The following is a 279,799-nucleotide window of genomic DNA, read 5'->3' on the forward strand; positions in this document are numbered from 1 at the left end:
GAACATAGCTAAGAAGTAGGATCCTAAAGCTTGTACGCAAGGTTTTTGTCCTCAAGTTACAACAATACTTTTAGATTACAGCATTGAAAAGTCCCAGATTAGGAATACAAGAAGATGATATTTCTTCTGACGCTGGAATCCAGATGCCTATAGAGTTAAGGAAGCTCCTGGGAAAAGTTATGATCACTTGATGATCAATTGGAGCCAATGAGTCCAAATCTGCAATAGCTTTACTGCTATGGGCTTCCAGTATTCAGAAAAAATCATGACAAGTTGACCTTAAGGGCGTAGCATTACGCAAATATTACAGACTACAAAATTCGACAGCATCCTCAGATCTATTTACAGGTTTTTCCTTGAATAGGAAAGAATCCGAAAAAAAAAAATCCAACATTGAGATAACTGGCAAGTAATTGTTCTTTTGTTTTATTGAGAAGGAAGTTTTAAAATAGAGAGAGCTAGTCATTTACTCCACGATATCAAGTAACCAAAGAAAGCAGTACATTTTCTGTTCAATATAAAGTACAAGCCATAAACTACAGATTCCATGAATCCTCCTCTGCTTAAGTTGATGCAGAAGTCAATAGAAGAGTTGAAATAACATTATGTCACAAAGAATGCCATCTAATCGTGCCTCATCTGCTAAACAATTTATTATGACTCGCATTATAAAGTTTTCTAGTAAACCTCAACATGCCATTGCTTGTTCTTCCTGAGCTGTGAGAGCTTCTCCTCCCAGCTCTCCCCTCGCTGCTCTGCGACTCTCTTCAGCGTATTCTGGATCCCAGGCATCATACCCTTTAAACCGCAGAAGTATATATGAGCACCCTCATCCAGAAGCTTGAAGATTTCATCACTGTACTCCTCGATCTTGTCCTGAACATACATCTTCCCACCACTCTTGTTCCTCTGCTCCCTGCTAAGGGCTCTGTCATACCTGAACATTTCCATTCATGAAGGACCAGTAAACATTGATATACAAGTATACAGTTCAAGAACACAAAAAGGAGGGTCATAGTACCTGAAATTGCCTGGGAAATCCTGAAGGTAACTGGTAAACTCGTCATCATAGAGAAGGCTATCAGTATTAGCAACCCCGAGGAAGAGCCAAGCTAGGCCACCAAATTTGTATTTGGGAACAGATTCCATGAACATGCGGCGAAGGTAGCCACGGAAAGGAGCTATACCAGTTCCAGTGGCTATCATGATATGAGTAGCATTTGGATCATCCTCAGGTAAAAGCATAATCTTGCCAGAGGGACCTGCAATATACATGCAGAATCATGAAGAAAAGAATATGGAAGTCCACAAGGAGGAGAACAAGAAATATGAGATGAAGACAAAGTCATTTTATGTTAGAACTTAGAAGGATTACCTTGTTATATGGAAACATATAAAACCCAAAAGATTAGAAATAAAATGATAGCCAGAATATGGCATGAAGAGAGGCAACATGTTCTTTACAGCATATCAGAAAAGACGAAAGATCGCAGAGGAAGCAAATTAGGCATGATAAATAAGGAACTTGAAAGTTGAAACTACTAACTATCTTGGTCACAGTTCCTCTTAAGCTATAATTTAAATTGAAAATCAGGTAAATTCTGTCTTGATTCTTAAAGAGAGAAAATTGTTAGACAAACTTGGTCACGTTTCCTGTACAAAATACTTATTAAAATTACAAACCATAAGAACATCCATGACAGGAAATTATTCTTTATACTGTCATCAGAGTCAGAAGTAGGATCAACTGATTAGTGACTATATGTACATGTTGAAATGTTGAGAGCAGAATATTACAGCACAATTTCAGAAACAATCTTTATGTCCAAGTATGCAATAATATGTAGCAACACAATAAATTTTCATTCCTTTACACATCGTGATAGTAGACACATGTCTTGCTTGTTACAGATGCCCTTGCTTTTAACATTTAAGTTTACAGTGCTTAAATATTAACTAGCTAAGCACACAAGGAACAGCCAACATTATCATTTCGTAAACCCAGAACTATAGGCAATTATTTAAGTTGTTTTTCTTGAAGATGTGCCATACCTGTGAGCTTAACCTTGTCGCCTGGTTTTGAATCACAGAGAAAGTTACTGCAGATACCGTTTTTCGAAGAATCCTCTTTACCAGTCTCTGGATCATAATAGACAGCACGACGAACACATAAACTGGCAGTCTTGCCATCAAATGAATCTCCATACCTAGTTGATGCAATTGAGTAAAGCCGAACATTGTGAGGAGCCCCAGGTTTCTTTGGGTTCTCACCCTGAAGGAAGTGTATAGACGGTGTGTAAGTACAAAACTGTATGAAATCAAGAAAACATCCAGAAACACCAGCTCAAAAAGGTAAATACAGAGCTGTTAGTGTCCATATTAACTGTCACTACTTTGATACTTTCTATTGTACTTTAATTTTGTATTTTCCCATCCATGGGAAGCTGTTCTACTTACTTTACCCGTTCTTTTCCCATTTTGTTACCGATAACCCAATTGAATCCATTTCCTGCAGCAGGCTCTATGATGTCTTGTGTAAAGTTCTAGGATTTCGGTGGGTGAAATAAATCAGAGAAGACAGTGTTCAATTCCATAATCCATGAAATCAGTATGCATCTCAGCTTGCGAAGGTTTAGCCTTTGCTTATTTCAACTAGAAAATACTAAAGTGCAGTAGATGCATCTAATTAATCAACTTATTTATACTGACACACCTTTGTATGTAAACCCTAAGGTGTGAGGCAATATATAACAATGGCACAGTTGCAATCTAACTACTATGGGCTGACGGAGTGCATTTTGGGAGTACACCACCTTACACTAAGTCGATGACCACATTCAAAAGGGATAGCATGAATAGTGACACCCAATAGTTAAATATCTTGAAGTGTGTGTGGTGGTCCATTTAGCAATGCCTCCCTTTCATTCTTGTGTTTCCAGTATAACATTGGCATATTATGTGAGAGGTGAGTTGGACAACAAAGTTAACTTGATTGCATAGGGAATGAGAAAGAACATTATAATCAACAGTATTAGAGAATTGGCAAGCTGAAAATTAAGAGAAATAAGAATACACAACTAAACTAATATTATAAATGAGAACGGACAAACTAAAAGGGCAACAGAAAAAAGTGGTTTGGTTTGAAGTTGCACCCAAGATGGAATAATAATGGCTGAAAGACCTGAACCTTAATGAAAATTAAAGCTAATAATCATTAGTTAAGGCCAGAACCATCAAGATTCCTAGTTTTGATCTTTACTTTAACCCACAGTAGGCCAAAACCATTTTATTTCGGCTTTTTTTTTTCTTTTTGAGTTCAAAACCCAAACCAATCAAAACTAAAATAAACCGAAACTGAAACTTCGAATCAAAAGAAAACAGTTTCCCTCAATTAAAATTTGAAACAGTCTTATCGTAGTGAAAATAATGAAGTTCCCATTTTAAGTTTCTAGAAATGAAGCAGATCTCCACAAAACTGAAAATAGAGTACTTACAGGAGGAATGATGCCATAACTTTGCCCTTCCCAATAAGGAACATTGCCTCCATGATCAATTACAATGTGGCATGTCTCACCAGGAGCTTTGGGGCCGACAAGTCTCTCGACTGAAACAATTGTGGCAGTATATGGTTCCTTGGGCTTGTACAGGTTGAGGGGTGGTTCTTTGGCATCCTCTAGTTCTATCGGATTAACTGCTACCTTACTTTTGCGTGCTTCTTGTACAGACATGCACAGCACCTTGTACTGATATTTTGACCGTATGGTCCTGCCTTTCAATTCTAAGGATGTAGAAACCCATGATGTATGGTGGAAGCTGAGGTTATTGTGACCCTGGAACCACAACAACAAAACGAGCATTGTAGTCAGGATGACCACCTTGATGAACGCTCCAACGCATTAAATTCAAATTCAAGTATTTCTGGAGCAGTTTCAAGAACCCATTATTGATGGGTAAAAAGAAAGTAAACTACAGACACATCAACATGCTGAAATGAGTTTCTTTTGACAGAATAAACACAGTGCTCTGCCAAATCTTGCCTTTTATCTTAAACAGATATCCTTGTGTTAGAAAAGTAAAAACTTGTTCACTCCCTCCTTACATGAACAAGGAAAAAAAAGGATACTAAAGAGAATGAAAAGAAAGCACAATGAAAAATAGAATAAAAAATTGTATTTTTCCTCAAGCTACTACGGTGATTTCCTCGTATCAAAGCCCTGTCAGAACTCAAAACCCCTACTAGCTAAAATCCGTGGAGATCATATAATGAACTTCTCAAAGTAGAAAAGATCCGGATGCATCAATCAAGAAAAAAAAAGGATGAAGAGCAACAAAAAAAAAAGTAAGACAGTAACAGTAAAGAAATCCAGAAAAACCTAAAGTTGACACATTTATCCCCAAGCTACCTAATCTAATCCAAATCTTAAAGAGAACACCATCAGATTAAAAAGAAGAGATTTTGTAATAAATCAAAGAAAGCTTACCTTGGACGCCGGCGTCCTAATACATGAATCGGATCCAACTGGCACAGAAAGGGAAATCTGCATGCAATTCGAAACAAATCGATGACGAAAAATGCAACAGCAAACTGCCCCACCCCCCAAAAAAAAATCATCCACTTACCTGAGCTCCCAATGCTCGCGCCATTATCGATCAAGCTCCCCAATGTTCTCTCCTCCCTCCTCGATCAACAATCTAGGGTTTGTTATATAGAGGATTCGAACAGTGCGCCAAGGGTGAAAGAAGCAGAAGTAAAGCCCTTGGGGTGACGGAAGAGACGAGTAGGAGTAGCCCTTTGGTTACTGCTTAGTGCTTAGCCTAACTAACCTAATTTAAATAAGTTAGATGGGTCGTCGGACTCGTCATTTTCCTAAAACACCCTCCTGCAACAATAAAATTACCAAAATGTGCACCAATCGAGAAACCTCCCGAAGGCAAAATCGTAAATTGGAAAGATTCGGGAATTATTTATGATTAATACCTCACCCTTTATGGAGATAGGATAATAATGACCTTGTCGTTCCACCAAAGGCCATTTTTTCCGACTCAGACTGCGCCAATTTTTTTTTTCTTTTAATTTATTAAATAGATGAGATGAGAAGAGAAAGAGAATGTCTTGTGCATAGTTAGCACGCATGATCTATCACTGGACTACGAGCGTGTCATTAAATTTTTATTTTTCTCAACAAAAAATTAAGTTAGTATCTAAGCCATTTGATTGTTTTGAGTTTATGAATAACTCCTAAACTTATTCAATAACCAAATATTTTTTATACTTTTTATATTTAATTAAATTTATTTTCTAAAGAATTAAAACTGACTAATCAAATTTAAGACTTAGTCTCAAACTGAACAAAACTTAGAGCACTTGATCACAAATAATTTAGATTGAAATTTTGTGCATATTAATCATACGTATCTAATGACTTTAGCTATATTCACTTAAAACTATACAACTATATATATATATATATATAATCAATGCATTGGCATGAATCTAATCCGAGTGAGGTCTAATCGGAGGAGGTGTTCCACTCATCCTCTTTCCCAGCTCGGTCATCTTTAGCTAACAAGACGGCTGTGTACTCTCTATGGTTACTGCATGCCATCAATAATGATGTCATTGGAGTATATATAGATTGACGAAGAAATATATTGATGAATGAAAGTGAGAAAACTAGTTAATTTAGCAATGAACTTAAAGCTATTTTTTGATGGCATGAAATTATGCGTCACACTAATTTTGAAATTAACAGCAAAGTATAAAAACTTTTCCCATTGCTGTAATGTGATGCCCCTGCTAAATCTCCTGCTATATCAACAGCTTTGAAGGTCTAATAATGATGTCATTGGAGTACAAAATTTGTTTCCAGGTATCTTAAAATCCCTCTTATCTAATAAGTGAAAAGTTTGCTCCCCTGTAGCTTGTGATAGTTTCTCCTCTATCCACACTCACGTAGTACTTAGCTGCGGAATCCTGTTACAAATCTTTTGATACCTGCAAAGTCTAATACTATCGTTATATTATGGAAGAAATTTCCCCACTTTGTGCTCATAAAACGTGCGAGGAACTCGGATTGTTCATCACCATTTGTCTGCAAAAAAAGCAAAAATGTTTGAGAAAGTCGCACAAATATTTAGGAGAGCATTGAACAATACTACAATAACGTTTACAGTTTGCGCTCACTTTCACAAATCGACTATGTTAGAATAGAGCACGTTTAAACTTTAAGCGTGTGTAAGAAAATAAATACAGGCAGGAACTGTCCAAGCAGGTGGGTGAATACTTTCCAGATGCCAATTTGGTCCTAATAAGCACAAAAATGCGAGAGCTGCATCTAATAGTTAGATGCACTCATGACCACCCAACTAATGTTCTGCACAGCAAAGAGTAATAATTGATGTTCTAAATCTTGAAAACTAATGCAGCAGTCAATGTCAATGATTTTTTTCCCAAACAGGATTGTCAATTCAGCAGAGTAAGAAATATCCAAGAAAATTAATAGCAATTCAGTAGTCTAATACTGGTGGACAGCTTGTATCAAATGAAATGTTTAAGATACTGGAAAGGAGATTAGTATTATTCGATGACACATCCGCACATATTAAACGAGAAAGAAAAATAAATGACAATCAAGGGAATGACAGGTATAACGTACATAAAAAAAAATGTGGCCAATTATACGGCACTATTCTCTTGTAAGATCTCCAAATTCCAAGGTTTTCAGCAAAAGCAAATTCTAGGCAAGCTGCGCTGCTCTTGAAAGTTTTATTTCTTTGCATGAGATCTATTAAGATTGACGACACTTGCCAGGTGGAAAAATAACATCTGAAGCAACATTACCTCAAAAGCAAAGAAACCACCAGATTTTAGTGCTGATGCTGCTCCCTCACAAAGATGAATAAGATGATTCATGCCATCGTTGCCTCCATCTAATGCAAGCCTCGGTTCGTGCCAACCAACTTCAGGTTGCAAGCCAGGTAGATTACCAGTTGGTATATATGGAGGATTACTGACCACCCCTGAAAGCTTTCCTTTGGCATCTTCCAGAGGTTCGAACCAAGAACCTTGCCTTATTTCAACTGTATCCTAAATTCAAAGTAGTAAAAGTGAACACAAAAGACAGCCTTAATATGATTGAAACAAACACTAAAGAGTATAAAAAGTTGTCTATAACTGCCATTCCCCTTTTATTTAATCCCAGTGAGAGCTTTCTATAGCAGCTACATTAGTCTATCAGGACAATATCCAATTGCATACCGAGTTGCATAGTCCATTCGCAGCATGTAGCTTTCAAATTTCTGAATGAGGAGGAACTCCACCAGTTAAAGTGAATGAGCACTTTTCTACTAAAATAGTTAACCTATCTATCAGGTAGCATGTATGACCAAGATTTTGTGGTTTTGATGACAATGGTTCGTCTGGACCTGTTATTTCTCAAATCCTTTTACAAACATATTTTGGCAGCAAATGTGCTGTCACAAAACTAGAGGATCTATTAGAGAGCACGAAAAATCTCTTACAAGTTATGTGATCTAATAGATTAAGGTTATTGGGGGGAACCAACAAAATTTAAATGTTACAAGATCTAAGGAAACAAGACAAAGTACCACACTTGACAAAATAAGTCTCTAAGATCATTTACAAGATACTATCTCCTGAACCATCTACTTAATCTTATATCAGTGGTCGACATCTTACCACAGTCCACATGAATGCACACAATGTTTATAGGAGATATTTATATAAGTCGAAACAAAACATACATAAAGCCTAACTTTCCGCTCATAGCTAGAAATTTAGTTAAATGAATTACACTTGAAAACTAAGATTTGCATCAGTGGACATTAGCAAGAACGACTAAAAGATCTGTTTTTAGTGACGAGAAACAAATTTACACTATAATGCGGACAATATGTTGAATACTAATTGATACCAGCAAACTACAGAAAGATTATATTTTTCTTATGGTATGATCAAAGCAAATAAATTATTAGGTCTAATTATAAATTCAATGGTATGAAATAAATTATACAGTAAGATTGCCTAAATTTCTCAACCGGTCTTGTAATTTAATTTCCATTTAAGCCTATAAGAAGATATTTCCTCTAAATACTCTAACATATGGAGACGCATTCTTCCCCCTAAAATTACACACAAAAAAGAAGAGAAGAATACTGACCTTTAGCCCATATCTCTCCACATTAAACGTAGCAATCTCCACTGCATCTCCACTCACATCCGTCGCCAAAACCCTCCCTCCCTTCCCCAACATCCTCGCAATCCCAATCGCAATTGCGCCACTCCCAGTCCCCAAATCCGCCCACAGCCCCTCTTCAAATCCCTCCACTCCCCCAACCAAATCCACCACCACCTCCGTCTCCGGCCTCGGAATCAGAACCCCCTCTCTCACCACCAACACCAAATCCCTCCAATGCTCGCATCCGACCAAGTACTGGAACGGCCTCCTCTCCTGCACCCTTTCCTTCCAAAGACAGTAGAGATCACCCAATTCCGCTCTTAGGAGCACCAAGTCGCCGACTTTACCAGATCCCAAGTGGGTATTCGGGGAGGAGGCATCCTGGATGAGCCAGGAGAGCTCGCGGAGTAGGTGCCCGGAGTCAGGTCCGCCGGAGGAGAGGGAGAGGGACTTGGCCCAGTGGCGGAAGGCGTTGAGGTCGGAGAGGGGAGTGGGGTAGGATAAGGGGCGGAGGAAGAGAGGTGCTTGGTGACGGTGGTCCTGATGATGGCTGGGGTTTGGAGGAGAGAGAGAGGAGAAGGTTTTGGAGAGGAGGGAGGTGGAGCGGAGGGTGGTGGTGGAGACTCGTGAGAGCATATCTCCTCCAGTCGTCCTCAAGCACACGAAATAAGATTTTTAACTTTTAAAATAGGGTTAAATATATATATTTATATATATTTTACCACAATTACTTACCCCAAAATTATTTTACTCATTTGTATTTAAAAAAAATTAAAAAAATATCTATATACTAAAGTGCAACAGCTTATTTTTCTGTTAAATTTAGCTGAATGTCTATGATTATTTTAATTATTTAATGATATTATATCAAAAAACTCACATATTTTATTTAACAAATATAAAATTAAAGTATTTTGGTCAGTTTAAGGTTGACTTGATTAAGATTTTTTGAAATATAAAGATAAATACTTCTGAGGAAGGTGCAGTGAGGCGACGGTGGCGATAGCCAAATTGGGCAAAGAAAAGGGGGAGAGTCCCCCAAACTATGAAACGAGGAGGAAAGAGAGGTTCCTGAGGAAGAAGACAAGCAGAGAGGTGGTGATCGAGGAGAGAAGCCTGTAGGGAGGAAGGGAGAGAAGCAAAGATCTCTTCCATTCCCCAGCCACTATGCTAGGTGAGAAGCCTGCGGTTAGAGGAGAGAAGACACTGAAAAATAAATGCATTTAAGCTTAGAAACGCATCTATGTGAAAAAGAGTTGAAAAAGAGTATACTATACTCGTGGAGGATGACGACTCTCTTTCTCCCTTTTTCTTTACTATTAAACTGGTAAATATTGCTTAAGAAAAATAATTTTGTACCAACCAATCAAAAAATTCTATAAATGCAATTAGAAACGCATGCATTGACAAAAGAGGCGGGGATGGTCAGACTGAAAGCAATAATAATAACAAAATACACAATTGTTATCAACTAGAAGACATTTCAATTTTCAAATGGCAATCCCAGAAATGCTAGATGTCAACCTCACAGGCATTGAGATATTAAGGCCCAAAGCTGCCAGTTGAAAGGAAGCATGAAAAGGAATAGGTAGACAAATTAAAGAACACCAAAACGATATTAAGAAACGTTGGTTTAGCATGATGCATGCATGTCTACCAACCATACAACATAGTTTAGAAGTCCCACAGGAAGTTTCTTAAGTCATCACGAAGTAAAATGGGGCACCTCATAGTTCTTGAAGGTGGAAACAACAGAGAACCTAAACAAAGGACCAGTTCACAAACATGAAAGCCAGACAATGGGGTGAATCCTCTTCATTCAGTACTTTCCACGCCACAGCCTGTTCGTAAGACACCGACCTGCCCATGCTTGACATGCAGATGCCGGCAGGGAGATAAGCAAAACCCTACAAGGAGACAACGAACAATTAGATCACATTCAATTAAGGGAATCAAGACAAGGCTAGTCTCTTTAGTTACCTGTTGCATAATCTTAGGGAATTCAGAGCACAACACCTTTCGACCAGCATCATCAAGAATTTTCTCAAGAGTAATATCTTGGAGTGCTATAAGAGTGGTTTCCAGCATGTCAAGACCAGCTTGGTTCGTAAAGGTGAAAACAGGAGAAGCCTGCACAGAGAAGTACTTTTGATGAGCAAGCAGTAGAAGGATTATCTTCGAAATTGAAGTACACTAGCACAAAGAAACTAAAGTTATCAAGAAACATTAGACGTTATGAAACACTGGCCTTTAAAGAACAGCACATGATTGCATCAGAATGGTGCCACAGGAATTTCAGCAGAGAATCGCCAGTTTGAGAGTCTGCTTGAAGAAGCTCTACACCAGTATGAAGCCTGAGTTTCGTGGAAGATGGGTCAGATTTTGGACAAAAGGATAACAATCTTCCAATTAACAGTAACAAGCAGAATCATGTACCAATGTACCATATATACGCATCATAGGAGAGAAGACAGTCATGCATTTTACAATAGAAGGAAGAAATGGTTTTTATTAACTAAAAGGCTGTAGTTGATTAAATGAAAGATTATCAATAATGACAGCAAGCAGACTTCAACCAAACAATACTGAAAATATCGAGCATGCTTGATATTCATGATGAAGTCTTAATCAAACATACAGAGGAAAAAACTTATCTTACTTACAAAACATGTATATTACCAACAAAAAATTACCTGTAGCTCCTAGAAATCCATCTTGCCAAAATATGTGCCTCAGGGGAACCTGGTGGGTTTTTCATCCCTATCTGCGGAGAAAGACGTGACGGTGCTATTGCCATAGCAACCCTCTGGACAGAGGCAACCACACTTCGAACATAGTGCCTGGCCATAGCAGCAACACTTTCTTGAAGGTGATTCTCATATGTGAATTGGAAAGCTATGGTCAGGACAGATCTTAAGCTGTAAGCATTTGATGTTTCATTAGCAGAGCGCACAGCACCTCCAGAACCAACCTCAAGGGCAGATGCCAGGTCTAGGGTTCGATTAGCAGTGGGTGTGTCCTACAATTTAGATACAGCAGTGTTATAAAAAAATAAACAAAAAATGAGAATGAGAAAGATCTATCCGTCAAAAAAAATCAAAGACAATGATAATTGTGATAAGAATAAGAAAAATACAAAAAATTGCAACAAGAATGACAGTAAATTTATCTACTGTCAAAAGAAATTAGAAGAACACAGAAAAACTACAATACTGATTATTTTGCAGGCCATATGTTAGATCACTTAGATCCGAGAAATAAAACCCAATTAGCATGAACCATCGGGTATAACCCAAAACTCAGCCAAATATATGAATATACAAACTGGTTCAAGACAAATATATTCTTAAAAGGATATAACAGAAGCATAGATATTTAACTGTTTTAGGGTCCAGTGGTATCACTCGGAAACCAGAGGGCAGCAAAGGGGCGTCATCAGCAAAAGACTCATCTATTGGTGCAAAGACAAGCTGTGCACATTCACCTGCTGCATTCTCATCAACCCCACTACAAAGCTGTCATAGAACAAATAATTAGAAGTAGAAAAAGTGGAGCTTGCTTTGCATGGAGTCATAAGCTCAACAAGTGAAAACCTGCAATAAGTACATATCCCTTGATAGAACTTCATCTTGATTTAAGCCATGACCTTCAAGCCTAATCACTTCCAAGAACTTTGAGGCAAGACAAAAGGAGTTATTTTCCCACAAAATAATGCAAGTACTATGAAAAAAAAAGTTTACGAGAAACAAATACCTCATCACGTTCCACAGTATGAGCAAGGGGTAAGATAATCTGATTGGCCAGAAACCCACCGTTAGTCCGCAAACCAGGAACTGCATATGGGCTAGCTCTAAGAGAAGCAGCAGAATAAGCATCAACACCGGAATCAGCCCACTCAGTACGATGCTCCCTTAGAAAGCGGACAAGTAAAGCAGGTGGAACATTCTACATTACCCAAATAAATGTATTAGATCAAGCTATAATAAGAGCACCAAATCTAACAACTTGTTAACACTTAATACAGAGACCAATATCAAATGAGTATGAATTCTCCAAAGTTTAAATCCCTGAGAAGGACTGGAGGTATATTAATTGATTGGTTTGGCCATGCATACACCATTCTGGCCATGCTAGTTTATGTATGAGAGTAAATTAGAAAATAAGATTTGGTAGTTAAACCTGCAACAACATTGATGCTTTAGCACATAAAATGCCGCCTCCAAAACTAGAAAACAGTGCTAGTGAGTTAGGATGAGATCCCAGAAGTTTGTTTGGTGATGAGTTGATAGCAATTGTAACATCCTCAACACCATCACTACTCATCAACGACCAGCAATCATCTGTGAATCCGTTCACTGCATCATTGAAACCTCTGCAATTCACAAAGAAGAAAAGGAACATTTAGTAGGTAGTAAGAAATTTCATATAACAGATATATAGTAACCCACCTGCTCAATCTCTGGCTGAATGCTCTTAGAACTGCAGGTTGGCGACCCCCACCATATGGGGTATCACTGCTTGATTCCTGAGCTATTTGTCTAATGTGCCGCAATGCCTGGAGAACATGAACATTTGAGGGTTCATGAAGTAAATATCCACTCATCAAGGGATGATTAACTATAAAATCAAGAAAAGAGCAGTGACTTACAGTTACAGTCATTTTTTGTGCAAGAATCTTTGGCGACTCGTACAAAGGTCTGAGAACCTCAGGCACACTCCAAGCCTGTAAAGTAAAAAATACAACAATTTCAAATATAACATAAATGAAGCTCAAACGAGCTATGGACTGAAGCTGGTCACACTCACATCCAAATCAACATGATCCACAATGTGAATCATTGAGCCACCTCCCTCACATGGTCGAATAAGATAGCCACTAGGAAGCATCTCAGCTCTAACAAAATTTGGTGCAGGAGGGCCAGGTGGCCCACCAGTCGAAGGAGTCAATGATCTCTCACAAATCTACAGATGAAATTAGCATTAATTTATGTTATTCCTGGTTAAAATGAAAGCAAATCACATGCTACAAATGACAGCACAAGAAAAAGAAAATGACAATTGAAGAGAACCCATAGCTCCTAGATACAATTAGAACCTATTAACCGGCAATGCTTGGTACAATGAACAGATACATAGCAGAAAAATTACCACAAGACTGCCATCTTCAAGACCAGTAGTGTATCTAATGGTCCAAAAATCACGTGCTGCTGCCAATGTAGTGGGTGCGTAAGTCTGCAAAGTGAAGGTGTTTAAAAAAAACAAATTGGAAAGAACTCTAATAAAATGTTTAGGAGGTATTCCTTGCAAGAATAAGTGCACACCTGCATGTATATAAGCTCAATGCTTCCACCATTTCCAGTAGGAATTACAGTCAACACATCAAGACAACGGCAGTCGCGATACCAAGATGGACGATCTTTGACAATCTCTGCGACCTAATGAAAACTCCACAATCTGTTAGCTATTCAATGAAAAGATTTCAGAATCCTTGTTTGCAATGGCTCACCTTTGTGGGCTCTAGACTCACAAGACCACAAGCTCGTGCTGCTACCCCACTTCGGGAAACAGCAATGATTCCAATAGAATCCGGACCAGGCTAACACAAGCACCAAGATGTTGTAAACTAAAGTTAGGATTCATGTACGAAAAAGGAAGGCAAAACAATAGGAGATAACAGAGTGCATCCACAATCCATTACCTTCATCCCAACCATCGGAACCCACTCAACAGCAGTTCCAGTTGCTTTTGACAGAAACTCTGCCAAGGTCTCCTCAGCTATTGCGAGTAGACTATTAGGAAGAAGATGTAAACAGAGTCAAATCCTAAGCAAAGTCCAAATGACATTTGAATTCTAGCTTTAAAATGAGACAATAGAAGGAAACATTACCCAGCTGGGTTATTGGCATCCCGTTGAGGATGCGGAGCAGTTGGGTTTTGTTGGTGGTGGTGCTGACTACTTGTCACCACGGACTCACAGCTTGTGTCCGTAGTTGTCACAGGGGCGTGCTGCATTGCAAAGAACAATTAGAATATCTTTAAAAGCAACTAAAAAGTGACATAAGATACTTCCCAATTCTACACCTTATTCATTTTATAGAGCATTGAATAATTGTTGATTTTTAGTTGATAAAAGGGTTCAGAAAATTGAGGCAGTGAATCATTCTAACAGAATAAAATATTTGACATGATTAAGTCGTGTGAAGCTGAAGCCACACAAGTATAGCTCGTCACATTTTAGTTCATTCACTTAATACCCACGTGAAACTTTACATTCATAAAATGTAATTAGCTACTTGCACAAAGGAAACTGGCAAAACCAGATATTCTGGATGTTGTATTATAGGTAAACCTACTCAAGACCATTTCATCGTATAGGTGGATGCTTCGGATTTATCAAGAGACTACACAACTTTATCAAAGGAACAATAATATTGTAACTCACAGTGTGAAGTTGCTGGCGCATGCAGCCATTATCATAAACAAGTTGAGAGACCTGCTTCTGCAGCCGATCGTTTTCCTCCATCAATAGCTTGTTCATTGCAGTCAGCTTTCTATTAACAGTTTGGAGACGAGAGGCTTCCTTTCTTTGCTTCTCACGGCATCTGCAGAACATGACCAAAGGTAATGCTAATAGTAGAAGACAGTATAAAGAGATTGTTTTTGAAGTATTTTCTTGAAATAACAAAACCTTTTTGTGTTGTCAATAAAAAAACAAAAATAAAAAATAGATGAATTAGACATCCAACGGCGTACATGGATATATCCCACGAGGAGAGAACGAATAATGACATAAAAAATCTAATAGAAATAGCAATACCCCATTTGGCAAATGGAGCTCAAAGATCCTTGCTTTCCTACTTACCATGTGAGAAAAAAAACACAATCAAAAGAAAGGAAAACGTAAATCATTCAAAATCATTAAACATCTGCAACATTTATTTCCCAACCCCTGATCAGCACCTTTAAACGAAACCCAGGTAACAAAAAAAAACGTTTTTTTTTTCAAGAGACAACCATCAAAAAAATCCATTATTCTCCTAACAAAACCCATCTTTCACCTTGGTACAATCCAGATTCCTCACCTGCGGTTCTGGAACCAGACCTTAATCTGCTTAGGCTCAATGTTGGCAAGTAGAGGAAACTCCCTGATAAGCTGCTGCCGTCTCATTGAGCTCGGCTTAGGGCACTCACTATACACTCTCTCAAGCGCCTCCACTTGCTCGGGCGTATACCTCACGTACTTCCCCGCATCCATCTGCTGCTGCTGCGCCTTCTCCTTCGCCGAAACAACCATCGCCATCTCCGCAAACCCTCGAAAGATCTCAATCAAAAATACGCTAGAAACCTCCCCTCCCTCTTCTTCCGAACCTTCGGTAGTGGTAGGAGCCTAGAACCGCCTCCCTCCCGCATCACCGAGCTCAGAATCCGATCGCCTCCTCCTCCGACGAGGCAAGCCCCAACCCTATCTTCGCCTTCACATCTCCCATGGTGCTCCTCTTCTTTTCTCTTCTCTTCTCTTCTCTTCTCTCGAACTTAGAAGAGAGAAATAAGAGAGAGGAAAAGGGAGCAAGAAAAGAAGAAGGGGGGGCAGGGTATATTTTAATAGAGAAGGCCACTTTCTGGGGAAAATTACAGTGAAGGGCTTTATCTTTTGTTTGATTCTTTTTATTGTTTTGTTTAAAGGGGGGTTCTATTCTTTTGAAGGAAATGTGGGGGGTTTTGTGTAAAATATAGGATGTGGAGGGGAGTTGTTTTGGGTTTTGGTGCAGGCAGGCTGTGCAGCTGTCGTGCTGCTGCTAATAGTGCTGTGCTGTGCAGCCTGCTGCAGTTGTCTCAGAGGAAAAAGGTATTCTCTCTCTCTCTCTCTCTCTCTCTCTCTCTCTCTCTCTCTCTCTCTCTCCCTCCCCCTTCTTCAAAATTTTCAAATTTAAATATTTCAAATGCCATTTTAAAATCAACTGCTAAATCTTAATTAAGACAAAAAATAATCATGTTTACAGGAATACTATTGTGATCCAATTAAGCCCATGTATTTGATGCTCTTATAGCTGATGAGATTTAGAGGAATAACTAAATACAAGAATAGCTGTAAGTGTCTGATGCAATCCCATTCCATCTAATCCAGTGTGATATCAGCCTTAAGAAAACATTAAAGTATACCTGGGTAACATTACTATTATCACTACCGAAGAAGATAAATTCACATATAACTACGTCTGTACGATTCTTCTCGTCGTTTTATTGCAAGACCCGAAACAAAATCTCTGGTCTCAGATACGTGCAGTACTCCTCATAGCTACTTAGACCTATAACTCTATATACACACAAATATATAGCCATACACACCCATTCCCTAATCTCTCTCATCCGTCCAATAAAAGGTGGCCCCGTAATCCGACGGCCATTATGAGAACAAAATCGTAATCTTCTTCTTAATTAAGAACAGGAATCTTTGCATCAAATGCTCTGAGATCTCTTGTCCCTTGTGCTCCTCCCTATAAAACGGTTTATTATATGTATATATATAAGGAGGTGTTTGAGTACGTATATATATATAGAGAGAGAGAGAGAGAGTTGCAATCTCTTTTTGATGGCTTGGTAGGCGTTGTGTGTGATGGGTGCACTGTTCTGCGTCCACTGGCCGCCGCTGGATCTGGGAGTGTGAGATATTGGAGTTTTTGATCAAACTATATTTAGTTTATATTTTTTTATTAAAATAGATTTTCGCTTATGTTTATTATTAACTATGATCTAATTTAATGCAGTCCTAACAATAATGCCAAACTGTGTTACTGTTATACATTTTTTTGTCTTAATTACTGAAATACTAGGTTAAATATATTTATATACATAAAATGCTGAACTTACCTAGAAAAAAAAATATTAATTAATTCTGCGTTTTTATTATGGCTACAGTATATTATAATTCTATTTGGTAATAAATTTGATGAGTAATTTATTTTCATACAAAAAAAAATTAAACGGTGCAAGCTTGATCAAAAACTCAGAGATATTATCTTAATTTAATGCTTCCAGTAGTATGTCATTATTATAGCTCAGTAGTAGTTGAGTCCTACTGATTTACCTTGTGAATGAGAATTGATATTTAGTGCATTTTTTGTTGGAGTATTATATGCATTTGATTTGAATTTGTTGTGACTCAGCTCTTGTGAGGATTAGCACAGTTAATTAATCTAAGAATAACTAGTTCTTTTGAGTAGCTTATGAATAGTCTATGGTAAATAATAATAATAATAATGGTTTCAACTAACAGGGCAAAAGATCTAGAGAAGAATTCTCTCATAAGCACATTGATTTGACTTATACTATGTAGTTAGAATTCAATTCTGATAGTAACTATAAATATAATAAATTGCCAATACATCCAAATTACTCTCTTCATTAATCAGCTTGTCTAATATATATATCTAACAAAGTTATTTTGATAATTTGGGTCATTCTCTTAATTGGGATCAAAATTACAAAATTATCCACGTAATATGTAAAAAAAAAGTTATACTGGGAGGTAAATAGATGCACGAATCTCGAAGCTAGCCATATGTGATATGACCACCATCTTTAGAGAGTCCCGCATTGCTGCACGAATCTTGAAACAGGACCGGCAGGTGATCCCCTACAAACTCGTTGCAGGAATTCGCTACATCACAATATTCGACAACCGGTCACTTTTTTATTTTTCAAAATAAAAAAATAAAAAAGAAATAAATAGTACAAATCCCATCTTTGCTTCGGATTAACCAACGGTATGCATTGCGTCAGGCTTCTGTCTCGCGCTACAGTCAAGTGCGTCAGAGAATTTCACGCCGATCCTCCTCAAATTACCAACTTGCCCTCGTATTTTTTTCTTTTTTTCCGAATTTTCCACCAACCAAAATTAGTTAAGGGGTAATTATACCTAAACCACTGATTATTTTTTTCCTTCTACATTGCTTAGTCTAGGGTTTTTTTTTGTTGTTGATGATTTTGCTATTTTTTCCATGCATTTTGTGCTTGATATAATGTGTATTATATGTTTAAAATGAATAAGATTAAGCATACATAATTTTCTTTTAAAAAAATTATAAATAGGACGCATTAACTCTCTTATATATCCTCCTCTTAAAAAATTTATTAAAAATATTTTACGCGATCAATTCTAGAATATACAACACATAAACTGTTTATTTTATATTTTTTTTTCATTAACACTAAGAGAGTCTACGACAAAAATGCGCTTAGGGGGTCTAATTGTAGTTAAGTAGCACTTTAGTTAATATAAAAGGCGAAAGAAACTTTAATCAATTCCTCCAAAATGGAGCTTTATCAACTTTCATAAGCGAGTAATTTATCCCAGGATTACAAATCCTATGCCTTACTTTGAATACATAAAGTTGCATTAAAAGATGTTATCTAAATAGCTAGTTAATAGGCCGACATGCTCCACATTCCAAATAGATTAAAGTAGTCACCCACTTGTCATTAAAGCTAATCAAGTGGGTCCTTTGGATATGTTAGTTTTAGGGGCACCATGGATTAGTGGAGTCTTGGACTTGGGGTTAGGAGCACCTCATGATAAAACTTCTTTTTGTTAATTTTTCTAGATAGGCTCTACTATAGATTTTGAATCAAAAGAAAAGATACCCCACTACTTGTTATTCTATTAAAATTCATTTCAAATTAGTGGATTTTAGTTTCGATGGTATTTAATATTAATTCACTGACTATTCTAAAACACTTAAGTTGTTAAGTGGGCAGAAATTATTCTATTCCACTTAGCTTAAGTAATTTTGACTTTAACAACGCGCCTGAATTAAGTCGTATGGATTAGTTTACATTGGAAATTATGCTATTAATTGACAAGATAAACTCTGATGTTATGATAACTTTACTGGTTACCTACAAGCTTATTAGATAAACCTCATAAAACCTTATATATATTTAGACTCTAAGTAAAAGAAGGAAAAAAAATGAAAGATGATTGAAAAGATCATATAACATGGTGATCACAATTCACCTAGTGGAGTACCATCACAACCTTAAAAATCTAAACCATGGAAGACCATAAAGCCACTTTTATGGCCTGATGCAGGCCAACACCAACCATCACTTTCCAATACACATTCCTCTTTCTTCTCTCCCTTTTTTTTTTTTTTTTCTTCTCTTCCTTCCTCTCCTTGGGTGACAGTAGAGAGTGTTGGCCAACCCAATCCCTTCACTTCCAAGCTTGTCATTAGCTTTATACATCCATTCAAAAAAAGAAGAAGAATGTGGAGAAAGCCTGTTTGGGTGAGCAAAAGCACTATAAAAAGCTTTGACATCCACACACACAAAAAAAAAAGCCCAACCCCAAGCCTTCTCTTTTAAGTCTAAGAACTACAAGTATTAACCAACTATTACTATTACTACAAAGAAGAAGAAGAAGAAGAAAGAAGAAAAAAGAAGACCAACAAGAACAATTAATAGGTCATGATGGGTTCATAAGAGAGTCAATGGCCACAGAGGACTCTCACAGTGTGTCTTCCTGTCCCCTTCTTGATGGCAAGATAAGGGGGCCTCATGTCATGTCACATTTGCCATGCCTTCTTTTCCCCCCATGAGGCCATGACCCATCTCTATCTCCTTCCACAGAACCAAAAGGAAATTAAGATAAAAGAGGAGGGGGGAAGTGCAAATATTTCTCTCTAGAGACTAGAGTTAAAGTTTGAGAGAGAGAGGGGAGAGGTGTGTTTCTGGACCCACCGCCTGGTGGATGTTAGGGTCCACGTGGCCGCCGCGAGCGGCGCGCGCATGTACCTCGATATTCGTGCGCCCTCCGCAGTCCCACATCTCGAAGTAATTAGTGTATATAATTCGATTGCCAGTATGGCGGACTACATGCATTGGCCTGTTTTAGTACGTGGGAAGGGGGGTTTGTTTATTATTGTAGGACTGTAGTAGTACTTTCTTGAAGGGTTCGTTGATATATTACTAATGGTGATAAGTGGATTAATCTACTATGATTAAGGTGGTTTGAGACAGTATAATTGCATGCATGGATCCATGATCAGGATGTTTGTTCTACTAGATTGTTATTTATCTGCATGCTAGCTTCACTAATAATACATACACTATCATTAAGCAGTGGATCTGTTGTTAGACACAGTGATAATTACATCCAGATCTCTTGAACTATTATTTATTTTTAAATCCATAGCACATAAAATCTCCAAAATAATTTTTCTTTCTGTTAAAAATGTCACCTAATTTATTTTAGACGCTTTATGTTATTATTCTTATTTTACAAAAAAAAGAAATAGAGAATAATTAAAGATAATCATCTGATATGTTTCTTTTGAACACATTTAAGTAAGGTAAGAGTGACACAAAAGATAAATAAAAAATAATTACATGAAATAAGCAATAGAGGAGTCTAGGTGTAAATGTAATAAAGCCATATATTATCACTTTGATGTTTGGTAAAGTGATGGGTTGTGGTTAGTTAATGGGACAAAGGATTGCTTTCCTAATACCTTTGGGTAAGAAGAGAAAGGAATCCATTGGAATGGGTGAATTGGATCAAGAGGCCCATGCATGTCCTACCATTAATTAAGGGTTCCTGTATTAAATTTATGAAGTGGTTCATTATCTTTGTACTCGTTCGTTTCTCTTTTAATTTATGTACTCAGGAATCAATACTATGCATCTGCCACAATTACTACCCACCACCAGTTCATTAAATTCTCTTCCCCCAAAAGTGAAGAGGTTGTTTTAAGGACTGCAGGGCAATAGGTATATAGCAATTTGCTTAACAACTACAAGGGAAAGGGGATTTCTCCTAGATTCGTTACATGAGTGTGCAGTTATGTATGATCAAACACGGAAAACGATATGTCACACTCTTTGCTAGGCATCATGATTTGGTGCAACATTGGTGAAATAAGATGCAGCTTTAACTCGCTTTTCTGATGTGGAACAGGGGCTATTTCTAGAAAAATTTCTGGAGGAGATCTTAATGCGAATTTAATCTGCTTTTTACTGCAGTTGCCCTGAACTGTCTAAAAGTTATCACTGTTCAATTTTGACTGAGGTACTACAGCAAATGGAGAAGTTGATATCTCTATTAGGGGTTAATAAAACCCCAAGGAGCTGATAAGATTTTTTTTTTTTTTTTTTGACTGTCAAAGAGCTGTTTCCAGCTATATATTAATTTACTGCCGACCGTAAGCCATGTCGATAGCAATAAGATTACAAAACTCTGGGAAGGTGTGGCTTAACCGGTCGTAATAGCTAGAATCGGAAGCCACACTAGCCTTAGCCGCTGCCCAGTCAGCTACACTATTAACTTTTCTCCCAACGTGAGCAAACCTAACTTCCAAACATTCCTTCGCGAGGTTGAGGCACTCCTGCACCAGGTTCCTAATACACCAAGGACTGTCAAAGAGCTGATAAGAAAGTAAGGCAAGTTTGTAAAACCCCAAAGAGAAGTTACTATCTCTGTTAGGGGTTTATAAAACCCTAAGAAGCTGATAAGAAATTAAGAAAAGTACATCCGCAAACTTATAGAAATGGCGAAAAAGTATATATGGCCTAAGAGGCTGAAGACAGCCTGAGGAATTTGATAAGTATGAAGATTGGCTATGATCTACTGAAAGACTCAAGAACATGCTTTCCTTTTTTGTTTCTTGTAATTGAAAATCAAACGTCAAACGTTGCTCTCAAAATAAATAAACAAGTTATTGAACCAAATAATTTCTTAAACACTCACAAAATTATCGAGGAAAAACTGGTGAATGATTATGCAAAGAATATCAGATCAAATGCTGTCGCATTGCAATAAAAGGCTAATACAAAAATAGCAAAGGTATTGCCAATCTAAAACGAGAAAATTTCTGTAATCTAACATGCTACTTCTGGTTATTCTGCAAAGAACCTAAGAACATCAAAAGCAACGGAATTACATCTATTTTTACAAGTATGGATCTTTTCTCGACTGTACTTCCCGTAACATTTTCTCAAGGAAGAACATGCTTACCAATGAATCCTCTACTTACAAATTTTAGAACTATAGGATAGTCAATCTCCCACCAATATACTATGCAAAGCAAGCAATACACTATGTAAAGCAAGCTATTTCTATTCCTAGAATCCAGTCCTGCAAGTTGGTCCTAAGAATGTGCGTCTTCATGGACTAGACATTTAAGAGGCTCAGCTCTCTCACCAGATACTTCAATGTTCTTCTGATTCCCCGGACATGCATTCCCAGAAGTTGGGTGGGTGGACAGTTGGGCGTTGTCATCTGAGGCAGGCCCATGTGGTTCATCTCCTTCAGACTTGGAGTCGAGATCCTTCTTATCTTCCTCAGATTTAGAATTAAGAAATCTACCTCCGCAACCCCTTGCTCTTTTCAAGGCATGCAGGTGGCGGGACTCATGTAGATAAGGCTGCACGTCATAACAATATTTCATCAGGAGATATACTAATAAATAAGAAGGATGAATCTGATACTCTCAGCTGAAGTTGTTTGCTTCAACATTAGCACCATCTCAAGCCTCAAGCTATAAGCATCCAAGTAACAGCACTCATGTCGTAACTAATTAGACTGCCAGCGTTGTAGCTATAAATCATCAATAAATCTACAGAGAGTGAAGAAAGTTGAAGAGGACTTCAAGGTGACATATTTTCAACTTCCAATGATTTGTATTACCTTAAGCATATAGTAAGTCCTGCGTGCAAGAACTTTTACAGAAATTTGCAAAAGTGATTCTCATGAGAAAGATGTGAAACTTGCAACAGTAAAATCATATGTACATGAGAAAGACGTGATGAGGTGATTCTCATTTCCTAATTACACAACCAAGACAGCCAGAAAGCAGAGTGTCGGAAGCATTCCATAAATTCTCTTTTCTTCTAAATTTCAGCAACAGTTGACTCATCGTCTTGTTGCATGCACTTAAAAGGTGCATCATTGATAAGGAATATTCACCAACCAGCAAATCCTCCATTAAGTCACCAAAAGTATATGCTCTGAAAGAGTTTGCAAGAACAACTGCACCTACATGCCTTCGCCCATTTCCATTAGGCACCAACTACATGGCTAAATTAGGAGGATATAAAACTAAAAATTCTAATGCTAAATTGGAAACTCCAAAATAACCCAGCTATGCTCGATTCCTTTAATTTCAACTCCCCTACTTCATCATCACCTATCAAGAGGCATATAATCCAAATTTCCTTTTGCTGACAAGTAGTCCACAAATACATATATCCCAACTTCTCTTACTCTCTCAAATCATCTTTTCACTAAGGATTTCAGATCTTAATGTCTATGTAAACAGTTGACATACAATAAATAAGACAAGCCCACTAAAAACCTACACACGAGCAAATTGGCCCTCGAATACAAAGAGAACTAGGTCATCATGGCACTAAAGTCCAAATATATATATACCTTACGGCTTTTGATCAATTTTTTTTCGGTTTCAGCTTTTGCTCGAGATTGACGACGCCTTAAAATACCATGATATTGCTTTGCGTTCACATAAACAGGCTCTTCAACTGCATCAGTAGGCAATGGCAATCCAGCATTCTGCATTCCCATCAACTGTGGATGGATCTGAAACAGTTATGGTCAATCAAAACCACAATCAAACAAGACCAAAAAAAGAAGTTATAACAATTCCTTCTGACCAAATAATGCTAGGAAGATCAACGGTGGCATGCGTTTATTGGCCCGTAAGTACTTACCACAGTTTGTCCACCATAAGCAGCAAAGACACCTCCATAATAAGGATCAACATATGGATAAACAAACTGACCCTGCCAAAAAGAATATGCTTACATGCATTAGTCAAGTGATTTCAGAAATCCTCCAGAAATTATACTTGCTAAATATTATCAGCATCAACAGATGAATCATTTGTGCGAGAAAACTCATAAATGACAGGGCAACCAACTTCCAGATATTTAACAAATGATTTTGTAGCTTGCTGTACAACATTTGAGCAATCTGTTAAGCTGATGTCCAAATTATGCAGCCTAACCATTTAAGTTCTTCTCTAAAATAGATGCAGATTCTGATAGTGCAGGTAGCTTTTCAAGCATATGATGGGCTCATGCCCTTAAACAAATCTTTGAATTGCCAAAGATAGGTCAAATTCAGAAGGCCCTGTCATAAAAGTTATTTGAGTCCGAATATAATGAGGGGTGAAAGAGATAAGTATGTGCTTCTTAAGTAGAATGGGTAAATATGTAAAGGTGCTAAAATATGGCTGGTCAAAGGACACAATGATTTGTCCTATCATTGAACTTGTTAGATAGAAATTAGTAGATCAACAGAAAAACTGCCACATAAAAAAAGAATAAATCCTCAATGAAAGTAATATATAATATCATGAGAAGGTAAGCATGGATGTACTTTACAACTATATTCAATAATTAGATGGAAATAAATGATTAGCTTCTTCCTCTGAATCTAGAACTAGCTAGACCAAAGAAATATAATTGCATCTACTAAGATAATCAGACACATGCAGTGAGACTTCCTTAATGCCTCTTTCATACAGCTTTCGATTTGTGGGTTACCTTGGCAATAATGTTCCAAGATACAGCCAAAATAATTGATTGCACTTTTGTGGTATACACTATACAGCACCATAAAAGTCCGTGTTTATAGATTTTAAAAATATATAAATTCCTAAAAAGTAGAGCACATGTAAGAATATGTAATAGATAAAAAAAACAATAAAGAATTGGAAAGATAAAGAGAATAAATTAAGGAGGAAGTTAGACAAGGTCAGGCCGAAGCTTGGAATAAGCAACTCACAAAGAATATATGAACTCTGCAATGTGAAATAAGGTATGCCAAAAGACAAGCTTCCTATCAAAGTGGGATCTGGAGAGGGGCAAGTGCGTGGAACCGTACCTTTTCTATTTACGACTGATATTAATCATTCAAGAGGTGGCAGAACCATTGAAGTACATCCATGATGATATATATTCAGAGGCTTGCATAGAGTAATTAAAACCATATTAGTTAAGCTCATCCAAACATAATAAAAGTAATTTGCTTGCCAATCATCCAAGAAGATATAGGTGACAGCTAACTAACAACACTATTACCAAGAAACATATCAGCATCCTATAATTTATCATACAAACTGAAAAATATATAGATTCTAATCATAGTTCTTGTACATGGACAGACAACATTGTTAAAATAATAGAGTATATGTGCAGCTACATCCATGATTATCAATCTCTAGCTTTGGAACAAATATTTTTGCAAGCTTTGGCATTAAAAAAAATTGTGAAACCGCCTAATTCCTTGTAGATAGACCTCCTACTTATCTTGATAAAACCAAAACCATCAGAAATACACCAAGTGAGAATATATAAACTGAATAGGAGGAAAAGGGATATCCATGAGCAGCAAAGAGATAGATTATGTTTCAAGTAGCCTGATTTGGTCACCATTCATCAGTAAGAGATACAAGGAAGAAATAGAATATAAAAATATAACTTCAATGAATTTTCAAGTATAGTACCACAGCATGTCCTGCTTCAAGGTGACCACTAAACATCACTTGCTCAGCAGAAGGTGTTAGAATGCCAGCTTGAACATTTGTATTCTGAGGACCTTGATGTTGACTGTCAGAACGTCCCTGCTTCTGCTGCTCATCAGTTTCATCGTTATCTGAAACAGGTAAGAAAGAAATATCAATGAACAAGATGCATCCACTTAGACAAAACCCGGGTATGCATTTGAAGAAGAAAAACAAAAAATATCAAAGCAAAATACCAACTTTCATTGAGAGAGAAGACTAATCCTTGAAAAATTATAAAGCTTGATCTCTAGTCAGTTCAGAAAGTTTGATAGACCACCACATATAGAGAAGAAAATAGTGAAAGAAGCTATGAAACAAGTTAGGACAGAGTTGCATAATTGTTCACAAAGAATGTAGTTTCATGAGGGCAAAGGGGTATTGTTCAACATATCCTATCTGTGTTTTCTTTTAGCTGCAAAATAGAGAAGAATTTCCTGTTATTTTTTATAGTTTTCTCTTTCTGTATATAGGTAAAAGCATTAAAGGGGATTGACTTGCATCCAGATAATATATATTATTGTAATTCAAAGTAGATTGACCAATAAAGTTGGTCTCCTATGGAAAGTTTTCCAACAAAATAGATGAACATATAGTTTTCATCGACTTATGATAGGATTACAATGGATTCCCGTGAACCTAATGCACCCAAAAAGGAGTGTCAAGAACATAATACAGATCCAGGTCATGTATAAATGGCCGTAACTGTAGAAACTTGAGGAGTTGGACATATTAGGAATTACCCGCTAATGGTGGGACATGATCAAGGTCAACATTAAATCTTTACCTAATGGTCCCAAAATGGACAAACTGGGAGAAGAATATGTACAAGGGAACAGGGAAAAGGATGAGGGTTGTCCACCCCCAGCAAGACACAGGTTTAAGTTGAGAACAAGTACGACTTCATGAAAAAAAAAAAAAGAAGGGAATACACATCAAATGCAACAACATAACTCAAAACTCTCATAATTAGTAAAGCATGCAAGAATGATTACCATTGCAACCATTGCAACCACTTAAACGTCTCCATCCACAACACATAACTACCAAGGACACACAAATAAAGGATCCCGTTTCACTGTAATAGGCCACATAATAAGATCCCGATGCCTTTTCATTACATCATAAATAAAATATACAAAGTAATGTATTAAAACATCAACCATGAAGCACAAGTGTTGTAGCCAAGTGTTCCCAGAAGCATGGATAGTAGTATCGACCAATCCCAATTCGTATCGCCAAAACAGATTGGGCAATATGGTCAACCCTTGATACAAATTATCCAAAACGGAAGGCTAATACAATCGACATGGCAAATACGTATCATTTTTCAAGCAACCAATCTCGATCAGAAAATCGATATGTAGAACCTGCCTAGAAGGCTAGAACAAAGGTATATGGTGGAGTACATCCACACAAAAAAAGACAATGCACGAAATCTTTGAAATTTTAATACAGTTATACAACAATGGCAAATTCTTTTATCACAATATTCTTGGTCATTACATAATTTTCTTATATGTATATTAAATAGATAGGATAATTGGCTACTTCCTATGGTCAGTTATAATTGAATCAGCAAAGAGTACACTTTACCAGAACCATATGATATTAGATGTTTGCTGCAAACTTACATTCTACCACTTGAAATACAAAAATCCTCCTGTTGCACAGGGATTGTTAATTTCCCTAAAAATCAGTTTTCTAATTCCTGTATCATGTCTATAGACTCTGTACCTAATTTTGCAATAGCATAAGATCAACATTGCCATTGAGGAACTACAAAATTCCGAGGCTTCATGTCAGAAGAAACATGAGTAAATTATCGAGTACATCAGCAATTAATGAAACAGAAAGCTGAATGGAACAGATTACCAGATTGACTGTGCATTGAGGAAGTCATGATTTTTCTAATTTTCCAAGATAAGCAGAAACTATGAGGAGCAAATTCTGCCTTAAACCAAAAAGGGGAGAGCCAATGAACTATGAATGTCGTCCCATGTAAATATTTCCTGAAACGCCAAATATAAATTCTTAATAAACAAATTTTACAAAGAACAAACATCCATACACGAAATGCAGCATCTAAGTATGCTAACCAGAGTTTATTTCCATCTTCATATCAAATACACTATTCTCATCAATTGTGGAGGAATAAGTAAAAAATATCAAGCCTTTTGATGATGACACTCTCTGGCCAAATCTGTGCATGAAATTCTAAGAAAAGAATTTTCTTTATTCTTTTTGGCCGATGCAGGTTCATCAAGATACCTGGAGTACTCAAGAAAGAGATCTACAACAAATTCCTGGATAATTGTTGAACTCTTAGCAGCAACGCTTATAATCTCCAAACCTCTTATCTATCTTCCAAAATTCTACCGTTCGAAAACAGCACAAATTCGACGAGCCAGAATCAAGATGAAAAGAAGCGCAAAACGGACGCAGAATAGAATCCCAAGGAGCTCGAACGAACAACTAGGGTTGCGTTTGTTAAAGTACCAAAATATGATCAAGAAAACTGATACTAAAAAGGAAAAAGATCAATCGACTTGCAAAATATTCGAATTAAAATGGAACCCTAGTAAGCAACAGAGGCAGCAATTTTACTAAATCGCTTACGATGGCGGTCTCTTTTGAGGGAGAGGACTTCGAAACTGATCCTTTTCAGCGGAGTATTTCGCTCCCTCCTCCACGGCATTTATCCGCCTAAATTTCCGGTTTTAAAAGAAATTGCTACAAAAATTATATATATTTTTTTAACCTTAGAAAAGTCGCAATTCTTCTCTTTGATTTTTTTTTATAAATTTGATCCAGTTATAGTGCTAAATAATGTATAACTGCCTATTGGAGGTTAGTTTTAGGAAATTAAATCTTTTTTATGAAAATTAAAAAAGCTTTATACATTTTCCGTCGCAACTTGACTTATAATTAGACTAAGAATTCATAAAATGTCACAATAAAAATAAAAGTTAAGTAAACCACTTTAATTTAAGCATCCATTCTTTAGAAAAAAAAACGCAATTTTATGGTTTCAACTTCAGGGAATTATTATAGAGTATTTTACAAGGCTACAAGCTTTTATTATTATTATTTTTTAAATTCTCTAAATATATCGAGAGATCTCCGCCGTTCTTTGGACGACGAAATCTGCGGGCAGGAGGGGCAGCTGCTTGCGTCAGCGCTGGTGGAGAGTGAGTGGTGGGGAGCTTCCTGACCGCTGACCGGGGTCGTTCTGTGTCGGTGGTCCAGCTGCAGCCCCATTATTGGGTGGATATGATAGCACGTGGTGCCTCGACAGCTTGGTCACTGTGGACCGTCCGATGGTAGACGGAGGTTGTGCGAATCTCGAGACCATGGATTTATTTTTTGGGCCGAGCTCAATATAGAGGCCCATAATCTGCATAGGATTTTACGCTCACATTAAATGCATTTTAGTCGACATACATTTTACCCAATGGGCTTCATTTGTACCCTTGACCGTACTCTGTATATGACTGATTTAAAATTAAAGATATTATTAACAGAATATTTAAAATTATTGAGACTAATAAGATTAATTCTAGAATAAATTTTTTTATTAGGAATATTTATTCTTGTATTATGTAGTAAGAGTGTAGTATTTATCTTTGACATAATATAAAGCGAAAGAAAAAATAAAAAAAAATATTTTATATTTTATAAAACTATTATAAATATTTTTTGATTTGATATAAAGTAAGTTGATAAAGTATATATTCACGGTAAATTAGTAATTAAATTAGTGTACAGTGCAAAATATAATTTTAATAAAATTATATTTATATTTTAGATCAGGTTATTATAGTATTCGGCTATTATTTTGAATTTGAAATAAAAAGTCAGTTATCCCTAAAATTAAAACAAGGGGCTAAAATCTTATTATTTTATTAGACTAAATCAATTAGGAGAGAATAGTTTTTTTTTTGTTTATATTAAATTTGGGAGGTGAATCGCTCAGAAAAATAAATTTGTTTGAAATCATATTTTGGTCCATATATTCTAGAGATGGCACATCTGTGTGAGAGATTTTGGTTAATAGAAAGTGATTAAAAAACCTTCGTCTTCTTAGACAAATTCAAATAAAAAGGGGGGATAAATGCATTTTAAGCCAAAAAAGACCATATAAACTAAGCAGAGGTATATCTTAAAGCTAGGGACTGCTTAGGAAATATAATACAAAGCGGGGGTTTATCACAAAAAAGATACGTGCTTAACAAATAGGATGTGATAGATGTGGCCTTTTAGCACCGATTGAGGGTCGACGGGGGCTAAAATTATTCCTGAACCGAAGCGGTCCTAATCAAATGATTACGAGGGTACAATGGGCATTTATGTTTGGGAAGCACGATAAATATATACTGTCTCCTCGTAGCCCTCCCCGCCCCCCCTACACCTGGTTTCCGGCTCTTCGTTTGGTTGACAAATTTGCCCTTTCCATTTCTGGACGTTTGGCTTCTCTAAAACGCTCACAAACAAACCAGAGAATCCCATTCCCTCTCTCCACCTCTCACCTCTTTAATTATTAAATTAGATGAGGATATTTGAGTATTTTTGTCACACATAGCTGCAACCACTGGATTTCTTTTAAATTTTAGAAAATAAAAATAAAAGGCTTTTCATGATTCCTTTCCGCTATTCCTCTCAGGTACTTGTTTTGCCCCGTCCTTTGCCCGCCGCCACAGTGCGGCCTTATCACCGACGAATCCCTCCTGCAACCGCTCCGATGCCGCCACGTCATCCATGCACGCCATCCCGGCCGCTTATCCAATCATCCAACCATACTCGTCTTTTGGCAGCTGGAGTAGTTGGTAGCTCTTGTTTGGCCATCGGTTGTGGGAAATTCCTGCATCAATTGCTGCGGCCGATCCACCGGCAAGAAGTAGCTCCTCTGCTCCTGTCCAGAATTCCATCTCTCCCACTGCAGCTCCCGTACGTACTCGAAATTATACGAAATAATTGATATCTTCACCGGGCGGTGAGCCTAAACAACTCCTCCTCATAAGACTCTACATACAACTAACCGTTAACCAAGTTGAAGAAGGGAGCGACGAGAGAGAGATGACGAGCGAAGCGAGAGTGGAGAAGAGCAAGGCGGAGAAGGAGAGGGAGAAGACGAAGCTAAGAGAGAGGAGGCGGAGATCCATCACCACCAAGATCTTCGAAGGCCTTCGGAAGCACGGCGGCTACAACCTCCCCCCTCGCGCCGACATCAACGACGTCCTCCGCGCCCTCGCCCGCGAGGCCGGCTGGGTCATCGAGCCCGACGGCACCACTTACCGCTCCGACCACCACCATCGCCGCCTGGTACGCGCCGTGTTCCGCTTTGGTAAACTTGCACTTCACACCCTACCTTTTCCCATATATAAATTTATAATACGTGCGAGGACATTCCCCAGGTGTCTCTGTCGCCAGACTTGACGAGCGGCGGCGGCGGCGGAGGAATACCAATGGGGGCCAGTAGCTTCGGCGTCGCCGCCGCGCCGGCGAGCCACGCGGCGGCGCAGGTGGTTCCGGGCCAGGAGTTCCACATAGATAGCATCGACCTCGCGTCCTACGTGGCGCTAGCGGAGCAAGGCGTAGCGGTGGCCGCGCGGATGGGATACGGGTATCCGATGGAGGCGTGGGCGTCGAACGAGAGCACGCCGTTGGGCTCGCCGCAGCACCAGATGTGATTCGGATTAGGATTAGGATTCGGCTGGTTTCAAACTCGCTGCTATTTTTGTTTGTGTTTGGTTTCTTCTTCCTTTTTTTCCTTCGTTTCTTTTTCTCTCTCTCTCTCTTTGTTCGTGGTTCAAGACTTGCAAAGCGTCGTTAGATTAAGGAGAAAGAAATAGGAAGAGCATATACTTGTTTAACTTAGAATCTCGTTTCCTTTTATTTTCCTCGCGTTTTAGTACGAGATTAGCGAGAGTTTGCAAAGACCAAGACAACTCACCTTACTAATATCGGCATTGAGATTTATCTCGGTAGGTCTGTGATTTTATTACAAGTGCACGAACTTAGATTTAAGATCATCTTATTCATATCTAATCTTTTGGTAATATGCATACTCTTAGATGAATATCGCAACATACAGTCTGTTATTAAAGAAATAGATGCAGATTAGAACTCACTCAAGTGTACGTAGAAAAATACACAACCTGTATAATTGGAAACTAAAATGCAATTGTTATATCTGATTGAATGGAATATAACAGTGAAAAAAGAACTGGGTCATTACTGCTGCACCTTTCACAAATATTGAATGAAAAAAATGCCAATTACGAGAGGAGACATGCAAAAAACACCATCAAACCTTCAGCATTGAATGCTATAAGGTGTATTTTCTCATTGACGATAACTAAATACCAAATACTGGGGCATAGTACTGAACGATTCCAATCTTACACTGCTCAATATAAATGGAGATCAGTTTTCCAAATTGCCGATCCAAAAGCCAAAAAAGCTCATGTTCTAAAGAATGTCATATAAGTGATACACCCTCGGAATTACAAGTGCTTCAATTAATTAAACCCTTTTATAAGGAAATCATTTGGTGTACAAAGCTACTTCAACACATGCAGGAAGGGTCGTTACAAACCTTCAAAATTTTGCTGCGCCTCAGATACATGGTGGGGAAGAACACTGGAGTGTTACAAAAGCCGGAAGGAGACTGGTGCAGTCTGATCTGATAGGGTTGTTAAATATGAGGAATTACTCGTTCTACTTCCAAAAATCGAGGAATTCCTTTTGTTGATACGAGTCTTCAAGCAACGTTCTGTTCTTTTAATCTGATAGAATGTATTGCAACTCCATTTCTGGCTGCCGGAACATGGCCCCATCTACCCAGACGAGGCTCCTGAAACATAAATAGTGTCAGATTACGGGATAACAAAGACCATATCCATAAAAAGTCAAAGTAACAGAAGTCTCCGAATTAAATGATTGAAATAATAGTTGATTGCAATGATGCCTTTTTGAAGATAAAATAGTAATGTATAAATAAAATAAAATATTAGATAGAAGAGGAGAAGAGAGATAATGAGTATTACTGCACTAGTATAGGACTAAGTTGTTGTTTACTTATCATAGTTGCATAAAGAGGTTTATAGTAGACTAAGTAAACGAAGGCTTAGTGCCCTCCATACTTGAAGGATGATATAGAAATACAAATTTATATTTGTGAGACAGTAGAACTTAGATAGTATAAATGTCTTACAGCAGAAACAGCGAGAAGTGCAGACACAGCATGATTGTGAAGGAAAGAAAATAAAATATACGGTGCACTAACATATATAGAGAGATACAGATGGACAAATCCAGAATGGATGGATCACTAGTCAGACAGTCAATAACTATATATAGTCTTTGAAGTTTTAAGATCCTCAAATATTTGTTTATCAGTGGCCTTACAGGAAGATGAAGACATCACTGCACTATCTTTAATGTTTGTATGTACTGAGAAATGGACATCTTAGGATCAACTCATAGACCATATATAGCACTTTAGTTAACTAAAATCAAGATAACCAATAAATATAAAACAAACAGAATCTGCTTCATATGAAAATTATAAGAAAATCGCAGACCTGGCCAACCCCAGCAAGAAGGAAACGTCCGGATTTTGCAAATGCAAGTGAGTTAATAAATCCTTCCTGCATCATAAAACTTAGAAGTTAATGCTATCGGATTTGAGAATCTTGTTCTATAACAGAAGGCACAACAAATGGAACCCAAGTTTAAACTACAAAATTCATTTGGCATAGCTGTAAGATATTTGGTCTTTCTGAAAAAGTGAAAAACTTGAATTTAAAGAGGCATCCAAAGTCCACATATGGCTAAAGAAAGTACATCTCAAACGTAAAATCTGCAGAATATAAACATACTAATATAACTACCAGACCATTTTAAGGTGAGCGACTCTTAAAATAGTACAAATAAGAGTAGCACAAAAGAATGCTTTAGCAGCTCTAGATTCTGTCTTACATACAGAAGTTGTAAATGCTTTTGGTTAGATTCATCAACAGAAGATGCAAATAATTAGTGCCGAGAAAAGCACACATAATCTTCTGACAATGTAATTGAGCGAACCATCATGTATGATATAACAAGGAATTAGAAACAACATTCCAAATTGTTGTCTAATATCTAAATTTAGTCAAATGGTAGCCCAAGTGGTAGAGCTTTTTACTTTTGATCCCTTATTGGAGGTCATAGATTCAACTTCCATCAGAGGTACTCTGAAGGATCCCAAAAAACGTTTATTCTAGATAGGTGATCTGTCATGGGGAGGATGGTTCCACCTTTCCATTATCCTTCTGGCTCAGCTTATCAGGGGAAAAAATAGAAACCTAAACTAGCCTATATATACAGCCATACAGTTAGCTTTTTCAGAAAATGCACAATAAGCACATGACTAGAAAATGAGATAAGCTGTAGATTGTCTTATTAAATATTTTCACCAACCAGGGAAAATTCAGTGGCATTGTGTTGATTTTCTCAGACAACAGATATTTACGTTCTCAGTTAAGTCACTTGGAAATAGATCTGAAATCCAGCTCAAATTTTCAGAAAACCAGAACAGAGGAAGCAAAATGTTTACACAACATAGATAAATGTGCGGTGACTCTAGAAGAAATCATTTCACGGTCCAATACAGTAACAAATGGACATCATGAGAATCGACCTCTAATGGCAACTAAAAGGGAAAGTGAATAAGAACGAGGGTACATATCATTGATCACAACTTGCAATGATCCAGTAATACATGTAATACATCTCACAATCATCATGTCACACTGTATAAGAGATATTTTCTCCATCCACAGAAATGGCATGGTTAATTCACTCATATAGATATATTTTCTTCAGTTAGTGAATAATTAGCCTGTATTAGTTCCAGGAAAATGTTGGGAAATTGAAGATCTTAAAGTGAGTTGCCTGAGAATATACTGACTGAAAAAGGACAGTAAGAAAGACAGCAAACATGTCGCAGTAGAAAAAACACAGACAGTAAATAAGGAAAAGAACAAAACTAAGAGTACTCGTAAAAGAAATCTTCACACAAGGAAACAAATTAAAAGGTAGAAAGATGCGGGATTTGGTGAAAACAATCTTTTAAGTTTATTTTGTCTTTGTCTTTATTTCTTGACTTTAACCTCACAAGCTCCATTCATAACAATCTATATCAATCTTCTTGCAATGGAGAGCCATCCACCCATGCACCTACCCATATATGTGCATCCGTCTCTCTTTGTGCTTCCAAGAAAAATGGGGTCATTATATCAAAACTAGATGAACTTTGGTATTTTCTCATTCTCAACAAGTATTATTTCTTTACTCAAGTTTTTCAACAAAATGGATCATTCAGATCATCAATTACCCCACATGTGTTTACAGGCCTAGGTTCATTTTCCACTCAAACATGATTGATTTACAAATAGATATTAGAAGTTTATATTAAACATTCATGCTGGTAAATGAACTTAAAAACTTAAGTATTTATAGTTAAATAATGAAAGAGGGACTTATATTACTACTAGCCATAGAGAGTATACAATACCAGTGGGTAATTAAGTAATGGATGAATCCCTCTAGAATCAGCTTCAATATCCCATAGACGAACTGTTCCATTAGCTGCACCAGATGCAGCAAGATCACTACCTCTGCATACAGCAACTGAGCTGACCCATGAGTGGGCTGATAAAAAAAATTCAGCTTTGCAACTGCCATTTTCTGGTAAGAGAAAGGGAAAAAAACTGTGTATCAACAATCATATTTATTTTGTCAAAGGAAATTTAGGAAGGCACTAGAATGTCCTGCATTACTGTCAATCCTCAGTCCTCACATTAAATAAACAAGGAATTGAGATTGATCTGTTCCCTGATATATGGTACTTCTTTTCAAGATTATTTGGAAATTAAGTAGCATGCTACATACAGGGAAAGTGTTCTACCTGTAGTAACGCCATTAGTCATCCTTTCCCCATCACTCTCATGAGTATGAGAATTAGGCAACAACAATGGAGCATGAGCATTTTTCACAATGTGCGTAGGCTTCTTTCGCATTACGCTCCAAAGCTCAATACTTCCATCATCCGAACCAGATAGAAACTCACTGTCACTAAGAAAGCAGCAACATTCCAAAGATGATGCAGGAGCACGAAAGATTAACTGTGACTCCTCAGGAACCTGCATGCAACAAAATTATGCTAAATAACAGCATCCTATATGTAACAAAAGGTTCATAATACTCTTCACCTCTATCAAGCTGCCTATATATCGCCAAAAATAAGTACAGAAATAACTCGCTGTTACTAAGAGTTAAATATTGGACAACTTATAGAAAGACTATTATGATACCAAGACTATAACACATTGAATTCGTCCTGCATAGCATAATGGCAATACTATCCTATCAAATACTTTTCGCATTATATCCGTAATTCTCACTGGCAAGGAACGATATGTCAAGATGACTAAATTAAAATGGAAAATCAAATGAAGCCTATACATGGCTAATGGTTTAACCTTCTTAATGTAAAAGAACTAATATAACATCAGTCAGCAAGAGATTGTACATATAAAACTACTGTTAGGTAGATAATGATACCTTCCATAATCTCATTGTTCTGTCACGCCCAACTGTCAAAAGTCTTTCTTTCCGTAAGCAATCAATTGTTAAAATCTCACTCTGATGGCCAAATAGATTGTCCATGTGAGTTCTATCTTCTGCATTCCACAGTTTAATTGTGCGATCAAAAGATCCTGAGAAAAGCTGTGAGGTACCCTGCCTAAAAGCAAGACATGAGACGGGTCCTCTGTGACCATGAAATGCCTGTCACGTCAAAATTGCTGATCAGGCGCTGAAAAATTAATTACCAGTTCACTTTTAGGAAAGTAGTTACTATGCTGCGGTAATTTGTATACAATTGAGAAGCAAATCTTTTAAGGCACTAGCAAATCATTTTTTAGCAGCTCATGCTTGGCTAAAAGTTTAGCTCTGCAAGTTATCTTGTACAGAAAGGCATCCCCCAAATTCACTCAGATTGCTCATGTTTTTATTAAGTTAAAACAATGAACTAGGTAGATTTATAAATTATATTTTGAACTTCATGTTAAATAATTTGTTCTTTCTAACAGAAATTTAATTAGCTAACCCATTTTCAAATTGGAATATATCTACATAAAGTAAATGAGTTTCATGCCTGAAATATATCAATGGAAACTTACTATACATACTTATGTACGGAATGATTAAGGATCTCAGTCTAAAAGAGTTCTCACAGATGAACCTTCCTCAAGCATCTCTAGCTCACAGCTGAATTAAACAGCCAACCAGATTTTGAGTTGACTATGGAAGAGACAAAATTCAGCTTGACCTGTCTTTCTGTCCAGATCACTTGCATAATTTGTTTTAAGAGACACCCTAAAATACAAGTAGTCCTAATCTAGTTTTGACTTTTGACAGCGGGAAGCAAAATAGAGGACTGTGTATGATAGTAGCATACTGGTGAATTCAGTATGGTAAACTCGTGCTGATTAACGGCAAGCAATGCTGTCTAATTGCAATAGATTCTACTAATGCAAGTGCCGTTTCTTAACATAAGAGAAGTGCAAGAGAAAACAAATTGCAAATTATGCTATCAACCTTATATTAGTATTGATATAAATATTCCTATCCTCTCATTAGAAAGATGCAATAAGTTATTTAGGTATCAGCAAGGTACCTGGATATGCTTCCTTGAACGAGTATCCCACAAATGTACATGGCGGTCCAACCCGCCGCTAGCCAAATACCGACCATCTGAACTGACAGCTAAAGCTAAAATGTGCTTACTTCTCTTTGTGGATGGATTTTGCGGAGCTTTCGCATAGTGTGATAACAGTACATCCTCACTGGGCCACAGGTACTTCTCACTTTTCCCTGTTTCAACATCCCAATGCAAAATGGACCCATCTTTAGATGCTGAAAAACCTTTCAGGTCATCCTCAGATAGAGTTACAGCGGTAACAGACTGCCGGTGCTTAACTAAGAGTCGGAAGTCATCATGAGGTTCTGGAGTTAAGACTCTGTATAATTGAACAACAAAATAAGAACCAAAAAGAAATGCAGACGCGGTGCATCAAATTCCTCATCATACATGTGCCAAACAATATTATCCAAGCAGCCAATATACTTATGGAGTTTTTTTATAATTTTCTTAAAGCTGATTCCAGAAAAAACAAAGCTTATGATATGTTATTGAGGGTGATCTATTCCGTAGAATCTCTTGAAGCAACTAAATTTGCCTTAAAACATGAATATTAACATGCTTCTATTCAATCAAATATCATGCTCCCTAAATGAAAAAAAAATGACCTTGACCTTCATATTATCAAATAAAACTACACCAACGCGCAAAGATTTCGCATTTACGATTTAATCTAGCAATCCCCGCATTGAAGAATCATAAAAGAAATGCATTTTCATCATTTTTCACAAATTACCTCGAAGCAATAAATCTTCGAACACGGCCACTCTCCTCAAGTTGACCTTTCTGAAGAATCTCCGCGACCAAAGAGTCCCTCTTCCCCTCCCTCTCCTCCTGCCCCTCTTCTTCATCCTCATCTCCCTCCTCCTCCTCCTCTAACTTCTTCGCTATTGCTCGAATCCTCTCCAAATGCTCAGTCGCAACCCTAACCCTCTTCTCGTCCGCGGTCTCCTCAGGAACCGCCTCCTCCTGCTCCTCCCTCCCATCTCGTCCATCCTCCACGAACTCGTCCTCGCTCGCTTCGCTCACTATGTCCTCGTCTCTGCCGCCACGGCGCGGTCGTTTTCTATCGGACTCGAAGAAGGGATCACCGCCGCCGCCAAAAGATCTGGACTTCTTCTTGCTGGCGCCCTTCGTGCCCGAAAGCTTCTTGGGATTCCGGGATTTCATGCCAGAAATTACGATTACGGTTTACGTTTTATCTCAGAGGAAGTAGTCGATGGTGAGGAAGACGGTGCAGGGTTTTGTAGGAAAGCAAAAGGGGGAGCGGCGCGGAGGAGGACGAGGGTTTTAGGAACAACTGTGTTATCGGGTTGACTTCGGATCTGCCCGTTATGTACTACAAATCGGGTCGGATGCGGAGTCCGATCGGATCCCCACCCCACCCCATATTACAAGCTTGATACAAATGGGAGATGCGTTGAAACAGCTCCACTGCCGACATGGTAAGAAACATTTAGCATCAAACCCTGAGGGAAAACAAGATCAACATAGTACAACATTTGACACCTACAAATATAAGTGATCGGTTAAACGGAGCTTCATCTCAATTGTAGTGGATCTTGAAGCATATTAGCAACTTTGCCTTATTAAAAAAAGTTAAAGAAAAGATAAATATAGAAAAAATGACCCGATTACCCACGCCTCTAATATCTAACTGAGGAAGTTGAGGGAGAGGACGTGGCGACGATGACAGTGGTGTCAAATAACGGCAATAATTAACGACGGGGTGGGAGCTGGAGCAAGAGAAAAGGCTATGAAGATGACATTATGAAAGTTAAGAATGGTAATCATCAACAACGACTAAGAAAGAATGGTGGTGGTGTTGGTAAGAAAAAAAAAAGAGCAAATGTAATGAAAGATAGGGGAGCAGCAATAGCAATGAGGAGATGGCGATAACAAGATAAGCAACAATGACCACGACAATGAGAGCGAGGACTTTTTAGAATATGAAGAAGAGTGGAAGAGAATAGGATCGGAAGAAAGTCGGGGATAAAAATATATGAAAGCCGAATTTTAAAAGAAGAAGAAGAGAAGAATTCTCAAGAAAATGTAAAATCTCACTCGTAAGTTGCTAGGAGGAGAGGAAGAAAAACTTAAACTATTGATAGTGCCAGTAGAGAAAATTTTAAAAGAGAAAGGCATATTCAGAAAACCCTAGAGCATGCTAGGGCCACCACTTTCTTTGTTTGAGGTTGGTTAATTTTTTAGTTTGAAGGTGGCATCTACTAAAAAATTATTGAGATTTTTTTATTGAATTTCATTTAACTCATATTTTCTCGAAAATGAGTTGAACTTTATGACAAGTAGAGTTGTTAAAATATTAAACCGGCTCAAGCTTGGCTCAATAACACTAGACTAGGCTAACCTCGTATTTGAAAAAGAGTCATTAGATGCTCAAATTTAGTTTCAAATAGAACTCGAGCACAAGCTAAATGTAGGCATGATTTGATTTTTATAGTGTAAACTACTTGAGATTCAATTTAACTCTAATTCTATCTAAAATTAGGCTCAATTTGGAATAAGTTTGAGCTCAGCTTGAGTCAAATATGCTCAAATTTTATCTAATCAATTCGGATTGAGATAGTAACTTTTAGTTTGAAAAAAAATTCATAAGTAGGCTATCTCAAACTTGGCTCTAAGTTATACATGATAAATAGTTTGGTTGGATTTGAAATAGTAAATACTGACACGATACATTTAATGATGGAATTAGATGAATTAATTTATTTGTAACACAGAAACAGATTATATCAAATTCAAAACTTTTAATACCTTATGAAATGAAAATTTGATATATTATTTAGAAAGTGGAAAAACTCATGCATTTGTTCACCATTCAACTAGGTGTAGAAGACTTAAGGGCTACTTGCAGAAATAATCTTAGTAACAGTAAGATTGGGCTTTTAAAATTAAATTAATTTATTTGTTAATTATAATAAAAATACAAATAATTTATGTAAGATATGCGCATAAGAACGTTTTTTTTTTCTGTTTTTAAAAATTATTATTATTGCAAAGTCCCGAAGATTTAAAACAGCTTAATGACACCTATAAATTCCCTCCTCTGCCTCTCACGTGCACCTCCTTCCCGTCCATAAACCCTAACGCTAAGGTGCGGCGCCCTCAGCTCTCTCTTTCTCTTCTCATCCCTGATTAGATCCATCGTTTCTAAACCCAATCTAATCACGTGTTGCAGCGCTTTTGAAGAGCTTTTAGATCGCCTTCCTTCGATCGAAACAGATACAGATGGCGTAAGTCATTCGACCCTGAATCATTTGGTAACTCTAATTTTGGATACAAACGCGGGTATCTAGAGAATTTGTCGTTGAAGTGTTAGGTTCGGAAATGTCAATCTGTAATCCTACGAATGTTTCGGTCCATCGCCACTGCTGCGATGAGTTGTTAATTTAAGCTTTGTGTTCTATTTGCACGCTTTGTTTTGTTGTTCATAGTTTTTGGTGTTGCAGTATTTTTTTGAAGAGGAAAGATTGACAAACAGCACACTTTTAATTGTTGATTCCTCTGATCTACCTCTTTAGGCTATTGACACGGCTTTCAAATGAACGATTGCTAGTGTGTTGACATCTAACTCATCTAGAAAAGTATTTTTCTGGGCCGAATTGTTAAGTTTCTGATTCGAAGCATAGAAGTTTGCAAATGATATGAGCTGAAGTGTATTTTTGCTCGTTCATGACTTCGCTGTTGTGCTGTGATGGATAAAAACTGGAACTTTGTGAATTATATGTTTCCTATGGCGGCAACTAACTTTATCTGGTGGAAAGAATAAAATGTATCCTCAGATAGGGGGTTCTTTTTAGTTGAAGAAAATTAATTTTTAAAGTATGATTATATAATGTAAATAAGATATATTACATAGGTCCGCTGATTTTAAACCCACGATCTTCTGCTCTGGTATTATGCGAAATCACTATGTTACCTAAAAGCTTAACTGTGATAACATAGTGGGCACTTTGACTTGGATTATAAGAAGTTGGAGAACCACTCAAAATATTGCAAACACAGGCATTATAGTTGCTTTAGGAGCAAGATTGTCGCTATCTTTATTTTCAGCAGTGAATCTTCTGATTATTTTATGAAGAATCCCACAATCTGTATCTAAGTAAGTGCATGCGCGTAATCAGCTGAACTCTGTCCTTACTGAGTGATCTGTCTGATCTGTGAAGTAGCATTTTCCATGTAATGTGCTGTGTTGGGCAAAATATGGAGCCATCATGCCATGCTAGTCACATGTGAGGTCATATGCAATAAAAGTACATTGCATTGTCTGCTATATGATGTATAGATGCATTTAAGTACCGCAATGTACCTTGGAAACTCAGTGGAGTTAGATAGAATATAATAAACTACAGTAACAGTGCTTAATTCTGAAATTTATGATCAAATTATTTAGGCTTCTTTATCATGTCTCAGTAAACAGTTATTGCATATTCTTGTTAATGTTGATCTTGTGATTCTCTTCTTGAATGGGCTCCCCGTTATTTTCTTCCCAGTATGGTTCTATTTTGTAGCTAATATTTTCTCTTTTATTTTCCAATTTCTTATTTCATCAGGGAAGACATCGCAGTTGAAAAATCTGCTCCAGTTCTTGGGGAGCCCATGGATTTGATGACAGCCTTGCAACTTGTGATGAAGAAATCATCTGCTCATGATGGACTTATTCGTGGTCTTCGTGAAGCAGCCAAAGCAATTGAGAAGCATGCTGCACAGCTTTGCCTGCTGGCTGAGGATTGCGACCAGCCCGACTATGTTAAGCTGGTTAAAGCACTTTGTGCTGACCATAATGTTCACTTGGTTACTGTGCCAAGTGCTAAAACTCTTGGAGAATGGGCAGGGGTTAGTAAAATACATTTCTTTTTCTTGGCATATTCTATATTTTATTATTAGTCGGAAGCTCTTATATAAATATCATTCATTTACAAGTTGGTCAACAATACCTGCTTGCTCTTGAACAAAAAGAAGACCAAGATGTAGAAGAAGAACGAAACAAAATTTGAAATAGCGAGTCAACACCCTAATATGTAATCACTCTGCATATGTGTGACACTTTGACAATAAGGCACTACTCTGTGACTTTCTAAATGTGCATTTGATTTGCTATGGAGCATGTTATATGCTTGATTAAGTGGATGCATGCTCTTCTGTTCCCAAAATATAGCACTGTACTTTTGGAACAGTTTTCTAATAAATTGTTGGTTCTACTGCTTATTACTAATGAGGCTTGTGAATAGCTTCTACTGCTTGTTATTAATGTGGCTGTGTGAATTATGTACAACTTATCAATTCTTGTGTTACTAGTGTCAGGTCTGTTTCTCTTGGTTGTATCAAATTTAAGTTATGATTGGCTTAAGATTTAAAATGAAATGCGCTAATATCTTAGAGGGGAAATTCTTGCATGATTTTTCATCTTAGACCATTATTCTGTTACTTGGATATTTATTTTGTCTGTATGACTCTAAATTTGGACTCTTCAGATTTGAAGCATGTTTTGCTCATTTCTTTGCTACTATAATTCTTTTACTTACCTTGCGTGATGGATTATAAAATTATGTTGTATTCGTGCAGCTTTGCAAAATTGACTCTGAGGGAAAAGCAAGGAAGGTGGTAGGCTGCGCTTGCGTGGTTATCAAGGTTAGGGCATTAATATATTTTTTTTAAAATGTTGCCACCCAATCAAGAGGACCTAATTTTTGCTTTGACTTGGTTTCCGTTTCCAGGATTACGGTGAGGAATCAGAGGGCCTCCATATAGTTCAGGAGTATGTGAAGTCGCACTGAAAGTAGGATTATCATTTCTACCCAAGGCGCTTAGAAGAAATGCTTTAAGATATAACAGACCCTTGGTGCTTCATGTCAAATTTTGCTGGTCAGTAGTTTACGTGATTTTAAGTGTGCTGATATTCTCGACTTTTAGTAATTTTGTTTGGAGTTCATAATTTATTTGGGAAATGCCAAGCAACAAAATTGTAGGGAATGCTGAAACCTTTCCAGCTTTCTTATCTCAACTCCGGTAGTTTGGTTATTATCAATATTGATGGGTTATGTTGAATTCAACTTGATGAAGTGGGAGTATTGCATTAGTTGCTCTTATTTGCTTCTTTTTTTCCTTTTTCTAAAATGTCCTGTTTCGATGGAGTTCTTGAAGCTAATTACGTCTCCAATCCTTTGCTGTTGCATGCTCTTACTATTAATATTTGCATACATTACAATTTATATGTTGATGAATAATATTTAGGAATAATTAAATAAATTTAGTTGTGATGGATAATCTTAGCACACTAGTATAGAACTCAAGAGAAGAGTAATTGAGAGTTTTTCTGGGCCTGGTTTACTTCAAGACTATATAACTATGCTAGATTTTATTACTAATATAAGATAGCTTATTTATTATAAGATATTCTTATGTTTTTCTAAACTAGTATATTTAGTGTGTTTGGTATAGAAAGAGGAAAGAGATTGAGTGTGTTTGAAATGATAGTTGATTAAAGTGATATTTTTTAATGGTAAAATACTAATTGTAAATATAAATATTGAATGAGAGGAGGAAAAAATATTTTACTGTGCTAGTATTGAGATAAATTATTGTTTATCTAGTATATTAATATAAAGAGGATAACCCAGTGTTAAGATAAGTGAACGAGGGCTCTATATTTGGGTTTATCATCCTTGATTATCCTACCTCTTATCCAGGCTGGAGAAAAGGGATCAAAAAGAGAAATCCTGATGGCTAGATCTGATACCCATTAGTTTGTGTGACTTGTATTTGTTATTGATATTTTAACCTAAATGGATAAAGATAGTGATCCTAATGTTATATGCAAGGTCTAAATAACTGTCATAACACTTGATTTATTCCCAACCGTTCTGCCAATGCCAATGCACCAACCAATTAATTGAGAGCCTGGTTGGAAATCTTGTCTCCTAATCTTGTTCTTTTTTTTTTAATAGTTTGGTGCAAATAATCCTCCCTAGTTGCTTACCAACTAATTCCAATGCCCAAGTTAGCTGTCTTGGGCTTATCTTTTATTCTTTCTCTGAAAGCTAATTATCCAAATTTTCAATTAGAGGATCGTTCACCAACCCAACTGTGTGATTGCACAAACGCCAGCGCTTCCTGAGGTTGTTGGCTTGGCTTGTCAGTGCTGCCGAATGTGGTAGAATATAATAGTTGAACAGTTGCTGCCAGTTATGAAGTAAGAAAAGGTTCAAAGCAAAGCATTCCATTAGGTTTCCTTATTTTACCTTTAATTTTGGTAAAATTGTTTGAGGCTGTTGTCCAAGGCCAAAGTGAAATATATTTATTCTGATATAAAGTCTATTATATTTATATAATAAGTAAATAATGACTTAAGTTTATATCAGTATGGTCATGCTTATTTCTCTCTCGTCATTCTTTATAACGGAGTATTTTAGTTATTTGCTAAACTATTATTTTAATTTTATATTACACTATACTAGTATGTTACTAATATTATAATAGTTTATAACGGTATAAACTATCTTATACTAATATATAATATTAGAATAGCTATTTTAGTATTGGCCTTATTTCGAACAAGGGGTTAAGACGAGCTCACATGTAACATTTTGACATCCATTTTACTTTAGCGGCTAAAATATATTTGATCAATTTTTAATGAAAATAAAATATGGAAGATATATGATACTTTTATTTACATTAGTTTCTCAATTAATATTATAGATTTTGTATCTTAAAATTCATAAAAAAAGAAAAACAAATAGCCCCTTGCTGTACATCATAAAACATTACTATCTCTTCATTGCTATCTCAGTAATTGAGGCACCTAGGTCTCGCCGATAGAGGTGTTTGTGATGCTCTTATCTGAGTAATGCTTTCATGTATCTAGAAGTTTAAGTTGAGAGAGAACGATTTCTTTTTATTCTTAATATTCTAACATTTTTCTAGGGCAAGATATTAAAAGTAACTAATGCCAATGTGAAAAGACTCATATATGCAAGAACTAGCTATTCACATAGCCCTATTTAAGACATAACCCACTTCATGAAGTTCCTAAGATTTAAGCCTAGATTCTACTATTTGTCAATCTCATCACTATCTTAACTATTTCTGGTCCTTTATTCCACAAGAAGATCTGAACACGGCCACTCCTACCTCATCTCTTGGCTAAATCAAAGTACAGTTATCCTAATCCTTAACCAATATCCCACCAACCCAATTAAAGCTTAATAGGACCAGGAATAATATAAATGCCGCTCGGTTGCAAATTTGGGAGTATGAACCTTTGAGTTGCATTATGGGTTGGTTGGTATGTCTATTTCAAGGGCCCATCATGCCAATTGATAGAAATCATTTTCCAATTGTTATTTGGTGGGAGATGATGAAAGCTGCCATCCTTTTACTTTATTCCCATCGTATCTCCATCCGCTAATAACCCTTTATTTATTTTTCTCTAAAGTAGCTGCTTGATGGGTAATTTCCTCAACCTTTGCAAAAAGAGCCTTCCTTCCTTTATTTTTCATGCATCTTTAACAACCTATTATGTGCATGATTACCTTTCCTTTTTTTCTTTTCTCCTTTTAGGTAAACAATGCTTACAATGGATTGCAATCTTATGAAGCTATTCTCGTGGTCATGGCATTTTCTAAATATTATAATTGTAATTCGACCAAATCATTGAGCTTTTCTAAGAAACATTTTGTTGAATATTTCATTCAGTTGGCCAAATGTTTTCAATCTATTTAAAAGGATTTTTAAATTTGTAAGAATAAGTTTTTAAAAACTAAGTTTATATATTTTCTTTACAGTCGACAAATATATTATTATAATTAAGCGTACATAATTTATATATACAGTACCTACTAATGCATGAGGTGATATATTGTAAAAATATATAAAGATATTTATATCACAATTTAAATTAGTGCGTAATATAATATCAGATAATGTTAGATAATTTTACCCACTTCAAATGATCATATATAAAAGAGTAAAATTTTGTCGCTATATTGATTAAGTTGTATCTATGATTGAATGCACTTAACTAACGTAATGATAGTTTTAAAAAATGTCAACAGTTATATGGTAATATATTTAAAAGCTTTTTAGTGACAATTATATACAAAAACCTCTAAATATTTTTTTATCGCGGTGGCAGCGAAACCCCTGTACCGTAATTATGGCTTAATTCCCGGTTAAAAGCGTCAAATGAGTCAAATGCCCACCGATGGATATCCCACGTCCCGCATTAGTGTCCACCACGTCGCTTCTTATTTTCTCTGAGACTTCACCAAAACTAAAACACTCACGGACTAAAATGCCCTCCTTCCCTTCTGTTGCTCTCTCCAAATCAATCCTTGTCCGGAATAATAATGAGTCGCTCTCTCTTCAACCGAGTTTATTATAAAAATCTAATCAATACTCTCGACAGCTGCCAACTTAGTTCAGCATCCACGTGGCGCTCGACTAGATGGGTTGGAGGGAATGGGTGAAAGGTCTCCTGCATATTTACCGACGAAAGGGGGGTAGTTTGGTCAAATGGACTCCCTCCCTCCCTTCCTCCTTTCCTCACTCATTTGAATAGGAGACCAACAAAAAAGAAAGCGGGATATATTTTTTTAATCGCCCCCCTGAATAATTATTAATTTTCTACTGTCCTTGGATGCTTCTTTTTCCGAATCTTTTTCTCATTCGCTGCTGCTGCTCCCCCCCCTCTCTCTCTCTCCTCCTCCACTGCGGTAAGAGTACACTCGACCGTTCTTGTTGGAGAGAGACGGATAGGGTGTTGGATCATTTCCACGGGCGACAAAGGTGAGATCGAGCTCGCTCGGATCGAATCTTTTTTTTTTTTCTCATGCTTTTGGCATTTTTCGAGTAGATCGACGTTGTGGTCTTGGATATTTTTCTACAACCCACATTTGGGCAAGATCGCGTAATTTTATTGGTTTGTTCCTTTTCTGGTTAGTTTTGGCTGGTTTTAGGGTTTTAGCTGCGTTCTTCTTGGTTTCCATGTGAAGGTCGGCGATTCTCTCTTTTTTTTTCCTCTGTGTTATATTTTGTGCTAGATTTGGCACTATATGGGACTAAGAACTTTTATTTTCTTTACTGAGCTTTTATTGAGCCGCGGATCTTTCTTTTGTTTTGTACAATCTGTGATTTTAGTGACGGTGTTCTAAGATCAACTTCATGCTGAGTTCTCTTTCTTGAATTTTACAGTGCTTTCGGCGAGTCTGGTTATAGCATGTGGTGTTCTCCCTGACGTTCGAGGAGAATGAGGTTCTGCGCTTTGATGCAATGTCTCGAAGTTCTTGGATGAGGGTTCTGTTTGCCCGCCGGGATTGATTGGAGTTTGGACGCTTCTTGCCATGGAGACTGGGGTGGCAAACTCTCTGTCTTCCACAAAAGATTCCCATGTTGCTTCAGCAGAAAGTGCCAAGAGTTCCTCGAAACCAACAAATGCGGTAACACGGGTAACTAAAACTTCTGGAACTGTTTCATCTCTCAAGAAGAAGACAGATGTTGTTGGAGCACCAAGTTTGGGTATGAGCAGGTCAAAATCTACTCTTAATAAGTCCAGTCCCAGCTCAAATGTAGCTTCCCTGCAGAGGAGAAACAGCATCGGAGGCTTAGCAGAGAAAAAACCAAGTGCAGCATTGAAGAAACAGGAAAATGGAGCTGCGGACGGTAAAAAGGTCTCTTCTTCGGTCTCTGATCCTCTCAAGAAAAGTACCCCAGAGAGCAGAAGGTCATCATTGGCTTCCGTTACTTCAAAATCTCTGGCATCAGTGACACGCGTGGAGACGAAAAAGGCATCTCCAGTTTCACGCTTATCTTCATCAACTGACAGTGTCAAATCGGAGACTATGAAGAAGACCTCTATTAAACCAGCACTAGCAGTCACGAAGAAAGTTCCATCATCTTCTGTGGATAGCTCTAATAGCCGCAATAGCCTGAGAAGAGCCTCTTCCAGTGTCTCTTCTCCTTCATTGCGTTCACCGTCAGTAACAAGCAGCTCAAAGTTAGGGTCTTCACCATCATCGTTTGGCAGGAGTTCTTTATCAAGTCGGAAGAAGACTTCAACTGCTGATAGTCGTGATTCTCGTTTTATGATGCTCCCACAGGTGGATGTCAAAGCTGGGGATGAACTGGTTAGTTTTTTGTTGTCCTTTATATTTGCATTAGAATTATTTTTTTCTCCTTCAGAATTTCATGGGAAAGACAATTATTTGATTCATCAATGTAAACCACGCGATTTTATTGCTTTGATTCTTCATTAATTTGCAATTTCTTTTTATCTTATCCATTGATGCAGAGATTGGATTTAAGAGGTCATAGAGTTCGTAGTCTTAATGCCTTGAACTTGCCACCAAATTTGGAGGTAAGCAATCACATTCTTTGACTATAGAAAATTTATTTTGGATCCTAAATAATTTTTTATAAATTGCAAAGAAGGATATTTTTCTTGTTGTAGTTTATCGAATTATCATACCTCTGAGTTTGACCAACAACACATATAAGTAAAATATCGTATATGGAAATAACTCCATTGGTAATTCATCTCTTTTAGCTCAAATTCAACATGTTTAATGATGAATATCTTCTTTATCTACATTTCCATTTGCTGCTACTTATACTACTTTGTCTCTTGGATGGTGGCCTCTATTGGTCTATTTTCCCTTAGCCAATACATTTAACTAAGCCAAGATCACTTGGGAGATAATATTTTGGTTTTTTTGTCAACAATCCAAACCTCCCTGGCAATTGAAATCCACAGATTCGTTTCTTGAAATCTTTTGGTGTGATGATTTTGTTTCAATTAAATCAATTTTTATCAGGCCACAAAGAATAAGAAGGGATAAATATACAATTCTGTTTGAAGAATTAAGGTTGATTTAGATACTTTACTAGATGTGCTAGAACATGTCTTCATCTGGAACAATGAAAATTTTTCGTTAGAGAATAGCTAGATAGTCTTTCTTTTTTATGTTCCACTTGGTACACATTTTTAGTTGGATTTGTTTCTGCATTTCTCAATTGAATCTGTCTCCACTAAAACTAGTAATCTTCCTAGTTTTTAGTTTGTTTATCTCAGGGACAATCTATTATCCTCTGTGGATGGAATTGAGATATTGAAGCGGGTGAAGGTATGTTTCTTGATGAGTGCTCCAAAACACTGAAAATTTTATCCGATAAGCATGGAAATTTTTTGGCCTTCTTAGTATGCCAATGACCTAACAGTTTATGATAAGTTAATGGCTTCTTGTTGGTCAGGTAATATTGTCTTTGTTTTTACCATATTTCAGGTTCTTGATTTGAGCTTTAATGATTTTAAGGGGCCTGGGTTTGAGCCTCTTGGGAATTGCAAAGCTCTCCAGGTTTGTATTAGGTTAAAACATTTAATTCTTTGATATCAATATATTTTCTTTAACAAAGGATGATATATTCCTTATTCTTTCAGCAACTTTATCTTGCTGGAAATCAAATAACATCTCTAGCCAGCCTTCCTGAACTTCCCAACTTGGAGGTATCTGCATAGAATCACATTGATGTGGGCCTTATATTTGTTCTTCTGTCTGATTCTTAACTAATTATAACAATTCAAAGTGCTTTCTCTCCTTCTAGTTTCTATCAGTTGCACGAAATAGGTTAAAGTCACTTTCTATGGCTAGTCAACCTCGGTTGCAGGTCAGTTGTTGTTGGAACTGGTTCTTCAGATGATTATGTTCTCCTTAAGTTTCAACTTTCTTACTTTAAACTTTTCTCCTAGGTTTTGGCAGCAAGCAAAAACAAAATATCAACTTTGAAGGGCTTTCCTCATTTACCTGCTCTGGAGGTTTGTTTTGTCATACCAATATGCCTTGCTTGTTTTTTTCTGTCTTTTTGGAAATTTTGGTAAAAATAATTTCTGAATTTATGATCACCTTCCAATAAACTTTGAAACTCTAGGGTGAATGTGGAGATATATTAAGATATATTAACTACTAAATTTGATATGCAAGCTTTTTATATTTTAAAATTAAGTTGATAATGTGATTCTAGAGTATCGCTACTTTGTTAGCAATGGCCTTAAAAGGGTATCCCTGTGCCAGGTGTTGTGCTACTCCAGCATGGTGGCGTGCCACCCCGTGTCGATATTGAGCCTATCTTTTTAGCATTTTCTTATTTTCATCAATCATTATCAAACAAATTCAGTGTAATTCTTGTGTTGGCAAATAAAGTCATAATCGTTAACATGATTGAAAATTATCAACACTTCAATAGTATTTAACGCAACATTTTTGTATTATTCTTGTGCTCACAAATAAAGTCTTTGAACTTTCCTATCATTTTACATAAAAATTTGATATCACTTTTAAATTTTAAATTATTATCAATTAATATTATATTATTGATTGTTTAATCATTAATATAAGTTTTAATGAATGTATTCAATCATATTGTGTGTTGAATAATATTTATATTTGACTATTACTATATCTTTGATAAAATGGGTTATTTATAAAAATAATTTAAAAATAAAAGGCTCTAATGTAGATTTTAACATATATTCAAACAAAAAAATAAAGATTGACGTGCCGAAGGCCCAAAGACATATTTAAATATTATAATTTTTTTATTAAAAATATGTGAAATGCGTGCTGTTGGTGGCACGATATGGCATGTGTCTTTTGCACAGCCATCGATGATCCCAATAATAGATGGGAGAGTCTGCCTATATTTGGAGATCCTACTACATGTTGACTCATAGTTGGAGTCTAGTACCTACTGATAGGGCTGAGAAATTCTATTTATTGGGGTGTTGGACACACAGTTGAAGTTTCTCTTTATCACTTATTCTTCTCCTTTATTGCTGGGTTGTTACTGCCATCGTGACCTAGGGTTTGAGGGGGTGGATTCTCATCTTCTTCCTGTTTGACTTGATGTAGTTCGACATACTCATGGCTTATTAACATCTTCGTGATGCTGATCTTTTGATTGAGCTGCTGTTGTTGTCATTGCAGATCTTTCTTCTACTTTGTCATATCATTCTCTTCCTCCAAAAGAGAATATATTTTAGTTATGCATGTCAATGCTGTTGCATTCAAAACAATTCCACCAAAAAAAAAGAAAAAAAAGAAAAGTTGAAGGAAAATCAACAAGCAATAAGAACAAGAGCAACAACAACTACAGATGAAAATCTTCCATATAATTTTCTTTCCCTTTTCATTTCCTGATGATAAATATAAGCATGTGCACCAACTTCTAATAGACATAATTTTGCTAATCATTATGATTTATGAGCATGTGCACCAGCAATAAGTACTACTCGATGTTTTGAAGCATTCAACCTATGATATACGTGTAGAAATTATGTCCAAATTTCACACAATGTTACAGGATGAGATCCTTTTTAGTTTGCTACCACGTGGTAGCCTCTTATAGTGCTTCATGCTTGTTTGTTTTTTTGACGAATATGAAACAGTAAAATAAAGTTTGTATTATTAGGTGAAAATTGATAATGATCTTCTTCACACTCGGAGGATGTGTGAACAACAGATGTGGTTAGCAATTTGGAATTGCTAACACCATAACATCAATACTTAAAGTATCCTGTGAAATGTGAACATCTGTTCTAGACTCTGGAGATTATGGGAATAAATTTGATCAGTCCAGCTTACAATATCAGTATCATAAATAGTCTCATGGAACTTTGCAATTTAGCAAATCATGCATTAAAATGTTTCTGTGAAATATATAGCATATATTGTATATTCATGGTCCTAATGCAATTTTAACTACTATGTGTGCAGCATCTGCGTGTTGAGGAGAATCCAATTCTAGAGATGCCTCACTTGGAAGCCGCTTCCATATTGCTTGTTGGCCCTACTTTGAAAAAATTTAATGACCGCGGTATTAATCAGATTCTAGTTTGTTCGCTTTATATGCTAAACTTCCATTTATTTTGTTTATCCATTTCCTGCACCTTTTAGGTAGTTAATACTTAGTACTTAGTAGGAACTTATGATATACTTTTCTACTTCCATATTGCTTGTCTGGCCCTACTTTGAAAAGATTTAATGACGGTGGTATTAATCAGATCTAAATTCTTTTACTTTATATGTTAAACTTTCATTTATTTTGCTTTATCCATTTCCTTCTCCTTTTTGGTAGTGGTAGGGATTTATAATATATTTTCCTCTTGATTAAGCTAAATAATAAAGTACTTGGTCTTTCTTTTCCTTGAAATGTGACATGCGACATGCTTGATTGATTTCATTTTATTTCTTATTCTACCTAAGGTCATAAATGAGCCAAACACAAGGTAATGAAGGTAGCCTTGGACTGACCAACTTCATAACATACATACTCACCATACTGCCATCTCCTTACTTGAAAGTGGAAACCTTTTCAGACTCTGCCCACTGCTCTTTGAGGTACTCAACTTTTACGGAAAGCTAGATGGGATGGGGCATCCGATGTTTATTGATAAAGGTAACATCAGTGGTACCAGTCTTTCAGAAATGGGTCAAAGCGAAGAGACGCCATCCTTGCTATTTAGATTATTCGAAGGGACTCGGCTTAAATAAGTGGATGTATTTTTTTATTTAATTGGTAAGCAGTAGTAGCTCACTATATCTAAATTTTAAAAGCTCAGGACATCATGCTCTGATCCAAAGCTAATTCACTATCTTATCTAAAAGCTTAAGCTAATAGAGAATAATAGTTTTAGTCTTTTTATATTCTAACACTCCCCCTCATTTCTTGATTGAGACATTTTAATAGGTGAGAAGTGAATTTCAATTAAATGAGAAATTTTACATTTTAAATGACAAGGTAGGTCTGCTGAGTTCATCTGTTAGTCTAACATTTTGCTACGGTGTACATCACATCATCTTGGATTTTTTTTTCCTTCACGTCCACTTTTTTTTTCCACTAATTTTGTTTGTCTGGAAATGTCACAATCACTCAATACTTTTTTGGTTCTTTTTATGTGTGGTAGTAGTATAGCTCATTATGTGTTAATATTTGCTGTATAACAATCTTTGGAAGTCCCTTGTCTTACAACATGCAGGTTGGGATAACCAGTTAATGTGGCTTATCAACATCAAGCTTAAGCTGATGGCTAGAGAACATTGCCTTTTAGACTGATCATTATTTAATTATCTGTTTGCTGAACTGTTGGGTCTTACAAAGGTGTCATGTGTTTATTCCAGAATGCGAGTATGATTAGATTGTAACAGCTGATAATTAAATATGGCTGACTTTCTATAATTAGTTGGCTTGTTTTGTTTAATCATTTTTCTATATCTAATATAAAAATGTTCATGCAGATCTTTCTCCCAATGAGATAGGAGCGGCAAAGCTATACCCTGCTCATACGGCCTTCTGTATTCGGGAAGGATGGGAATTTTGCCGCCCAGAACTTGCTGCAGGTGTTCCTTCTTGAATACTAATATGTTTAACTAATATTTCTATACATTAAAACTGTCTTTGGTGTTCTGATATTGCGAGATTATATGCTTTTATGTCATATTTTATGTCTGGTTGTAGACCTGGTCCCACGTACTCTTTATATCTTCTGGGTTATTCCTCATGTAATGGCACATCCTTGGTGATCGCTTGATGTGGCATCAGTTTTTAATTAGATTATCTACTTATTTTATCTGAACAATTATAAAATTAGCTTAATGTGCAGGGAATGTCCACACTATTTTGTTGGCTATTGGATCGGTTTTTAGACTAGTTATAAATTCGGGCTAGCTTATGTTAGGTTAGTGGGCTACATATCCTCTGTAAAACTCTTAAATTTCTTCTCGACCTTTGAATTTTCCAACATAACTCCTTAACTTCTCAACCTATTGACCTGCCTAAAGATTCTTTCGACTTCTTAACACAACTTCTTTTAACTTCTCAACCTTTAGACTTCCCATCACAACTGTTAGAAGTCGTTTACCACTCAATTTTTCTGGCGAATATCCTGCATATTTCCACGTAAACAATTGGAAATAATTGTAGTGGTCCGTACTATTTACTACTGAGTACTTCCCAGTATTTGTGCTACCTTTTGATACATATAGGATTTTATGAAGACATTCTCAATTCAACGATGATTCATCCTATTTCATTAGATCCAGGAGGAATGTGGTTCCAAAGATGAATTAGATATGGACAGTTCCAACTCTTTTGTGGAAATGCCTTACATGCGATAGGCAGCTAATTTTATTGCTTCTTGTAGCTAGAATTTCCTTTTCTAAACACTTCGAAAATCTTGGATTCACTCTCTAAAATTCATCATAAATGACTGAAGATGCCTACTGATACATCATGGTTTTTTTCTAGTCTCAGTTTTAATTTTGCTTATAAGAAGAGATTGCCAAGTGTAACACTGTCTTTATTGGGCAGACTCAACATTTTCATTCTTAGTTGAGCAATGGAAGGATCACTTGCCTCCAGGCTACATGGTCAAAGAAGCCTACATTGACCAGCCTTTTGAAGAAGATGTTTGCCTTTGCCACTTCGAATTCACATACTTAAGCAGTGATTCTGAGTTAGTTCTTAAATATCAGTGGTTTATTGGTGACAGAACTCCAACTAACTTTGTACCTATTGCTGATGCAGTGGGCAAGGTATGGTCTTTTTTTGTAACAACTTATCAACTGTTCATTTTTTTCTTCCTGACCATCACAATTTGCTACGCTGTTACTAATGTATATAACAAGGTTTACTGGCCAAAACACGAGGATGTTGGTAGATGTTTGAAGGTCGAATGTACTCCAATACTGAGAGATGCCGAATTCCCATCAATTTTTGCTGTATCTTCACCAGTTTCCCCTGGTATGTTAAGAACTAATGAATAATTTCTAAATATATGTGATTTATTCGCAAATTACTGAGTTGTGACTTTTAAGTACCCATTGTTGCTAAATGTCTGTTTCTTAAGCCAGTTCTGATAATCCAACAGAATTTCACCTTTTAGTGACATGTAATGCATTATATTGAGAATGAGGCAAACAGAAACCATTTCTTAGATGGTATAGATAGTATTGTTTCCTAATTGAGGTTTCCCCAAGTTATGTATCGATTTGTACTTTATCAGGAGTGATGGCGTTCCTTGGTAATCAGAACTGAGAAGACAAGAGAACTCATTTCTTGACTCCTTCAGTGTTCTGGTTTGAAAAGCTAAGAAGTGCTATTATATTTATCTACTTATAAGCAGTATCTAAAGATAGATCACATCGTGCATTCTCTTTCATTGACATTACAGTCTTTCCCTCTCAAATAAAGTCATACAGATATGATAGTTGGTTAGTGACTAGAGATCAGATATATTCCTTAATATGTGCCAATTTTCATTCTTTCTACATTATTATGTCAAAATTTCCCATAATGAACAGCCACTCAAGAGAAACGACTGCATTTTGCTGCATTTGATAATAGCTACCAAATCCTTGTTCGCTTACCAAGTACATCAAAGGGGTATATTGTGTCCTTATTTATTTTGAAATTTGTTTGCTTTATTTTACTGTATTTGCTCTGACTGCAGTCTAATGCGCAGGAACTGGATATCCAAAAGTTGTAAACTTGATGGTGCATGGTGATCTTATGGAAGGAAATGTGGTCAAAGGTTCTGCTGAGGTTGCATGGTGTGGTGGGACACCAGGGAAATGTGTTGCTAGGTTGGTATGCTGATGTTGCTTTTTAGTTTACCAATATGCACATTCTCTTCTTTATATCATCATCAGCTTTTCACAGAGTTTTTGACCAAACTAGCCCTTCCAAACCTTTGTTTACATGTCTGTTACATTCCAAAACTTAAATATGTTACATTTCAAAATTTAAATGAGATTATGTGAGTTGGAAAATCATTGATTGAGACGACAATTTTTAAATATAAGTCGCAACTCGGTCAGCAACTTATATGAAAATTTAGAAACCACAACAAAATTTCCAAGTGTGAGGGAATATTTTTCTATATAAATCATTATCCAGGTCAATGTTATATGGAATTCTTTTCTCATACTTAGCAATTTTCTTGGCGGTTTTTAAATTTCTATTTAAGTTGCTGACTAAGTTTGTGATTTATATTTAAAATTTTTTAAACTTACTTTGTCTTGTATTTAAGTTTCGTCGTGAATTAGACACGTGATAAAGAAATTTGGCTGACTTAAAATAGTAAAAAACTCCTTTTCATGAGCAAAACTTTCTTAAGAAGATTAATGGAAGTTGTCCTATTTGCCAGCTGGTTAAGGCGAAGATGGAATAGTAGTCCAGAGGTGATAATTGGAGCTGAAGATGAGGAGTATCGACTGACTGTGGATGACATCGATTCGAGTTTAGTTTTCATGTATACTCCTGTAACAAAAGAAGGCATCAAGGGAGAACCACAGTATGCAATGACCGAGTTTGTAAAAGCAGGTTGAGCTAAATATCTAGTCTTTCTGTACTCCTAGTAACTTTCTGCATTTTGAATTCTGTATTCCTTGAAGGGTGCTATTTAGTTTTAAAGTAGATATATGGAGTAATCTACTTGCTACTTGTCATAAAAAATATTATGCTGTGATAGTAATTCTTGTACTAGTATATCTATCTGGGGAAAGCCCAACTTCCAAGAGGCATTGTTCTGGTTGTTAGTATTTCTTGTGTCAAAATGGAGAGAGTTGCACCTCCATAAGATTGCTAATTCACCATTGCTTGCTTACTTTTTTCCTTGTTTATATTCTTACTTTTATTGAAGCCAGGTTTGCTACTTGGAAAATGTGTCAATTTTAACTTTTAGTTAATCCAACAAATCATCGCTGCATGGTTTTTGTTCATCTTTGCTTGCTTTTAGGTGGTAGTTGCGTAAAATTATTTTAAAATTCCTTCACAGATTGCAGTCATCTTTTCCATGTGACCTTATTGTATGCAATATCGACTAATAACTGTTTCTGTCTTTGCAATGCTCATGACATTGGTCCTTGGAACTCCTGTTTTCAGCTGCGCCATCAGTTACCAATGTGCAAATCATAGGGGATGCTGTTGAAGGTAATACAATTAAAGGGTCTGGAGAATATTTTGGGGGCAAGGAGGGCCCAAGCAAGTTTGAGTGGCTGAGGGAGAAGGAAAATGGGTATGTACATCATATCATGTAATCTTTTCTTCTTCCTTTTTATCTTCTATTGATGATGGTATTTACTTGTTTCTCATTTTAGTATGGCATGTCATGATAACAACTTTTGGCTACTTTTTCTTGCAGAGCCTGTTAGATCTTACAGATTTTTGCCACATAAATTAACACCACATTTGAAATTTACTAAGTAATCTATAAAACAGAACAGATAAATGAACTATTTCTGCTTACATGATGCAAATGGAACTCATGAAATCAAAAAATGGCACAAATTAGTGCGGACACTACTATGGTAATATGACTTCTCTAAGAAGAAAATGGAGAAGTGCGCATTCACCAAGCTTTTTGCATGGCTTGCTACACAATTGAGTTTTCTATTTGCTCCTATAATATGCTTAGAAGTCTTATTCTAATCGCAAGAAGTTTGTCTAATGTTCTGGTGATGATTGAATAAGTTACGGAGCTACTAAAGGTACATTCCTTTATCTTCCAACAATATCATTTTTGCCTAGGGCTGCATATTGGTCCGGAAGTCATTTACTTGACCTTGCTTTATCCAATTCGTTGTGTAAATGTCTAAGGTCTGGGTCATGATGTATTAACCTGCTGGCACTCACTTTGCGTTAATAGGGGATGTTGGCGTGACCCCTCGACTGTCTTATTCGACACTAATAGAATATAAAATATAAAAAACATCGTTATCCAATAGTTTGAGCTTTTAGAGTAGTTGTTCAGTTAACATGGTATCACTGGACATATCTGTCATTTAAAATATAATTCTTCTACCATTAAAATTAAGCCCACTTCTTCGGCGCATCAAATCTCTCAAGCCCAAAAGGAAATGTGAGTGTCAAAATATAAATATAAAAACCACCATTTTCTAATAGTTAAAATTTTCAAAATAGTTGGTGAGTTAGCAAACATATATTCTCCCTTCCTCGTGAAAATTATAGTATATGCATAATACTAGGTTGGCAGGCTGTTGTACAAATTGCAACGTTGACTCACCAAGACACCAACTACCATAAAAGCTTAAAGGAGTTAGAGAATGGTAGACTTAGTCTTTTACTAATCTCTCCCTCGTTCCTAGGCTTGCGAGATTTTGGTAGGTCTAAGAAGTTGACTTGATTTAAATAAGTAGAGATTTTTTTATTTAAGGGATTTTTATAAATCACACCCTACATTTTGCTTATTTTATGATTCACACCCCGTTTTTGGGGATTTTATAATCCGACCCCTCCTTGTCCCTATAATGTTCATTTAACACCCTGAGTTAACTTAACATAACCATAATCAAACTGAATGATACCAGAAAGAGAATATTCTGTTATAATCCACTATGTAATTTATAACATTCCTAAATTATCCTTGTACTAATCTCTAATTTTCTTCATAACTTGAACATCCATACTTGTTGCTTTTTCTTAAACCATGGAGAACATCACCTAAATGCCAAACCAATCTTAGAGTTTCCAAACTCCAAGCCATGAAGATCTTAGAGCTCCTCAAATGCCAAACCAATTTTGTTGCTTGCGACCTCAAGGATGGGGAAGGAGATAAAGAAATTTTGGGAAAAGATGGAGAAACAAGGGTTTGAGCTGGAGAGATTGAGAAAAATAGGTGAAGTTGAGGGAAACTTCTAAGGCTTGTACGTGGTAGGGATTTTGGGGGATTCTTGTGGGTTGTAGGTTTTGATATAATTTTGTGAGGTAGGGTTTAGTTATAGATAAAAAGATTTAGATTTTGTGGGGTTATGGTTTAGTTTGGAGAAGAAGGATTTTGTGGGGATTTAAGTTAGGTCAGAAACTTTTAAGGGTATTTTAGTAATATTTGAACTAAAGTCACATAAACTATATAACATGATTAATGTCAGTTAACTAAAGTAACGTTAGTGTGTTAAATGAACATTATAGAAAAAAAGAGGTGTTGCGTTATAAAATCCCCAAAGATGGGGTGCGAATCACAAAATAGGCAAAATGTAGGGTGCGATTTGTAAAAATCCCTTTATTTAATTGACAATATAGATCTAGTAGGATATGAACTTAGGACATTCTGCTCTGATTCAATGTTAACTCACTAACTATTTTAAAAGCTACTTTAAAAGCTTAATCTATTGGAAAATTGTGGCCTCTATTCTTTATATTCCAACAACTATGGAAACTGACATATATTGGGTGCTTATACCGTCAACCATAAAAGTCTCGAGCCTTGTTGTAGACTAATACTACCTCTTTGGTTTTCTTATCTCTATTGGAAAATTGAGATAATCATTATTCAAATAACTTTTTAATCCATTTTGGTGTAGCCTTTTTTGAGAATACATTTGATTCGACAATAGAAATTTGCAAGGAATGTCCTAAAGTTTTCTTCATTTAGAACATCAAGCAAGCCTCTCTTTCGAAGTTTGTGCTGTCTTTTCCACTAGTTCATTGTGATATAGGAAGTAATTGAAGTCATTGGTTTATGGCTCTCAGACTCTGCTACGTACTTAATGTGTAAACTGTAAACAAAATATCAAATGTAGGTAGATTAAAAAGAATATCAAATTGATATCATCTCTTCTGCAGTTCTGTGGCTGTTTAGATATTTTCATTGTGTATTAGTTCAATAACTGGATAACTGCTGAAATCTTGCCAAGTGAACCTGATAGTTTGTATGCTTTTAATGTGTCCTGGGAATTTGATAATATTTTAGTTATCTGTAAGTTCCTTTCTAGAATGCTAGCGCTATTGCGGATTCTGTTGCCTGACAAGATTTAGTTTAGCATTTCTGAATGCTTATTAATAGATCTTATTGTATTTCTAGTTAACATACTATTGCTGTTGGTATTCTTTTGACAGTTCACTGATGCATTAATTTGTTCTAAAGTTTCAGGAGACTTATTTGTTTATTTTTCCTTTCGGTTTTTGGGCAGTGCATTTCTATTAGCATCAACTGGTACCACTGAGTATACCTTGGCCAAAGAGGACGTTGGGTTACGTCTAAAATTTGTTTATATTCCCATCAATTTTGAAGGTCTGTTTGTGCTCTTGTATTGTTATAGATCTCTTGTACTTTATTAACTATGTTACCAAATGATCATCTACATGCTTTTCATTGTCTTTCCAGGTCAGGCGGGGGAATCAGCATATACTCTGTCAGAGATAGTAAAGAAAGGTAGAAACCAATGATTCGTTGGTTAGCTTTTACCTGTGTTGCTTTTGATTGCATAGTTATTTCATCTTCTATCCAAAAGGTTTAATAGCTTATCTCTGACATCATCTGTCTAATGCCATGTTCATGAAGCTTTGATCTTATTATAAGTATCTTCTCTCGGTTTATTCTCTTCTAATTTCAGCGCCGCCAAAGGTCACCAATTTGAAGATAGTTGGGGAACTGAGGGAAGGGAGTAAGGTGACCGTTGCTGCAATGGTCACTGGGGGAACTGATGGATCCAGTAGGGTTCAATGGTTTAAAACTACTTTCTCCAAATTAGAAGGTGAACATGGTCTTGAGGCAGTTAGTACTTCCAAAGTTGCAAAGGTGAGAACTCTTAGTTGTTCTTGTAGAATTTAATGTAAAAATCATTACACAATGCTGAAGATCAGTTTTTTTTTTTTGCTTATTTAAATAATCGATTTTGTGTATTACAATACTTTTCTGCAATTGACAGGCATTTCGTGTGCCCCTTGCTGCTGTTGGTTATTATATTGTTGCAAAATTTACTCCAATGGCTCCTGATGGTGAAACTGGTGAACCAGCATATGTGATATCAGAAAAAGTTGTTGAAAGTAAGTGACAATGGTATATTTACCAATCATATAGTTTACATGAAATAAATATGGCCACTGTGATAGCTCCCATTACGACTCTTAGTGTTTACCTGTACTTTCATAGTTTCATGACTAGAATTTTTTTTATTATGTTATCATATGATCATAACGCAAGTAAGCACGTGTTATCTCTTGGCAGTCCATTATGTTTTGCTATCAACTTATAACTATTGAATATTGATACCGCCATTGTGATAGCTTCCTTGATATTTTACCCAAATCTGGTAGTAATTATCCATCATCAGAACCCAAATTCTACACCCCATCCTTTCTCTGCCATTTGGTAAATCAGTTGGCATTTGCTTGTGTTCTTCACAGGCAATCCTCTATTGGTGTGAACTTCTCTATGCCTATCTTTCAACTGCATCATTACTAGCTGGATAACTTTTTGGTTGAAATATCCAATTTATTATTATTGTAAAACCTATCTTTCAACTGCATCATTACTTGCTTAATGCTCTGAAGTGGTGGGACTTTTTTCAAGCTCACTAATCTGGCAGAGGCAGTGGTGTTCTGTTCACACTGCACTTGTAATATGGTGTCAAAATGGTTGGAGGCATGGACTCAGATATGGCATCTTACTTGTTTAGTCAAGAGCTGATATGGTATATATGTTATCATGCAGCTGATCTTTGGGTTTTGGGCACTTAGTTGGACCGAACAATGCAACAGTCTGTGTGGAGTATTCCGTGCTTCATATAATGGGTTGTGCAACTGCTATTTTTCCTAATAAAAGGAAACACTTTATGGTTCACTAGCTAGAGATGTCTTTCTGTTTTGCATCGTACACTATTTTTTTTCTTTTTGCAAATTGCATGTGCCATGTTGAGCTATTATGGAAAGTGGAACCCACTTAATTGACTGGTTTGCATTTTGACACTGCCCTTTTCTGGTAGGATTGGAAAATCCAGCCTACTATAAGTTCTTTAAGTTTATATGGATAATTAGAAATATATTCCTTTATGCTTGCCATATATTTTTGGCTGAAAGTACCATTTAAGATTACATAATTTTGTTTCCTTCTTTTTCCTTAGAGAACCATCCCCAACCCTCATCCCACCTTTACTCTTTGATCGCTTTTAGGAGTGGCACAACATTTAGCATGGTCCATGAGAGTGGATTTTGAGAAATGGGACCATGGAAACTGTTGGAATACATCATAAGGTCAAGAGTGGGTTGGGTAGGATAAGGATCTAGGGGATAAGCTACAACAGAAGATTTACCTTATTGAGATGGCTTTTTTTTTGGTGAAAGAGTATATTGGTTATTTGGTTAGTATGTAAGGAGGAGATACAAATGTTCCTTATATATTGAAGGAGCCCAATGCAAACTATGGTGGATAAATTTTGCTATTGTACATGAAAATTTTGTTAGGTTTTTGCAATCATGCCTGAAGAGAGATGGGTTTCTGCAATAACCTATGTAAGGCGGGTGGCAGTTTACATATAACCTTTTTTCATGCACAACGTTCTCCTGTGTCTATGATAGCTTAACTTGATTGCTTCAAACACTAGTTAGCTACTTAGCTATATCTTACTTTTCTGTTCAGTAGCGTCTTTTATAGACTTGTTTAATACTTTACAAATTGTTGATGTCTTATCATTGTTGTTGATCCTTGATACATATATGAGCTTTAAATAAGTTTACATCTTATGCAGCACTTCCACCGAGCTTAAATTTTCTAACTATAACTGGTGAGTTCCTTGAGGGCGAAATATTGACAGCATCATATGGTTACATTGGGGGCCATGAAGGAAAAAGTCTGTACAATTGGTATCTTCATGAAGTATGTTTATTTCTTTCTCCATTGCTCTGATATTCTTATATGTACATTGCAATTTTAAGGGTTTAGAGTTTCACTGTCACATGTCAGTATTTATATGCATATGGGGCCTGTTTCCTTTTCTGGAAGTAAGACATTGTTGCTGTTCTCTTGCTATCTGTTCCTTATGTGCGTGTTGATCCACAGACAAAGACCAGCATGGGTGAACCTGTTCCAGAGGCATCTGGTCTTCTTCAGTATCGAATATCAAAGGAGGCTATTGGCAAATTTATTTCTTTCAGATGTACTCCTATACGGCAAGATGGCACTGTTGGTGAGCCAAGAACTTTCCTAGGGCAGGAGCAAGTCCAACCAGGTGCTTTTTAATTTTTAATTTTTTATAAAACCACATAGCTTTTGGACTTGGGAGTTCAGAATTTGAGAATCAAGGCATCCAAGTTTGGAGAACGCCAACTCAAATCTTGACCGTCTTCACTAGATATTCCTGCATATTTAGCCAGATAAACCATGATCAGTTGTTACTAGATTGAGAAAGTGTAGTCATTATTGCACTAATTTGATGGAGTCATTTCATTCAATTTCCTGATACAGATAGTTGCCATTAAAGATATGATAGTTGTTTGCCATATCCATGGTAAATAGTAATCAGAATTCTTACATCTAAATGAAGCGAAAACAATTCCTGCACATGATACTATATGCATGTTAATTTTTTATGCACAGGAACTCCAAGGTTGCTTTCTTTCCACCTAATGGGTGAGGGTGTAGAAGGAACTACCTTAGTTGCAAAGAAGAAATATTGGGGAGGTGAAGAAGGTGATTCAATTTTCCGTTGGTTTTTGGTAAGTGGTTGCCAACCAGCTATGTCTTCGTCGCACTGATCTTGGTCGACACCTCTAGAGATAGGAAAGGAGATCTATTAGAGAATAATTGGAATTCTTGTATGTAATTAGTATAATACCTTCAACTTCAATGTGCTACATAGCTTGTAAGACATAGTAAAGGAAATCTATTTTGCATTTACAGACTAGTTCTGACGGTACACAGAGGGAAATTGAAGGTGCTACAACTGATTCATATACCTTAACATGCAATGATATCGGCTTCCTTGTGTCTGTTTCATGTGAACCTGTTAGAAGAGACTGGGCTCATGGTCCAGTAGCAACTGCAGAACATATTGGTCCAATTGTGCCTGGTACATCTAAAGTTTGACGGTTATTCAGTTGTTGTCTTTTTGTTATTATCCAATACCAGACATGGTTTCTTCTCCATTATTATTCTTGCCTTCTTGGAGCTCAAACAGTTTCTTTGACAATCCTCTATACTTGTTTAATTTATATATGTTGAGAAATGAAACAACATAAGTGCTTGCATTCTTAAACCTGTTTGCAGGACCACCAACTTGTCAGTCGCTCGAGCTTCTTGGGTCAATGGTTGAAGGAGGCCGCCTGAGCTTTGCTGCTGAATACAGTGGAGGGTGGGAGATCTAGTTCTGTTTCAATTTTTCTTATCTTCAAATGCTATATTGGACTAAATTTGATAATTGGTTTCTTTTCCCAACAGCGAAAGAGGAAGCTGCACACATGAATGGTTTAGGGTGAAGCATAATGGTAGTAAGGACAAATTAAATAATGATGGTGAGTCCATTCAAATTATAGACAACATAATTGCTTATTAACCTTTGGATGTTACATAACGTATGCCTTTCACAGATTATGTGGATTTGACTCTTGAGCATGTTGGTGAATGTATTGAGCTTGTTTACACTCCCGTGAGGATAGATGGATTAAAAGGGACGCCTAAGAGCATTATCTCAGATTTCATTCTTCCTGGTGAGTGTAATTTCACTTAAGGAAAATGTTAGATTGGGACAGGAATGTCGTGCCTGCCATGAAGATTAAATGCTTGTATAAACTATGATGAATTTGATGTCCTTAAATTTTCAAAATGAATATGTTTCGGATGTGTCCTATAAATTCGGAAAACATGGTTGAAAAAGGAGAAAATATAGATATCTTACATAAGATAGTAGTATCATCCTAGCAGCAAAATATTAGGTTACTTGTTGGAGATCACCTTGTCGGGCCTTAACTCATCAGATCTACCTCCAATTCACTGGATTAATTCACATTGCAGGAGGGGAGCATGTCAATTCATAAAACATGGTAGAAAAAGGAGAAAAAAGAGATCTCTCACATAAGATAGTAACATCCTAGCAGCAAAATATAGATTACTTGTTGGAGACCAGACCAACTTGTCAAACCTTCTCTCATCGAATCTACCTCCAGTTCCCTGGATTAATTCGCTTTGCAGGATGAAAGAATGTGTGTATTGGATTTGGGAGTTATTCATGAGTGATCGGGAGATCAGGACATATATTATTTGATGTCTAGGTATGGGTATGGGTTTTTAATGAAAACACTTGTAAATTAACTAGAGATGAGAATACTGAATGTGGTGTCTTAAAAACTACTGAGAACCAACTCAGACTATTTTGGTAAATAAGAATAGGTTTGATGCTATTAAAAAAACATGGATCTGTTGGAGAGTATTCTTGCTCCAGATCTGTCAAGACAATGATTTTTCTGAGTAAACAGGTATTTGTTGCTTTGATATAGTTTCTCAAGTACATTTAGGTCACTCATAATCGAGGAGAAATATATATTATGTAGCATGAGAGCCTGACAGATTGAGTAGGATTTTTATTTTATGTTGAATAATAGTCTCAGTGCTTATGAAGTTATATCCTGTTGGTTTCTTTATCTATGTTGTTCATTGGTAGTCTATCTGCATACACTTTAGTAAGATATTAACTGTTAGTTCTTTTGTATGCGCTGCTACAGCGGACCCAAAGGGTATTGAAATTGTACTGCCAGACTGTTCTGAGGATATGGAAATTGTTCCCCTGAAATCTTATTTTGGTGGAAAGGAAGGTATTGGGAAGTACATTTGGTTCCAGATGAAAGAGAAATTAGCTGAATCAGAATTGGTTAACCTACCTTCATTGGCTGATGATATTCCTATTGTTGGAGAGACCTTGTGAGTTGTGCACTGCTGACAAAATGAATTATATTTGATTCTTAAAAATAGTTTGCTTTTTAGAGTTAAGATTTTGATGGTCCATGGAATCTGGAAACAGAACATATAAACCCTCTCTAGAGGATGTTGGCTCGTATTTGGCTCTTTACTGGGTCCCTACACGTGCTGATGGGAAACTTGGAGATCCATTAGTTGCCATTATCAATCATCCAGTTATGGCAGGTACTATATTGAGTTATATTCATGCCTCACTACAATGTTTCATGTTTACATTGTGACACTTGATACTCTCACCTTTGAAAAACAGCTGCTCCAATTGTTTCCAAAGTATGTCTGAAGGAGATCAAGCCAGGTGTATTTGCTGGAGAGGGGGTGTATTATGGTGGATATGAGGGATCAAGCCTCTATAGCTGGTACAGAGAATCTAATGAAGGAACTATAGTTCTTATAAGTGGAGCTAATTCAACTACTTATGAGGTTACAGATTCAGACTACAATTGCCATTTATTGTTTGGGTAATTGCTTTCTTCAAGTATAATTGTTTATCACACATTCCTATCTGATTTATCTGCTTTGTAATCTTGGGAAGTGCAACGGGACTTTGTGCAAACACTATTTTCATGTATATGACATGACCTTGCTAATGAAGTTTTTCTGTCTTTCTTCTGAGCTAAGAAAGAAATTGAGGTTATAAGTAGTTGTAGTTGAAGGATCTTGAAGCTTGACAGAAAGTCGAGTGTGGCCTCACAGAGGAAAAAATGCTAGAGGATTTGATAATTTTCAGTAACGAAGGACACAAAATATAGTATTTTAGATGTATTCTCTTGGCAATACACAATTTAGCAAAATCCAAGTTTAATTTTGGGAGAAATGCCTTCCATGATTTTTCTACTTTTTTTCTTCTTACTGAACATTATTGACAGTACCTATGTTGTTTTTAGATTTGGAATCTCTTTTTTGGGCACATTTTGGTTTATAGAAGAGTAATATTCCACCTAAAAAGGAACTATAAGATGGAAATCATAAAGATGAATGCATGTATATTGGATAAACCATCTTTTCATGGATTGGGTGTGTTTGGAAAGAAAAAGAAGGGAAGAGACATGAGGGGTGGAATATGAAGAGAGGAAAGGTGCTACTTGGTCTATTGGCTTAGTGTAGAGAAGGGAAGAAATATAAGAAATGGGATGGATAGAGAAAATTAGAAGTTGGAAGTTGGTTTACAGGTGTACTGGAGGGAAGTGGAGGGGTGGAATGTGGAGGAAGAATTTTGAGTTGGTTTGGACTTTGGAGGTAGTGTAACATAGCTATCAATGATGGCGAAGGTATAGTTCTAAGCACCATTGCTGGATTGTCTGATTCCAAGAGGCAATTTCAATTTTAATTTCACTTTCAATTTCTTTACAGCTGTAAAGTTCAAGCTGAAACAAGTTATACATGCATACTGTTTTTGGCCTTGATATGATCTGTGGTTTCTTTGCTTGATTACTTCTTTAACTGCTGTTTGTCCTTACATATTAGTGTCCTAACTTGTGTATAAATTCTCTATAGTTCTTGTTTGGTAGTCCTTAACTCCTTATGAATTAATACTGATTCAATTATCTGCACACAAACATACTTTTATTTATTAAAATTGTTATAATATATGTTAGTTATCATTTTTTTTATTAGTTTTCCTTTGTAATTTTGTATCATTCAGTCCAGTTGAGCAAATTTTGATACTTTGATAAATGATAACTTCATGACAGATATACACCCGTTCGTTCAGATGGAGTTGTTGGTGAACTCAGATTATCTGAACCATCTAACATTATTCTACCAGGTAACTTATTTTTATGCTGTGAATTTAGTGTTCTGCAATGAACACCTAAAAAAGAAATGGCACCACTATTCTTGCCTACAAGTCATCATAGTTGCAGTTATTTTCCTTTTGCCATCGATTGTGTACTAATCGTTTTGGTGTAATGGGAAAAATCCTTCACTCAGTTCCAAAAATGCAAGCATTATTTAATTCATTTTCAGCAGGGTGATTTTCCTTGTGCAACAGGCCAATATGAGTGTATAAAAGCTACAATCTAATATTGTGGAAGATTTGTCTCTAGTAGGACTGCTTATTTCTTATCATGGTTCATTGCTGAGTGAGAAATATTTTATTTAACTTTAAAGTTAATGCAAAAGTAATTTGACTGTCATCAGTTGCTCACTACCTATTGTATAAATGTATCTGTGTGCGTTCTCTAGTATTGAATAGTTAATTATTGAGGTTTGGTTTTGAAATGAGCTTTGGTGCATATATTTGTCAATCTGCATGATACTTCCTGGCAAGAAAATATGTTTTTGCATAGCGTAAGGTTCCAGCAAAGGACTATCTCAGACTTTACTATGTGTGGCCTAAAAGAATGAATAAATTGAATTTGAATCCTCAGGATTCAGGACAGGTTTTTTCTTAATTCAACTTTTGGCTTGTCTGCCTAAAAGGATTGTTTACTTATGTTTTGTCGAGTGCTCATTGATTTGCGTTATGCATTTTATCTCATCATCTTGGAGGTCTTGTTGCTATAAGTAGTTTTCAAAAATACTGTTTTTCCTACATAAATGTCATTCAGTATAATGACATAATTTCCTGCTTTCTTCAGAACTACCAAAAATTGAAGTCCTTTCTTTCAAAGGAAAAGAGGTTGAAGGGGACTTACTAACTGCTGTTGAAATAATTCCTGAGAGTGAGATTCAACAGAATATTTGGGAAAAATACAAGAAAGAGACTAAATATCAGTGGTAAAATGCTGCTTGTATCACATTGTTTGCTTTACAATGTTTTTATTTCAATTTGATCAATACAAGAAAGAGACTAAATATCAGTGGTAAAATGCTGCTTGTATCACATTGTTTGCTTTACAATGTTTTTCTTTCAATTTGATCATGCAAAATTGTGGAACAGGTTCTGTTCAATAGGAGCAGGAGAGTGTCAAACCTTTGAGCCATTGGCTGCTCAGAACTCTTGCTCATATAGGGTGCGCACTGAGGACATAGGTCAATGCTTAAAATGTGAATGCATTGTAATTGATGTGTTCGGAAGGTTGAGTGAGCCAGCATCAGCTGTTACTGCTCCTATATTGCCAGGTACCTTTCCATTCCAGTCAGTCCAAATGACTTTTATTGTTGTATGAGGTAGCAATGCTGAAATTACCATTAGTCTGAGGTTAAAGTCTGAAACGCCGTTCAGTATTTCATTCTTATTTTATCCCCACGGCAGTTTCTTTGTACAAATGCTAAGTTAAGAAATGCTTTTCGTTTTTAATGAGTGGATAGAATTTTCATCAATGCATTGGTATTTAATAAGGTTAAGCATTGAGGCCTCTCTTCTTCCAGAAGCTTGGTGAAGAAAATGCTGGTATTTGATGATTCCTTCAGCAGTTCATCATGATATGAAATCTTTTAAGCTACTCTGGAATGATGGCATAATTTTTCTTATGCTTGTGAATTCCTTCAAATATAAAAAAAGCGAATGTTCAATGTCAAGCTTTGATCGTTGATATTGCTACTATCTGGTCAAACTTCTACTGCCTTTGCTAGTTACCTTTACATTGTAAGCTGCTGTGTGATCTGAATTTTTTTATGTTTGCAGGAATACCCAAAATTGCTAAGCTGGAAATCGAAGGTAGGGGTTTCCACACTAACTTATATGCTGTTCGAGGAATCTATAGTGGAGGAAAAGAAGGCAAGAGCAAAATTCAATGGCTTAGATCAATGGTTGGAAGTCCTGATCTTATCTCTATACCTGGTATGAACTATGCTATTGTTACTCATCTCTCATAGTAACTCCACAAAATTCCAAGATCAAGTCATGCAAAGAAGCTGCCAATTCAACTATATTGCATGGGCTCAACTTATAAAACCCGGACATTATTCTTGTAATATGTTTGATGGCACACCTATACTATGCTCTCCTTTACTGGTAAATATTTTCTGCTTTTTAGCAAAAGCTGGAAAACAATAAAATGGCAATTTCCAACTTCCACAGGAAGTAAAGAATGAAGCAATGCTGGAGGACACGAGTTTCTGTTTATCCTTTTCAATTTTTCAGCTAATACAAGGGTTCAGTGACAACTTAGTTTGACAATCACAAACTTACAGTTTTAGCAAATTGAGACAGATATTTTTGTACCAAAATCTTTTCTACCCTTTTAGCACTGTTAGCAACTTAGTAATGTAATTTCTCTCTGTTGAAAAGACGGAAAGTTAGTTTTTGATCACTTTCTTCTTTGTCCTGAAAGAATTAGATTCATTTTACTGTTAAAAGAGTTGAGATATTTGCTCTTCTCCATACTCCTACTTTTCTTTTTTCATCTTTCTCCTTCATTATTGGAAGTGAAAGTATGGAGGTAAGTTTGCGGACATATCACCCTACCCCAATCATTCATCTGGTTCATACTGTTAAGTATCCAAGTAATGCTGACTTTTCACTATCTGAGTTCTAATGCTTCTTTTCCTTTTTGTGATAATCAGGACACAATCATATACCCTACACATGAATAAGTAAATTAATTGTGATTGAATGCTAACCTGATTATTTTATTGGTTATGCAAATTTGATCCTATAATTATGCATTTCTTCATTTAACTGCTATTAAGTGCTGCATAGGTTCTAAGGTATTCTTTTATGACAATCATGACATAAGCATATGCCTTAAACAAGCAAGTTATTTGTGGTTTCAATGCTAACGAGATTGTTTTACTTCATTTTATCTTTTTATGCAAATTTGATTCTGTGAAGATCTACTTCATCTCTGCTTAGTTGCCATTAATATGCTGCACACACTTAACTGATGCATCGATTTGGCTTTCGCTCATTATTTGCAAAATCTTACTATATCTTAATGATTTTCAACTCAGGTGAGGTTGGAAGGATGTATGAAGCTAATGTTGATGATGTGGGGTACAGACTAGTAGCAATTTATACTCCCATCAGAGAAGACGGTTTTGAGGGACAACCTGTTTCTGCATCAACAGAGCCGATTTCAGTTGGTATGTTTTTACTTGTTTGTCCTTGTTATCTTTGTTGAAAATCTATTTTTTTATAGCTTGTGTCCTTTTCCTTATAAGATGCAGGTTTCTGTATTATGCAACATCTTTAAGGGAAATATCTTAATTTTTTTATTGTTACATGATATGTTAGGAAAGTAAACTTCTTAATCCATGTGTTTCTCTGTCATATTTTTTTATCATACTTCATATGGTCATATTTAGTCTAATAATGAACTAGTTGTTATTCTGGTTTATTATCTGAATCCAAATAGATAAGGAACTAAAATTTCAAATCTGAAGAAATGATTTGTGGCTCATTTTTCTTTTTAACATGGTATTATGAGTTGTTCCTCACTCTTAACAAATGTGATGATCTATCCCTCTTGTAAAGTAGCTCATTCTAAAGGAAATGAATTGCTTGATCCTTTTTCTTGGTTTGATAAAATGCAAATTTTAAAAGAGGGTGTCATTTAGTGTGATGGGCCTGGCATGCTCTGTCCATCTAAAAGGTTATGGGTTCAAATTCATCAGAAGTGTAAGATTGTGTACATCTTTCTTGACCCATCGTAGGCGGGAGTCTAGTGCATTGAAATGTTTTTTATTGTTAATTTTGAAAATTTCTCTGTCTGAATATTCACTTGGTTTCTCCCCATCTACAGAGCCTGAAGTTTATAAAGAAGTAAAGCAGAAGCTGGAGCTTGGTTCTGTTAAATTTGAGGTTATATTCAACCCCACTTAAGAACACCTCTTTTACTTACATAATTAAGTTGAGAATGCATACACCTTTTTTCAGACTCTTTCTTGACCTTCCTTGAACCTTGTGCATCTTGTATCTTCGGTTAACGCTTACTTTTTTCTGTTTGGTGTGACTGGCTAAATTCTACAGTTTTATATTTTAGTGTTGATATTACTTGATTTTAGAATGACCTCTACTTTCTTGATACAACAAAGAAAACCATGTCATTGTTGCCAGTATCAGATTGGCTTTGAAGTTGATAGTTTGGAGAAAAGTTTCTCACAAATGTCGAATGCAAAAATGTTTTAATATGATAAAATCTAGCTCTCTGAAGTTGGCAGTCATTTTTGTTTTCAGGTATTGTGCGACAAGGACCGGTCTTCAAGAAAGGTAGTCACTCTTAGTTTGAGCCAGACTCTATCATCTTCTTGTTGACATGAATCACAGAAAATTTTTGTGCATGATTGCCAATTTTACAGGTTCCAGGAGTGGGTGAACTTGAGAGAAGAATTCTAGAAGTTAACCGGAAGAGGGTTAAAGTTGTTAAACCTGGTTCTAAGACTTCTTTTCCAACTACTGAAGTACGAGGAACCTTTGTCCCCCCTTTTCATGTAAGTTTCTCTATGATAAACATCAAAACTATTATATACCAAGGGAAATATGATTCATTCCAAAATCCTTCATTCTTCATTATGTTAGGAAATCTGCAAATTGCAATAAGAACTAGCAAGTTCCTTTATTGATTTGAGGGAAAAGCTGCCCTACTTTTTTCTAATTTTGGCCTTATTTTCTTTTTAAAACTTTAAACATAAAATTTTCTTTTCTAAGATGAGCATATTTAGCATGTATATTATCTTAAAACTGCTGAGCATACTACAAACATCTATACTCTCTAAGGAACTGCATGGGTTTAATCATTCACTCAAGATGAGTTCCACATCCTATCTTCAGATGTTCAAAATAAGAAAGAAGTAGCGCCCCAAATCTGGGAAAAAGAACAATTAAAATAATTATATGGAAGAATGATGAGTAAAGCTTAGAGTTGATTCCTGTATATAAATTTAAAATTGCGGACACATATGGAACTCGAAAGGTGGGCTCTAGAAGTGCTTGGCTTTAGGTTTCACCAGCACCTTGTCTTAACATATGATTGGGATTTTGCAGGTTGAACTTTATCGCAATGAACAGCACCGGTTCAAGATCGTCGTCGATAGTGAGAATGAAGTGGACTTGATGGTGCAAACCCGACACATGCGGGATATCATTATTCTTGTCATAAGAGGGCTTGCTCAAAGATTCAACAGTACCTCTCTTAATTCTCTTCTCAAGATTGACTCATGACACTGGAGAAGGAGAACCAGAGGACGTGAAATTTACTTCTCCATAGACTTCTATTAAGCTTTCTTGCCATTGGCGGAATTCTCCAATTTGCTGCACACTATAGTGATGGTGTTACAAAATCATATGGAGAGATATTTCGTTTTTATTAGGTTTGCAAGTTTTTGGTTAGGTCTTCTAGGGTTTTGGTTGTGCAATCCTGATGTGAATCACCCTGTCTATCACCCCCACAGGCCCACTACAGTGATCTTGGGCTGCTAGTTATCTCACCTTGGAAATCTTAGATTCTCATCAGCTTACTTGCTTGTTTTGTGTAAATTATATGCTTTCTTCTATGACAAGGATGTTGTAAAATGTACAGGATGTATATTCAGATTTTCAAGCTTGTATGATTTTCTCTTTCTTTCTTTTTTAACTTTTATTTTTTGTAATTCTGATACACTTAAAAGGGTTTGAAGAGAATTTTATTGTTTCTGCTATTTATACATTCTTATGATTTGCTAATGACCGGTGCAGTTATTCAATTTGGAATAGGAATACTTATTTTAGAATAAGTTTCTTATTCTGGTATAATTACTGAATAATAACTTATATTATTCTGTTATAGTAATTTAATATATTTTCTCTTATCTTACTTTGTACAATTTTTAAAAATATATAATAATAATTTATAATTATTATTTTACTTTTAAATTAAATAATATTTAATTACATATCACTTCTTTTTTATCTATCTCATCTCAGCCACGGTTTATATTTTCTCTCTCATCTATCTCATTTTTTCATGTAGCCTATTCAACTCTGCATTAGTGCTCTCACTGAGAACTCCATTAGCATATAACAGGTGATACAATAGAGAGAGAGAGTTCCTCCGTTACGTATTCACAAAAAGAAACATTCAGGTATGCACACCTCTATTGTATTCGGTGCGCGCTTCCACGTTGATTACTAATGTATAGGCTTTACCATATTATTGAAACATAAGATCAAACACACTACACAGCTTTCTACGTACCATTCTCTCCCACCTTTGCATTATCCACCACCTTACTCCCCTCCTCCACCTTCCTCGTCGCATTAGCCTCCATTGCAGTATCATAAGACGCGTGCAGACCGAAGAACAAGTAGTACACCAATAACAACCCCGTCCACACCCCGAACCTCATGAACGATTTCGAATCTATGGAACCAAGCAAGAATATATTGATCGCAATCGACACCGACGGCAGCCACGGCACCATCGGCACCCCCCACAGCCTCGGCTTCCTCGCCTGCGGCACGAACAGCCACAGGCACACCGTGGCAATAAACCACACCGGCACCGTCACCACGTACGCTACCCACCCTGTCTCGCTCACTGCCCAGTACACCGCCGTCGCTATCGACGACGCAAGGATGGCCACCATGCAGACGACCAGCTTCATCCTATTCGCCTCAGACGTCTCGCCGGAGACGTAGTACCTCCTCACCAACAATGCCACGGCGACGAGCATGAATATAAACAGCGTGGAGATGGATAGCAGGTTGCTTAAGATAACAAGATCGGTGAAGAAGGCAATTATCGCGGTGGCAACGAGCATCACCACGGTTGCGTTAATGGGCGTCCCGGTCTTAGGATGCACGTTGGCCAACCACGGGGGGACCATGTGGGTCCTCGCTATGTGCGTCAGATACCTGGCCTGGCCCACGGCGGATACGAGTAGGACGGTGGTCATTCCCTTGAGAGCACCGAAGGCGACGACGTACTGGGCCCAGTCCATTCCGACTGCCTTGAAGGCGACGGAGAAAGGCGCGTCCTTGTCTATGCTTCCGTAAGGCTGCATCATGCAGAGGGTGATGGCGAGGACGCAGTAGGCCAGAGACGTCAACAACATCGACCCGACGAGGCCGATTGGGATGTCCCTGGCTGGGTTCTTCGTCTCCTCCGCCATGGTGGAGACGGCGTCAAAGCCCACGTAGGCGAAGAAGAGGACGGCCGACGCCGAGAAGATGCCACGCGCGCCAAAGGGGGTGAAGGGCTTTAGGTTACCTGTCAAATTAAGACCATGCGCGTTCTCTATCAGATTAAAAACTATTGGAGTGTCAAACATGGTAGAAGAGCGAAAAATTAATGTCTTAGATTAATAGAGAGCAAATTTTGATGTAATGAGCGTATCTGACAACTCTCTAATGGCATCCGAATGTAAACACAAAAACCATAAAATTTGAGTAGATGTGATTGAAGCTCTCGAATGCATGCCAATAATGCAAACTCTCAGTTCCTATTAATGCATCTTAAAGAGAAACTTATATTTGCATCATATATTTTTATGAATTTATAATTTGCAATCCTATCTTTCAGATTTATATTTCGAGTATAATTTGTTGGCTTTCTTAATTTTTTTTTCCTGAATATAAATCGATAATGCAGAGTTAACAAATGTTAATATGAAAAAGATAAAGTTTGAATCGTAAATTCATGAATATATAGGGTCCGAAATGTAAATTTAGAGGAGATGATTAGTTAACATTACCAACGTCGGCCTTGGTAAGGCCGGCGATTACGATGAAGAGGATGACGGCGACGTGGATTAGAGAAGCGATGTAGTTGAAGCGAGAGGTGCCCTTGGTGGAGATGACGGCGACGATGCAGATGATGGAGATGACGGCGACGGCGATGGGGTCGAGGCGGTTGTAGTCGTCGGCGAGGGAGGTGGCGTGGATGCGGAAGTCATTAGGATGGTGGTTGAGGAGGGTGGCGAAGTAGGAGGTCCAGGCGCGCGCCACGGCGGCGCCACTGATGACGTACTCCAGGAGGATGTTGCCGGCCGCGACGAAGGCCACGAACTCGCCGAGCTCCACGCGGAGGTAGGCGAAGGAGCCGCCTGGAAGAAGCCCACAACTTATTTAATGTTATGTGTATTATTAATGAAATAATTTTCAGCAACAATAGTTTTATGTCTTTGCTTCTCTAATCAATTCGATCTTACACTAAAATGGGCCAATTTCCTAAATATTTAAAATGGTTTCCATTTTGCAGGATCTAATTCTTATTTTAATTTACATGACTAACCAAAGCCAATTGGATATTATTGCTGTAGGTGCAACTTAGAGAAAATAAAATATGATACTGTAAAATTAAAAGAAAAACATTTTGGATTTTAGTGCAAATGATCCTTCAAAATTACAAAAATAATTTAAGTATTTATAAATTATTTATATATTATAATATTTTTTTAGTTCCGTCTAAGTTAATTTAGGATGATAAATGAGAATTATATGAAAATAAAATAAAATGTCTGATTATAAAATTTTCAGAAATAAAATATGAATTATAAAATAGATAAAATATAGGGTGTGATATATATATATTTTTAATATAAGTCTTATATAAATTACTGATCATTATCTGAAAATAGATTATATAAATTATTTTTAATAACTTAGCAAACTTTTTAAAGAATATAATAAATCACTAATTAAATCAGCAGTTTTAAAATATAATTAGTCTAGTATATTTAAGTTTCAAAATAGATTATGTCTCAAAATAAAATAGGAGCAGACTTAAAATAGTAAAAAAAAAACCCTAATTTTTTTCCTTCAAATTCAAATTAACCAATGATATGATCTCATCACTGCAATGTGAACCTCGAGGAATTCAACGTGATGTCAGGGTTTGTTTAATCTCGCGTCAGATGCAAACTTGAAGACCAAAGTCAAAAGATTCCAGCGATGCTACCAAATCGGCCGCATATTATGAGCCAATCAATTTTAAATTTAATTTACTCCATATTAAAATAGCAAACCGCCTAACAACACCTCTTCTAATCCTTTTATTGCCATGAGATCTTTATATAAAGATCCACGTCACCTCTGAATCTGGTGTAATAAAAGATTCGGATTCTTATATTAATTTCAATATTATTTTTCTCAAGATTCTTCTTTTTGGAGGACCTAAAAGAGAAAAAAAAAATACCAAATCTAAAAGGACTATGCTAGGAAATAGGAAGTTGTATATAAAACTAACATGACTTTTAATTATATAGATTATAGAATCACTTCTTCTTCTTTTTTAATGTATAATTTGAAACTATCAACCAAAAAGTTAAATCCAAATTTTGTTTAAAAGAAATCGGGAAAATGGTGGAAGAGAAGAGCTGATAACGAGATTACCAGCGACGGGAATCTCCACGGCGAACTCGGTGTAGCAGAAGACGGAAAGCATGGCGGAGATGCCGGAGACGACGTAGCAGATGACGACGGCGGGGCCGACGACCTCTCTGGCCTCCTGGCCGGTGAGCACGAAGATCCCGGCGCCGATCACCGCGCCGATCCCGAACCAGATCAGATCCCACCACGTGAGGTTCCGCTTCATCTCGTGGCCGCTCCGGGCGCGCACCTCGTGGAGCTCGTCATGCTCCAGCGACCGGGCTGTGACCCGATCCATCAGCCGCGTCCCCGTCGCGCGAAGCGCGCGCCCGTAGTTGGCCCAGTTCTTGAAGGATTCCTCCGGGAAGAACTCCTCCTTCGAACACGAGCAACACCGTCGCTTAATTCCACCGCTCGCCGCATCCTCACTGCTTACGCCCATCTCTCTCTATTCGGGGTGGAAGAAGAGGGGAGTTGATCGACGGTGGTGGTTCCTATAGACTCTCCAAAGAAACGAGAATTGGGGGTTAATATATATAACGAGAGACGGAGAGATTTAGAGAAAGACGGAGCTTTTGCATATAACACCTTAAACTTTTGAGAATTTTGAAGGGTTATTTTTTGCATGCATATCCTTAACAAAACTCGGATTTACCAAAATTTGCCTGTATACCTGTCAGTATGCATAGATGCCATTTCGGTTATTTTAAAATAAGTATAGAAAATAAATAGAGAAATGTGTGAAAACTAGAATAATTGAAAAGGTATATATATATATATATAACCATTTTTATTTACAATATTATTACTAAATACTAAATTACTTATTCAATATCACAGATTGCTATAAGAATTTCATTTAACTCATCTTACTCAGGACCCCTGATACCGAGTTAGGTACCAATTTATCCGTTTAATTCTTCCTGCATTAATTCGATTCGGACAACCAAATAAACAATTAAGCCTGAGCTTTCTAATGCTCCAAACAAACTTGTTTATAACCAGTATTAAATTATTAGATTAAAAATTAAGATTGGATAAAAGAACGGGACCCATAGAAAGGAAAAAAAAGCCAGAGACATACATGGAAGCATGCATTAAACTATCACAGTGGGGCCATGGCAAAGCAAGAGTTGAATTTTCTTATAAGCTTTTGCTGTCACCTAGGATTTTAAAAGTCCTCATAACATGTCGTATTCAGTTGACAATTTTGTTCCCCAGAGAGGCAAGTCAATATCTAAGATTCCGTCGACATTAATACTTACTCCCTAGTTAATGCGATAGGGATTAGTATTTAATTAGATTTTATTTATATATAATTATTACTTATCAATATCATTAGCAAGTTTTGTTCCTTACCCTTTTGTCCTTAAGAATAATTTACCAAACTCCCCAAGAAATTTTATACCAATGTTCATAGTTTAATAGTGCTAATTATACCTGTTTTTAGATTATTATTTATTTTTATATACGTCAGAAATTATAGATATTTTCTAAGATTTTATATAGTTAAGGAGATTAATATGACATAAAAAATAAATGGAAGAGGGAAAATGGACAATAGTTTTAAAAAAAAAATCCAAATAACTAGGTATAATAGCACACACAAGTCAGCTGCTGCTATAAAATCCATAACTAGTCAATGATCATATCTATCAACTTTTGGGCCCTTATGCTTAGATTCAGACAAGCACTTGATGGGTCAAACAAGATCATTAATTTCAAACTATTGCAAAATATAAGAAATTAATCATACGAGTGTGAACGCCTTTTTTATTTGCAAATCTGCTAGCTTTCCAAGTCCAATATACTTCTCCTTCAAGATGAGATAATTCTAAGGAAGAGTATTTAAAATAGCTACTAATACTATTGCATATAATTGGAACACAAGTTGCATCAGTGGATAGGATATGTGATGAGAACCCTATTCTATTTGTGGAGTTTCACTACATTCCAATCTGTCAACCATCCTAACTCCCTTTCAATCCACCTCTTATGTGTTGGATTATTCTTCTTGTAAAGTTAGTTTGACTAGTAATTTATCATTAGTATCCTATCATATGGGTGTTTTATATTTTATTCTTCTTGTCTACACACACGCCACACACACATATATAAATTCATCTTTATGATCAGAATACATATACTTGGTTGTAGTATTTAGTTAAGGTAGTTTATTTTTTCAACGATTTATTTATAATAAAAATTATTGGCACCACTTTATTTTATTGGTTTTGGATAGAGAATTTAAATTCGAACCAAAAGACTCCCATTGGATTGGTGTTGGTCAACACTACTTCCTTCATTTTTTTTTTCCTCTTTTAATTCTGTTATTTATATACGGCTCTAAAGTTGATAATCATTATGTATATTTTTTTTAATTAAAAGGAAGCTTCATAAATAAATAAATAAAAACCAGAGGCTCAAAATAACATCATAGCAGCACTGGGATTGGCTCATCCCAAGTGCATCTCTAGCTTTCTAACATCATAGCTAGTGGGTATCACTATTTGCCTCACGATTTGTATGCCGGACAGTTAAGTTTAGAAAAGTCGACATCGGGTATCTACAATCATCCAAAATCTATTTGATTTTCCACATATTAGATTGTTGATGTAGTAAGATTGGAGAATCAGTTTCCACAATCATTCTTGGAAGTCCAATCTCTCTTGCTTTAAACAAGGCTTCCCGGAACACCCAAGCTTCAAATAAGATAGTTTCTACTCCTTTGTATGGTCCTCCTCCTGCCAACAAAACACACGCATTAGCATCTCTAAAAATCTTAACCCCACCTCACTATTTAGTCTTAGGCTCAAAAGTAAGGGTGTAAACGAGCCAAGACCGAGCAAGTTGGCACCGGCTCAGGCTCGGCTTAGCTCAACTCTAGTTGAGCTCGAGCTGAGCCTAACCAAGCCCGAGCCGAGCCCGAGCAAAGCTCAACCTTGATTAGAGGATGAGGAGGCGGTGAGGACGTGGATGGCGGCTTGGCGAAAGAGGAGGAGGTCGACGGAGTGCAGGAAGAAGAGGAGGCTGACATCGAGCCCAACGTCGATAGAGGAGGAGGTTGCCGAAAAAGACCGGTGGAGATGGTCGATGGAGGAGGAGGAGGAGGAGGCCAACGAAGAGAAGGAGGTGACGCCGTAGCGGCAGCTTGCCGATGGAGGCCGACAGAGAGGTGGATGCTGGATAGGTGAGGGTGGGCATGTCAGGTGGGGTGAGAGCTCGGGTGGGGTGAGAGTGAGGGTGAGGGTGAGAGTGAGAGTGGTGGTCTGATGGATGAGGGTGAGGGTGAGGGTTGGGTGGGTGGGTGAGGGTGATAAGCGAGGGTGATGGGTGACACATGAGGATGAGGGGTGAGTGAGGCAATATTGCAATAATGTCTATCGAGCCTATTGAGCCGAGTCTGAGCAAGCCGACTCCGGTTTAGGCTTGGCTTTATATTAATTTTGAGCTGATTTCAACGGCTCGGGCTCAGCTCAGCTCTGACTAAGTCAAGCTAGACTCGAGCTTCAGCTGAGCCGAGTCCGAGTCAAGCTCGAGCCACTCGTCAAGCTTAACAGCCCTACTCAAAAGCACCATCAATCATATTTAGTTTTCACATTAGTAAAACTTTTAACCAACAGATAAATTTTGATCCATTTAATATTGAATCATCTATTAAATATTAGATTTTAGGACACATACAAAAAATAATATTGTTTTCAAGGGTATTCATGTAAATACAAAATTTGTAGGGGGTATACAAGCAAATAAATAGCTTTTGAGGGGTATATATATATATATATATATATATATATATATATGCAAAAAAAAACTAAACATATTTATTAAACTCCAAACAAGTATAAACAAGTATGAAGGCAAGACACTCACATGTCAACTTACAAGTGTTAGGTAGACTGTTCTTTAATTTATCGATAAAAATTTAATCATATTCCATGTTTGTCGTTTGAACCTAACAGCCTTACTAACTACTAAGATACTTCTTATTTTTAGCAAGTTATTAAGATTATTTTAAGGTATATATATGCCAGTTTGCTTATTATTTTATTAAACAAGTTAAAAGGCTTTCTAGATACAAGGCTCAAATTAATAAACCCTAGATTTGAAGTATTCTGTAATCTCTTGCAAACTCTGTAATACAATTAGAGGAAATTAAACTTTGAATTCTAGTACAGATGAATTACTTTGAGGTACCACTTTAATGACCATTATATAATTATTATTGTTCGATAACCGGTTGATCTAAAATTGTATGCGGAGAAAAAAGAGATAAATGTATGTTATATCTTTATTATATTTTTAATAATTATAAATTGTTGTTGGTCTTAAATCCAAGTCAAGCTGATTCAGTATTTGAGTGAGACTAAGTTGAGCTAGAAATTTTGAAAATTTTCTCAAACTCAGAATATAAATTTATAATTTATAATTTCGAATCCAGTCAAACATGCAAGCATATTGAATTATTGATCTCCCTCATTCAAACTTCTTTTAGAGGAATTTCCAGCCTTTCAACTCTTCTAGTCAACAACGAAGTTAATGTTCACACGTCCACTTTATGAAACAAGTTGGAAACTTTAGTGTTGTATAAGTCTTTGTTTGATCAAACCCAAAAGCAACGAAGAATTCGAAGCATGAATGAGGGAGGGGTTGACTCTGATCTCATTATCAGACGACCATCAATTCTACCGTCATACTTTTCTTCATTAATATACCCGACTATTAATTTAGTGTGAGTCTATCACGGAAGTTTAATTAAGATCGATCACTTTCTAGATGAAGGTAGATGTGATCGATAAAATTGACCTCTTAAATAAATACAAAACTATTTTTATACCGTTGGAAAAAAGATGTTTATATAGATACTTGACGTTCATCTAATAACTTCAATGATACCATATCCAATGGTTTGATAATTCTAGATTATTCTCCGAAGCGATTGGATGCCGCTAATTTGGTGGCTCTAATTGAGTCAAGCTTATAGAAATTCGAGTGCAAGCTCAATTACACTTGATTGAGCAATGATTTTGGTCTAGAACAAGAGTGCATAGAATGTTGATGACTCTTACATGGCTTAGTAAAGAGGAAGAATATTGCCTATTAAATGTGTGAATTTAGTTCCACATTAAAAATAATTATAATAATAAAAGAATTAATATAGATTTTTGGGCCTTCGACTAATAGATTAAGCCTTTATAAAAGATTAAGTTCTAAAATTTGTGTCAAATCATATTTTATTTGGACTGGCTTTCGTTTTATCTCCTCAATATTAACCACCCTCTCTCTCCCTATGACCAACTTGGAACTGTTAGATTTTTTTTTCGTTTAAGGTTGTATTTAACCATTCTGCTCAAAGTTTAGAATCTTTTTACCGTACCTTTCAACGTACGCAACTCTTACGCAGTAAATTGTGCTTTGACTTTTGTGCATAATAAAATTTTCCTAAAATTTGTTCTTTATGCAGTTTTTTTTTTCTCTCTTTATGCAATTCTTTTACATTTTTGAAAGCTAAGAAAGTCTTAGGCACAACGACGTAACATACAAATTGCCACCCCAACTACCCAACTCTTAGCTGTAAAGGAGGAATTAATGGCAAACAGAGAGCAACCTCACACTAATGGATAAGCCCTTAATAAGTTCTAAGCTTACGCAAAGAGTAGTTTTCCTGTAGCTGCAAGCTCCTAGCAGTTGAATGTTTATGTATCAATGCGTAGGAGTTGAAAGTTTGATCATATGACAAAGTTTCAAGCGGTTGGTGGAGATAGAAGAAGAAAAGGCAATCATTTAATTAATTTTGCGGCATCACACTGAAACCAAACATCCTATTTGATCCATCCAAGGATTAATTGAAGCGTTTGAGTTCACACACTTCACCATAAAGAGAGCGAGAGAGAGAGAGAGAGAGAAAGAAAGCTATCAAATATCAAACTAATGAAAGCTAGAGATATGAGATGATACATGAGGGAGGAGCTGGAGATGGAGCTTACGAGCCTATAGAAAACTGCTTCTTGTGCTTGGTTTGCTTTAGATGCGGCTTCTCGCTGACGACGCTCTTCTGCGGGTCGCTCACAGAACCTTCTTGGGCACTGCACACCTGGGACTTGACCTTAAAACCGAACTTTTTTGGGACATTTCGCCACCCGCTCTTCCCCCGGCCCAGCTTCTCGATCTCCTGCCTCATGTTTGAGCACTCCTTCTCGAGCTCAGACACTCGCATCCTCATGTTGTCCATGCCAACCTTCAACACTTGGTTCTCTCTGACAGCTGTTGCCCATCCTCCACCCTCGCCTGAGCCGATGAGACCACTCCTCAGTGGCCTGGATCCATCGAGATTATCGGAGACAAGTAAACAGCCAGCGATTGAGGTCCTCAATTGCAGCTGCTCGAAGAAGAGGACTTGAACCACCACTCGCAGAGGAAGCCTCTCATTCTGAGCAGCATGAGTGCAGGCTTCCAGAGAAAGCTTCTGGCAGTCCATCAATCTGCAGAGCTGCTCTCTCCCGGATTCTGCGAGCCATGGGTGTGCCTGTATATATATATAACATTAACGAAAAAGAATTAGCAACAGGATTATAATGGCACAATCTTATATCTAGTCGGCAGTAGACCAGAGGAATGGTATTTTACTGGGATTACTGACCAAATGATTCGTGCAGTGAAGGATCAGTATAATATTTAGTAGAATGTAGCATACAGTAAGAACTTAATATTACAGGAACTGTGGATCAGTCCATAGTAGATGAACTTTCAGTTTTGAAAATTCCCTTCATAAGGAAACTAGCATGCACTTTGACATTGGCCGGATTAAACTTAAAACCTTTAGAAAGTAACTGCAGTTTGTGGTTTCAGAAAAATAGCATTGCTTTTGATGCACAAAAAGAAAAGCATGTTACCAAATTTTACCTTCAGATAGATATCAATTGCACGATACAGCCCATCATCCAGTGGCCGAGCATAATCAGGTATAGCAGCAGCCAAAGATTGAAACTTTGGTGGCTTCAAATTGATATCTGGTGCAACCTCTGCAAGGTAACCATCAATTAACTTGGCAACAGTAGTTAACGGCATCAAAGAAGGTGAGCCCATTAACTGATCATCATCAACCAAACATGGAGAAGCACCACCAGTAGCCTGATCCATTGCTAGGAAATGCTCAAGTATTCGTTGGACACAATCAACGTTATAAAGTGTCTCCATGGAGTAGGAAAAGTTTGGCAATAACATATCTTCCAAGTTAGCTTGATCTAGTTGCATTCCTATTCGTTTCTCCAAATTAGAAATACAAGACTGACTAGCTCGCAGAATCATTGCAGTGCGAAGAAGACCAAACAAAACCTTTGTAGATGTTAGACCCTTCTGAAGAGGCAACAAGCTATCAATCTCCTCAAGCAGATGCCTCTGTTCTTCTTCAGATGGTGCAGCTGCCAAAGCTCCGTGTGCCATACTATGACGCCTATTTAATCCAGGGATAAACCTCTTGGCATAAAACGTTAGGGAACCAGCAATAATCTCCTGTCTGATGCCTCGAGATTCCATGACAGTGATTAGTCTCTTGTACATTGGAAAACTCAAGGCCGCGGCATCATCATACCACCAATCTGAACTACATTTTCTAGGCCTGGCTCCCGTGCTTATTCCATTCCACAGAACACTCCCACCAGGGCTTTGCATGACACCATGTTCCATCATTGGCCAGCCAAAAAGGTTTGGATCTGTACATGCTTTAACAGCTAATGACTCGATACATTTCTTTACGATGTGAAGGTCTTCAGCATGAGGAAGGAGATCATCACATGTTTGTAGTGCTTTTAAAGAATCTTTCCAGCTGCGAAGGACTACTTGGTTAAGGAACATCTCTGTCTGCGCAATCAAGTTGCCTTCTGCAATTTCTTCCGTCATCTCGAGATGCTCAGCAGCACACCGAAGGTACACAACATTTGATGCAGTGAGTTCTAGCTTCACACCATAGCAGAACTTAACCACAAGCTCAAATGATTTTGCACCACCTGGAACATCAGCTAGCTTAACGATGCAACCCTCTTCTTCAGAAGAATTCTCCTCAATTAATTTTCCAAGAAGACCACTCTTGGATAATAGAGGGAACTGCATCAGGAAGAAATAAATTCAGAAGATTTATCAGATACAGAATAACAGAATAAATTCTCCATAGACAGATCAATGCAGCTTTTCAAGCGAAATAAAAGCCAAACAAAAGAAAAAGAAATGATGGGATAGATTGCTTTACATATTAAACTGCGAAAGTCATGTCAAGAAGAACCACTGCCACCAAACTTATCTTCTAACAGAAAGAAAGAAAGGTGAATGCCCCATAGCACAAAGCATTGATACTGAAGCGACCATACTTGCAATAGCATTCAGTTTCAAAAGGTAACTGGGAGTCTTGCCACATATTATGAAGAAATTCTCTTACAAAATTCTCTATTTCTGCTCCCCACGTCACATTGGAAATAGATAAGAGATATAGAAAGAAAAAAGAAGAAATACACTTAAATAAAAGAGAATGTTCTAATTAACAGTAGTATCTTTCAGTAACCATTTATTGGAAAGAGAAAAATTGATGAAATCTCTTCATAACTCAGAAAAGTCCTGGAATGTATAATTTTTTTCCAATCCTAAGGAAAGAAAGAGTATTGATTTATCAAACTGATCTTCTGGCTGCACCAAATAGAATATTATAACCACACATGAACAGAAAATATCCATATATTAACTATACGGTAACAAGCCAGTTAATGAAAGAATTACCTTGTGAAGGTGGAAGGACATCTCACCAACTTCGACCGTAACATCACTAGGAAGCCCAGTTGTGCAGAACCTACAAGGTGAACAAGAGAACAAGTGATCCACATGCAACTTGGATTTCTAACAGCACAATTAGGAAACCTATAAATATTTCCAGATCATTCTTTAAATAGAATGAAGAAGGAAAAGAAAGTATGAAGTTCGCTCGAGTACTAAGCACACTACTCAGAGCCAACTGTAGAATTACATGATCATTAACTGATCAACTAATTAAATGAAAATGAAAAATTTATGTTCACGCCTAAAAGTGCTAATAACAAACTACAATGCTTGAGTAATAAGTTCTAAGAATACCAATAGCATTAATATGTGTATTCCAACAGTAAAAAGAACGAGCATTTCACCATTTGACTAAATCCTGTCTAGCAGATTATTTTTGTTAGTGGTTAAAGAGTAAGTACTTCCTCATAAGTTTGTCCCCAAAAAAATTGGTCAAAGGAAATAGAAGAAACAAGATTAAAAAGAATAAATGGAGAAGACCTCATATAGGGTGACAAATCATGCAGAGTATAATTCTGCAGCAAGATGAAATAATGAAGGTTTAGGTCAAATGAAGCCGAATTCAAGCAGAGCAGGTCTTCCTAATCAGGAGGCTGAAACACTTGACTAGATAACCTCGACACTATAGTTTCTGTATACACAGAAAATTTCGATAAAATGATGATCGACAATAGAAACATAATTTATCTATATATAAGCTGTAACTCGTAATTAGTTAAGCTATTCAAACTATAGCATAGCGAATTAGTCTAAGGAAATAAGGTGACGTGATTCAGATGAGAATCCAAATGTCCACTTGAAAGTGAGACTAGAAACAGAAACACTGGAAGAAGTAGCAGAATAACTTACAGAAAGAAAGGGAAACATACCAGGCTTGCCCTCGCCTTTGGAATGCATCAGCTTTTGATCCCAACTTCACACAGGCCATCCTGAACAAACCTAAGAGAAAACCCAAATCGGAATCTAATGATCCTTGCAAGTGAACTATAAATGATCCAAGAAAATAATCACCACCTAGAAGAGATCCAAGAAAAAGACCCAGAAAATTTCTGCCCAAAAAGACCCAGAGCGAAAACCACTCCAACACCCACAAATACAACTAAACCATATGCCCAAACAAAACTTTCCCCAAAACTAGGCAACCCAAAAAATTCAACAATGCCTCAAAGTTCAAGCCATGTACCCCACAAAAGCTTCACCAAATACCACAACAAACACCCAATACCTAATCCCTAGAGCAATGGCCACAAAACCCACAACCCCAAATTCCCCACTTCCTCACTAGTAAATCCCTGTTCCAGCACCAGGGCTACAAGGTTGGCACCCACTCACCCACTCTCCCCACCACCACACCGCAGAACCAAAATGGGTAACAGAGAGATCAAAGAGAGACCCTCCAAAAGGGCAGCTTCTAATATGTCTTTTCCTCTCCCACCCTCGTTGATAACTCCCCCAAATTTTGAAGTCCTTGGGGGACCATCTTGTCCAAAACAACCCTGTCAGCAAGAAAGGACAAGTGGACAATGATAGGAGCAAGCAACTCAAGAGAGAGAGAGAGAGAGATAGCGAGAGAGAGAGGAGAAACCAGAGTTAAAACTTCGATCCAAAAGACCCAACTCTAAAAAAACTTCAATTCTTTCTCCTACTGCCTACCTAAATCGTTCACAATTATGAGCTTTTACTTCTAGAAATTTTTTTGGGTCCAGTGCACAGAGATTCTCTTATTAGAGAGAGAGAGAGAGAATATTAATAATAATAATGCGGGAGGTAATGGCCTCAAACTAATCCCCATGTGGGGGTGAGAAACGAGGCTACGGTAGTGGATATTTTTTTTCTTTTTTTTTTATACTTTGGTTGCTCTTGTTTCTGAAAATACTATAAAAAAAGTCAATGCAAGTTAAAAAAAAAAAAAAAAGGATTTTGTGGTAGAAAGGAACACCATGTGATCGTTGCATGCAGTAGAAGTTTCTGTTTTAATCTCAAGGCACGGAGTAATCTTGGCCGATGATCAGATGGGGTTTGGTTTTGTCAACGCTTTGGGATGCTCAACGGAGACTAGCTTGCCTTTTGGGTTACGATTCGCAGCACTCTGGCGCACCTCGACATTCACGGAGCCGGCCAGTTGGAAAAGGGTTACGTGTCAGCTCCTTAGTCGAACTACATTTTTTATGTCTGGATTTGACCCAATTTTAACTTGTTTCCCACTACTTTAAAACTTCAACAATTAAACCTTTTCAGATTCCTGCTGCTTTCTTTGTTGGATGCTTACTACTATAGTACTATGTAACGTAACCCTATCCATATAGGGGACTTTTCCTTTATCACTAGCTTAATTTGTGTATCAGGGGCGTTTTATTAAATAAAAGAAATTTATATCTATAATTTTTTCAAAAATAAAAAATTTGGATTTGATCCGATTTTAACCGACACTCACTACTTTGTATATGTTTATAGTACAGAGAGTTAAAATAATACATTATCAAAATATATTATAGTAAAGTGTAATTAAGTCAATATGTAAGTGGGGGCTTGCATTAAAGAGCCGCTATTACTATCGCTCTCTCAATTTGTGCATTATATTGTTTCATTAAATATGTAAATTAAATTTATGTCTATGAACTCTCTCTGTAAAAATATTTATATTTAAGGTCAAATTCAACTCAATATAAATTTGGAGCTAAAGCCTAGAGCCGACTCAATGAGATTGACAGCTCTACTGATCACTAGCTTGGCTTGGTTCAATTGGGTGGTAGATAAGGAGAGATAAGGTACAGACGAGTTGAAAGAGCAATCAGAGTCAGTACAGTTTAGTAATCATTTTAGAGGGCACAAAAATAAATGGGATAGACAAGTCATCACATTTATACCTCGTTTGGTAGTAGATAGGTAGAGAAAACGACGGTAGTGGGATCATGTTCTTGAATTTATTCGGGTCATTATTCATCTTAAGATGGACACTCGGATTGTACTGTTCAAGAGTTCGGGTGGTGAATAGGTGCTAATAATAATAATAATAAGGGGAAATTAACTTTTTACACCGATAGATATAAATTCACTCACTTTTTACACCTTACCATCTTATTTACGTAATTTTATAATCATATTTAAACTAAAATTATTGTTTTTTATCATATTTTTTATCGTTCTATAAGTTAAATTTGATAAATAATTAAATAAGTTTCTTAGTGCACTTAAAATAATATCGATCGAATTTTAAATAATAAAATATATATTAAATATTTTTTTTTGTTATATATTTATTATCTAAAATCTAATAACTTATTTTAGATGCGTTAAATAACTTGTGAGAGATAAGTATCTTTAAATAACTTGTCACAAATAAAATTATAGGAGTGTAAAGTGAATTTAGCCTTAGCCACAGGGCAGAGTAAAATATAATTTTTCCTAATAATTATCTTCGAATTTATTAGGCTATCTAATCATAAATAAGGAGAGGGATGAGTTTTGTTTTCCTCGTATATTTTTAGGGAAAAATTAGTGTGGCTAGAACTATTGGATACTCATGATACCAACTTGCCCATAGAACCGAACTTTGCCGCAAAATAAATAAATAAATAAATAAAGTAAATTTGTTCCTTCTCTTCATTTAGATGCAATAAAACCATGTAATGATTTCAAAATTAATGTCAAGAAAATAGAAAATTGCATATTGTTGATGACATATGTACTAGGATTCCCACTAAAGGTCATGACAAAAAATAAAAATCCATGCTGAATCAATAGCAACTCAAATTTCACTCAAAAATAAAACAAAATAAAATATTTGCTTCCACCTAGTATTTCTAAACTGTTGAATGGAATAAGGAGCTGGATTGACTCTAGAATACTATCACCACTCTTCTCTAGAAAGGAGGCACCACATGCCAAACAAATCCAACCTGTAGCTTACCTTGCTACTACCAGGCACAACATGATAAATATTCTGCATGGACTCATATAGAATATTGCACTAATCATTCCAAGCTGTAGGTGAGTTCATAAAGTAAGCAGCTGCAATGATAAATAATAGTACCACTACCATTCCATACTTTGAAGAAAGAAGCATAAGGTTTCACCAAGCAGGATAATTGTAATCAAGAAAGCAATGGAGAAAAGGAAAGATGTGGTCTTCCTGTATCCATGGCATTGCAACATGGGAAGAACATGGGATTAGATCCAACCTGGATGCCCTGGCTGTTGGGAGACAAAGGGGTTATGCAGCACAATTTTCTTACTCAAATTGAGGATGTTGCAGCCCACTAAAGTTCATGAATATTCTCATCACATTCTGAAACCATGGGTTGGAAAAGCATAAAGTTGGTGTCAGCTGCATCATATCTATTCATTCCTGATATATTTATTATGAACATTGGACTAGCTAGATGTTGTTCTTCACAGTGAAATATAACTCTGTGATCAAAGTAACAACATGGTAAGAGGAAGGAAAACCTTCAGCTATCATGCAATGAATGATTTTGTATACACAAGCAGCCTGTATCATCAAATGCAAACCTTGAGAAAAAAGCATTATGATCTCAAGAGACAAGTGAGATAGAACCTTCCCCACTGATGCAACCCTACCCTTGTATTCATGGCTGCAAAGTTCTTCGGAAAACAACGTAGAACAGCACAGATGATTGCCATCAAGGTGGAATAATCTTGGCATGATAAAATTTAATATTTCAGAATAAGTATAAACTAGTTGGCTTGCTGAAATTCCCTCATATAAGGAGAATTTTCTATCCAATGTGCACTGAGTTGCATCTGGGAAGCCTTATCATGAAAACTCTGGCAGAATTCTGACTTGAAAACAAGACTCAGTTGATTAGGGAGACCTAGAGGAAGGTTGAATTATATATTCACAACCTAAAAACTAATGAATACTGGGATCATATACTACTAAAGTCCAAGAAATGTCACCTTTAAACCCAGCTCTAGTTAACATATTAATTTAAGTTTCCAAAGGCACAGAACATGGGTAACTCAAAAATAATAATATTTGACATGAGAGATATTATACTAAAAAGACAAGAAAATGACAAATGTATAAAACGAGCGAGGGGAGCATGCTTGCAGGGATGCGCTCTCCATCTGAAAGGGAGGGATGGCATGCTCTAGACCCACATTCCACTACACTCATAACAATTTTCAATCTTCCATGTCCAAAAACCCTCTCCCAATGGCTTAGTCATTAAACCTAAATCTTTAACCAAAGTAATGGCACTATATTTGGTCATGGGAAATACCATGTTTGTTTTCATCTTCAGTATACAAACAATTTACATTAAATAAACCTTTTAGTCTCAGAGTGATCTTTAGATGTCTGATTATGCAGCAAATTCATCTGAAGGCCAGTCTGCTTAGTCCCTCCAGACCTTTGGGGTTCAATGGATGAGTCCTGATATTGAATTAGACAACCAAAGAGAGAAAGCTCTTGTGCAGTATGTGCAACTGCACACAACCAACATGGGAGCATAACTTGCAATCCTGCAGACAGAAAATGTTCAACTCCAACTGCACAGAAATTCAAATCTGGAAACCAGAAAGGCCACAAATGCAGATCAAATTGCAGAATGTTTCTTAAAGCAGAAAAGGGCTATTATTCTCTACAAGAAAGTGAGAAACCGAAAACTCCTACCAAAAATAAAAAAAGTCTGTAAAGTTTACATTTTTACATTATTGCTTTATATGCATCTACACCGTCGTGAAGTCATAGAACAAAATGGAGATAATACTCAAAGAATAATGTGAAAATGGAACTGAACTAGTTGGAAAAAGATATACATGACCAATCTTGAATCAAATGTGTCAGTACAGATCAAGCGACCATGATTAACATACAGAAGGAGGACATAAGATTGGACGGTGGGTGAAAAGCTTAAACAAGAGTGTTTACCAGATTAGTAGCATTTCTTTTTCTTAGTGTCAACATTGCAGCCTCAGCAAAGGCCTGCGCAGCTTCTGCATCAGCTTCTGCAGCCTCTGCTTCTCTTGCTGCTGTTTCTGCTTCTGCCATGATAGCTTCTGCCTCTGCAACTGCTCGAGCAGCAGCAGCTGCAGCCTCCTGTGCAGTCATATTTCTCATTCGTGCTAATTCTGTATCAATTTGAGATTTTACGAAGGGTTTAACATCATCCCTCTCTGATCTGGAAGTCTCTCTTTGTGCTCCTTCCAGTAGCAACAGTTTGGGAACTTTTCCTTTTTGAGAAGCTGAACTCCGCACTATCCTATACCTTTGGTTCATCTACATGGAGTAATAACATGATGACAATTCAAACTAGAAAAAATGAACTTGCTCTCTCTTCTCACGTTGTTTATTGGCTAAAGAGATCTAGACTGAAGTGCACGAGCAGTGAATAAACTATGAGTTCTGCACTGAATAGACTGATAAATTCAATGGCTAAAGAAAGAAGAAATCTTGAGAGCTAACAAGAACCTACTAAAGAGACACTTGCATGTTGCTGGTAACAAAATAGTTGCGGTAGTAAAAAATAACAGTAATGAGTGTGACACAAAGTTACAGACACAATTTCTTCTATTGAAGCAGAACAAATCTAATTCATTGGGACTGATACGCATATCTGGCATAGAAATTATTAATAGGGTGTAAACTACAGAGTTTACAACTTGTGTGAAATTCAAGTACAGAAGCATGGAATCAAAACCATGTGTTAAAAAATTGAAAGGTTTGGCAATATATCCCATAAGAATTGAATCATCTCAAGACTCAGGGAAACATCCTTGTAAAATTCCGTAACTACTTAATGCCTAGAAATACAGATATGAAGCAGATTACCTTGATTAATTTCCCACAAGCAGTCAGCAATTTCAATTTTGCAGACAACAGTTCTTTGAAATCAGGAGGAGGCCAGTATTGATCCTACATGGATCCAGAACAAGAAAGTTAAGCTCCATTTTGCAAGGAAGTCTAATTAACCATTCCATCTTGATGGATGTATTATCAGCAATTGACATAAAACAAATTATCAACTTATTTAGTCATATAAAAGGCTAGCATTGATGCTTATGCAATATAATGAATGCATAACATGCCTTTGTCCATTATTTATGGTGCCGTAGTTTTATTTCATATACTGACACTGAATAAACCATTCGACATCAGCATGATGTAGATGAACAAGCAATTGCGCTGCAAGGAACTCTTTCTTCTTGTCTACAACATTGAGACACAATGACATATACAAGAATTACACAATTTAATTTATTAAGCAAGAAAAAGAGCTGGATGAGTATATGTACTGTACTGAAAATTTATTAACTAGTACAAACAAATGGCTGGACTATGATGGACAAGGCAAAGTGTGTTAAAAACCGTGAGCATCAACAATGCTAAAGGAATAATGATATTACCTGGCTAGAAGCCTAGAACTTCCCATACAAGAAAAAATATTCACAAAGATAGAATAAAGGCATGACAAAGACGACTGCAAAATGAACTGACAGTACCCATAAAATAAGTATTTTGCAACAAAAAAGTTTCATTTTACTTCAATCAAAATGAGATAATGAACATTGACTGGTGAGTATAACAAATTAACAAGCAACGAGTTTAGTGCACAATCTAGAGAACTAAAAACTACAAACTACAAACTACAAACTACAAAGAGAAAAAGTGAAGTTTTAATTCTAAATTTCCTTCAAAGCAAACATCTGAAATAACTTTAGCAGTACATGGAAATACACCTCTATATACATGGCAATAGCCATCTTGTTGGACCCAGCAGGCTCCCTCAAATTTACTATAGCTTCCAATATAAGATTATCTAACCTGCATAAATAGCAAAGAATAGCCACCAGAGCATTTATATATCAAACTAGCAAACTATAAATCATGAAAGAGAGATAGACCCAAAAGAGAACATCCTGAACTAATTATCAGTTGGAAAATTCAAAATGGTCTGAACAGTCTGAACTGTTATATGAAGCACAACAGAAATAAAAAGACATGACTAAAGATAACAACATACATAAATGGAGAACAGTTTGTTATTCTGATAATTCCTATGGCATGATGTAAGATCAGTAAATGGCATGATACTTTTATTGTCATCATATCTGAAACAAACAAATGTATTAATTTGACATGCATTTTGATAGCAGTGTTTATTGCTGCCGTCTTGTTGCGTTAACCTTACATGATGATAATGCTGCTGTTTGGCCAATATGACATACTCTTATGTACCAGTTCTCACTTCTCATTTATCTTCTTCCTTTGCCCCAGAAAGTAACTAATTTCACAATTAATGTTGTGCTCCAAATTGAAGATACTAAAGAATCCACAATGGGAGCAGCACTAGTACAGATTGAGACCTGAGAATAAGATAGCACCAAACTGATGAATAAGCTAACCTTGAGACGGATCTCTTTGGACTAGTAGTATGTAGAGGTTCACTAGAAATAGCAAGAGGCTTAGCATCAACAGTTTCATCATCTATATCAGCAACTACTTGGCCGAAGGCCATTGGGTTATCATCATGGTTAAAAATCTGTCGGCTCTTTTTGAAGGCTATTCTACCCTTCTCTCGAGATCCAAATCCATTGGCAGTCACGTTCATGTTACGCCACTTGTCCTGTACAACGAAAGAGGAAAGACATTATGAGGAGAAAGAAGACTTCAACATTCTATTTGCATAGCACCTAGGAGTATACACTTGTGCATTGTCATTTAGGAACTTATGGATAAAAAAGATGAAGCCGAAATTTTGATATTGATGCATAAATTTTGAATGAGAAATTGTTTATCTCAAATCAAGTATTAACTGGCTCAATAATCCAAGTTGAAAACAATATACCTTGAGATCAACATTTGAACGCAAACACAATATTCTACTAAATTCTGGGTCTTTTAATATTGTACGCCATTTGCCAGCCCCGTGTTTGGCAATTCCAGCTTTGAGAGCAAGCTCTTCCTCCTCAGTCCATTTCTGCTTTGGAGCACCCATATGAAAGAGGCCCAGAACACTCCCGGAGGAATTAATTGAAGCGTACCTATTAACCTGCATTTACAAAAGAATCAACAGATATTAACATATGGAAACAAAGTTCAGGAATAGTAAAGAAGCATGGTATATGATTGCCAATGATCAACATGATTGTACAATCACCATTCCATGATCAGATCCCATATCCAATTTAAATCAGAAATGACCAAACATCAGTCACCTTAATATTGATCCACAATAGCACAGCAACCTTATCTCATACATCAAGAACAGAATGCAGCTACATGGTGATCTAAAATTTCACTTCAACATATGCTGAGATATCATATCCTCCATGGATACTGAGAGCGACACAAAAAATTATAAAGAAACAAGATGATGCAGTTTGCCAAAGATAAAAAGTAGCCAGAAATATCTGCAATATCTCATACACAAGCACTTGAAAATGAACAATACAAATTTGAGAAAAGTTCCAATTTCTCATTTTGAAAAATGCACTTCAAACCTTAATTGATTAGAACATGTTTCCTTAATTTGCTGAATCTGAGGCCATATTCAGCAACTTAAAACAATATTAAATAATATAAGTAACAGAGGAAGTAATAGTTTCTCAGACATGCAACAATTAGAATCCTTTGACTGATTGTCCGATTGACCAATGAAATAATTTATGAGAGAACTTGCAACACTAAAGCGAATATAAAGGGAACAATATTTTGGGCCCCCTTGGTTTGGCCAAAATTTGATGCATCTCTAACTTTCATTTTTGGTACCTAGCTCTCATACACATTGCAACAATTAGTTTTTCTATCCAGAAAATTAAGTCAATGCAATTTCCAATCGATACTGTCAATCTTTTGACTGTGTTACCTTTCTTCTAATGTTTGCAACCTCCAAACTTTAAAACTGAGAGAATTGGAGCGGCTGATCCAATAGCAGATTCCGCAGCTGACACTTTTGGAACTAATGACGCAAATGATTGAACCATCATATCATCCAAAGAAATGGAAAATACCAAAAAGTTCGAACTGACAGCAATCCGATCCTAGGGCATTAAAAGAAGAGTACGAGTTAGCAGGGCTGTCAGGCAACTTCAGATTAGTAAAATAAGTAATAGAGCTTATCCATTTTCCTTTTTATAAAAAAAAATCCATTTCTCAGCTAGTAGAAGGTGCATTTGGTCCTTTTGCATCACAAATGAAATTTCAGGAAGGCACTCTGAATTTTTGGCCCAAAAACAGGGATAAAATTCTCCCCAACTATAAACTTATCTACAGAAAATAATATTAGATCTGAAGATTAACAAAGAGTGAGATCTCAAGCAAAGGAAAGGTAATCATCTTTTATGATTCACAACAGCTTAGATTGGAATATCCAATTCAAAGTACAAGCACAAAGCCACGAACAGTTCAAATTCGCCCGAGAAACGAATGATTAAACCCACTGTCAGAAATGCAAACAAAAATTTCAGCAAAATAATAGAATGGAAATATTAAAAAGGCAGTGTTAAAATATAAGACGCATGAATTGCACTAACTGAATCCGATTAGAACCCTAACTTTCTTTATAAATAAGACTATCAAAATTCAGTAAACTAACTAAAACTACTACCTAGGGCAACGAATCCTCAGAGAAAAAGAAAAAATAATCGTCGAATAGCAAGCAAATTGAGCGAATCTTCGCAGCTTCTGATCGAATAAATGCCAATATGGAAGTAATTTTGGAGGTAAGAAAACTAACCTGCGATGGCCATCGAATAGCTTGGATTTCCGGGGACGAGAGATAAGGAGAGAGAAGGAAGTAATATTAACCGCAGGCTTATGGGATTAAATTTTATCCAAATAGACGAAGGATAGATGAGGTTATAAATTTTATTATTCTATTCCCTCGCTAAACAAGCATTAAGAAAAAATAAATAAATAAATAAATGAGCTGCAAATTGTTTGATTTTTTTACGAAGAAGAAATTACAATGAGCTTCAAATTGGAGAAGAAAAAAAATAGAAAAAAAGTATTTTAAAAAAAAAACTCGCTGACTCTCAAATTTTTGCATGGAATTGTACTCGACTCAATTGGCAGTTGACCGGAGACTAGCAAATTTTTCTCATCTTCTTCCCCCCCCCCCCTAATTAAACACCTTTGTGCTATAAGCAAGAGGTCAAAATTAATATCTTGGGGCAGGAATGCCAAAATATTTGTTCGCTAAAAAGGTAAAAAAATAGAAGGGATAATTACATTAGACTCATTAGCCTTGCTAATTATCAATATTGAGGAGGTGTACGTAAAAATAAGTAATAGTTTAAAAAAATATTAATGTAATTATCCTAAATAATAATGCAGTAGACATGGTAGCTATATTTGTTGTCATATCTACAACTTTGTTAGCCTTTTCATAATAAGCACGGTTAATATCACACAAGTTGGGATTAAAAACGATGTTTTTTTCCTTTGAATTTAGAATCAGGTACAGATAGCGAACATAATTATTATATCCGCTAAATATAATCTTGGACACCAATTGAATTTAAATACGTTCGTATTTATATTCTAAATTTCTAGAAAATCTGTGAGTAATGACTGATATATGTACGGCACAAGCAATATTTCCATATGAAAACTGCAGTTGAGATTCTTTTAATACTTCAAACAATATAATACACAAATATTCATTCAATTTTTTTTTATTAAGACGGATGGGAAAATCTTGACATTCGACAAAACTGAAATATGAAATCAGATTAATTTGACCCGTTTTGACCCCTACATATAAAATTCATAAGAATTGGGAAGACAAGTTTTAAGCATGTTTTTATTTCTAAATTAATGATAGTGATATTTAATTTTCTATTGAGATGAGAGAAATCTGAACCACTTTTTTTTTCTTGAAACCAGAGCTAATAATGCAACATAATCAATAGAGGTTTATTCCGAGCATGTTATTAGATATGCATCGATCGTGCACATCTGATAATTTAGATTGTACTCGAAATGGAATACACAAAACTACAAATTTGAGAACTAAAATTATTGAATACATACGATCGATGCATTAGACATATTTTGAACAACACATCTAGATTATGGCTAGAGTCACCCAATTCACAATTCTTGATCACTATGCAAAGTAGTGGTTAGTATTTTCTTATGTGGTTAATAGATTGCATATGTTGGGTAATCTCCAATATATATTTTATTTATTTTATTAATGAAACTGAGTCAATAGACTTTTTGTGGAAACAAAAAAAAGGGATTTTAAGTGCAACATGAATTGCTTGTGAGAACGGTAGCTAAATCAACAGGCCAACAACGCCGCAATTCATATAAGCCTCGTCGAGCATTAGATTTCAGGTGTATCCACATCGGATCCGTTAACTAGGTCCAAACCCACATCACACAGCTTAATCGATATAGAATTTGGATCCGAATCCGCTAAATCTGGCTCCGAACAAGACTGGTTCGGGTTCAGCGGGCGAGATTCCAGAAGCTTCGCTGCCGCACGAATTACCATGCTCGCATAGTCGATCGTATCCCCTTCAAAAGCCATCGCCTTCTTGTTCATAAACCCTAGACCTCTCTGCTCATGCTCGAAGCCACCGAGCGCATTAATACATCTTCCTCGATCCGCTTCGTTCCTCGTCAAGTAATGTTGGAATCCCACAGCGTTGCGGCCATGGAGGAGGGCAAGGAGAGAAGGAAGGATAAGGAGAGCAAGAAGGAGATGAAGAAGGAGAAGAAGAGCAGGAAGAGGTTGTCGGACACCATAGAGGAGGTTAAAGAGGAACCGGAAATACTAGCTTTGGATCGGGCCAATGGTGGAGCTGTGGTTGGAAAAGGGAAGGGGAGAGAGACGCTTCTTCAAGCAATTGCGGCCTTCCTCAAGAGCAATGGGTTCTCTAAGACTCTTACTGCATTCCAGTCTGAAGCCCAGATTGAGGTGTCGATATAGTTCTTGATCTGATCCTGTTCCCCAATCCAATAAAAAAAATCGGATTTTTTAGTAGATACATCGATCATTGCAGCTGAGAAGTTACATGACAATACATATAAATATATATAGGAGGGTTTATGACTGATGATTATATTCAATTTTATAGATAACTCTGGGAGTATATAACACCATTTAGATGCATAGATAACTCCTTGGGTAAAACTAGCTCGATTTAGCCTTTCATTATTATCTACATGAGTGCTGATTCTAAATGGTAAAGTTTTGTAACAATTTATTCAAGCTGATGAGAACAACATTCAGTAACATCTTTTTATTGGAAATGCTTAGCTTTTCGCATGCTCGCTCAAATATATTCAAAAAATATAATTTGATCCTATTATGGATATTTGAATTAGTTTCCTCATATATTTGTATATACATACCTAGATGAAAGATATTGTTTTGGTGCAGGTTGATGGTCGGGTGTCATCGTTTCTTAAGTTAGAAGATCTATTTTCCAGGTTCTTAGATACAAGGTATTATAGGGCATATCTTTCATTGTAATATTTTGAATATTGCCAACCTTTTGGAAAATTAATCTCAAGAATCTATGTAGAGTTAAGTTGTTGATAACTGAACTCTGCCGGCTCTGTTTTCACATGCCTATTAATGATTTTACCAATATCGATTTGTAAAATAGTAAAATACTTAAAGGTGCATGAGATACTTAATGTATTTTATTTGTATAGCTTATATTATCTATAGCAGCAGGAAATTTTGACGTAGAGCACTGAAGCCGCTTGTAATGCTCGATTATTTGTGGTTCCTTTTGGGCTCTTTATCATTGTCTTCCTTTGACCATACCAGCATCAGACCTGCTTTAGTCAACTAAAACTTGTCTTTACTTTTATTATTTTATCAATTTCATGATTTTACTTTCTTTTCAAATATAATGGTTGGTTTATTCTTGACTTTTAATTTAAAGTTTGAATCAGATGACCAAACTGATGGTTCATGAAGTTGATTGGGAATCTCCTAATTATTGGCTCTATTAAACCGCAACTTGCTAAATTTTACTTCCAAGTTCTTTACTCCCTGTAAACTGATGCTCTTAGCTTGTTTCTAAAATTTGCAGCAACTGTCTTCCAATAGCTAGTATTGATTGCCAAAAGCAACAAGGTATTTCCTTTTTCTTCTCTGTTATTCCTGACAGTGTTGTCCTGATTCTTATCTACATTTTCTGACAATGTTCGTCTTAGCTAGCAACTAATTACTTAGAGTTTACATCTAGCCTTGCTCTCCTTGCTTCTTTTTTGTTCTAGCTGTAAGGGTGATTTCACATGCAGATATTGCAGATTCTGGAAAAGTTGCCATTTCACGAGAAGCTGAAGGGGAGAATATAAATGATGCCTCCACACAGACACACAAGAAAAAGAAAAGGAGAAACAATGAAGCTGATAATGAAACAAAGAATGACACGAGTAAAAGTTCCACTAACCACATCTCTGAGGATGAGTTGGAAAAATCCAAGGCTTCGGGTGACAACACCGACTCTAAGAAGTTAAAAGCAGTTGAATTTTCACATGGTGAAACCGAAAAGAAGAAGGAAAAAAAACATAAATCAGCTTCTAACTCATTGTCAGAAAATTCTGTACATACTCAACAAGTAGTTAATTGTGGAGGAGTGGGGAATGTTGATCAAGTAACTTTGTTGCCGAAGCTCCAGGAAAATGATAAAAAAAAGAAAAGTAAGAAACACAAAATTGTTGTTGATCCTTGTAATGAGGCCAATGAACCTGGCGATTGTGGAAAACTTAAAGAGATTGTTGATGATACAGTAGATGAAGTGAAGTCACTTGTAAACAACTCGTTGGAGTCAATTGCAGACCATAAACATGGTAAGAAAAAGAAAAAGTTGACTGAGAACATTGAGGAAACAGAAACGCACAAGGATGTGAGGAGCAAAAAAAGTTGCGATTTGAAATTTAATGATAATGCGTTGGACAACAATGATTCAACAAATAGAGAGAAGAAAAAGAAGAAAGTAAAATCGTCCTCTGAGAACTCAAGCGCACTGATCTCAGATAAGAGAGATGCAGGAGCTTCTCCTAATGATAAGGGAGAGGAAAATGTCCCTGTCGTGGATAATGTTGTTGATATTGTTGAGAAGAAAATTCCCAAGAAGAGGAAAAGGTTTCCTTCCGAAGAAAATGGATCCCAAGTGTACAATGATGTTGCAGGCAAGGATTCAAATGTCCAATATGAAGGTGCTGAAAATAACAAGGAAGCAGGAGCAATCCCTGAAGCTGACAAGTTAATACATGAAAATAAGCATAAAAAGAGGAAAGTAGAGGAAAGTGATGAAAGCAATAAAACACCTGCCAAAGACAGTTCTGGAGCAAATTATGTGAGCAAGGAATTAGCAGGACACAAACTGGAAAATGGACATCTTGAAAATAATGGAAAGGAAGGAAACACATCGTTGAAGGCATGCGGAAAAGGAAAGAATTCGTCTGAGGTATTTATGTCCTCTGGATGGTGTTTTTTTTTATTTTTTGTATGTTTGTCATGTGTAGACTGCATCTCTAGTTGTACATTATCTCAACTGGCATCATGCAATAGAGTATATTTGCATACTACTGTTGGAATGATGTATTTCAGGTGAAGTGATCTAAAGAACTAATATCTGCATGTTGAGATGGCTAGGAGCTATATGTTCCTTATGATTAACAGAAACTTTTTTGCTTAAGTTAGCAGTCCTCTTCCAATATTAGCAGGAATGCTGAATATTCTGATAGTTTTTATTGCAAATGGTTAAATCAACTAGATGGTTAAATTAGTAATAGGTTGCTGGGTATTGCCGTCTACAATCAAAAGGAGTAATAATTTCAATATCCATGGCCAAACTGAATGTATTGTTCATTCTTGGTTCCTAATGTTTTTGCCCCTTCCGGATATTGTCAGTTCTCTTAATAATCGAGCTATGATGTCAATTTGTCATTCAAACAGTGCAATTTTCTATCAGTTGGTACAGTCAGTGTTTAGATTATATTGTAATCTACCACTTTTGGATAACAGAATATAAACTAGTATCATTGATAAGGCATGAACCTTCTTGGCGATTGAGAGGCAGGGTTTGCTCGTCATCTAGAAATTTGTTCCTTATCATGGATCTTTAAGGGTCCTTTTAGAAGGACATCAAACTCTTGATTCTCAAGTTTTTCGCATGCTAAGTAGACATGATCATCGGGCGGGTCGGGTCGGGTTCGGGCCGGGTTTTTCGGGCTAACTGGGTTTAAGTATTTGTTCACAGTCCGACCCACCAATCACTCGGGCCGGGCTAGAATAGTCTAGCCCGTTACCGCCCGTCGGCCCGTGAAAGATCGAGCTAGCTGGTCGGGCCGGGCCGGCTCGACCCACCAATCACTCGGCCCAACCCATATTTTAGATATTTTTAGATTTTTTTTTAACTATTAGCTTATTTTTTAAAAAAAATATTTATGTTCCTCCATTTAAAAAATAAATTAAAAAATTTTAAAGATGTGCTTAAAATAATGCAAAATGGTACAATACCAAAATTTTTTACTGTAGCAATATTAAATTACTGTAGTAGACAGGCAAAGTCTGTAATAGACGGGCAGGCCTAGTTGCGGGCCAAACGGATGTGCTTTCGGGCCGGGTTGGGCGGGCAAAGTGCTGGCCCGTGCTGCCCATGGGTAGTTCGGGCTTGGGCCAAGCCGGGCCGGGCACGGTTGGGCTGAGCCGTTTGATCATGTCTAATGCTAAGTAATATTAGCTTAGATTGTCCATTCATCTACTCTAGAAATGGCATGGGGCATAAGGACGATTTTCACCAAAATACAGTCAAAAAATGTTATTTGGTTTAACTATCACTTGTCATTCTATTTTGACTCTCAGTGCACTTGTAGACACATTTAATGTTCATATGTTAGGTCATCCATGTCTGGATTGCCTCAAGATAGGGTAGTTCACATCATGATTCCTGGTCACTTCCAACCGTTCCATGAGGTAATGCTGTTCCAGACTTTGTTTTGGTTGGTCTTACAATTTATTTACCTCATTTCTTCTGTTGACTGTTTTGAGTTTGAGTCCTTGAAGCAGCACAATCATGCCTCAGCCAATTACATGCATGTGAATCATCTCTCTATTGTTTGTGCCATTCTTAATTAAATGACATCTATTCACCGGAAAAAAATGTCCCTTTCTTTGAAAAGCAAATCTGAATTGCATATTTTCGTCCCGATTCATATTATTTTAAAGCCTGAAACATCACATTTGAAAGAGATCACATCATTGCTTTTCTATTATTCATGCAGCCAAAGACGACAATTAATGCATTTCAAAGGGTGAAGGTAGAGGAGGTTAAATTTGCTGATGAGAAACTTCAAGATAATTCATATTGGGCTAAGGTACTTCATCTGTCATCTATTTGTCTAATTTTGTGATCCAAGTTTAATTTGTAATCTTTCTGTTCCTTGTATGTTTGGCTGCAACTAAAACATTGTTCCTTTTGTCATCTTTGCAATCATCTCTCAGGGTGGTGCAGACAGTGGATATGGTGCAAAAGCACAAGGAATTCTTGGCCAAGTCAGAGGAAGGTATGATATTCGTGGGGGAAATTAGTTAAGGTGGAGGGTAAAGGGTTGGAATTGAATCAGCGCTCTTTTGATTCATGTGAAACATTATTTAAGGTTTTTATTAGAAGTCTGCAAATATGTGGAACCATGCAAGTATTGTTGGTTCTACAATATCAGTAGGTAGTGAAGCTTTTTTAGGTGCAATGTATTTTGAAAATACTGCATCTCCGGGCATCACATATAATTTGAACAAGAACCGCATTAGGAAACCAGGAACAAGGAAAACCAACAACCTCGTAGACCAAACCGACCTTATCTTCTCAACAGAAGGTTTGAAAACTGTTTTTTTATTTTTTTATTTTGGGTGATTGTCAAATTAATATATTATGTTTTCTGAACTCATATGATATTCTATGCTCCAATTGATACAGCCTTCAAACACATCAACAAATCAAATGGCCCCTTGTTTCAAAATTTTCAGCAGATGGGTATGCTTTGCAATGTGAACATGATGCTAATGTATTTCTTAATGGTACTTCAGGGACTTTAGACACGAGAAGACCAAGAAGAAGCGTGGAACTTACAGGGGTGGACAAATTGATTTACAATCACATTCAGTTAAGTTCAATTACTCAGACGAAGAGTGACTGGCGGAAATTATATTTGCTGAGTGCTGTTCACCATCTTCTGCAGTAACTTGCGAGAGAAATTGCCTATTTTGTAATGCTTTTTTTTCCCCGGGGAAATTGCCATTTTGTAATGCTTGTACTCGGGCAGTCCAATTTTGCATCGGATTGTATTTGAACTATCATTTGTTAAGACTAACTTGAAATTAAAACCCTACAGTCTACTGAATACTGGTCGTAGCCTATGCTGATGTTTCTTTTCCTCTCTTTGTGAGATTTAATATCTGATTGGATATGTGGAGTTTATGTTAAAAAACATTAATTTCTTTGATCACCAAATCAAGCAGATTAGCTTATCTATCAGTTCTCAAATTTGATATTAGCTGTTATTTTCTCTAGTCTCTCTACCTATCTTTCATTTCACCTTGAAGTTATCCAATGATGCAAACAAACGATCTCAAACCTTCCAAGGTGGTATTGTAAGCTGAGCCAAACGATGAAACAATTAGTATTCTCAATCAAAATCCCCTGAAGGTGAGGATTCATTTGTAAAGTTTCTCTTTCTCATCCTAACTCCACTAAATATACGATTGTAGAAGAAAGTAGTATAGATCTGGATATTTAATAATCTTAAGTCTATCTATTACACAAAAATATCAAGTTTTCGATCAATTTGCTATTGTTTCCCAACCTGATACTGTTCAACTATACTTTTTAAATATTTATCAATGTATTATATATATTTTTTGCCAAGTAAGCACTCTCATAATTCTTCTTAGGTAAATAACAAAAATCGGTGGATAAAATTGTTTCAGAACAATTTTAGAACAATAAAATGCTTTCACAGAAAAGCAACTCATGTAAACCATCTTGCTACGTAAATTTATGTCTTATAAAGCGATTAATTAGATCGTTTTTTTAAGACATCGATTTACCTAGAAATAATAAATCGGCCAAAAACTATAAAAGTATCTAAATTAGATCATATGAAGTAAGATAGATAGGACCTTTCCTATCCGATGTGACTACCGCATCAGATCAGAGTAGACTTTTGGATTCACTATTAAATCTCCCAAAATTCTTTATTTTTTTTAATCAAATAATTTTTTTTTAAAAAAACTACCTAAATTTTCTTTTGCTTCTTCATTTTGACTTTTGAAGTCTATTCACTTTATTACATTTTACTTTAGCAACCAAACACATACTACCGTCTGACAGATAGAATTAAAATAGAGAAAAAAATGGTGATTTATTATGTGATAAAATTATTTTTGGGTATTTGGCTCAAAAAAATTGGATAAATATTAGATAAAAATATGAGATAAGAATAATATGTAATTGCTAATTAGTATAAGAGTTAAAAATAATCAAATTGATCTTATTGCTATTTTCTTAACATAAATAAATTTTTTCGAGAAAGATGGTAAATATTTATTAAATTAAATATAAATTATTTAATAACTATTATATTATCTTCTCAGACTTAATTTTAAAATTATTGGTTAAAAATATCATCACAAATAAATAAAATCACATAAGAGCATTTCATATCAAAATATTTTCACTATAAATATATTCTAACATATTAGCGAGTACGTTATAGTCCCATTACAATGTGAATACTTGAATACGAATATAAAAAAAATTAGTCATTCTAATATATTACTAAAGTTAGATTAGTTATTTTTCTCTTAGAATAAAAGAGTGATATAATGTTTTTAATTCCAACTAAATCTGGGGATGAAATTAATCAGATAAATGGAGTTTTTTTTTTATCCCAATAATTTTTCAGCTATTTGAGAAAAGAATTTATCACAGATAAACTTTGCTAGGTCTCTTTAAATACTTTGCTAGGTCAACATATCTTAGAATTCCCCTGAAAGCAAAGCAAGCACATAGTGAGATGAAAGATATAAAAAATTATTTGGAGTACGGTGCTCTAGGACGCCCAATTGCTTCATTATGAAACTCAGAAGCTAGAAAGGAGTCTAGTATTACAAATTTATAATACATCCTACACTAGTTGTTATAACATACTTAATGGCTTTATTATTATTATTATTATTATTATTTGAGGGAAAGCTTGTATGCAAGTTCTTGGAGAATGTTGTTAATTACTTCATTGGATTACATTGGATTATATCACATATTAAACATACTAAAAACACTCACTTGGAAAATTATAAAAAGAACATGGTGTGAAGAAGAAAGCATAATCTCGAGCTCATTAACTTATTAACAAGTCTAAAAACTCTAAATTTTTTTAAATTTTATGTTTGAATATTTTTTTATTTAAAAAAAAACTTGACTTAAATGAGTTGATATTTTATATTTGAAATGACAATTATGTCTGTACTTTTTTTTGGTTCGTCCAAATGCATCACCAGTGTATTAATATATCAATCATATACATTATACATTATTCGACGGTTGCGATCGTGCTAATCTTATTTGGAACACAATCACAATAGTCAAATGTGCACATATAGATTAGAATCTGGAAGAGTACAATCTCTCTTTTTTCTCTCTTCCCTTGTACCGAAAATAAAAGCATCAAATAAAATATTAATCTACCTTACATTTACAATTTTCTGCCCAATTTCTATATATAATCATTTTTTTCCCATTTTCGATGAATTATTTTTTTGAAACAGAGAGAGTTAACTACTATATAGTTTCTCATGAGGGACAACTTACTATATACATATAAGTAAGTAGTTGTATGACATTTGAATTTGGCCGTGTTTCTCTGTTCCAACATCCAACTCAAAAGTAATAAGTAATGCTACAATCTTTGCCCTACAATTAATACACAAAAGTACAAAGTCTGCCAGATCTTTGCCTTACATAGCAAGCGAGCCACTAACCCTTTTTAACCCCCTACTACTTACTTCTCTGGGAGGCATAAATAAATCGTACACAATGATGTCAAATTCAAACCCCCCTTGTAGTAATAGTAGTAGTGTTAAGAGTCCACCCAAACTCCCATCATACGTCCATTTCAAAACCAAACAACACACACACACACACACACTAAAACTTTGGAGTAATGATATCCATGCAGCATAAAACTTAGGGTAGTGCGACAAAATTTAAAAAGGGCATAATGGATCCATGCTAGTGTGGCTGAGGGGAAGAGGACAAGTGATGATGGATTTGGTGAAACCCTAGACAATGAAAACGGTAAACCCTAGATGGACTAAAAGTGAATCTAGGGTTTTGTTTAGGCAACCCTTTTTTTATTATTTTTTTTCTTTTCAAGTTTTTATAAGGGTTTGAATCTAGGGTTTTGGTGAGCTTTTTGGCATGGGGTCTAGTGTTAGGATAAGGTCCTTATAGTTACTTATAACACTATATGTTAAGATATAAATTATGTAACAGATAAAATGTTAAAGAGTAATACATATAAATATAAATTAAAGATTTTATAAGGGTATATATGTAATATATATATATGGTGTATGGTTTCGTGTAGGGGAGTATTTTTGGGCCTTGGGAAGCACGTTTGACTGGCCCGAGAGGAATAAATTTTTGAGGGTCCGGACCAACTTTGGATATTCGAACTCGGGAAAAGATCGGCGATGACTTAGGATAAATGGGAAGATATGATAAGACTTTCTTTTCTAACAATTTTTTTTTCCTTTATGGATCGTTTTACATGATTGCCACTGAAAACTTTCAAAATAATTCTAGCTGAAGTTATATTCTTAAAAATATATTATAATTATCCTTAAAATATTTAATTTTTTTTAAATTATAAAAAAAAGCGTTTATGTGCTGTTATTATAAGTGACATATAGTTATTATTTTAGAATTAAAAAAAATAGTTATTCTGTGCTAGAATAGGGTGGATTAAGGATAAGATGGGACTCAAACGGTGGTTTAAGCCATAAGCATCGTTTCAATTATCCAAATCCAACTATTTCTGACCTCACGTGGCTCTACGGCATCATTTCGGAAAGTCCCTGTCGCTTGGCGTACAAAGACAGCAACAACCTCAGCTTCGAATTCTGACACGTACCCCATCATTACGCCCAAAAATAATCGCAACCCCACTATAGATGCTCCCGAGGAATTCCAAAAGATCGCCGATCTCCCCTCCCCCTCCACTGCTCTCTGTCAAACTTTACATAAACCTCAGCAGCTCAGCTCTGAGGTTTCTACTCCCAGTTACTAAAACCTCTCTCTCTCTCTCCCCCTCCCTCCCTCCCTTCTCTATCTATGGAGTATGAGAGGATCCACAAAGTTCAGGTATCAGAACCCACTTATCTTTGTTCATAGATCTCTCATGCTTGTGTTTTTGTTTTTGTTCTTGTGGTAGATATATATTTCTTCCTCTCCTCTCTTTTGGGACTTGGGGGTTTCCTTACTACTCTGTTCTTTTTAATGGGTTGTATCTTGAAATGTATTAGGAATGCTTTTATTTGAAATCCAAATTAGATGAGTTCAATTGCTGCTATAGCTGGTGTTTGATTCGTTTCGGTTTTGTTCAGTGGAGATATAGAGTAAGGTTCAGTACTTAAGCACTGCTATCTCTTGGCCCACATATACTACTGTTGATAGGAACATCTACAGTTTACTTCGCTTGAAATAGGTAGTGGATTTTTTTTTTTGAGGGCTCTTTCCAGATACACAGGGCTTTAAATGCAATTTTTATTTTGGCACACCCAAGAAAGAGGATCTTGGTTTTGAGCTCACTCGTTTTGTGATTTCCTTTTGGTAGTTTTTACAATGGTGACGGAAACAAAGTTTAGATTGTAATCGTCTCCAGAAGTGCTCTCTTTGGTGCGGATGTGATATCTTATTTTCGCCAGTTTGATTCAAAGGAGATCTTCCTTTCCTCGATAATTGTGAAATGATTGAGAGAGAGGTTAAATGAAGTGTTTTTAATTGGTGTACTATGGATGCAGATGGGCGTAATATCTCCTAGTAAGCTCAAGATGAAACTACTAGGATCCCATGGTGTTAGGAAAAAGGAAGGAGCGAGTAATTCCTCGAGAGCATCGCCTTCCAAGCTGGAGGACATGGAGCACTCAAAGAACAGCTTATTAGCTGGTGAACATGATGAAGGTTGTCTGCAAATGTGAAACTTTTGAAACAATGTTTGCTTTGCAATCTAAAGTAAACTTTTAGGAAAAGTTATATGTATAACTACTGTCTAATGATAGCTTTGTTGCGACCAACAGATCGATTGGAAGATTGTAAAGATGCTTCTACTATTAATCTGACTGCAAAATCAGGAGCTTTAAGATCAGAAGCTGATACAAGTCTTAGTAAGGCTGAGAATACTTTCCAGGATGTCTCCTATCAACTTCAACCGATCAGCAGCTTGAGCACAGTACATCCAGTGAGATCTCTCGAAGAAGGTGGCAATGGTTATGATAGTTGCCAAGACAATGGCAGCACCCATAGTTTTGAGTTCCACAGAGAAGAGAGAACAGTGCAACATGCAGTGGTTGGTCCATTTGTTAGGCCAATTCCATCAAAGTGGAATGACGCAGAGAAGTGGTTAGTAAACAGAAATTTGATGCATCCGAATCCGAATGTCTTAAAGAAGGCTGTTCCACAAAATCAAGGGACTCGTCAAGTAACTTCCAACTTGGTGAGGGTTGTTCCGGAATCATTGAGTGGAGAACAAAGGCACCATATATTCACATCATCTGATATTAAAAAGAGTAATTCAACAAATGCCCCCTCTCGAAATTTGATGGATAAATTCTCTTTTGTTCATAATTTCTTGCAATCGAGCTCGGACTCTGCCAACGGGGCAAGTGGACTGACTGAACTATCTTCAATAGCTGGATCTCATAGCAAGAACCTTTCTGGCTCAGGAAGTCCAACTAGTGAGACAACAGGTAATCTCATGGGTCATCTATCTGTATTGAATTCTTCCTACTTTGGCAAATAATTTGTGCAGAAGTATAGCATATTAGGCACTAAAAGAATCTGATGATTTTAGCGATGTAAGTAATTTCAGTGTTGTTACAACTTACAAAAGTGCCATCAATTGTATTGAGACAACTTGGCTGAGGAGTTTATGACAGTTGGGCAGTTGCCAATAAAATTAGTGAAAAAAAGTGCTAGGAAGTTAACAAACGTTGTTTCACTAACATACATTAAAAAACCATGCCAGATTCAACATTTTGTTTCTTTTAAGCCATTGAATCTTACTGTTTTCAACAATTGCAGATAAATTTTGTTTCTCTTTGTTGAGTTCAATTGAGATTGTCTTCCATAAAGAGCTTACATTGCTGAATTTTTAGAAGAAAACTGTGCCATTTGATTGATTTCTTTTTTTCACTCTTTAATATTACTATTTTCCTCTTGATGCTATCTAGCCAATTTGATTAACTTCCAGTAAATTATGCCCTTTCTATCTCTCTGTACTCAGTTTCGATGCGAGATGTGGGAACAGAGATGACTCCAATTGCAAGCCAGGAGCAATCAAGGAGTGATACTCCAATTGCAGCGACAACACCCACTCTAAGCCCACTATCTTCAATGCCATCAACTCCTAAAAGAGGAGCACCGACATCATCTCCTGCAGAAGCCATAGACAATAAAACAGGAAAGAGGAAGAAAGTTGGTTTTGCTGAATCATCTGATAGGGAATTGCAACTTAAAATTAAGAGAGAAATCGCTGCTCTTGGCATGCAATTAGGCAAGGTGAACATTGCTTCCTGGGCCAGTAAAGACGATGCAATGCCTGTCTTGCCATCTTTTAAGACGGTTCATGTGGACCAGCCTGTAAAAAAGGAATACCAAGCTCGCGCAGCAGAGTGGGAGGAATCTCAGAAATCTAAACATGTGACAAGGTAAGTAAATTGTTTCCTATTTAACAATTAAACTTAATATTATGTTTAATAGGTGAGTTGAGTACAGAAAAATGTCCCTTGGAAGGCCAAGTTGACGAAATATGATTGGCCATGTAGCAATATCTAAAGCAACTAAATTGGTATTAAAGTTGCACTTTTGCTACGCATTTAGTGCATCACTAAGCTTGCATTATATTCTTCAGGTTTAAGCATGAAGAGATCAAGATACAAGCATGGGAGAGTCATCAGAAAGCAAAATTGGAAGCCAAAGTGAAGAGAGTTGAGGTATCTTCCTTGCTTTTCATTTTCACATGGTAGACAGTTCCATCCATCTTTAAAGGATTTATTTGATCTAGGTGGTTAGAACCAAATACATTCTAAATAAAGGAAAGCAAAGAATATTTGAGTTCCTGGAATAATCTTTATGAAAATTTCAAATTTACGTTCTCAAGCATTCATCATCAATTGGAGGCATGATATTTTTCCTGTTGATCTACATCAGGCAAAAGCTGAACAAATGAAAGCCCGAGCACAGCAAAAGATGGCAGAAAAGCTCACTCTAACACGCCGGAAGGCAGACGGAAAACAAGCCATTGCGGAAGCCAGAAGAAACCGGCTGGCTGCTAGATTAGCTCGACAGGTCGAACAGATCCGCCGAACCGGCCGTGTACCAACACCACATTTTGGATTCTGTGGTTGGTTTTTTTGATGGTTTGAGTCCACAATGCTTGTATTTGTCTTCAGTGTTTTAGCTCAGTTGAGTATAGTGGTGGTGTTCAAGTGTGATGACACAGACCCTCCTGTGCTTGGTTTGTATATGAAATTGTTATAGATGTATTCAAGCAAGTCATCCTCTATGGTGCTCTTCATGTTGTCCGATTCCTTATGCCCAGAGGTACTAATAGTAATATATTCTGGTCATATAAATTTTGCAATCTATTCGATTGATTCAGCTAAAGGAAGTAAGAAGAGTTTGGACTTGTTAACATTTGGATTAACCTATATATTACCGTCAATATGTTAGCCTCATACCCTTGCATAATACGAAAAAAAATTATTGCAGTGTTTCTTTTGTATTAGTGCTAGTTTACTTTACTCTAATACCTACTTCTTCTTTTTTTCTATTTAATATTTTACATTTATCAATTATTATTTTATCCTTAAATAATACTATTTTAAATTAATTATTATTTTAATTACTTTTTTTCGTTTTTTTTCTTTTCTTTGTCTCACTTATGATAAAAAATATTTTAGTCATTTGACAAAATATATTTACTTTTTATATCATATCAAGTTTAATAATTAATTATATCATTATAGTTTATAATTAAATATTGTAAGAATTTATTAAAATAATTTTACTTAGATCTTGAACTATCGCTATTTTACGCATACACTTTTTAAATTTTTTTATTATTTACATACATCCTTTAAATTAAAAAAATATTTATATATAACTTTTGAACTAAAAAATAAAAGTAACTATATAAACTAAACTAAAAAGTTTTTTTGGATCAAGAGTTATATGTGGGGGTTAACAAAGGGTTTAGAATGTATACAGAAAATAGTTTGTGTAGGTCCGTCCATCATGGGCAAGATTTAATCAAACGTGATCGGAGCCGTTGAATGATAATGAAGGTGCAATGGAATCCCACTACTATTGAGGATTTCTTCCGTGCAATCAGATCAATTCTTTATCAATCAATTTGATGAAGATCTAACGGTTAAGATCTTTAAGGGTATAATAGGAATGAAAGATATTACCGGTTTAGCAGGTAATTTTTTTTAGATATATAATCTTGCACATTATTTTTTAACAATTATATTATCTTAATATTTTATTAAGTAAAAGACATATATATCATTAATTGAGAGTAATGTATATATATTAAAATAAGGGTATTGATGTCTTTTATAATTAACTTGATGAAATTTTAATTACATTTTATCTTTTTAATTATTTTTTATTATTTACATATATCTCCCATTAGTTTAAGATTGATTTAAATTAAATTTTAATAGATAGAGATAGAGAATTATATTTAAATTAAAGTTTATCTCCAAATAATCAAATTTAAATTATTTAATATTAAATGATATCTCCTATAATTAAGGCATAATTATATTTAAGAGAGAAATCTTAACGGAAGAAAAAAACGTGTAGAGCGCTTCTTCCGTACTTATCAATCACTTTGATGAAGATCTAATGGTTAAGATCTTCAAGGGTATAACAAGAAAATTGGAAAGTTTGGCACACGTAATTAATTTTCTTAACTGATATACTCTTTTTCTTACGTAATATGGTTTTGGAACCGGTACCGGGAAACGGTACCTGGTATGAAAACTGGCTATTATAGCCGTTGGATTAAGATTATAATTTTTAAAGGTGAATAGAAGTATTTGCCATATAATAATTGCCATAGCGGGTTAACTGAACTTCTCATCCCCACCTCCCTCACGCTTTTAAACCTCTGGAGCTTTTAGCTCCGGGTAGCTCTTAAACCCTAAACCTTACCGATTTAGCTCGCTTCCCGTAGTAGTAGGTCAGAGATGGGTGGGATCTGAGACGCGTGTCGCAGCAAGAAGTTAGGGTTGGAGAAAGATGGCATCTTGCTCCGGTTCTTGGCTCTTTCGAGGTTACCCTTCTTCTTGAGAGCTTAATTCGATCATTAACTCTTTCCATTTCAGAGTATAGACCTTGAACTAGTTATGTTTTTGCCTTTCTTTGGCAGATGGATCGATGGGCGTTCTCATTGCAAAATATTGTCCTCAGAAGCTTCGGGTATGTCGATCTCTTCTTCATTTCAAACATCTATGTTTCTTAGTTCGTAATTGCATCGTGAAACTTGAACCTTTCCGTTCAACTGAGAGGCAATTCGCTACCTTTTGTGCAAATTGAAATTTCCAGACGCCGTTTGTAGGCGAGTTTTGTTCAAGAAAGCTGCAAAAAAGAAATGTTTGGAGGCAAGATAAGCTATTATCCAACATAAAGTGTGTAAAGAAGGATGGGAGATTCGATCCGTCTTCTATTGAGCCGCCGCCATACTATAGTTACATGGATTCCACATCTGGGCAGCTGGAGCCGGCATCTGGTGCCCGGGCAAGTATACCCGGGAAGGAGTACTGGCCAGAAGGAACAGCTAGTCGGGTTAGGGCTGCAAGGGCACCTGAGCCGATTGGGAAGTCGCAAGGGCAGCCTTCATATGGCAAGGATCCTGGAAGCAGAAGGAAGAAGTACAAGGGGCAGGTGGCAGCTTCGACAGCTTCAGGAATTGCAGAAACTAGCAGGGATGTTGATGAACCGCCTTTTCTTGAAGCTTCTGATGATGTCTCTGATGAACCTAAAGACCCGTCAGATGAATTTGTTCTTTATCAGACGGAACCGGATGAAGAGAATCTCAGTCCCTATGATTTGGATAAGAGAATTGGGATGCCGCATCCCTTTATTGATCCTGCCAAGGAAAAGCCCATCGAGGAGCCTCGTTCTAGTGAAGATCTATGGTGGAACTGGCGGAAGCCTGAAAAGGAGCAATGGTCGAGGTGGCAAAGGAGGCGTCCGGATGTTGACACGGTTAGTTTGCATCTCTGCATTTGCTTTATGCTTATAATTGAACTTCTTCCATGCAGACGTCTTAGTTTACATTGCTTGATACCTATATTTGTAAGAAAGAATATTGGTATCGACATGGTTAAGAGTTAATGATAGATATCATAATCTATGAACTAATTATAAAAGTGAGAAATTAAATAGAATGAGAAGATTGTATTTCCATTGAGATAAATCGTGTACATAAATAGGAGGAGATTACAACAACCTCTCCTACAATTAAGCTTACCTATCCAACAAGTTGGGATAGAGCTGTAATATACAAAGAAGGTGAATAACTATACAAGGAATGTATTTTTTTTTTTTTGATCATTCATGAGCCCGAAGGCTAGATATGGGCTGGACAAAGGACCAACCCTCCCTAGATACAGAGGCACTTTAGGCCCCACCGAGCTTTTAGCTATCTAGTCTAGGCTTCAAGCCATATGCGTCGCCGAACAATTGCTTCGAATCAAACGCCGCCAAGACCTGCTCCAAGCCGTTGCGTTGTCAAGCTGTTCTTCCAAGCTAACCTGCACTGCCGAGCCATCAACCGAATCGAGCCAAGCCACCAAACTACCAACCACCAAACAATTTCTCCACAATATTGTTTGGGGTTGGAGTTGAACTCATGACCTCCTTGGTCATGAGCAAGATACCTACCAACTTTACTAGAGTTGGTTGGTACTATACAAGGAATGTAGATAACAAAAAGATAACAACAGATTAACCAAATCGATCACAATGGTAATTGAATATGTTATTGACATTTTCTTTCCAACACTCCCCCTTAAGTTGGAGTAGATATCTTGCACTCCCAACTTGCGAACCATAGGCGCAAAGGTTTAGTTAATAGATTTGCTAATCGATGTGTTGAGCCAATATACTTGATAATTATTGAACCATCTTTAATTTTGTCTCGGATATAGTGACAGTTTGTTTCTATATGTCTTTTGTGTTCATGAAAGATTGAGTTGGCTGCTATATGCAGAGTGGCCTTGTTGTCACAATGTAAGGAAGCGAGTCTATGGTGAATAAGGCCTAAGTCTCCTAATAGGCACTGAAGCCATGTTAGCTCACAATAGGGTTTGGTATTGCACGATATTCTGCTTTAGTTGAAGACAATGATACTGTTTTCTGTCGTTTTGATTGTCATGATATCAGTAAGGGCCTAAGGAATACACAGTAGCTTGTATTGGCCATTTTAGTGAGATGACAACCTTCCTAGCTTGAATCATAGTAGGCTCACAATTTTAGGTCATTGTTTGAAGAAAAGAACAAACTTTGACCTAGGGCATCCTTTAGATATCGAACAACGCATAAGGCTGCCTCCATATGATATCTTCCGGGTTGATGCATGAACCTACTCAAGACATGAACATACTAGGTGATATTTGGTTTTAAAACTATTAAATATATCAGGCGGCCAACTAGTCTTCTGTATCAGCCTGGGTCTCTAAGCAATTCATCCTTGCCAGATAGTTTCAAGCCTCTCTCCATAGGAATGTCTACTAGAGCAGCATTTAACAAATCTACATCTTTGATCATTTCTATATTCTCTCTGTGACATAAAAATTTCATTTTTAGAGACAGAGATTTCTATTCCTAAAAATATTTCAACTTGCCAAGGTCTTTAAGATTGAAATTGTTATGCAAATGCTTTTTGATGGTAACAATACTAGTTGGATTATTTTCAGTGATCAAAATGTCGTTGACATAAATTAAGAGAATAGTAAAGTACTTGCCTTTTTTTTGTGAAGGGGGAGTAGTTAGCTCGTGATTGTACAAAATCAACAGAAGTGATGATAAAAGAAAACTTTGAAAACCACTGGCGAGAGGCTTGCTTCAATTCGTAAAGCGATTTGTGTAGATGGCAAATGAGATGTTCCTCCTACTGTCTCTGAAGCCCTAGCAGTGGAGACATATAAATCTCCTCAGTCAGGTCACCGTGGAGGAAGGCGTTGTGGACGTCAAGTTGTTGGAGTGGCCAGCCCCTAGTAGCAGCTAATGCAAGAAGACATCGGATGATAATACGTTTTGTTGTAGGGGAGAAAGTCTCTTAGTAGTTGACCCTCTCCATTTGGGTGAAGCCTTTTGCAACTAGGTGCGCTTTATATCGCTTTATTGTGCCATCAGATTTATGTTCGAGCTTGTAAACCCGTTGACATCTTATTGGTTTCTTGCCGGCTGGAAGAGGGGTTAGACTCCATGTGCTGTTGGCGACAAGGGCATCTAACTCAAACTTCGTTGCGGCACGCCATTCAGGGTTGGTGACAGCTTCATTGTAAGAGGCCGACTCTCGTTCTTGACTTATATAAGCAAGAGCGATTTGTGCGCAGGTGTATAATGATGATAAGAGATGTAATTGATTAGTGGTCTCTTTGCGCAAATCAAGAGAGGAGAAGTTGACTTGATTGGAACAAGGATATGTGACAGCGGAGTAGAGGTAATCATTAAACCTCACCGGTGGATTAGATTGTCGATTGGAGTAGCAGAGAGGAATATCGGCCGGTGGAGGTGGTTCTTCTGTGCCGGTAGAGTGAATGGCAGTAGTATGGCAGGGTGGTGGCGGCGGCGAGAAAGTAGAGTGGAGAAGGGTTTTTAGGGAAGAAGTTTCAGGTGGAATTGGTAGAGGCGGTACGGTTTCGACGATGACATGTGTGGAGGATAGGTGGCAGTTGTTAGTGTGGTGGTAGTGGAGTTGCGGTGGAGGTTGGTGGTGAGGTTGCCGAAGATGGTGTGGGTTCGGATGGGGCAGCAATTGGGGATCGTGGTGAAGATGATGGGTTAGGTGACGGTGAGGTGGGTGAGTTGAGTTCAGTATTAGTGTTAAGTTCAAAAGAATTGTCATATGGGCTTAATGGGCCTGTATCATCCCCCCGTAATGAGCTTGTTGTTTGGGTCAGTGGAAAGGGTAGAGATTAAGTATTATTTGGAGAATAAGAAAAAATATCTTCTTTAAAATGGATGTTTCTACTTATGAGAATTTTTTGGTTGATAAATCAAAAAGTTTGTAACCTTTTTTACCTATCAGATAGCTAATAAAAATGGAAGGTGTAGCTCAATAGTCAAAATTATGAGAAGTATGGACATTGGTGGTAGAAGCCAAGCAACCAAAAACATGTAGGTGGGAAAAATTAGGAGGTTTTGAGTAAAGAAACTCGAATAGTGTCTTGTTTGCTAGAACTAGAGAGGGTAGCCGATTGATGATGTGAACAGTAGTAAGAGTACATTCTCCTCAAAATTGGAAAGGCAAATTAGCTTGAAATTTTAATGTTCTTCCTATTTGAAGAATGTGATGGTGTTTGCGTTCTACAATTCCATTTTGTTGAAATTTGTACGCAAGAATGTTGAAAAAGGACACCATTATTTAAGAAAAAGGATTGAAGAGGGATAAATTCACCACTATTATCACTTTGAACAGTTTTGATGTGAGTTTCAAATTGAGTAGAAACATTATTAAAAAAAACGCTTTAAAAGTAGTTGTATTTCATATTTTATATTGCATAAAAAATATTCAAGTAAAATGGGAATAATCATCGACAACGGTGAGAAAATAATGAGAACCATGAAGGGAAGAATGTCAATAGCAACCCCAAATATCACAATGAATAATATCAAATGGTTTGATAAAGAAAGTATTACTAATATTGAAAGGTAAACAACTTTGTTTGGCAAGTGGACAAATGGAACAAGTTTTATTGGAATTAGTAGAAAATTTTAAAGTTTTTGGGCAATAAAATTCAAATGGGAAGATGATACATGCCCTAACCAGTTGTGCTAAAAGTCGGTAGGTGAGATGGTTTGGTCTGAGGACGTGGCTTATTTAGAGGTATTCAACTTTTAATGCGACCAGATAATAGAGTCTGGCACTCATTTCACCCAAACCAATCATCTTCCTCATATCCAAATCCTGCAAAATATACTAATAAGAGAAAAATGTCACTGAACAATTTAAGCCCATTGTCACCTACTAACAACAAATCAACTTTGAAAATAGGAACAGATAACATATCATGTAATTTATAGATAGGATTCAGGGGCATGTACCCTTTAGCAATAGTTTTAGCCTTTTCTCCACTAGGTAATAATACGAGTGACACAATTTTTGTCTTTGTGCAGTATTTTTGATGATTAGGTGATATGATTTGTTGCACCACTTTTGATAATCCTACTATCTTGAGCTAATTTTGACAAACTTGGTTTTGTGATTGCATTTGCCTTAGGATTGGGGGTACCTTTTATCCGGCTATTGACAAGTTCCATAATATGTTTTAATTGAGCTCCTGTCAATGTGGTGTTAGATCTACCTTCTTCACAGCCTACATGGTTGACTGTAGAGTAATTGGGCTTGACCAAAACTTGGGTTCAGATTGGCTTTGGACTTACTTTGAAGGACCAGGAGGATATTTATGTAATTTGTAACATTTTTGGACCTAATGTCCATCGACATCGCAATAGGTGCAAATGGGTCGCACTTTTCCAGAACTGGGTCCATTGCGTCAGTGATTAAAATCAAGGCGATGCCCTTTGAGATCTTACTGGCGATTGCAATTGGGCTGGGACTCATAAAGTTGATCACTCCTTTCGTCGCAGGCAGATGGAGCTTGTGGACAGCCATGGCAATAATTGAGATTGACTTGATGGAGGAGGAAGCAACACCTAGATGATGTTGCTTATCCTCTTAGGCAACAGAGGAGTATGCTTTGCAGACCGAAGAGGAAGGCCTCATCAAGAGGATCTGGTTGCGGATTGAACTGTAAGATTCATTCAAACTCGTTAGAAATTGCAGTACCTTTTGTTGCTCTTATTGTGGCAATGCGTCCCTAGCTCATCCCATAGGGTTTTCAATTAAGTGTAATAGGTAGAGACAGAGGTGGTTTCTTGTTTGTGGAGGTCAATGTCCCGTTGGATCTGGAAGATGTGGGCTAGGTTGCCTTGAGAGGATCGAGCGTCGAGGTTCTTCCAAACTACTCTGGCAGTGGAATAAAAATTCACACTGTCGGCGATTCAGGTGTTGATTATCCAGGAATGGATAATATCATTGCATCTTGACCAGATGGCATGACTTTTAAGATCAGTTTCTTCTGAAGGAGCTGAAATAGACCTATTAATGAATCCAAACTTGTTTCTTGTATTCAATGCTTGAATCATGGATCATTTTCAATCGGAGTAGTTATCTCCATTGAGAGGTTTGGAAACGAGGACCGGTCCAGAATGATCAAAATGATGGATGAAGTAAGGATCAGAAAGGTCAGCAGGGCATTTTTCTTTCCCTGCCTTTATTGGATCTGGTAAAGCAACACCTTGGGAAGAAGGATGATTATTTTCAGCCATTGAGAGTAATGAAGGTTTCGGTGGATCAGGGTATGACTAATAGATTTTGGTTGCTAGTGTTCTAGTTCTGATATCATGTAAAAATGAGAAATCAAATAGAATAAGAAGATTGTATTTCCATTGAGATGAATCGTGTACATAAATAGGAAGCTATTACAACAGCCTCTCCTACAATCAAGCTTACCTATCCAACAGATTAGGATAGAGCTGCTATATACAAGGAAGGTGAATAACTATACAAGGAATGTAGATAACAAAAAGATAACAATAGATTAACCAAATCAATTACAATAGTAACTGAATCTGTTGTGGATATTTCTTTTCAACACTAGTCTTGGGTGCATGGGCTGTCCTGTTGTTAACTGAGTTGCAGATATCCACACTTCATATGTTTGTCTTGTTGAGTTGTGTGTGCATTTCCAAGTGAAGGGCAAGTGGAAGATCATGCACAAGATTTTATGTCCATGCATGTCACTTGTCCCAATAGCTGTAAATATGATTTACATTTGTGATTTCTTGGAGGTTCTTCTGCTCACAACGTAGCACACTGCATTTAATAACTTGTTATTGTTGTATGCAGGTGTTTGCAAAGGCAATGGCAGAGACTGGCCAAATAGAACTTTTTGGGGACCATCCAACACTGACAGAAGCTGCCCTTGCAAGGGCAAGAAGACATCTATACAAAGAGGAAAGGTAGAATTCAGTGACATGCTGAACTTCCATAGTCATGACATATTTGCACACTACTGCACCCTAGATTTTGTAATTTGTCATAAGTTATCAATACTTCAAAATTCAGCTACATATCCTACAACCAGTAAATGTACATTAGTTAAGAATCTTAAGACCAAAAGGTATCCTAACAGATTGCACATGTTTGTCATCTAAATTCTTTTCTTTTTCTTCATGGTGTGGTATTCAATAATATGGATACGATGCACAGAGGGGGACCATCTGATTAGATTTCTCATTTTCTTTACTCTTTCTTCTCTTCTACCTTTGCATTTAAACTGTAAGTTATTTCATTGCTTTGAACGAAATACTTCAATCCCAATCCATTAGTGACAAACTTCTTTAAATGCTTCATCTCTATATTTTCCTTCCATCCCATGTGAAAATAAAAATAATAAACTATCAAGCGATACATTTAAGCTTTTTTGCTTTGTTGCCATGTGCGATATTGATGAGCTTCTTAGCACAATTCTAATTGGTTTGTTCTTATGATCAATTTGCAACAACTTCAGGCTAGAAGTGGAAAAGAAGAGATTAGAAGAGGTTGGACCGATAGCATATTACTCAGAATGGGTCAAAGCATGGAATAGAGATACTTCACGTGAGGCTGTACAGAAACATTTTGAGGAAACCGGTGAAGATGAGAATGCTCAACTCATTACAATGTTCCAGCACCAAACAGCTGAAGAATATCGCATCATGATGGGCACTGATCTTCGTATACCTAGGGATCCTTTAGCAATGCGAATGCGAGAAGATCAAATCAAAGAGAGTATGCCATCTATCTAAATTCATAGCTGTTTCCTTTTGACTAATCCTCTTGTTTTCTTAATTGTACTTGAATTGGTCATAGGAAATTACAATTTTGTATATCAGATTAGATCTTTTCTTTTTCTTTTTCTTTTTTGTCTTCGTAGTGTGTGTCTTTATCTTTGTGGCAGCTATTTTATTTTAGGGAAATTTTTAAATAACATCTTACATTTTCATAATTTTTTTAATTGACATTCTATCTTTGAGGATTTTATTATCTGGGCCTCCTCTTTTCGTATAATATTCATATGACACCTTGAGTTAACCTATACTCAACCATTTTCAAATGGAAGGGTATCTACCAAGGAATATTCTGTTAGAGTACTAAGTGTAATTTATAAAATACCATAATTACCCTTTGTTAGGATGTGATTAGATCTAGAAAGATATATTTAATTTTGTGGTGTGAGCTAGAGTGGAATATGACTTAAAAGGTTGGGTTAAAATTAGAACTTTTAAGGATATTTAGTAATTTAATCAGTAGAGTTACATATAGCATAGACTAAGATAAATGGTAGTTTTTCAAAATGATAATAGAGTGTTGTATGGAAATTATAGGAAATAGGAGGGGTTTGGTTACAAAATCCTCAACGACAAGGTGTTAATAAAAAAATGATGAAATGGTAGGGTATTATTTTATTTGAAAATAATAGAAGACGTAATGGAACTTGACATTTAATTATTTGATGTCCATTGCAGTATGGGGTGGTGATCCTGTTTACCCGACTGTGAATTACATTCAAGATCCTGATGAAGTAATTGACTACAGAGGTCCAGATTTTCACGAGCCCACTCCTAACATGTTATCATATCTCATGGAGGTAAATTGGTACCATTTCAGTATTTAGAATCATAGAACTATCTTCAATGGTAGCAACAATGTCTGCCTTATTGTGCATAATGGGACAGAGGCTTTTGGTTCGCATGTGATTAATCTCAGATTAGTAAGTACTAAATATTTTAACATGAATCTTCTCTATCTTGGTGCTTTTGATTTGATAGAATAAGACTCCCTAATCCAATAAGAACTGCGCATGAATTGTCCAATACACTCCTGTTGGTAAGTCTTTAGTCTAAGATTAAATGGACTTCTTGCTACCTTCATATCTTTATTGCAGAAAATAGAGAAACTTGTTCTTCACTTCTTTTTTATAAAAAGAATAAGAAACTTTGTTATGAAGTTCTTTCTTGAAATGAGGAAACTGCATAAAAGGAACTATAAAGATTTTGGAGAAATGGCTGTCACGCATGTTTACTATTTTTTCTTTTTCTTCCCAGAGACCTTTTTATCAAAATTGAAGGGAAATTTCATCCTTTGGCCTGGTGAACCATTCATGTAGATCTGAGAAATATTTCAAAAGTTCCAATTGCCATTCACATGAGATCCTTTGACATTGTATTTAGAAGTCTATGTGCTTTCACTCTTGGGAAACTGCTGGAGGAGCCATAGGTGATGATAATTATGGAAGATAGAATATTTATCTTCCCTAAACACTACCTGCCTTTTCTTAATTTGGTCAAATAAGGAAAGTCCTCTCATTCTAAATTTTCATGGTAATTCTATTATAGATATTTATCTTGTTTTAATGCTTCAGGAACCTTCTCATTATAAAGTTGAACAGCTTCCTGATCAATGTATTCATCCGTACACCGCGTCCTGCTGCCTGCTTGTCTTTTTTGAATCTGCTCATTTTTCACTTCGAACTCGTCATTCTTAACAATAATAAAGTAATTATGCTTTAGTCATTATATGCTTCAAGAATCTTGCATCTACTGAGTTTTCTATATATCAGCAAGGGAAGATCATATCAAGAGAGGAACTTGAGAAAATTTTGGCCAAAGAAAAGACCCAAGAACTTGAGGTAAATCTTCTGAGTTCCAATAAAGGGTTCACATCATTCTAGATTCTTTTTAGAAGTTAAACACATTAGCTTTGGGAGAAAAGGGAAGAAGAAAGTTTCTTCTCACTATTTTGATTTATTAACCTTCACATCTTCTTATACCCTCTAAATGCAGATAACAGATATTGATGAAGCTATGGCTAGTGCAGTTGACATAGGGGAGAATGATGTGAGTGGAATTTTAATCCTTTGTCCTCTCTTTCAGTTTCTTTTTGAAATATTCACCTTCTGACGAACATCATTTTTGTGAAAAGGCACTTTTCCGAAAAAGAAAATTGTCATTCCTTTTGAGTTGCAGTATCAATAATTTTATGATAAGCTTATGTCTACAACATAAACTTGTTTATTTGCTATTTTAGGTGGGACTGATTTATTTGCTTGTTTTATGATTTGAGATAGGATGAGGAAGATAGTGAAGATGAGGGAGATGAAGTTGATGAGAAAGTAACTCGCAACTGGAGTGTTTTGAAAACCACTCCGCAGGCCCGCAAAACGAAGGTACCTTCTTGTGACTATAGATCTTTATTCTGGAGTGGAAATAGGGATATTCTGCTGTTCTGATTTGCTCTGAAAAAGCTTTTGGTAGTGATTTTTGTCATTAGTGCAACTACCTTCCACTTATAGTAAGAGTTCTCTGAAGGATCTTTCATTTTCTTGTTAGCTTATAAAGGTTAACCATATCATATGGGTCCTACTATTTGATATTTTACTATAAAGATATGACAAGTTGTAAACTTGCAATTTTATAGCATATGAAGTTACTATGAATGTACTCGAAAAATCAACCAATACTAGTCTCTAAGATTTTGTTATATTATGGCAACAAAAGACCATAGATTTCAATTATACTCTCAACTTGTAATTCAACAAAATTTAATTTACTGGTAGTGAGAAATAATATTGTTACCTCCTCTTCATGTTCAGGAAAAACCAAAGAAAGAAGGTCCAATGTCAATAGAAGAGGCAATAGATGATTCAGAGAATTTAACTGATTTTCTTATGGACTTCGATGAGGAGGAGTAATGAATTGGTCCTGTTTTGCTGCCAAAGATCCTATGGAATGGGTAAGTATGAGACATTATTTATTAGTATGTTGTGTGATTGCAATTTATATATAGAAAAGTTGAAATATAACAATGATCTAAAGCTTGTGCTATAATATTTTACTTGAAGCCTACAACAGTAATGAGTATCATTTGCTGTTTCGTAGTATTAATGTAATTCAATGCTAAGATACAGGACACAAACGAATTTTTCTATCCTAAAGTTCAGCATGTTAAATCCAAGTAAAAGTGACGTCAGTAGCAAATATCCTTCTCAGCACTTTGTTTTGGATTAGAAAATATAACCTGTTTAGACTGAGTCCAACTTAATTCTGCCTGTTTACAAATGATATTATCTTGTTTTAGAAAATAAGAACATGTCTATTGTGAAATTGGATGATGGAAGAAAGAGTTTTGAAGTCATAAGTGCACTTTAATCTGAAACATGAAATGAGAAACAAGCCCTAGCTGAGTAGTCACCAAGAAGATAGCCAGACATTATTTCACGACAGTGGAGAGGTGGAAAAGATATCCTTCAATATGTGTCACTCTTAGCGTTTCTAAGAGATCCATGATTAAAAGTGGAGTATGTGTTACCTGTATCCTTCAATATGTTCTTACTACCTTCTATGCAGGTCATGCACCTGCAGACCTGCTATCACATCACGTTCCTATACCCATGCCTCTGCTGTCATAGCAAATACCTAGATTAGTTGTTCAAGAGGATTAGATGGAAGTGCATCAGCGGTGTGGCATTGATCAAAATTTGGGGCAGTAAGTAGGTTTGGTAACATATTAATGTTGAAAGTGATTGTTGGCAAGAGAAGTGTTGCTATGGTAAAATAAAATGACGATTACAGTAGCCAACATGGATTTAATTTACATTAAATTATTATTTCTTTTTGTCTTGGACAGCACATGCTCCAGTTTAAAAATTTCTAGTCTAAAAACTGTGGTTGATTTTTTTTTTCTTTGTTCTTTCAGAATTCAGTTTCAAGGAGTTGATGCCAGGAAGAAGAGATATATGTGATCTGACTCTCTACTTCGTTGTTCATCTCTTGGTTCCTTGTCTTAAATCAATTAGAGCTGTATATCAGGAGCTTATTGGTTCCATCTGATGTATGGACATTTACCATATTTGCTGCCCTGAGCTTAAAACGAGGAAATATTGTAAATCGCCTAGACTTGTCGGCAAATGATAATTGAAATATTCTCAATCTGTTGCTGTTTGATTTGCAGTGTTGTTACAATCAGGCAGTATAATGATCTTCAATTTCATTGTTTACTTCTCAGAGAAAGATTTAGCTTGAACCATATCTGTTGGTCCTCTTTTTGATCTTCTATTTCATTTGATAGTTGAACGTGTTCTTTTTTTCAATAGTGGTTAGATGGTTAAATAGGCTCATGTTATATAAAGTATTTTGGAGTTTAAACCTCAGCGGCACTAGTTTAATTAAGCACCATTAAATTCTTACCCTCTCTGAAAAGAGTAGAAAAAAAAAATCTCACCATTAGCTATACTATTCGTAATGCTTCTTTGAACGGGACCGCATCTGGTCGTCCATTTGGAAAGTCAGTAGGACAGGATTCGGACAACCCTGGAACAATCCGTACCCGACCCGTTTTAACTAGCCTATGGCGTGATCGAGATATCATATAGCCCTCAAATGATGGGCATCTTTACCCGCATTTTTTAATCTCTCTCTCTCTCTCTCTCACACCTCTTCTTCCTCCAGTAGGGTTCCGGTTGCTGCGATCTGGCCTCGCCGGGCTAGGGTTTATCGCTTCCAGGCCTTCTTCCTCTCAGATCCTCGCGATCTCCGGTGTGATTTCGAGCTTATGAGGTACACCTTCGACTTCCTTCCCCCATTCCTTTAATCCACGGATTTCCTCCTCGCTATCTCCTTGCTTCCGTCTCTTCTTTCTCTTGAGTTTAGTCGGAAGTAGTGAAGGAGAACAAGAATACGCGGTGTAGCATTCTCTCTTTCTTTGTGTTTCTTTAATTAGCAATTCAGTGCTCCGAATTGTAGGTGATGTGTTTCTTTGATTTGGTAACTAGTGGAGTGAGGCGGTAGAACACTCTCCTGGTTGAATCTTGCAATCCTACTGTGTATATGCTTCAGTGAAAAGATTTTGAGTTTTACATGAAGGCCGAGGCGGATTTAGAAGCTAATTTTGATACCAATGCCGTGTTAAGTTTGCCATTCAGAACGATGTACTATTTTGTGTACTTGATGATGTAATGTTACGGAGTGAGATCCCACTTGTTGGTACTACTGTTTTACATCTCGTTTGCTTTTCTTGTTTTGCTTTATGTATTGCTGAAAGGTTCAGCTGAAACATGATTCAAGAGGTTCTCTCTTTGAAATGTTTGATTTTAGCATCTTCAGGCAGTATTATGGTGTTTTTGGTATGAACTTAGGATTTGGATCGATACCTATGGTCATAACAAGAGAAATCTCTATGCGATTTTTAGAGAATAGAATAGTTCAGGATGGTGGAATATCAGATTGGAAAGAAGAGGGATTCTAGACGTAACTTGTGAGATATATAATCAAATAATACCTGGAATTAGCAAGATGCAAAATTCCAAAGTTTGCTTTTCTCTTTTGTCCTAAATGGATCGGCTTGTCCATGGCTTCTTCTCCATCATCGTGACTTGACAACTGCTTGTCTAGATTCACTGTATAGTTTATTCAGAATTCAGCCAGGGAGGATTGAACAGTTTTGTGGTAAATATGTGATGCGATCTCTAACAAGGCCAGACACCAAAAAAGATATCCATTTTAGAGATAATAACATCTTTCTTGAAAAAAAGAGTGACATGATTTAATCAAATTATGAGATTTGGCAAGATTGATATTCATTTATAATTTTCTTAGTAGATAACAAATCAATGGTTTAAACCCATACATACGACCACCAATCAATCGCATGTTGTCACCACAAATTGTCGCTGAGCACAGATTGTTAGTGTCATTATTGTTCAATAAGAGTTCTACAGTAATTAAAATGGAAATACTAGATTTAGTACTTTTTAGACATCAAGTTTCCTTAAATAGATCATTTTTAGTTGGGTTAGAGTCCTATTGTTTTAAGGATTGGATTTTTATTAATTGAGATTTGTTATCTAGAATTTGAAGTTTATAGATGTCCAAATATGGTTCCTAACCTCCTATAAGTGACTGGTTCACATAGAAGAATAGGGAATGTGTCTAGGGATCCTAATACACTTAGGAACTCCTCCTAATCAAGTCTAACCCATTTCTTAGTCTGCCAGGTTCAGCAACTCAATAGGTTGGTGCAGTCAATTCCCCATAAGGTTAACCCATTAACATATAATGTAAGTTAAAAAGGTGGGCTCCCTTGTGCATTAGTTGTTGCTCTTTTAGTTTTCTTCCTTATTATCTGTTAAAGCATCTTATCCATCTTTAACAGCTGCAATTCATATTTATTACAGTGTATATTGATATTTTAATCTTCCCAGATTCTCTAAATTTTTTAGGCAATCTCAATTTTAACATTTCCACACACTTCCAATATCAGGTCCAAAATTAACTGAACTTAGATTACAAAGTAATTTCATGTAGGATAAATCATCCAGGTTTACATAATATTTGACTTCTCTCACATAGCCTGACTCTTTCTCTTTGACCAAATGGCTTCTCTTTTCTTTTCATGGCTATATTTGTTTGTTTTTTGGTTTTTTGCCATTGCTTTTTTCCTGCTTAATCACATGCTGTGCTTGTTGGAACTGTTCATTACTTGTTGTAGGACCTTTCTTACTATAATCTAGTTAGGGAGTGCTGGATTTCCTTGCCCAACACTCAAATGGCATCGTTCCTCCATGCCATATCCCAAATTCTCTCTTTCCTCTCCAGAAAAAAGAATTTGAAAACTCATAATTCTCACATGCACTCTTGCGACATGCATAATCAGTATTTTGAAAAGCGTCTATGGCAGCCTCCTTGGTGAGGTGGATAACTAACCGCCTTGCATACACAAATCCGGCAGCAAAATAGTGTTTGGGCCGGACGGGTCGGATTTAATTTATCAGGTAACGAGTTAATGGATTTGAGAACTAAACCTTTTTAAAGAAATCTTTTTCTTACCTTTCGAACGGGTCTTCCCTTTGCCAATGGCTTCCCCTCAACTCCAAGAGGGTATGATAGACATGGGGGTTTTGTTGAAGCCATAGATTGCCTAAATCGTGCTCGTTCTCCTTTTGTTCTTTTTCTAATTTCGGGAACCACCAATTCTCTCTCTTTTTCTTCTTCTCTTCTTTCTTTCTTAAAAGTTTATATATGCTATATTAGTATATATAATTTGTTTTATTTTTTATATATTAGAAATGCTAGATTGTCTTGACGTCTGCCTTTTGCTTTGGTGTTATGCAATGGTAATTAAGCGCACGCATATATATATATATATATGTTGTACGCATGCATGCAACCTGTGGAAATGGATGTGGCAAACTTGTTGGCCAATGGTAGCTCCATTTCATGCACTTATCTTCAGCTCATTAAGAGCAGGAAAGACAACATAAATCCAGAAGCCTGCTTAGTCGTCCTTTGGATGGGATAGGGTCACACCTTCCATAGATATAGAGAATGATTTGTGAAGTTCACTGCTAACAAATTCCTTACACAAGAAAGTTCAGAATGATCATTATATGATTGATTTATTGCCAAACGTGATCTAGAACTAGGTATACTTAATAACATGAAAATTGCCAACCATAGATGCCTTCTATTTTCAATTGTTGCATTTATTGCCAATTTGCCGTAGTATTTTTTATCAAAACCAGATATGGTAATTGTTTCAGTATTATACTAATTGTGTTTGTTGATGTCTACTTACTGTAATTTTGTTTCCCTTGAATATCAGATGAAGATGACCTGCAGCTACATTATGTTGTAATGTAATGGATCCAGAGGGCAAGAAGTTTGGAAGAGGTAGTCCTGCATCCTCAGTTATTTTTAGTATCTCATTATTTTTCTTTTGTTGAGCATGTTGTGTAGGTTGATTATCATTATATAAGAGAAGATGTGTGAAGGTGAATAGCAAATTTTCACCCTAGTTTGTCAGATAGATTATGTAGAGGCATATTATGTTATGTAAACAATTTTGTAATGCTACATATGGAAGTTGCCGATGTTTTTTAATATCTTGGTTGAGATCAAAGTTACATTTGTGGGTTGCCTATTTTTGGTCTTCTGGTTGCTGCAATATTTTATGCCTATATTTCATAATGATTTTATGTTGTCTTGCCCCAACTCAGCTCAGTGGATTCTAGCTACTGGTGCTGCTAACCTGCTTATGCATTTCTTGGTTAGATTTACAAAAGAAGATCATGATTTAGCATTTGTCATTCTTAGACTAAATTGCAGAAATATCCATGTCTGCTTCACATTTTTAGTTTTTTCTTTTTTGGCAGCTTTGATTCCTAAATGCATCAATCTCTAAGTATTCATGGTGTTATTGGACGAATTGGAGTCATCTGGTTGACTCCTATTGGAGACTGCAAAAACTAAGGCAATATGTTGCTCATTTTAGTCTTGTAAACCATGTTGCAATACATCTTTATATTTAGTTGAATCAATTGGTTGTGGAGTTCATAGTCATACTGCATTTATAGAGTACTAGAGTTATTTCTAAGCAGATTGAGTCCTTTTAGTGTTTCGAAGATTTATTTTTTTGATACTTTGTTGATAAAAAGGCGTCCTATTAGTATATTCTTTTTTAAGTCCTTTTAGTATATTCTTTTGTAATCTTAATGATTATTTTACACTGGGGTATTCCATGTTGATTCTTATCTACTAATTTTCCTTTCCCTTACTCCTTATCTTACCTCAATCTACTATTGTCCCACTAACTTCCTGCTGATCTATCTTAGCTCACAGACCTTGGTTTTCTCCTTTTGTCCCCACTGATTTGTTCTTTACTCCTAAGAAGGTTTTGTTTGAATTTGCAGGTCCTCGGGAGCTCACTGGTGCTGTTGACCTGATAAGTCATTATAAGCTGTCGGCACACCATGATTTCTTTTGTAAAAGATCTCTGCCCGTGTCAATTTCGGACACACACTATCTTCACAATGTTGTTGGGGACACAGAAATTCGAAAAGGAGAAGGAATGGAGCTTGATCAACTCATCCAGAACACACCGTATTTGAGAGAGACCACTGCTCACATACAGCCTTTTGACTTAGAAACCCTGGGACAAGCATTTCAGCTGCGAGAAACAGTGCCCATAGATTTACCTTCTGTAAGTCTATCATTGCTATGCTTTTCTATGTAGCATGTGCAATTACTGATCTTTAAAATACAGTCAGAGAGAGGAACACCTACTATATCTGGTAAATCGAAAGGAGAGTCCAAAGACAAAGAGAGGAAGCATAAAAAGCACAAGGATAGAGACAGGGAAAAGGACAAGGAACATAAGAAGCATAAACACCGTCACAAAGATCGAAGTAAAGATAAAGAGAAAGAGAAAAAGAAGGATAAAAGTGGGCATCATGATTCTGGTGGTGACCACTCAAAGAAACATCACGAGAAGGTCTCCCCGTCTCTTATTGAACCTTATGTTTTTGTATCTTATGCCTCTGAAATGGTTTGAATCATGTTTCTCATGCATCTCAATTCCATAAATTTCTGTCAGAAGAGGAAGCATGATGGTAATGAAGATTCAGCAGATGCTCACAAGCACAAGAAAAATAAGGTATGTTTTATAGTACCTTAAATGAATCTCTCTCTCCCTCTCTTGCTCTCACTCTCTGAATTCCTCTTTTGCATTTTTCTGTGCATGTTTTTGGTTCTCTTTTTTTCTTTTTTTTTCTTTTGGAGAAAAGTTTTGGCTTCTCAGTATACCATTGTTTGTACAGCATAAGAGTTCCAAGGTTGATGAAGTGGGAGGATAAGGGTTAGAAGTTGATAAAGTCGATACATTTGTATGTCTTGTCTTATTGTCGGCTCATTACTCATGTTGTGAGGATTACTTTGAAGATTCCTATTTTGGTACCAAACTGTAGTCAGGTATATGCTCTTTCAAATTTCTCCATGATCTCTATATTCATTTTTGTTGTTAACGGAATATGCATTTTCTTTTATCTGGTTGAAAATATTGCTTTGGTTTCTTGTGCAAATTCAAATTATATATAACTTTTAGAGGATTGAAGTTTGAAATGAACTGAAACCCTCAAGACAGCTCTAATGCTATTGAGAAGTGCTTGTTATCCGAACTCTTGTGTAATCCCTGAGAATGCTAATAGAGAATATCGGATTCATTAGTTATATGATTTCTCTGTATTATGTTTGTTGTTACACTTAAATTTGATCTCCTATATTTTGAATGTGAGGGTGCTACTAAGTGTGCCTACAAGGCTTTTGCATCAATAATCATTGGTTTGAGTTTATGGAAGTAGGGAACAACCTTTGTAATAGTGATCAGTGAGGATAGGGTTACATATATTTTGCTCTTCCCAAGCCTCCATTGGTGAGAATCTCGTTACTAGGACGCCCTGTTTTATCTTTCTTGAATGTCCCAACTTTGCTTTTTTCTTTATATTCTGCATCATCTAAATAGCTCCTATGAGCATGCTGTTATGTAGAGATGATATTTTTTGGATGTCATCATTGAAGTCTTTAGAATTAAGTTAAGTTTTTCCTCATTAATGAAACTAATCATTGTAGTACTTGTGTAAAATGTTGTCCTCTGTTTCTATTCTTTTAAGTACAGTTTTCATTAGTTGTACGATGTTGGCTGATTGATATCCCAACTTAGTTGAAAGGCTGAATGGACCCACTGTTTTGTCAGTTGTCATTTGTTGAGCTAGCTCTAAGGAAAAAGAAAGAGAACACATGAGTCTGATAGAAACTCATAATCAGCCATTTAACCTTTTCCTTGGAAAACATTTGTTCCTCTCTTACACAAATTGATTGGTACACGTCTTTCATGGACCACATAATTTCTCCTCTGAAATGAAGAGTTTTTCATGTCACCAATCATTTTGACTGTCTAATATATATGTGAAAAATGAAAAAAATCTACACATCCTCTTTTCTGACACTGTTGCGAACAATAAAAGGATGTGTGGATATATTATTCTTTTTGTATGCTGCTGCTATTTGTGATGTTTCTGTTCTGACCCTTGAATTCTTTACTGGCTGGAGTCATTGTCCTTGGGTCATCTTTTACCTTCATACTTCAGATAACATAACTGGCACTGCAAAGTCATTTTGTAGCAATCTCAAAGAATTATCTGACCCATATTTGTATTTGATTGATGCAGGTTTTATGTGGTAGGGTAACCATTGAGGCAATTCAAGAGTAAAAATGCTCTTTGCCAAGAATTTTGTTATACGGACATTATCAGACTTGCCGACATTGATTTTGGACCACTATTAACTGTGCGTATGGAAACTAATTGTCTTTACTGTGCAGATTCGGCTCATTCTATACTGACCTGGTGTTAGAAATCTTAGTTGTAAAATAGATTGTAACTAGGACCCTGTTGATCTGTTCTTTCTAGGTCAGGTGCTGATTGCAGAAAAAAAGAAATCCAACTTGTGCTTGAATTAGTTGTGAAATTACTCAATGTACCTGTGAATAGAGCAAGTAGAAGGGAGGTGGGTTCAGCCATCCCTATTGTTTGATGGCTTTTAGAGAAACAGCAGCTTTGGGACGACATTGCAGCCAGGCAAATTCTTTTACCTGACATGCACATGATGTAAAATATTCAAGGTTCTGAGTATATTCTAATCGTATAACATGACGTCCCTTGTGTCTTGGTGGCAAGTAGTAAGGTTGGCTATTTCCTTTTTTCTTTCCTTTTCTACTTGTTCCACAGGAGAAACTTTATGGTGAATGATTCGCGTAGATGACTACCATTATTTGTATCACTGGAAGGGAAACGATTGGTTTGCACATGTACAGTGTGGGAGAGCAACTTGCATTTGGTCAGTATTGGTTTCTTGTTTCTAGCTTTTGGTTATAATCTCTTAAAATTTGGACTTTGATCTATTCCGAGTGCGCTTATATAGTGCAAAAAAGAAACATTGCTTATTATGTAAGCCAATTGTGGGCTGCTAAATGCCTCTGCTGGGACTGCAGACAATCTATACCCTGTCATGTTGACATTGTGGTTCCTCTGGGCTCTAATTTTATAGGTTTTGGTTATAATTACTTTTGCTAACATACTCAAGCTAGGTGGTATTTGTTTCAGTTCCTTCTTTTCCCAACTCCTTTTGTATGTGTATCCATTTATTGCTTGCTACTCTGGTCTATTCCAGGTGCTTGTATAGGAAAAGGGTAATGAAACCCCTTCTTTTCATATTCCTCGTGCAAATTCTATGTCGTCCTAATTTGGTGTGTTGTACTCTGAATTCGACTGATGACTGTCCAGTGTCCGCTGTGTTCCGTTGAATCGTTGTGTTCATATTGTGGTCAAAGTTTTGACTAGAGACAAAGTTATGTTAATTTTAATATGTGAAGCATGTTATTCTATACGTATTTTTCCTCGTAACGCTTTTAAGAGCATTACCGGATATAAGTTGGCAATTGGGTTTTGAATTAATTGGGGGTATATGCTAATAAATTAATGATGTGAAGTTGTAATTTCTGAAAGATTCAGTGTCATTTCTTTTATCTTGGATGGATGAAATCCAACGACACAGGAAACTGGAAATAATTTTAGAACAAGCACACGAGTATTCCAAATTATATGCGCGCCAATTTGGTAATAGGCAGATGAAGATTAATCTACAACGCTATGTTACGCGGTTAGTTCATGTTTACATTTTATAAACTAGGTAGTTGGAAGGGTTAACTATGGTAAGTGCTAAATTTTAAATTACGTCCTGAACGTTTATTTATATTATTTCATCTCCCTGTAGTTTAGATTAATATAAAATTATTAATTTTTTCTATCCAAACTTAAAAATATTAATCTGATGTGCGATAAAATATTTATCCAAACATAAACGATAAGTGCTGGCTGGTTGCAACTTGGAACGCCCATCACGTTCGCGTATTAAATACTCGAAAAGAAAAATATCAGAGATTTTAATGTATTGAGGCGTATCTAATGGTCCAAGCAAACCTACTCTCAAGCCCATATCCAAGTCCGTAGGTGTACACACTTACCGTACAACTCTCTCTTACGGTCAAACCGTATCTCACGGTTACGACCGGGTCCACGTGGCCTTTTTTCTCAACTATTTTTATTTATTTGCTTATTTATTTGTTTATTTGAGAAGATGTCCCTGGACTGAGCCCACTACTCCTTTAAAAACAAACAACTTCATATACAACTTGTCTCATCTGTGATTCAAAGTTACATATCTACCCTCTCAACGTCTAAAACTCTACCACCCACTGGTTGTCGAATGACAATTCCACACGGACTTTGAAGTACTTTTGCCGCGGCTCGCCAATAAAATCCCCTCTTACCTTCTTGCCATGTTGACCTGTCACTGGGTCAAAGTCTCCAAAGCTTTCCTTTTAAAATTTCCAGTCTAACATTCACACGTTTTTTGAACAAGAAAACAATTAGCAACTTATTTGTACTCGTATATTTAATCCTCCGCTTCCTTCGAACTAAACCACATTAGGCTTACATCCTTCATCAATGGCTTTAGCATCCACTTCGAGCCTCCACAACCTCCCTCTCCCCTCATGCAAGAAGAATACCCTCCTCACCCCGCATGCATCTCAACTCAATGAATCCACCACCGTAGTCCACCCACCTCTCCATCACCACCGTTCAAGCTCCTCCGTCAACCTCCCAACTCCCCTCTCCAACCTCCTTCACCTCAATCCCAATCCCAATCCCAACCCCAAACCCACCACCACCAACAGCAACCCCCATAATTTCCCCAACCCTTCCACCGCCATCACCCCCACGTACTCCCCAAGAGAAGACATCTCCTTCCTCTGCCCCCAACTCCACGGCTTCTCCGACTGGTCTCCCCTCCTCGACCCCCTCCACCCCCACCTCCGCCGCGAGGTCTTAAAGTACGGCGAGTTCTCCCAGGCTACCTACGACGCGTTCGATTTCAATCCCTTCTCGCCTTACTGCGGCAGCTGCCTCTACGGTCGTAATAAATTCGTAGACAAGCTAGGCCTCGCTCGCCATGGCTACGGGGTGACCAAGTACTTGTACGCCATGTCGCACGTCGAGCTGCCCTTGTGGCTTGAGAGGTCCTTCCATGGCGAGGCGTGGAGCAAGGACTCCAATTGGATGGGTTACGTCGCGGTGAGCGGCGACGAGGAGTCGCGCCGAATCGGCTGCCGGGATGTCGTCGTCGCGTGGCGCGGCACCGTGGCCACGGCGGAGTGGCTGGAGGATTTGCAGGGGAGGTTAGAGCTTCTCGGGCCGGAGCATGGTGATGCTAAGGTTGAGCATGGCTTCCATAGCATCTATACCTCCAAGAGTGAGGCTACAAGGTAAATTCATGATTCACCTACCTTAAATGATCCATCTCCCTACTTAATTTTAACATTTCTTTATAGATTTCTACTATATATAAAATGTTACTATTTCTTGAACTAATGACATATCAATATATATACATACATATATATTAGTAAGATTAAGATGTGAAGTTGAATGCTAATTTTAATTTCTTATATCCTAACAGATACAATAAGTCGAGCGCATCAGAACAGGTCATGGCCGAGATCCAGCGGTTGGTCACTCACTACCGCCAAAAGGGAGAGAAGGTGAGCCTAACTATCACCGGCCACAGCCTCGGCGGCGCCCTCGCGTTGCTCAACGCCTACGAAGCCGCCTCGTCGATCCCAGACCTCCCAGTGAGCGTGATATCCTTCGGCGCCCCGCGGGTGGGCAACGAGGCCTTTGCTGAGAAGCTAAAAGAAGCGAAGGTAAAGCCTCTACGTATTGTGGTGAAGCAAGACGTCGTCCCTAAACTGCCCGGAATTCTATTCAACGAAGGGATCAAGAAGCTGGAGAGCCTGACAGGAACCCTAGAGTGGATCTACACCCACGTCGGACTCGAACTCGGGCTCGATGTGAAGTCGTCGCCGTATCTGAAGAAGAACGGATTGGATATCCCCGGATATCATAGCCTAGAGACGTACTTACACTTGGTGGATGGATATCTCAGCTCGGATAAGGAATTCCGGAGTAACGCCAAGAGGGACGTGGCGTTGGTGAATAAGGCTACAGGAATGTTGAGAGATGAATTGAGAATACCAGCTTGTTGGTCTCAGCAGGCGAATAGGGGAATGGTGTGCAATTCCTATGGGAGATGGGAGATGCCTAAGAGAGAGCAAGAGGATATACCATCACCTCTAGGTGGGAGCTCGGGTGGAATTGGCCAAGTAATTTTTGAGAGATGATTAATTTGATCATCATATTGTACTTATCATGGATTAACATTCTTTTATAGAGTTGAAGGATAGATGATAAATATGAACTAGTACTTATCTTGACTCAATAACTAGTTGAAATTAAGTTTTTTTTTTTTTTTTGAATAAATACTAGTTGAAGTAAGTTACCTTTAGAAGTTACCAATAATTAACCAACCCTTCTCCCTCCTCGTCCTAGCTAAGAATCTATTTTTGTTATTCATATTCGGATATTCCTCTCCCTGCCTGCGTATTGGGCATGAACTATTATTCATAATATAGCTCGGCCTGAGCCCGACCCATCCGGAAGTGGCTCCGAGCTCACCACGAGTTAGGCCTAAGCTCGAAGTCCCTGCCAATGGTCATTGATAGGCAACAGTAAACTCGGTACACTTATTCATCTTGACCTATAGCAGAAGCGTCAAGATGGTTAATCAAACTCGTGCAATGTTTATATTTCAAAAAGTAGAAGATTTTTTATAGTTTTTGACGAAAAACTCTAGGTACCCTTGCTAATTTAAATAATTAGATAATATTATTATTGTTTTTAATTTTTTTTTAACTTAAATAGATATTTTTTGGACATTGATAATGATACAAATATGAGAATTTTTTATAAAAGTTTACCGTCTCATCCTATGATTAATTAATCTATGAATAATTAATATACGTACTCACTTTAGTAAAGATTAAATTAGATTTAGCTAGGCCTATCCTCCTGGAAGGGTCAAGACTTACACTCAGCAACCAACCCCTTAATTCTCTAGGGGCATCTAACCTCGTCCTTCAGATTTCAAACCAACTTGAGCGAGTTAGTCAACACCTCAACGTTGTTATGACCCACAACAATTGAGAGGCTCAGTCTAAGGGCGCAATCCTCAGCCATCAATAAAGTCTCAAGCCACTGACACCAAAGACTTATCTGTTACTTCGAAAATGGCCTCAGATCTTCCTTGTTGATCACCTATGAAATAGGTACCATCAATATTGACCTTTACCCGGCCAAAAGTAGGCTGCATCTACCGTATCCCTCGGATCATAGCTGGTCTGCTCCTCGCTTTCCTTTGCTTGGCATAGTCCTTTGCTAGTTGAACCACACGACGATTACTACTCTCCGGTGATCCTCAACACTTCTAAACACCTTGGTGTTGCATTGCTAACATGTAGGGGTGAAAATGCGTCGGATTAACTTCGATCCAATCCGCTATCTGACCCGACTCGGATCGGATTCGGATAAAAAATTTCTATCCGATTTGGATACGGATAGAATTTTTGAAAAAAAAATCGAATATTAATTCAGATACGGATATCTGATATTCAATTACCTTTTTAAATAATTTACAGTTTTTAATTTACTTATTTAAATAGCAAATATTAATATTGTTACTAATAATACGTTATATATTATTTCTAGAGATTAATTTCTCTAATTTTACATATTTGACATACAAAAATTTATTTGTTGTAAAACTCTTAATATTTTTGTGTTAATTATATATAAATAAAATATTATAATTTTTTTAAATTCAATCAATATTCGTTTAAGAGTCAATCCTCTATCCATAAATTATCCGTATTCGTTTAATTAGAATATGGTTTTAAATTTTGCTAACCGTCCAATATCTGTATCCGAATTCATATCCGAACTAAAAAATATGGATCCAGATATAGGTTGAGAACTATCTAATCCGTATCCGATCCATTTTCACCCCTACTAACATGGCAACCACAAAGTAGACGCCATGAATGCTAAGCAAGCCTTATTCTCTCTGGGGTCTTCACTCCACACCATGGTGATCCAGTCTATGATAGACTTATTCAACCAATCAACACCCAACCTTGGCTAGAAGCTAGCTGCTCTGAGACCTCTTTCACGTATCTGCATGCAAAAAACGATGCTCGATGCTTTCCCTCGATGCTTTCCCTATGGATACCACATAGGGCATAGTTTTCGTCCAACCCCTTGGATGGAATACATATGAGCCTTGGTTGGGAGTCTACCCCAAAGGAATTTCTAGGTGAATAATCTCACCCTGAAGTTACCACCATCTTCCACCCCACCCATCTAGCCTGATGAGGTGGTAGGAGGAAGGCATAGATGGATTTGGCATTCGGCTCCCCAACCATATCTGGCAACTAGATCCAATTGTCTTGCCCGACTGCCGCTACTAGCATAGTATATTGATTTTGAAAGCCAGCTCGAGACCTGCTAGCAACAAATCGTTCTCCCATCCCCAACTAGGTCACGACACCCTATCCTAAGGGAAATCTTTGTGGAGACTTGAGCTCTCCAAACCCAAGACGCCTTTGCTAGATGAATGGGTTCCCATGGGTTGAGTTCGCCGTATTTTGCTCTCAGGATCTTCACCCAGGAGCAATTTGCCCGGTTTAACATCTTGAGTGGTACTCATGATTTTTTTTAATTATTCATGAGCTTGAACGACGCCAAGACCTATTTCAAGTCATCGCACGGTCAAACTGTTCTTCCAAGTTAACCATAATACCAAACCATCAACTGAGTCAAACCGTTGAACCAAATTAATAATTATTTAATGTTTGAGTTGATGTTATGACTTTCTTAGTCATCAATAATAATACCTAGCAACTTTTGGTTGGCGTCGCACTCACGAATTATCAAAATGAATAGGAAAAAAAAAATGAAAAGATTGATTGAGTCGATGAGATGCATGTCGTGGGTAGAGGCAAGTCGCATCGGGGGTCATTCTGAGGTTAGAGAAAGAGGGAGCAGCAATGTGGAGTAGCCCATAAAGGTTAGTACGCATTCGCATGCAAACTATGCACTAGCCAATCTCCCACATGTGACCACTTTGATTAGACCATTCCATAAAATAAAAATCCACGTATACCGACCAACTTTGGTAAGGCCTGATCACACGTAGAATAACTCTAATTCTAGAAAGGAAAAAAAAAATTAATACGAAAAAAAGCTAACAATAATATAAGTTATTTTATTTTTTAGTTGAATACTAGTATAAAAATAATTATTATATTGGATATGATATAAAGTTAGTATTAAAATAATAAAGGATATTTAATTTGTATTGAAATTTGATTTAAAATAATAAAAAATATTTTAAATCAGATGATGAGAATATTTTTTTATTGGATGTAAATTATTAGTAATTAGATATTGTCTAGAGATAAAATTCTAATTTTGAATAAAAATTATATGGAATAAGAGAAGAGAGAATAATGAATTAGTAAAACAGAAAAATTAAGTTATTTGTATCCTATGAATAAAAGGAAGCTAAGTAATTATTGTGAAGAAAATTATGCATACCATAGATTAAAGAAGTGGTGGCAATAGCTTACACTCGATATGGTTTAATATGTTGGTTAAATATATGTAAGATTAAGTGTCAGAAAGAGTTCGACATTTTGTCTAATCCTATGTCTAGTCTTAGGGCCCAGGAATAACAAAAGAAAAAACAACCCACATGCTGCACCTGGCCCATTACCTGAATTAGCTACTAATTACTCCTCATTTAGCTTCAATTAATTTGGATAAAGTACGAGGTCTTCAATAAGTCAATGCCACTATATTTACATCCTAACCCTTAATTAATTAATTAATTAATTAATTAAACTCGACTCTATCTACTTCAGATAGAACAAAAGGAACACGTGGCAGACAAGCATTTCTGGCGCTCCTTGCGTTTGGAGTACGTGCTCCTGTTCGGTGGGCAGGGGATCACGTGGCCCCAAGCCCACGTCACATGTCTCTGACAAAGCCAAGGGCAAAACGGGGAAGAGCTAAAAGTACTCGAACCGGAGCGGCTTCTCCCTCTCCTTGCACGAACCGGACCGGGAGATTAGCCCAGGGACGAAGGGCGGCCGGCACGCGCGAAGGAGCGCAAAGTTCACCCCCTTGAAGAACGCATGCCCCTTGACGTCAGCGGCGCCGCGCGTCGACCCGAGCCGGCGGATCGGGTCCTTGGCGAGCAAACCGGCTATCAGATCCCTCAGATCCGAGCCGGCTGGGTCGGAGCACGTGGGAAACACGAGCGGCCTCTTCACGATATTGCGCAGGGTGGCCTCGTTGGTGGGGCCCACAAAGGGGGTGCGCCCATACACCATCTCGTATAGGAACACCCCGTACGCCCACCAGTCGACCGCGTTGCCGTGGGCCCTACCGGAGGCCACCTCCGGCGCCACGTATTCGTGGGTCCCCACGAACGAGCCCGACCTGGCTCCGACCGGCTCTGCCACGAACCGCGCGGTCCGGCTCTTCCGGGCCCGGAACAGGCGGTGGTCCGGGAGGCACGTGGGTGAGGCGGCGAGGTCAACTTGCTCGAGGATCGGGGACGACGTGGACTCGAGGGAGAGGTCGAAGTCGGAGAGCATGATGTGGCCGTCGGATCTGATCAAGATGTTCTCCGGCTTCAGGTCTCGGTACACGATCCCGAGCAGGTGGAGGTACTCCAAGGCGAGTAGTACCTCCGCCGCGTAAAACCTGGATGTTAGGATTGGAAAAGAAATTTTAGAGGGAGTAAACCAATAATAATTAAATTAAATTAAATTATATATTAAAAAAAACACCCTATAGCTAAGAATAAAATAAATAATTAAAATTACCTAGCGGAAGAGATAGAGAAGCGGAGTCCAGGCTGTCGATGGCGAAGGGAGTGGAGATCCCCACCGCTACAATACTCCATCACTACGCAAGAGTAATGCGGCGAGGCGTCGAAGTCCGCATAAAGAGTCGGGAGGAACGGGTGATCGAGAACCCTAAGTATCCGCTTCTCCGCCGCCGCCCTCCCCAGCTTATTCTTCTCCGCCAACACCACCTTGTCCACCACCTTCATCGCGTACAAACACCGCGGCTCCCCGCGCACGTGGCAGAGGTACACGGTCCCGATGTCCCCGCTCCCGATCCGACGGACCAGATTGAAGTCCCTCGGCCCCATGATTGCCGGGAGGCGCGATCTGATCGCTGCCCAGGCCGGGTCGGAACACCGGTGGTGAGGCTTCCCCGGCGGCGGCCTCGGGGAGCAGCACGTGTCTTCGAGGGAGAGGAGGCTGGAGCTGGAGCTCTGGCTCGAGGTGAGGGTCTCGGAGCCGGTCTCCAAGTCCGAATCCTGGGGGAACTCTAGCATTTTCGGATCCAAATATAAACACCACCAATTTGATTCACTGCTGCTCTATCAGGATCCTTTGAAATGGCATCGGAGAGGAGCTGAGCTCTAAAACTTTCTCCTCGCTCGCTACGTTTTGGTGGAGAAAGGAAGAGAGGACGGTTGGGCATTTATACCAGCGGCGAATCGAGGTATTTACCAATATTGTAATATTTGTTTCTTTTCGAGAAATTTGTAAGTAACACCCTACGCCTACGCTTGTGCGAATCGTTGTGAGTTTTGACCATAAAATTACACGACTGTAGGGTGTTTTACGCAAAATTTGCCGCCCCTTTAGTTTTCCTAAAGGAGGGCGAGTGGTAGGACTGTAAAAAAGTGCAGAGAGTCATGTACAAAAGCACCCAAGGTGAAGACGACGTATGCATGCAAAAAGTTGCTGCTGGAATCGTCAGCATAAGGTTAAATTTGGAATTTGGTCCGCAAAGTGGATGAGACTACTGGAGCTTGATTGCTAATGAATTGGGTGGAATCACATGGAAATCGCTTGGGATTTCCAATGCTGCCTCCTATTGACATTTGACTGCAAATTCCATGTGGTAAAGTTAGAATTTCTTAACTATGTTTACTTATTTTATATTATAATTTTGTTTTAATATATTTATTATTGTTTTTATATTACATTTTTACTCTTTTTGCAAAGTCCATCTAGTTAGTTTCTTGACACCTCCTTGCAAGTCTAAGTAAACCAGTTTCTAGTTCCCTTTTTTCTTCCATAAAAGTGAAAAAGTGGGCTGGCCAATAGGGTAAAAGTTTCAAGTTATAGTTGACATTTAATGTGTTAGAAATAAATAAATCCGATAGTTTTGTCTGATATCAAACATATCCTCTGAGTCAAGGATTCATGAAAGCTCTCAAACAAATGCAATACATAGACATGCTTGACCAAAGTCAGTTCCTCATGGAGAAATTATAGATTATTGATCAAAATTACTTCCATAGAAAGGGGGTGACAGAGAGGATGATATATGCTGCTGCTTCAATCTTTTCATTAATGACAAAGGGGATTGGAATTTGCTTCCAGAGATGTCAGAGCTCAAAATGCCGAGAAGATGGTCAAAAAAATGTCATGTCACTCTCATCTCCAGCTGAAAATATTCTCTCCCTCAAAATTTTTGTAACCCAGTTTGCTGCGAATATTCTCTCCCTCAAGTGTGCAATAAATCAAGATAGGGAACTACGCTGGGATAAAAGGACCCATAAGGTCTTGGATTTGTATGAAGAGGTCTAATTAAAGAGAAAATAGCATCTAGTTAACATGTCTTAATCTTGGTTTAGTCTAGCTAATGAGGATCGGACATCATGGTGGTCGTCGAAACCCATCCGCGGGCGGCCCACGGCCATGTGCGGCCACAAGGGGCAAATTTAGTTGCCGGAATAGAGTGCCCACATTAAGAAATGCATTAGGGTTCCACATGAAGGAATTGTTAACTTATTAATGACTAAGATACTCAATTCTTTAATCATGTATGATGGAATAATGCTAGTTTTTTTTATATATAAAAAAATTCCTTTTTAAATAGAAGGGTGGAGGAGGAAAGGGGCTCTATATATGGGGTATGTGAAGGCAAAGTTGTCTAGCCAAATGCCAGCCAAATGCACAAGTGGAAACATGCCACATTGGTTCCAAAAATTAGGAGAGGAGGCCAGCAACTAACTTAAAGATGCTTCTGGTGCTTGCTACCACCTACAACCACACAAAGTACTACAATAATGTAATCTTCAAGAGAATCTTAGTTAAGATATGCAAATTATTGTTTAAGAAAAGTAGTTGACTCTAAAACTTAAAATATTTGATAATTTATGACTAATGAGCTAGTGATAAGTATTAGATAATAAGAAGTGCAACTTACCACATTTTATAGGATCGATGATGACAGATATGAGGCTGGCCAATAAATTTAGTTTTGCAGACTTAACCTAACATTAGATGGTGTCTCACAATTTGCACGGTAACATGTCAAATACTAACACGTATCTAACTTATTCATCAGTCATTTATGATTAACATCAAGAATTTTGAAAATTTAGAAGAAAAAAAAATCAAACAGATGTGAAATAAAGTAATAGCTTTTAAAATGTATGGAGAGCGTTAGTTTTGAACAGAAAAATCTAACGGTCGTAACTGAGTTAAAATTTTAGGATGGCATAATACAAAAAAAACAAAGTTAAAGATAAAATAAATTTTTAACGGGAGATAGAAAAATGTATTTTAGCTTATAAATAATTCATTGAAACTGGTCATAAATTAGAGTTGGCGTATGGCTTTTCAACCGTTGAAGGACCAGGAGAGGGACCATGAATGTGAGCTAAAAGAGATGCCCAACTTTGTCCGAAAAGGATACGAGACTCCCAACTTGCAACCAGAGGAAGCCTAGCCTTACACCACTCTTTAACGTGGACTACTTCCTTCCATCCAGCCAAGTGAAGTGCTCTAATAATAATCGATTATTCTTATCGTATAAAGATATTTTACTAGTTATAAGGACACAACAAAAGACTCGTAGCAAATAACTATGATTGCTGAATAATAGGCAGAGAGATGTAGAGATAACATGACACATGATGGCATGAACTAGTGTCTTGCCTTTGAAATGGCCCACGTAATAATCAATCATGGAAGGACTTTCCCCTCCCTCCTCCATTGATTAATTAGCCCAAGAAAGATGGAGGGTTTGGAGAAGGGAGAGAAAGGAACATTTGGTAGACAAACTCATCAATATTCCCGCTGCTTTGATAGGGAGACAATGGAACACAACCACATTAATTTCATCAACTTCAAGCTCCATATAACTCACTAACCCTACATGCTTAGACATTGGAGTACAAACACATGTACACAGCTAAAGGGAATCTGGACATTTTTATTCCTTTAATTAGGATGTAATCATCATTGTACCTCAGTGATTAAAAATTTAGCCTAATTATACAACTAATATATTAAAGAACACTAACCTCTTATAATTAGCTTCCGAGCTTATTATCTATAACACAAATATAATGTTTGGATTTCTTGGGGTGTTAGGGTCTAATTCTCTTGGAGGAAAAATGTGGGTCATTTAAAGCAGCCATGGGTTGGTTTACAGTACGTACGCTATGGCTTTGTCCTTTGCAATGGGAGAATGAATACCTTCATGTCAACCTTTACCCCTAAAATCATCAAACAAAAGTTCTGAAATAATGCAGTCTAAGATTCATGTTCTTCTGGCACTATATATAAATATATAGTCCCAAAATAATTCTTTTTACTGTTTGAGAAAGTGGAAAGAAAGCCAAACATATGGAAGCATTATGATTTTATTAGAGAAAGAAGAGAATCTATGCCATCCATTTCTCCACTTTTGACTCTCCTTTTTCTTTTTCAGATTTAAGACTGGCATAATACATACTAGGGTAAACTACAGTTCACTCATTTTTAGTGGTTTGGTCCGATTTGAATTTATTCTTATGTATTTTAAATCGAAGCAATTAAATTCTCTATATTCCGCATCAAGTTTGTAATTATTAGTCAGTCGATAATAAGGATAAAAAAGATTTAATCAACTCCACAAAAAATTTAACGGTTGAAAAGCCATACGCCAATATTTTTATCAATTTAACGGTTATAATTTAGTCTAAGTTATGTTCACGTTTACAGTATCTATAAATACATCCAACTAAATCAACCTTTAATTTCTCTGGCTAATCATCTAACAAATTATGTACGGCAAGAAAAAATTAGCAATTAAATGAATAAATTTAAACAACAGAGAGATAAGTTAAAATAGGATCGAACTACATAGGATGAATTATAAGTTTTGTTAAAAGGAGTTGTGGCATCTTAGTAAGTATCATAATTATTTTCCAAGAGGAGTTTTTTATTTATTTATTTTTTAAACATGGTTTAAGGAACACAATTATGCATCGCTGAGTTCCAATACGCCGCGGAGTACGCTTTCGTCGACGGTCCTCCGCCACAGCAACCAATCATATAGAAACAAGAATGCGGTCCCCCCAGCCTAAGATAAGAGCCAATCTACTCTTCCAAGCAATTAAGAAGATTTGAATTTAAAATTTGAAAAAAAGAAGAAGAAGAAAACAAATTTAAATAAAGAAGAAGAAGTCAATTGGTCCGAAGAACGAACCCCGCGATGCGCCGCTTTTCGTGTCGGCTGCTCGCCACATGATATTTCATTACAGTACAATTACTTAAATGCCCTCAGTTCTCCATATAATTATCAACGTAAGAGCTTAGGATCAGTATTAAATATTAATCGCCATTAGTCCCTAAGATTACTTAAATCCACGTTATGATACGCTCGCTACCTACGTACGGTACTATTTTCTTTGCAGATAATTATTATCTTTCTATATATTATATTTTTTGCCCGTCTATGTTGTGAAATATCTTATGATCTTAGCAATGTTAGCAATCTAAAGTGTTAATCAAAATATACAATAAGTAAATATTTGTTTGCGTTGATAGCGGTTATATGCACCAAACTACCACTGATCTACCTCCCTAAATTGTTTTCAAACTAACCTATTTCTCTTATTATTAGTTTCGGCAAAAAAATCAAAAAAAGGCTCTTGTGATAAAACTCTATTGGTATAGGAAGAGGCTGCTATTGGGCTGGGTCGAGATCACTTGGACTCTTTATACCTCTCAATATATTCTATGCATACATTAACAACACAATACAATGAGACCACCTTCTCCTTATCGGTGGACTCTTCTTTCGAGAACAAAGAGAAAATTAGAGGTGCAGGCTTCATATTTTGACAAGCTCAGGGACACGTAGTACAATTCCATTCTAATGGCTAAAACGGTGGCTGTGAGAGGAGTGCTTCTATTTTTGAGAGAGAGAGAAATTTAGAATATCATCGTTGAGTCTGATTCTCTCTATTTGGCCAACTGTTGAAAAGGTGTTACTGAGCCGCTTGGTCATCGGAAGCTATAGTTGAAGTCATAAATTTTTTTACTTGTAATTATCAAAATTATAAAGTTTACTATATTTTTAGAGAGAGTAATCGTCGTGTTGGTTGAATCTTATTAATTTTGATAGAACAGAGCATTTTATAAGTATAGAAGTTAGCTTATAAAATCTTTCCTTTTATTTAAAAAAATGAAACAATACAATACAAGGGAAGGAGATTGAGGTGCGATCTACTATCCAAAAGCTGAACATTTTATTCTTGAAACCTAACAAACCACCACCTTCAATAGAGTTATATTTTTCCCAGCACATACCACAATAGAGAGTTCCAAAACTAAAATCGAATCACCTTCATCCATTCCTCCAAATTACGTGTGTAAATGAGTATGAGTTTTTTTAAGGCTTGACTCGGCTTAATTTTAGTGTAGCCCAAGCCCTAAATGAGCCTACCTTTACTATAATCACATTCTATTTTTCCTTGTGTAGAATTTCACATAGCATCCTACCTCCACCGTGGGCCCTCTTTATCACGTTCTTTACCCCCAACCACTTCATCCCCCATGATCAACCTCCCCACCCTCTTCGTCGATGACTCGTCCCATCGGATTCCCACATTGCCTCCCCGATGTCTCCTCCTCCATCAATCTCCTTGTCGATATGGAGTACCTCGCCTTTGCCTACCCCTCCTAATTCTAACTCATCTACATTGTCAGCAACTCAGCCCGCCATACACACAAAACCCTCTTCAAGCACCACCTCTTTGCTAACGTCCAGAACCTTGTCACTGTCTCCCCCTTTGAATCCTATTTTATTACATCACAATTGGGATAGGTTAGGAATGTTAGGGATTTTGTCGGTGAGAGACATGAGTCATTAGATCTCAATCTAACAATTATAAGTTATATATAAATTCGAGCTTATTAAGCCGAGCGCTCAATAGGTTTTGGCTTAGGTTCAGATTAAAATTAATTTTAATATTTTTCTTTTTAGATTTGGATCAACTTAATTTGAGTCGAGCCTGATCCAAGCAGCTGAGTCCAAGCCCTAATAAGTTGACTTAGCGAGAGATTTGATAGGTTATGAACACCGCAACTACGAAAAGAGTGATGAAGTTCAATATGATTCAAAATAGGATTGATTCCATGATGTTTGGCTGCCTTGGCAAAAGAAATATTAGTGCTACACTTTTCTAGGAATTGATTGGGCATCTAGATTGTAAATTTTTTAAGTTGGATGCCTATGAGCTATACTATGAAAACTATTTTTTAAAATACAATACCGTCGAAACTATTTCTAAAATTACTATAATTTCTAAGATGCAAAATATTATAATTTATTAATATACCAATATGATATAAAATAATTCTTTTCTACGTAGAATGTTGTTACGAAAAACATTCTATATACAAAGAAATGGTATTGTTTATAAATCGTCTTCCAAAAAAAGCACTTAATAGATCATTATCTCCGTGTATTGATAAAATTTACTATGATTAATTGCACTTATCGTCGTGCTGTATCGCTCAATTTTATAAAATTATTTTGTACTTTTAACTTATGCACTCAACTCTCATAAGATCTTAATTAAAGTATAAATTTTTATTATTATATTTGATCCTTACTAAAAATAAAGTTGTAAAGATTATATAAGATTTTTAATGCCTCTAGATCAATAATTACCAAATTTGAAATAATAAATATTTATTATATTTATTATATATTTATCGTTTAGAATTCAATCAGTATGTGTTAGAAATTATGGAATACAAATCTCATACTCTATAATTTTATTTTAAATAATTATTTTTAAATTTAACCTCTGATTTAATCAGATATAATAAAAAGAATAACAACCGCTCAGAATTAAGTCTTCAAAATAAACTTTATAAAATTGAGCTAAATGAGAGGAAGATAAAATATAATTTCCCAAATCTACTCTAAGAATTACTTACGGTCCATGGCATCTACTTCTCACACAGCAAAAATTATATAAATTATTTAAACAGCGGGAAAATATTCAGGTTAAAAAGTCGTCACCCGTTACCAGTCACGGCATCTACTCTAAAAAGTCGTTGCAGGTTTGGGCGTCGTCGACGGTCGATCCCAAGAACTTGGGCAAGTTTGTCGGGCTTCGGGCTAGTTTGGGCAGCGCTGCTTGTTATCTGTATAGATTCTTGTGTTCTTAATCCCTGCCCTTTTTCTTCTCCGGATAGGATGCCTAAAACCCTAGAAAGGGGTTTGAAGTCCAGTCTCCTTATTCTATCCAAGAAGCATTTTAGCTCTATCCCCGTTCTTGATGCCTCTTCCCACTTCTCGTCCGCCGCATCTTCAGACCGTAATCCTAACCCTCGCTTGGGTGGCTTCGTAGAAGAAGAAGAAAGGAGCGACCTTGATGATACAAACGCATCGGGTGTAGCTTTTGGAGGAAAAGGTAGGTGTTTGGGTTCCGGAGATCCAACCCCACCTCGCCAATTTGGAGAAATAGATGCTCTTTATGGAGAAGACGATTCCGATGAGGAAGACGGCGATGATCGTAATGACGGTGACGAGTTTGGGGTGTTGGATTTATTCGATCAGAATGCCAAACCGAAGGAAGAAGTCGAGAAGGACAGAGGAGGAGGAGGAGAAGAAGAAGAAGAAGAAGAAGAAGAAGAAGAAGAAAATGAAACGGATGAATCGAGAAACCCCTTGGTTAAAGAAACTTGCAGATTGATCGGGCTCCGCCATGCGTGGAATCCGAAGCTGGAATCCCAGCTGCGGCACTTGTTGAGAAGCCTCAAACCCCGGCAAGTATGCGCCGTCCTCCGTGCACAGCATGATGAGCGTGTCTCTGTGAGCGTCTTTCACTGGGCTGATCGGCAATGGAGGTACCGGCACGCCCCCGAGGTGTATGACACTATGCTTGAGTCACTCAGCAAGACGAAGCTGTGTGAGGCCGCGAGACGGATCCTAAGGTTGATGATACGGCGGGGGATTAGTCGGCGACCAGAGGTGTTTGGGTACTTGATGGTCTCATATAGCCGAGCTGGCAAGTTACGGAGTGCCATGAGGGTGTTGAATTTGATGCAGAAGGACGGGTGCGGGCCAAATTTGTCAGTTTGCAATGCTGCAATCCATGTGCTTGTGATGGCCAATCGGTTGGAGAAGGCATTGCAGTTCTTGGATAGGATGCAGAGGGTGGGGATTAGTCCGAACGTTATCACATATAATTGCCTCATAAAAGGGTTCTGTGATGTCCGCCGTGTTGAGGATGCTTTGGAGATGATTCAAGAGATGGCTACGAAAGGTTGCTCTCCTGACAAGATTAGTTACTACACGGTGATGTGTGTTTTATGCAAGGAGAGAAGAGTTGCAGAGGTTAGGGATATGTTGGAGAAAATGAAATTGGAGGCAAATTTGTTTCCTGATCAGGTTACTTACAATACGCTGATACATGTGTTCTCCAAGCATGGACATGCAGACGAAGCACTTGAGTTTCTAAGGGAATCAGAGAGCAGAGGTTTTCGTGTCGATGAGGTTGGGTACAGTGCAGTTGTGCATTCTTTTTGTCAAGATGGGAGGTTGGAGGAGGCAAAAGGGCTTGTTGGTGAGATGTTCTCTAAGGGCTGTTATCCTGATGTGGTGACATACAGTGCGGTCGTAAATGGGTTTTGCCGAATAGGAAAAATTGAACAGGCAAGAAAGATGCTGAAACATATGCATAAGAATGGTTGCAAGCCAAACACTGTTACATACACTGCATTATTGAACGGGTTGTGCAGAATTGGGAACTCATTGGAGGCATGGGATATGCTAAATAAGAGTGAGGAAGAATGGTGGACTCCAAGTGCTATTACATATAGTGTTGTCATGCATGGACTGAGGAGAGAGGGAAAATTGAAAGAAGCTTGTGATTTGGTGATGCAAATGCTAAGAAATGGTTTCCGTCCAACAATAGTCGAGATTAATTTACTGATTCATGCACTCTGTCGAGAGAGAAAGTCAGGAAAAGCAAAAATATTTATGGAGGAATGTCAAAGCAATGGCTGTCCTATCAATGTGGTAAATTTTACCACCGTAATTCATGGATTTTGTCAGGAGGGGGATTTGGAGTCTGCACTATCTTTGCTGGATGACATGTATCTGAGCAACAGACATCCTGATGTTGTAACTTATACAGTTGTTGTTGATGCTTTGGGAAAGAAAGGTAGAATTGAAGAAGCAACAGAGCTTGTAAAAATGATGCTTCATAGGGGATTGGTTCCCACACCTGTTACATATAGGACGGTCATACACAGGTACTGCGAGAAGGATAAGGTGGAAGAGTTACTCCAGTTGCTAGAGAAGATGCTACTGAAGCAGGAGTTTAGAACTGCATACAATCAGGTCATTGAGAAGCTTTGTGGACTTGGAAAACTTGACGACGCATATAAAATCTTGGGGAAAGTTTTGAGAACAGCCTCAAAAGCAGATGCACAGACATGTCACAGATTGATGGAGAGTTTTCTTAAGAAAGGTCTTCCATTGCAATCTTATAAAGTAGCCTGCAGAATGTTTCAGAGGAACTTAATTCCTGATATTAAGCTGTGTCAGAAAGTTAATGACAGGCTGCTCTCAAATAGACACACAAATGATGCAGGAAAGCTTATGATTAAGTTTGTTGAGAGAGGGATTCTCTTGCCTCAAGATCAGTAGAATTTATTTATGTCCGAGTCTTACTGGACAGTTGTTTCTTACATATGTTGAACCGGATGCTTGGAGAATTACATGTTTCAAATAGCAACTTGAGGGTGGATTAGCACTATAGATGAATGCTCAGCATTTTTGTGCATGAAATGGTACACTACTTTGAGTATTATCATCCATGATGGAGGAACACCAATGAGCAGGTTTGTATTTATGTTCTTTCCCGACGTACAAGAAGTACAGTAGTTAATATATCATAGCCTAAGGGAAACTTTATGAACATCGTATTATTATCTCTCTGCCATTCCATTATCTTGGACCATATATAATCTGTTCCTCTATTGGATTGGCACTACTACCTCCTTGCTCTGAAACCTGATATCAATACTGCCAGTTGTATTGAGTCATAAAAATTAATACATATGTTTAGGAAATACACCAATTTGCTGAAGTACTTTCGCATTTTTCTCACCTTGGAATGTGCTTTTGTGAACCAGGAACCTCACTCAATTCTACAAAAGTGTTGCAACTTTTTTCAAAGTTTTATCATAGAATTTGTAGTCTAATTCCTTAAAGACATATTCTCTTATAGTAGAAGTATTACATTAATAATGACATATGTTTTACATGCATGACATGATATGAAAATAACCAAGATATCTAGAACTGAACACGAGTGAGTTTGCTTGGTCATATTCAGCTTTGTTTATTTCAATCTTCGGCTCATATTCATCTCATCTCCTAAATCAACTTCTGGACATTGAGCAGAATTTTTTAGTCAAACGAGTTGATCATGAAAGTCGAGCAGGATTGACAGCCCGATGTGAAGGTTGAGAGTTGTTTTCTGTTTGCAGGAACTTAAATTGCACTATTAGTTCATGTGTAACTCGCACATGAATAATGATTAAGTTACACTTTTTACTCTCTTTTCTAGAGGTTCTTTTTTTTTTAATGAAACTTCTCCAGAGGTATTTGGTCATTCTATTAAGCCTGACTTAGCAGATGCACTTGCCATAGACTTTAGCTCTGTCCTTCCTTTGAAATAATCTGAATTTCCAACTCAGATGTCATGCTCCTTTTATTACCCTTTTGTCTTCTAATTTTTGTGGCAGCCTGGCAGGTTGATTCAGTACCCAACACTTTATTACCAACATACGCACATATGCTAACTCCTGAGATAGCGGCAAGCAAGCTTCTCAGCAATAATTCCCTCACCTTTCCTCATAGTCAAGGTATCATCACCTCATGTTGAATATATGGTAATACTTGTTTAACACAGTATGAAGTGCAGCAAATTGCAGCTGTTACCACTGTAATCCTTGAAGCTGTTTGACAGCATTTAATGCATTTGGTTGAGCACATTGTAATTTGCCACAAGATGCATGAATTTTGCCTTATCTATCGGTGTACTAATATGAATATACGTGTTGCTTCCCATGTCAGAAATATCTACCCTACCACTGGTGGCTTCTACAAAGAGACTTGACGACTGGATTCCGATGTCCAAGACTTGGTTACGTTGCGGCGAGGTCACCCACTCGTTCCTATGGTTGTTACCTTGCTGAACTTTTTCATCAGTAATCTTTCACAATAACGGGAAGAGGCACCTTCATCCCATGGGAAGCAAAGTTCTGTGCGGGGATTTCTCAATGCTCGTTCTTCTGTAGGTGAACATTCCTGGGCACCTCGGCACCATCGCAGCTGTGCTCAGACCTGAATCCACTAAACGTGCCACTGGAATTAGAGAGCATGTTAAGTTTTTTTCCTGTTCTTTTTTTTTAACCTTTGATTCAATCGAGACACCTCAGTTGTAGGTAGAGCTATATGAGGGCTTCATTTTGAACGCATTATGCATTTATTTTATTGGAAAAGCATGTAGCTTCTGAATTTTGTTGCAGCTAAGTTACAAGGCAAAGAAGGCATACTATCAGTTGAAATCATTGACCAAACGAAAAGAAATAGTTGGAAAAAAAATTGGAATTAGAAACAAGAAGCATGAGAAACTTCTTCAGATTCTCAAATCCATAATTTAACAATACAATGAATGTGATGGGTACTGACAACATTATACGGGTTTCAAACACAGTCCGAAGCACATGTTAGTCTCAGTTAACAACATAATGTTCTCTCTTTTAGGATACAAACCAATGCCAATACCTGCTAAAGAGCGTCTCTACTCGTCTCTCTTACATACGTAAAGAAAGAAAGAAAGAAAATAAAATAAAATTACATATGCTATCCTCGCCCTTTTGGTTTGAGCTGCTATAAATATAGCGTCTTCCCGCCAGAACCCCAGCTCACAAACCTGGCTGTAAGACAAGTTAGTACCACCTTTGCGTTCTTTCGTGAGCAAAGGTTCCATATAAAATTAGAGAATGAAAATTACAAGTCCAAAGAGCCTACAACCGATAAAATTTACTTTCAAACTATTAAAATCCTTGTTTCATATTTGAGAATTAGTATTGTTCTCTAGACACAAAAAATTAATCTATACAAATTGAAGCGTGAGACTCTCTCCCCTGCAAACTGCATATACTCTACTAGTGGTGATAGAGCTAAAGATAGGAGAACTATTTCACGTTTAAGGTACAGCCAAATTTTAGATAACAAGGTTGTACCTAATATTGACAATAGAACTCAGACGTGGTATTGTTTTCAATCAGTTAGCTGACCAGACCTTGGAAACAAAATCCCTTGTAGAAAGAAAAGAGTGGACAGGTGCTTGTTACTTTTGTAATGCTATAGTCTAGGCAAGATTGGACGATAATCTCAAATATGAGTTAAAACATCATTACCTACCAACATATTTAAGTCTCAAATCAGTGCTTGCCATGGCTTTTACTTGCAGAGTGGCGTGCCACAAGTTTGTGGTTAGGAGTTACATGATCATCCTGCACACGTGAAAAAGCTTGCATGAATCAATAGGATGAGAAATCTGGGTTTCATCGAACATTCAAAAATTGATACTTATCAAGAATATGGAGAATAAATCTAGCCTCTAGTACCAGACAAAGATACTATTGCCACAACCTTATAGAAGTACAATTTACAAGAATAAGGAAATTTGACAGGCAAACAGAAACTCATGCATAGAATAAGAAAGTTGCGCTAGCCTGAATCTGTGTGTACTGACTCATCATAGACTCCTTACATAAGGAAATTCAGTGCATGCAGGCATTCTTACACTATATGCTTGTTACAATGAATGAAAATAAGTTCTCATCTTGGTCAAACTGATATCTTTAGATCCTCTGATCTCATTCAGTAGAAACAAGTCATAGACAGATAGACACAACAAGATGGTTTACTTAGAACAAATCATGGAAACTTTAAACAGCAACACATGGAAAAATTAGTATGCCAACAGTCTGTAGCAAAATGAAAAAGGCGAGCTAAGCCATACGTGCATCTAATCAAGCACTTTCCAACATAAAACAATGGCAGGAAAGAACACTTCACTTCCACCCAATAAATGGGCTTCACTCCGATTAGAATTCTCATTGTATACTCACACATGGTGCCCTCCCAATTTGGGTCAATTCTTCTAACTCCTGTGACATTCTTCTTCTACCCCCCCCCCCCACATGCTAGCAAGCTAATGATCCAGCTACTCCAACCAACATTTGCATAACTCGTATTCTTGGTACTGAGAACAGTCTTTTTCTCTTAAGAAGTGCCTTACAGGTTAGAGGCCAACGAAAGAAATCATCTGATCTCTTTATCCCAATCCTGTAGAGAGAATGTAACAATAAAATAATCAACGCATATACCTTGTACAGAGAAGCAGCAGACTCGGACCGCATTATCTGATTTGGAACATGACCAAGAGATTGCATAGTATCCAGGGCGTCCAATGTAAGCTGCCAACCACAAATAGCTACTGAACTGCTTGAACTAGAACCACTATCACTGTTACAACCAGCAGCAGCAACATTTCCATTTACCCAAGGACAATAACTGTTGTGATGCTTAATGGGATCAAATTCTCCAACATCCTTTTCATAGTCATTTTCTCCATTCGCTGTCCCTGTTGGAAAAATATAAATTTTCATTAGCTGTGAAAAGAGAATCAAACAAAAATAAAAAATAAAAACAAAAAAACAAAACCATGGATCCCAGTTTTGACTGATCTTGAGATGGATTGGCCAAAACGGATCAAGATTGCCCATAGCCGATTCCAATATTACCCTGAAACCAATATGGTGGTGGCTGGTTTCAGTCTAGGATCGATCAGATTTAGTCATATTGATCGAAACTAGATCTCTTTATTTCCCTTTTGTAGCGGTAATTTATAAGCATAAAAATTTATCGTTCTAACTCAATTCATGGTCTTGAATGAGTATTTTTTTAGACTTCATATGTGAGTAATTTTTATTATTCTTATTTTTGTCACTTTTCTAAATATCCTTCTGTATTTTACATAATAAAAAATAGTTTGATTGGATATGGTTGGCCAATATGATCGATACATATTATTTCTTTTAGCAGCCGATCCCGAATTTCGAAACCTCTGATCAAAAAAATCTAGAATGTCTGCTACGTCACACATCAACATGAGCCAACAAAATTTTGGGACATGTGAACAGTCATGAACTAGCATAATAATGCAACTTCTTTTGAAAGATATATCATTAAAAGGCAACACAGGCACAAGATAACTGAAACATGCATTGGATGTATCTTCTGATAATGGTCAGTATACTAATTTGTCAAATTCCAAATATATCTATGACAAGATTGAGATTATCTCTAAGAGAGATAGATATAGTACCTATTCCATTTCCAGGATCATAATCTGACACCAAATCGGCAGCAGATTCTTTGCCAGTTTGGGTCACTTCTTCCTTGGATGCTTCATACCCGGAATGTATTACTGCATTGCAAGAAAGTGAAGGATGGACGCTGCTATCATGACCCAGAGCATGGCTAACTTTTTTACCACTTTCAACAGAATCAGCTTTAGCTGAACCACAAATTTTTGAACCACTGTCAGCTCTGCCTATTGACTGAGACACCATGTCTTGGCTATCACCATGAGGATCCTCTCGACCGACTTCTTCTGGGACAAATTCATCCATTAATCCAGGTCCTGGAACTGATTCACCAGTTTGCCCCAGATTCTCGGTGACTTCAGTGACTGGTTCTGCATCGCCAACAATACTCTCTGTTCTATGCACAGAAACATCAACCCCATGGATTTCAGCTTCATGACTTGCACCCATACCAACACTCCCTCCACTAATGCCTAAGCTAAAACGGTCCCTGGCATGAGCAGTAGCAGTATCTGCATTGAGAACTTCTTCCCCCTCGTTAGTACTGCTGCCACCCATTTCTCTGGCAACACTTCCAGCAGCAGGTTGTAAGCATGTGCTTTGCTGTACTTGATTGCTATAGTTGAAATCCAAGGCATCATTCATGTCAAGGTTCCTATGCATGCTGGGAGAGGGTAAATGAACATCATCAACATCTCCAGGATAGTTCTCAACACTTTCCATTGAATCTTCCTCCCCATTATGACAGATAGTATCCATTGCAATGACAGAGGATGCCCTGGCAGAATCTCTAGTAGATGGGAAGCTTGCATGGCCAACAGCTACTTCATTCTCTTCTTTGAAAGTATCAACTCTGTTAACATCTATATCAATATCAAAGCACAAATTGCGACTGGGACCAGCACCAGAAGAATCTATCCTACATGGTGGACAGTAGGTATCAAAGATATCAAACCCACGAGCACGTTTTGCTGGGCCATCTGAATCCTCCATGCCGCCATCAACTTCATCGCCATCACGGTCAATAACAGTCCCTTCAACACTGTCAGCCTGCTGAATCCTGTCTTGTGGCCTGTCAACTGTGCTCCCACCTTCCTCCAGATTACGTTTCCTAGAGCTTGGACCACGTGACTCGTATGAAGCTGCACGATCACCAACCTCACTTCCAGTAGGCTGTCCTATCATTAGATCTCTCCCCATGCCTCCGTCACCAAAATGTTCAGACATTGCTGGCATATCACATTGAGTTGATGGTAATCCGCCAGCCATTGTCAAATTCAAATCAACAGCAGCATTTGATAGTGATTTCCCCTCATCATTTGTTGCTTCCTGATCACGACCTTCAACCTGCTCCTTTTCCATGCCATCAGCAGCAACCCATCCATTGACTCCACTAGCTGCACTTACCCCACGCGTCAACTTTTTGCCTGCATCAGGAGTGTCAATGTTGTTTGGGCCAAACCGAGCAGGACGGGGCACTGTGCGGAAATCCCAAATTCTTACAGTAGTTCCACATAAGCTGCAATCCAGTAAAGGAGACCTCCTATTGTACCTTGGTTCTCTAATAAACCTTTTTCTTTCCCCTGTATCTTTTTTAACTGAAGCAGAAAATGCATTCTTACTAAGTCCAGGGAGGTGGGACTGAAGTTGGTTCCCTGTAGGGCCAATAGAACATGCATTTCTAGCTGATTGTGTCGAGTTTTCTTCATAGTCTTGGACATCTGGAAGCCATCTAGGCTCCCATCCACAAAGGCTTATAAGCTTTTGTGCCTATTCAAATTACATGAAACAATTTATAAAGGAACAAAAAAACGGAACGTACAAGTAAAAGACTGAATCTGTGATCAAGCAATGAAGTAATCACTATAGCAGCTAGAAAGCATCAAGAGATGATAGAACATCATACATGAGAATAGCTACAAATGGCATCCTCTCTGGAGAATTCTATTCCCAGTGTGCTATCTGCTTTGCAGCCTAATTCGCCAGATAAAAATGTTTGTGGTTGTGACAGAAGGCGTTCAATTTGAGTGCTCCTTGTGAGCCTCATACTTTCAATAGCAGATGAAGCTATCACTGGAAGAGAGGTGAACTGCAAGAGTCCATCACACCGATCTTTATAACCCCCAATAAGTGCTGACGGAGGAGTCGGTGGGAACTGCACCAAGCTGTCAGCACAGCTATTTCCTTTCCAAGGACAAGTCACCTTATGTCCTGAATTAAGCTGACCAGCAAAAGCTTCCCCAGCATGATCAGCTACCATGACAAGTTCAATAATTAAGAGCTGGAAAGTTTTAGTATTACAAATAGTTGCAGTGAAAGAAGTCAGTAGAATAATATTTCCTAAAATAGATAGCATGACCTCGATACAATTAGGCCAATGCTAACTATCTTATTTTGTATTTACGAGCCATCAGAATTCTCAGGAAACACACTACATCATTCGATGTCTTTAAAGCTTTCATTCGTATATTTCTTTGAAACACAACTTTGCCTTTCCAAATTGATGAACCCTAGTTCCTTTTGAAACTTACTTTCATTATATACAAATAACTAAATGCAATGCCATCATTCTAGTATCAATTTATACCTTCGGCAGGTGTCCAGGAAGATACTGCGGTGAATGTAAGTTGTGCACCACATGACTCGCATTCAATTATGTCCGTATCAATATTCATCCAACCTCTCTTTGCACAAGCCAGTGAACTAGCTGTCTGCAGATATTATATATTAATGCTTTTAGGCCAAAAGCAAACAAACAGAAAGAAATAGCCGACAATATGCATTAATGGAAAGGTGGAAACTCAAGACTATTCGGGCATGCATCTGTCAAAAATAAAATATGTTTCGGTGTTGTGTATTGGAGATCAAAGGAGAAATAATTTTATTTAAAAAATCAGTGTAGCGCTTAGAGTTTTAGAGCCTGCCACTGCAGAACTGGAACTAGTTTTGTAAGTAAAGAATCAGGATTAATGAAGTTGGAGGCAAGAAACAGAATTGAAAGAATCAGCAAAGAACTTGAATAATTAGAAATAAAGAAAAAAATAAAAATTGTAACTTCATCATATGATTAGGCAAAGAAGTTTTCATAATTACCTTTTTCTGCAGCTTTAGGCATCAGAAATAGCAAACAAAATCTTGCATACCAAATGCTTATAAGTCATTAAAATTGCATCCCAGATCAAAACATATAGGACTTTCAGATAGAATCATGATGACTAATCATGGGAACTAAAAACTGAAGAGACAACAATAAATCAAGAGAATGTTGGGATAGAAGATATGTTTGCTTCCATCCTCATATCTTTATAGAAGGCCATCCTTGCATTACAAAGAAACACTAAAGAAGGTAGAAAACATAAAAGGAGTGTCTAACAGCTATTCATAGCAATACTCTCCGTCAAATAACAATCACACGAACTGCAAGTGCATAATAAATACTATTAGCTCCAAGTCCATGAGTCATCTAACCTACCATTGATTGTTAAATAAAGCATAACCAAGCTACAACTAGAGCACCTATTTATCATGTAATCAAAGGTGACAGACTAAATTTTGGTCTACTAAAAGGTAATCGGTGTTTACCTTTGGTTTTGCAAACCAATTTGATGGCTTAAATGTGGCAAGGCGGCGAAGCAAGTCTCCCCGTTCCCATGGTCTGCATGAAGGTTGTGAGGATCCCAAAGTTGAGCTACCGGCATTTGTGCTTAAGGAAGTCCGAGGGGGGCGGGGTCCAACACAAGAAAAAGAACCAGCTTTGGAGCCTTGTGCACTACCAAGCCAATCTATGCTGGCTGCATTAGTAGCTGCAGCAGGTGAGGAAGCTCCAGCAGAACTGACATGCAGATTTCAGAATTTAGCAAGCTAAATGTAAGAATGAAAAAAAAAGACAAATCATGCATTTGACGATTGGAGAAAAGTTCAGTAACAGCCATTATTCTTCTCATAAGTAGTAAACACTAAAAGCCAGTGTATTGAAAAGTGGTCGCAGGTGGCAGGTTGACTGCCTAGCGCCAAGGCGGCCTAACTTTTAAATATATAAAATATAATTATATGTGATATATATTATATTAATATAGCATCTATAAAAATTTTAATAGTAATTTACAACCATGACAACAAAATATGACAAATTAACTATAGGTTAATCCATATGTATATATGGAACACGACAATTTATCTCACTATTTCTCAATGTAGAGAGAGAGAAAAAGATAAATGGATTCCCAACTTAGAAAGAGACTCCTCTCTACATTGGAAACCCCTACAATGTTTTGAAAAGAGAAATGGTGGATTCCCAAAGCAAAGAGAGAGAAAAGGAGAAATGGGTTCCCAAAGTAGAAAGAGAGCAAAGAAGAGGAAGAAGAAGAAGGGAAGGAGGAATGGCAACCTACCTGCCATTAACAGGCTGCCTAGTTGCATGGTGGGGCGGCTGGCTTGCCGCCCCGCCATGGTGGCTGCCTTTGAAAACAATGCTAAAACCTGATGAAAAATATTGGATTAAGGTGTATCACAATACAGAGAATGCAAATCAGGGCTGCTCGTAAGAAATTTTAATTCCCTAGTGCTTATAAGAAAAATCACATTATAAATTATTTCCCTAGTGTTTTACTTATATCTTCTGTTTTAGTAATACACCTTAATTATGATATTTCTTACATCCTCCGTATCTTTCTCTTTAAATGAAAAATAATTTTTCCCTCTAGATAGTGAAATTTGGTTTTATTCTGATTTTTCCTTGACATTCACCACCATCAGGGCACCCACTTGTCAAATATTAAGTTCAACTGGACAGCCATTTTTCATCCATGAAGAATAAAACTAAAAGATAGTAGCGCTAAAATCTTATGAATCTAACAAAAATATTGAAGAGCAAGAATTAAACAAAAAGATAGGTAAGTTAACCCGAAACTACACAATGGTGGAGAACAAGATGGTCTCAAATGATGACAATAAGAGTAACGGAAAATGTCAAACACACACACACACATTCTTATTTAGTAAGAATCAAATCTCTGCACATATAAGACCCTCTCTTTTTTACTTTGCCCTACACTTGAAACTAGCAGCCTATCAGTAATACTAGATTGTTGTAGCTAGAAACAAGAAGCCAAGTCTTAAAGTTGCGCCCTTTCAACAGAACCTTCTCAGATATCCACATCAAGTGTGCCCTACACATGATTATTTATTTGATGGCAATGAATTTGAAGAATAAGTGCATAACCCAGTAATCCACACTGCATAACCCAGTAATCCACACTAATCAGGCAACAAGACGTAAACCTCCGGAACATGTCTGATCTAGCTTAACTTGGTCAGAGAATTTAAGAACCGGGAAATAAGAGATGAAATAATTTGACGAGGAGTCATGATTGTATTTGAAGCATACGACAAGAATTGAGGCCTCTTGGAGCATGCTAAAATACATGTAATAGTAAAAGTCAATTAATTATAATTGACAGTATGGCTATATATTTGTGGGAATAAATATTCCCAAATATACCAACTTCATAAGGTTATGGCAATTCAGGCTAGCAGACTGAGTTGTATTCACATTCTTCAACATTTGTTGTGGACAACTCTGAAAAATTACAAATCTCAATGTTAGGAGACCAATTGACAAAGAAAAACACTGTGCTCCAATCAAATGTTCAAAGTGCCCTTGGATCATCAATCAAGTAGTCAACATTGTCATACACATTCAAAGATGAAATTTTGATGAAAGGCTACTATTATAAGAACCTAGATAAAAAAAAATGGCATGGTCATTACTGCAATATGTAAAAGCTTCAAAGAGAGGTAGATCGTCAAGTTCCGATAAATAATTAACTCCCTACTTAATACCTAGCCATCGATGTAATTAGACAAAAAGAAATCAAAGAAGGAAACCTCGTTAAAGCCCTATAACCTGCTCCATTTACCCACACTCCCTACCATTCACCTCCAATGTTCGGAACCTGACAAATCCTAAAACCCTGGTCAAATCAAAGCCTTTCCTTCCGAACTTCGACGCAATCGAAATCACTCGGACTCCCCACCCACCACTCATGATTCATGACCTAGTGACTTCCAACTCTAGGGTTTTGCTTCAACAAGTCGCGTAAAACGAAACAGTATATCTCCAGAATCAAAGCAAACAGCCACAAGAGATCAAGAAATTGTTTCTTGCAAAATCGAGCAACCATACTCAAAAAAAAAAAAAAAAAAAATTGGCGTATATATATATATAGAGAGAGAGAGAGAGAGTTGATACCTCGCCGCCGGAGTCTGAGGAGGGGAAGAAGACCTCGCGAGCGCGAAGGGCTCCGCCGTACCCGAGCTTATTACCTCTTCTCGCATCTCTCTCTCTCTCTCTCGCTCTCTCTCTCTAAAAAGGGGGAAAATCCCTTTACTCCGCTCCTCCTTGGGCTCCTTTATACAGCGGGAGGAAGAGATGCCGATCAGCGCTAAATTGCGCCCCTGGTGCGCTCTACGCACTGGCGACTCGATCAACGTCCAGTACATCCCTTCGCGATCTGGACCGTCGGATTTGCGGGCCCGGTCCGGCCTTAACGCGTCAATTGTCATCTGATCCGGAGGTTGGACTCGCCCACAGTATTGATCAGTTGTAAAAGATCCCATCCGTTGGATTAGCTTTCTTGTTACCTTGATGATCATCGGTAATTTTTGGTGATGGGAGGGAGACCTCCGTGGTTCTCGGAGATATTACTGACCGTCCGATTAGAATTTTTCCCAGAGGTGACCATCGATGAGGTAATGATTGGACGACAGCTTTAATGAAAAATATCTTAAATTATGAAAATTCCTTTCTCCCATGTGTTAATAAAAAATATTTAAATAATTATTTTTTCTTCTAAAAGAAATGTTAAATAGTCCTAGAAGACCTAGAGTTTTTCACGTGACACTCAAATATTGTTTTTTTAATAAAAAAGTTTAATGAATAAATAATGGAAAAAATATTTCAAATGCTTTTAATAATTACGGTGTCAATATGTTGGAAAAAAAAACAAATGATCAAATCTATGTAGAAATAGGCAAGAGGTAAGACGGATCTAAATATTATTATCCCTGATCAATCATGTTAGTTTGGGTCTCAAATGATTAGATTGACATAACTCTGTGTTTGGTTTATTATTTAACATCAAGTTAGCTGAAAGTTTCTGGATATTTAATGTTGGATTATCTAGAGTGTATTGAATTTGCTGTGAGCATGAACAATTCCAAAAAAAATTCAACAAAAAGTAGTATGGATAACTATAATTTACCACACAACACAAGAAGTATGAAGATAAGGAGCAAATTTCAATGCAATTATGATGGCATTACCAGAAAGCTGATGAGGTCTTATTAGTACTTTGCCCTCTAGTATTATCATTACATTTCTTTACTTCTCACTTATCACTTCATAACATCCAGGACTTGATAAATGGCACTCTTTGAACAAATATAAGACGACATATACTATCTACATGGTATCAAGCTTAAGCTTGCACCTCTAGAGAAGTGTTTAAAATTGCGAAAGGCCACATAACATATGTAAAGCTGGCTGTCTCACCAAATAGAACAAGAACAACATCCAGCATATCTGCAAGTTCTTCAATGGTCCATATTATAGATATTGTGCTTTGAACCTCATGCAAAGTATTTTTGTGAGTGGAAAGCTAACTCCCATTGGCTTCATTGGCTTCATTTTGATCCTCCTTTGACTTCCAGATGATATCTTTCAGGCCCGTGGAAATATTATTGTAAAACTGAAATGGTAATAGTAAGCGAGAACAACTTGAGCAAAGTCTGTAAAACGGATATAAACAAGAAAATTCTAGAAGAGATCCCATCGATTCACCTTGTGAAATTCAAGTGTGTCTCCTTTAGACTTTCGAAGCTCCACCATGGATAATGAAGGTGCTACTTCAAATACCTATGGGTGAACATACAACAAAGCTCAGAAAATAATTATATCTATATGTGAATTTATGAAGTACACAGGGGAGCATAGGGAACTAGTACCTCTGTTGCAATGGCTAGCTGTCCTTTCCTCCCATGTTTTTCTCCTTGAAGTTTTAGCTAATAGCACAAAACTCTTACTATTAGTTGTATAAAAGGAGCACCAATAAATAATTCAGAGAAAAAAAATATTCTGGAATAGAACACAACTGCAAAAGAGGTAAGAGAGAGATCGTTGCCAAACTGTAAAAAAAAATAATTACGAAAAAAATCGAGAACACAGAGAGAGACGCTGAAAGGTGCTAATTTACATGTAATATTTTATGTAAACTTGACAGATGAATCATATTCTTCACTAAGAATATACTGTTGGAACTAGAGCTAGACTACAATGATAGTGAACAAGACCTTATAATTGTTTTTCTCTATGTTAAATCCCAGAGGAGCGGCTGCTGCTTCAATTTTTGAGAGTATCTCACTTGCAGGAAGTCTCGATGCAAATCTTGTTTCCCGTTTAACAAGGCCCTGAACAACATGCCAATAGCTTAGATTGACAAAAAATTCCACTTAGTTGAATACAAAACATAGTAACAAACATGATGGTAGCCAATATATCACAATAAAGAAATGGAAAAAGAAAAAGAATTCCCTGGCCAATTGAGAATTGAGATGAATATTCTTTTGTTCATAATCAAGTGCCCATGAAATATAGATATGCTTCAAAAAGATAAGGGAGACGCAATGTTTTAAGAAAGAACAAAACTAGATCCTAATTTTAATGCTGAAGTTACCATTTGCTTCTCGAAGAGAGTACCAAGATTGAGACCTTGAGAAGTTGAAATAAGCTCAAAAGCATTCATCAAAGAAGGCCCTTCTTCTCGTCTCTCGACAACAAGATTCACTGTCCCCTATATATGGAAGATGAATTGTTCAAACTGTTAGTTAACGAATGTTAAAAGCTTCTACCAGGAAAAGAAATATTTAAAATTTACCCCAGATTCGTTGAAAATTGCATTGACATCATCAAGATTAACATCTGGTATTTCAAAACAAGGAGGCTGATATCCCTTCTTAAACCATTCATTTTCAACGACTTGAGAGATAGAAATTCGCTGCAAATGGCTCAAATTCAATCTTATTCTATAAGTTGTTTACAATCATAAGAACAAAAATGCTAGGATTTGTCTAATTAAATTTACACTGCTCAGTGTAATTGAAACAGCACAACTTACAGTCTGTGGATTGGGGTCCAAGATCTTTTTGATAAGTTTCTTTGCGCTCGTCGAAAACCAAGAGGGGCAAGAAAACTCTGCTTTAAAGATCTGCATCCAACTTCAGTCAAGTCAGCAGGCAATTTTTCTCATAACTCTATCCAGTTAATTACGCAATCAATATATCAATAAAACATTTCTTTGCACAAAATCTCACCTTTTTGTAAAGGGACATAAGGTTTGTATCTTCAAAAGGCAGGTATCCTGCCATAAGGACGAAAAGAATTACCCCACAAGACCATAGATCTGCCTTTGCCCCATCATAACCTTTGTTGTTAATAACCTAACCAAAGATTGAACCAACATCTCAGAAGAAACCACAAATCTGAAAACAGAAGTAGTGAAGATATCAAAGACATGATTGGCGCGCTTTAATACAGACAAAAGAACAAAAGTTACCTCAGGTGCAACATAATTCGGGGTACCACATGTCGTATGGAGCAACCCATCCTCCTGGAAGGGCCAAAATAAGACATCGAATGATGTAATACAAGTAAATATTTGCTCAAAATTATTACTTCAGGAAATTCCCAGAAATCAACAAACAGGGGCGAGAATGATACTTGAACAATCAATAATGATGCAGTATATCAAAAGAAATCAAAATAATGTTCAGTTTGAAGTTCCTATGAGATGAAAAGAAAGAAATAGCAAGAAAGAAGTTGCAAGCATGGAATTTCACCAGGACTAACCTACTCGATCCATAGATACATAAAATGTATCTGATATATCAAATGAAGTCCTTATACTTACACGAAGTTGCTGAGGTAATGCACTTAGACCAAAATCTGACACTTTAAGAACCCCACTCGCATCCAGCAACAGATTTTCTGGCTGTTAACAAAACCTTGTTAGAAGATAGAACCTACTCTAACTTAATATGTACTTAGATCTGAGATTTACAAAAAGTAGCATATCTAATAAGATATTTATGCTACTATATATTGGGAAGATTTTTATCTTGTTTCACCTTTAGATCTCTGTGAAAGACACCTCTGCTATGACAGTAGTCCACAGCATTGATTAGCTGTTGAAAATATTTTCTCGCCTCATCCTCCTTCAGTCTTCCACGAGAAGCCTAATGTGAAAAAAAATGGTATTAGGAACAACAGAGAGAAATATGCGGCTCTACCACCTGCAAACTAGAAAAAGCATAATTGAACCGAAATGTAAACAAGGCCTTACAATTTTGTCAAAGAGTTCTCCTCCAGTCACAAACTCCAACACTATATAGATCTTCGTTTTGCTGGCCATCACCTATGCAAGAAATGCAATCATTAAGAGAGCAGCCCATGGAAGAAATTATAGGCAACGAATTCTACAGTAACATGCAAGTTGAAGCTTGTCGCATCATCTTCCATTTACAATTCACACAGTGGCAGAGTATTAAACAAGACATATAAGACAGAAAAGGTACAACAAAAATCATATCAGATTGAAAAAGGCACAGCAAAAGTCATCCACTTAATGCACAGCTCGTAAAGCCAACCTTTACAGACAAAGAACTCTGCATGACCTATAAATATGATCAACATCTCATGACATAACAGCCAAAGGAACTTCATGAACGTGCAATATGAAAACAACTTCAATGCCTCACCTCATACATACGTATGACATTAGGGTGCTTGATCAGCTTCATTGTTGAAATTTCACGTTTTATCTACAGCATATATGAAGATGTCAAACGATCTTGCGAGACCAAAAAAAAATTAAATAGCCATCCAATGATTTGAAAAATCAGCATAGGTATTAAATAAACAAAGTAAATGATAATTAATACAGAAAACTTATGATATATCATCCGAGTAACATTCTCATCATGCTCAATTGCAAAGTAAGCACAAAAAAGGTACAATAGAATATGCTCTTGTGAGAAATATATCAAACAATAAATAAACAAAAACAACTTAGCTGCTCTCAAAATGAGATACAAATCATAAAGATAATATGTCTTAACGGATGAATCTTCACACCTGTCTTATTTATAGAGCAACTAAGTGTTACAAATCAGATCTAGAATGAGTCGTTCATTAAGAAAATTATAAAATTTTAATGGGTGATAGCCTCACGTGTTTGGGTTCTTTTGGTTCTGGTTTGAGTAGATTTAGAGATCGGAGCAAGAAGTTATGCTCAAAATAGTGAGGGGAGATTAGGATCGGGCTGGAACGGATCATTCGATGTTGCGGAGGTCGTCGGAAGGTGGCGGATGGTCGTGGAATGATAGAGGTCGATCATATGGTAGGGGCGGTTCGTGGAGGAAGGAGATAGCTAGGATTTAGTAGCTTGAAAGGGTTCTAGGATTAAAGTCTACTCCTAAAAAAGTAAAGACAATCTAACTACTACGGATAAACGGTAAACAGTAAATGCAAAATAAATAATTAGCTAAACTCAATATTCATTTTACCATTTCATGATCCCCAAATAATAATGACAACTATTATAAGAGTAGAGACATAGCAAGTCAAATCTAACTCGACCTACTAGGCATACATATGTGGATTATCTACTTTAATTCAAGTCTAAAAGTAATAAGCAAAAGCAACCAACTAAACTTAACTCGACAAAACTTAACTGACTTGACTCTTATGGTCGGATCGTAACACTAAGACAATTCAACAGCCTTATTTTAGTGGCATAAGAAATCAGGCACAACAATGAAGGCTCCCACAAGTCCATACCACCACCACCACCGACAACAACAACAACATGGGTTTATGCCATGACAACCCATAGTTGGCTATATCTATCTATCTTTTCGTAATCAGTATGAAGCCTGTAGGAGGAGGGCTACATCAAAGTACCTCAACAGCTGGCGTATTTTTTCGAGACAATTATGAAATAATCGGCTCCTTAATTTGCAGACATAACAGTTTGCAGAGCATCGAAGTCTTGGCAAGAATGCTGTTTGCACAGACATGTAATTGGAAAAAGGACCACCAGAGAAAGAGAAACTCGCAAAAAGTGGACTTTTTGTTTATAAAAGAATAGACTTTCTATTTCAATGCAACCTGTTTATAAAAAAAATAGAAATAGATAACGAAAAAGGGGTTGAGTAAAAGAAAGATATGGTGATCTTATGAACAATATCTTGCAGCTGGTATAAGAGACGAACTAAGAACAGAAGCATCAGAAAATGGACAGTAAAAAACTCTGATCACATTTGGGCTTCTGATCTATTTCTGCATCAGAAAGGATCATGTTACAGAGGATGAAGTAATCAAATCCTAAAGCTAATTATAAAAGTCCGTCTTTATCCTTTTGCTTGGACCAACATACCGAATTATCATCCATTCCTTCTCCAATTCAAGCACGCAATAGGATAAAAAAACCAACGAAATCGTCATGAATTGCGGAAAATAAAGCATATCACAACAAAAGGAGAAACTAAACGAACCTGGCCAATCATCTTGTGACGCAGGACCTTCTCCTTGTCAAGGATCTTGATGGCAACATTCTCCCCCGTCTCCACGTTCCTCGCGAACTTGACCTTGGCGAAGGTCCCCTCCCCGAGCGTCCTCCCGAGCTCGTACTTTCCCACCCTTGTCCTCGGTCCCATCGCGCTCATCTTTCCCCCTCTTCTCAAATCCCCCAATCCACCTCAATACCTCAGCTTCTCTTCTTCTTGCACGGCTGCCACACCTGCGACTTCTCCACCTTCATCCCTCCCTCTCCGCCTCCCTTTACCTCCTCGTCCAATCCCTAACCCTAGCGGGATCCAAGAACGCAAGGGAGAGAAAAAGAAAGAGGAAGATAAAGAAAAAGAGAGCTCTTATTTTCCTTTTCTTTTTGGAGACGGGAGCGAGTAGGGGAAGACGAAGGAAGGCGTTGGGTGCGAGGATGGGTGAGAATTCCTTGGTCGTGCGGGTCCCACGGAAGGGAGTAGAAGACGGACACGTGTGCAGTAATACCAATCGGCGTTCGTGGAAATTATGTTGCTATTCAGGGCTTTGCACGGAATCCGTTTTGCGAACCTCGGATTTCGTAGTGGATTGGGCGTCAAACGTTAGGAAGGCGGCTGGCCGGGTTCCCGCATAGAAGAAGAATGAGATATCTCTCGTCTTTTTTTATTATTATTATTTTATTTTTTTATTTTGCCTTTTCTTGTGAGAAGACGAGAGATGCTCTCTCTTGTTCGAACGATGTTATGGTAGAAATTTTCGAACTTTTTTTACCAAATTAGCCCTCTTATAAACTTAATTTACCGAAACAAAAAAAAATTATGAATTGATACAGCATTTTACTTTGAAAATAAAACTCTAACTAATTTAATATTAAGAAAAATAAATTATTCTATTACGATTGCTAGACCCCCTAGATTCTACAATTTAACTATTCTTTAAAGCAAATAAAGTAAACAGTCAAACATTACGATTGGCATCAAAAAATTTCGACCTCACAAATAAAGATTATAGTATAGAGTTGTCTGTCTGATAGTTATCAAGTCACCAACTGTTTTAAAAACTTAACATAGAGTTAACCATCTCATTAGCTAAAGTACAACTAAACTTTTTAGAGCGCAGGCTCCCAAATAGATGTCAGGAGAGAACATTAATCATTGTAACCCTTTCCAATGGAATAAATTAAACTATTGCCCCAATAGTTTAGCGCTAATTAATAAGTCAAATTCCAGTAATCACATGTCCGTGCGTTTGAAGTTTGGACCGGATAAAATAATTTATCCTAGTTTTATAGTATTAATAATTCAATTATTCAAACCTCCTATTCGTATCTTATCACGCGGCTTGCATATCGTAAGGCGAATAAGTGCATATATTCTATTGCATTATTAGTAAACACCTTCACCGGATGCTCCAAAAATTAGCATGCGGTAGTATCCGCATGCCATAAATTGCAAAATGACAAAAAAGTACATTATTATGCAAATAAGATAATATTTTTTGTTCAAAACAAACACCTTGTTTCAGTAATTTTATGATTAAGACCTCCCTCTTTTGAGCTATTTATAATGAGACATCTCTTTTTTAACTTTAATTTTTATAATTTAAACTAATTATTATAATAAAATTATGAGCGCTTCTTTCATACCGTAGAGATAATTGTTTATTAATCAGTTTGATGAATATCTAACGATTAAAATTCTCAAAGGAATAATATAAGAATGCAAAAAATTTAAAAGATATTACTGGTTCAATATTCTTGCACATTATTTATTTGACAATGATATTATCTTAATAAATTATCAAATAAAAGACATATATATCAGAATAAGAATGTTGATATATTTTTATAATTAATTTGATGGAAGTTTAATTAAATTTTATCTCATTGATTATCTTTTATTATTTACATATATCTCTCGTTTGTTAAGATTGATTTAAATTAAAATTTAATAATAGATAGAGATAGATAATCATATTTAAATTGAAGTCTATTGTTTAAATTGTCTAGTATTAAATGATATCTCCTATATTAAGATGTAACCATATCTATCACAATCATATATAAGATAGAGAAATATTAATGGAAGAAAAGAACGTGTAATCTTAAAGATAGACACATATAATTAAATCTTCTTGACTAATATGCCCATATTTTAAAGTAATGTGATTTTAGAATAGTACCGAGTATGAAAACTAGTTATTATAACCGTTAAATTAAAATTATAAATTTTAGAGGGGTACTAGAGTATTTGCCTAAAATTATACATAAACAGGGATAATCTATTAAGGAGGAATTGGAGTGGCTATAAAAAAAATATCTATTTTTGAATTATACATGCACAGATGCACTCAAAGGATCATGAAGGATGGCAGGTTGTTTCTAAAACAATTGGTTCGAAAGAAACAATAGAATTTTTTTTATAAATATAAGCATAGGAACTGAATTGAGTTTTATCAGCATATTGATAGTGTTTTTATATCTTGGGCAAAAATTAAAAGAAAGCCAAGACCATGATTTATGGGAAAAGAAAGGAGGTCATTAAGCTGGATGACACTATTGTTTTGTGGTCATTTTGGTAATTATATAATCTATAGTCTTATATTTAATATTATTGTGTCAATTTTCTGAATTGGCGGTCATCCACGTACTAAAAACAAAGATAGTCATTTTATTAAACTCCACTTCCTAACTATCGAGCACACCTAAGCTGAACACATAGATCAATCTTCTTAAAAAGCAGACTACAAGTGAGTCATACCATAAGACAGAATAGGCCAAATAAAAAAAATAGCGCAATCTATTTTAATTTCCTCTATAAAAATTTTTATAGTCGTTAAATTTTAATAAATATAAGATTAAGTCTCAATAATTTAATAAAATAAGATAAAGATACTCTTAATGAGAATTCTTGAAAACAAAATCATGAGTTTTTTGATTTAAATTATTTAAAATTTAATGATTAATTAACTCAACCCGATATTTATACCCAGAAAAAATTTGTATACAAAAGCATGGTGTTTTTGGAGGTATACATACACATCAGCATTAGAGATTTCTAAAATGCATACATGCAAACAAGGAAATCCTAATCTTTATTCTACATCAGTACGATTAGTATATTAGCTTCCACTCTCATGTCTTGAAAGTATTGCTCATAACTTTTCCCGAAAAGAGGCTGTAATGAGAGCAAGAAGCTACAGAATACAGTATATGTTAAAGTAGTTACATATTAATCAACATTCCTACAGAATTCTATGATCTCATTGAAGTAAATGAGATTCAAACAATTCATAACACATATCTAGGAGTTTGCAAATGGATGAGATTACTTTAATAAAGTCAGAAGATAATCCTAGCAGCTGCCCTGTGATTCCACCCTCTCTCCCTCTGCTGCTGCTTCTGCATTACTCTATCTGCATGCGCTGTAGTAGTAGCAGCAGCATTACTGACAGCAACTCGTCGAGCCTTACGTGCACTGCCACCGGTCGAGATTCGCACTTTATCAATTCCCTGAAGAGTACCCCCCCTCCTGGCTGACTGCGGTAATTGCGATCTGATGATCACCTTCTTTTGTAGACTTCTTCGCAGTATGCTGCTAATCTTCTTACTACTTCTGCGAACCTCACTCCTGCATGCACCATTCTTGTCATCAGTAGTTGGAATTGGCGAACAAAATGGCGGCGAAGAATTCTCGGTTATGTCGTTAAGTAGAACCGGAAGGGGTGCCCCTGTGGCCTTCATGGTAGGAAGAGGAATTAGAGAGTTGCGGCGAGGTGCGGGAATGGTAGGAATACGGTGAAATGTATTGCACAAGGAAACTCTGCTGGCTTTTCTTAGGATTTGCTCTTCAGCTAGCTCCGGCTTGTTTTCCTTGTCCTTTGGAGGGGGGAAATGCTTTAGAAAGTTGAAGTCACTTGGAGGGAATGGCATGGGTCTGAAGCTATTGTTCTCTGTGAGCGGTTGCATTAAATTTCCAGCGTCTTTAAATGCTGTTACTTGTTCTACAGCATGATTGTGGTTTCTTTCTAGTGTTGGATTCCATGAAATGATTTGTTCTTCCCTCTCTGTTTGCTGCTGATGCTGCTGTAATTGATCTTCAGCTATTTTGGTGTCAACATGCTGCCTTGCTAGCTTCCTTTCGATTAGTAGCTGCGATTCTAACTCTTTAACCTGCGAAGCAAACTCATGGTAGCAGTTGATCAGTAAGATTGGTATGGCAACTCTTGGAAATATGTGGAATTTTCTGATACCAAGCAGGATATAGCTTTGGTAATTCATTATTGATTTGAAGTTTTAAACATTGTGTTTTTCTGGAATTAATACAAAGTGTGACTCTAAACGTAAATAGCAAGCTAACATATTTATGTAAACTAATCTATTGAAAAAATAAAAGATTCGGTAAAGGAGGATAAGAATATAAATACTTTGTCTTGAAGACTTCTATTTATCATTTCTTTTGCCTTGTTCTTCATCTCAAGAGACTGAATTGTTTCCTCCATACTCTTTATTTGAGCATCTTTATTCTTGTTGTCCTGCTTGACCTTCCCAACCTGGCAAATTGTTGGAAAGAAATTGTTGAAGGATGAGACATGAGAAAAAGGCAGTCTTTCTTTGCCTGTTTGGCAAATTCTCTATAATTACATACAATAATTATGTGAAGTTTTTTTGTACCATCAACTTGTATCTGGACATTTCACTAACATCAACTTGCTTCTTAGCATGACCAAGTTCGATACCCCTCACTCTGCTTGCAAAATTCAATGAGCAAAGGGTTTCCCCGACGTCATTTTCGTTTGGGCTAATCTGCACAAACATCAAAGTCTTCGAATCTCCACCTGAGTTACAACTCTGAATTAGTTACATTTTATTCTGAAAGAAGAAGCAAAGGCTGACTGAAATGTCGAAATGAAAACTAGAAGAGGAAAAGGATTACTTAGAGAGTCTTGCAGTAAGTGTGTTAGCTTCGAATTCCTACAAAATTTAAGAGGTGATTCAAGTATCAGAAACAGGCAGTTTGGAAGTCACAAAACGGAATTACATCTAATGGGTTTATTGCACAACCTGAAAGGAATGTGGGGGCTTTTAGTTGCAAGAGCTGATATCACGTCGCCTAATGCAGAAAGTGATCTATTGATGCTCTGTGCCTCCTTCAGCCGTTCTCCTTGAGCATCTGTTTTTGTGACTCGCTCACTCCCAGCTAAGTCAATTAGCCATAACTTGCTTTTGGTGCACTCTCCATTTAGCAGATTCTCTCCTCTTACCATCACACAGTGCATACTGAAGAAAACATAAGGTTTCAGATATCAAGTCTTCCAGCATATACTGACACTAATTTCATAAAAATTTAAGAGAAAACCACTAGTAATATGTGAATGCAAGAGAAAAAAGGATTAACCAGTGTGATCGACTGCTGTGTTCGTTTGCGTTAGTTGAACCAACAACTCTGGCTTTGCTGCCAGTTTGTAGAACTTCCCAGACCTCATTCATGTTGCTTACATGAGCTTCAACCAGTCCTGGAACATGATGAACTCCTTCTGCAACTTGTCTTACTTCTAGCCTGTTGAAAAGCAATAATAGTGAAAAGGGAGTTGCCATATATCTCATATGTCCATGATTTCGCGAATATGCACTGATGGTTTACCTTCTTGAAGCTACTCCAGGCTGAGATCCTGATAGCAGCAAATCATGTATTTGCTCATTGTAGACCTCTAACACACTAACACTTATTTCATAATGGAAGAGGCGTCGTCTTTCATCGATGATTCGAAATAGTTCCTCAAGAGTCCTATAGTTGACTCCACGAACGGCCTCTGTTCCTTCCATTGTGAACGTTTTTCCAGTCCCTGTCTGCCCATAAGCAAATATGCAGACATTGTATCCATCCAGGACCGATGTTGCAAAAGGCGTAGTTTTTTCAAATACCTTTTCTGTCCATGAAGTTCAAAACTTTTGAATTGCCCACAATTGTGGTTGTTATTTTGTAATCTAAATGAAAGAACTGGATATAAATCGAGTACCTTGGTCATCTTCAGGACTGAAGACAGAATCAAATTTAAAGACTTTCTTGGAAGATACATGACCTCTGACCACAAGCTCACCATCTTTTGCGGATTCGAAATCAATGGCCATAGAAGCTCCTGCTTCTATTTCTTCTACGTTTAGAGGCCGGCATCTACAAAAGACTCTAATATTACCTGCAGCAGTACTAGTTCTGATTAGTTACTGGCTTAAGCATTTCATCTGATACTAGTATAGATCAAGTATAAACTAACCTTTCAGCTCCACAAGCTTATTGTATAGATCTTTTCGTTCCTTTGATTCCTCGATGAACTTATTTTTTATTTCTTTGTACTCCCTATCTAGGTTGACATAGCGCTCCACTGGTCAGGTCAATAAAAGACGACCAGCTAGTTAGTCAGATCAACAAGTGCAGATATAATACAAGAAGCAAAAGGTAAATAAACACTATCAATAGATCTGTTTAATTATTTACAACTCCTACATCTCAGAACAAGCAATGCGATGCTGATGTTTTCCATTAGAAGTGAGTCGAAGAGAACATACTCGAGCCATGGATAGCAGTGCTCATTTGAGTAACATCTGCAAGGCACTTCTTGTACTCCAGTGCCTCCTCTGATAACTTAGTATGCTCTAGTTTCAGCAACTGTTCACATAAAACTAACTTTTAGGGGAGCAGAAATGTGAAGAGGGATGGTGCTTCGTGTGTCTTCATTTGTTCGTGTGCGCGAAAAAGAGAGAGTTTTCAATCTTACTATGAATTTCTCACTCAATTCTCGTAGAGATAGAAACCATCGACTCTTTTCCTTCACTTGTCCCTCGACAGCAAAAGCTGCATAAACCACAAGTATCACTTATAAAGTTCTCATAAGAAGTGCAATCTGGTAAAAATGTTGTAGTACCTAAAGAACCAACATGCATCGACTTGCGCATTAGCTCCGTCTGTAGCTCCTGGAGTGACATCCAAGCCTCATGGCATTCCTTACTCTTGAGCTCATTCTCCCTCTTCAAATCATCCAATGTTCTTTTTCTATCTACTTGATCCTTCAAGAGTAAATCATATCCTTTCCTCAGCTCCCTACAGCTGTAGCATTCGTCCTGTATAATTTAACACTTGGTCTCAAAACTCAGTGACACACTTCTTAAGAAACTATTGACTCTCTCTCTATATATATTACCTTTCTTAGATTCAAAATTTCCTTCTTTACTTCGGCAGTGTTGCGTCTAATTGAAAGACCACAAATAATGGGCCTTCCAACTAATCCTTCAAATCTAATTGACAGACCTCCGGTTTTGACAACCGATGCTCTCAGATCTGATACTACAAACGGTTGATTTCCACCAACCTTCGCATATATGTCTAAGCCAGAGATAACCTGCGGAGAGGCACATTATTGTGTAAAAAAGACCATACAAGTTTCTCGTTTGTTATATTAAGTCGCATTAAAACACCCTCACCTTCTCTTCCTGTACATAAACATCAAAAATCCTCATTCCTGGAGGACCGTCTGTGACTATTATCTCCGCGAAATGGAGGTCTATAAGATAGTCTCCTGCTTCAAGGTTCTTGAGCACATACGAAAAATTTCCAAGTCGAGCAGATTGGTACAATTGATGTCCTTTACCACCCCCAACTATTGCATCTGTTGTGATAATATCTCCACCAGTATAGAAGTTATCCTTTGCATACTCCATGCTGCCACAAGCTGCGGGTTCCTCAACACCACCTGCATTTATGTTGATCAAGCTATCGCCGACCTCCGGTATAACTCCATCCTTGAGAGAGACTTGCAAGGTGTTATCTTTACTCAAAGGTGGCATTTTTGGAGAGGATTCCAGCTCAACTGCAGGTGAGTCCCCCATTTTAGATCCATTAGAACCTGTAGCTGAAAAGAGCTCAATGGGTGCGATTCTATTCCTCTGAGTTCCTCTTCGGATGTAATCCGGCGTTTCTTGCATTTGCTCGCAGGGGACATCAGGCGAAGCGGTGGAGAAGGTGATTTCCGGAGATCTCTCGGAGATCTCATGTGTGGAATGGTCTGCAAAATATTATGGAGAAATCGCAAAAGAAAGGCTTCATTTTTTTTTCACAAATCCATGAAAGAAGAATTCTCTGAAGGTTTCTGATCTCACTCAGCATCAAAGAGGCAGACAAACTCACAGTTGGTTGTATCATAAGGAATGTAATCACAAGTATCAGCCATCTTGACCGTCTTCTTGATCACTTTCCTCGGAGAAACCCCTGCCCAAGAATGGGTAGTTGAAATTAAAGACCTTGTACTCCAAAGACTCATTAACAATCTACTCTTCGATGATGGAAAGACCCAACTGACAAAATAAAGGAAAGGAAACACACCTATCCTGCAACTGAGAGATGGGCCTTCTCCATTTCGCTCCATTGTCCTACTGCAAGAACTCGCCTTTTTTTACAAAGAAAGAAAGAACAATGCCGCCAAGTGTTTTCAAATGTTAAAAAAAGCTGGAATTAGAGTGAAAAAGAAGGATTTGAAATAAAAGGAAGTGGAAAAGAGAAGCGATCGATTCGTCCTTTGGGTGGCAAAGAGTAGGGGAGACGTTAGGAGAGAGACGAAGAGACCGTTGGCTTTTTGAAATTTGAAAACTTCCGTGTACGTGGTAATTAATGACCGCTATTAGAGATTAATTCACTTCCTAAGATCCATTAGAGGCGCCATCAAAAGGGAATTAGATCCGAATGTGCGGCTAGGATTGCGTTTGAAGATGTGGTCCCATCATCCGATGCCCTTAGTTAGGGCAATCTTGATCCCTCTCCAGTGCACTGTTTAGCACCGAACAGCAAACTCTGGAAGGGGCAATCGTTCTATGCCACGCGTGCAATAACGTGAATTAAGAAATTGCTAAAGCAACCGTCTGAACTCTGAAAGCATCACGGGATTTTTCTGATTCATTTATTAATTAGTGGAAAAGATAACGGTTGTGTTCTTCTTGTTAATGTGAACGTTAATTAATATTTTCAAAAACACATTTACTACGGAACAGGCACTCTTTTAATAATCCAAGGGCACTTAATCTACAGGCCATTGCATTTTAAAATATTTGAAGGTTTTCAAAAATTCTTCTATTTATAGATTATAAGTTTGTAAGTTAATTATAGACTAGATAAAAAATTATTTTTTACTAATATATATATTAGATAACATAGTCAACCCTCGTAAGAAATGAATATTAAATATCTAATCTATAATATTTGCCATGAGTTGATAAAACTCAACCATTTATCTAAGCGATAATAATTAGTTGCAGGGGATATGTATCTATGCTCAAAATTATTTTCTACTTTTAGAGAAATAAGCTTAATTTAGAATTTATAAATATAAAGCTCAACCACTAACGGAGAGTAATCACGGTCCTACCTCTCAAATTAAGATATTGAGTCTCAAACTTTTACGACGAAGAATTGCTTATTTTTACTGAAGAGTTAGTATAGTTGTTTGACCTATTTATTAAGAAGGAATAGATTCGATTGGATCTTACATAATTAAAAAAATAATAATAATCATTGTATGACATTATAATTTTGATACATTTTTCTAAGCGTTATAAAAACAGTAATTATCCCCTTTAATCTATGGACCACTAATTATGTTAATTAGAATCTTTCCAGATAGGTATCTCCCACCTACCACCCGCCCTAACTGATAACTAATCGTTTCCAGAACAGACTGCTTGCTGCCTGTCTCCACTGTTAGTTGTGAAACCGCAAGGAAAGCCCATATGAGACGACGACATGAGAAGATGAGATCTTTTGCACAGAATGGAATTCCTCTGTTATAAGAACACACTCATTACATGCCCCATATCTCTCTCTCTCTCTCTCTCTCTCTCTCTCTCTCTCTCTCTCCATCATCATTCTTTTTCCCCTGTGCTCACACCTTCCGAAGAGCAGCATCGTGCCGGGGCTGTTCTTGGAAACTAGACCGGACTACGTAACACCTTTGAGTCTTTGACCACACTACACTTAAATATTATGTGATCATGTAACAACGACAGGCGTTGGTATTAGATTGGATGAGAGAAGTGGGCCCGGGACATATTGTTATGGTGGGGCCCGGCATGTCCGTCTAACACTGACCGGTACAATACGAGTGAGGTGAGGTGCAGAACAACATAAGAGAAAGAGAGATGTGTGAGAGAGAGAGAGAGGGGAACTGTATAGTACGAATATTTTAATGTTATCTAGCTTTTCGTATTGCCTATTACAAGGACTGATAGTGATGCTGCTTCACAGCTTCAGCCACCTTTATTTAACCAACTTCGATCACAGGTTTTATGCCACTATTATTGTGACATATATATATATATATACACACACACACAGACAGACAGAGAAGAGAGAGAGAGAGAGAGAGAGAGAGAGATTGGTGGGTGTTCTAATAAATCCTAATCACATTTTAATTATTGCCTATATGGCAGGATAAGAGATAATACACGCAATGTATAGATTCCAACAGTTTTTTTTCCCTAGAATTTAGTATTTGGATATAAAAAAGAAGAATACATGCATGCATGCATGCATGCGTTAACACTGGGATTGATGAGTTATAGTTAAAATAGCTAGATAGCAATGTCGATTGTGGAAGGCTGTTCATAATATTCTTTTGCATGTAAAAAAGTTAAACAAAGCATCAAGATGGATCAATCTTTATATACATCAGAGTGATAGATCTGATCCATATATAGAGATAGAGTCAGACAAAGTGATTTGACTATTCTATCCTATTCCCATTAAATTAAAGCCAGAGAGCACCGGCTTGCTTGAGCAGCGGCACGAGCGACCCGTTGATGTGGCACGCCATCACCTTCTCCACCCCTCCCAGTAGCTTCCCTCCCACGAACACCGCCGGCACGGCCGACGTGGAGGCCGGCCCCACCGCCGGCCCCGCCGACGTGGACACCAGCAGCTGCGCCAGCACGGCCTGGATCTCCCTCCCGCCGCCCCCGCTGCGCTCCATCTGGTCCAGCTCGTACACGGTGGGCCCCACGCCGAGCCCGATCAGCAGGCGCTTGACCACGTGGCACATGCAGCAGCCGCTGAGGCTGAACACCACGACGGCGTTGCCGCTGGCCATCCGCGCCACCTTCTCGTAGGCGCCCCGCATCACCATCAGCTCCACCTCCACCTCGGCCTCCTCCTCCTCCTCCTCCTCCACCACCCTCATGGTCTCTCCTTTTCTAGTAAGCTGCTTCGAGAAACTTCCAATCTGAGAAAGGGGAGGGGATGGATACAATGGGGAGGGAGAGCAAGAAGCCCAGGGGGGTGTTTTTGGTTAAGTTATATAGAGTTGTTCTTCTTCTTCTTTTTCTTTCTTTTTGGGAGTCAAAGAGACATGGTTTGGTAGCTTTTTGCAGGGGGCTGGTGGTCTCTGGAAACCGGCAATCTCTGACCTCCACGAGAGTAGAGAGAGAATAGAGCGGAATGGAGGAGAAAAAAGATGGAAGCTAAGATGTACGCAAATATAAAAAGGTATAGAAGTATTACTAGTACGGGCGGTAAACGAAAGGTCGACAACGGTGTTCCACAAATAGGAAACGTCCGTCACGACAGCCCGACAGCTAACGTCCTCCCCGCCGCCGTTTGACCCTACTTTCTCGGGAACGGACGCACTTCTCACGCCGTTACACACTACTTAAAAAAACGTTTTTTAAAAAAAAGAAGCCTTTCGCGTTTACACCCCTAACTATATCTCATTTTACTTATATACCCTTAGAAGCTTCATATTTTCTCCCTCACGCGGTTCGTTTTCCGCCTCCTCCAAACTTTAACCGTCGTCCTCTACCACCACAATATAACCGTTGTGGTAGATTTGTTTTTGTTCTTTTGGCATGTATACCCTTCTAAAATCTTTTATTTTCGTGTGTACCCATTTAAAATTCATGCTTATTTGTAAACTTTTCAAAACCCATAAACTCTGCAAGGATTTCCTTTTGTGGACAACTAAAATCTAAAATAGACGAAAATATATAAAAACCGGTAATAAAATTAAGGGTGTATAATATATATATCTATATATATATCCGAGTCGACTCGCGTGTGGTCAAGGAGATGAGTCAAAGATCACAGTATTATTGTTTATAATTCATCTATCTTGTTCTTCTGTTGTCGTCTCACTGTTTGCATGCGAATCGGCGGGTGGTAACATGCATACGATTCCGCTTTATTTTCCAGTTCTCCACCGCACGCCGCTGACAAAGAAGCAATATCGCGTGCTACTCTCTCTCCAATTCGGATTCGGATGCAACTTTTACTTAGCCTCTTCCCCTTGGGCCCTTCTGAGCCCCTTCCAAGTACACAGCAAAGCCAGTGCTTCGAGAACTGGATCAAATGCCCACTTTGGTTGCACTCTCTTGGACTTTCTAATTAGCTCATATGTACATAAGCACACACATACATACATATATAAATATATATCATATCATAAACTATGTGGGCACGCATGAGGTAGACATGACATGGACATTTATGGGTGCAAGATACCTGAGGATACTAAGGGCAGGGTTTGTTTCAATTGAGTAGAGATCGATGCGTGTATGCGGAGTCAACGCATGCAGTAGACTTCAGGTACGTACTATTAACGTATTGTTACCCCTAGTTGTTTTATTAATATATAGTTGGGCTAAGAGGTCAAAGGTGGGTCGATTACATGGGGTTTTATTGAATGGTTGCTTTCGATCGATGTGACTATTTTTTATCATTGCTTATGTATCTAGCTCCGTATTATATCAAATAATGATATTAATTATAGCACTTTCTATAGCTCAATATTGACCTTAATGTAGGTGTACGTGGTCAAAGAGCATGAGAACTAACTAAATAGTTGTTACTCTAAAAGCGTCCAAACACCCTAATCAAGTTGGAAGCCATTCTTTCCGTATATACCATAAAAATTACAAATCGTAATATACATTTATATACCACAAGACATACAATTAAACGAAATGAAATATTAGAGATATTATATATATATATAAATCCTCCAAACCCCTTCATCACAACACCCATGCGTGAGGGCCGGCAGACCTGGAGTTCCGTGAAAATTCCCGTAGGAAGATTACGATTGGTTGCCAGATTGCTGGACAGTTTAACGTGAAATATGTAAATAACAAATTAAAATACTGCCAAGTACTCCGAATGGAGGAAGTGTCTGCAGTCGGACATGGCTGCCATACGTATTAAAAAAACAAAAGGAAATTTAGTTGCATGGCGAAAAGGACGTAGCCAGAACTCACGTTGTGACTAAAACCATTGCAATGCATGCATGGATCATACATTAAGCACTGGTGGTCCTCCGGGCAGCGACCCAAAACCTACGTGCATAGCCGGCGAGGAAGAAGAAGGCACCTTGCACCGACCGCGTTATGAGTTCGACGCAGTCTCGCCAGCCGCACGGGTGCTGCATCCGCCACTGGAGCTGCCGCCAGAAGCTTGTCATGCAACTCTGGTTGCGAGCGGCGAGGACCGCCGCAGACTGGAGGTAGACGGAGGCGGCGTGCTTGACGAGCTGGTTGCGGATGCATATCGAAGACGAGTCGAAGCAATGATAGTCTTGACCTAACCCTAGGATCCCGCCGCCGCCGGTCGGGGAGTCGAGGAGGAGGATATCCTTGAGGCTGGTGTACTCAATGCTGCTACTGCTGGTGCATGAGCATGAGCATGGCTTCGTCTTTACCATGAGAGGAGAGACTTCCAAAATATGCATCTCTGTCTCCATGCCTAATATCCATTCACTACTCGGTATGGTCTTTTGGGTTGGTAATGGGGTTCTCTTTCTTCTTCTTTTTTCTTCTCTTTGGGAGTTTCAGAATTCAGATGGGTTAAGGTGGAGAGAGAGAGAGAGAGAGAGAGTAAAAGGATGGGAGTTTACTTTGTGATTTCAGATTACTTATTTTTATCAAGTACTAAGTTTGAGAAGGGAAGGATGGGTGGGAGTTGAGAGAGGGAAGTTGGTTAAAGCAGTTGCTAAATCTAGATGCTATTGATGCGGACAACGCTCGTCGTCTCCTCTCCTATTGGAGTTGCGAGGAAAGTTAGGGTGATGGCAAGTGTTTGGGATATTCCTGCGAGTGTGTATTTGCTGCCATGTCAGCTTGTCGCATTCTTTGCATGTGATGACTAGCACTAAAGTTAGAAGGTTGAGAATAAATACAAGAATTTTCTCTAAGGATTAAATACAAGAAGAAAAAAACTTACAGAACAGTTAAGAATAGCAATCCTATGTCTTTTTTTTTCAGTGCATTATGGTCATCATTGAATACAAAGATCAGTGTAGCAAATTCTGCATGAACACATAACAGAAAAGGACAACCTAACAGAGTTGGAGAACAGAAGATTAACATTAATGGCTGCTAGGAAGAGCCCAAGAGATTATTAAGTAAAACGGCACGAAGAGCTGGATGCCTCAAGCTATGTGTTCAGCCAAAGCTAAGATCTTGACATGCTTCTTTTTCCTGAGTTCATGGGGCACCGGCCCGAAAACACGAGTGCCGATGGGTTCCCCCTGCTTGTTGACAAGGACTATCGCATTGTCGTCGAATTTGATCTCACTGCCATCACAACGGCCCCGTTGCATGGCGGCCCGTACAACTACACCGTACACCACCTCTCCTTTCTTTACCTTACCACGGGGCTGAGCTTCTTTTACAGATCCAATTATAGTGTCACCCAGTCTTGCACCTTTCTTTCCCTTCAGTGCTTGTATGCACATAACACGTTTGGCACCAGAATTGTCCACCACCTTCAGGTTGGTCCTCATCTGGATGAATGTTCTTTGTTGCTGAAACGGTAGGATATTGTTTTAAATATTAAGGCACCAATAGCATCAATGAAAATATAACAGGGTGTTCAATGTTGAAGTAATCTATACCTATGCCTTGGGGTGTTTAGCTTGACATTTTTGACTTTAACTTGTTATCCATGTCAACCGATGAGGTTTCTTTACATATTAAACCTCACATTCTTTCCCCTAGATTTTTTTTCCATGTTCATAATTATCACACGGTTACTTCATGAGGTCAGATGAAATGTGTATATGATAGAAGTTCACCTGCTACATGGTATTTCAAGTATTAGATCATGCTTCCGTTTTACCTACCAAAAAGAACACCGAAGACTAAACTTCAGTAGAGCAGCTCACTATTAGCTCATCAGTCACTTGAGAAATCTTCAAACATGATGTACAACCATGTAGTTTAACAATCCCTTTAAAAAAATTAACTCCAGTGAAATCTTACTGAACTTCCTTTTGTAACAAGACAGGCAGAATCTCAAGGTAGGTGACTCATGATTCATTAATAAAAGCAGGGGTTATGAAGGTTTTAAGATAAGAACCCGTGAAAGGTTCAAGTAGAGAAACTGAATAGATGAGAAACCAGCATGCCTCAAAGTCAGTCATTCCTGTACACTTTTCTGAAATGAAAGGACAGGTTACAAGTCAGAGAATTTTGATTGACACCAATTCTGAGGTCCTCGTAAGAATGGTAGACTCCAATATGCTCAGAGGATAAAACATATGATATTAACACACCTATTTTGTCCAACAGTAAAAAGGAAAAGCAGAATTCGCCAAGGTCAGAATATAGATAAGAAATATCTCCAACGGTCATTAATGCACTTAAAAACTCACAAAACCACGCAAGTTTGAGAAATTTAATATATAAATAAAGGAAGTACCTGAGAAAATAAATCATTTGAACTGATCCTCGTCATTGCCTCCTGGGGCTTCTTAACAACTCCAAGCAGATTGTTGCCAAGGCTACCCAATAATGAACGACCCACTGTAGATTATAGATCATGGCAATGATATGTACAAGTATCAGGCCACACTGAAATCATCAGAGACTCACAGTAAGAAAAAGAAAAGGCACATGATATGACAAGAGTCATGACTGATGAGGGTGACCTTAGACGCAGAGAGTTCTATACAGGTCCAAGCTTCCAGTTCATACCTTCACGTCCTTAATTCTAAGATCAAGGTTCATTGCTTTCTTTCAGTTTTGTCCATGCAGGACACGTGGTGTTCAGGTTTTGGTTACTTTTGCCCCATTTCATGCCTTCACATCTTAACATGACAGTTTTGCCCTATTGGTCTGATTATCCCAGACTTAGACATGATTTGGTTATGGATATTCCAGGTCAGATCTTTTTTGCTCAAGGTCAGGTCCTTTTTGCTTTTGGTTATGAGAAAACAAGAAGGTCTTGCAGAGAAGTGAATGTCTACTTTCCATGTTTCTTCTCCAATCCTTTCATTTAGTTAGCTTTCCTGTCTAGTTGTAGATATTTACCAATCTAAATATTTCAAGAGATGTTACACATATAGTTGCCTTACGCATATGCACCGTGCAGCCCCTTGACTGCATGAACATTATATCCACCTTTAAACATCGATGCAAAAGAAATTGCTGAAAAGGAACACAAGAGCAGGATGTTTTCACAGTCGGCATCGGAGTTGAGAAGGTAACCAGTAACAAGTTTATCACAAGGGTCTACTTCCAACCTTGTTGTCCAAAATTACTTCTCTATCCAATGTTTAAATTCTCAATGATTCATTGATCTGTAAAATGCTAATTACCTAAAAGTGCCATTTATACAGGCAGGTTTAAGAAAATATTGGCACAACATTGAAAAGCAATGTGGTTTGAGATGCATGACGCTATGTTGTAACCACAACACATGCTTTAGTTGCAATAAAATTCATAAAAATCTTGGAATACCTCTCTACCATATATGCAGCAAATGTTAAATATAAAAAAAATCACCATTTTCTAACAATTTAAGCAATTAAAATAGATCATGATGTCAGAGCAAGAGGTTATGAGTTCAAATCTTCGCAGACCCATCTATTATTTAAAATATAAAAACCTTCATCTATTAAATCAAGCACACTTCTTAGACTCATCAAAATATATCAGCCCGAAATTGAGAAAGACTGTTAAAAAATAAAAATAACATTATCTAACCGCTTAAGCTTTTAGAGTAGCTAATGATGTTATAACGATAAATATTGAAGCACAATGGATGTAAAACAATTTGAGCATAATGAAAAAGACAAGGCTCAAAATCACAAACCTGAAGAACTTTTTGATCTGAAGAATGCAGTCATTTCATGTACGAAATTAGCTCAACTCACTGTAGTAATAAGAGCTCTTAATCGTCCCTGCTAAGAACAATCCAAAAAAGTAGCATTTAGAATTCAACTCAAAAAGACTAAACTCTTAAGTTGCTAAAAATATGTAAGAAATCTTAATATATACTATTGAGATTTAACAAAAGCACATCGAATGTGTTATTTTAGGTGCATCAAATCTTATGTATCAATGTGGAAATTGGTGACTTTGTGGATTATTTGTAGACTTGGATGGAGAGTTGAATGTTCTTAGGACGAATTGTGTAGGACAATGGATTCTTGTTGTTATTAGCAGTTGTAATTTTAAACTTTGGTTAAATCCCGCATCGCGCTTGCAATCTCGACCGTGGATGCCCTAGAAGGCTATAAGCTGCAATTCGCATCAATTGGTCTTCATCGTGAGTCCTCTCTCTCTTCCTCCCTCCCTCCCCTCCCCCTAGAAGGCTATAAGCTGCCATTCACATCAATTGGTCTTCATCGTGAGTCCTCCCTCCTCTTCGAGCTCTTTGGAATTGGCTGCCATTTTAATTTTATTGTGATCGAGTATTTATTTTATCGAAAAGTTTCCAGAATCTGGTATATTGTTATGATCGACTTGCATTGTATTAGGTACATCAATTCTTGAGTACCGATGTGGAGATTGGTGATTCTGTGTCTTGTTTTTTAGATTTGGATGGAGAGTCAAATGTTCTTAGGATGATAGATATGCTATTTTTGTGTAGGACAACATATTCTTGTTGTTATTAGCATAGCAAGTTAAAAAATTTATCACTGTGGAAGGACTAAATATGCTTAGCGTAGATCAATTTGTATCCCTTTGTATCAAATAAAATGTATTGAGATTTCTTACATCTTCTTCTTAGCAAATTCAGAGTTCAGTCTTTCTGAGTTGAATTCTTACAAATATTCCACCATATCTCCAAGCAGAGAAAAATCTTAGCTACAATTAATTGAGACATCAGTGAGCACATTAAGACGTAAAAAATTATTAGCTACCTATCAATGCTAATCTCTCACGTGAATTTACATAATGATCTAAATAAATGATTAGCTACAATAAATTGACAAATCAGCGAGCACATTAATATGTAAACAATAATAGTAATCAATGCTTAAAAACCTCTTCCCGACGGACGATGACTGGATGAGATTTGCCGGCGGAGGAGGGGGCTTGAGGGTCCCGACGGAGGAGGAGGCTTGAGGTCCCGACGGGGGAGGGAGAAGAGGAAGCGGCTCGGCGAAGGGGGAGGACGAGGAGGCAGCTTGGCGAAGGAGGGGAACAAGGACGAGGAGGCGGCGGGCCAATGGCTTAGTAAAAAAAAAGGGATCGGACTCTCGGAGGATTCGGAGGCTGGGAGCGAGTGAGCGGCGGAGGCTGGGAGGAAGTGAGCGGTGGAGGCTGGGAATTTAGAAGTAGGGTTTGAGAATCACCTTTTATATACCCGAGCCTGAGTGAGCCGGCTTTTAGGTCAGGCTCGGCTCTGCCTAAAATTTAAGCTTAGGCTTGACTCAGCTCGAGCCGAGCCCGAGCCGCTGGTTTATCCCAGCCGTTAGTGAGATTTAATGGTTAAAACTTATTCGTTTAAGTTAGCAAGTTGAACTTAGTTACGAACGAGCTCGACTTAGCTCCTAAGCTCAATATGCCGACTCAAATTCTTTTCGAACCCAAGACAAGCTAAGATTTCAGCTCGGGGCACGTGATTAGCTATTGACCGTGCACATTAAAATAAAGTTTTCTTTTCAAGTTTAAAATAAAATAACTAAATATTGGAAATAATAACTAAACCATACATGATCCACTCGAATCACGAAACGTGTCCTCCCGGCTCCAACCAGAGGACGACAGGTGTCCGGCCAACTTGCCATTGGTAACTGCCAAAGGATCTCTTTTCCCTCGAATACTTTTTATCTATCCACCCACGAGCGTACTATATTATCACACCCTCCTTATTAATCCTTACCCTCTTGACCGCTGCTTCCGAGCCTAGTCTTCCCAACTTGGCCTCTTTTCCTGCGGCAAGCGACCGGCTTTCCAGCCACGCGTCGGTGAATTAATTCCCCGATCTCGAACCACCCCCCTCCTCACCCCTCCTCACCCCTCCTCACCCTGGCCTTGTCTGGGACGGGAAGGGACAGCCTAAAGCCGTGGATTAGGATCGGGAAGCAAGAGCTAATCCACCACGGCGCGCGATTTTAAAATGCGCCAGTGGTGCGCTCTCGTACATGGGGTTTCACCGCATGGTACGAGAATGCCCAGCTCGGCGCCCCCCTTTCTTTATTCCGCCCGCGTGTTAAGATAACTTATTCAAACCCTGGTCCGCTTGGAGATTCACAATAATTGCACTCCACCCCCTACCTTTTTTGTAAATTTATAACTCACAGAATAAAGATAGGGCGTGAATTTTTCTTTGATTTATTTTATTATGATATGTGGAGCCTTTTGGTGTTAACGTATGGATTAGCTTAGTTGATGGATGATGGGAGACAAATATAAAATTAGGAAGGGATATAAAGTGATATAATCATATAATAGTTGGGAGGTGGGCCCCGTAATTAGGAAAGGTGTGTAACTATTAGCTAACAGCGAGCCCCACGGGTGTACGGGAACCGGCAAATAGAGTGGCTTTTCCTACACGCACGTCATCGCAAGAAGCAGATCCGCTGCATCCGTCGTTGTAAGATTTCCCTAAACTCTCTATGTGGCCGTTTGTAATTGGCTATTATTTCTGTAACATATATCTCTGAAGATTGATTAAAAAATATTCGATCTGCATACTATGGTGTCTACTATTTTATGATTATAGTTTAACCTGTGATTGTTTTCATAAGCATGCATATATTAATATATTTATGATTACATTGCTTATAAAAACATACAAATTGGGTATAAACGAAAGGGCTTAAACAACTATTAAACTATAGCTATAGCCCATTTTCACAAAGACCATCTTACTCTTTTTTTAATCTAAAAATCAAGAGTAAATTTTATTTCGATCAGAAGCAATATATCTTTCAAATATAATAATCAATGGATAATAGAAGAGATACTTTAGAAGTTTTACGTAATTAATATGTCATGAAAATTGAATAAATTAGGGGATCTATCTAAAATGGTGCGACAGTTCATAAATATTATGTGTAATTATTTCTGAAAAATACGTGCTGCTTGAATAAATCGTAGAGTAATATCTACATTTGGATTGATAATTATATATGATAAAGTTTCACGTCATAGCTAACATAAAGGCATCATCAACTTCTGTGGGTAAAGTAGTGACACGTCGATTTACTTGTCAACATTCATATTTGCACCCGAAAAAACCTTTAATTATAGTATTATTAATTTTACGTTTTTAGTTTTGAAATAGCAAGTAAAAAACTTACGGTCATATTTTAAATTTATACGCAAATACTATACAAAAAAATATATTTTTTTTAATTTTATCAAAATATGTATTCAAATCTTTTAAAAAATAACGCACGATTACCTATATTAATTATGCACAAAAGAATAATAATGACTATTCCTTCTAAAACTAAAGAGCTTTTTTATGCAAATAGTTCCAAATTAACTACCACATCAGTATATAATATAAGGTTCGAACAAAACAATTATTCATATTTACACTATGTTTGCAGGAAATAATAAGAGAGAAGATGAGATGGGAGAAAAGGAATGATAAAAAATAATTTTTCCCTCGTATTTTAATAATGTACGATAGAAAATAAAAAAAAAGGATTTTATTTTACTTTTTCTTTATCTCTCCATTTTTATCTCTCTATCTCCTCTCTGTTATCTTTTAAAAAAAATTAGCTAAACATAAGAAAATCTCTCTCCTCTAAAGAAATATGTTCATTTCATCCAAAGCTGGAGCTTGCATATAGTGGTAATAAAATTAAATTTTGGAGAATTAATTGGATGGGTGTGTGTTGTTTGGCTACTTTGTTTCCAAAACTTATTTGATATTACTAAGATTTCGTTTAGAAGTTTCAATATAGGAGAATGCTTTCCCAACTATTGATTTTGGAACAACATTATCCCGTAAACTTTATTAACATCAATGGCTATAAATTTAATGGGCAAAAAGATATTGCAAAATATTAATTTTTAGCTGATGGTATCTACAGGAGTTTTTGCAATTTAATTATATTTATTTATAATAATAAAATTTAGTGTGTACTGTGTATATAAATTATGTATACTCTATTATAATAGAATATATATCTACTATATAAAATATAAGCACTAAGTTTTATAATTAAATTATAAAAATCTCAGCATCTATAATATACTATCATGTCTTTTTATAATGGACGGATCATCTCTAAGTATTTATTTAAGCTATTGTAATCTAAAATTTTATTTGTGGTAATAGAATTTTGACTCAAAATAATACGGTGAGAATAAGATTGGGGTAAGAATAAATTGAGAAGGTTTGATCAAACTTGGCTCGAAATTATTTCAAGCCTAGTTTTCTTGATTAAGTTCGGCTTGATAAGACTCAAAGCTCATACGTTATGATATTAGTTCTGATATTTTCATCACTGAATCACACATTATTTAAAGCTTAATTCAAGCTTGATTTGATTAAGCTTGATTAAGATTTGAATTAATTGAGGCACGAAATTAAATAATTTCTTAAAGCCAATATATAGTTGTTTTCTATGGCACGTCTCAGCAGATAGTACTTAAATTATTTCAAATTTTAGAGGATCCTCTTCATTGCAACAGTGAAGATTGGGGAGATACTGTGGCAATTATGACTGCCCACGTAATATAAAAGGAACATTTGACTGTTTGAACATTATCTTTGGGCCCTCAAAAACTTATAAAGGCTGCTTTCACATGCCCTAACTACAGTAAATGGACAATGGATATCCATCTCTCCTATTAGTTCCTCTCTCATTATTGAGCACCTGTCTTTTAATGGAAGCTATGCCTTTTAATTATCACATCATATAACATCATCTGAAGACTTGGGTATGTGAGGAGTTCTTTGATTTGTTTTTTTTTTCTTGGGAATTACATCATTTTTACTCCTCTTGTAATCAGGCTTAAATTCACCTTACCCCTCTTGTAATTAGATTTTAGAAAACAAAAGTATAATAAATGTATTGAATAGATGTATATTTTTGTCATGTCATTTATAATTCGATCGATATTATTTTAGATGTCTCAAAAAGTATAATTAAATTCTTTATAATTTTGTCTTTAATAAGTATCTTCAAATTTGATATAGTCAAATATATTAATAAAACTAATGATTTTAGTTTGAATATAACTACAAGATTGTAAAACATCACAATAAAACCATAGGAGGATGAAGTGTACCATAATAATAAGTAAATACATGATATATATATATATATATATATTATTAATCAATTACCTAATAATTTAATAGTTTAATCCAATCGATTATTTAAAAATTGAGTTAGAATTAGTTGAATATATATATTTTTTTATCTTGTTGATATTTATTAGTTGAAGTGATTTTTAACAAATCAAATTTTAGAGTCTAGGTAAATCTACAATGAATTTAATTTAACTAGTGGGAATTCTCATGACATCCACCTTACTAGCATTGCTTCCAAATAGAGACATCCCTTTCTTGAGAACATTAGATTACATGAGAATAAGAATGAGAGTGATGAAAATAATAATAATAATAATAATATTAGTATGCAGTGAAAAATTTGATCCAGTTGTCAAAGGAAATGACAATCGAAGCACTAATGGAGAACAACATGAGCAAACAAGAATATATTAAAAAAAAAGTATCTTTACGAGGTAGGATACAAAGACACTAAAAGTCCATCTTAATTTAATATAGGATCTAAAGCAACAATGAAATCTCCAATTGTTGCGAGCTAATAAAATTTATATTAGATATAAAAGTTATTTATTAATTATTTTCCTTGCAAACCCAAAAAAAAAAGAAAAAGGTTTGCTTCGCATTATATCTAATTTAAAAATAGAATAATCATTAAAATTGTCCGAAACTCTTTCTTTTGAAATCCAACTCATATATATATTATTATAATAAATTGTGCTTTATCTTTTGAGCACTTTCTTTTTTCATAATTGGATAGCTTAAAAAAACACGTGGTTTTTAAGAATTGAGAACTATAAATAATTAAATAAACAGGCGAACAACATCTATATCTCATAAAGGTAATAATAAATAGACTAGTCTTTGATTAGCAGCCATCCACGTATTTAGTGACATTTAGAACCATTAAACTCTATAAAGAGTAGTATCATGGAACAAAAGTACATGACCCATTCAGTACTCAATACAATAATCTATGTGAGATATTTGCTCCCCATCTAAACTGCCTCACTCTAATTACCATTAATAGGATAATGGGATGCTTAACTCAGTACACAAAATGATTGAATTAGTTTAATAAATTAATCTCAGGGGATAGTGCAGGTGATGTGATGCGTTGGCGTACAAGTATTGGGAGGTATTGATGCTTGGTGTGATGCTCTTGCATGGAACTGTTGATCCAGACAGTGGCAATTGAGTGATTTAGAAAGGAGATGGGGGTGGTTTGGAAGGATATCCACTATATAAAGTGGATGAGGAGGACGGCGCTGTGTCTGACCTTCCCCGCTAAGCTCGGCGATTGCTCGGATGGGAACGCCTAGGGCATCGGAAGCCGTGCTCCCCTACCTCCTATTCTCGGATTATCTTTTCGAGATTTGAATAAACTAACGCCTATTCCGGAAGAAATCTCCCTCCTTTGCCTTCCCTCTCCTCCGATTCCCCTCGCAAAACCCTAAAGCCTCCTCTCTCTTCCAGCTTTATCCGCTGGGATCGAGGTCCGTTAATGGCGGGTTGTTGTCCGAAGGGGAGATCCGATCGGGAGAGTAATGCAGGTGGATCGGTGTGAGGGTTCTTGAATTCTTGGTCAGTGAACTCGGGCCGCTTCAGATCCGTAGATCTGGTGCGCTGGAGGGTTAGATTGGAGCTGGTTTCGATCGAAGGTGAGATCTTTGGTTGCAAGTAGGCCTTTTCTCCCTTTTTACCGATATTTTTATTGTAATAGAGCGTAGATCGGGGGATGGGAACCCTGGGGTTCTCGTTTTGGTTTGTTTCCTTCTCCTCCTTTCTGCGTTTCGGTGTTTAAAGCTGGTAAAAGGATTAAAGTTGCCGCTGCCTTTTCTTTTGTATCTTTATGCTTAATTCTTCGAGAAAACCGTCCGAATTCGTGGTCTCATTTCTGCGCTATGCTGTCGTAGCTGCTGCTGCTACTACTGCTGGATACAGTCCGCAGTGCTGATTTCTGAGAGAGAGAGAGAGAGAGAGAGAGAGAGAGAGAGAGAGAGAGAGAGAGGTCATCTCTCCAGGTGCGGCTATGATGATAACGCTGTGGAAAAGTTGAGGCCAAGAGCTGACATCTCCAGCTACGAAGGCCATCTCCAGCGTCCAAAGGTGCCTCCTTTTTTTTTATTAATCTTTCTCCTTTTTTTCATTTCTCTCTCTCTTTTATCTCGGCAGTACACTGCACTGTGAATTCCGTCATCAATGCAGAAGGTTACAGGTCCACCAACTCTGAGAAACCCTAATCCCATCTCACAAGAGAAGAAGATTGCTAAAAGATAAGGAACGAGAGGTCGACTGGGAGGGTATGAAATAGCGATGGATGTGGAAGAGAACAACCACGCGTGCAAGCGATCTCGGATCGGCTCCAAGATAGGGCAAAAAGAGCAGCGCCAAGACAACGACGATGACGATGGAGAGGGGAAACGCGGCGGCGGAGGGGGAGGGGAAACGCGGTCCATGCCGTGGGGCGTGCACCCTTCCTCTCGAATCTACCGCGTTTCCCGCGCCTCCGGCGGCAAGGACCGCCACAGCAAGGTGTATACGGCGAAGGGCCTCCGGGATCGCCGGGTCCGCCTCTCCGTCTCCACTGCCATCCAATTCTACGATCTCCAAGACCGCCTCGGCTACGACCAGCCGAGCAAAGCCATCGAATGGTTGATTAAAGCCGCGTCCGCCGCCATTAATGAGCTCCCTTCTCTCGACGGCTCGTTTCCGGAGTCTATGAAGCAAGAGAAGCCGATGGCGGAGGCCGAAGTAGAAGCGGAAGCAGAAGGCGAGGCTGGTTATAGCCAGCAGCAGAATCAGCACTTGACCAAGTCCGGCTGCAGCAGCACATCAGAAACTAGCAAGGGGTCGGTCCTCTCGTTGTCGCGATCGGAGAGCCGGGTGAAGGCGAGGGAGCGAGCCCGCGAGAGGACAGCGAAGGACAAGGAGAAGGACAGAGACGACGGCGGTGGCGGTAGCCACGTCGCTTCCCATCACTACAATGCTAACACGAGCCTCAACTCCCAGACCTCCTTCACCGAGCTCCTCACAGCCGGCGGCTCCAGCAGCGGAGCCGCCGCCATCACCAATGCGCAAGAGAATTCAAGCAATTGCCGGCCATTGCCTGCCGTCACTGCGACGGCGGATTACTTCGGGCAAGTTAGTCTCTTTTCCACCCAAACTCTCCACTTCGGGAACAACTCTCCTGTCGGGATGGTGCCCTTCAACATCGCCGCCGCCGCCGCCGCGGCGGCGGCTGCTTCCGGAGAGCATCCGGAGATGCAGCATTTCTCTTTCTTGCAGGATCACTTCCCCGCTCCGGCCGGAGACTACAACATTAATTTCTCGAACTCTTCGGGTCTTGCGGGTTTCAGCAGGGGGACCCTTCAGTCCAATTCACCATCTCATCAGTTGCCTCACCACCAGCACCACCAGCATCACCACCATCTACAAAGGCTTTCTTCTCAAGTAGAGGGATCGAACCTACCCTTCCTCTTTGGTGCTGTTCCACCAGCCGCTGCCACTTCCGCGGAGACCCAGTTTACGGCTGGGTTTGATGGCCGCCTGCAACTCTGGGATCGGTACAGGCATTCAGACCTGAAGGGCAAAGGAAAGGGTTGATGAACAACGTTGCTGGGTAAGTAGCTTTCCTCGTTTTTTAGCTTCCCTATGATAATATATAGTTACTTTGCTTTCTAGATTTTAATAATTATGCCAAGTTGTTAGTTTGCTTAAGCGAGATCTTTGGCTTCTTGTGTTTTATTGCTGTCCGTTCCTTTCTTGAAATCCTCAGTTGCTTGATTCGTGTGCTTTTCTCTCGAGGTTGTCCGTCTTTAATTCATTGGTTAATTTTTTAATTTAATGATTCTCACCCACGATAGTTGCCTCTCTGTTATGGATTGACGAGTGTCCATTGCAGACAACCCATGATTTCATTTTGTTCACTAGACCAGGTGTCGACTGATTACTGCCATTAGTCTCTGTGCCCATGCTTAGTTTAGAGGATTTTAAGCAGCCAGACAGTGATATGCTTTTCTACTGTAGCTTGGCGCACAAAAGCATTAGTCAACCTTGGAACTTGCCTTTAGGTTGTTCTGCATGGGGAAATACTTGACAGGCGTGTCAATCATCAGATACGGCGGTAAAAGAATGCGTTCTAAATACATGGGAATATTTTATAAGTTCGTCTACCTAAATCGTTGAATACTGCACAATTGGAAGGCCATAAAATGTACTGAGGAATATATTTTGTCAATAGGTGGATATGTAACGGTTGTAATGTTGAGTGTTAGATTAATTTCAGTGCTTTGGATTTGATAGCGGTACTGGCTCATTCGATTGGTTTATCTTGACGAGTTATTATATCAGCTAGAATATTGTTCCAAGTTCCGACCTCTTCGTCATGGCGTCCTACTGGTGAAAACAAATTATCTTATTTTTGCAATTTTTTTCAAGTGTTCTTCTATGTTTTGCTTTTTGATAGGTCAACTCATAGTATATAGGCCTGATAAAGTGGGTTGCCCCACTTTCTGTCTCTCCTCAATTATGTCGGGCCACCGAGTTTAAAATAGATTAAAACCAGATGTTCCCAACTCTAAACACCAACTTGAAAGTTCTAATTTCTAAAGAAAAAAAAAACTTGAAACTTGAAATGTCTCTTTCCAGTGGCCACAAAAACTTGAAAATTTCTCCTTCCAGTGGCCAGAATAGCTCAAGTTTCCTGTTGCATTATTGATTTAGGGGGTCTTGCATTTTCCTGGAAATATATCTTATAAGAAATTTTTAAATAATACCTTGCTGTTATGTTGTCAGTATCAGACCTTAACTCTCAGCCCTTAGTTAATTTAATCATACTATCAAACTTTAAAAGATGCCCGTCGTCCAACTTTTACTTGTGCCAAAATAGAAATCCAACATAAGTGAAGCCCAAGTCAAATTTATTGAGCACTTTATTAAATGAAGGAAAAAGGTGAAGTGCGTATTTGAGAAAAAAATAAGAGTAATTATAGGATAATAATATTTGAAATATTCTCTGTTTTTAATTTGTTATGTTAAAAGAGATCAAAGCATCTCCAATCGGATTTCAAATCTTTGAGAGGTTGAGGTCGATACACATGCAGACGCATTTATTTCAAACTCTAGAAATTGTTGTATCATAAACATGAAGATGATTATGCAACCTACCGACAATGTTTGTAAGGATTTTAAGCTTCTAATATTCTAGTTAAAAAAGGAAACACATATGAGTGCCAAGCGGATCACCACCTCGTAAGATTGAAAATTTGGTTGTCAAATTATCAAGTTTAAGACTTATCTCCTAATACACTGTAGTTTTTTCATAACGATCTTAATCATATCATCTTCTAAAGCTAATTAGAATAGTTAGAAGCAACGAAGCATGAATATGAATACGGGGATATGGAAATACAAATATGGGAAAAAAAAATTAAAGTAGGATATATATATGACATGGATATGCCAATAAATTAATAAATAATATATTTTTAATTTATTGTCAACCAATATAACATATGGTAAAAAATAAATATATCCCATAAATGATAAGATTAAATAAAAAAACTATAAATTTAGTATTTACATATCTAGAACTTTAGAATAATATTATAACCAACGATGGCTATGCCACAGGCACGGATCGTGGCACTTGCCGGCCATGCCGTAAGAGGAGAAGAAAAAAAAAATGAGATACTCACCTTCGTCATCGCAAGAAAAAAAAAATGAGAGAGAGCGTCGGCATGACCATCCATGATTATAACAAAAATTAATATAAAACTCAAAATATTAGTGAAACATTGAAACCTAATTTGATTATTAATCTACAAGTAATTTGGATCTTTAAATTATTTTCAAGTTATATATTCAATTTATTATCAAATAAACAAAGTCTTAAAATATTAAAAATGATTAGATAATCATATATATAAGTATATGTTTTATATCATTTGTTTGTATAAACAAAATGATTGGTGATAAAAAAATGTATCGAAGCTGTATCTCGTCCGCAATATCGGAACTGTATCTGATCTTTTTATTTTAAATTTGAAGACTAATTCAACTGAATTTGATACATATCAAGCCATATCAAGGCCATATCAAGGCCATAACAGGGTCCAATATATACTCATGTTTTAGAGGTTAGAAACCTTCTTTCATGTCGAAGCAAGAAAAGTTTGTAATCGACCAAATCGTAGCCAAAAACCTTCGAAGACCATCAATAGGGTTCCAATAAACATACCGTAGAGGTCATATTTTTATTCCTCTCGAATACTAGCTAAGAGATCAGGATCAATCTCTGCCTAATCCTCTGTCTCAATAATTACCATAATATGGCATGATATGGTCCACAGTAATTTACTTCAAATTTGCCAAAACATTTTCTCGTGTGACTTGTACCCATATGCTTGGGGTTCCTCTCTCATGGGCATAAGAAGGGGTGGGGGGTGAAGGGAGGGCATCAACTTCACCCATCATAAGAGAAGAGAAGGGAAAAAATGCATACTAAAAACAACTTATCAAACCCTAGCAGAGCTCAGTGTGATCTAACAACTTTGATATCATTTGTTGAAAGTATTTAATTCTAGTGAAATAGACCTTGTTATGTTTTATATTACAACTTATATCCAACCCAAAAGTTTAAGGCGTTAGATATGAGTCTATCTATTTGTATGAAATCTATTTGGAATGTTTATCGATTTATTCAGAAGAGAAACCACAAAATAGTTGGGCATTTTGTGTGAACGAATTCATGCTGAGCGAGCTAAGAAAATTCAGTTTGGTTGTGAGTTGAGACGATTTCATTTTAGAAACGTGATACCCTAATAACATAGCAGGTTGGTTGAGTGTTCTCATTTTCTAATTTTTGTCAGTGTTGCAATATTAAAATCCTTATTAGATTTTTACATGTCTCGGCGGGCAAGTGTCATCATTAAAATGGGTATTGGCCGTGTGACCATAATGGAGGCATGCACCCAATTATTTATATCCTGCACATAAAACGAAAAAAGTTTGTTCTAACTTCTAAGCTATTGAATTACTCACTCTTTCAAAGTAAACAAAGCACTACTTTACTGGTGAATGTACCTCGTCTTTGTTGAACAATCTTGGCTGAATGAGATTGACGTTTGAGAATATAACAAACGAAGAATCAGGAAATCTATGGAAATAGCAAATGAGTTAGAAAGTGTGAACACTATCATTGGGAAGAGAAGTTTAGAATCTTTGTTGGCTATAACCCAATATTCACGCTATTTTCTCTTTCTTCTTTTCACCTTTACTATTTCCCTCGGCCACTCGGACTCTTCTCTTCTTTGCATCCAGCATTTATTTCATAGTCAAGTCCAATTCATTGCAAAATGACAACTAGCTTTTTTGCCTTTTATTCTTCTTTGCGTCCCTAAGCTTCCTTTGTCCTTTTTTTCATAGTAAATATAATTATACTTGTTGCATTGATTGGCTTTTATTTTTTGAAATACATCTAGACACATATTTGTATCTAAATCTTAGGTAATATTTCTAACATTTTGCTTAAGTAAATATGCAGAGTAAAAATTAACGAGTAAAACAAAAATGAACATAATTTTTATATGGAAAAATCTCAAACGGATCAGAAAATCACAGATCCAAACTCGGATCAAACCAATTACTAATAAACTGTAGCAGTTTACAAAATAGACTTATAATACAACTCGTCTATTCCCACGATTTTATTTAACTCAATCTTAATTGCTAGATCCCGTGATTCACTGTTTTCGTGATTGATCTCTAATCTTAGTAACCTTCAAGATTGAACTTTTGCTTTAGTGACCCTTAACATGAAAATCTTGAAGTCTAGAAGATGAGACAAATTTTCGTTGGAGAGAAACCTTGTTTCTTCAAAAAGCGTTTTTCAAATCAATAACCGTCTTCTAGAGTTAGGGCATCCCAACCCTTATATACTTTATAAAGATAAGATCAAATCCAAGTCAAATTAAGTCTCACGAAATCTTAAAATTTGCAAGCTATGTGGTTGCATTCGAACGCAGTGATTTGAGTCCAAGGCTTGTTCGAACGGTCAAAACTACACTTCTGTATGTGCAAACGCCTGTAGAGTGCATTCAAATGGCTAAAACTATATTTCTGTATGTGTGAACACTTACAAAGTGCATTTGGCCAAAAGAAATTCTCTGTACGTGCAAATGCCTTCGAATCGTGCATTTGAACACAATGATTTATGTGCTCTAAATCTCGAAAGTCTTCAATTTAAATTTTATCAAAATTTATAGATATGCTTATATATATGTATAGTAGTACGTAGAATATTTTATTTTGCCAACACTAAAAATCTAACAATTTTATATTTGTTGCATTGATGGGCTTTGTTCTCATAATAACCCTCTCTCTATGAGATTCTTGTCGAGGTCTAAGGTCATTTAGAATTTAAAACTTGGAATATCAATTGAGCCTTTCAAAAGGCAAACTATTTAAAGTTTTGCTCTTCCTAGGTCATATAAACTGACAACTAGCAGGGTGGTGCCATGTGCCAGATTCATTACTTGAGCCTGTCCCTTTGCTGATATGTCATATGGAACCACTATCTTGGGTTTTTTTGTATATCCGGACGTCTGATAACGATAAGATACATTCCGCTATAAAAAGTAAAACATTACAATAAAGTTTGTATCTTGGGTCGATAAAGGGAATGAAACAAAATAATATTTGAAATAACAATTGTAAATACCTGTTAGCAACAAATATCCATATATTAAAGTTTATCTATTTGTCATTGGATATTGGAAGCCACAATTACTGGCACAGGGCTTGCTTCATGTTTGAATTCTGAAACTCATTCATGAATATCTTGTATATGTAACAATGAAAATGGTTTATGTTACATAGTTCTACGAGCATTACTGAAATGTGACATGTCTGAAAGATTAGACAATTTTGAAGATTATTCCTGGTTGTAATCAATGAAGACATTACTGAAATGTGAAATGTATTTTAGTCACAGGTTTTCTAATGGTGCTCTAGGATACTGTTTCGGATCCTAAATTCACCTCAAATTTGTACAACTTTTTTTTATAAAAAAATGTCAGCTTGGTTGAATTTGTTCATAACAAATATATCGTTCACCCACAAAAGAGGAAATTAAGTTCTTATAGAATTTCCACCGCCCTTTCAACAGGAGTCATCAAGTCTGTTGTACCCTTCAGATATGGTGGTAGTGTAGCTTCTATGGGATGAATCTTTGGTATTATGGTGGAATGCATTACACTAATAAATGATACTTTTGCTGCTATAAATACATTTTACTCTTTTATCTAAGGGTTGCATAGTAACCCAATTCATAGTATTTAACTGTAGAGCTTTTGTTGTTATCTGATTTTAGTGGTTTAACTTTTGAGGTCCTACTGATAAAGAAGTAATCACCAACAAATTTTACAAGCATGTTTGAATTGTCTTTATCGACTGCAATATCGAGATTTTACTGTTCTTAGATGTGTTCTTGCCTAGATCAAGTCTGGCACCTGCCTCAATCTTCCAGCATGTGAAAATTGAGGTTTAATAGGTTCTAAAGCAATAAGTTATAATCATGAGGTTCCATGAGGCCTCAACTTCTTTCATTTTTATTTCTAAGGTCTACCCTTATTTTGTTCATTTCTAATGTGACCACCCTTCGCTGCTGTTTCTTGATGGGTGTGATAGTATTTATGTTATGCAGGGATACTATGACCTCTGATACCTTTATCAGCTCATTATAGCATCTGATATTTTGACTCAAAATTGCTGGATTGTTTTTAAGTTGTAATTTCTGCTTCTGTTCGAGTTCATGATTTGCTCTTTTTTATTTTCAATATCTTCAAAGGAGACAAAAAAAGAGGCAGTTACCACTGTTCTTGTACTCAACTTGCTAATTTATTGGTAAATTTGCTTTATCTGATAGAGTAAGACATCTTAAGCTAGTAGTAAATGACTCGAGTCTAAGAAAGTTCAATGCTTTGTGACACTATTAAATGTCGCTGTGACTTAAATTACATCAATGGCGTTTTAGATAGCTTTTTTAAGCTAAAGAGTAAAATGGCTGAGTGTTAGTTCAAATGCTTCATGACGCTGTTAAATGCCGCTGCGACTTTAGTTACACCAATCACCTGCTTTAGTCAGCTGTTATGCACCGATCACTTTATTACCTTGTTCACCGTTTGATTCAAGTTTTGGAAACTACTGCCAAGCAATTTAGATTATCCAACCTACCATCTGCAGCTACACTGATTAGTATTTTGCATGACTAGCAGGAACAGAAGGCAGATTGAGTTATGGTGAACGTAAGCACTCCAACATGAGGCATCTGAACTGAGTTAAAATTATTTCCATTGATGGAGTCAGTATCTGTTCTATTTATCTTCTTCTCTATTCTCATGAATTGGATATTTTTCATGAGTCAGATGATTTTATCTTGTGTGGATGGGGGGATAGACCTTGTTGTAAACTTATACGGTCTCAAGTTCTTTTCTTCTAATCACTGTTGAATTTATTTCATGGATCCTGAGAAAGTTAGGGTGCCCTTAAATGCATCATGTAATTGTATCCTCGTCAGATGCATGTGGTATCTCTTTCAGACTGTAACTTAAACGGGACATCTTATTTGTATTGAGATTTTGTTGTTATGTATCTTAGGATCAGAAATAGATCTCAAATATGAAAAACTTGTGATCTATATGAGGGAGGACTGATGCTGGGTGTATGAATGCCCGTTACTAGCTAAATTATTGTGAAAATTTTCCTTTTCTTTGAAAGAGAGGCAACTTGTGGCATCCAAGTTAAAGTCATGAAAACTAGACACTATAATAACTTAAATTGGTGTGTGTTTTCAGTGCTAGTTTAAGAAATGAATATTAGCTAAACTAGTTTAGACTTTATTCTACAACCAAACATCCAAAATAATAGTATGCAAATGGCAAACTGCCTGCAATAGACAAAGATGCTAATCCTCTCGGATATATTATTAGTTAAATAATAGTAATCAGAAAACAACTCACTCAAATCATGGCAATTAAATTTTCGAATTTGAATCATTAAAGGGGCTCATAGTATATATTTCTGAATTCGAATCAAATTTAAATTCTTACTAATCTCTCAAATAAATAAAAAAAATCTCAAATTATGCAAATATAACACTCCGGTGAAAACTTCACTAAATATCAACCCTAATATCAGTGATGACCTAGCAACCATCCATTTAGTTATGAGTCAAGTCAGTTTAGCAACTCTGGCACCACCGCGTGCACCAGAAAAATACCAAAAAGCCAGAAAGAAGAATCAGAGGCAGCACCTGCGACAACTTCATCCTAAAGCTCAATAAACCTCTCTAATGTGCCTCTCACATTCTTCGAGCCTGCAAAGGCGAAAGCTGTAAAGGATGCAGAATGCTTTTCTTTACAATCATGGAGGAAGAGGGTCCACCACTGTAACCATTTTACGACTTTTCGAGCACTAGTGATTCCCTCTGTGTCTCCATTACCAACCAGCATCCTACCGACCCCAATAAATAAATGTTAGGTATTTTGGCCTGCACAGAGACTGACACACAAGGACAAGAGATTCTTTCAACTCCAATTCGACCACATGCTTTCCAGATTCACACATCAAACAAATCCCTCTCCACCTCTTCCGGTGGACGTTGTGTTCAAAACTGTTTTGAGAAAAATTCAAGCACAAAGGTTCACACTCGGCATCCATCATATCACCACTGTAAATCTACAACATGTCGCATATCATTATGTACAAGAGAAGGTTACATCACATGGGATGAGTTTCGAAGTTCGGATTTTATTACAAGGTTAGTAGCATAATGGGATCAATACAGGCATATGCTACTTATACAGAATACAACATGCGTGTCTACCGATGACCTGACCAACAGTTACAAGATTGGCATTGCCTAGGTCACAGTCATAAAAGTTAAAACACGTTTAAGATAGAGACTAAATAACTGGAGCACATTACCTGTCAGTTCCCTACGGACAATACGGTAATTTGGCCGGTCATCAGCAATACATAACAGTAGTGGTGGCAAGGAGTTACCACTTAGAGGAGTAAAACGACCAGCTTGGAATTTGTTATCCATGCAGTCCAAAGAAATTGTTTAGCTGCCGATCTCTCGTGATTGCATTGCCCTAAGATTGACAGCATGAGATGGGTAAATCAGCACATCATAGAAAAGGAGGAACTGATAACATGACACTCCCACAAATAATAGGAGTCATGAACATATAAAAGGAACACCACTATATACTAAGTGGACAAAGATAGTTGTTGTCATTAAGTCAGCAAGAATTGAGAAGAAAAAAAGAAGAGAGAAAAATTGCACAAGCAAAGCAGAACTAATAAAGAATTTCTTAAAATCCATGATATAATTAAATAAGACAATTCAGTATTTTCAATGCTACTAGCAAAGCAGAACTAATAAGGACTTAAAAAAGTAAACACTGATAATATGTTTGAGCAATTGACTAAGTAGTTAAAACAGAGAAACACAGATTTCTCCAGAAACTGTTCTAGGCACTTAATACCATCACGGAGTTGCTACATTTACTGCAAGATGTAACAGGTGACAAGCAAATTATTATAACTTGCAGAAAGTTTTTGACATATAAAGTTTCTCAACATGACCCAAACAGCATCCATGTCAAAGAAATGGAAGAGAAGTCAGAAAACAAGAAGTAATTTTCCTAAGCAATTATCATCAATAGCTGAGAGCAAAAGATCCCAAAATGGCCAACTAATTTCTGATATAAGAAGACCTAATTGATCACACTGGCAGATGTGTTTGACAAAACTGCAGACAATAAAGCAGGGAAGGTGGGTGAGGAGAGAAGAGACCAAATTTGGCCAGAGATAGGGAGGGGTCTCCCCCAGTAGTGATCCTGCCCATACGACCAAATTTGGCTGATGATGGTCGAAATTTGATCAGCAAAGGTGGCTCAGTAGCAATTTCTACTGATGGAGGGTCGGAGAAAGAAAACCTCATCTAACCCTAACAAAGGGAATGAAGAGGGGATGGAGAACTCTTTACAACATGAATTTCAAAGATAAACTATAAGAAAAAAGACATCTCCCTTGCTTATGTACAAATATATATTTTTCACAAGGAAAATAGTCAAAATACTTTTCCTTTACAGAATCACAAGCTCAGGTGAATGGTCTAAAACCGATAGCTAGTGATGCATAAAAACCAATAAGCTTGGGTGTGTAAAGATCTTTCTTTTACAGCTTCTGAGTCTCATATAATTGCTGTTAGAGTTCAATACCTATTTCAAACCGCTGAAGTTATATGTGCCTTTGAAATCTAACTTTTGATGATTTACATCAATAAAGGCACTCCCTTGATGCCCTTGATCCTAAAAATCTACCTCTATGAAGAACAATGAAAATGCATTACATGACCTAAAAACTGCCATAACTGATATAGATCAGACCCGCAGTAGATTTTTCTGACTGACAGGATCATTTTAGGTCACAAACTTTTTATGCATTACATCCCACTCCTACTTTATCAGAAGCAGTTAATGCCATCAACAATGTATATCTTCAATCATAAACTTTAGGCAACCAAGTATAGCAGCAACGATGTACAAAATAGTGATATTTGTTCACCAGAATTATAAAATTTTACTATTTCTTATTTTTCTCTCCCTTATTTTTATACTAGGATAGATACTGTATTGATATTAGCTAACTTTTGATATATAAAACATCAAGCATATTAGGATATCAATATCTTAAAATTCACAATACAAGCGAATCAGATGATCTAAAATTCATAGAACATACTAGTAAGGGGCAAAATAACTAAGATTCAACTAGTAAAAAATCATGATGGACTATGATGAAATGAATCAGTACTCACGGTCAAAGGGAAGTGTATACTTATAAGAAGTATTTCTTGATACACAAGAATATTTCAGGCTTTACAGCTAGTTGATAGTATTGTACTTGGAAACCGAAATTTTAGGTGATGACTAATGACGAAAACAATACACTCGAAAAAATATTTTGGCCATACACAATTGCTCCACAAAAAATTTCAAAGAAAGGGAAGAGAAGGCAGCAAACTTATCATGATTTTTAGCCATCTACATGAATCATCTAGCTCTATTGAGAACTATGCTCTACCATCCTAAGGCCATTGCTATATTTCTCTAAGCTTCTATTGTTGTCCTTCATGTTTTACAGTTCCTCTTATTCGCCTGCAACAAAAGTCGAATAACTCCTTTCAACTAAAGAATGTAGATATGGTCTCCAGTTGTACCAAAATGTATATAGGCTTATGCAAATAAACAAACAAACCCCAATCTTAAGACCACCATTTTCCACTCTAAGCATTAATAAGTAATCAACCTAATTCTAGAACACAATTTTCCTACACCAATTACATAAAATATCTTGAGGATATTTTTTTTTTCTGAAAAATTACCTCTTGGGGATTGAATTCTCAGATGCCACTTTTTGTAGCTCAAAAGGAATTCATCTCGAGGCAGTATGTTCTCCGCTTCACAAGCATCCTCACTGCCGTCCTGTACGGCTCTTCAAAGGCATCCGAGACCCAGCACAAATCGGAGGGCCCAACAACACCCCCATTTCCCCCCTCCCCTGTGCGCTCCTCACTAGGCCTTATAGCCACCAGAGTTGCCCCCTTCAAGACCACTCCACCTGGCAACTCTAGGTGTGGTGCGTACCAAAGCCGCATGCTAAGAGCCGGCACAAGCGTCCTATGCGAGCTCCCTGATGCTGAGACCGGCCTCACACGCAGTTCCTGAAGCTGTCTTCTATCCATCGTCAACACTCCCTGCCCATCGGCATCCGTCAGATCCAGGCTGTCGAGCGTCTCGTGATCAGAAATAATGGGCTGCAAAAGGTAATGCCGGGCTGAGGCGGCGATCAAAGAACTGATCGTCCACACCACCCTAAGTTTCAAGCTACCATTCGTATAAAACGACTCTGGGATGCTCCCGTTGTCATCAACTCCGCCACACGCATCCTGAAAGTTAGGGTTAGGAATAGCACTAGACGATTTGGGGGAGATGGAGGAAGCCCCAAGGATAACGCAGCTGTCCAACGTGGATCCAAAGTCTGCTCTCCATTTGAGGAGAACTCCGTCGTCAACCCCGAGCTCCCCCGCAGGGAGTTCGATCTGAAGTCGCCTGATCTCCTTAAAGTTCTTCAAGACCTCGGACGGCGAGTGATGCGAGACCTCGGAAACGGCGCCGGTGGAAGAGGACGAGGAGGCGCCGGCGCCGGAAGTGGACCTCCGGGCTCCAGCGGTGCCGGCGGAGGGGCCAAGGATGTGACCTAGTGCTTGGAGCGGCTTGACGAGCCCCCCAAGAACAAGCCGCGCAAGGTGGGAGAAAACCCCACGCGTCTTGTCTCCTCCGCCGGCTGCGGCAGGCGACGGCGAGGGGTCGTCGGAGATGACGCAGTCGACGCGAACGACGACGTAGTCGACGAGCGGGACGAGGGCGTGGAACCTCCGCGAGACGAGGCAGCAGCGGCCAAGGGCCTTCACGTCGCCGATCCGGTTGAAGACGACGAGGAGGATCGAGTCCGGCAGCCGATCGAAGTGGTCGATCCCCTCGTCCTCCGCCGCACGATCGACGACGAACGGCCCAGTTCCACCCAGATCCGTCGACATCGGGTCGCAAGACCGCAACAGATCGGATCCAAAACGAGGGAGGCAGAGGAAACGGAAGGCAGCGCGAATTTTGAAGAGATATTAGAGAGGAGAAGGATGAGGAGGCATCCCTTTCGATCTGCTGACGAAGGACGCAAGGGGCGTATTAAAGAGAGCGGAGGAGGTGTGGTGGAAGAAACCCTAATAATAACCTAATTCTGAATTGTTTATTGCTTAAAACAAATGAAAGCTTAGGTGGGAGAAAGAAAAGGTTGCTTCCTTTCAATTCCTTGGTCTTAGTTTATTCTTTGGAACTTGCTCCCCCCCTTATTTCTTTTTTTCTTAAAGGAAAGTTTGCATCTAACACCCTTCATTTTTTGGACTTATTATCACGGAAATTTATATCTAACTATCTAACGACCTCCGTATGGGATTAGGTAGGATGAGCACAAAAAGATTGACCACCCTAATTTCATATTTCTCAACTTTCCGGAGGTTGATATCGAAAAAGTTCATAAAGCACGACATTAGATACAATTATATATTTTTTTTTCTTCTATTGCCTTGCTTTTTTATCAGTTCACTTTACTTTTGTTTAATCCGTTCATGAAGTCACCAGAACGCGAGATAAATTAACACCCATGATGCCAGTTATAAATATTAAAAATATAAGGTGTAAATTATAAATAGCTAAAAAAAACGTAGGGTGTTAAAAGAAATTAAACACACATGAAATCCAAAATCCTTGTTCCCTTGGGGGTTAAAATAAAGGCACGAAGGATTTAACCCTGGTATTAGATATTCGTCGCCATCCTTGAATTCAATTTTGGATTCTTTCCTTATACTTAAAGTTATACCAAACTCGAATACCTCCCACTTAAAAATTCTTTTGTTGACCAAGGGACAAGGATATGAGTTCAGATGTGATCTAAGTAGGAAGAAATTAAAGGTCAACTATATACTCTCCTCAGTGGATAAGATGCAACTACCACAGGGCACACTTAATTCTGGTGTTAACATTGCAAGTAGTGACCAGCATGACGATAGCCAGTCTGGAATACTTCTAATCCAACTTTAGTACCTTGATTTGATGATAACAAGTGGGTTGGAAGAAGCTACCAAACTTAATAAAAAGTAAGAAAAATGGCAGTTACAAAGTTCTGAAGTTCACAAGAACCATCCTGTGAATCTTCAGAAAAGCATTTATACAGCATAAGAACCTGGGCATGATTGCAGATACAACTTTTACTGATGAAATTATTTTCGCGCATAGGTGCAAAATGTAGTCTATTGGTACTAATGAAGAACAACGATGAAATTATTCAATAATGGAGCTTTATGTTCATCTCAGCACTGCAGTGTGCTGTGAAAGATTATAATAGATTTGGTCATGGAATATTAGTCTTCTATTAGTCATCGATGTTGGTGGAATCATACATGCCTCGTCCACACCTATCGCATACTTGGTTCTCTGCTGTTGTTGCTTCTGATTTTGCGATCTGCTTCTGCAGCTTTGGTAAATCAAACTCCAAGACATCTCTAAGAGCTTTTGAAGCTTCAGTAAGCTCCTCGAGGCTGAAATAGATAACAATGATCAGAAATTGGTGAAGAGAAGTTTAAAATTTCAAACTTGCAAGTCACTTAACCATATGGAATTTAGATTGATCTGCATTAACAAAGAGAATATTTATAGGCCTCATATAATTTTCTTTCTCCGTAATACTGGAATTGAAGCTTGAAGAGAGATTGAAAAGGATCTTAATATAGGCTCAACAACAGCTGTTGGCTGTTTCCTCAAAATAATAGCTATTGGCTAAACCAGGAATTATTTACACTTCATGGAAGTTAAATTTAGGAAGATAGTCAATGGAAAAGTTGGAAATTTATCGGAGAGAAAAGAATAAGATGATAGGTAAGGGTAATAAATTAACTTGATAGATTTAAGGGCATAATGATCAACATTCAATATCTAGCCCACCATATGGAATATTCATGGTTCTTGCACAGTTGATGATGATCTCCCTGTGGATGTTCTACCTGTCAATGTTTATAAGACAATAGCTATTATATTGAAAATAATGAATCTTATTATGGTCTTATTTCATTAAATTGGAAGCTACTGAGTTCATATATATAATGAATAAAACATGTAGAAGTATTGACCTATCATAATTAAGTCTATCATCCATTTCTAAACCATTTAAAAGAAAAAAAGTAAAATATTCTCATTCAAGACCCATAAAAAAAAAATCAAACCAATGAAATTAAATAAACTTGTGGCTACCTAATCATATGCTGCCACTTTCAAATCCTACAAAGTACAAGCTACTAAATGATATATCAAATAAAAGAAATACAAAAAGAAAGTGTCTCCATTTTTTCACTGATATATGCGTTGGCGAATTATACCTGATAGTGAGTGGAGGAGCTAATCGAATTATAGTGTCATGTGTGGGCTTGGCAAGAATACCCCTCTCCTTCAACTTGATGCATATGTCATAAGCGGAAACGGGAGATAGAGCTTTGCTATTCAGATCTACTGCATTGAGCAACCCTCTTCCCCGTACTTCTTTTATTATTTGAGGGAATTTCTGTTGAACCTTTGCTAACTGATCCCTGAATTCCTGTCCCAACTTGGCAGCTCTGCGGAGAAATAAAATGTGACGAGATTTACAGAAGTGGACATAATGAACAATGGTCGCAAGAGAATCACTCGTATTGGAGTTTATTTATACTAGTCAATAACCTTTTGCCATTGATAGTTAGAAGTTGTATTAGTAGTCTCTACAGCAACAAGGTTAAGAGCCTTCGAAGTTGCTTCAAATCATTCATGAAAAAAATGTGGACAGTTCGGCTTACTTTTGATAGAACCCAAGGTTCACCAAAAGTTTATCAACTTAGGTGCCAAATGTTATTCTATCTGATTTTCTTCACTAAGTTTTTCTAGGTTCCCATTTCACGTTTTCATTCTGTTATTGTCTCTATGTTCTCTTTTTTATCTGCACCATAACGTACATCAATAAAGGACATGAACAGAAAGAGGAGATACCTAAATCCAATTCAAAGTTTCAAACAGATCAAATTCAAGGAATGCTTGTCATTCTCATTGATTATTGCATCTAGATCCAAGAATATGGCCTTATTATATATTTGTTTCAGTATCAGTGTCTCATTGTTGAGCTAAATGGACACTAACTTTGATTTATAAAACTTCTTTTTTCTCCTCTATTACAAAATGATGTAGAATATCCCTACTCATCATACTGTTTTTGTGGTGAACAACCCCCAAATGCTGATGTGCAGAGAACTCAGAAGTTCATATCTTACTAAGATCAGTTAGAGATCCTTATTCAGCCTTATATGAAACAGAAAAATTAGGGTCCCCAGAATAAGGTAACCAGATTGACAAAAATGATATAATTTACTAAAACACTGTAGCTCTACGTTCCTAATTGAATGCAAGTCTTTCCAAAATTGTGGAACTAATGTCTGCAAGCACTTATGCGAGAACAACGAAGATCACATATCCCCTCTTTCATGGGTCGCCTCTAGTCTTGCGGGATGTAGCCATGGAAGTCTTAATATGAAAATCTAACAATGTAAATGTTCTTAGTCATTGGTGTACTTTTATTATGTCATCAGGTCATTATGGGATCTTCACACAATTGGAATTTGCAAAGTCAGTTACATCAAGAAATCTTTTATTTCCTAAAAAGGTTAGGTTGCCTGATCTTATCTCCTTAGCAGAATTTCTACAGCCAAGGCTGGCAAAAACTAACAGAATGCCAACTCCCAAGTGTAAGAAGACAGTGTACCTCTCAATCAGTCCTTCATCTTTGATTACATTCAATGCAGCAATTGCAACAGCACTCCCCAAAGGATTGCCTCCAAAAGTACTGTCAATAATCACATCTAGGCACTTTAATTTCCAAGTATTACAGAAAATGACATACAAAAGGTTGTATGTAGAAAAAAATAACTTTTCAAGTATATCATCAAAGAGAATTAAAATCACGGAAAATGTTGCAGAACGTGAAGCTAAATATCAATCTTCTATTATTTTGTTTTTTCTACTTTTTGATAATAAGAAAAGGAGAAAACTACAGAAAAATTCACCTTCCATGCTCTCCTGGCTTGAGACACAGCATGATATCCTTGTCAGCAAGAACTGCACTAACTGGTACAACTCCTGCACCTAGAGCTTTTCCTAGTATCTAGTGTCAATGGAAATAGCAAGCATAAAGGCTCAATATAATTAGCTTAAGATTTCAGATAGAAGATATCCCCCCCTAATTTTTTCTTTACTTTTCCATATATCATGTCCACAAGACCACAACAAACTAAAGGTCGTTGGACTACAAACCAAAAGGACATAGACATGAGCTTTACACAAGAACTCACCACCACATCAGGCCGGATGTTTTCCCAATCACATGCCAGCATTTTCCCTGTACGGGCTATGCCTGTTTGAATTTCATCAGCAATCATTAGAACGTTGTATCTGGAACACAGATCTCTGGCAGCTTTCAAATAACCATCTGGTGGTATTATTACCTATGAGAAGTTATACAAAAATAAACGAGGCAATTATGTGTGAAAACTTAAAACAATAACCAAGAAAACGATAGCATGTCAAATGCCACCAAAATATTATGACAGCTGCTATAAAAGATTGACTCGTTAGAACAGACATTCTTGAGCAAAAAACAACGATCAGCATTTAACTTAAAATTAACAACCAGAATTAAAGAAGTCATCATCACCAGAAAGGTAAATAAAACAAGGCCAACTGCTAGTGCTGGTGGAAGGAAATGACAGAAAGGTACTAATAAATCATGCAAAGACCAAAAAAATTGATAGACTACTTCAAAGATTTTGCTATTAAAAGAGCTATAATAAGCACTGATTGCAGAAAAATATAATTAAATAAAAGGCTTTTATCTTTTGTTATGTTAATAATTCACTGTGAGAAGAGTCAGATTCGACTAAAAAAGATAAAACAAATTCTCAAGCATACTTACTCCTGCCTCTCCTTGGATTGGTTCAAATAAAAATCCACACACTCGATCCCCATGATCTGAAATTCCAACGGTTCCATCAAATTACCAATTAAGAAGAAAAGTTGTACAATTGAAATTGAAACTAGTGTAGGGCTTCAGTCATGGATAAGGTGATCACCTTTGAATATTCTCTCAAGTGCACCAAGATCACCAAAATCAACTTTCAGATGGCCCGGAACCAACGGGCCAAATCCACGGGTTGCATCATTGTCACAGCTCATAGAGATTGCACCTAATGTCCGTCCATGAAAACATCCGCAACATGATACTATGATAGCCTGCAAATGTACTGTTTTCTAAGATAAAATGATTATTCAAGGATTTAGCTTTCATTGCCAAACTACTCTATTCTTAGTTCACTGAATTTGTAAGATCTTTGCCACAGGCTTACATTGGACGGTACTAGCTCATAACATCTTATAGGAAATTTGAAGAAATAAATCAAACAGAGCAGAATAGTTTTTCAATGTAGGTAAAATTGGACTGCGCTACTGAGTTGTAAGACTTTATTATACAACTTTATTCCAATCCACAGAATAATACATTACTTCAACATAAGATATTTAAAGCTAGTGCCAACTCTCACCGTCACCGAAAAGAAATAGGAGGAACTCAAATCATATATGGAATATTGCATCCTTGCAAAATGAACGATAGTTGAAAAGCCCTAGAAATCTCTAAAAGGAATGACACTAAAAGAAACACCTGGATAGTATCCATGTTGCCTCCACCGAACATCATCGTCTAGCATCTATGTATAATTGATAGAATCTATTATAAAAATCTGTAAGTGTTACATCTTATGTAAGATGATTGAAATCTAGTTAGATTATATAACTTCTCATTTGAATAATGAGCTTATGTTCTCTTGCTACTAAGCAGTCACACATTTGAAGGTTCAGCATTGTATGATTAGATTTATATCATTAATGTCGGTAATGAGGACATATACTGAAATTGAAGTGTTAAAATTGCAAATCAAAATTTTGTAATTTGTTTCAACTTCATTACCTCATCCTTGGGTATCTTTTTCTTCTCATAACCCCATTTTCTTGCCAATTTAAGAGCTGTTTCCACACCTTCAGCTCCTGTATTCATTGGTAACATCATTTCGTATCCAAACATGCTTGTCAGATGCTTTGCAAAGATTGGAAATTTGTCATTGTAGAAAGCTCTAGAACTGAGAGTAAGTCTTTCTGCTTGTTCAACTAAAGCTTTCACAACTTTTGGATGGGAATGCCCCTAATAAAAAGAAATTTAAATCTCAATGTTACTGTCTCGACCAGAAATCAACCAGGCTGAACTGAAAGAAAAGAACTAGGCAGAAATAGCCATCTAAATTATGCCTGAAGATTATGTGGGAGACATTTGATGGAAAATCAAAATTTCAAAGGTAAATCTTGGATCAGCAACAAGTCAAGAAATGTTTTTCTGGCAAGACAAGATACCTGATTTACAGCAGAATAAGCAGACAGGAAATCAATGTATTTATTGCCTTCTGGGTCCCACACACTTGTGCCTTTTGCTTGAGAAAATACCATAGGGATTGGATGATAACTGCAGAGAATAGCAGGCTTGAGAGCAACAAAGAATTACAGCTGCTCACCTACTTGTGCGAGGAGGGTAACACTATCATGTGATATAAAAAAAATCGCAGAATCTGATGAATAAATTTCACAATTATTGATAGCGGAACCAATAGACTTTCTGTAGAGATCAAACCGATGATGTGTAGAACTATTTGCAGAAGATTGCAAGGGAAAAGGAGCTTCTACATTTATTTAAAGCTTTCAAATGCCAATCAAATCTATTGTGTATTGTAACATAATAATACAGTGCATGATCCTTCTCTGATTAAAATAACTAAAAGTTCTAATTTTAAGTCTACAATTAAGAAGAAATGAACTACTAAAATCTACACTTATTAAAGACCACTGCTTCGCATCCAAAAGAACTTCTCGTTCTACTTCTATATCAATCCGTTGACCATTTCAGAAGATTGGCGACAGTATATACATTCGAACAGACCCTCAAACAGAAGGAAAGAACAATTGGAACATAAATCGCGCAAGATCCTGATCCAATACCATAAACCAAAACTTCAACTGGCATTCCGACAAATGGGCCACCCACAAAACGCATTTCAAACAAACAACAAGCAGGGGAACAGAACAAACACGACAAGAACAAATTAAGATAAAATTGAGCAAAACCAACATCCAATCCCAACAAATTCGAGCTTCACATGGGCATTCTGACAAATGGGTTATCCGCAAAATTGAACCTTTACCAAAGAATCAGCAAAAGAACAGCGGAAACAGAACGAATGCCTCACTTGTGAGCACTGTGCTCTTGCTCCAACCCCATGAGCTCATCGGAGGTCAAGGGAGCGGATCCCTGGGGAAGCGCAGACATGCTCCTCGTACCCATAACTCTCTTCGCCACCAACTGCAATGGCCTCCTCATCGCAGCCATTTGATCACCTCTTCTTCTCCAAAAGGTAACCAAAGAGAGACCCGAAAGAGAAAGGAAAGGAGGGATGTCCGCGAGAGTATTATTTGGGGAAGGATGATGGTGTGGTTCTATTTCTGTAACACGCCCATGCTTCGGATTGGTGATGATGGGCGAAGTCTTTTGTTTGGTATGTTTGATTCCGCGTTCTGGTGCAGGGCTTTTGCTTGTTGGGTTTTGCTTCTTTAGTAGGAGTTTGGGCCTCTTCGTGTCCTTTCTGTGAAAAGAGACAAGATAGAGAGATCACACACGCAAGTCTTTCTTTCTCTACGAGTTTATCTGGTGATATTATAGAAACATTGCATCTGGGTATTTAATGGCACTGACGCTTTGCACGCATACTGATGCATCACTACGTCAACAGCAGACGCACCGCAGCCTTTAATGATTACATTTAAGGGTGGCAATCGATCGGATTGTGTCGGGTTCGTGTTCGGATCTGTTCAGATTGGATTGGGTCGTAATATAAATTTTTATAAATAGGTGAAGAAACAAATACGATCCGTTTAATTATTAGATTATGATTTAAATCTTATTATATATCCTAAATTATTTGATGTAGAATGGTTAAATTTGATCAAATTGACCACGGAGAAAATTACAAATAACATTCTTTATTTTGTCTATATTATAAAAGTAGGCCTCTAGAATCCCTTATTAATTAAAAAAAAATCATATTAAGTTATACCCTACTGTTTGATTTTATAGGTATATATATATATATATATTTGAACTCACTAGAGGTTAACTTAAAATCAAAATAAGCATCTAAAATAGCTAGGAGATTAACCAAACAATCCATTTCTAGTAAAACAGAACTAAATCGAGCTATGAAAAATATCAAAATCACATCTAAACAGTAAATCCCATGAGATTAATGATTTAGTTTTAGAGAAGTGAGAATTATATAATATCCAAGGTTTACTAGAATTTAAACTCGAGAACCCTCATATAGTACTTATTTAACCAGCTAAGCATTATCCCATTGGTCATAAGATTTACGAATTCAAAACTATTGTCATTTTAATCTCAAGTACTCCCGGTACTTTTGGCAAATAAGAAGCTCTATCTCTATACAATGAAAAGAGAAGGCAGCATTATTTGTAATTTTCTCTATTGTTAAAGAAATCTTCCGTGATCATCCCAACATAAAGTTTAATCTATTTAGATTAAATTAACTTTTTTTCCTAACGACTTAAAAGTTTTTAGAGTAGCTCTCCCTCTCTCCATGCACCTCTATGCTGAAGCCGGCGCAGGTCTCTCGTAAGTACAGAACCAGTAGGTGAATGAAACGAAGGCGACGTCGACGAGGCCGGAGGAGTCGCCGCCGAAGTAGTCCTCGTTGCCGACTCCACCCTCCAAGAGTTTTTGAGGACATGTATCATTTGTTTCTTGGTAGATCTCCTCTTGAGCCTCCTTGTGGAGGAGCTTCCACATCCGTGAACTTGTGTCGTAAACCTGGCACGAAGAGAATTGGACTCATTATAAACAACTGTATCTATTTAAGGATTTAGGGTTTATAGGGTTTTAGGTTTAAGGTTTTAAGGTTTAAGGTGGTAGATAGTTCGAGAGAGCTGGGTATAGTCGACGAAATCGCCCAGAAGCGGCCGGAATGGGCCCTGGCATATGGCACGGACGGCAGCTGAGAGCTCTTTCCGGCCTAAACCTCTTCTTCCTTGTACTCGAAATCCACCCCCTTCTCCAGCCAAAGCTATCCTTTCCCTTTGACCAAAAATGGGCTCCCTTCTCGTCCCCCCGTTGTTTGGTGTACATGGTGAGTGAGTTGACTTGAGGAGACTTTTGAGGGGTGAAAGTTGCTTTATAGAGAGAGAGAGAGAGAGAATAATTAATGGCTCTTTCTTCAAAATTATTGTTCTTGATTAAGAGGAGTTCACGTACAAATTCTAAAAATTCAGGTGGTTGTTTGGAAAAAAGGAACTCTTCTTCTCGATCTTTGCATGGCTCCAGAAAGGTTTCAACATTCAACTTTGGCATGGCTTGCGTCTGAAACGTGAAAGAACGATTGACGTGTTAAAATACAAAATATTAAAATTAGTGTTCTAAAATAGTGTGAGCTTTTAAAACAATGGGTGAATTTATACTATCAGCTATTTGACCAAAGGAGGCTTCTTCTTAGGCTCGTTAAAATATTTCAACCTGAAGTGAAAAAAACTATTAAAACATATAATATAAAAACTATTATTATTTTAATAATTTAAGTTTTTAGTGCAGTTGACGAGTTAAATGACGGTCATATTTACGATTCAACGGAGACCTTTTTTTACCAAAATCTATGAGTCAGGAGTTGGTCGAGCTTGATACAGGAAGAGTCTGTTCTTGATGGTCGACGAATGCTACTTGGGGTGGATTAATTGCCACAGAAATAATAACGCTAGAATGATACGGTTAAAAACCTTGGTCTCAATTCACCCTCAAGAAAAAAGTATAATAGATATATTCCTTAAACTATTTGAATATATCACCAAGTTCTTTTTATCAATATTTCATAAAATTTTAATATAAAGAATATAAAAATTTTGTTTAACTTGATAGATGAATAAAATTACTCTCATCTTCCTTCTATATTATTATATCTTTCTTTTCAGTACTTTTACGTGGAAGGAAGAAAATATAAGCACACTTTTTTTATCCATCTAATTAGTTGGTTAGATTTTTAAACAATTTAATAAATTTATTTAACAGATCATCTATTTTAGGAAGATAATTATATATTTTTCGTCTCTTTTCTAAGAGAGTTGGTAGTATAAGTAATAGTCGAGGAAAAAAAAAACTTCTAGAGATACAGATAAGTTGCGTTTATTAATTGTGCTCGCAATAGGAAAATAGGATACAGATAAGCACTGGATTAATATAACAACTGTAATTAATTAATTAATTATCATTTCATTTGGTATAAATAATTGAAAGATTTACTTTACAAGCAGGTATAACAAAAACAGTTGCTGATAAATTAGCCAATTTAGCTTCGTATAAGGATTGAATTAATTTACTCTTAAAACTTTTATCGTACTCTGACCTGACCTCAGATGAATAAAGTAGTCTGCAGACTATTTTCATTATATAAAAAAAAAAAAATTAGCTCCTTCATGTCTTCCTACAATCGCCAAGGCTTAGGCTTCTCAAGCAACTCTTATTATGACATCATATTATTAGAAAGCTATTCCTTTATCAGTGGATAATTTTATCCATCTATCATCTATCTATCTATCTATCTATCTATCTATCTATCAAACAAAGGCAGATGAAGACTGAGAGTTACCATTAGAGAGGTGGGTGGGAGGGAATGGATCTTACCGAACTATCCACCTTGACGTAAAGATAGGGTGGAAAGGAAGTAGGGATTTCTGGAGCACACGTGGTGGAATCCCATTGGCTGAGTTCTTTGAGAGCCACCATGAAATGAAAGCTAGGATGCATGTAGGCAAATTGAGAGGTCTCCAAATAGTCTCAAGTGAGATAAAGCAATATATGGAATCTAACTCATATGAAATTTAGGGACATGAAAATTATTTTGTTATTCATTGATCGTAAATAAGAGATTAAAACTTTCTTGATACGAATGAAGTTTAACGTTAAGCAGTTTGAATATTCATTAATACTGCAAATAACAGTGCCACATATTATCAAGTACCGATAATATACCCCCTCTAACTTTCCTCTAGTTGCTTAATAATCCATTCTTAGTTTTATTAGAGAAGTTGTCAATCTCCTTAAAATTAATTAACTTAAAATTTTAAATTGCTAACTCGTGGAATAAAAATATATATATTTATTTTGATATAAACCTCCTAGCAAATAAATAACCATGTAGATCTATACGTATAGTAATACTTATGTATTTGTCAATCTCCTCTCTCTCTCTTTCCTCTTCTATCTCCTCCTCATCATTCATTATAAATAATATTCTAATTATTTGTCAAACTATCGTATCAATAATATTGATCTTTTATTCAATAAGATGCCCATTCACTTTTATAATAAGAATACTATTATTCTAGAATAAACCTTACTAACTAAACAATAACCTATCTTATTATGAAATAGTATTCATTATTTTATCTCATTCTATTTGATACAACTTTTAAAAAATAATTGAATGATACCTCGCAATTATTATTTTGCTGATAGATTAGACAACATATAATTACATATCACTTCAGCTATAGTTGGGATTCCCTCTCTCCCTCCCTAGGTTATCTCAATTGAGATTTTTTTCTCTATCTCTTCTTTTAAATATTAATCATCTCACCTAGAGTTGAAATTCTATCTATTTTTCTTGTACTAATAAATTTTGCAAAAATAAAGAAAAATATCAAGCCCTCACTCTTTCAAAATAATTCCACAGTAAGTAGTTATTTTCTCATAATATTCTAAGTATATTATTGCAGTACGAGGTTATTTCCTTATAGTGCATGCTTATAATCTCATATTAGTCTAAAATTATCTCGCAGTACATATTTATTTTCTTATAATATTCAAAAGTATTGTTACAGTGTGAGCTTATAATTACGTAGTGTGGGGTTATATTCTTGCACTAGTCTAAAGTTATCTCACTGCATAGTTATTTTACATACAGTGTGAGGTTATTTCCCTAACAATGCAAGCTTATAATTCCGTGTTACCCTACAATGCATGATTATTTTTTCGTAATACAGGTATATAAAGTATCTTTAATCTACAGTTGTAATAAAAAATATTATAAATTTACATAATTACATATTATTATTACTCCGTTGTATCAAATTATATAAGGATATTTTTATCATTTAATATAAAACATTATTATTTCTCAATACAAATTTATTATCTTTTAATATTTTAATATCGACTTTATATCATATTAAATATAAGTATTACTATTTATACTAATATTAAACTAAATATTAAAATAGTTTATACTAATATTAGCTCTTTTTCAGATATTAAAACTTATAATAAGCCCTGTGGACGCGAGTGAACGAAGCTTAACTCTCAAGTATTTGAGAGGCATATCAACGACACAACAATAAGTGTTAAACTTCAAGTCAATCAAGTAATTATACACGTAGTTGTTGCCTATCTGTTAGCTTTTAGATGTTTAGGTGCATAATTGCCTGACAAGCAGGATAAAGCTGCGTCAGGAAACCCTAATTTTCCATGGCATTTGAAGTGACGTGCAAGAGAATTTAGTAGAAGATCCTGGATGAGTTACACGTACTAAGACACCTAAGATGAAAGTCATCATTGTTGGTCTTGAAGTATTCCCAGTCAATGATCTCACCAAATTATTTCGAGTCATTTCAACGTGCAACTCTCGTGGATCTTTAATTAATGATGGAGTATAGGAAGCACAAATCTATCTTTCTAGGTTATATTAATATTAGTTGACTACATCTTGTTTTTTGTTATCATTTTTATTTTGTCATAAGAATATTTATCTTCCTATTTTATTTTAATATCTTAAAAATATTACAGTGCCTTTTAATTAATAAATTAGATATCTCTTAAATATATTTTACAACTAAATGTTCACTTATGTATATTTTGATTAATCTTTAGATCAATTATGCATATAATTATAACACATGCAAAGAGGCACGATAAAATTATATATATATATATATATATATATATTTTTTTTTTTTTAGAAATTTTTTTTAAGTTAAAACTAATTAAAATACCCTCGTCTATATTTATTCCCTTTCCACTTTCTTTTCCTTCTACCACTATGCAATAACCCTATCTTAACTACTATTAGTTAAAAAATGATCAAAATATCTCATCTATTGCTAAAGTGCTTGTGATCTATTAAAATTGACAAGCAAGAACGATCCTCTTTGCTTAGCAAATTATACTTATTTATCTTCTATCATTTAGTTTCACACCAATTCTATTATAAAGACATTTTGGTCTTTTCATATAAAAATTACCTTATTCACCATGCTTACTCACAATTTAGTAATTAAACATAATTCTTGTATAAATTTATTTGAGATGATTGTTACAGTTTATCCATGTTTTATAATCAAAGAACAAATTTTAAATAAAACTATATAAATATTTAATTTGTATTTTAGATGTGCATATGTATAAAGTCCTTAAAAATCTTATTCATAAACCAAATGAGACCTATTGCCATTGTTTTTTTAACGAATAGTTACTATACATACAAATTGATACAATTATGAACTCAAAATAACCTCAGTATCTTTGAATAATTTTTAAAAATTAAAATAAAAGTAAAAGTTAAAATTAACTTAGAGTATTTCTGACGTATTCAAAGATCCATGAGGATTTAAAACTGAGTACATAATATTCTTTTGAAGAAAAAAAAAATCTAATGAATAACAAGTGAAAGATATATTTTAAAGATATTATATAGTTAAGGGTAATTTTGTGTGAAAATAAAATGTTCGATGGAAACTTCAATCCTAATTGGTTAAGTTTTATTTGGCCTATATTGAAAAAAGAAAAAGAAAACTGAATAGTTCACAATTGAGCTTCTTCTTCTTCTTTTTTTGTGAGATAGAATCATAGAATTCGCAACCGAACATTCAATCCAGGTATAATAGTTCACAACTCAAATGTCATTTCACCTGTCAATCCATAAAGAGTAGTTGCATCACTTTTAAAAATAGAAAAGAATTCTTCTACTACTATTAACAATACTTTGATCCACATGATCCAAACACATCAAACAGCTTTACAATGCTAAAAGTTAAACACCCTAATCGCTAGTTAGAGAACTCATAACTCGTTCCTGGAGCCTAATCTGCTTGTTAAATCTCCTAATAAACTCCTCCACTCTCCTGTTAAGCTCCTCGTCCGACAACTTCGAGTACTGATCACTCTCCTTCTCCACTCGACGAATCGGCTTCTCAATCACAACAATGCTTTTATCCTGGCAGTGCATTGCTTCGGCGCCAATGGGTCGGCTTAATGGCGTCTCTTCTACAACTACCCTTTCCTCTGCTTCAGTAGTAGGAGGGCTCCGGTGCTGCGCCGCAAAGTTTACACTCCTCGCGTTATTGCTACGCTTGGCGAACTCGTCGTAGATATCATCCGCGTCGGCCGACGAGGAAAGCATGCCGGAGTCGGCGGCGAGGATGATGATGATTGAGTTGGACATCAGGAACCAGAAGGTGGTGTCTTGGAAGAGGGTGGAAGAGGGGACGTCGCGGAGGAAGGCGACGTAGAGGAAGGGGAGGGAGATGACGAGGAGGGAGATGGAGAGCTTCTTCGTTGCCTTGAGGCGGTGGTGTTTAGTGAGGTCTGGTAGATCACCCATCTTTGGAGTTTTTAAGTAGCAAAGGTTTCTTCTTTGTTGTCGGAGTATGGAGAGGTTTGAGAGGAGCTTAAATTTATAGGGAGGAGAGAGAGAGAGAGAGAGAGAGAGAGAGAGAGAGAGAGAGAGAGAGAGAGAGAGGGTAATTTGTTCTGTGGGCAAATGAATTGTTCTATGGGCAAAAAGTAATTGGGTAAGGGAAGTGTCTATCAATGGGCACCCATTGGGGGGAGTTAGTGAAGCCAGCCAATTTAATTGGAATACTAATTAGCTAGCTAAATAAGTTTAGAGAGTTTTACGTAGTTGCCACTAAAAACTTTTAAAATATCATAATTGTCACCTAAGTAACTTAGACGTACGTAGGAATTTTTTTTTAGTTGTTATATGAAGTGTTTAAAATGGTTTGAAAGCTATCTGACCATAAGATCTTTACTAATTACCATCGTATGAGAAGAGAAAAATTATAAGTTATAAATAATCTATAAATATTCGGTTAAGAACTAACCTCAATAGCAATCTATTATAAATGAACGACAAGATTTTAGCGGTAATTATAATATTTTAAAAAATGTAGTTATAATTATGAAAATTATAAAAAAATATCAGCGGCAAATTATGTAAAAAAACTTGGCTTGATTTTAACTTATTATTTGTGCAATTCATCTCTGTGTAGTCCACACCGAGTTACAACTTTTGTGTTTCTTATTCAAAGTTAATAATATTTGGCATTAATATTTTAGTTATAAGTTTCTAAATGGTCAAATTATTTGTACCATTTTCAACTGTCTGTATTTCTATGGGTGTCATTAAATTTTGTTTCACATTTTTGCCGATAAATTAACTAATACTCGCAAATTTGTGTGAACTGAGAATAGCTAAGTGATTAAGTTTATAATATATAAAAGAAGAACTTGAGATCAAACAACTTCATAAACTGTAATATGCCCTAAAAGACTAAAAGGCTAGTTTAACTTTGACTTCATAATATAGCATTCAATCATGATGCTGTCCAATTTTAGAAACATTAAAATATTCATGGTGTAATAATTCAACATTGCTATCCATTCATCCTAAAAGGAGACTTGGACATATATATTTATTAGAAAATTTAGAGTTAAATAACTTATGTGTTTTATGCCTAAAATTATTTTACTTTTTTGTAATTTAAAAAATCTCAAATGAGTTTATGTAGTTATAACTAAAGTAAGACCGTTATCAAACTTAATCGAATCTATCCAAAATAATTTTTAGAATTAATTTGCTCCTCAATTTTTTATATTATATGGACCAAAATACACTCAGCTTATTCTTTGCCTAAAAAATGACAACGAAGAATAAAAATCTCTCTTCTCCGCTCTCCCTTCATCTTCATCTGACCAACTTCCTCCTTAGTCCAAAGAAGGAGGAGAGAGAGCGGCAAGGTAATTCTGGCGAGGGTGAGGTGGTAGTGTAGAGAACAAGATGAATTTAAGTGAGATGGGTTAGGATTATTTTGGTAATTAATTTATATATTTTTTTTCAGTTGAGTTGAATAGGAAAGTTAACAGTCTTATTTTAATCACCTGGATTGATTTGAGATTTTTTTTTAATAAAAGAGTAAAATAATATTGAGCATAAGTATAATAGCATAAAATATATTTAATCCAAAAATTTAAGTATAATGGGATCTTGGATATCTGCAATAGCTTCTCAGGCTAGTCTTTGAGCTAAAATAATAATGTCCAATTAGAAGATCTTGACTTTTACTCTTAACAACAAGTGGATGACCATTCCAAAAGGCCAAATATTTTCACTCCTCTTCACAAGTGGGGCATTATTGAATGCATTGGTTGAAATTAATTTTGCTCATTATTCAACAATTAATTAGACAAGCTTCAGCTATGAGTTAGGCAATCACATTGGGTTAGGCCAAGTTACTGCTAATATGACAGGTTAAAATTAACATTATTATAATTTAAAATGTATACATTTTCTTGCAAATTTCATCATCTAGTTCGCAGCTTTTAGGAGGACATGGATCTAAAATCTAAGTGCAACTCTTGCGACTTGAAAATTATTTTAATTTTGGAAGGATTTGAATCCGAATTTGTATCCAAATCCATATCCAATAAAAAGCATGTCTTCTTCGCCACTCAGCTAAGAAAACGAAGACTCCATTGCTATGTACAAATGGCCACAGAACAATGGGTAGCTTCACGTCTATTTATATCTTCTTGGGTTTAGATTAAAAGAAACTAATAAAATTCTATGAAGTGAATTGTATTAAGTGATCCGCATCAGCAAGGGATAGAATCCGACCCGATAAGCAAGAGTTACAACCTATATTAAAAGGGTATTGGATTAAATACATTTTACCTACTCTACTCTGGACTCAACTTTATTTTGTATCACTATATTTTCCTGTATTTTTTACTAACTTGTAACTATTAATTTTTCATCCAATATTAATAATATTAGTGCCTTTTTAATTTAAAAATTAATTACCAGGTTGAATCAAAATTACTCTACCTCATTTCTTTACTTTTAGTTTAGATCACTAAGTCAGCAATTTTTTTTTTGTAATGTATATTTATTTAATACAAATTTGACTTTTTAAGTCATTTTGTCATATTTATTTAAGACATTTGTATTTACAGTTTAGTGAAAAGTGTAAATGAAGTAGTGTTTCAAAATAAAATTAATGAGGTAAAGTATTTTTGGCGTTGGGTACATCATGGTAAAATATATTTAATTGAATTAATATTTATTTGTCGAGACATTTGCATTTATCACTCCCCCTTTAGATTTAGTGATTTATAATGTTTTGACTTTTAAAGTAAAAAAGTTTAAATTTAGTCTAATTAGATTTATATTATCAATAGGTCAACTCATCTAATCTAATCTGATTTTTAAACGAATTGTGTTCATGTTTATTACTTCAATCTAATAAACTCATTTATGACCTCGACCGTCAATACAATAACTCAGTTATGACTAAATAACTCGTCAATTTATATTCAAATAATTTATGTCAACCGGTAACCGGTTTATAACACTTGTAATTCGTTTGATAAACGGATTGTGTTCGTATTTAGAAAGTATACATGTTTGCATATCCGAACCCTACTAAATTGCCATCCCTAGTTAGGAGGTATTGAGATGTTTTCTTTAATCTCTGGTTAAGTTAATCCTGCACGTAGCCTAGCTTGTTTATATCTATTTGTTTAAGCACGTAGTATAAAACTATAGGGTGTAGTTTGAATTTTAAAGTAAAACAGAAGGATTATTCTGGAAACGAGCATATTACGAGGTTGGAAACGTGATATAATCAAAATATGAGGTGTTAAATATAAAACTTTCCTCAGTTATTTCGGTACCTATGCGCTTCTTAAATTGAAGGCGAGGTCGGCGTCTCCTCGGGCTTCCGCCGAGAAATTAGAGAAAGATAGGGGGGGCCAAAAGAGATAAAGGACGGTGCGCGAAGGTTCTTGGTATAGTTTTCCCTTTCGATCTCCATGGCTTCGCGACCTCCAGGTTCTTAGTACCCTTTCGATCCGATCGCTAATATCTCCGCATACTTCCTAGGATTTCTTGTTGTTCTCGTCTTCGGCGAATTTTATACGGCGTCCGATTAGTCTTTTGCGATCGAAAAAATTAGGTTGACGAGACGAAGTTTATCGCTTTCTTGCTTTAGCTGTGATGGTGTCGGATCTTGTTTATTAAATGGAAGATTAGATTCTTGGTTGATGCGAAAGTGATGTGATCTTACGATCAGCGTGGGTTCCAATATTAGCGAGTTGGATTTATGCGGTGCAATCGAGTTGAATCCCTGATCTCAGAGCTTTACTTGATTTAATGGAATTACATGATTGTGGATTAGAATCTTGTTAGAGGTTAAGGTAGTTCTTTTATTATCTCTGTTATAATGTGTTAGGGCTTCTACAAAAATTTGCTTAAGATATGGAAGTTTTCAGTAGTTATATTCCTATAAAGGTCAATGTTTATCTTGACAGTATAAATAGCCATACATATATTTTTTTCCCCCATGCTGATAATTAGGCATCAAAGATGGCAAGAATATCATCATTGCAAGAAATTACTGCCAAGGAAATAGTTCCTTTTGATTATATGAGTTGAAGTAGTTATGCTGAATTGGAAAGGTAAATCTTTTGATGAATCAAATCAGTTAATCAGTCACAGTGAAAGTTCTGTGTTTTGAGAACATTGTATGCATTACTGAGGAACTTCTTTGATTGGGTTACACTGCTAAACTAACCTGTCTGACGCCTTCATTACGACTTTCTTACTCAACTGAAGTGCTCTATTAGGAAATATTGTTGGTTACTTGGTTCCAAACTCTAAATTGTCACATGGATTCCCCTTCCTATACAACCGTCAGGAGGAGTGGTTGAGTGACATGAGGGGTCAGAGTGAGATTTGTATGGCGTGATTTTTTTGAGTTTTGTTTTTATAAGGAATCAATTGACAACAGTTTAATGGTTAGGATCTGAGACATAAGAATATTATGTATGCTTTCAAAAAGCTCATCCAGGAATTTTCTTCCAGTGGTTTCAACATGATTTTCTTAAAACCTGGAATAGAGTTAGAGAGTACAGACGTCATCATATATTTTTCCTTCTAATCAAATTACTAGATACTCCTCTTCAAAAGGCTTTTCAGGTTATTCCAAGTCAATCATATCCTCTTGATATCACAGTTCCTCATCCAATCTTAACATTGGCTTGACCATTGTACCAAGTAGCACAATATTCTGCAACATTCTCTCTAAATTTCTCTTCCTCTTCCAAGATCTCTTTTCCCTTCTCTAAATAATCCAGGTTTTATTGTAGGAAATTAGGAATAAATATTGTCAAGTTGTGGTGGCTAGATGATAGTTCCAACAATGAAGTAAACTTGAAATTACCTTTCATGGCAATTGATCATCATTTGCTAGATCGTTTTATTTGCCTAATGAAATGTTAGGTTGGTGCATCTTTCTTCAGTACTTACTACTAATACAATAGAATTCTTGTTCTAGTTTCTTTTTTTTATTGTGATAAAGGGTGTCCTATTGCCTAAGGCTCTTGTCATTAAGATTCATGCCGAATGTGACAAAAAGGTTTGATGAAGGATACAAAGACAAAATCATGATAAAGGAGCTGAAAGTGTTGCAATATTGTAGAATTGACTTGTGAAAATTTTTTCTTGGCCGTTTTGTATGAATATGGAACCAAAATCGCTTTGAATCATACAGTGGTTCTCAAAGTGTTTTTTGAGTTCCCTAATTACTCTTATCATTTTCTGACTTGAGATCAATTAGTTTTCACTGCTGCTAGTTGACGTGCCTCTATTGCTTTTCAAGTTCTTTGGTTAAAGCCAGATTGAGACTGTCTTTGGTCATTTTACATATCAATAAAATCTGACATACTATAAAAAGTAGCTGTAGCCGTGCATTTTCTTTCATCTGATTGCAGATCCTTACCATGGTGAGGGATACTGCTTGCTCATAAATTTCCACTGGTGCGTCCTATTTAGGAGTTCAAGCCTCTGTGGACACTTTCACCTTCTGTTTTTATGATCAATAGGGTTAATATTCATTTTCTGTTTTTATGATCAATATGGTTAATATTCATTTTTTAGATTATGCCTTGGTTAGGTAATACCCCACCGGCAAAACCCTGGGAACGAGTTGGAACTTCTTCTGGTCCTGCACCCTTTAAGCCCCCATCATCTGGCAGCACCAGTGATGTTGTTAAAGCCTCTGGAACTGCAAAGCCAGGAGAAATTGTCTCAAATCCTGAGAGGAATGTCTCTCCAAACACAAACATCCTCAGGAGGCCTGTACCGCCAAGGCCTTGGCAACAAAACTATGGAAACAGATACGGAGGAGGTAGCCATTATTTCGTTGACATTTATTTCTTTCGTCGAAGTGGTCATATACTCATATACTCCATTCTTTACAGGCTACGGCTCAAGTATGAACTACAATACAGGGTATGGATCTGGTACATATGGTGCATACGGGGGAAATGGAGGATCATATGGTAGTGGGCTCTATGGGACTAACATGTCTTTAGGGTATGGAGGGTCATACGGAAGTCCTGGAATGTATGGCGGTAGCATGTACAACAATGGGTTTGGGGGTCCAATGGGTGGCTATGGAACAGGCAGCGGAGGCCCTTATGGTGATCAGGATCCAAATAATCCATATGGTCCTACAACACCACCAGGCTTTTGGATATCCTTGATAAGGGTGGTAAGTCACTTGCGCCTGACATTCACATGTACTGGGATATCTGTGATTTATATTGTTAGTTGTATGTTTTAGTAGTTCTAGTTTCAATCTGCCAACATAAAGGACTGCTTGTTACAACCCTTAAACACTTGATGTTGCGAGTGCCCTTTTTGTTGATGACCTCTGTACATTGTAGGTTGCTGTATCAGCAAAATTGTTTGTTTGTCACATGGCCTTGTTTAGAACTCATTGTATTATAACCTGCAGACTCTGCCTGTTTCATTTTCTACTTATCCATTCTTTTTGCTGTTTGATTTATTTGGAACACTGATGGCCCAGATGCATGGACTCGTGAATTTCTGTGGTCGAGTGGCAACGCTGATTGATCAGAACACGCAAGCATTTCACTTGTTCATGTCAGCTCTTCTTCAGGTAGTTTACTTCTAACCCCATTTCATGTCGAAAGTCTACAAAATTGGTCAATACAACAAATGGTAACCTAATAATCATTGTTGCAGCTCTTTGATCGCTCTGGGTTATTATACGGTGAGCTTGCAAGGTTTGTCTTTCGTTTATTGGGTATCAGAACAAAGCCTAGGAAGCTCGACCTTCCAGGCTCCAACGTGCAAGGGCGCCGTTGTATTGAAGCTCCAAAAGGTAATGGCAGTTCGTGGGACAGTGTTTGGGCAAATGATTCAAAAGCCTGAGGGATGTATTGAAGAAGCAGAAAATTCTCTGTGAATCGCGGAAACGTAACAAGGATGTGAGACGTCGCACGTCATTGCCTGAGTACAGATTGTTATACCCGTCGCAAGAATACAGAAACAGTGGAGGAAAGCTCCTCTTTTTTCAGTGTGTTGAGTTTATATTTTACTGAAGCTAGCTAACCAAATGGGTGTGTTATTTGAGACGAGTCTTGCATTATTGATTAGTTGAAGGCGCCTGTATTCTCAATAAAAGAGTGCACTGAATGATCACGAAATAAATTGAAAAAAAAAATGCTCAATGTGATATTATTGCTTTATGACAAGAATGGTTAATAAGAAAAGAGCATGGGGTCAATAACATCTTTTTCATTCCGTCAAGAAAATAAAATGAATATACTCTTTAAACTATTTAATAATATTACTAGCCTTTCTCCATCGATAATTAGTTAGAAATTTTCAAAAAATTAATCTTACAAACTTGACTAACTGATATATGGATAAAAAATATCCTCTTATTCCTTTTATATCCAATCTAAACCGATTTTTTTTTTCTAATTCCTTCATAGTCCACTTATAACAAGAGAAAAAGAAAAAAAATCAGAACATTTGTATCCATTTAATTAGTAAGTTACTTTTTTTAATATTTTTTCCGACAATTTTAATAAGGACATCTTAGTGATATTCAAGAAGTGTATAGATAATCTTTCTACTGAGGAGGACAAAATATAATTAACCCAAGAATATATTGCAGTTTGATTCCGGTTTGCAATCCAAAGCACGACCCGACTGACAATGGTCGATTTGCTTCACTGGTATAATAACTATCCTCAGAAAGCATCGCAAAAAAACCAAGATAGTTAAATTAGCACATTGGTCTCTCTATTATCAGAATGGCTCCTGCGAGCAATATCTGTGATACTTTTCCTCGAGATAAACCATTTATTTCTTTAAGCATCTAAAGCTTGATCTGCTATGGACCCTGATCATTAAAACAATGCAAAGACAGACAATAAAATATTATTTTCACGTAACTAGTGATATAAAATTACAGGGTGATGCTAGCATAAGCCCCTTTTTTTAGAACTAGACAACTCAAAAAACACTATCTTTTACATTGTGAAAGCATCGAGGTTCAAGGGTTTACAATCGAAGCAAAGACTTCTGCTTGTGGAAAATTAAAAAAATAGAATGAAATAAAAGATCAATACATTCCAAATTATTCTAGTAAGTAGAAACTATTGGAATCACCTAGATGAAGATAATGTGCAAAATAATTAGCCCTCGGGCTTTTCTTTCTTACGAATCATGCTTCAAACAAGCAACTACAAGGGGGCAAGCAATTTTCTGTATGGAGTTTGAATTGTCAAGATAACGATGCATAGTAAGTATAGCAAAGAATCCAAACTTAAATCAAACAAGTTAGCAATAATATTCTGTGATAACGTAACAATATACTTCCTTTGCTCATCTTTAACATAAAGACAAAAGTAAAACACTGTAAGTACTGTTGCATTCTTAAATCAATCGTCTGCCAGTTTATCTTAATTGGGCTGCACATACTGTTGCATTCTTACTGTTTCAAGGCAATTTCATCAAACTGTAACTAAAATAAATTAGGTGCAACATTGTATTTGAGAAATGATTAATTTACTATGTTTCTATAGGACCTCACAAGAAACCATCAAAGTGAACCCACTTTTGATTTGAAATAACAATAAAAAGATAAAACAATGTAATCACCAAGAAAGCTAGAAACTAATTACTTCTGAGGCTTTAGAACTAAAGAGCACTGGTGATTGATAATGGCAAACTAGATCGAGACATTAACCGTCAAAGTCATAGAAGGGGTCAAAGGGAAGAAAATGAAAAGAAGAAAAACGAGAAAATTCATATGTACTAATAACAATAAGTGGGCTTCACTTAGTATGACAATAAAGCTTGTCTTGCAATCAGAAGGCAATAAATTTAAGTATTAAAAAGTCTTTTTCCAAAATGAGGGTAAAGATGTATATATCTCCTCTATGGTAGGGCTGTCAAAAAAGCTCATGGGCTCGTGAGGCTCGTGGGCTCGGCTCGTTTAAAGTTTGACTTGAGCTCTAAATGAGCCGAGCCAAGTTAATCTTTTAAGCTCGAAACCATAATCGAGCAGAGCCGAGCCGAGCTAGCATTGGCTCAATTAGGCTCGATACTATATATATATATATATATAGTAATTCAAGACAGATGCATTATAATATATCCACGAGTAATTAGAATTTTTATGTTAATTATTTACTATTTGTATTACTCTATGTGCTAATTTTATATTTTAGGATATATATTTTTAAATTTGTTTAGCTTTCAAAACTTGTTTAATTATGTATATTAGGCTCAGCACGGTAAACTCATTAAGCCCATTGAGCTGAGCTCGAGCGTCATCGAATTAGAAATGAGCTGAGCTGAGCTTTTCCAGCTCGAATTGAGCTCGAGCTGGAAAAATTCAGCTCTTGAACCGTGCCGAGTTGAGCCCAGCTTGCTCAAGCTCGACTCGTTTACACCCCCTACTCCACGGACTCATGCATTGGAAGTGCCCATTTATTGTTAACAATGAGAAGCTGCTGAAAAAAAGAAAGCAAGAAGTCTAAGAAGAGCCAGTCATATTGAGTGCACTATCATGGTGACATCATTGTAAAAAAAAAGAAGTTCATTGTGGACTAAAGTTTATGCAAGATGTTCAAATATCGACATATAAACAACTGGATGAAAATCTCCAGTCTCAAATGCCTACTTCAGATAAATCAGAACGACTGACTCCCTTTTTCAGTTTTCCTAACTGAATCAATTCATCCCAAGTAAGATCTTTAGCATGATATGATATGTCAAACTTGGGACAACCAGATCTATCACTGAAAGTTTCCAGAAGCCTTACTATATTAAGTTTTAGACCATGTAGAACTCTACTCCAAGAGGCAAAAGTCCATAAATTGCCTAGATTTGTAAAATATTTTGAGTCATTTTCAAACTTCTGGCGACAAATACCTCAGATAATTACATAGATGAACATCAAATCATGCAAGTCAAGAATTATGCAATTTACTTTAGTGTACCTTTATTTTTTTTACTCAGGATATCATAGAAAACTGAAAGTAGAAAGAAAAGTCAACAATGTGTAATGTGTACTAGGTTGTTTTGGCCATGTCTTTTATCTGCTCTCTATCACATGTTAATTTAAATGTCAGGACTATATAAAGTAAAAATCCTACAATTCCATGTGATTGAATTCTCTTGAACATATGGAATTTGAAGGTTTACACTGGACTAGGATTACTGAAATGAAGGAATAGAATTTTACCAAAAGAACAATGGAATAGAAGACTTGGTGGCTGGATGATAAAATAATAATTGAGTTTTATCCAAAATCTAACAATGTATCCAGAACAAGTTCTACTTTCACATGAAATTGTGATGTTAAAACTTAAACATAGCATGTGTCACTGGAACGAGCCTACATAAGCAGGCACATGCGTGACAAACATAGTGGTTTCTTACTGTAGCATGACAGCATGATGCTAAGCAGTAATACAGTGAGTGCAACCACCATCGGTCCACACAATAGGTGTCTTTATGCAGGTTGGGCACAGGGGGGCATGAGGTTAAAAGCATGGAATGCTTAGGTCAAAGAATCTGTTTTGCTGACTACAGAAGAGATAAAATTTAAGAAGTTTTACTTTAAAAGGCAGCATGATAATTTGATCTTTCTTGTTAGCATCAGGTGACCAATTATGAATGGTATCAAAATTAAATTAATACTCTAGAACATGACTAGGTAAGATCTGTTCAATCAGCAGAGGAGAGTGATTCAAGAAACAGGGATAAAAAACCAAAACCAAGCCACCTGCTGCAATCATAAAAAAGTTATGCATAGGTTGTGCTAGAAAAAAAAAAGAAATGCAGTACAATGACAAAAGGCAGAAGAAAAGAAAAGGACCAAAGATCAAACATGCATGCACTCTTTTTGAGGTGCTTCATACCCACTTGCCTCGCAAGCTTCACATGGAGAAGATAAGAGAAGAGTCCTAATAAGTTAAAACCATCCCTCACAAAAAGATGGCCAACCCTGATTTCCCATCTAATGGCCACAAGCAAATTAACCAAAACTAGGATCTGGTGGATAAAAACATGATACTAAGTCACCCCTCATACCAATGTAAGATTCCTATAGGGAAGGAATATGCAATCTTATCCTCATTTCTAAGAAGACTGTTTTCAAGCCTTAAACTCGTGACCTCAGTTGCAAAGGACAAGCTTACCCTTACACCAAGTCATATTCCGAACTACTTCCATGAAGTACTATAGAGGATGGTTTACACATTGCATTCATTAGATAAAAAGGTAGAAGAGAGATGATGGTCAGAAGAACTAACAAGATGAATTATCTGGAAGGAACAAATAATTGTGAAATACATGAATAATAAAAATAGACATGGACCATATAGAATCAACAAGAATATGCAATACAAATATTGCATTCATACCTCAATTGTCAGAAATGTTGCAAAAAAAAAAAAGAAGAAGCAAAATTGCTGTTAGAACAGGAACCTTTATAACTCACAATTCCTGTCAACTCAAAGTCATCAGAATTCCCTATCGGCAACAAGCAACGAAGATTCTAAGCTGGGGCAAGAAAAACTCATCAAATATGTACTCAATCTGTTAATACGTTCAAGATATAATATTCCATCATCTTTTCGTTCAATAAACAGGAAATGAAACTGCTACGAACTGACAGACAGTATCATCAAAAAGGATATCTTACAAAGGAATGTTTCTTCATACTCAACCTCTGCTAGCAAAGAAATTTCAGCCTCAAAAATGTAACAGCCACTGAAAGAGATTGTTGGTCAATCAACAAAGATTCTTGCGGGCACCTAAAAAAGGAGAAAAGAAATATGTATATCAACGAATAAATTTTAAGGGCAAATCCTGACAATGGAAGTCTTTAGCATTTTTGAAAATGTAATATGTAGGATATTGCTGAATGAACACATACCAGGAGTTTTGCCTTGCAAAATTCATAAGAATCATCAATTTCCAGATACAGCTATGAGTAATATTTTACACCAATTCCAGCAGCGACAACAAAGTAAGTAGTGCAAGGATTACTCCCGAATTACTACTTAAGCATCCAAAAAAGGTTTCCCTTGGCTAAATGATCTAAGGCGGTCAACAAGGTGTTCCTTTAATGACTCAGGAATTTGTGAGAGAAAGGTCCTTCTAGCATCATCTTTCAACTGCTTCCTGCATGGCAGTGAAAAGCATAGTACGTTAGACACATTCAGAACTACATCATTTTGCTTGCTAGAAAAAATACTAAGAAATCATACTTCACATGCATCACAAGAATTAAGCGTATAGTATAATGTATAAGTTCTAACATAAATGCAGTTCAAATTGTTTAACTTCTTAGCTCAGTAGGAAGAAGTCTACATTTTCAGTTGATGGTGAAACTTATCTACTGCAATCCGTTCAACTTACATGATAAAAAAAATTATGCATGTGACCAACCATGAAGAAGAGAGGATCATCAAGTAACTTGATTTAGACAAATTTTGATGGGGAGATTTTCTTGACAGAAGAAACCATATGTATAATCAGTATGCCAACCATGAGCAGCAAACTACCTCCCATTATACCTTGGTAGTGGTCCTGGCTGATAGGAGGGCCCTTCAGGCAGAAATAATGGTGTGCCTCACAGTGACAGGCAGACATATGATGATGAAGGCGCTTGAATCGTATGATATGCTTACATATTTGGTTGAGATAAGTTGTGGCCTGCAGGCATGGATTGCCGTGATGTTGGAGTTCACTAGGTATGCATCCCTAAATGGTTCCTTTTCAACTATGAGTCCTATATTTGATCTATTCATAACAAGCTACAGTAAAAGCTTATGTCAGCGCGTCAGTGGCATGCAGTTCAAAAGAGTGAAACTAAATTGGCTTTGGAAGAGAGAGAGAGAGAGAGATGTAAAATGTATTGATGATAAGGCATATTTTCTTCAAGGGAATCAGGCAAAAATGTCATGTTTATTTCTAAGTTCAAATGTAACAAATACCTTGGCCACTTGCGTCAATATACTCCTTCTAGTTCATTAGAATGATATAAATTAGCCATCAAATTGTATTGTTGATATACCAAATGAATCAGATGAGTTGATACTGTCTAGTTACAGACTTACAGTATGAAAAAGTGTCTAGAAAAGATCTTTGCATAAACAATATAAAACAAAAAGAAAGAAAGTTAAGCTGAATACAAAGTTTACCTTAATAAACTACTATCTGGGCAACTGCCAGCAGCCTGTACACATAATCTCTTTCTAGTGCGCATGAAACTATGCACATTATCCACCCAACCACATGCCAGCAACTTCGAAGAGGCTTCTCCAGCAAGCCTAATAAATATAGAGTCATGGTGTAAGAAATTGGTGAAATTGTAGCAGGAGGTAGAGCTGGAAAATTAAGATAAAAATTAAACAAAAAACTTAATTATACTTTAAAGAAGTATAAACTATGTATACTAATGATGATTTAAACAGACAATTAAAGGTGAACGGACAGTAATATCAAGAAAGAAAATGAAACAGAAATAAAGATGAACTCCATAAGCAGCATCAGCTAGTTTTCCAAAAAGGAAAGAATACATTAAAGCAGAAAACAAAGAGACTTACACTTCTTTCAAATTTTCAAGTTCCTTTATATTATGGTTTCGATATGTTATCTGAGTCTTGCAAGAAATATCTTCGGCAGACAAACTTTTTGCCTCTTCAGAGCATTGTATTGAAGCTTCAGTGCTTCCACAGCCTTGTGTTTTTCTCTTAATTGATGGGAGATCAGAGTGATCATCTCTAGTAGTGCTGCTAGATGAATGTTCAGGATCTCTCTCTAGATGAGCAAGAATTTTAGTTTCAATACTCTTGTGTACTTTTACTTGCAGTAGATTAGTACATCCAGTTCCATTTGGCATTGACATTTTATTCCCTGTATTCAGCTCAACCAACTCAGAAGAAATATTCCCATTAACAGTCATTCCATTAGGAGCTGCTAATGCCTCGCCCTCATACACAGTCTCAGATTTTCCTGAAGAGCTCAGTCCAGACAATTTGTTATCTTTTCCTATTGAAACATTATTATTAACCTCAAGGTTACTTTTACCATTTGAGATCACTTTTTTCATATCAAAGTTCTTCAGGCTAATCTGCTTGATCTGCGGGTTAGGAGTTATTCTACCGTTCTTCAACATGGTTGAAGCACAGGTTTTAGAAGAAACTCCATTTGGTTTTACTAGCGGTGTTTTCAAAAGCTCACTGGACTTTAGCTTTGGCGATACAGCACTTCCATTGGAATCTGAAGATTTTGTTGTATTGCATGGATGACCAGTTTTACCAGATCTGGGAGTCTGGTTACTGAGTAAATAGAAGAGGATATAGACCTTCTCAGACAAAACCTCCTGACTGCTTGAAAGTGAAACATGGGCATCATTACAGCAATACCAACGACCAGAAGCATCCTACAGAAAATAATGGGAGAAATATTAGTCAGCAGTCATGCAGATGCAGCCCAAGAAAAGCAAGTCACTCTCAACAAGTATCAACACTTAAAGATGAAGTGAGAGCAGGCGAAACCTTAATGTATGCATAATAGTGGCCGGATTCGGGGGAAAAACCTGAATGAACAACACTGCCAAAGAGATTATACTCCGGCTGTGAATCCTGCATTGCCATCAAATATATCAATTTAAATCGTGAATTACCTCCAAAACAAACATGATATATCCCTCAAGCAAGGTACAAACGTATTAAATAAATAAAGCCGAAAACATCTCTGTTTAGTAGAGTGGACTTAAGAAAACTTCATATGCTGGTCTTTGTACTTTTTTTAGTCATATTTTTATGCAACCTGCCTGTGTATTCAAAATGTTTGCACCTTAACCAGTGAACTTCAGTACATCTCACCTGCTCAACCAAATATTATGCTCAATATCTAGGCTATCAACATAATATAAGAATTCTTAATCTTTATTCTATTTCATATTTGTATAATCCTCCAATTGACAAATCATTTCTGTAAGGTTTTTGTCCTCAATAATTATAGGAATCCTATATCTCAAGGCCTCGTTTAGTTTGAGGCTAAGCCTCGAACTCAATTAGTTAGTCTCATTTCTTATTTTTAATTTTTTGAAGAGTAAACTTGATTATATATGAAAAGATAAAAAAATATTTAATTACTAACCAGTTTAGGGGTTCCTAAATCAGTTCAGTTCAGGGAGGGTCCTTAAACTCAAGGCAAACAAGCCCCGAATAAATAGAAGCGCCAATAGTAAGGCTTCTTCACTGGCAGCCAATAACTTACTATTTACAATTCCAACTCTCCAAGATAAAAATGAATTTATCTATCAAAAGGAGGGTGGAATTTGAGTTCTCCCTAGTATTACAAGAAGGGCATGATTTGGAAATGGCTACTAGTTCCAATATTATGTTGGCCTAAATACTATAATCACCGGACAAATTGTAGACTTCATTTGTAACCCATGAAACTTGAAATATGAAATGTTTCTGATAAAAAAACAGAGAACCGAACATTAGGAAAACATCAAGTTTCCCCATAAACCATCCAATATGATGCCAAGATGCAAACACGTAAGCTGAAGATGCTGGTGCCGCAACAATTTGGATACAAGGATAATGCTTTACACAAATATGGTGACTGTGTGCTATTGCTGTCCCAATCACCCTTCCAAACTTTTCTTTTGTATAAGTGGCATTTAGTAAACTCAAATCTCAGTTTCTATCATACTATATTGTTCAGGTAAATGCAAAAGAATAAACAAGTTATATCTATCAAATCAAATATGATATAATCCTATAACATCACAACACTACCACAGTTTGATAAATTAAAGTGCTCCACTGGCAGCTTATGTCTCTCATTTTCTACTGATATCGTTGTCTATAACTACATCAACTTGTTTATATGAGAAATGAAAACAAACCTGACTTGTGTTATGCATGAACCTTGAAAGCACTAGAACCTCCTCAAATTCAATATTCCGATTTATCTTCCCTCCATGTATGCCCTCAAATCTCTAAAAGTACAAAAGTTAATCAGACAGTAAGTTCTTGAGTATCCAAAATAACAAAGCAACACACCCACACAAAGAAGGAAAAAAAGCCTCCCAATAACACCTTGAGCTGTATGACAAGAACATTCGGCGCTCTAAGTATGAACATCTGCTTTCTGGCCACAGAAAGCTTCTCACACCTGGCAAACGAAAAGGATACCAATAATCAGACATAAAGTTGAGCAAGAAATTGATACAAAAGTTAACTTGCTTATTTTCTTACTTTCCGCAGCTGTACTTATTGTTGCCATCCAAGACCTCGGGCTGGAAGAACCGGGCGAGCGCGTCCTTCAAAGAATTACTCTGGAATAGGTCAAGGCTGATGTCCATGATCTCATCCGTCTTATTAGACTCCCCCTTGCACGATAAACACTTCACTTGGCTAAGCAGCGCCCCTCCAAATATCTCCTTCATGACCGTGCTACGCGTCCCCGACTCCCCCTTCGTAGCTCCATTACAATTCCCATTCCCGTTGGCCGAGGCAACAGAAAGGCGCTTGAGGAGGCGGAGGCAGGCGTTGTGGCAGGCATCGATGACATACCGAAGGAATTCGTGCGAGTCCTCCTGACGCCCCCACCGGAAGTGATCGGCGAAGAGCGGGAGGCATTTGTGGATCTTGGAGGGCGCGTCGAGCGGCCCGTCGATGCTTAAAGACCGCGCGATCTGCCGCTCCAGGATACAAAAGGGGCACTCTTTCTCCCTGTTTGCGAACAAGGACTTGCCTGGATAAAGAAATTAAGAATCCAAAACGAAAACTTTTAGGGTTGATCTGCAAAACAACGGAAATCAAAACAACCAGGGGATTAGGGTTACATACAGAGAGAGGAGTGTTGAGAGGAGAGACAGAATTGGGCGAGGGGTGGGGTATAGGTGAGGCACTGGAGGACGCTGTTGAGGTAGCAGGTGTTGCCGAGGTTCTTGAGGCCAAGAGGGGGCCCGGCCTTGCGACGGCGATTCTGCCACGTCATCTGGAGATCCATCAACGGCGGAGGAGGATGGATCCGCCGACGGTTCCGATAGCTTCTCCAATTGCCGTGAGATCGCCGGGCGACTCCTCCGATTCCTCCTCCTGTGCCGCCGCCGCCTCCTCATCCGATCGCATCGCCGCCTCCAATCTCGTGGATCCGCGTCGTCGTGTTCTTCGTCCGCTGGTTTCTAGGGGTAATGGAGGTGCAGAGAGATTGGGAAACAAAGACCCACACAAACGAGGAAAGGGGGGGTGAAAGGAGAAGGCGGCGAAGCGAAGTCGGGTGTTTAATGAATAGGGGAATGAATAGGAATTGTCTATTCAAGGCCGAAGTTTCGACCCAATATTTCGGTATGCTTGTGGGCTTTGGGCCGCTTAATTTTCTTCAGGCCAATCTAAAATTATCCTACATATATAATTTATATGTTGCTGTGTATCTTGTGCTAGGCCGTCCAGACCAAAATCGAACTCATTGAATAAAACTTTCCTCGCCTCGCCTCACCTCATGATACTTATATATAATTAGAGTTGCCACCGCAAATACCAATAACCCATCCGATACTAATATTTTTTTTGGGCAAATTATCAAAAAATATCCTATGCTTGTATTACTATTCACATTCTATTAAATTAATATTTATCATTTAATTTTTGCATTTGACATTTAATGCCTGAAAAGCATCCTTTTGTTAGTTTCCTTGACGAGCAGTTACTATATAAATGAATTAAATTAAATAAAAATGCTAAAATGATCTTGATAACTGTGAGTATGTATTTTAAGATTAAGATAAAAGTAGAAGGCAACTGGATCTTAAGATCAAATTATATAACGATAATAAAAATAAAATATAGAGTAGTTTTTATAAATTTCCCTTCCAATGGTAGTACTAACCAGTACTAATATAAGGGCAGAGGAGAAGTAGTTTTATACTTATCTATGTAGATCACTAAATTAGTATGGCAAAAGGCGATTTGATACCTTTCTTCTGTGTTTCTTTTTGTTGTTATCTCTGTCCTCTGATATATTGGTTCCAACCTTGCAGGTTCTTGTTGGCATTTTTATTAGTAGTATTATTCTATTTGCTAGAGAGAAATGCAGAATTTTTGGTATGTGGAATGGGGAGGTGACACTTGCGGATGAGAAAGTAGTGTTGGAGGAGCCATTTTTAATTCCCACCTCGAAAAGCTGATCCAAAACCAATAAGTTTCCACTCCTATTCCCCCATCCAGCAACAAATAATTCTACATCCCCATCTGACCATCTCCCAATCTTTTGTCTTCATGCATGAACCTCTCTATCCCATTCTCCTACTCTTTAGCCAACAAACCACCATCACAGGTCTTCATTCTCCAATCCATATATCACTTTACCTCCTCTTCTGGTTCCACTTCATTTCCCTTCTCCTGCCTGCAGGAAGTAAGGTGCCATCCTCTTCCATCCTTTGTCTTTTGCTTTGTTTCTTGCATCTTTGTTCTTATTTTTATGAGTTGGGTTATGTTTTCCAATTAAATATTTGTGGATTGTTCCTTTTCATTTGCAAAATTTCAAGCTTTTAAAGAAGATTGAGAGTTGTCATGATATAATAAGAACATAATATACTGAGTCTGAATTGTACCAGACTTATCTGTTGAAATATAGTACCCTCCATCTGTTTGCAATCAGACTAAGCTTTTAGAAAAGATAGCAAAGTTCTTAATTGGTTGCAAATCTTTTGATTTTTCCTGTATTATTGTCTAAATTCGCCATCTTACGGTTGTAGAAATTGGGTTCTGAAGTGGTGTAACTTTTAGACAAGAACATGGAGATAACCAATGTTATGGAGTATGAAGCCATTGCGAAGCAGAAGTTGCCGAAGATGGTGTATGACTACTATGCTTCAGGTGCAGAAGATCAGTGGACTCTTAAAGAGAACAGGGAGGCATTCTCAAAAATTCTGTAAGAGCTCATTTCTCAAATATTATGCTCGTTTTGGGGTATTATAGACAAAATTATGTTACTTCTAATATGTCCCTATGATCCTGATGTTTGACTTCAGTGGTTCTTCTATTCCTTAATTTTAAGTTCTGATCAACAATTGCTTATATGTTTCAAAGGGAGCGACATGAATATTTTGATAAATTCAAGGTGAAAAGAGGGATGATTTAAATCGATAGCATCTCATGTATAAAATATTGTGACAGCATTTTCTGTTGTGGGGTGAGACATTTTTATCTTCATGTCTTCAAGAATTCAAGTTGTCATTGAGAAGGTTAATTGTTAGTTGTTGCAGAGCATTCTTTGCTGTTAAAATGAGTGATATCCATGTTTTGCTAATTTTCCTTTACTTTTTCTGTTGGCAGTAGCCTTAATGAAAACCTTCATGGGGTTATGGTTCCATTAAGAAGAACATAAGCATGGATTGTTATAAAACTACCTCTAATGTACAATTTGTACCTCTTTCTATTTCATGACGATAAATGTTTCATCTTTCTTAATTTTAAAATTTTCTGGTCTAGGTTTAGTGGGAATTTTCATCTGCTCTTCTGTTGTCTTCGCAATAAGATCAAGGCATTAATCCAAATAATTATGGGGATGTTTCGATTGTTGCTCTTATTGTTCCTGAGATGATATGATAAAAAATATATGATAAATTTTAATTGAGGGATCTGAAGAGCCAAAGCACTTGAAAACTTCTTGGGACCTTAATCATTGATATTTTACTAGGTTCCGCCCCCGCATACTCATCGATGTTGCCAAAATTGACATGACCACAACTGTGCTTGGATTCAATATATCAATGCCAATTATGATTGCTCCTACCGCCATGCAAAAGATGGCGCACCCAGAAGGTATGTCAATTACACAAGTTGATATCTCTCTGCCATTTTATTGCTTTGAATAAGCAAGTCTTCTAAGTATTTTATATATCTCTTATCTTCTGCAAAATAAAATTAAGGATCACATTAATTTGATTGTATTTATGTATTGCTATGAAGGAAAAGCCCTAACTTGATTGCAATGCTATGTCTCAGGAGAGTATGCAACTGCGAGAGCAGCATCAGCAGCAGGCACTATTATGGTCTGTCATTATTGTCTTAGGCTATTTTGTTTTGTAAATAATTCTTATGACAACATGATTTATGAAAATCCATTATTTCAGTTTTATTACTTCACAATTTCAAAATATTTGAAGTCGCGTCTTTCTTTCTTAGACATTATCATCATGGGCTACTTCCAGCGTTGAAGAGGTTGCCTCCACAGGGCCAGGAATTCGGTTCTTCCAGCTTTATGTAAATACTTCCTGTTGTCTTATCAATTGTCCTACTTTTAGCTTCTTAGTGCATATATTTCCATTATGTCTTGTTATTCCCGTTTTTGTTAGGTCTACAAAGACAGGAATGTAGTTTCTCAGCTTGTTAGAAGAGCTGAAAGGGCTGGATTCAAGGCAATAGCCCTTACGGTGGATACTCCAAGACTTGGCCGAAGGGAATCAGACATAAAAAACAGGTATGTATTGATTTTCCACTTCTTACTTCCACCAAGATCTACATTAGTTTTATTTATAATATCGGCAGTGGCGTCACTTATGCACAACGATTCAATGCTATGACTGCAAGCTTTTTCGAAGACTCTTGAAATGATCTTCTTATCTTATTATTTTTCCTCAGTAATTTCTACTTTAACATGGTTTCATTTGGTCGAAAGTGGCTCGTGTTTTTGGAAAAGCACAATCTGTAAATCCAGCATGGGGTGCAGAAGGTTTTGCGTCAGCAAAGTCCAATGAATTCATCAATTGCTTATACTCGACTTGCTTGCTTATCCAATCCACACTAATAATCTAACAAATACATCATGCATAACTTGAGTCATAAGATAGTCACAAATTCTGAAAGATTTGCACGAATGTTTTTGAGATAACATAACTTGAATCACAAGATAGTCACAAATTCTGGAAGATTTGCACAAATGTTTTCAAGATACTCTTCTAAGACACTGACTCTAGATTTGCGTTTCATTACAGATTTACTTTACCACCATTTTTGACGCTCAAAAACTTTGAGGGTTTGGACCTTGGCAAAATGGACGAAGTGAGTATTTGATTATCTTTGGGTCTATCCTTATGCGTGTTTTTCATTATGTACTTGTGGCATATGCAGAGTAATGACTCTGGGCTTGCATCGTATGTTGCTGGACAAATTGATCGTACATTGAGCTGGAAGGTTTGTTATGTCATCTGTTGCTTTGCATGCATGATGTTCACATATTAGCATAAAAAAATTCAAATTCTATGTGGAACATCTTATCACATTCAGCTTATGGCGAACCATAAAAAAAATGTTGTGCCGGTCGGCACGGGCCAATACGTATTATGCTAGGGAATTATTAGCACGAATGCAGGGGGAGTATATCAAAACTCCTTCATGGCCACTCATGCTGATAGGTGTCATTAGGGAATGAGCATATACTATTTTAAACGAACCTATTTGTGTCCTTTTTCATCACTTTTCATACCTTTTTATATTTTGGTGCTTGATCTATATAGATTATACTTCTAATTTTTGAAATCCGATGAAACTTTTACTTTTTTTTTTTCTAAAGTTATTTGCTTCAACAAAGAAGATACGAGAAAATTCATGAGATTATATTTTAATTTCATATGTTACACTTTAATTTAGCCTCTAAAACATATTTTTAAGGCCCTAAAATGTTTTACGAATATTTTTAGCATGTCAAAACTATTCATTGTGTCAACGACACAATCTAGCCAAGGTCGACATCAATACATACCATGTCTAGCCAAGGTCGACATGCTTCGTGCCATTGGCATGATAATACTTGCCATGACATACTTCATATTAAGGAACACTCACTCAAAAAGTACACATAAGGCAAACCTAATCCGTTGTGTGGTTTTCATTTGTAGAAAGTTATCTAGTTATCATTTATTATTGATACCAAGTCACCAAAACATTCAAAAAAGTGAAAAACCAAATATCCTCTTTACATCTTTTAAGTTGTCTATCTTATTAAAGTTGACTAGTTGTTGGTGAATACATAGTATCAAAGTACTACATTAGATTGAATCTTGTTCCTAGATAATAGTTAAGTTGAACTAGTTAAACAATAATTTGGCTTAGGAAATCTCATTTATTTAGTTTTTAAAAGGATGTCAATTTTACATTGTCTAGAAAGAATCTTTCTGTTAGCATATTCTTACAGGTTTCTTGGTTAGTAACAATCAGACTATACTTGTTTTGGATTTGAACAGGACGTTAAGTGGTTACAGACTATCACTTCTATGCCGATATTAGTTAAAGGGGTTCTGACTGCAGAGGACAGTAAGCATTCAGTGTTTTTCCATCTTTCCTCAATTTGGATGAATTGCTTCATATTTTACTTTGTTTCTGCAATCATAAAATGCAGCAAGGCTGGCTATACAAGCTGGTGCAGCTGGTATTATCGTGTCCAACCATGGAGCTCGTCAGCTAGATTATGTTCCAGCTACCATCTCTGCTCTGGAAGAGGTAATTCACTTGTAATGACGATCTTTTCTAGTTACATTGCGAGGAGTTAGAGTGACCACCAGCATCGAGAATTTCAATTAAATGTAAAATGATTCCTTTCCCTTCGGACCATGCAATTATACATATCAAATGCAGTAGCCTATCTGAGTCCTGGTCCTCGCAACTTTTCAGCATACACCAGTGTAGCAGTACCCAGTGGCATCACTTGAATTTTTTCTTTTTCTTTTCATCTTGGACATGCTTAATAACTACGCAGCTAAGAATACACACATGACTTGCATGAAATACTTAACAATATGTGTGTATATTCAGGTTGTCAAAGCTGCACAAGGACGAGTTCCTGTGTTTCTAGACGGAGGTGTTCGTCGAGGAACTGATGTCTTCAAGGCTCTGGCTTTGGGAGCTTCTGGTGTATTTGTAAGTAAAAGCAGCTAAATTTTTAGACATATAAGTTACCGGTATGCAAGTAGCATACCTCATGCAATCCTTTCTGACTAGATTTTTAACTCCAAGCTTACTCATTTCACATAGTAAGGAAGAAACTTAAATACTAATATCTCACACTCATCTCAGATTGGTAGGCCAGTGGTGTTCTCTTTGGCTGCTGAAGGCGAGGCTGGCGTAAGAAAGGTTCTTCAGATGCTTCGCGAGGAGTTTGAGTTGACGATGGCATTAAGCGGATGCACCTCTCTCAAAGATATCACTCGCAACCACATAGTGACTGAGGGAGACATGAATCGCACCATATCGAGGTTATAGATCAGCAAGATGATCAGAATTTCTCCTCCATAACCAGGAAAGCTACATTCCAGGAGGAAGACTTTATTTTCAGAAGTCTATTTTGTCCAGAGAAAAAATTGTAATGGTTCTCAGAATCCCTGATACTTGAGAAATTTCAAGTTTCTATGCTGATGACATATAATATTTCTAGACTACTATCACTTCCACATCAACTATGTATTCAATATTCATCTTATCTTATACTCTTCGAATGATTTCCTAAATTTTCAGTCTAGAATAGGAAACTCACCACATGCAAGTGACAACTAGTAGTCTCTTAAAAATTATTCTCATAATCCAGTTTGCAGTACTTCTGTTCTGTTCTTGTAAGTATTGGAACATAAACGACACAATTTTCTATCTCAAAGTTCTTCTTCAAATCATGAAATCCATTAGAATGATTTTATCGTCTAAGGAACTAATCTGTTCTTCCTTAATATTCAGAAAAATAAATATCAAGCATCCAATCTTATGAGTGCATTCTACAGCACATCTGAGAAGTGCCACTTTGCCACAAATTATTATATGGCTTAATCATTTTATTTACACTTTGTTTACCTCAATTATCCAATAGTATCCTCTGATTGCATTAATGCAAAATATCAAATGATTATCTTATCTTCAACTTCCTAGAGAACCTAAAATAAATCATGCAGAGAACAATCATTTCAGAGATTTTATATAATTAAGAAGACCAGTATGTTACTCAGCATCTTCTAGTTTAATAACCAATATGTTACCCCCACTCTGCCTATCTCCCCTGCTCTTTATTCTCTATAATTCTTATACTCTGCTTTCTTTTATATATTCTTTATCCTAATATAATTGGGTATAACTTTTTTTTTTTGGAAAAAAAAGAGATGGTTTTTATAAATATGGACAATAATTCAAACCTTGAATTAGTCTAGGTATAATTATTTCTTATTATATTTTTGAAGGGAAAATAAAACGTGATCATGGATATACTCGGAATGCGTGTCAAATTCTAACAAACCTTTTGATATATGCTTGGCAGTGGCACAAAGCCACAGACTATATAATCAATATTATTCCTCTAATTCTTTGCGATATTCCAGTCTTAGTGTGCCTGTCAACTTAATCTTCGTACCTCTCAATGAAAGAAATATTATTAACTTTAGTTGTTTCATTTTGTGTAACACATGTCAGAAAATGACTAACTCGTAATTGAAGATATTAAAAATCTTGCCAACTTGTCCTTGGGAAAAGAAATAATTATATTTAGACCCTTAAACTATTATTATTTTTTACATATCTTTTCTAAAAAAAATTTATGACACATAGACTTCCTATAACATGTTTATTATTATATTTTATAGAAAAAAATATATAATTCTTTTTTAGTTTATCAATGTATTATAATCTTCTTATGGGTGAGACATTTATAATAGTTTATGAGAAACGTAATAAAAAATTAGATAAAAGATAATAATTCAATAGTCTAAATTTAATTTAAAAATATTCTTCTGTGACAATGACCATGAAAATGGCGTCTGACCTCAATTAATGTATGGATACAAAGTTAAAGACGTGGCTTCTTCTCTTTTTCCTCGCCGGCAAATATTCTTGAGCTAATTAGCTAATTAGAAATGGACGCATGCTATATATATATATATATGTGTGTGGGTGTGTGTGTGTATTATTCTTTCCCCAATGAAGACTTGGACTTTGGATTCTTTTATTATATTATATTCGTGATTCGATCACAGTGTTTGGCATTGAATCACTTTTATCTCCCACAACTTTATTTTATATGACTTGTCTCTCCTTGAAATTTTGATTAACTATAATTATGAATGTCATTAACAGAGATGATAAAATTGTTAAATTTTGTGATTAACAAATATGTGAGAAATCAAAGTCTTTTATGATTTGATTTCTTTAGATTTAATTGCAAAGATTAGTAACACATCGTCTACTTTTAGCTTGAAAAATAGCATTGCAAGATTCTTATTCAAATAATTCTGATTCCATTAAAACAAATTTTTTTATGAGAACAAAGTCGTCGATGCATATCAAATGATTTTTTTTTCCTGAGTGCGAAAATCATCTAACATTGGAATATGATAGCTTGGAACACTCAATCGTTCGAAAAAGATTAAATCCGTTTGAAAGTTATGTATCAAATGTGAAAATAAGTGTATTAAAGGGAGAGGCAAACAAATCACTTCAGAGATAGTTATGAGTAATACCAGACGATCTATAAGTATTTTATAACCGCTAATTATTATAGTACTTGATTTGATCTCGGAGAGATGATCTTTGATTTTTTAATCGCATAAATATTATTGTATTTGCATGTGCTATTGCATATCATACTTTGGCTATTGCTTATCATTCTATTTGAGATTCATCTTACAGTAAGTAATTTAATATATTTTTAAAAATAACTTAAATAACTCTGCTTCTATCAAATAAAAATTTTAAGGGAGTACAATGATTTTCCTCCAACATTCAAGAATATAAAATATATTTTAACCTATCCTGATTGATGCAGCTGGGGAGTCGAGGGCTGCTTAGGAGTAGGTAGGCAAATTTAATATATACCATTTTTTGAGAAAAGGATATATGTATGTATTGACTAGTGTATAAAAATATCAAAAAGAAATAGAAAAAAATAACTAATTCACCTGAATGGCAAGGGTCGTACTCGTACTAATCAAGTGGCCAATCTTTGTATAAGGTTACTCTCAGGCAGATATAAATAGAACATTTAAAGAAAGAAGAAGATATAAATAGAACATCGATGTAGGTAGTTTGTACACCAACCTTTTATTAAACGAGCTAAACGAAGTTACCCATATAGCATGCATGTATAACAAATAGATCGTGTTAAGCGATTAATGTTTAGTGAGTTAAATGAGTTAAAATTAAATAGGTTAAATGAGTGATGCGGGTTAAATTGGTGAATATTAAACGAGTTATTAGGGTTACATGATTAAATAGGCTAACCCAAATCCGACAACACAGACCCGTTTAACTTGAACGGATTAAATCTAGACTCATTTAAGCCTTCAAATTCATGCTGACAATGCGTCTTTTTTTTTTAACCTTTTCTTTATGTTATGTTAGCTAGGTAACATTGCATTTTAGAAGATGTAAAGCATTTCAACTTAAGAAATAGAGATATTTTCCAAGGCTTTGATATTATTAATTCATACATTTATCTATATGCCGTTCGATAATAATTAATTATTTGCTACTCCAAGCAGCAAGAAAGAGAGAGAGAGGAAAAAAAAAAAACAAAGGATATAAAGAAAGAGGCTGTAAAAAAAATACTAAATAATACAAATTACAAGTCATCTAAACGATGTGGATGAGGATAACATCTGGCGTCTATTCTCATAAGGGTGTATAGAAGTGGTTATTCTCGTTTTCCTCTTCTGAAGGAATCGCTGCAGTGATCGCTTCATCGAGAGGCCCGAGTTGAGTAGCTGAGGAGACGAAGGCAAAGCCTGTGACACGACTCGTTGCTTATATTGACGTCCTCTGAGTTGGTGATCGATAGTATCATTCTTCTTAGCATCTCTATCTTCCATTGCTCGCTTTGCCGTGGTGATGATGGCTCTAGCCTGTGGCAATTACATATATAAGCGACAAGAGTGAATAGTTGTAATAGTTAATGATAACATGCAGTATATAAAAATTAAAAAAAAAAAAACTCGGAATTGCATACTCTCACTTTCCACTCAAATAGTAGAGTTTTATAAAGCTACTGGGAAGTGGGTGAGTTGGTGAGAAGTTAATTTATCCGTTTAAAAAAAAAAAGAAAGACTAGTTGTCATAAGGAACGTGGACGCGTCTGAATTAAGTTGTCCACCAATCCTTCCCACCTACTTGAATTTGATTCATTTCCCGGATGTTGCTTGTTCTTTGACCTGCCATCCTGTCGGCAAGATCAAGGACAAGATTCAAAGTTATAAATAAGTATAAAAATTATATCTAATTATTACGCCCTTTCATTTGTGTTTGTGTTTAATTATTATTTTTTACATCCCATTGTTGACTGTTGTTCTCATTTTCTGTAACAGGATATTACACTATTTTTAGGCAAATAATATAATTTTTTTTTCTTTCTAAATAACCAATTAATAATTATACTAACTTTTATTACATGCATTAGAGTTATTGGAAGAGTAGAATTGATGCGTTGTTATAGCGCATCCATATATCAACCTAGTTCTTTCTTAACAGGAGCTTATGCGCGCTTTGTTATTTTTCTCTTAAACCTCAATCTAGATCTCACATACCATCATCAATCTTTCTCTAAAAGCTAAAGCTTTTTAATCCTAAGGCGTCTCTACACCTTTATATCTTTCACAAAAGGCAATATTGGACCTAGAAAAAGAGAAGTAGAGAACTTGGTATATGGCAAACTGAAGAAGATAGAATGAGATGACAAACCTGCAACTCTGTAACGTCACACACGCAGATCTGGCCGTTGTAGAAGATGGTGATCGTTTGCTTCTGCTGCTCAGCTTTGCCGGAGCCGGCGTTGGTGTTGGTCGGAGGGGTATCTTGGGCTCGCCCAAGTCGAAGACTTAGCTCCGGATCGCAATCCATTTCTAAGCAAACAACCAACTCGATCACGAGATCTTGAAACTTTAGTAATGGTGGAGATGAGAGATAGATAGATAGATAGATAGATAGATAGCGAGAGAGAGAGAGAGAGGAACAGTTTTGGGTTGGTATATATACTCATCTATGTCGACGAGCTCGTTAGGTCTATTTCTTGGATAGTTGGAAAGTGGTGGTGGGGGGATAAGCACGTGCAGCGTGTGCTCCTCGTGGGGGGTGGCGGTGAGACACGTTTCTTTGATCTCTTCTTCCTCCTTTTGATGCCTTTAACCTTAATTAATTAATTTATTTCCTTGGCCGTATTCTTTTTCTTAGTTGATTGATTGCGATGAATCATAGACAAAGGATTCGTATTTATATATCATGTGCAAAATTTATGCTATTATGATACTTGTAACGTGTAAGCCAAGCACTAAATTTTGTGACTGCGTGGCCCTTAAGTTTGTTGGGGTTTTCCTTTTGTTTTCTTTTTATAAAAGAAATAATTTTGTGACATCTCTTCCATCTTCTAAGAAAGAATCATGTGTGACAATTTTAGGAAGCAGCATGGAAGTTTAATAAGAGTATACAAGTCCTTTTTTCCATAACCACTAGATCAAAACTTGCATGGATTTTCTTACCTTTTTTATTTTATTATAAATCAGCTGAATTTATCAGCTAATTATATTTTTTTGGTGGAAAATCTGGCCAAAGAATATCAAAATATTAAAAAGTCCCTAAAACCAATAAACATATTCTTAATCCAGTCCACCATGATCATATATGCTATGTAATAATGCCTAAGTTGAATAATTCTCTCTTAATCACGCCAAGAAAAAAAAAAAAGATAAACTTTTCGTCGAAGTTGTAATCGCAGCCTCCAAAATCCACAGCTCATTAGCACCACCTTCAGATTAATTAACTAATTAGTTTACAGATTTGAGTAATTAGGAGGATTTAAATGTAGAAATCACTGCAAATCTGGGAGGTGTGTCGTCAAAGTTACGGTTCCAAAAAGGACGTACTACTTTTCTCTCTTTGATTTCTTAAAACGCGTAGCTTTAGAACTTCAAAATCGCGTGTTCTTTCTGCCCATCTACTTATCTAACTCCTATACATGTTTGTATATATTGTTTAAATTTTATAATCCCCATAAATTGTTTTTTTAGTACGAACTAGAATCGTAAACATTTATGCATTCCCATACTCGAATTATTATTATTTTTCTAGATAAAATTTTAAATTATATATTTGTTATTAACATCTCATCTTTTTGGAAATTTTATAATCAGATCCTTCTTCCTTTTTATACAAAATTTTATATAGCACTATAGTGTTACTTTGACTAACCACTATTAACCCTTGTCTATAGTTTATAATAACTCTACTAATTGAATTACTAAAATATACATAAAAAGTTTATAATTCTGACCCACGCTAATCAAACAATTTTTAAGCCATATCCCACTTTAGTTTTTCTCACCAAATTAAAAAAAAAAAATTCATCCAAGTCTTCTAACATAGTATTTATGTATTGATACCCCTTTATTTGAAAGTGGTTAGAAGTTAATTTATACAAAAACTATAGGGAAAAAAAAGAGAGGAGTTAAGAGTTATAAATTCTCAAAGGCAGAGTGGTTAATGTAATGTGTTTAAAAGAAAAAAAAAATTATAATTTTTTAAGAGAAATAAAATTATTGACTGGTGGCGGTAGAAATTATCCTTGTCGTGAACGTTATCCAATTATCTTCTAGATACATTTTACCTCGTGGAGGAAGTACGTGGAAACTTGTGACCTAGAAGAAAGACGGTCGGTGGCTATGACTCGAGAGTTCCCGCGCATAGGTCCGTCGATTCCACGTCATGCCAGCTGTCAGCACACCTTTGAGTACAAAAAAGAAGGTCGAAAATTCCAAACAGTCATCCCATATCTATTATAACAACATCTGCCAATTTCGATTTTCTACCATTTATTTTGAACAAAAACGAACCTAGTTTCATTTATTGGCCGTATGATTTTTCTATCTTCCTGAATAATTTCTTCTTCTTTGTTTTTTTGGCGAGAAAAGCTTTAGAGAGTAGACGTCCAAAGTATTCCTATACAGAATGCTATTAAGAGCATCTGGAGCAAATGCAGGTGGTTTGCCTCCCAGAAACCGATGGTTTCGAGGCCTAACCAAAGAGCGGTAAGCTCGTGGAGGAAAGGCGCTGGTGCAAGAGTCCCAATAACAATGGATGCTCCTCCACTATGCCCGTCCTCTCCAACCCATAGGATCTCCAAGGTGAGGATAAAGCGGGGAGAGGAGGCAGTGACGAAGGAGAGTGGGGACGGCAAAGCCTTGCACCCTCTAAAAATGAAGTCATTTCTAACCTTCCAAAATGTAGGTGAATTGCTCCGGTTGCAGGGTAGTAGAAGGGGATTAGTCCTCAACCCGAGCTTTATAGTGGAACCAAGTTGCTTTTGCCAAAGAGCAACTGAGAAGGAGACGATCAACAGTGTCAGGTTCGCTTAGACAGAGGGGAGCAAATGGGATCGGTCGAGTGGATACGCTATAGCTAATTCAACATAGTTTTGACTGGAAGTGCACCAACTACCGCTTTTCAAATATAAGTCTTACTCTAGGTCTAGGGTCATATTAGCAATAGAATTTCATACAGTCGAGAAGAAGAGTCGAGGCAACTACCTTGAGAGAGAGAGAGAGATGAGTAAGGAATAATTACCGGAGGGTGGGGCTTCCGTATGAGACGATCGTCTCAATCTTTAAGCCGCTCGAGACTCCCGCTCATATTATTCGATTCCTTCTCTCCGCCCAAACTCAACTATTCTCCCGAATGATTCGCATCATCCGATCCCTCTCCTCTCCTCCTCTCTGCAAATGGCGGCGCTTATTGCATCTCCCTCGAATCCCCTCAATCCCGACAAGAATCGAGGCGGATCTCTGCTGCGATCTCCATCAGATTTTCTCTCTTTTTTCCCCAATTATTATCTTTCGAGTACAATCTATATCCCCTTTTGGATTGGCCATTCTTACAAATGCTTCGAATGCAATTTAGCTGGTGTTGAGTTTCTTTCTTCTTCTTCTTCTTTATTTAGTCTCAGGAAGAAAAGGAAATATTTTGGTTGTCGAATCCGATGGAATGAGCTCTAATGGTTTTTCCGCGAGATTTATTGGTAGAAGCTTGATTACAAAGACGGTCGCAGTAAGTATTGGAGTTGAATTCACTTCGACCAGTTTGTTTGCTGATACTAGGCTGGAATTACTTTGATCGATATATATATTTGTGTAGGAAAAGGTTGATGCTTCTCTAAGTTCCACAACCTCAAAACCTGGGTAAGCTTTGTTGCAATTGTTTCATGCTTGTGGATTGGCTCTTCTTTTGTCTATTTTGTTGTAACATTTGCTTTTCTTTGTGACGGGCATGAATTCTTTCTCTTCAATTGTTGGATAATGCGATTGTCAGGGTCTTTAAAAATGTCCTCCTGATGCTTGGTTAACTATGAGAGCCACCGTATTATTTGTGGCATTTAAAGAATAGAAGTAACTAAAATGCCCAAGACTAAGGATCCTGGTACGATGTTGTCCTATTTACGTGTATATGATCATAGCCTGATTCCTCCTATTTGTTGTCAACGTGAAACATAGTGATTCGTGACGTTAATTTGTTGCACTGTCCATTGCGTGTATATTGAACTTGAATCTATTGAAGCCTCCTGCTTAGTTATCAAATACCGATTGAAGTTTTTCTTTGATATAAGAGAAGCATTAAGATACGGAAACAGATTGAATGAAGATTTGTTAGTTATGCAAAAAGGAAGTTGCCTTGCTTGCTGTGCATTTTCGTGACAAGTTAAATTAGTTGTTCACATTCTGTTAGAGTATTTACCAGTGGATCCTTTCCCCCCTCTTTTTACCTGTTTGTGACCCAAAATATCAGTAGATGTAATTCTAATAGTAATTTAAGTTCCCCAATATTTATGCTTGCCAACTTGTAATCTCTCTCTTGCCCGTGGTTGTAGTCAAACTTTCTTGAAATTCTATTGCATAATGCTACTCTAATGGTGGACATCTTGGTTATTATGTTGTTTAATTATTCAAGCTCGTCCATTACACTGCTATTTTTTTCCCTTCTTAATTCCAAGCTCATCTTGTAATATTCAGTCACGAATTCTTATTGTTTGAGGATCTACTTGAGGGCCTAGAAGAAGAGGTGGACCAAGATCCTCGGGTGTGTCATGGGTGAAGATGTTGGTCACTGGTGGCTCCTACAAAGTGACAAAGGTTTTGGCCACAAATATGGAGATCCGAGGGTTCTTGATACTGCCATTGCTGAGAACTCCTTCACTGGTATGGGAATTGGAGCTGCAATGATGGGATTAAGGCCAGTTGGCTAAGGTTTATGAACATGGGTTTCCTCTTGTTGGCCTTCAATCAGATATCAAACAACTGTGGCATGCTTCACTACCATAAAGATTCGAGGGCTTGGAGGAGTAGGTCAGCAGCTGGGGGCAGAGCACTCGCAACTTCTAGAAATCATATTTCCAATCGATCCCAGGTCTGCAAATGGTTGGCTGCTCAACCCCTGGTAATGTCAAAGGACTGATGAAAGCTGCCATAAGGAGTGAGAACCTATGGTGCATGTTCTCTTGTACAATCTGAAGGGGAGATTCCTGATAAGGAATATGTACTATGTCTGGAGGAAGCAGAGATGGTTCGACCTGGGGAGCATGTAACCATCCTCACATACTCGCGTATGAGAACCATGTAATGCAGGCTGCGGAGACATTGATGAACGAAGGTTATGATCCTGAGGTAATCGATATAATGTCGCTGAAGCCATTTGATCTCCACACGATAAGAAAATCAATCAAGAAGACGCACTGAGTACTGATAGTGGAGGAGTGTATGCGGGCAGGTGGTATTGGTGCCAGCCTGAGGGCAGCTATTATCGACAATTTCTGGGACTACTTGGATGCTCCGATCATGTGTTTGTCATCACAGATGTGATGACGCCGCATGAAGGTACTCTGTCTGGAGGAGTGGACTGTGGTGCAGCTAGCATTGATTGTGGTTGCAGTTGAGCAACTCTGCAAATAGAATATATATTTTGCGCTTTCTTTTCCTCTCGTGGCATCAAATGCGAAGCCTTATTTCCTCTTAAAATTGCTGTTGTGTAGGAAGATATCACACAAAATGTTGTATCCATTATTCTCATTATATTATCTGTTCTTTTCTTATAGGATATAGTGTCTGTTGTCTTCTAGCAATCCATTTACTTTATTATGGCAAATAAAAAGTCAGAGTTACAGTATTTTGAGAGTTCGAATGATCAGTGCAATTTTTAGTACCTTGAATAGTTTTGAACTTTGATGGCTGAGAATATATGACATTTGTCTGGTATAACTAGATGGAGATGTTGTAACTTCTACTAGGTTTTCTTATTTGGTGCTTGTTGTTCACTCTGGGTTATTTTCAGCAGAATATTTATGCTGAATTAGAGAATGTCATTGAATTATAGTGAATGTAGCATGAAGAATTACTATAAATATGTTAGATTAGAAATTATTGGTTTTAAATAATTTAATAAATGTTTACTCATTAATTCGTGCACAAGTTGGATGATTTTGGTTTTTTTTTTATAATTTTCAGGAATTTTACTTGAAATCGCAACGGTTGGGAAGAAACGGTTGAGAAGAAGATAGGATAAGTTAAAAGCATGGAAGTCTTCAATGATGAACATGATGTTGTAAATCTTCAATAATGAACATGACATATTGTATCGTTTGATAGAGTTTATCTGTCTACAAATACAATAAGGATCAGCTCTTTTCTGGACATTTTACTACAATTGTTAAATCAACGGAGGTCCTTTTGACTTCACAGGTGCTGCTAGGAAAACATGGAGAAATACCTGATAGGTAAATGATAAGGAAACCATGTTGCTGATATACAAAACCACTCCAGGAAATGAAGTCTCAAGTCCACGATTTAGGTTGTATGAATCAATGCTTGTGCTACATAAAATTTGATCCGAATTCCACCTTGGAAGAATTCTAAGGACTGAAAAAATAAAATAAAAACCAGCGAGCAATTTGCAAGTCATTTAGCATGTTCATTAGTCAAAACTCAAAACTATACAGTGCCATCAGTCTAGTCTTTCCTCTCTTAATACAACATGGCCAGCACTAGGCTGTTAAGGACGACAGATCATTCAGGATAAAGATTATAATGCTAGCTGCAGCTATATGATGGTAGATGAACAGATGATCAAGCATACAGATTACTGAAACATCTTCTAACACTTTCTTTGTCTTTCGATACAATGCAAGTATTGATAGGCTGGTAAATATAACTTAGTTTAAGCATACAGAACCTGAGAACTGGAAGGTGTCAAGTCAGCAAACTCTCTGGGCACATTAATCTCTTGCCATCGAACAGAAAAGATCTGTTTCCTTGTTTCCCTGTCAGAAGAGCTACAAGCCATCCTCGCAACATGCCCAACAGCAGCATGGAGGCCTCGGCCGACAACAAAGATTCTATTACTAATACAACTCACAGAGAAAGGCTTGCGGATCCTCTCAGGCAAAGGGGAGCCCTCAACAGTGTCCCATGAATCGCATTCCATATCATAGACCTTCACCTTCATCCTGTTGTATTCGGAGATCACAAACAAGTGATCATAGATGACCACACTCGAACCAGTCCATCCTTCTCGCATCCCAAGAGCCATGGTCTCCCAACGATCGGTTTTGGGATCATACACCTGTCCTCTTGGTGAAGACAAGAATGGCCAAACGCAGCCTTCAGTCACATAGAGCCTTTCCTTGAGGACTGCTGAATCAGAGCAGACCATGTTCATGCCCATGCTCGCGATAGGCTGCCAATTACCCTTAATGGGATCAAGAACCTCTGCGGAGTCGAGCTCATATTGGTTGGTGCTGTACCCACCAGCAACATAAACGGAGCCATTAATTACCCCACTGGCAAAGAATGACCTGGCGGTGAGCATCCTACTCATGACAGTCCACCGGTTCTTATAAATTTCATACTTCAATACCAAGTGGAGAGGACAATCCATGTCCGAGACCAACCCTCCGCAAACAAGGAGGGTGCCATCAGGGGGGATTGCAATGCAACCGAACCCACGAGGGCATGCCCGATCCCTGCAGGGCATCGCTGGAATAGTATGCCAAGAGAAATGAGTGAGGTCCAGGACTTGCCATTGGATCTTCCCAGTGCATCTATGGAAGGCTAAAGTGAAGAGCCATGGGTCGCGGAAGCCCAAAGCCCTCCTTTGCATGAAAAAGCACTCTTTGTTGGCCAACAGGTGATGCCACCGCCGGCAGACAAGTCGGCAGGTCACGTGGGTCTCGACAGGCAGCCGGAGGAGGCAATTCAGGGCGACATCATCAGGAAGGCCGGGGATAAGAGGGCATAACCCTACTATTGGTTCCGACTCGGATGACAACAAAGATGGTGGAGATGAAGGGGTCATGGCAAATCTGAATTTGGGGGTTAGTTTCATTTGGGAATCACCAAGCTTGTGCACTGGAGATTGGTGAGAGGAGACTCGAACTCGTCGCATATTTTCTTCAATCCAGAACAGAATAGAGGGCCCAAAAGGACGACTTGAACAATCGACTACTCAGAACAATCAAAGCCAAGGAATTCTCCCCCTTCTACACCATCTACCCTCTGGGGTTCTAAATTTTGCGCTAATCTCAATATCTTGAGCCCTATTCCTCAAAACCTCAGTTCTTCTCTACCCATTTCTCTAGAGCAAGAACCCAAAAACCCAACAATTATTCTGCTGATGATTATGAGACCACATGCAAGAATGAAGACATAGACTATTTAACATCCAACATGAAACAAATATAGAACCTTTATCAGAAAGCAATCTCAGATGACTTTAAACAGACCGAAACCTTGTACAACTTTTCCAAACTCAAAGCCAGCAAAGGAACTAAAGATTAGAAGTCAAGAACCTTACAAGCTTTGGGTGGTTCGAGAATGTCAAAGAAGCTTCGCATGGGATTTGATTTAGCAGCTATTACTGGAAGAAGAGCAGCAGAAGAGGAAAGTAACAGGAGAGAGGGGGAGAGAGAGGGACAAGGAAGCTACCTACTACAGCGACCAGGAACAAGTTCCAGTGGGCCCTCTCTTTACTGTTTGCTGTTTTTCTCGTGTTGCAAATTTTGCAGTTGACTAGTTTTTTCTTTTGTTAATTATTACAATCTACAACCCCAGCTATATCCGGTCTTCATGGTCGCCTCAGAATTTTTTTCCGTTACAATACCCGTGAAAAACTTCGAATTTACTTCAATCCTACGTTTTCGTTAGTCTACTCTCTGACTTATTGATAGACTTATCATATGTGGCATTTATGTCAGATAAATAAAATGACCGAAATGCTCTAAGCATAGTGTAGTCATAGAGAGGCCAAAATAATACCAACAGATTCTCAAGCTACTACTCCCCTCCCCCCTCCATAGATTCACCGTCGGGACCCTTGTCACCACAGGTGCTGCTAGCACTGTTTGCCGGAATTCCGTATGGGAATGTTTGATTGCTTGTCTTTGCCGGCACTATGCTCCTACACCGCCTCCTTACCGCATTGACCACTAGTTTTGACGCCGACGACACCAACCTCCTACCATATCTCTCACCTAGGTCTCGCCGAATGTCGTTCCTACCATTCGCTTGCAAGTTTCCTCAGCTTTCTCGCTGGATATGCCTTCCTGTCGTGCCCTCAACCATTCTCCTTGAGGGTGAAAGCAATGATCTATCGCTTCAGTGCCCCACACTGGAGACAACAACAATACAGTCCCTCCGTCTGATGAGCTTGTTGGAGAAAAAGCGTTTGCGCTCGATCTTGCCCGGAGACCTCCTCTTCTTCCACCTCGTCTCCATTTACCCTTGATCTCCACCCTTTCCCTCTTCTCCTCAGATATCTCATCGTACTGTTGATCACGCTAAATTCTATTTCTTCATTCTCTATTCCACTTTACTTTCTTTTTCTCCTCGGCCTTCGATTCTTCCTTCGCAGCGGAGCTCCCCGACTGTCAATGAAGGATGTGGTGGTCGCAAGGAGCTTGAGGTTAGAAAAGACTAGAGGAAGAAATGCTGCTAAGAAAGATGGAGGAGAAAGGGGTATAATAGTCATTAGGTGTATTCTATTATTGTCGTTTGTTGTTTTACTTAAAGCCAAAATTTAGGGAAGATATTGTAAATAAAAAAAAATTAGTAGAATTTAGGAAGCGTAGGTATATATATATATATATATATATATATATATATATATAAACCATATATTGAACCCATGACTTGTTCATAGACTAGCGTCCCACCAACCAACTAGTATACCAATGGTTGGTACGGAATTCATGAAACTCGGCTTGTAGAGGATCTCTTTTTTTGCACGGTAGTTTGGCGGATGATTGGGTTGAATGGTTGATGGGTTGGTGGAATAAAGTTATATCCCAGTACCTAATAGATACTATTCATTTTGGGAGACAGAACCTAATAAATCCTATTCATTTTGAGAGAGAACCTAATAAATACTATTCAAAGAGCTGCATGATTTTTTCATAGTTATCCTCAATTTCAAACACTACTGGAAAAGTGATAAACTCTTTTTGGGAGATTCCAACCTTCTAGCTCTCTAGTTGAGATTATTAGGGAATTAGCTTTCAAATTGGATGGTAATACTAATATGTATATATACATAATCTAACTCTTACTTTGATGAGAACAACTATCTTATTTTAGGAGTAGCAAATGTTAGACCCGATCCGATAGTTCAATACAATAATTTAATTTTAAATATATTTAAATTTAATCTAATCAGATTTGTATCGTAAATAGATCAATCCTGCTAACTTTATCATTGAACCGGTTATGCTTTAATTTATTACTTCAGCTTGTTTAACATATTTATGGACTGACTTATCAATTCATTTATAGCACGATAACCTAGTTTTGACCGAATAACAAAACTATAATACAAACAAAAAAACATTTATAATGTACACAAAATTATTAAATTAGTTTATAGTCCAATTCAACCTATTTATAATTTATATTATTCAATAATCTATTTAATAAATAAGTTATATTCGTATTTATAAATTCTGATCCATTTAATAAACGAGTAATGTGTTTATGTCCGTGTCTCGATGAAGATGGGATCCAAATTATTAGTGTCTGAATTATGTCATGTATTTTGTTTCCAACATGGAGGAGTTGGCTAAGATTAGTTTGGATGGAGAAGCCACAAAAATAAGCCATAGGCCGGCTCTGGCTAGAACCATAATTTAACCCTTTTTTTTTTGTGTGCATACCCTAAGAAAAATTAAAAATAATAAAAATCGTTGGAATAAAAGTATACGTTTAGTCTCAGACTTATGGTCTTGGGCTGAGGAACACTAACTTTGTCAGCCCATTTATGAAATTGGGCCGGGCCTGCATATAATATTGCAGTATTGGACCCAAGGACCTAGATGTAAAAATTAAATGAGATTTTTAAATAATTGCCCCTGAAATCTTTCAAAATATTATTATTGTGACTACGCTATCTTTAAAATATTATAATTATCACTGAATCACTGTGCTCTATCAAAATATTGTTCTGCTAGTTGAATCTAACTAATCATGATTAAAAGTGAACTTAGATTTATTTATTTAAAAAAAAGATTTGCCATTACATACATTTTTTGAAATAATTTACAAATTGTCCAAAATTTACCTAATGTTATAATACAATAAAAAGTCCATTCTTTTTATCTGAGACACAAATCGTTGATATATATTTAGCACAAACTGCAGTTTGCTTACCTAAACTTTGACTCAGTATTATTTTGCTCTCTAAAGTTATAAAAACGTACAAATTTTTTATTTAAATATTATAATATCAACCCTTATAAGAGTACGTTTGAAGTTACACTTTAGATACCATAAGAAATAATTTATACGCTTTCATAATTAAGGAAGATAAAATGATATCAGAATTGAGTCAAAGTTCAAAAAAGTAAAGTGTAACTAAACCTAAACATTTCACATTCTAAAACTTTGAAAAACAAAACAGAGAGAGAGAGAGAGAGAGAGAGAGAGAGAGAGAGAGAGAGAGAGAGAGAGAGTATTTTAGTTATTTACATATGTTTGTAAGCTTCAATAAATAGTTGGGATCCTGTCCAAGATCTGACCCACGACATTGATATGTGGGTCCTCTCTGTGGCTCGTGACATCGAGTGCGGTCGAAATAGTTGTAAGTTGGATGAACAGTAGATAATATTAAAAAGAGAGCGAGCGAGAGAAAAAGAAAAGATACTATAAAATATTGGACAAGTCGCAACTAAAAACAGTGTGTTTTTAGGGCAAATATACTATTGTGACTGGATCTTTGGACAAAAGAAGGGTAGATCATGGCGACAAAGAAAAGAAAAGAAAGGTGGGAAGTAAAGGCCAAACGGAGGAGCATCAAAATGGCCGCACGATGTTCGCTCGGAGGACAATTATTTAGAGGAGGTAAAGATTTCGATGCCAATTTTTAGCTAGAAAAAAAAGGCTGCAGCCATGATGATTCCACAAAAAGCCCAAACAGGAGAGCTATTCCTTTTATCGTATCTTTGATGCCTCTTTTAGGTAAGGCAATTGGGTCTAAGGATGGATCATGGATTGAGATAAGTCCTACGTCTAGGCCACAGAGATTATAACTACCACTAAAGAGGAGTAGGAACCTTTTAAGCTCACAACTCTCTCATTGGATCCGAGGTTCTTCTTATTATTTTTTTTATTTTTTTAACCAAATCTGCTCACTCTCAGATATATATATATATATATATATTTTTTTTTTTTTTTTATGTCGATAAAAAAAAGAGAGCCTATTTCACTGTAGCTGTCAGTAAAACACAACGCTAATATGTTCAGCGTCTTCTTCATATAAGACATTTATCTGATTAGTATTTTATATGTGTCAAGACATAATTGAATCTATTCGGGTATTATTTCAAAAAAGTCTAGAAAAAGCGTTGATAATAAAAAAAAATTAAGGCTAGTTTTATAAAAATGTTGATAGGATGATGCCATGCATGCATGTCTATACCATTTATAGAAATGTTTATAGAAACTTGGTAACAGGTGACAAGATTTCCCTGTTTTATTTATGTTGGCTTCGATTTTCGAGTTCTAGAGTTTATTATTTTTCTAATCTATAACAGTATTGTCGTTTTCCAATTCAAGGATAAGCATGGCAATACCCAAAGTGGAAGACAACAAGGTTCCATATATAGGATGATGCCACGTCTATACCATTTCCAGAATGTTTGTAGAAACTTGGGGACAAGATTTACTTGTGTTCTTTTATATATGTTGCTTTGAATTTGGAAGAGAGAAGCGTTCTGAATTTTATTATTTTATAATCTATAATAATATTGTCCGTTTTCATTTCACGGATAAGTATCCCAATAGAGTAAACCAACCCCTACCCTAGTGGCAGAAGAATAATTAAAGTTCTAACCCTCATGCATTAGATTAAGGTGTAGTGCGGGTATAAATACAAGTAATATGGTTTTAACTTTTATTAACGTGCTGACATCTAATAGAACCATAATTAACAATATATATATATATATATATATATATATATATATATAGACATAACTTTTAATATATATAGGATAGAAAGCAATTTTTTTTATATATTTTTATTTATTAGCCTTTCAACATTCTGAGATTCTCAAATCACGAAAAAATAAATAAATAAGTAGATAAATATAGAGTACAATGGTCACTCCTTGGTAGGGCCCTCGCCTCCCTTCCCTTCCACGGGAATGCAGCAGTCAAAGGCACAATGATCCTTATGATCCACATTCCTACCTTTAATTGGAACTGATACTTTGTGGGCTGTGGCCATTAGAAGCAACTGTCCAAGGAGATCCCAGAGAGGGGATCGGAAGAGCGAGGGGCGAATTAATAGCAACAACGGGGCAGGCAGGGAGATGCGGATCGCGTGTCGAAATCTGGACCACTGGAACCCAAAGCTACGCACAAAGTAAAGGAGAGATGCTCTCCTTGACACAGTTGCTCAGAGGACAACCAACACAACACAACACAACACAACACAACACAATGAGAGAGAGAGAGAGAGAGAGGCAAAATCTAGAGGAAGGCAGATCTGGGCAACGTCACCCGAATCCACGGGCCTAAGTAAGTGTAATTATCTTTCCCACTTCCGGCCCCCAACTCGATGATGGATGTGACTCGTGGCAGATATGTCAAATCCCCCTCCATTCAACAGGAGTCCGACAACAACCAGAAAGTCATCACTTCCATTCTCTTTTGCAAACAAATATATTTACGATTAATCTCTCTCTCTCTCAGAAACTTTGAAAACTTTTCCAGAAAGGGGGGGTTAATGGCAATTGTAGAGCAGCAGTCGGGAAGGAGGGTGGGGGATAATAGTAGTAGTAGTAGTAGTAGTAGTAGTAGTAGTAGTAGTAGTGTGTGCCCGAGAAAGTCCACGTGACGTTGATGGCTCTTGCAAGGGAAACACCCTTTCCAAGTACAATTGTTTGCATTTCATTAATAATAAAAGAAAAAAGAGAGTACAATCGTGTGCAAAGTGGGAGGATAGAGAGTTGATAGCATTCTTCAATCTATGACAAAAGAAGTTAATTTTATTAACTCTAATTTAAATAATTATTATAAACAAAATTATATGGTAATTTAATGATTTAACTTAATGGTACGATTGTGTCTTAAAATCTAAATAATTATCTATATTTTTTATTTTATAGCAAAAATTATCTTTTTTTAAGGCCTAACTATTAACGAGAAGGCCATATTTCTTAGAAAGACTGGCTCATTTCTATCTATATGTCTAGTCTATTATTAGCATAAAGATTGAGTCAGATCTATTTGTCTAATCTATAATTAACATTTCACCTTATAATTTATTTTAAAAAAAGAGAGTACAATTGTTTGCAAAGTGGGATGATAGAGATAAGAAAATTTGTTTCTTCTTATTTTATTAATAATTATCCATAGTTTCTGTTTTATAGTGACAATTACTCTCTTTTAGGTCTCGCTACCGAGTCTTAGGTTAGGCTTAACTATCGAACTATATACGTTGGAGAGAGTTAACCTACTTTTACCCTTCAAGCTCACAAGTTTAAAGATAAAAAGGAGGAAAAACAAGTTTTCTTCACTGTACTAAAATAAAATTTCTCTCTATATAAATAAAATAAGGATTGGATAGATAGAACTTAGAACAAATTAAATGATCGACCTAGAGTAGGATTAGATGAAACAACTTGCTGGGTGGGGAATTTAGCTAGTCACAATCTACTTCATAGAAAGTGGATACGTATCCCATCGAGGTATATATATAAAGTTCACTGTCGGATGTGGAAGCATCTCAATTACCTTGTGGTTGCAACCATGCTTGGAACCAATGGCTCTCATAAATTTCCTCAACTAAAACATCTGGGACCGCATGATTAAACTCAGATTTTTAGTACAGTACTGCCATTAACGTTACAATACGAAGCATTAATCTTTTACAGCGATCGACCTAACACGGCGAATGACATATGATAAAACTTTTTACTCAGATAATTAAAAGAAGTCCATGTTCTCTGAATATATCGGTTACATGAACAGTAAACAATCGTAAAAATATAGTTATTATACATCTAAATTCTTAGGCCTCAAAAAAGACTTGGAAGGGTTTTGAATTCCTGCTTATGAAAACGACTTTGCCTGTTTAAAACAAACAGTTAGTAGATCAATTATTTAACCCAAAATTACCAGGAGAGAGAGAGAGAGAGAGTGAGAGAGCTGAGGATCTACTATCCAACCAGGTAATGTCAATTAAGAAAGAGAGAGACCAAATCTAATATTCTTATATTCACCTTGAGCTTAATTTTATTCGATATTTAGGGAAGAAAAGAACTGTGAGAGAGTTGACAGTTTACCATCTACGTCCATGGGTGATAGATAGATAGATAGATAGATAGATAGATAGAGAGTCGTTAGTCTCCCATAGGAATGAAATGTGTGAAGAGTAAAAATATAATTGAGGGATGGAAGTGAAGAAGGCACCAAAGGGCACAGGGCACAGGCACAGGCATAGGCACAGGGCACAGGGGGTGGGGAGAGGGGGGGAGGGGAACATTGATGTAACAACCTCCCAGAGAAACGTACACCCACTCCATAACACCAACCGCCCCCACCCAGCAAACACAAAGCTACCTCTATCACATGCTCATGTCTCTTCTTAATTCTGGGCCTCCTCTCTATCGCCGTGAGAACCCCCAAACGCCAACGCCAACTCCGAACGATCCAAATCCAATAAACACCACCAACTAACATTACTAACACATGGATCAGATAAAAAGGAAAGGAAAAGAAAAGATAAGAGAAAAAAAGAAAAGAAAAGAAAAGAAAAACTTAAAAAATATAAGCAAAGAAGCTACAAGGATATATTTTACTTTTTTTTCAGAGCCTAAGGGAGAGGTCGAGGTGGCTGTCGTCGGCGGCGGGGGAGTTGGTGAATTCGTCGACGACTACGGGCCGAGGGTGGGACCCGCGTTGCCAATTGAGCAAGTCGATCAGCTCGTCGTGGGAGGAGGTGGCGGTGGTGGGCAAGAGGGGGAGGTGGGAGTTGAAGCGTGGGACTCCGTAGGAGGCGAAGGCATCCGATTGGTCGAGAGCGCGGCAAGCGTGGGAGGAGATGGGGAAGGGGGGAGGAGTTGGGCTCTGGGTAGGGATTGGGGTCGGCTGCATGTAGAGGTGGGCGTTCCACCCCACGCTCCGCTCCTTCTTGTGGGCGTTTTGGTGGCCGCCGAGAGCTTGTGATTTCAGGAACTTTTTGTTGCAGAAGAGGCACGGGAAGAGGCGCACGTCCTTGCCGTCGCGGCAAGGAGACAGAGACGAGGACGAAGTCGGCGACGAGGAGGAGGAGGAGAGGGTGAGGGCGAGGTCTACTGGAGAAGAAGGTGCCGGTACCGTTACTGGTGGTAGTAGTGGAGAAGGTTCCATGTCTTACTTTCTCTCTTCCCTTTTTTGAGTTGGGGTTTCTTTTGTAGGAGGGGAGTGGACTTTGGCTAGCTAAAAGAGGGGGAGGTGCAGTGGGGGAAGGGGGGGATTGAGGTTATTATTGTTGGTGTTGTTATTATTTATTTATTTATTTATGTGACACATAGATGGACATATTTGGTGTGCTCATGATTGTGAAAAAAATGACCATCGACTGCTCGCTGAAGGGATTTCATAGACAGCGAGGAGTTTAGTGATTGGGTGGGTGGGGAGGGAGGGGAAAGCCAAAGGACACATGCAGGTCCCAAAAATAGGCAGGAATAGGGGCACAACTATTACCAAACATGAGTTCGAAAGAGAATTCCTTGATTCTTCGAGTAAAGAAAGCAATTATTTATTTATTTATGGCATATGCACTTCCCCACCCCGCCACCCCCACTTCCTCTATTACTCTATTAGTAGAGTTCCCTACTAGTGGGCCAGGGGTTGAGTAGGAGGTAATTGGCTACGGAACAGTTGTGGGTCCTTTGTTTAATCCATTTCTTTTTTTTCTTATTATTATTATTATTATTATTTGTTAATAAATAAGGTGAGCCTGAGCCCGGGAAACAGTCGTTACCGTACAATTGAGCAAATATAGTCGATTCTTTAACTAGATGGGAGATGGATGCTATACCACCACCAGGAAGAATCGAAACTTATATCCCGCCCTGCCCACCGGGACCCTCCAACATAGGCATGTGACGTCTGGTTACTCCCAAAGAGTTGGTAGTCGTAAATATGCATCAACTCCTTTGTGCCACATTTTTATTTTTATTTTCTATTTTTTGTTTTGGGCATCTCCAAAGGAAAGTCTCACAGCAATCATTTTGTTCTATGATAATTAAAGAAGAAAAAAAGAAAGAAAGAAAGAAAGGAACAATTCTATGGTCAAATCATATCAGAATCAGAAATGCGGCTAGTTAAAGCCAGAAACTCTTAAAATCTAGAGTAAGATATTATACCAATATTTGCTGACAACAAATAATACCAAATCAGTAGATTTCCGACGTGAATTTACTGCAAGATCTTGTATATCATAACACAGTTAGTATATCATGTGATAGAACTGTTAGGCAAAACATAAGATCAACAAGGACTAGTTTTTTGTTGTATCAAATAATCAAGTGGCTTTGATGACACTAAATACACTGAAAAGCTTCTTCAGCTGTTTGGGCTAAAGTAGCTGATACAGAGATTTCTGCTAGTCTTCAATGCTACTACAGTGACGGGTGGTCCTGCTTGTACAATAATGACAAAGGCAGTTCTCTGTTCTTGAGTCAAGTGCTTTACATGACAAACTCTGTTTGTTCTGTAAAGATGGACTGACCCATCAGAGATGCCAACCAGATTGAGACCATATTTTCGTTACTCTTATTGACGGGCAAAACGCGTTACCCTGCAATGCTCAATAGAAAAAGAAAAGACAACACAAATCACATGATTAGGATGGAAATCAGTGCATATATTCTTAGGTTTCTACAGAAGTTGCACTAAATTTAGGAAAGCGCAAGCCAGACATAAAAGCATATGAGAGGAAAAGAATTTGAGCAATCATAATTGTAGTTTTTAAGTCACAGAAAGAAATGCAAAGCTCAACAAAGTTTACTGCTAGTCAATTTCCCAGCTCCAAGAGATTGCCATGACTATAAATAGAATTTGAAGAGGAGTTGTAAACTGTCAGACTACATGACAGTTTCATCACTGTTTAACATTGCTTTCTTGAGCATAAAGGACCAAATTATTGATGTGGGGAAACAGAATGCAAGTGGGGATGGCCAAGAAAGGCAAGCTAATATTCTCAAGGAACAGAATGCAATTTGCATAGTTGGACTTCACTGCTTTATTCTTTTCATATACAACTACACCACATGCAGCAACTTATGTGTAAACATGTGGACCTTAACAAACGGGCACAAGCCTTATCCACAAACAACAGGAAACATCTTATCTTAAAACAAATTGATCCACAAAGATATAAACTAAGGCCAGAGGATCCCCAAGGCAGCAACAAGATTTCAAAGTACTGTTTAAAAGATTAGCAGATAAAATTAAGAAACATAGGGAACTGATCTAGATTTACAGTGAGCACCAACAAGTACATGAAACCACTAATCAGTGAATTGAAGGGAAAAAAAAAATAGACACTGTATGAATATACTATGTCTATAAAATTCAACCACTAACAATAAAAATAGGTTAGCTATATTATTCAATTACTATGAGTATACAACAAAAAATTAAACCTTAGTGCCATCACAGCCTGGTGCCTTCTATCTTGTATGCAGCAAATGTTGTTCTCAATTAGTTTCTGGTATTTTATCTCTGGCTAACATTTGTTTTCCATGTGGACAGCTATTCTGGTTTGACTGTTGCATCAACAGATCTTGTACTTCCTCAGGTTGACAATCAGTCCAAAAAAAAAAAAAAAAAGTAAATTCTTTTGGAGTCTTCTCCTCGGCTTTCTCATCTAGCCAAAAGCCTATATTACTAGGAAGATAATTAGATGACAATGGTGATGATCGATACATACATACTCACATGCACACATGCACTCTTCAATTATTTCTCCAAAATTGTAAGTGAGAGTCGTATATCAACAATGAGCTCTCTATATCATATATTGACACCATAGATTTCAATCTTCAAATATAGTAAATTTAACGTCAAGAAAACCATAATTTTCAGGCATTAAAATGAAAAGAGAGATTTGTTAAGGGTACATAACTTGCTAAGAGCTAATATAATCACAGTAAATATATGAATTTCCAATTCTGTATGTATCATTCATCATGGCCCCTCTGATGTAAGGGTAGAAGGTAGGATATTTTCAGGCTATAGTATTTTCTTTTCTTATGCCATGAAGATGAAGAGTAATTAAGTATCTTTAATTTGGATGGTCTAACATTGACTTTGCACTGCTGACTCCAATAAACTAATAATTGATGGAAAAAGGCATGATAATACAAAGAACATGTAAGCTAGAGAATTTTGCACACTATTAAAGCACATATTGTAAACTAGAGAGTTTATGTAGCCTTCACTTCAAATATAGAGGTTGTAAATTCAAAATTGGGATACTTAGCGTGTTAAATAGGGTCTAAAAGACTTACATGTGAAATCATGAGCATTTATTCCTATCTATCATGCACTAAATCATCCTAACAATACGATATTATTAGAAATATAGTGCATAATGTTTGAATTACTTGATGCATAGGCAACAAAGCACTGGACTTATGGTTCTTTGGTATATAGATATTTTATATCAGATGCGACTACTAGATTTTAATTTGCAATCTATAGTTTATTCATGTACATAAGCTTCTTCTGATCTCCTTACTTCACACCAAGTGTGATAGGATCTTATCTGACTGATCTATCAAGTAATACCACAACAATTTTAATAGATAAAAAGAGAATAAATTAATAAACCTAGCCCCTTGGCTAGACTTGAGAGAGGAGCTAAATACTCTATATCTTTTCCTAACTCACTTAAAGCAACCCATATATAGTCTTCTGATCAAACTAATCACTTAACGAAAGAAAATAAATAAATAAATCAAAACCTAATCACTCTTAAAATAAATTAACTTAACCAAAGATCTGGTCATCGGGCATCAAAATGCCTGGATGTGCGTTCGAACGTATTGGAATTTATTGCTCTTGGCCAAAGGTATCTTGAACTCGTTGACCCAAATCTGATCAGACTCTTAAAATAAGTTAACTTAACTAAAGATCTGGCCATCGGATGTTCGAACGCATTGGAATTTATTGCTCTCGGCCAAAAGTATTCTAGTATTCGAACGCTCGGCAAGTCTTCTGCTGGTTCGCCTCCTCCTGCACTAGCCGCTTGTTGTGTTTCCTCTTATTAGTGAATTGAAATGGAGCGATTAGACTTCAATTCCTATCACTCCCCTTTCCTTGAAGATGAACTTTGTCTTCAAGGTTGAGATGTAGAACTGCTGCTTCAAATCTTCAAAATCGTTCCATGTAGCATCATTCAATGACAATCGTTCCCATCAATTGGTGGCACTCTGTGACATACGAACTGCTTGACCCAAATCCCACAGGTTCCTGCTATTGTTGGTGGTTTGATTTGATGCCATCGTTGCCATCATCATCAAGAATACTCCTGCTCTATGACTCCCCATTCATTGAATTCACTTTTCTCATTTGTAGGCATGCCCCTATATTTCCTTGCAGCTGGTACTTCTTTCCAGCTATCTTAAAGTCCATTGTTAAACTTCCGTAATCAAAGGCAACCTTCCCATACTTTGCAGCCATTGCACTCTCAAGAAAATATCAAAGCTTTATAATACCAAGGGATACATATTGACAAGGAAGCAATATCCTATATTCTCTTCGCGTCAAGATAAATCTCCTTACACTCCAGCCTACTTTCATCAGCCATTAATATGAAAAATGGGTAGAAGGCTCTATCTTACCCTGAAGCTGCTAGATGATCGACTTGCTCACAAAATTATTAGTACTCTTCATTGTCAATCAACACTGACTCTAGCCTTCCTTTCCAAGATCCTGCAATCGTAGAGTTCACGGCGTCACACACTCAGATAAAACATACAAGGTCATCTCCAGTGATTCTACCTCGTCTGTTAGGGTGGCTCCAGCCGCCTTCCAATCCACTTAGCGCGAACGGAAGACTTGTACAAAGTAAGTTATCGAGAATGAACAGTTCTTTTCCTTTACATTGATGTCCATAAACAAACTTCTTGTCACAGATAAAGCATAAGCCTCTTTCTTGTCGCTCTCGCATCCACTAACAAGTCAAATGCTGAAAATCATTACCTAGAGGAGTCAAAGGCTATACCGCGCCTACCAACTGAGCCCCCATTGGACTCAACCCAGGATCTTGCTGTCCGCGAGTATCGTCGGACTCAACCTCGCAGTTAGCATGGGCAGAATCCCCGGTCATCAATCTTGCATCTGCCTTGTTCTTACTAGTAAATCCTCGTGCATCAGTGCTAAGTCCATAGCATGAGCTATCGTCTAAAGTTTGAAAGGTTTCACTTTCAATTGTATCTCCTCTTGTAGCCCTCCTATAAAGCAAGCCAACGGCGTCGACTCCATCCATATATAGACTCTCGAGGCTAGTTTATTAAAGTCATTCTTATACTCACTGATGGTCATGGTTTGCTGCAGTTTTTTCAAGGATTCATCAAAATTATCATATTTTGATGGCTTAAAACTCGATGCTAATCCCTAGCAAACTCTGGCCAATTTGCTATAAAGCTCATTAAACCATTGGAACCACTGCAATGCCTCATCTTGTAGGTGGAGCACAATAACTCAATAAGCCTCACCCTCTCTGCTGGTTGTGTTCCTTGGTAGACAAAAAATTGCTCTGCATTAAATATCCAACCTATAGGTTTGAGAACTTTAGAAAGTCTTCGACAGATGACTCAAAACTGAATTCCTCCAATTTGGGCGCGCCGTCAACCGCTCTAGTAGGAGCGGCCGCCAACCTCCCCTCCATTTTGATCCATGACTTGCCCCCTCTTCTCGCCCGTTACACGATGAGGAGGTGGCCACAAAATTTTCAACCTATACCCGAATTCAAATCGAACTCTTAGTATAAATATAAAACCCTAACCCTAAATTCTCTTTTCTCCCCACGCACAAACCATCTCCTTTCTCCTTGTTCTCTTCTTCTTCTTCCTTTCTTTCCTGTTGGAGTTGCGTTGTCGGATCGGAGAGTCGGAGAACTGGTGGAGCAATCAGAGAGCATAACTCAACTCATCGGTGAGTTATTTCCCACCCCACACATTTAATTAGAGTCTAGTAAAGTAGATTGTAAACACTTAATGTTGAATGACTTTCTGCGATAACTTTAATCTCTTTCAACAGTTAGTGAAAGAGACATGATGAGTTTATTATATAGTAACACCTCATATTGACCATTAGAGAAAAAGATAAGATGTGTTTATCACATAGGAACACTTCCTGGTGATCTTAATTGGATCAGCTATGATGAAAATGTTCGAGTGCTATCTCGAAATGACTTTTGGATGATGTGGATTCACAGAGCATAACTCAACTGAGACATATGATATTATTAATATTGAGACACTTAATATAATGATAATAAACATGTTATGAGATATGACTTACACTATTACTCCTTGTGTAGTTATTATTATTGTTGTTATAAGCATGCTTAGTGTATATATTTATATTATATATTGTTGCATTTAGAGATTTTTTTTAAATCATGTCTATGACTTTTGGATTTATTTAAATTTTAAGTGGATTTTACTTACAGAGCTATAGTTGATGGCTAATGGGATCTCTTTCATAATATTTTAGTCACGGTTCCCACTATGGGGATCGAAATCGGTATTGGTCGTCTGAAAAAATGATACGTATCAACCGTCGATCACTCGTATCGGATCGGACTATTTTTTAATTACGTAAAGTTCTAAATATTATTTTAAAATGTAGAAAATTTTCTAAAAAATTAGAAAAAATGAGAGAAAAATAAGAAAATAAAAATTTCTCACATATGAAGTCTAAAAACTAAAAAAATGTATTAACTTACTTTAAATTCAAAATTTTGATGAATATCAAGCTCCCTCTCTCCCCTCCCTCCTCTCAAAATTCAAAACTTACTTAAAAATTACTCACATAGACAAGGTTTCCATTTTTTTCTTTACTTCTTCCCCCCAATCTCTCTCCCTTCCCCTTTTCTCTCTCTCAAGCTCTCAGCAACTGGTGCTTGCTGCTTAGAGGTTATCGGATCTACTCGATGCAAGAAGAGAAAGAGAGAGGGAATGAGAAAAATTAAAATAATAAAAAACTCATTCAAGGTTGCCGAAGATCGAGGTCGTTGGAGATCTACTCGATCACCGGTGGAAGAAGTGAGAAAGAAGAGAAAAAGAAAGAGAGAAAAGAGAGAAAGAGAGGCAAGTGGAGAGGTGGGGTCCGAATCGAATCTCACTGGTTCCTGCCAGATTCGGGCCCCAGTAGAAACCAACAAAACGGCTGGTTTCAACTAGGATCGGGATTGGCCAAAATTGGAAATTATGATTTCAGGTACTGTTAGCGTGGCAACTGAGTGAGATGCACCGAGACTTTACTTCTACTTAGAAATATTCTTTTTTCCTTTCAGTTGCATTAGTTATTATATTCTAAATTATTTGATACTTTAATTTGGCTGGAGACACATTAGTGGTGACATTTATTTATTTTCATTATTGTTGGAGTATATTTATTTGGAGCTAGTTATTCATATTAAATTTCTAATTATTGTGGATTTAGAAAATTAGTTGTTGAAGCTGTGTAAGGTACATGGCCAATCATAATTCCAACTATTGTTTTGCTTGTTGATTAAGAGTCAACTTCGGCATCTAGACGGTTCTCAAACAATGTTACCCGTGTCATTGACATTCTCCCCAGCCTTGCAATAAGTTAAAGAACAAACTTTTCTCAACCGGGCACAAATGCTCTTATACCAATTGATAGGATCTGACCCGATAGATCTATCAGTAATACCACATCAGTTTTAATGGATAAAAAGAGAAGAAATCTATAAACTCTAACTCCTTGGCTAGACTTCAAAGAGAGGAGATATGGAAGATAATACTTTATTTCTTACCCTAACTCACATAAAGCAACATATATAATCTTCCAATCAAACTAATCACTTAAGAAAAGAAAAGAAACCCAAACATAATCAGACTCTTAATAAATTAACTTAACCAAAGATCTAGTTGGCGGGCGTTAGACCAGCTTGGATGGACGTTCGAACGCATCGAAATCTATTGATCTCAACTAAAAGTGTCTTGAACTCGTTCAAATGAGTGAAGTAACCAATGTTCGAATGCCAGTCTAGGTATTCAAACGCTCAACTAGTCTTCGGCTGGTTCGCGTCCTCCTCCGCTTGCCGCTTGCTGTGTTTCCTCAGATTAGTGAATTGAAATGGAGCTGTTAGACCTCCATTCCTTTTACAGTTTCTATTATCAGATACAAAGATACAAACGGTAAAGAAAAGATTTAACTAAATAACAAACTGATTAGATATATGGCATGCACCACCCTTTAGTCAAAGATTGACGCCCTTTTGTTACAAATGTGGCAGGTTCAAGGTTTGAATTTGCCTATTCAAATCAGTACAACAAAAGAAACCCTTTTGCTATCCTAGTATTAGTATTAGATAATCAAAAGAGAGGTGACACAGTTCTCATGACACTAATAAAATGGAAATCTTAAATGGCTGAAATTGCTTACAAACAAGTGCATTTCCGAAATTACATAAATATAAGGAAGCTATGTAGTGCCTAAGATTTATCATTCATTGCATTTATCTAGCAAATTTCAGATAAACTAGCAATCAAGATATCTACTTGTGGAGCCAAATTCACATCAACTCATCAAGTATACTTTTCTTAGCAGGAATGAGAAAATATCTGCATTCCGCAACCAGTTCTCAAAGCTGGTTTCTTTGTCCCAGGGCAACAAGGGGGTGGGGATGATTAAAAAACAACAGAATAAGAACATTATCTGTTGTCACAGTAAATCTATTTACATGTCAGTAGCAATAAATTGAATAATGACAACAGCCTGAAAATTTATGTAGCATGAACTACAAATACATATACTTTTTGGTGCACTATCATTTAACCAACCAGAGGATTTTTTTTAAAGAATAAAAATTAAACCGCATGAAGAAACTACAAATCATATCTATGGAAGTCAGAGATCATGCATAATAGATAGGTTATTTGAATTAAGGAACTAAAACCTATGAAGCGGACCTCATTATATGATCTGCTATAAATAACAAATTGATTGCCAAAAGATATATGACCTCAATTTAATTTATAACACCGGACTTAAATATTTACTTCATTCCACCAAGAGTTGCCTTACTCATGTATTATTAATATGCCAAAAGAACCTATTTTCACAACTTCAGCATTTGCAAATTCCAGTAGGCTCAAATGAACAGCACATTTTACTTTTGCAAGTCCTAGAAGACACTAGTAAAGACAACTCTAGAGTCTAGACTTCCTCCTATAGATAACTTAGGTTTTGGACTTTCAAACCAGTAACATTGAAGTAGATGAAAATGATTGAAAGTGGCGTATATAGATTATTTTAAAGCCTGAACTGCATCCACCCTTGAAACAACAATTATGTTCTCATAGGTCATTTATATTTTCCTGACTCAAAGTGATGTAGTTTGGCTTCCAACTATGGCTTCATAATTAGGTCCTAGTATTGCTTCTTGCATAGAAACATCAACAAATAATGCAACCAAGGAGAACTAGTATAAAATGTGATTTATATATTGAACATGTAGATAAATATTTACAGTTTACACCCCTAAATTATACCTTATTTTCACAGAGACCTCTAAACTTTTTTTTATTACAATGTCCCCTCTAAACTTTAGATCTAAGTGAAACGATAAACAAAAATGACCGAATGTGCCAAATGACTAGTATACCCTTATAAATATACCATTCAAAAAGGAGGGAAGGGAGTAAACAAAAAAAGAGACCCCACTGCATGAGTTAGAAAAAAACTGCTCTCTCTTCTCTGTACTCATCTTCTACCATCGGCCAAGAGGAAAGATTCTTTCATGGAATCCTCCTCTTTCTTTCCCAGCACTCCTTCCTCCTGCAAGCTCCTCCTACATTTCTTGTCCATCTTCCTTAACCTGGTGGAACCACTTAAGTCAATTTGATACCATTATTTTAATCCACTTAAGCCAATCTGATGTAATAGAGGGAATGATGCTTATAAGGGCATAAGAATCCTATAAATTTTTGATATGGGACTAAAGACTAAAAATTCCTTATCGAAAAATAGCAAAAATAAATGGAGCATGCTAGGATTTGACCCCAGGTTGGGTTGCTTAAAACAAATCACGTTAACCAGCTGTGCTAGACAGAATATATATAGTTATTTCATATATTATATATCGAGCCTACTCAATCCAAGCTCAGAGTGAGCTGACTCTAATTCGGCTCAATTAGAATTTCGACCCTATAAACTTAGCTTGGCTAGGCTCATTTAGAGTTCAAACTGAGCTCGCAAGCCTACGAGTTTTTTTTTGACAGCCCTACTTGCATCACATTAGCTGAGTTCTTCAGTGCATGTCATCAGCGAAAGATAATGTGCTGATTTAATCAAATGAATAAACATATTTTTTGAACCCTACATTAAAATTGTAGCCAATAACATTAATAGAATAAAGATAACCTTGGACAATCATAGGTGTAATTTTCTGTCAACGCCATAATCATCCAAGCTTCTCCTTGGCTTATATACTAGCACCATGTCAAACCGGCCAAATCCCACAACAGCGTCGCTTCATAGGAAACTCGACACCATTCTATGCCATGAGTACTTGAATCATGGGCCAAAACTCAAACATAGCTTATTTTAAAAACATAACGCGCCACAACTTTGAAACTCTCGGGTTGCAGATCTATGGATGTTGATATCTAGTTGTATAGGAAAACTATCTCGACATATTAAGTGAGTCGACTTTGCAAAATCAAAATGTCATTGGTTTAACGATATTCATTTTGCCGTTGATAGCTATCCTGCCCCTTTAATTTTCTTGTCGTTGACATGTCTTGTAACTTCCTTTTTAGTAAATAAAAAATCGGAATCATCCTATTAGTTGCGTATTTTCCTTATCTATTGTTTTGTCGTTATTCAACAAGAGTTGCATTTGCGGCTGTTTGACTTGACTTTGCAAATCGAAAGTCGAGTGTCGCTCGTGGTCTTTGTCTATCTCAAAGACTTACTCCGTCCTCCCAGTGAATTAGCCAGAATAAACTAAGACATGGGCTAGTTGAAAGCTCCAGCAACACCAGAGTGGAAGTCAAAAGCAACCAAAGTTAAAATAAATTGCATACTAGAGCAAAGGAAGCTTGGTCAGCTAAACTAAAGAAATTTTTAACTCATTAAGAGTCTGCAATATAGGGATGGACCCTACAATTAGTTCAAAGAAACTAGCATCCTAGAATATACCCAGAGATACAAACTATATGACTAGCATCCTAGAATATATCTTGAGACACAAAGCCACAAACTATTCCCCTCTCCGCAAGAGTTGTGTAAAGCAAATAAAAAACCAGTTCCTTTCGGCACAAAAAATTAGAATCTAAAGCAAAGACACAAAAGGTAGAACTGGGACAGAAGAATATCAAGAGATGCTATCAGCCTATCAGTATCAAGATTGCCCACAAGGACCAAAAGTATTGCATTACAGTAAAGAATCAGCATCTTCAAAAGTACCCGGAGAGACAGAGTATAGAACACTTCACAAACTTATGTTAGGAAAAATTATATCACAATTAAATATAATGAAGACAGACAATTTCCAGAAAAACGAAACCAATAAAGTAAGAAATCTTCATTAGAAAATGATCAGAATAATTGACTCAGTTAAAACCAAGACATAAGTTCAATCGTACTCCGTTAGCAGTCATACTGCAAATTAAGGAGATGCCAAATCTTTGATTAGCAACTGAAAATGAAGCCTCTATATCCACAACTGTTCTCTGCTGTATTCTCGAACAATTACTGGCACACTTGTTGGTGGAAGCTGCACAAACAAGATTGATGGTTGTTAAAGATTGAGACGACAAGCAATTTCATATTTTCATTACTTTTTGATAGAACATTGCCAAAATAGGCAAAAATATTTAACCAGCCTGACAACTTTTGGGTTTGTTGATTGCATCTAATAGATAAGATAATGAGCAGGCTCACATTTAAACAGATTCTCCATGCACAGAACCAAATTAGCGTTCACAATATTGAAAATCTGGTATCAAGTATCAATAACTACAAATAATCTGAATGAATAGACTGATCATAGTTGTTTTTAGTTCTACTCAAGAAGATTGCACTACCACCCTTTTCAAGACCAATATGTTAACACCACTAGAGGATATATGTTACAAGGACAATGACTGACTTCAAATATAAGCAGCAGCACAGCTTAAACTTGCGAACATAAGAGAACCATGAAGAATACATTTTATATGCACCTTAAGATCCCCAATAGATCTCAATCCAGATATAAATAACATTATTCAGAAATAATTTCTTAAAAAGATCCAGAAAAAATATCAGCAATACAGTTACAAAGGTGAGACAACAAAACGCAACTGGACACATAATTACGAGGCTAAGTCATAACCACCACTGCATAAAATGGACCATTAGTTACAAAGAAAATAAATTCTCAAAGTTTGCATAACAAGCATTGCAGAAATCTAAGATAATCCCCTACAGAATAATTTATTACCAAAAGACTAAAAGAATCAATAACTACTAAGAGTCAAACTGACATTTTTAATTTTTTAAGAACTCTAATAGGATCCCAGTTGGCCTGTTATTACAGAGTGAGTTTGCATCAGTAATAAATGAACTCAATTCATAGTCCCCATAAAATAGTCCTGATAAGAAAAGAAAATGGGGGGTGGAAAACCTTCTGTCTGACAATTTTCTTACTGCTAAAGATCATGAAATGATCCCACAGCTATACATAAGTTCATTTAAGTCAGAAGTTCATGAATAAGATCACTTGAAGAGGACTAAACATAAGCATCATGACTACCAAGTCATCTATAGAGCCAGCAAAATGATTCGCTCTACATATATATATAACATTTACTGTACATATCATAAGACTGTGAAAGCTTCTATATACTTTCTTTAAAGGGTATTAATATTTTTCTATATTAGTTTCTCACTGAACTATGGAATTTAGGTAAACGAGATTCAGTTCCTAAATTCGTCGTTCACCAAAGGCATGCTTAGTGATTTAACTTATGGCAGTTGATCCCTGATATAGGAGAATGGCGATGTTTGATAGCTTAATTGCTTAGAACTTTTGTAAAGCACCAAGTACATAGATCCATAGAGAATACAACTCAAATTACAGTTTAATTGATAATGCAATGCAAACCAACTACCCAAACATAGTGGTTGACAAAAGAACTTGTGGCCAGCTGTGTCAAGATATAAGCATGTATTCTTTGATATTGCAGGGAAGCATGGTTCAAGAAGCTAGTTCTGCAAAACTTAAACTTAAGAGATTTAGAGAAAATGATACTTTACAGAGATATAAATAGCTATGAGGTGAATAGGAATATTTTTCTTCCAAGAAAGAAAGTATGAAGGAAACCACATGGGTGAAACAATAGGACAAGGTGACTCAATTCAAGTGCACGGTTCCAAAAAGGAGAGAAAGGACTAAACATTTAGTTTCAAGGAAAAGAATAATAGACTCAATCTTGACAGAGAATTATTCCCTAAAATATAATTTAATGGAGAAAACCAAAAGGACTTCCCTACTTGATTAGGACAATATACAGTTTGCTGTCAGACTATTGTGTTTGCATCTTTGTTATACAAACTCAAATGAAATGGATTAATTTCACAAGTGTAAATAATCTACTATAGAATATTCTGCTAGCTAGTGAACACATCCTTATCACAACTAGATACTAAAGACGAAAAAGAATGAATTTTAATTAGACAGATTACACGATTCAAACAAATATGAAAGAAATTTGTCCCACAAGTAGTAGAGAAAGCACCCCATTTAGTACAAGTCTAAGGTATCCCTCTCCCTAGTGGTATATGGGGAAATCTATTCATGCTTATTGTAGGAAAATGCACATCGTG

General features: G+C 36.9%; 32 protein-coding genes, 1 long non-coding RNA gene and 1 pseudogene across 57 annotated transcripts in view; 13 read left to right on the forward strand and 21 right to left on the reverse strand.

Annotated features, from left to right (window-relative positions):
- Positions 1–441: 441 nt before the first annotated feature.
- LOC140784684 (ferredoxin--NADP reductase, root isozyme, chloroplastic-like) lies at positions 442–4,805 on the reverse strand. The gene is made up of 6 exons (XM_073132208.1): positions 4,621–4,805; positions 4,482–4,538; positions 3,495–3,830; positions 2,053–2,272; positions 1,022–1,262; positions 442–937 (listed from the first exon to the last, which is right to left on the reverse strand). The coding sequence occupies exons 1-6, from the start codon at positions 4,642–4,644 to the stop codon at positions 679–681; spliced, it is 1,137 nt and encodes a 378-aa protein (XP_072988309.1). The 5' UTR covers positions 4,645–4,805; the 3' UTR covers positions 442–678.
- A 933-nt stretch (positions 4,806–5,738) lies between these two features.
- LOC140783410 (uncharacterized) lies at positions 5,739–8,878 on the reverse strand. The gene is made up of 3 exons (XM_073130297.1): positions 8,181–8,878; positions 6,842–7,087; positions 5,739–6,092 (listed from the first exon to the last, which is right to left on the reverse strand). Exons 1-3 carry the CDS (start codon positions 8,832–8,834, stop codon positions 5,961–5,963), a joined length of 1,032 nt encoding a protein of 343 aa, XP_072986398.1. The 5' UTR covers positions 8,835–8,878; the 3' UTR covers positions 5,739–5,960.
- A 781-nt stretch (positions 8,879–9,659) lies between these two features.
- On the reverse strand, positions 9,660–15,818 carry LOC140784735 (homeobox-leucine zipper protein HOX32-like). The gene is made up of 18 exons (XM_073132265.1): positions 15,281–15,818; positions 14,641–14,800; positions 14,086–14,204; positions 13,897–13,987; positions 13,705–13,794; positions 13,520–13,633; positions 13,347–13,430; positions 13,005–13,160; positions 12,847–12,921; positions 12,647–12,753; positions 12,378–12,570; positions 11,952–12,143; positions 11,792–11,869; positions 11,579–11,713; positions 10,892–11,217; positions 10,447–10,552; positions 10,179–10,328; positions 9,660–10,105 (listed from the first exon to the last, which is right to left on the reverse strand). Exons 1-18 carry the CDS (start codon positions 15,496–15,498, stop codon positions 9,959–9,961), a joined length of 2,541 nt encoding a protein of 846 aa, XP_072988366.1. The 5' UTR covers positions 15,499–15,818; the 3' UTR covers positions 9,660–9,958.
- A 6,245-nt stretch (positions 15,819–22,063) lies between these two features.
- LOC140784403 (nuclear transcription factor Y subunit A-7-like) lies at positions 22,064–28,529 on the reverse strand. Of its 4 annotated transcripts, XM_073131800.1 has the most exons (7): positions 28,397–28,493; positions 27,877–28,083; positions 27,653–27,789; positions 25,721–25,869; positions 23,922–23,993; positions 23,626–23,790; positions 22,064–22,618 (listed from the first exon to the last, which is right to left on the reverse strand). In XM_073131800.1, the coding sequence occupies exons 3-7, from the start codon at positions 27,678–27,680 to the stop codon at positions 22,343–22,345; spliced, it is 690 nt and encodes a 229-aa protein (XP_072987901.1). In that variant the 5' UTR covers positions 27,681–27,789; positions 27,877–28,083; positions 28,397–28,493; the 3' UTR covers positions 22,064–22,342. The 4 variants fall into 4 exon arrangements, with proteins under 4 accessions (XP_072987901.1, XP_072987902.1, XP_072987899.1 ...); XM_073131801.1 differs by lacking the exon at positions 27,877–28,083 and having other exon boundaries at positions 23,626–23,778; positions 28,397–28,529; XM_073131798.1 differs by lacking the exon at positions 27,877–28,083 and having other exon boundaries at positions 28,397–28,529.
- A 2,251-nt stretch (positions 28,530–30,780) lies between these two features.
- On the forward strand, positions 30,781–31,756 carry LOC140784404 (beta-amylase 7-like). The gene is made up of 2 exons (XM_073131802.1): positions 30,781–31,099; positions 31,192–31,756. The coding sequence occupies exons 1-2, from the start codon at positions 30,854–30,856 to the stop codon at positions 31,465–31,467; spliced, it is 522 nt and encodes a 173-aa protein (XP_072987903.1). The 5' UTR covers positions 30,781–30,853; the 3' UTR covers positions 31,468–31,756.
- A 314-nt stretch (positions 31,757–32,070) lies between these two features.
- On the reverse strand, positions 32,071–38,836 carry LOC140785279 (U3 snoRNP-associated protein-like YAOH). Its single transcript, XM_073133089.1, has 7 exons — positions 38,263–38,836; positions 37,503–37,845; positions 36,386–36,610; positions 35,730–35,964; positions 35,337–35,509; positions 33,364–33,429; positions 32,071–32,633 (listed from the first exon to the last, which is right to left on the reverse strand). Exons 1-7 carry the CDS (start codon positions 38,694–38,696, stop codon positions 32,541–32,543), a joined length of 1,569 nt encoding a protein of 522 aa, XP_072989190.1. The 5' UTR covers positions 38,697–38,836; the 3' UTR covers positions 32,071–32,540.
- A 1,747-nt stretch (positions 38,837–40,583) lies between these two features.
- Positions 40,584–43,636, forward strand: LOC140784287 (small ribosomal subunit protein eS12-like). Of its 2 annotated transcripts, XM_073131588.1 has the most exons (5): positions 40,584–40,641; positions 40,726–40,780; positions 42,101–42,383; positions 43,113–43,178; positions 43,265–43,636. In XM_073131588.1, exons 2-5 carry the CDS (start codon positions 40,776–40,778, stop codon positions 43,322–43,324), a joined length of 414 nt encoding a protein of 137 aa, XP_072987689.1. In that variant the 5' UTR covers positions 40,584–40,641; positions 40,726–40,775; the 3' UTR covers positions 43,325–43,636. The 2 variants fall into 2 exon arrangements, with proteins under 2 accessions (XP_072987689.1, XP_072987688.1); XM_073131587.1 differs by having other exon boundaries at positions 40,589–40,780.
- Positions 43,637–47,149: 3,513 nt separating this feature from the next.
- On the forward strand, positions 47,150–73,740 carry LOC140783636 (187-kDa microtubule-associated protein AIR9). The gene is made up of 38 exons (XM_073130578.1): positions 47,150–47,336; positions 47,742–48,673; positions 48,838–48,903; positions 49,604–49,669; positions 49,829–49,900; positions 49,984–50,049; positions 50,148–50,210; positions 50,293–50,358; positions 52,316–52,415; positions 53,837–53,938; positions 54,909–55,132; positions 55,226–55,340; positions 56,062–56,182; positions 56,746–56,921; positions 57,483–57,615; positions 60,530–60,630; positions 60,724–60,771; positions 60,953–61,137; positions 61,268–61,385; positions 63,086–63,213; positions 63,397–63,565; positions 63,934–64,052; positions 64,237–64,405; positions 64,603–64,687; positions 64,774–64,847; positions 64,923–65,042; positions 66,054–66,249; positions 66,350–66,471; positions 66,557–66,764; positions 67,998–68,071; positions 68,886–69,024; positions 69,188–69,369; positions 69,875–70,030; positions 71,143–71,274; positions 71,934–71,992; positions 72,368–72,400; positions 72,490–72,621; positions 73,175–73,740. The coding sequence occupies exons 2-38, from the start codon at positions 47,891–47,893 to the stop codon at positions 73,349–73,351; spliced, it is 5,079 nt and encodes a 1,692-aa protein (XP_072986679.1). The 5' UTR covers positions 47,150–47,336; positions 47,742–47,890; the 3' UTR covers positions 73,352–73,740.
- A 414-nt stretch (positions 73,741–74,154) lies between these two features.
- Positions 74,155–78,001, reverse strand: LOC140785231 (cationic amino acid transporter 1-like). The gene is made up of 3 exons (XM_073133015.1): positions 77,501–78,001; positions 75,862–76,212; positions 74,155–75,377 (listed from the first exon to the last, which is right to left on the reverse strand). Exons 1-3 carry the CDS (start codon positions 77,916–77,918, stop codon positions 74,356–74,358), a joined length of 1,791 nt encoding a protein of 596 aa, XP_072989116.1. The 5' UTR covers positions 77,919–78,001; the 3' UTR covers positions 74,155–74,355.
- A 5,283-nt stretch (positions 78,002–83,284) lies between these two features.
- Positions 83,285–87,717, reverse strand: LOC140784904 (BTB/POZ domain-containing protein At1g30440). The gene is made up of 4 exons (XM_073132510.1): positions 87,169–87,717; positions 86,243–86,312; positions 84,380–85,579; positions 83,285–84,002 (listed from the first exon to the last, which is right to left on the reverse strand). Exons 1-4 carry the CDS (start codon positions 87,225–87,227, stop codon positions 83,460–83,462), a joined length of 1,872 nt encoding a protein of 623 aa, XP_072988611.1. The 5' UTR covers positions 87,228–87,717; the 3' UTR covers positions 83,285–83,459.
- A 3,741-nt stretch (positions 87,718–91,458) lies between these two features.
- On the reverse strand, positions 91,459–97,129 carry LOC140785071 (single myb histone 6-like). Of its 2 annotated transcripts, XM_073132780.1 has the most exons (8): positions 97,003–97,129; positions 96,133–96,307; positions 95,113–95,316; positions 94,670–94,890; positions 94,004–94,088; positions 93,096–93,179; positions 92,196–92,543; positions 91,459–91,786 (listed from the first exon to the last, which is right to left on the reverse strand). In XM_073132780.1, the coding sequence occupies exons 3-8, from the start codon at positions 95,260–95,262 to the stop codon at positions 91,709–91,711; spliced, it is 966 nt and encodes a 321-aa protein (XP_072988881.1). In that variant the 5' UTR covers positions 95,263–95,316; positions 96,133–96,307; positions 97,003–97,129; the 3' UTR covers positions 91,459–91,708. The 2 variants fall into 2 exon arrangements, with proteins under 2 accessions (XP_072988881.1, XP_072988882.1); XM_073132781.1 differs by lacking the exon at positions 96,133–96,307 and having other exon boundaries at positions 97,003–97,094.
- A 1,585-nt stretch (positions 97,130–98,714) lies between these two features.
- On the forward strand, positions 98,715–104,642 carry LOC140783693 (uncharacterized). 2 transcript variants are annotated; one of them, XM_073130665.1, is made up of 7 exons: positions 98,715–99,195; positions 99,661–99,725; positions 100,325–100,368; positions 100,536–101,707; positions 103,527–103,619; positions 103,747–103,808; positions 104,329–104,642. In XM_073130665.1, the coding sequence occupies exons 1-7, from the start codon at positions 98,842–98,844 to the stop codon at positions 104,432–104,434; spliced, it is 1,896 nt and encodes a 631-aa protein (XP_072986766.1). In that variant the 5' UTR covers positions 98,715–98,841; the 3' UTR covers positions 104,435–104,642. The 2 variants fall into 2 exon arrangements, with proteins under 2 accessions (XP_072986766.1, XP_072986767.1); XM_073130666.1 differs by having other exon boundaries at positions 98,758–99,195; positions 100,545–101,707.
- A 3,882-nt stretch (positions 104,643–108,524) lies between these two features.
- On the forward strand, positions 108,525–112,186 carry LOC140783266 (uncharacterized). Of its 2 annotated transcripts, none has more exons than XM_073130084.1 (6): positions 108,525–108,664; positions 109,324–109,483; positions 109,600–110,268; positions 110,805–111,228; positions 111,432–111,513; positions 111,731–112,186. In XM_073130084.1, exons 1-6 carry the CDS (start codon positions 108,635–108,637, stop codon positions 111,935–111,937), a joined length of 1,572 nt encoding a protein of 523 aa, XP_072986185.1. In that variant the 5' UTR covers positions 108,525–108,634; the 3' UTR covers positions 111,938–112,186. The 2 variants fall into 2 exon arrangements, with proteins under 2 accessions (XP_072986185.1, XP_072986186.1); XM_073130085.1 differs by lacking the exon at positions 108,525–108,664 and adding an exon at positions 109,025–109,198.
- Positions 112,187–113,641: 1,455 nt separating this feature from the next.
- LOC140783771 (protein PLASTID TRANSCRIPTIONALLY ACTIVE 12, chloroplastic) lies at positions 113,642–125,867 on the forward strand. Its single transcript, XM_073130806.1, has 11 exons — positions 113,642–113,864; positions 113,961–114,010; positions 114,137–114,799; positions 120,732–120,844; positions 121,396–121,655; positions 122,393–122,514; positions 123,487–123,555; positions 123,710–123,763; positions 123,994–124,092; positions 124,519–124,658; positions 125,622–125,867. The coding sequence occupies exons 1-10, from the start codon at positions 113,831–113,833 to the stop codon at positions 124,615–124,617; spliced, it is 1,563 nt and encodes a 520-aa protein (XP_072986907.1). The 5' UTR covers positions 113,642–113,830; the 3' UTR covers positions 124,618–124,658; positions 125,622–125,867.
- Positions 125,868–126,293: 426 nt separating this feature from the next.
- On the forward strand, positions 126,294–133,430 carry LOC140783773 (mediator of RNA polymerase II transcription subunit 19a). 4 transcript variants are annotated; one of them, XM_073130810.1, is made up of 8 exons: positions 126,294–126,481; positions 129,525–129,592; positions 130,612–130,901; positions 130,965–131,192; positions 131,295–131,354; positions 131,485–131,668; positions 132,925–133,042; positions 133,165–133,430. In XM_073130810.1, the coding sequence occupies exons 2-6, from the start codon at positions 129,562–129,564 to the stop codon at positions 131,551–131,553; spliced, it is 678 nt and encodes a 225-aa protein (XP_072986911.1). In that variant the 5' UTR covers positions 126,294–126,481; positions 129,525–129,561; the 3' UTR covers positions 131,554–131,668; positions 132,925–133,042; positions 133,165–133,430. The 4 variants fall into 4 exon arrangements, with proteins under 4 accessions (XP_072986911.1, XP_072986913.1, XP_072986910.1 ...); XM_073130812.1 differs by having other exon boundaries at positions 131,518–131,668; XM_073130809.1 differs by having other exon boundaries at positions 132,925–133,430.
- A 1,749-nt stretch (positions 133,431–135,179) lies between these two features.
- On the forward strand, positions 135,180–137,092 carry LOC140783772 (phospholipase A1-Igamma1, chloroplastic). Its single transcript, XM_073130808.1, has 2 exons — positions 135,180–136,079; positions 136,274–137,092. The coding sequence occupies exons 1-2, from the start codon at positions 135,262–135,264 to the stop codon at positions 136,992–136,994; spliced, it is 1,539 nt and encodes a 512-aa protein (XP_072986909.1). The 5' UTR covers positions 135,180–135,261; the 3' UTR covers positions 136,995–137,092.
- Positions 137,093–140,523: 3,431 nt separating this feature from the next.
- LOC140783314 (protein kinase PINOID-like) lies at positions 140,524–142,120 on the reverse strand. The gene is made up of 2 exons (XM_073130160.1): positions 141,600–142,120; positions 140,524–141,477 (listed from the first exon to the last, which is right to left on the reverse strand). The coding sequence occupies exons 1-2, from the start codon at positions 142,118–142,120 to the stop codon at positions 140,778–140,780; spliced, it is 1,221 nt and encodes a 406-aa protein (XP_072986261.1). The 3' UTR covers positions 140,524–140,777.
- A 7,008-nt stretch (positions 142,121–149,128) lies between these two features.
- LOC140783775 (uncharacterized) lies at positions 149,129–153,634 on the forward strand. Of its 2 annotated transcripts, none has more exons than XM_073130815.1 (3): positions 149,129–151,940; positions 152,858–152,969; positions 153,181–153,634. In XM_073130815.1, the coding sequence occupies exon 1, from the start codon at positions 149,287–149,289 to the stop codon at positions 151,744–151,746; it is 2,460 nt and encodes an 819-aa protein (XP_072986916.1). In that variant the 5' UTR covers positions 149,129–149,286; the 3' UTR covers positions 151,747–151,940; positions 152,858–152,969; positions 153,181–153,634. The 2 variants fall into 2 exon arrangements, with proteins under 2 accessions (XP_072986916.1, XP_072986915.1); XM_073130814.1 differs by having other exon boundaries at positions 149,137–151,940; positions 152,850–152,969.
- An 83-nt stretch (positions 153,635–153,717) lies between these two features.
- LOC140783525 (uncharacterized) lies at positions 153,718–169,538 on the reverse strand. Its single transcript, XM_073130430.1, has 23 exons — positions 169,119–169,538; positions 167,322–167,384; positions 166,907–166,978; positions 166,692–166,799; positions 166,475–166,555; positions 166,121–166,174; positions 165,879–166,004; positions 165,683–165,772; positions 165,443–165,562; positions 165,242–165,358; positions 164,859–164,975; positions 164,514–164,570; positions 164,350–164,424; positions 164,173–164,257; positions 164,000–164,091; positions 162,760–163,073; positions 160,092–160,341; positions 159,097–159,220; positions 158,416–158,762; positions 156,509–158,279; positions 155,508–155,764; positions 154,537–154,628; positions 153,718–154,046 (listed from the first exon to the last, which is right to left on the reverse strand). The coding sequence occupies exons 1-22, from the start codon at positions 169,287–169,289 to the stop codon at positions 154,557–154,559; spliced, it is 4,563 nt and encodes a 1,520-aa protein (XP_072986531.1). The 5' UTR covers positions 169,290–169,538; the 3' UTR covers positions 153,718–154,046; positions 154,537–154,556.
- A 2,657-nt stretch (positions 169,539–172,195) lies between these two features.
- On the reverse strand, positions 172,196–177,721 carry LOC140783774 (kinesin-like protein KIN-14R). Its single transcript, XM_073130813.1, has 16 exons — positions 177,501–177,721; positions 177,306–177,386; positions 176,603–177,183; positions 176,323–176,520; positions 176,047–176,242; positions 175,900–175,976; positions 175,691–175,790; positions 175,399–175,506; positions 175,144–175,320; positions 174,768–175,053; positions 174,522–174,683; positions 174,188–174,403; positions 174,060–174,097; positions 173,798–173,961; positions 173,551–173,676; positions 172,196–173,296 (listed from the first exon to the last, which is right to left on the reverse strand). Exons 1-16 carry the CDS (start codon positions 177,541–177,543, stop codon positions 172,466–172,468), a joined length of 3,384 nt encoding a protein of 1,127 aa, XP_072986914.1. The 5' UTR covers positions 177,544–177,721; the 3' UTR covers positions 172,196–172,465.
- Positions 177,722–179,732: 2,011 nt separating this feature from the next.
- LOC140784865 (glutaredoxin-C9-like) lies at positions 179,733–180,562 on the reverse strand. Its single transcript, XM_073132455.1, has one exon. The coding sequence runs from the start codon at positions 180,340–180,342 to the stop codon at positions 179,914–179,916; it is 429 nt and encodes a 142-aa protein (XP_072988556.1). The 5' UTR covers positions 180,343–180,562; the 3' UTR covers positions 179,733–179,913.
- A 2,816-nt stretch (positions 180,563–183,378) lies between these two features.
- LOC140785255 (large ribosomal subunit protein uL14mz) lies at positions 183,379–187,965 on the reverse strand. Of its 2 annotated transcripts, none has more exons than XM_073133057.1 (4): positions 187,424–187,965; positions 186,246–186,336; positions 184,851–184,954; positions 183,379–183,954 (listed from the first exon to the last, which is right to left on the reverse strand). In XM_073133057.1, exons 2-4 carry the CDS (start codon positions 186,277–186,279, stop codon positions 183,580–183,582), a joined length of 513 nt encoding a protein of 170 aa, XP_072989158.1. In that variant the 5' UTR covers positions 186,280–186,336; positions 187,424–187,965; the 3' UTR covers positions 183,379–183,579. The 2 variants fall into 2 exon arrangements, with proteins under 2 accessions (XP_072989158.1, XP_072989156.1); XM_073133055.1 differs by having other exon boundaries at positions 186,246–186,333; positions 187,424–187,719.
- Positions 187,966–192,908: 4,943 nt separating this feature from the next.
- Positions 192,909–202,337, forward strand: LOC140783369 (transcription factor PCF6-like). 4 transcript variants are annotated; one of them, XM_073130240.1, is made up of 4 exons: positions 192,909–193,297; positions 193,553–193,745; positions 193,845–195,258; positions 201,911–202,337. In XM_073130240.1, the coding sequence occupies exon 3, from the start codon at positions 193,953–193,955 to the stop codon at positions 195,240–195,242; it is 1,290 nt and encodes a 429-aa protein (XP_072986341.1). In that variant the 5' UTR covers positions 192,909–193,297; positions 193,553–193,745; positions 193,845–193,952; the 3' UTR covers positions 195,243–195,258; positions 201,911–202,337. The 4 variants fall into 4 exon arrangements, with proteins under 4 accessions (XP_072986341.1, XP_072986340.1, XP_072986342.1 ...); XM_073130239.1 differs by having other exon boundaries at positions 201,914–202,337; XM_073130241.1 differs by lacking the exon at positions 201,911–202,337 and adding an exon at positions 195,666–195,923.
- Positions 202,338–203,370: 1,033 nt separating this feature from the next.
- LOC140783371 (F-box protein At5g46170-like) lies at positions 203,371–207,591 on the reverse strand. Its single transcript, XM_073130243.1, has 2 exons — positions 206,095–207,591; positions 203,371–203,794 (listed from the first exon to the last, which is right to left on the reverse strand). Exon 1 carries the CDS (start codon positions 207,307–207,309, stop codon positions 206,134–206,136), a length of 1,176 nt encoding a protein of 391 aa, XP_072986344.1. The 5' UTR covers positions 207,310–207,591; the 3' UTR covers positions 203,371–203,794; positions 206,095–206,133.
- An 802-nt stretch (positions 207,592–208,393) lies between these two features.
- Positions 208,394–215,052, reverse strand: LOC140784080 (ornithine aminotransferase, mitochondrial). 3 transcript variants are annotated; one of them, XR_012108216.1, is made up of 11 exons: positions 214,684–215,026; positions 213,797–213,905; positions 213,360–213,590; positions 212,467–212,626; positions 212,310–212,365; positions 211,690–211,842; positions 211,405–211,502; positions 211,104–211,184; positions 209,698–209,931; positions 209,267–209,325; positions 208,394–208,863 (listed from the first exon to the last, which is right to left on the reverse strand). XR_012108216.1 is itself a non-coding variant. In XM_073131268.1 (10 exons), the coding sequence occupies exons 1-10, from the start codon at positions 214,821–214,823 to the stop codon at positions 208,698–208,700; spliced, it is 1,428 nt and encodes a 475-aa protein (XP_072987369.1). In that variant the 5' UTR covers positions 214,824–215,052; the 3' UTR covers positions 208,394–208,697. The 3 variants fall into 3 exon arrangements, 1 of the variants encoding a protein (XP_072987369.1); XR_012108217.1 differs by having other exon boundaries at positions 209,220–209,325; XM_073131268.1 differs by lacking the exon at positions 209,267–209,325 and having other exon boundaries at positions 214,684–215,052.
- Positions 215,053–221,425: 6,373 nt separating this feature from the next.
- On the reverse strand, positions 221,426–222,189 carry LOC140784720 (uncharacterized). The gene has a single exon (XM_073132252.1). It carries the CDS (start codon positions 222,145–222,147, stop codon positions 221,587–221,589), a length of 561 nt encoding a protein of 186 aa, XP_072988353.1. The 5' UTR covers positions 222,148–222,189; the 3' UTR covers positions 221,426–221,586.
- A 3,309-nt stretch (positions 222,190–225,498) lies between these two features.
- Positions 225,499–229,365, forward strand: LOC140784134 (peroxisomal membrane protein 13-like). Of its 4 annotated transcripts, none has more exons than XM_073131355.1 (5): positions 225,499–225,657; positions 227,780–228,013; positions 228,087–228,379; positions 228,698–228,790; positions 228,877–229,365. In XM_073131355.1, exons 1-5 carry the CDS (start codon positions 225,639–225,641, stop codon positions 229,063–229,065), a joined length of 828 nt encoding a protein of 275 aa, XP_072987456.1. In that variant the 5' UTR covers positions 225,499–225,638; the 3' UTR covers positions 229,066–229,365. The 4 variants fall into 4 exon arrangements, with proteins under 4 accessions (XP_072987456.1, XP_072987459.1, XP_072987457.1 ...); XM_073131358.1 differs by having other exon boundaries at positions 225,507–225,614; positions 227,764–228,013; XM_073131356.1 differs by having other exon boundaries at positions 225,519–225,657; positions 227,764–228,013.
- A 4,172-nt stretch (positions 229,366–233,537) lies between these two features.
- On the reverse strand, positions 233,538–239,448 carry LOC140784729 (ubiquitin carboxyl-terminal hydrolase 25). Of its 2 annotated transcripts, XM_073132259.1 has the most exons (10): positions 239,037–239,448; positions 238,443–238,941; positions 238,284–238,359; positions 238,091–238,183; positions 236,724–236,810; positions 235,770–236,608; positions 235,365–235,493; positions 234,095–234,342; positions 233,861–233,972; positions 233,538–233,718 (listed from the first exon to the last, which is right to left on the reverse strand). In XM_073132259.1, the coding sequence occupies exons 1-8, from the start codon at positions 239,197–239,199 to the stop codon at positions 234,222–234,224; spliced, it is 2,007 nt and encodes a 668-aa protein (XP_072988360.1). In that variant the 5' UTR covers positions 239,200–239,448; the 3' UTR covers positions 233,538–233,718; positions 233,861–233,972; positions 234,095–234,221. The 2 variants fall into 2 exon arrangements, with proteins under 2 accessions (XP_072988360.1, XP_072988359.1); XM_073132258.1 differs by lacking the exon at positions 233,538–233,718 and having other exon boundaries at positions 233,720–233,972; positions 239,037–239,440.
- Positions 239,449–240,143: 695 nt separating this feature from the next.
- LOC140784914 (glycolate oxidase 1) lies at positions 240,144–245,644 on the forward strand. 4 transcript variants are annotated; one of them, XM_073132528.1, is made up of 12 exons: positions 240,144–240,608; positions 240,947–241,122; positions 241,891–242,015; positions 242,199–242,245; positions 242,379–242,456; positions 242,549–242,673; positions 243,188–243,254; positions 243,324–243,386; positions 244,436–244,505; positions 244,591–244,691; positions 245,004–245,108; positions 245,265–245,644. In XM_073132528.1, the coding sequence occupies exons 2-12, from the start codon at positions 240,986–240,988 to the stop codon at positions 245,448–245,450; spliced, it is 1,104 nt and encodes a 367-aa protein (XP_072988629.1). In that variant the 5' UTR covers positions 240,144–240,608; positions 240,947–240,985; the 3' UTR covers positions 245,451–245,644. The 4 variants fall into 4 exon arrangements, with proteins under 4 accessions (XP_072988629.1, XP_072988630.1, XP_072988631.1 ...); XM_073132529.1 differs by having other exon boundaries at positions 240,462–240,603; XM_073132530.1 differs by having other exon boundaries at positions 240,470–240,608; positions 240,978–241,122.
- Positions 245,645–248,616: 2,972 nt separating this feature from the next.
- LOC140783446 (uncharacterized) lies at positions 248,617–250,185 on the reverse strand. Its single transcript, XR_012108146.1, has 2 exons — positions 249,894–250,185; positions 248,617–249,061 (listed from the first exon to the last, which is right to left on the reverse strand). It is a non-coding gene; the product is annotated as an uncharacterized lncRNA (long non-coding RNA).
- A 1,870-nt stretch (positions 250,186–252,055) lies between these two features.
- LOC140783206 (pyruvate dehydrogenase E1 component subunit beta-like) lies at positions 252,056–255,353 on the forward strand (annotated as a pseudogene).
- Positions 255,354–256,136: 783 nt separating this feature from the next.
- Positions 256,137–259,143, reverse strand: LOC140785161 (F-box/kelch-repeat protein At1g30090). Its single transcript, XM_073132922.1, has one exon. The coding sequence runs from the start codon at positions 257,628–257,630 to the stop codon at positions 256,404–256,406; it is 1,227 nt and encodes a 408-aa protein (XP_072989023.1). The 5' UTR covers positions 257,631–259,143; the 3' UTR covers positions 256,137–256,403.
- A 6,400-nt stretch (positions 259,144–265,543) lies between these two features.
- LOC140783528 (uncharacterized) lies at positions 265,544–266,086 on the reverse strand. The gene has a single exon (XM_073130433.1). The coding sequence runs from the start codon at positions 266,084–266,086 to the stop codon at positions 265,544–265,546; it is 543 nt and encodes a 180-aa protein (XP_072986534.1).
- An 11,413-nt stretch (positions 266,087–277,499) lies between these two features.
- LOC140785274 (uncharacterized) overlaps positions 277,500–279,799 on the reverse strand; it is a 6,832-nt gene continuing 4,532 nt past the window's right edge. The window contains exon 7 of the mRNA XM_073133083.1: positions 277,500–277,706. Coding sequence (XP_072989184.1) covers positions 277,644–277,706 — 63 coding nt within the window. The 3' untranslated portion in view covers positions 277,500–277,643. The remainder of the gene's footprint in view (positions 277,707–279,799) is intronic.

The sequence above is a fragment of the Typha latifolia genome, chromosome 3 (assembly GCF_019914945.1).
Source record: "Typha latifolia isolate L0001 chromosome 3, TyphaL0001v2, whole genome shotgun sequence".
NCBI lineage: Eukaryota > Viridiplantae > Streptophyta > Magnoliopsida > Poales > Typhaceae > Typha > Typha latifolia.

Bases quoted from the DNA above. Each gene is read 5' to 3' on its own strand.
- LOC140784684 (XM_073132208.1), bottom strand. From the start codon at position 4,644: ATGGCGCGAGCATTGGGAGCTCAG. The intron at 4,539-4,620 runs GTAAGTGGATGA...AATTGCATGCAG, and splicing joins CGCGAGCATTGGGAGCTCAG to ATTTCCCTTTCTGTGCCAGT. The intron at 3,831-4,481 runs GTAAGCTTTCTT...TTGTGGTTCCAG, and splicing joins TTAGGACGCCGGCGTCCAAG to GGTCACAATAACCTCAGCTT.
- LOC140783410 (XM_073130297.1), bottom strand. From the start codon at position 8,834: ATGCTCTCACGAGTCTCCACCACCACCCTCCGCTCCACCTCCCTCCTC. The intron at 7,088-8,180 runs GTCAGTATTCTT...CTTTGAATTTAG, and splicing joins TGGAGAGATATGGGCTAAAG to GATACAGTTGAAATAAGGCA. The intron at 6,093-6,841 runs GTAATGTTGCTT...CTTTTTTTGCAG, and splicing joins GTGGTTTCTTTGCTTTTGAG to ACAAATGGTGATGAACAATC.
- LOC140784735 (XM_073132265.1), bottom strand. From the start codon at position 15,498: ATGGCGATGGTTGTTTCGGCGAAGGAGAAGGCGCAGCAGCAGCAGATG. The intron at 14,801-15,280 runs GTGAGGAATCTG...CATGTTCTGCAG, and splicing joins GTCTGGTTCCAGAACCGCAG to ATGCCGTGAGAAGCAAAGAA. The intron at 12,571-12,646 runs GTGGGTTACTAT...TGTGAATTGCAG, and splicing joins TTCAGCCAGAGATTGAGCAG to AGGTTTCAATGATGCAGTGA.
- LOC140784403 (XM_073131798.1), bottom strand. From the start codon at position 27,680: ATGACTTCCTCAATGCACAGTCAATCTG. The intron at 25,870-27,652 runs GTAATCTGTTCC...TACCTGTTTCAG, and splicing joins CTCAATGCACAGTCAATCTG to ATAACGATGAAACTGATGAG. The intron at 23,994-25,720 runs GTACTATACTTG...TCTTTTTGGCAG, and splicing joins TTGAAGCAGGACATGCTGTG to GGTCAGTTTGTTTATCCATA.
- LOC140784404 (XM_073131802.1), top strand. From the start codon at position 30,854: ATGACGAGCGAAGCGAGAGTGGAGAAGAGCAAGGCGGAGAAGGAGAGG. The intron at 31,100-31,191 runs GTACGCGCCGTG...GACATTCCCCAG, and splicing joins ACCACCACCATCGCCGCCTG to GTGTCTCTGTCGCCAGACTT.
- LOC140785279 (XM_073133089.1), bottom strand. From the start codon at position 38,696: ATGAAATCCCGGAATCCCAAGAAGCTTTCGGGCACGAAGGGCGCCAGC. The intron at 37,846-38,262 runs GTAATTTGTGAA...TCAATTATACAG, and splicing joins CGAAGATTTATTGCTTCGAG to AGTCTTAACTCCAGAACCTC. The intron at 35,965-36,385 runs GTATCATTATCT...TGTTGCATGCAG, and splicing joins GAACAATGAGATTATGGAAG to GTTCCTGAGGAGTCACAGTT.
- LOC140784287 (XM_073131588.1), top strand. The intron at 42,384-43,112 runs GTTAGTAAAATA...GTATTCGTGCAG, and splicing joins CTCTTGGAGAATGGGCAGGG to CTTTGCAAAATTGACTCTGA. The intron at 43,179-43,264 runs GTTAGGGCATTA...TTCCGTTTCCAG, and splicing joins GCGCTTGCGTGGTTATCAAG to GATTACGGTGAGGAATCAGA.
- LOC140783636 (XM_073130578.1), top strand. From the start codon at position 47,891: ATGGAGACTGGGGTGGCAAACTCTCTGTCTTCCACAAAAGATTCCCAT. The intron at 50,050-50,147 runs GTATCTGCATAG...CTCTCCTTCTAG, and splicing joins CTGAACTTCCCAACTTGGAG to TTTCTATCAGTTGCACGAAA. The intron at 71,993-72,367 runs GTTATATTCAAC...TTTTGTTTTCAG, and splicing joins TTGGTTCTGTTAAATTTGAG to GTATTGTGCGACAAGGACCG.
- LOC140785231 (XM_073133015.1), bottom strand. From the start codon at position 77,918: ATGGGCGTAAGCAGTGAGGATGCGGCGAGCGGTGGAATTAAGCGACGG. The intron at 76,213-77,500 runs GTAATCTCGTTA...GGCTTCTTCCAG, and splicing joins CGTGGAGATTCCCGTCGCTG to GCGGCTCCTTCGCCTACCTC. The intron at 75,378-75,861 runs GTAATGTTAACT...TTAATTTGACAG, and splicing joins CCTTACCAAGGCCGACGTTG to GTAACCTAAAGCCCTTCACC.
- LOC140784904 (XM_073132510.1), bottom strand. From the start codon at position 87,227: ATGGCCTGTGTGAAGTTGGGATCAAAAGCTGATGCATTCCAAAGGCGA. The intron at 85,580-86,242 runs GTAATTCTTTCA...TTCCTGATGCAG, and splicing joins TGTCCTTCCACCTTCACAAG to TTCCCTCTATTATCCAAGAG. The intron at 84,003-84,379 runs GTAAAATTTGGT...ATATATATACAG, and splicing joins CAATTGATATCTATCTGAAG to GCACACCCATGGCTCGCAGA.
- LOC140785071 (XM_073132780.1), bottom strand. From the start codon at position 95,262: ATGGGTGCTCCAAAGCAGAAATGGACTGAGGAGGAAGAGCTTGCTCTC. The intron at 94,891-95,112 runs GTATATTGTTTT...TTCGTTGTACAG, and splicing joins GTTCAAATGTTGATCTCAAG to GACAAGTGGCGTAACATGAA. The intron at 93,180-94,003 runs GTGTATTTCCAT...GGATCCATGTAG, and splicing joins CTATTGCCATGTATATAGAG to GATCAATACTGGCCTCCTCC.
- LOC140783693 (XM_073130665.1), top strand. From the start codon at position 98,842: ATGCTCGAAGCCACCGAGCGCATTAATACATCTTCCTCGATCCGCTTC. The intron at 99,726-100,324 runs GTATTATAGGGC...TAAAATTTGCAG, and splicing joins TCCAGGTTCTTAGATACAAG to CAACTGTCTTCCAATAGCTA. The intron at 100,369-100,535 runs GTATTTCCTTTT...TTTCACATGCAG, and splicing joins TGATTGCCAAAAGCAACAAG to ATATTGCAGATTCTGGAAAA.
- LOC140783266 (XM_073130084.1), top strand. From the start codon at position 108,635: ATGGAGTATGAGAGGATCCACAAAGTTCAG. The intron at 109,484-109,599 runs GTTGTCTGCAAA...TGCGACCAACAG, and splicing joins AGCTGGTGAACATGATGAAG to ATCGATTGGAAGATTGTAAA. The intron at 110,269-110,804 runs GTAATCTCATGG...CTCTGTACTCAG, and splicing joins TCCAACTAGTGAGACAACAG to TTTCGATGCGAGATGTGGGA.
- LOC140783771 (XM_073130806.1), top strand. From the start codon at position 113,831: ATGGCATCTTGCTCCGGTTCTTGGCTCTTTCGAG. The intron at 114,800-120,731 runs GTTAGTTTGCAT...TGTTGTATGCAG, and splicing joins GGCGTCCGGATGTTGACACG to GTGTTTGCAAAGGCAATGGC. The intron at 123,764-123,993 runs GTGAGTGGAATT...GATTTGAGATAG, and splicing joins TTGACATAGGGGAGAATGAT to GATGAGGAAGATAGTGAAGA.
- LOC140783773 (XM_073130809.1), top strand. From the start codon at position 129,562: ATGGATCCAGAGGGCAAGAAGTTTGGAAGAG. The intron at 130,902-130,964 runs GTAAGTCTATCA...TTTAAAATACAG, and splicing joins TGCCCATAGATTTACCTTCT to TCAGAGAGAGGAACACCTAC. The intron at 131,355-131,484 runs GTATGTTTTATA...TTTGGAGAAAAG, and splicing joins ACAAGCACAAGAAAAATAAG to TTTTGGCTTCTCAGTATACC.
- LOC140783772 (XM_073130808.1), top strand. From the start codon at position 135,262: ATGGCTTTAGCATCCACTTCGAGCCTCCACAACCTCCCTCTCCCCTCA. The intron at 136,080-136,273 runs GTAAATTCATGA...ATATCCTAACAG, and splicing joins TCCAAGAGTGAGGCTACAAG to ATACAATAAGTCGAGCGCAT.
- LOC140783314 (XM_073130160.1), bottom strand. From the start codon at position 142,120: ATGCTAGAGTTCCCCCAGGATTCGGACTTGGAGACCGGCTCCGAGACC. The intron at 141,478-141,599 runs GTAATTTTAATT...CCTAACATCCAG, and splicing joins TTCTCTATCTCTTCCGCTAG to GTTTTACGCGGCGGAGGTAC.
- LOC140783775 (XM_073130815.1), top strand. From the start codon at position 149,287: ATGCCTAAAACCCTAGAAAGGGGTTTGAAGTCCAGTCTCCTTATTCTA.
- LOC140783525 (XM_073130430.1), bottom strand. From the start codon at position 169,289: ATGAGCGCGATGGGACCGAGGACAAGGGTGGGAAAGTACGAGCTCGGG. The intron at 167,385-169,118 runs GTTCGTTTAGTT...TATATGCTGTAG, and splicing joins GTCACAAGATGATTGGCCAG to ATAAAACGTGAAATTTCAAC. The intron at 165,563-165,682 runs GTAAGTTGTGCT...AGCCATTTGCAG, and splicing joins TGGACCCCAATCCACAGACT to CGAATTTCTATCTCTCAAGT.
- LOC140783774 (XM_073130813.1), bottom strand. From the start codon at position 177,543: ATGGAGCGAAATGGAGAAGGCCCATCTCTCAGTTGCAGGATAG. The intron at 176,243-176,322 runs GTAATATATATA...TAAATTATACAG, and splicing joins AAATTTTGAATCTAAGAAAG to GACGAATGCTACAGCTGTAG. The intron at 173,962-174,059 runs GTAATCCTTTTC...GTTGTAACTCAG, and splicing joins CTTACTGCAAGACTCTCTAA to GTGGAGATTCGAAGACTTTG.
- LOC140784865 (XM_073132455.1), bottom strand. From the start codon at position 180,342: ATGAGGGTGGTGGAGGAGGAGGAGGAGGAGGAGGCCGAGGTGGAGGTG.
- LOC140785255 (XM_073133057.1), bottom strand. From the start codon at position 186,279: ATGACTGCATTCTTCAGATCAAAAAGTTCTTCAG. The intron at 184,955-186,245 runs GTTTGTGATTTT...TATAATCTACAG, and splicing joins CAGATCAAAAAGTTCTTCAG to TGGGTCGTTCATTATTGGGT. The intron at 183,955-184,850 runs GTACTTCCTTTA...CTACCGTTTCAG, and splicing joins CAAATGATTTATTTTCTCAG to CAACAAAGAACATTCATCCA.
- LOC140783369 (XM_073130240.1), top strand. From the start codon at position 193,953: ATGGATGTGGAAGAGAACAACCACGCGTGCAAGCGATCTCGGATCGGC.
- LOC140783371 (XM_073130243.1), bottom strand. From the start codon at position 207,309: ATGTCGACGGATCTGGGTGGAACTGGGCCGTTCGTCGTCGATCGTGCG.
- LOC140784080 (XM_073131268.1), bottom strand. From the start codon at position 214,823: ATGGCTGCGATGAGGAGGCCATTGCAGTTGGTGGCGAAGAGAGTTATG. The intron at 213,591-213,796 runs GTATCTTGTCTT...TCTTTTTATTAG, and splicing joins CTTATTCTGCTGTAAATCAG to GGGCATTCCCATCCAAAAGT. The intron at 211,185-211,404 runs GTGAATTTTTCT...GATTATTGACAG, and splicing joins AAGCCAGGAGAGCATGGAAG to TACTTTTGGAGGCAATCCTT.
- LOC140784720 (XM_073132252.1), bottom strand. From the start codon at position 222,147: ATGGGTGATCTACCAGACCTCACTAAACACCACCGCCTCAAGGCAACG.
- LOC140784134 (XM_073131355.1), top strand. The intron at 228,014-228,086 runs GTAGCCATTATT...CATTCTTTACAG, and splicing joins TGGAAACAGATACGGAGGAG to GCTACGGCTCAAGTATGAAC. The intron at 228,380-228,697 runs GTAAGTCACTTG...CTGATGGCCCAG, and splicing joins GGATATCCTTGATAAGGGTG to ATGCATGGACTCGTGAATTT.
- LOC140784729 (XM_073132259.1), bottom strand. From the start codon at position 239,199: ATGGATCTCCAGATGACGTGGCAGAATCGCCGTCGCAAGGCCGGGCCC. The intron at 238,942-239,036 runs GTATGTAACCCT...TTCTTTATCCAG, and splicing joins CTCTCAACACTCCTCTCTCT to GCAAGTCCTTGTTCGCAAAC. The intron at 235,494-235,769 runs GTAAGTCTCTTT...TATATTTATTAG, and splicing joins CTTGAAAATTTGAAAGAAGT to GCTTGCTGGAGAAGCCTCTT.
- LOC140784914 (XM_073132528.1), top strand. From the start codon at position 240,986: ATGGAGATAACCAATGTTATGGAGTATGAAGCCATTGCGAAGCAGAAG. The intron at 243,387-244,435 runs GTTTGTTATGTC...GGATTTGAACAG, and splicing joins ATCGTACATTGAGCTGGAAG to GACGTTAAGTGGTTACAGAC. The intron at 244,692-245,003 runs GTAATTCACTTG...GTGTATATTCAG, and splicing joins CCATCTCTGCTCTGGAAGAG to GTTGTCAAAGCTGCACAAGG.
- LOC140785161 (XM_073132922.1), bottom strand. From the start codon at position 257,630: ATGCGACGAGTTCGAGTCTCCTCTCACCAATCTCCAGTGCACAAGCTT.
- LOC140783528 (XM_073130433.1), bottom strand. From the start codon at position 266,086: ATGGAACCTTCTCCACTACTACCACCAGTAACGGTACCGGCACCTTCT.